The following is a 214,330-nucleotide window of genomic DNA, read 5'->3' on the forward strand; positions in this document are numbered from 1 at the left end:
CACCTGCGTGACCGTGTCCCACACAGAATGGGAGTAATGGCTCAAGAGACATGCAGTGTTCACCAACCGCAGACCTAAGCTGGAGGACGAAATCATTTTCTTCCCAAGTTGGTCCAGCTTCTTGAATTCCCCATCATGTAGTGCGGTAGGGAATGCACCTTTGGGAGTCGAGGCTTGGACCACCAAGCTCTCAGGGGTGGGGTGTTGGGAGAGGAAAATTGGGTCGCCCGGGGCCGGGCGGTGGCATCTGGTAATCATCCTATCCACAGGAGCCCCTGTGTTGGGCTTGGACCTAGTGCCCAAAAGGATGTCCGTGAGGGCCTCATTGAACGGTAGCAGGGGCTCTGAAGAGGCCGCTGCTTGTTGAAGCACCTCGGTGAGGAGGTTAGTCCTGACCGCCACCGTAAGAAGATCAAGGTTGAAGGCCTCAGCCGCCCTACGTAACACCACTGTGTATGATGCACCCTCCTCCGTAGCCACAGTAGGGGGGGGGAGATAGCATGCCATGGTCTGGGGAGGTGTCCAGACCACTAGCCTCACAAAACTCCTCTCTCCAGTCCGGTTCCTCTACACCAGGGGAGAACAGTGGTATCAAAGTACCAGTCGGAGCCGGTCCAGCTCCGTGTCCACATCGAGGGGGAGGCTGGATTCGACGTCGGCTTGGGACACAACCGGCGTCGGAGGGGGCGGAGGTGTTGCCATTGGATTTGGCGCCGGAGGAGTTGTCACAAGGTCGACCGGTGCCGATCTGGTCCCAGGCCTGAATCCCTGTGGACCCTGCGGTGCCGGAACTGAAGCTGCCGGCATCAGAGGCCTAGAGTTCCCAGCCGTGTCCGACGGGCTGGAAGGCACGCCATCGGAGTTGGGCTGCCGAACGATCGAGTGGAGGGCTTCGTAAAACCTATGAAGTTGGGCAGGGGTCGCCCCGGCTCCCAGAAAGGGAGGAAGGCTCGGGGTCGACCCAACAGGCTCCGCGGGCAGAGACGGATGACTACCTTCCGCAACCCGCGTTGCCGCGGCCAACATACAGGGAAAATGCGAACGACTATGCTTCTTCACCTTCTTTTTGTGCTTCGACTTACCCGAAGATGAAGACTTCGACGATGAGTGGTGGTGATGGCTCCGCGACCGGTCCTTCGACCTCCCTCTCAACCGGGACCTCGATCGGCGCGGAGTGGACTGCCGGGCCTCGAGAAGCTTTCAAGACGCTCCCGCAGAGACTTCGGGTTCATAGCCCGGCAGTCAGAGCACGACTTCGGGTCGTGGTGATGCTCCAAACACAAAAGCACACAAGGTGTGGATTTGTAACCGACATCAATTTGCGACAGGAGTGGCAAGCCTTGAAGCCGGTTAGAGGATGGGACGTCCCTACGTGCACCAGGAGTCGCAAGACTCAAAAAGATGTCGATAAAAAGTCACAAAAATGGAGTCAAAAAGTGACTTGAGGTACCGCTCTCTCTGGATCTTCGCTGGCTGGCGTGGAAAAAGAAAGAACCGACGTCAGCGTGCAGAGGCGGCGTCGAAGTAGATAGCGCAAAGTTATTCCGGCGACCACGACCCCAACGACGAACGCGGAGTCGACCAACACCACCTACCGACCTGCAGGGGTAATGCTTAAAAAACTTCTACGGATCCAGCCTAACGCCTGGGGGTAATTCTAAGGTGAGAAATTCTTCTTCCCAACAAGGTTCAGTCCTCCATTAGTTTGATTCGATTCAATCTAAACTACATCAACAAATTATATTTTGTCCTCCCCCCCCCTCCTCTGGTTTCTGCAGACCCCACGGGATTTAGAATGTAATGACCATAGCGTCTACAACTCAGTACCACTAGCCACATCTTTTCCTGTTATCCAGCTTTAAAGAGGCTGCCCATGGAAAGTCTAATTTCCTTCAAAGCACTGTGCACTGCACACAGAACAATCATGGCACTGGACATACCTTCTTACAACATAAATTGTGCACTCAAAGAAGCACCTCCAGATCCAGGCTGGCTGAACATTTGACCATCCCTATGTGAAAATATCTAAAATACAAGACTTACTATTGAGATTCATCATTCTCAGTGCAGATGTAAAAGCTCTAAATTCTACACCAGAAACAAAAGGAATTGCAGTACTTAGAGCTACAAACACCTAAGCCACAATTTTACACCAATTACCAATCTACCAGAGGAAAATGAGATATGGCATGCATCTGCAAGAACAGCCCAGTACACTGCCCACAATTATGCTACAAGTCTAGTAACAGCTACAAGTGTGAAGCTTGAGCGGAGTACCCCTCCAAATGTCATGCACAACAGCTACTGCGTCACACCATAACATTCATTCTTCCACCCTTATACAATAAGTGAAGGTAGCACCCTACTGGAAGCCTAAGATAGGGGATCATTGTCACACCAGGGGTATGAAGTGCAATTTAAGTGCCACAATTCAGTATCATACAATAGCACCCATTCCTAATCAGAATCTTAGTTCTATGCAATGTAATGTGGATCACAACTTTGAAACCCATTCCATATGCAAAAGATGACCATAGCACCTATTCCACATCTGTAGCACCACTGTTTTAAATAATTTAATACAAGTTGTAAACAATATGTGTATTGTAATTTATGTTTTTTAAATGTGTATAGCTCATTTGGATTTTATAACATTTGTCAACTTGTAGTCTGATTTATGGTATAACATAGGCCGTATGACTTATGGTTTTATATAGGGCCCATTCTATATCCTGCTCAGTATAATAATCTAGATCAGGATCACCATAGTATGGAACCCAATCCAGATCATCGTACATTTCCAAATTACAAAGCCGTGGAAACCCACATTATAAAACTCCCTCCAGATCACCATCATATGTAAGATGTATAGTTTGAATTATTAGTTTGGAATACATTCAGAATCCACGAAATGTGCGCAATTCCAGTTCATAATCACCCCCTTGAATCCATTCTGGATCCAGATCCCCCGTTTGTGGAATCCATTGGGTCCCATCCTCACTGAATAAAATGTAACCTGAATCATTGCAATACAACCCATCGTGTAACAACCACCACCATTCTGGATTACTGTTATGGGTCAGAGTCACCACTACGGAAAACATTATAATCCAGATCCTAAATCTGGACCACGACTACAGACTCCATTTCTGATATGGATCACCATTCTAAGGAACCAACTTTAGACCAGGACTATCACTCTACGGAACTCATTTCACATGAACTCCCAGTGGAATCCATTGGGTTTCGGACTACCACCCCATGTAACAAACTTATAGATAATTATGAAAACATCCCTGACTTGGTACATATCAGAAGGAAATGCAAAATTCTTCTGCTCAAAAAATATTTTATTAGATTTGTGTTGCCTGTGTCCCAAAATTGACTTTGAACCCTGCCAGTATTTGACGGCTTCATGGTTTTGGGTCTTTTCAGAGCCATTAACATTCTAGGAGCAATATGTAGAACAGAACTAGAATACAGCATCATTAAATGTGTCATTTTAATAAACTGTAAACAGGTTTGAGCAATGACAAAATGTTATCATGGTACATTGCATGTCATTTTATTTGAAAATAACGAAGTCCCTTCCAATGTCCCCTGCCGCTTCTAGAACAACTGCTATACATCCATGTTATATTTCTATACAAAGAAGGTGTCGCTTGGACAACAAACATATTTCATAAATAAGACTGCAAGGGAAAGAGTGATGTAAAGGGAAAATACTCAAGGAAACAATCAGCATAAAAAGTATACACAATTTTTTAAAAAATATTTAGAATTTAGGGTGTACACTGCTGATGAGCAAATTGCATATTCTTTATCTAAGAAAAGATTGCTGTGCGTCTGCTTGACAATGTTTCAAGTCTACTCAAAGATTTACCTAACCTGGAGCAAAAAAACACAAAAATACTGTATTGTGATAATGTCAACAGTCTCAAGACTGGCTATCATGAGCATGAAGGTCAAGACTAAATAGCTCTTACCTGAAATTCTTTGTGCCAAGGCTCCAAGCTTAAGCACCCTTTAAATGACAAACTAGGAGAGAATATGAGGATAGCCCCAGACAGGGTGTTCTACAGAGACCTGAAACAGCAGAGTACAGCCAAGAGCCAGGTAACGTACAGCCGAACAGGTTCCTCTCTGCCATTGCCCCCTTTGCTGCCAAACTACAGCGCACAAGAGACTGAGCTAGTATTTAGAAGGGAGTGGGTTTGCAACTGAAGGCTTTAGCTCTATGAAACTCAAGTGACAAACTAGACCGCACAAGAGTCTTCTCTAGGCTACACAAGACTAAATTAACAGAATGTGTGAGCAGTTCGGTTGCCCAGGAACTGAGCTCTCCAGAGCACAGCTGGGTAGTGCTGACATTACAATTATTTCTGAACACAGATGGTTTATTCTAGGTGCAAGAATAGGGCTTAATGTCATCGCCATCCTGTACTGGAGCCCAAAATCAGATTCCTGCAACAGGAAACCCAGTACTGGTCCAGAAATCGACCTCAAGGTCTGCTGTTGGGTAATGGGAGACCGCATTCATTGTTGTTCTTTACTCAGCTCTGTGTAAACAGCACTACATAAATTGACAGCTGCACAAAGATGGGGGTAGTGAATTATATGGTCAGCACTGAAGCAGGAACAAAGTAATAGTCTGCCTTTCACAAGTGCGCGTCATCCAAAGGACATACTCAATGAATATGCATCTTCCTGCAGGTCTCGGGAGCAGCACATGGCACTCCAGAAGATGCTCCAGCACACAAGAAAATGCATTATCTTTAACGCACTGGAAACAACTTTCTTTGGCAGCATCGCGTCCTCTGTGCTCCATCTCTTTGAGTTTCCTTTCTTACTCTCATTAGCTGCAACTTGGTAGCCAATTGAGTCCCAGTGATCAGTCATTCTTCAGCCCCCCGAAGACTGCATCTGGCACGCTCTTCTGCTCCAAGTGGACTTCTGCAGGTGAAAAACAATGTATGTCAGTAAGCAATAACTGGAAACAGGGCAAACAGGATAACTGAAGCAGCTCAAAACCCAGAGGTATAACTGCTCCCTAAGACAGCATCTATCTATACCAAATGATAGATCCAGAGCGATAAACAGCAACAGAACAATTGAGTATCCAGTTATAATTCTGACAGAGAGAAGCAAAGAGCTTATTTTGGGACAGTTTCAAACATATCAGTTTCAAGTAATTCTAACACAGGTGATAAAGACGCCAAGTCTCAGAGACAAACGGCTCAGAATTATTCCCCCAATCCTTAGTTTGCATCTGCATGTGCAATCGCTAGCAAGCAAATGGTTATGAGGTTACAAATTTGTGACTTTGTGGAAAAAGTAAAGAAGTTGCTCAACACATAAGAATAGAGAAATTGTATGTCTTTTGACAGCTTTTCTGAGTACTATTGGTGATAGGCAAATAGAACTATGCCTGGATCATGAAATATTGCCTCGGTCTTAACGGCACCAATGTGGATTTTAGTACAATGTTGCACTGAGGAATAGCTTATCCAATTTCATTGTGTCCAATCCTGGAAATAGCCACAGTGGACTATCTGGACGTCATTGTCTGTCCTAATCTTCTTAACTCATTATTTACCAATAGAATAGGATTGAAATCCAAGTCCTCTACATCATATACATTCCTGAACAATGGTCCAGGGTTACTGCAGAAACTGCCCACCATGCTACACATAAGCTTGAAACCTCTATTTGGCCAACACACATGATCAGTCCTTTAAACATCTGCAGAACATGTATGTGGGCATCTTCCCATTTCCCCTTAATAATAGTCTCTACCAAGCAACCCCTGAGAAGGATAAGTTACTTACCTGTAATCCTAGTTCTCTTCCAGGGGTATACTCATCAAAGTCATAAGCACTGAATTATCTCCGCCCACGTGCGGGAACCCGGAGCATATACAAAAAAATACATATACATATATATATTCACAGAAAAAACCATAGGTTTCAGGCACGTTATAGTTAGGAATTAGCATTTAAAAATCCTCAGAAATTCACTGAAAAAACCATAGGTTTCAGGGGTGTTATAGTTAGCTGGACTTTTCACTTGTACAAAACCATTGAAATTCCCCCGTTATAGTTAGTTCAGCTAACTATAACTCGCGCGCCCGCAATGCACTGCTGATGACGTCACATATTACATCACTCATGACATGGTCAGTGACATCACTCATGACATCACTGATGACATCTCAAATGACATCACTGATGACATCACTGATGACATCATCCAGTGAATGTGTGTTTTTCTGAAAATTAAATATGTTTTATATATGTATATCTCAAGGTCGATGGAAGAATAAATGGGTATATAAGTGTCTAAATGGATGATTTGTTTTTGAAAAATTGATTGTGTAACTGACTGATTAAGTGTATCATAGTGAATACATGGCTTAGTGAGTAATGTTTAAATATGTAAATATCTGTATCAGTCTCTCACTTTGTGTATAAGTGGCTGCATGGGTTGGTGAGTAGCTACATGGGTGTCTATATAGGTTATTAGTTGGTTTTTTGAGTATCAGTCTGAGTGTCTGCATGGTTCGGTGGGGGGTATTACGTAGTGCATAGGTGCATGAATGAGTGACTCACTGTTTGTATGTGTTGAACACAGCATGTGTGCAGGACTGTATGGGTGGATGAGTGTGTGTATGGGTGTGTTAGTGAGTGAATGACTGTCTCAATAGTGTCTTTATGAGTAACTACATATGTTTTAAACTAGTATATGTGACTATTGGTGTATATATGTGAGAGTGAGAGATTGAAAGAGTTCCTGTATGAATAAGTATGTGTTTCTATAAGTGATTGTTTAAAAGACTAAGTATGTGTAAGTTTCCGTAGAAGTAAGTATGGTGGTGTGTGTATAACTGTATATGCAAGTAAATGTATGTTTGATTCTTTATTAGCATGAGTGACTATGTGTGTGAGTAACTCTATGGATGAGTGGCATTGTGTAACAGGATGTATAGGTGTATGAGTACATATGATGAGTGAGTACATGTATGAGTGACTGTATAGGACTGTTGGTGAATGAGTGTATGTGGATCTTAGAATTACTGAAGAGGTTGTTGTAACTGGTATTGGTATGTCCATTGTTTTGAAAATTTTAGTCTCTATTTTTGAATGTGTGTATCAAAGGTTATATTAGGGTGAGAGGAGGTCTGCCACTCTATCACAAGGATGATGTCATCAGTGATGTCATCAGTGATGTCATTTGAGATGTCATCAGTGATGTCATGAGTGATGTCACTGACCATGTCATGAGTGATGTAATATGTGACGTCATCAGCAGTGCATTGCGGGCGCGCGAGTTATAGTTAGCTGAACTAACTATAACGGGGGAATTTCAATGGTTTTGTACAAGTGAAAAGTCCAGCTAACTATAACACCCCTGAAACCTATGGTTTTTTCAGTGAATTTCTGAGGTTTTTTAAATGCTAATTCCTAACTATAACGTGCCTGAAACCTATGGTTTTTTCTGTGAATTTCAAAGGTTTTTTAAATGCTAATTTCTAACTATGCCTACAGAGATAGGACATGTGAAGAAAGAAGAAAAAATGCACAGAAAGAAACAAAAGAAGTGCAGAAAGAAGCAACAGAAGTCCTCAAATACGAAGATAAGTGCAGGAAGAAGGATAACGTGCAGAAAGAACAAAAAGAAGAGCAAAAAGAAGCCTTGTTGCAAAATCATCCTGTACCCTCAACTTTTTCAGACGGATACTGGTGGTAACTGAGTCTGACTAACCAGTCCTAGAGCCAGTGCTATGTTAAAAGACACTTAGAATACAGTGAAAACACCTACATACACTAGGGAACATTATGCGTTGGGGTCCCCCTGTGATTAGCATGACCTCCTCTGTAAGCCCCTAGTGTATAATAGGGCATGGGGATTAAAACTACCTCTTAAAACAGGCCACAGGGCGTTTTTGCACACGTTAACTCAGGCCCCGTCCCCTCCCTTCACCACTGTGTAAACACGCCCTGTGTCCATTTTTAGTTGGGAGATTAAGTTCATTTGAATCCTGAGGGTCCCTAGGGTCCAACTAGCCCACTAGGTACCTCCAGTAAGTGCCACAGAGCTGCGTTGCAGAGAGGTGTAAAAAGTGGCACGGCCTGGACCACCTCTCTGCAATGCAGCTCAGTGGCGCTTACTGGAAGCACTTGGTGGGCTAGTTAGCCCCCAGGGGCCCTCAGTATTGAAGGGAAATTATATCCCCAATTTAAAACGTGCCATAGTGCGTGTTTGCACACGTCACCTCAGGCCCCGTCCCCTCCCTTCACCACTGTGTAAACGCGCCCTGTGGCTGTTCTAAGTTGAGAGATTAAGTCCCCCTGAATCCTAAGGGTCCCTAGGGTCAAACTAGACCACTAGGTACCTCCAGTAAGCGCCACAGAGCTGCGTTGCAGAGAGGTGTAAAAAGGGGCTCGGCCTCAGAACACCTGGCTGCAGCGCAGCTCCCTGGCGCATACTGGAGATGCCTGTTGGGGGCGCGTTTGCAGAGTGCTGCACGGAGGGGGCATGGCCTCCGGCACGATGCCAGTCTTTTATTTATTTTAGTTTTTTAAGAAGGGGGGCTGTTTGGTTCCCCTTCTTATTCTAATTTATTGGCCCTGATGACCCCATCCCCCAGGGCCAGTCTCCTAATTATATTTTTTTGACCCCAATCCCCAGGGCCGGCCACTGTTTTTTATTATTTTTAAAAAATATATATTTATAGACACACCTAGGACATGCTGGACAAACCGTACGTACCTATCACCATGACGATTTGCGTGATATTCATTAAAAGGCGACTATGCATGCAATGAATCCACGTGGAATGTATTTACACCACTAGTGAAGCTCTGACATGTCTGATGCCCTACCGTGCCTAATCCTGGTAGACACCCTTGTCGTTTATTTATACAAACATGGGTAGCTATTGACGGGCACATTTAATACACATGCACACCAAGCCATTCAAAGGGGATTCGACAAAAATTCGACCAAAACTATGCAAGAAACCCCCCTCACGGTTAATAAAACACACATCCACTGCCGGATGTGTAATACTTTTTATTTTACTCTCTGGAAAGGGGACGAACATCACTTGAGAGTCACAGCGTGCTCCTGACAGAGCCCAATGCTGTGTTACACCCACCATTGCCTGCCGAGTGCCACACACCTCTGTGTTGTATTCCACTAGCTAGTGCATATGCTATGACACTCTCTAGCCCATGTGCACTGTAACACCACCCCGTGAATATGTCATGCCACACTTGTCTTCGCACGGGTTATATTGCCCCATCTAACGTGCCTTTCTCGATGCCTATGTTATAACGCACAGTGCTATGCCATACATATTACAATCTGGGATCCATATCTTTGTCACAGTGCATATGCAACGTTACACTCCCCAGCACATATTTTATATTACAACTTTAGAGACTAGTTAGGTTACACAACACTGCCCTGTGCATATTACACTCCAAGGCGCATATCGCATAGCACGCGCTAGTGCCTGTGCTATCTCGCGCTCTCCCATGAATCTGTCATTGCGCACAATGTATTGCATATTATATTTCACGCCCGGTTCATCTTATATCACACTTTTTGGTGCATAGTTTATACCATACACTATATCTAGTTTTCATTTTCAATCGTGCTCTCAGGACTATGTTCTATATAACACTGTGTTCACCTACCCTTTTCACGGGCATTACATTTTGCGATAGGGGGTGGAGGGTCAGGGGGTGTTTCTGCCAAGTGAGCCCGGAGTCACAGTCACAAACGTCCTCTTCTTCCTGAATAAAAGTGAGATTATGCTGCATACATGTTCATATTTTAAGTAGTTCGCACAGACACAATGTTTTAAAAACAATAAAGTTCCTAATACCCGCCTTCTCTGAACAGTTAGCTTGCTGCCCCATCCCCTTCCTCCCTATCCTCTGTTGTGTGAATCCATGGACTAGCCTCCTCCCTCCTGCCATGCATGGTCTGATGTGCTGCCACTGCCCTCAATTTAGTATGATGTACCAGTCCACTCCTCCTGCCCTCCATTGCCCAATTCTATGCCCCATCATTGACCTCCTGCTTAAACTCTGTGCTTAGCTTGCTGCCCCTATTCTCCTTCCCCCTGCCCTCCGATGTCTTTGTGCATGCCCCTGCTCCATCCTTTTTGCCCACCATGTCCCATGGACCTGCCACTCCTATCTACTCTGAGTGTTCTGTTGAGCTGCCACTCCCCTCCCACCTGCCTAGCATTGTCAGATGACTGTAACCTGTCCCTGCCACCTCCACCCTGCCTGTCCACATGCCATGCCCCTATCCTCTTCCTCCTGTCCTACATGGTCCATTGTACTGCCACACCCTTCTGCCCTCCCTGGTCTGTTGTGCTGCAACTGCTCCTCCTGCCTGCCCCGTGTGGTCTGTTGTGAGGTCCCTTCCCCTGAACTTTCTTGTCTGTGCACAGGTCCTGACCCTTCCTTCTATCCTCCATCGTCCTTTGTGCATGCCCCTCCACCCTCCTTCTTGCCCATCATAGCCATTGTGCTGCCACTAACCCTCCCACTTGCCATGCATGGTCTTCTGTGCTGCCATGGCCCCTCCCACCTTCCCTGTGTGGTCAGTTAGCTGCCCCTGACCCCCTCCCACCTTCCCTCCATGGTCTGTGTGTATGCCATCACAGTCTCACTGTTGCTCTTCATGGTGTGTCTTGCTTCTAGTGCCCATCCTGCCTGACCTCCATGGCTATCTTGCTGCTCCTGCCCTGCCCCCTTGCCCCCAGCCCTACTCCCTCCCTCCTGGCTTGTCTGTTCCATTGTAATGCCCCTGATCTGTCCCTCCTGCCCTTTATGGTCTGTTATATTGCAGCTTTCTCTCCTGTCTGTCCATTATGGTCAGCTAGCTACCATTGCCTCTTGCCCCTCTGTTCTCTGTTGTCCATGTGCATGGTCCTGTCCCCTCCCTCTTGCTTTCTATGGATTGTTGTGCTGCACTCCCGTCCTGCATGCCCTGTGTGGTGTATTGTGCTGCTGCAAACCCTGATGCCTGCCCTGCTTGTCAGTTTGGTGCACCTCTCCATGTCCCTCCTGTCCTCTGTTATCCAAGTCCATGTCCCTATCCCATTTCCTTCCATGATCCAATGTACCATACTTGCGAACATTTTGAACTTGGTAAGAGGGAGATTTTGAAAAAAAACTGGGGTATTGATTTTCCCCTTTGAGTTACATTGAAAAAGAGGATATTGTAGACAGGAGACAGATCAAATAAAGCCCATTTGAGCTTAAAAACATTGGACGTTTCCTGGCTGAATCGGGTCTGTTGGCATGTATGGTTGTACTACCATTGCCTCTTCCTTCTGCCCACAATGGTCTATTACATTGCCACAGCCTTGAAGGAGGGTAGATTTTGTATCACAGGGGGCCCCTGGCCCGTTCTGTCCACACCTGAAGTATGAGACCCTTGTCCTTGCCCTGCCAGCTGCATTTGTAGGCCGTATTAAATTGACCAGCGGGTCCTGTGTTGCTATATAATTATCCTGAGACATCCTTACCACTCAGCCAGCATAAAACCCCTGTGTAGGCCCTTCTGTTCAATATGTAGGCCTCTTTGTTAAATTGACCATAGCTCTGCAATTTTAGTGTATAGCAGTCTGAAGGCAGGTCTGCGAGGCCTTCTGATCCAAACTAGTAGCCCCCCACCCTACCCGAGTGCTCCGTGCTCGGTATCAAAGTTCAACATCCCCCTGAAGCTGTCGACATACAGTAGGCTGCATCCTGGACTGGTACTTGCTTCCTGGGCAGGTTTCCCGCTTTTAAGGAAGTGGCAACCGCAGAGCGTCAAGTTAGGAGAACTGAGGAGATTTTATACATGAATATATTGAATTCCCGTACAATACCCATTATTTTCTGCTTGCTCTATGGAACTTACGATAAGCGATTGGCCTGAGAGACTGACCTTTTCACCCAGTCCATTGTCAGCATTAAGTGGGTAAATGACGAAATGTCTGGTAAAATCTGCAGACGAAGCTTTTGGGTAGCATACGTAGGTAGATGTAGCGTGCAAAGGAGCCCACAAAATGATATAAAAAGGGAGCACCCACAGATATCGACGGACTACCTCGCCGTCTGTATGTAGGTTAACAGGCAGTGCAGGTTTTCCCCAAGAGCTGGGAGCTCTTGTCTTCCTTTGCTTAAAATGTCTTGCTCTGCTTTGCTTGAAGTATCTTATTCTATTTTACCTATATGAAATGTCATGTTATGTTTAACCATTGTTCTCTTTACTTTTGCATTTAAAAGATTTTGTATTGTAATTGCAGGAATGCTTGCTCTAAGAGTAAACGTGAGTGTTCCTAGGTAACATTTTCCTTGGTGTAACTTGTTTCTCATGATGCATTTATAGATGTGTTTTCTCTCTCTCTCTGTCAGTACATTAATTGAGATACAGAGAATATTATGACAGCTGTATGATTATCTGGATTCTGTATTTTGTACTTTATGTCTCTATTCTGCGGTTTCTTTGAAGTTGCATCTTCTCATTAAACTGCCATTGTATTCTGCCTCCAATTCCATGTCTCATATGTCTGTTTTCTTCATTTTTGGAGCAAGCGTTCCTAGGCACCCCGGCTCAAATTAAGGTGCCCCTTTTGTCCCTGACTCACTCTCCTGCTCAGTTCTGTGGTGGCTCCCGGGGATCTGGGGACCACCCCTAGCTTCCTTGACCCGTAATAGATCTTCCCTCCAACAGCCTCTCTTGCAAGTCCTGTATTGTTGGTTTGTTGCCCCTGCCCCCCTTTCCACTGCCCTCCATAGTCTGTTGTGCTTCCACGGCCCTTCCTGCCTGCTCAGTGTGGTTAAATTGTTGCCTTTGCACCCTCCTACCTGCCTTCAATTTTCAGAGTCCGTGCCCCTGGCCTCTGCCTCTCAACAGTATCCTAATGAACAACTAGATTGCTAACATTCTATATTTATTACAAAAGTGTGGAACGCCTGACATCATCTTGATGTAATCAAAACTGTAATACCTAGAGCATTTCCTTTAGAAATTACATATATGAGAGGGTCTTATTGGCATCAAAATTATGGTTAGTGCTCTAAAAGACTAAAATAAGGACATATTTTCTGAGTTTTCAAATAGCGACAAAGCACTTTTAAATTATTTGTTATCTTTATGTTTTTTTATCCAGTTGACCACTTGATTAAATGTTGCACTTAGGGGAGAGGATGTGGTGTTACTTCCAGAACTGCAGACTTTGCAACTGGGGAACCAGGTTGAAGTTTCTGCTTCAGCTCGACATTCTGTGATTCTGGTCAAATCACTTAGTCTCCCCATGTCTACAACCAAAATGAATTTGTTCTTGTGTGATGTAACCAATGCTCATGTAAAGCACTCCAATACCTGACAAGTCTGCACTATATAACACTGCAAAAACACAAAATAATAAGTGTTTTGCACACTTCTGTCATTGGGCTATATTTGGGCTACATCTGGGTGATTTTGGGCTACATTTGGGCTCTTTTGTCTCCGGTGGCCATCTTGGGAGATTTATTTGTTATGAAGTTTCCTAATTTCCTCATGTACTGCAGTCTCCTCAGTAGGAAATGCTTTCAGTTTTTTACTTTGATTCCATCATGAAGGTATTCAGATATGTCACACATTTGCCATAAATTCTGAATGTTAGCACTCTAGTTGCTCATTAGATCACTGTAGTAAAACTACTGCACCATGGAAGTCTGCTCCTGGTATTAAAAGTGCATGTTTCAGTCTGCATGTCAGAATTTTTTAATGAAATAGAAGAGGATTTGAGAAGTCACTCAAAATGTGCCCTCATTTTCTTTCTTCAGCATTAATCATAATTTCTATGGCAAAATGAACCTCCTCATTGTGTTCCTTTTTAAATTAAATGTTTTAAGTGTTACCAGTTTATTCCAATCAAGATGGCTTCAGGTGTGCCTTACTTTTGTCATAATGAAGACAGTAAGCGCTCTAGTTGTTTTTAAGAACATTCTGGGACATTCTGTCATTGGGCTATACTTGGGCTACATCTGGGTGATATTTGGGCTACATTTGGGCTCTTTTGTCTCTGGTGGCCATCTTGGGAGACTTATTTGTTATGAAGTTTCCTAATTTCCTCATTTACTGCAGTCTCCTCAGTAGGAAATACTTTCAGTTTTTTACTTTGATTCCATCAAGAAGGCATTCAGATGTGTCACACGGTTTCCATAAATTCAGAATGTTAGCACTCTTTTTGCTCATTAGATCACTGTAGTAAAGCTACTGCTCACCAGGGAAAACTGCTGCTGGTATTGAAAGTGCATGTTTCAGTCTGCATGTCAGAATTTTTTAATGAAATAGAAGAGGATTTGAGAAGTCACTCAAAATGTGCCCTAATTTTTCTTTCTGCAGCACTAATCCTACTTTTTATGGAAAAATGAACCCCCTCATTTTGTTCCTTTTTAAATTAAATGTTTTAAGAGTTACCACTTTAATCCAAGCAAGATGGCTTCAGGTGTGCCATACGTTTATCATAAGTAGGACTGTTAGCGCTCTAATAGTTCTTTGGAACACTCTGGGAAGCTGCAGTAGAACACAAAGGAATCAACTGACAGTCTCTGCCCTTGTTGGATGTACATGTTTTACTGAGAATGTCAGACTTCATTCTCACATGACTGAGAAAGATAATGTGAATTTACAGAAAATAAGCTCTCAGTTTAGCCTATAGATCACCTTCCAAACCTCTGTGGTAAAAGCATGAGAAAATATTTTTCTCTCAATCATGATATCCCAGCAGAAGGCTTTTTCACATGGTGAAATCACCTTAGAACATACCACAATTCCTAAAATGAGTATGGTACCATCAACAAATGATTTATAATGTAACTAAAGTCTTAAAACCTTCTATTAACTGCAATGCTTTTTAATGAGGTGCTATCATGTATATTGGTCCCAAGATGGCTGCCAACACTTCTTGGATGAAGTGCTGACAGCCAATCAGATCTCAGGATGAGATGTGTGGTTAGGCTCCGCCCACATATATATATGCTTTTAAATGCTATTTTCTCAGGAAATACTGAACAGATTTACACCAGACCTGCAAAAGGCACTTCCTTGACCTTATGGCTACCTCTCTGCCAAATTTCAAGTAATTCTGTTCAGCCGTTCGGGCTGTAGCTGTGTCTAAAGGTCCTATGGAAAAATGCATGGGGAAAACGCGTTTTGGGACCCCCCTTTTTTCTCGGCCCCTGCTTGACGAATCCCCCCGAGACTTTCAGGGTAGGAGCGGAGCGTAGCGCCCCACCTATTTTGAAAATTTCGCGAGGATTCGTCGACCGGCGCCAAAGTTATTCCAAATAGAATGTTGCGGATTTCCTATGGAAACAGGGTCCTAACTATATCTACCTACTGGCGACCGCCAGTAGGTAATATATATATATATATATATATATATATATATATATATATATATATATATATATATATATATTCACCAAAGTTTCCCAAGATTTGGGGTCGCGCTCCATGGCAGACAAGTTTCCACTTTATTTCATCAAAAGGCATGCAGCTTCCCATTTCTGCATGTCGTCCCTGGCCTTACGCGTTTCGAATCTTTGTAATTCTCATCAGAGGCCCGTGCAGCGAGCCTTTTGCATACAACTACATTGCCCCACTTGAGTTTTTGTAATGTTTGTTTGGCCTCAGGTGTGCCCAATAAAGAGTCATTTGTTGAGAACTCTGGGAAATGTAGTCCGTTCCATTTACATTTTTCAACCCTTCACTGGGTGTCGATTCTGCACGTCAATATGGGACCAATTCATCGCCCTCCATTGGGCATTAGAATGAGACTCTGCATGTCTGTAATGTTGCATCTGCAATGCCCGTTCAAAAAAAAAAAACAAAGGGTTTGTTGTCGCGGGTCCGGCGTTTGTTTCCGGCGGTGCGTTATCCCACGCGGCCTGGAACTGCCGCTTTTATATTCACCATATATATATGTGTATGTTTCAAAAAAGGAGTACATAGTACTAAATAAACACACACATATACATGTATAACATAAAAATATGCAGCCCCATACATATCCAATAGGCTAAGAAGCCAAAGTTACATGTATTTCTCTAGTATGAAAATAACACGTATACATATAACGTGAGAGAAGGACATGCACAGTAATAGCATTCCGCAATAACCTTTTATTTTCATAATGGAAAACAGGTAATAGCAGGCAATTAGCCTAAAAAGGGCTGCATAAATAGGGCTTGCCTTTAAGGCCTCCAGGAGCCCTCTGCTCCCATCATGCACCACATGTGACAGTTAGGTCAGTTCTTTTGTACGGTATAAGAAACCTGTAGGAACCTGCATCTAAGTTGCAACAATACCGTATAAACTGTTAATGCATGTCCGGGGAGGCGGGAGGGTTGCTTATGACTTTGATGAGTTTACCCCTAGAAGAGAACTAGGATTACAGGTAAGTAACTTATCCTTCTCTTCCAGGGGATACTCATCAATAGTCATAAGCACTGAATAGAGTAGCAAGCCTATACCCACTTCCTTGCGGACGAGCAAAAAACAGCAAACAAAATTGACATACACATGTTAAACGGTATTAGCAAACAAGTTTCTCAGCGAGGCCTGTCCAACCTGAGCATCTGCTTGCGTGTCAGCATCTAAACAGTAGTGGTGGGTAAACATATGAACTGATCGCCATGTAGCTGCTTTAGAAATCTCTGCCATGGGGACATTCCTCAGGAGAACTGTGGTAGAAGCTTTCCCTCTAGTGGAATGAGCCTTAGGGTTCCCCGGAAGAGATTTGTTGGCCAATTGGTATGAAAGTATAATACAAGAAACTATCTCGAGATGGATGTTTTGGAGGCTGCAGAACCTGTGTTAACAGGACCATAGTTAATAAACAAACGTTCTGATTTCCTCAGTGTCTTTGTTTTGTCCAAGTAAAACTTCAGAACCCTCTTGAGATCTAGGGAGTGTAGAGATCTTTCCGGAGGATTCGAAGGATTCAGAAAAAAGGTAGGTGAAGTGATAGTCTGGTTAATATGAAAGTCTGAGACTACTTTAGGCAAAAAACTAGGATGTGTTCTGAGAACTACTCTGTTGGCGTGAAACACAGTGTAAGGTTCTTTACAACAGAGAGCCTGGATCTCGCTCACCCTGCAAGCAGATGTAATAGCCACCAGGAAAGCGGCTTTCCATGTTAAATGCTGCAAAAAAGCTTTATGGATAGGCTCGAAAGGGGCCCACATCAACTTAGTTAACACAATGTTAAGCTCCCATGGAGGAGAGAGAGACCTGACTGGTGTGTAAACCTTTCTCAAGTCCTCAAGAAAATCCTTTACCACAGGAATCCTAAACAGAGACGTCTGGGTGGGGGACTTCCTATAGGTTGTGATAGCTGCAAGGTGGACTTTGATAGCAGCGAACTGAAGACCAGATCTAGCCAAATGCAGCAAGTAGGATAAAATCACCTGTTCCTGACCCCGGATGGGATCATGTCCATTGTCCACACACCATAGGAAGAAACACTTCCACTTGAAGGCATACGATCTCCTCGTGGAAGTTCTTTTCGCTTCTTTGAGAATAGCCATACAGTCTGGATTCAATTGTAGGTGTCCATATTGTATGACTTCAGGAGCCATGCTGTCAACAGGAGGGAGGACAGATTGGGGTGGAATACTCTCCTTGCCTGTTTGGATAGGAGATCCGGGCGGCATGGCAACCTCCTGTGTGGCACTTCTGATAGTTGAAGGAGGTCTGGAAACCAGCACTGGCGAGGCCACTCCGGGGCTATTAGGATCATCCTGGCATTGGTCCTGTACAGCTTGTTGATTACAATTGGGATCAACGGAATCAGTGGAAAAGCGTACAGTAAGCTCTGAGACCATTCGATCAAAAGGGCATTCCCTTGAGATCCTTGTTGGGGAAACCTGGATGCGAAGATGGGGCATTTTGCGTTTGCCGCATCTGTAAACAGGTCGATGTCTGGCATTCCCCATTCTCGAAAGATGCTGTGAGCGACCTCGTTGTTGAGAACCCAATCGTGGGCTTCGACTAAGTCTCTGCTGAGGAAGTCTGCCTGGGAGTTGAGAGAGCCCGGTAGATGAATGGCTACTATTGATAGGTTTCTCGCTAGAAGCCAGTTCCATATTGTTTGAGACTCTATGGAGAGTATTCTCTATCGGGTACCGCCCTGTTTGTTCAAATAATACATTGTCGTTGTATTGTCCGTTTGGATTAGAATGGACCGAGACTTGAACGACGGAAACAGGGACTTGAGAGCTAGATGTACAGCTCTCAGCTCTAGCAGGTTGATGTGGTAACTCTTTTCTGAGTCGGACCATAGACCTTGTACTTGCAGAGGACCCATATGAGCACCCCAACCCTGGAGAGAGAAGTCCGTGACTATAGTCTGGGTTGGAGGGTCCTGGTGGAAATGAACTCCCTTCATCAGGTGTGATCGCTTCATCCACCACTGGATGGAGTCTTTGGTTGATAGGTGGAGAATTACCTGATCCTCCCAGCGCCCCGATACTTGCATCCACTTGTCTTCCAAGCATTGTTGTAATGGACGCATGTGCAATCGTGCGTTTGGTACTATAAAGATGCATGATGCCATCGAGCCCAGTAGTGATGACACCTGTCGAAATGTCGGGAGATGCGTGTGAAGAAGGTTCAGGCATTTCTCTCGGATTGATGACAACCTCTCCTCCGAAGGACACACGCTTGATTTTTCGGTGTCCAGAAAGGAGCCTAGGTAATGGATCTTTTGTGTTGGATTTAGTATGGATTTCTTGAAATTGACATGAAGGCCCAAGTTGTTGAGAAGCTGAAGGCAGCACGAGAGATGATCCTGCAGCAGAGTTGGAGATGAGGTCTTCAGGAGCCAGTCGTCCAGGTAAGGATATATGAATATTTTCTGCTTGCGGAGAAAAGCGGCCACCACAGCCATACATTTGGAGAATGTCCGGGGGGCTGATTTGAGCCCGAACGGGAGAACTGAGTACTGGTAATGTTGAAATAACATTTGAAACCGTAGGAATTTGCAATGTTTCTTTGAGATTGTACATGGAAGTATGCATCCTGTACGTCGATGGAGCACATCCAATCCCCTTGATGAAGCTGAGGGAAAATTTGATGGAGTGCTAACATTCGAAATTTCTCTCAGCGGATTTATTTGTTCAACAGTTTCAAGTCTAGTCTATAGGTCTGTAGTCTGTGGTGGAACTACTTTTTTTTTTCTTCAAGATAGTAGTGTAAGAAAGTTGCTCTGTATATACTGTTCCCAAATAGGTACAGTGTGTACAGAGTCCACAGTCCCCAGAGGTTTGGCGGAGGCTAAAGTTAGATATAACCTTACTCTCTAAAGTGGTAGCTTGGTCGAGCAGTAAGGCAGTATCAGGGGACAGTGTAAAGCATTTTGTTGTACACACTCAGTCAGCAAATGGTTTCACACACTCAATAACTTAACTCTAGGCCAATGGTTTATATATAAAAAAATATATGCTTGTTTTATTTTAGAACCAACAATAGGTATTAAAATATACTTTCTCAGAATGAGATGCTTTAGGTAAATGCTTTTGCAATATGCAATTGGCTTTTGTAGATGTTTAAAAGTTGTTGCAATAGGCAACACAGTTTAAACACAATAATGCATAGAGTTCAATGGAAGTTTCAGGTTATTTGCAATAGATTACTCTCAGGATTACTTTTGTAATTCCAGGAATGGATCCTAGATTCAGTCCTGGGACAGTTCTTAGAAACAAGTGATAAAAGTCGATTTAGTTACTACTAGGATTTTTAAGTAATATTTTGCTATTTTAAAAGTTGACAGAAGAAATTTCATAGAAAACAGTCAATGATTCCCTATGGAAGAAAATTCAAGTTGCAGGTATAGTATGTTCTCGTTACTTTTGTGATCCAGTACTGGGTGCCTAGACTCATTACTGGGACCTTTATCCAAAACAGGCAAGTAATTACGTTTTCACAATTTGTACGATTTTTAAAGAATATTTGAAGTTTGCAAAAATCGACAGAAGAAATTTCACAGAAAAACAGTTAATGATTTCCTATGGAAGAAAATTGGGTTACTGGTAAGTACGGTTGTGAATATTTTTCAGGGTCAGTGCTGGGCACCAAGATCCAGCACTGGGAGCTCACCCAATAGCAGGTGAGTATTATAGTTTTCGTTACTCGGCTGATTTTTGGTGAATATTGTAAGTTTTGAAAACTTCACACTTAGAAGAAATTTTAGAAGAAACCAGTCAATGTTACCCTATGGAGAAAATTGAGTTATCAGCTTTAAGGGAAGTACTCGACTGGCAAAGTTAAGGTTCTGGGCACAGACTCGGGGGTCTCTCAGGGTCAGGTAGGTACAGTTGTTACACCCTCAGTGGCACAGGGGCAGCCGGGTGCAGAGTGAGTTAGGCCCAATGTTATCCTATGGGAGGCAGGGGGCTTTGGTTGGTGGCTGCTGACTAGCAGGCCACGCGGCTGTGGGAGCTGGGCTCCTGGTCACTTGCTCAGGGCAAATGGGGAAGTAGATAGGTGTAGAGGTTACACCCCAGGGCCACTCGGGCGGCTGGGTGCAGGGTGCTTTTGAGCCTTCGGGCGCTCAATTGATTTCAAAGGGGAAAGCTCCGGTTTGGAAAAAGGCTGCAAGCTTGGGGACGAATATTCTTCAGGTGCCACCACCACTTCGAGAGTTAAGTTGGGTAGTTGAAGGATAGGTAGGTACCCAGGAGTTGGGCACAGGGGGCCGCAGGGCACCGGGTGCAGGGGTGCCTTTTGGTGTCGGGAAATCTTACCCTCTGTTGATCACGGTTGGGGGGGTACCTGGTTCTGAGGTTGCAGGCGTCGTCAGGAGCGTCGATGGAAGTCCTTGGGTGCCAGACTCAGGGACACAGTCGCTGGGGGGTCGTCCTCGTGGTCTTTGTTCACTCCGGCACAGGCCAGGGTTGGCGGGTGCAGAGTGTGCAGGATTCGCGGTTCCAGGCTGATGCCAGGGATTAGAAGCAGATTTTGAGTAGAGCCTCTACTCATGGGAGGCCCAGCTGCTTAGAGTCAAAAGGGTAGCCGGGTCCTCCGGGGTTTGTGAGGTTGCTGGCCACAAGAGATGCCGGGTTGTAGCAGGAGCAGGTTCGAGGGTCGACAGGCCGGTAGGGCTGGGGCCAAAGCAGTTGGTGTCTTCCTCTTCTTAGCAGCTGCAGGGCAGGTCTTCTTTCTTCTTGCTCTTCTTTGTATTTTGGAATCTGGGGAAGGAAAGTTCAGGGTGCCCCTAAATACTAGATTTAGGGGCGTTATAGGTAGGTGAAGGGCAGGGACCAATGGGTCCCTGTCCTGGGGTGGGTACACCCCCTATCCTGCCTCTCTCCTGTTGGAGAGGGGCAGTAGCCCAGTCCTGATTGGGTAGGGCCTCCCATCTTCAAGATGGCGAGTGCCCGGAGATGTGCTTCACCTCGCCTCCCCCACCTGAGGGGTGGGGTTGGCAGGCTGGCACATCCCATGTCCTTTTTTGGGGTTTCCGGCTTCCTGCCAGAGTGGGGGCTGCCAGTGGCCTGGGGAAGCTCACAGAGGCGGCATGCCTTTGAAGCTTCCCCCTGCCCATCCTGGGGGAGGAGATCTAGCACCTCGCCCAGGATGTGCATTGTTGCAGGCCCAGGAGAGCAGGGGCTCTCCTACCCAGGGGTCCAGCAACATGTCTGCTCTGTGGCAGTCTAGGCAGCCTCCCAGACCAGACGTGGATTGTAGGTTAGGTTTCAGGGGGCATCTTTAAGATGCCCTCTGGGGTGCTTGGTACATTAAATCCCACACTGGCATCAGTGCGGGTTTAATGTGCTGAGAAGTTTGATACCAAACTTCTCAGTCTTCAGTGTTGCCAATATGGTGCTGTGGAGTTCGTGTTTGACTAGCTCTCAGCACCATGTACTCTTAAATGGCAGCACTGCACTTACAGTGCCCAGGAATGGGCCTGGGTACTGTAGGGCAGAGGGCTCATGCTCCTGTGCCCACACCACTGGCATAGGGCACCAAGCTAGAGGGGTGGCTGATGTATGCCAGGACAGTGTAGGTGTTGGGCATGGCACACAGGGATGGGTGCCATGTCGACTCTCTGTTTTGTCTTGTACCCTGACACTCAGCCTGCAAGGGCAGTGTGTGTGTGTTAGGGTACAGGGTGGCACAACAAGTGCTGCAGCCCTTAGAGGCCTTTTCTTGTCACAAGGCCCTGGGTATCTAGTGTACCATTTACCAGGGGCAGACATTTGGCCAGGGTGTGCCAATTTGGGTTTTAGGTCTGTAGGGAAGAAACATAGGCCCTGGGCACCTGATTGGCAGGAGTCCAGGGCACACTCAGTCAAAGTACATTCAGCAATTCAGCAAAAAGTGGGGGCATACCATGCAAGAAAGATGGCACTTTCTCACACAGTAGCGCGAGTAGACTCCTTGATTTCTTTGAGGAGCAGGGACTTTTTCTATAGCTCCTTTCTTCAATAAGATGTTTTTTTTTTTGTCAAAATTGTTTTTATTAGTCACAAAAAGAGAGCATAACATACAGAACAGACCATGACATGTGCCTCATAGCTGAGTGGACCAGCGAGCGATAAAGCAGATAACAACGTACCAACTCGTAGCCGAACCCAACAGAGGCGAGCCTCCCCCATCGTAACATTCGCTATAGGAGGGGTACAGAATAGCTAAAATAAGAGGGGGACGCAGGCCTGGGAGTGATACCCCGGAAACCTCCAATAGGCGCCCATCGGGCACTTACAGTCCCGTGCCGGTCCGGCATTCAAAAAGTTGGGCCACAACACCCAGCTGGCTCTATGTCATGTGGCTGCAACTTCAATTGACGATCAACCCCAACTCCCCCCAGTCCCTCCCTACCCCCCTGCCCACCCCCGAACTATAAAAGAAAAAGGTGAGAAAGAGCAGGAAAAGTAGGAAAGAGAGAGACAGCGGAGAGACTCCGGCAGTGGGGCCCGAAGGCCCTGCACTATGACAAGGGAGGGAAGATGTCCGTCCAAGGCGGTGGCCAGACAAGGGCTCGTCCAACATCCCCGGGACCTCAACCCGTACAAGCAGGGGGTGCTACCCAAAGCCGCAGCGGCCGACTACAGTTGAAACAGCCGTAGGCCCCTAAGCTGGGGCGGACAAACCGCCGCCGGTAGACCTCTAGACAGGAAAGTCACCAACGGGCCCCACTTGAGCTCAAACGCGGCATAGTCATCCCTGAAGATATCCGTCATTCTCTCTAGGCTCAGAAGTCTCCAGAGGCGGGCATGCCACATCGAGGCCGTGGGCGCCGTCCGCTTCTTCCAGTGGGCCGCAATAGCCACCTTCGCCGCCCCCAAGCACAGCCACATCACTGCCTTATCCGCTCTGGTTTGGTAGCGCAGGGAGGGGTCTCGCAGGCCCAACAGTGCTGTCGCCATTGAGGTGGGGATCGGGTAACCCAACATGGATTTGATTTGCGCCAAGATCTCTTCCCAGAAGGGGCGGATCGTAGGACAGGTCCACCAAATATGCTCAAAGTCCCCCAGTAACCCGCAACCCCTCCAACAGCGATCAGAGGTGGCCGGAAAGATACGCCGCAGTTTATCTGGATATAAGTACCAATCCACCATTACCTTCATGTGCGCCTCTCGCAATTCTATTGAGTAGCTATGCTTGGAGATGTCCGACCACAACGCCTCCCACTCCCGCTCCTCAGTCGGTCGCAGCAGCACCTCCTCCCATTTAGCCTTAAATTGCGGGGACGGGGAGACTACAGTGGCCAAAAGGTGGCCATAAAGAAAGGAGATTTCCCCCCTCATAGATGTGGTAGTGCGCGCAAATTTTTCAAAGGGTGTTTGGGGCCTGCGTACCGCCGCCTGGATTTCCTGTGTCTGGAGCCAGTGCTTGAGCTGGAGGTAATGATAGTGTTCAGTGTGCGGTAGGCTAAAGTCAGTCCTGCATTTGGAAAAAGTCAGTAATCGTGTCCCCCTAAAAAGATGTCCGACCATTAAACAGCCCCCCTCCTCCCACGCCGCGAATGGCCCTCTAGTAAGCGCCGGCGGAAAAGCCGCCAGCCCATGAATCGGTGTGTGGGGAGAAGGGAAAGTGGCCCACCGCTCGTCCGACGCCAAAGTGTCCCAAACCCGCAGTGTTGTTCTAGTGGGCGTGCTGATGTAAGCGTTGTCCGGTCTATCGTGTTTCGGACGCCATGCCAAATCCCAAATTGTCCGACCCGCCACCGACCTGTCCATATGTAGCCAATGTTTGTCCGATTCTCTCTTCGACCATTCTATCAAAACTCGCAGTTGGGCCGCCTTGTAGTAAAGGTGGAAGTCGGGGAGGCCTGCCCCGCCCGCAGAGCACGGCCTCCGCAACATGGAAAATGACAACCGGGCTCTGCCCCCCTTCCAGATGTAACGAGAGCATAGGGAGCGTAGAGTCGAGAAAAAGGAGAGAGGGACTTCAATGGGGAGGGCCTGGAACAAATGGAGCAACTTCGGTAATATCGTCATTTTGAGCGAGTGAATACGCCCCCGCCAGGAGATAAACAAAGGCTGCCAGCGCGCCAAGTCAGTTTTAATATGCGCCAGAAGGGGGGGGGGGAAGTTTGCTTTGTATAGATCCTCTACGGACGGGGTGAGCTGAACTCCAAAGTATAGGAGCGATGCAGTCGCCCAACGAAAAGGTGTGCTCCTCTGGAGGTGCGCTAGCTCATCCCCCTGAAGCGTAAGATTCAGAATATATGACTTGTCCTGATTAATCTTGAATCCCGCCACACGTTCATAGCGCCGTAATTCTGCCTGGAGAGTCGGAAGCGACTCGGAGGGGCGCGCGAGGGATAGAAGCACATCATCAGCGAACAGGGAGATCTTATGGTCCTCTCCCGCGAATGGGATACCCGTGATCTGCGGGTTGCGTTGAATGGCCTGCGCCAGCGTCTCAATGCTCAGGGCAAACAGGAGGGGGGACAGCGGGCACCCCTGTCTAGTGCCCCTTGAGAGGGCGAACGGAGCCGAACAGGTCCCATTGACCTGGACCCGCGACAAAGGAATTCGATAGTTGGCCCGTACCATTGCTATAAAGGCCTCTGCAAAGCCCATCCGACGCATGGTGGAAAAGAGAAAGCCCCAATCCACCTGGTCGAACGCCTTCTCGGCATCCAGACCAACCAGGATGGCCGGTAAGCGTCGTCTAGAAGCCTTTTCTATGAGATGCACTATACGTCGTGTGTTATCGTGCGTTTGCCTCCCTGGAATGAAACCCGATTGGTCGGGATGGATCAGCGCTGCCATTAGAGGGCTGAGCCTAGCCGCCAGAATAGAGGAATACAGTTTAGCGTCGAGGTTTAACAACGCGATTGGCCGGTAAGAGGAACAGTGATCCTTAGGTTTCCCTGGTTTGGGGATGACGGTAATAACCGCCTCCGCCATGGATGGGGAGACCACCCCCTGGGTGACGATGGCGTTAAACAACGATTGCAGGCGTGGGGCCAGGTCTGGCGCGAAGGTCCGATAGAACAGGGCTGTGAGGCCGTCAGGCCCAGGAGCTTTATTCAATTTAAGCGCCATTATGGCCCTGGTGACCTCCTCCAACGAGATGGGGGCGCAGAGGTCTGCGTTGGCCGCGGCGGCAACCTGAGGGAGTTGTAACTCCTGTAGATAATCCTCCTGTTCTGGGCCCTCCAGCGAATCCGACGCGTAGAGCTTGCTATAAAAGGAGCGGAAGCAGTCCGCTTTGCCCGCGTCAGAGTGAGTAACCACGTCTGCAGCATCCCTCACCCCTTCAATATATTCCCTATCCCGTTTGACTCGGAGCTGTCTAGCCAGATGCCTCCCCACCTTGTTCCCCTGGATATACGAGGTGTGGCGTAGCCGCAAGAGGGTAAGTTCAGCCCTGTTGGCATAGATAGACTTGAGTTTGCCCCGTAGCGCCGTAAGGGGCCGTAAGGGGCCGCAAGGTGAGGCGAGAAGGCTTGGGCTTATGGGCCTGCTCTGCCGCCGCCAATTCCGCCTCCAGGCGTTCCCGTTCTGCCGCCCTCTGCTTATTAAGCGCGGAATTGAGCGCGATGCATTTACCCCGGAATACCGCCTTAAAGGCGTCCCATCGCGTCTGCTCCGAGGTCTCCCCAGCGCAATTGAGGGCAAAGTAGTCATCTATAGCCTCCCGCAGTGATGCGCGCAGCACAATATCTCTGGTGAGGGAAGCGGGGAAATACCATTTCCTCTGGCGATCCCGGGGGCCTGGCCAGTGAAGCGCGATCGTGACCATACTATGGTCAGAAACCGCGAGCGGAAAGATCTGCGCATCTCGCAATGACCCCGAAAGAAAGCGATTAATGAAAATCTAGTCCAGCCTGGAATACGACCGGTGTACATGTGAGAAATGGGTATAATCCTTCGTGGAAGGATGAAGGGTGCGCCAGGTGTCGCAAAGGCCCAAGTCAGAGAAGCGTTGTTTAGAAGCTGCTGAAAATGCACCTGACTCAGCCCTCTGCGAGTGCGAACTATCCAACTCCGCCCGCCACACTAGATTAAAGTCCCCCATCAAAACCACCGAGCCCTCCGCAAACTGCTCCAACCGCGCGCAAAAAGTGGACAGAAACCCCGCCTGACCAGTGTTGGGTGCGTAGAGGGAAATGAAGGTGCAGGTCTGCCCTCTCAGGACCCCTTTTACCATCACCCACCTCCCCGCCTTGTCCGAGCAGACCTCCATCGGCTGGAATCGTATTCCGCTATGAAACAACAACATCACCCCCCTATGCTTGGTGGTGGCTGACGAACTGTACATGAGTGGGTACGCCCTATGCCGCAGCCTATGGTCGTCCCCCCTACGCAGGTGCGTTTCTTGCAGCGCAACTATGTCTAGGTGCCTATCCGATATGTACTTCATCACCCTCTGACGCTTCTGGGGGGAGTTAAGCCCTTGTACATTCCAGGAGCCTAGGGATACTGCCATCGTGTATTGGGATGTATGCAACCCTCTGCAGCCACGCCCCGCGCCCAGCCTCCCGTCCCCGGTGTCAAGAAAAGGAAAGGAGAAAGAGAAGGAAAGGAGAGAAAAAAAAAGAAATAAAAATACCCCCAACACCCCATTGCAATACAGCATTCTAGTGGTAAGGACTCGGAGGGCATGGCAACCCGCCCCCCCCCCCACCCCGGCAGCAAATATAACTCTTATGCATAGAGAAGAAATGAGGAAAACATCCCCAACTGTAGTTCCCGGGCCCCCTGACAGGCCCATTCCGGTAGTCCCGCACTCAGCGATACTCCTTCTGCTGTGCCGGCCCACCGCCCCAACGGGGCAGCCAGCGAGCGTGGCCTCAGAAGCTCATGACCTGTGCCCAGGAGCTCCCTCCGCTGGATCAAGCCATCCTCCAACTGGCGTCGTCTGTGGGATCATCTGGGAGAGGCGCGACCGACCGTGGCCCAGTCTCCGGCCCCCGTCCCGGTGCCTCCAGCCGCCGTAGCCCCCCCCCTCGACCTGCTCCTCGTCTGGTGCGGACAGACACAGAATGGCCCTGCCCGCCGCCAAGTCCGTTACAGTTTGTTGCTTATTCTGGTACTCAAACGAGAGTCCAAAGGGGAAAGTCCAGCGGTACCTGATGTGCTCCGCTCTTAATTTGGCAGTCAGAGGCCGAAAGGACTGGCGCCTCGCCAACGTCGCTGGGGATAGATCCTGGTACAACGCACATGTAAACCCCTGGAACGACACCTCTGAGGACCTCCGCGCCGCCGCTAGGACAGCCTCCTTGGTTTTGTAGGAGTGAAATTTAGCCAGAATGTCTCTCGGCCTCCGTTTTCAATAAGATGTTTACCTCCGTTTGTAACAATTGGTGGTCGCGGTAAGAAATGCCTCTCGGAGGTATAGATGGAGGAGGAGTTCTGAACCTGAGAAGATAGCCATTTTGTACAATATTGATGACCCATTTGTCTTTTGTTATACGTTTCCACTCCTCCAGATGTAACAAAACACTTCCTCCCACCGGAGTGGACAACAGCTTTGGAGGAAGACACACCTCATTGCTTTTGTGGCTGCTTTGGTGCTGTTGACTGCTGTTTGTTTCCACCTCTGCCACGCCCCGGTCTACGTTGTTGGAACTGGGACCTTTGTGGCGTCTGACCTTGGGTCTGCGATGACCAGTTAGAGGTTTGACCCCGCTGCTGGAAAGGGCGTTTGTCATAAGAATGAAAGCGACAACGGAATTCTTTCTTCTTTTCGAGGCCCACAGCCTTGAGGGTATCCAACTCAGTTTTCATGTTTGTCATTTCGTCGTCCGCATGTGAACCGAACAACGATGAACCATTAAAGGGCAGATTGACTATCTTTCGTTGAGAATCGGGTTTGAGACCCGTGAGTCGGAGCCATGCTGCACTTCGAGAGCAAATACCATGTGCGTATCCATGGGCTGCCAAGTCTGCAGAATCGGCCGCTGTACTAATGATCTGGTTTGCTACCAGACCAACTTCCTGTACAATTTCTAGAAAATCCTGTTGACAGTCTTTGGGTAATTGTTCTGTAAATCTTGTTAAAGAGTCCCATAAAGACCAGTAATATCGTCCCAGTAGAGCGGCTGCGCTAGCCACTCTCATGACAGACCCAGAAGTACTGCACATTCTCCGTCCCAAAGAATCCATGTTTTTGCTGTCCTTCTCTGGAGGACCAGACGAAAGGAAAGCATTGGAATGAGCATTTCTGGCGGATGCAACTATAAGGGAATACGGTGGAGGGTCAGAACGCAGAAACAAAGGATCTTGGTCTGGGGCCTTGTACTCTTTCGAAATCCTTGCAGGACCCGAGCCCACTGTGGCAGGTGTCAAAAAGGTTTTCATTGCAGGCTCTAATAATCCTGGCACCAAAGGAAGAAGGGGCTTTACCGAAGCTCGATGGTGCAGGGTTTCAAATATGATGGAAGTGGTCACCTGCGGAACAGTCATGGTAATATTCAACTTGCTGGCACCTCTACAGAGCACCTCGTTGAATGTCCCAAGATCATCAACTGGGGAAACCCTGGATGGTGGCGTTGACGAGATAGTCGGTGAGTAATCTCTATACGAAGATCTTGTTGATATGGTCGTTGGAGTAGACCTCCGTCTTCTCCTTGGTGTATGCGATCGGCAGGACCTTGCGCACTCTGTTGAGCGTGTGCGCCGTCTTAAAGGAGATCTGGATCGCCTCAGGGACCAACCAGCGGGAGGCCATGAGCATTCCATGGCAGGAGGTTACACGGAAGGTCCGGGTTGGATCTTCCAGTGCCTGATGTCCTCCAACCATCTTGGTGACATGTTGATAGGAGGAGACTTGTTTCCACTAGTCGGAGAGCCCTCCAGTGTAACCTGTATAATAGTTATACCAGGCGAGGAAGAAGAATCCCTCGACATCGAGCGCCGTGATCTCTGTCGGTCTTTCTAAGTCTTCAGCAGGAACAAATTGCCTGTCTCTCGACGTCGTTCGCCTTGACGTCGAACCGGAGTGAGCCACCATCGACGACGACCGTGGGGGTGACTCTCTTGACGGTGGAGATCTATGAGAAGAATCCCTCGACGTCGGTCTCTTCAACGTCGACCGCTGGTGTTCATGCGGCATATTAAACGTCGACCGTGCCCTCGACGTAGACCGCTGATGGATCCGAGAGGGTGATCTGGAGTGTCTTGACGCCGACCTTATAGAAGGGGGTGGAGATCTCGACGTCGACCTCTGAATTGATGTCGACGGACGCTTCGACGTCGACTGAGGTCTATCATGCTTCGAGCCCGAAGCATGTCTCGACGTCGACTTACTTCTCGACGGAGATCTTGACTTTGACGTCTATCTCACTTGTGCAGTTGGTCTCGATGTCGACGACGCGCTGTGATGTTTTTTCTTACTTCTAGCTTCTGGTGATGTTGATCTTCGCTGTTTTCTCGGACAGGAGGGCCCTCTAGAGGTATGCTGACTCTCAGGGCCACTTTTATGATGTTTTCCTCTCTCCATCAAGCCTATAAGTCTGATCTTCTCTCTGTCTTTCAATGTTCTTCTTGAACGTTGAAGAAAATGGTAGCAGGTCTCTGTGTCATGAGAAGAAGGTAGGCACACGACGCAGACGGAATGAGGATCAAATTTGGCCATCTTCTTCCCACAGGAGGGACATTTATAAAATAAAGGTGGCATTTCTGACTAAAAAGAATGACCAATTTGTCAGAAAAAGACTAGAAAATACCACTAGTAACGAGAAATATCAACTAAAGTAGTTAGAATATCAATTCTGACTGAAAAAGATCAAAATCAGTTAAGCTCAAGCTCCAGGTTCCTCACAGAAGGAGCCGGAAAAAAGAACTGACCTAACTGTCACCTGTGGTGCATGATGGGAGCAGAGGGCTCCTGTAGGCCTTAAAGGCAAGGTGCTCAGGGTCTCTGAGGCCTTAAAGGCGAGGTGCCAGTTTCCTTTTCTGTACAAGGATGTTATTTATTTATGCAGCCCTTTTTAGGCTAATTGCCTGCTATTACCTGTTTTCCTTTATGAAAATAAAAGGTTATTGCGGAATGAGATTACTGTGCATGTCCTTCTCTTACATTATATGTATATGTGTTATTTTCATACTAGAGAGATACATGTAACTTTGGCTTCTTATCCTGTTGGATATGTATGGGGCTGCATGTTTTTATGTTATACATGTATATGTGTGTGTTTATCTAGTACTATGTACTCCTTTTCTAAAACATACACATATGTATTTTTTTTAATATGCTCCGGGTTCCCGCACGTGGGTGGAGAGAATTCAGTGCTTATGACTACTGATGAGTATCCCCTGGAAAAGAACAGACTATTTCTCCACCTGATCAAAAGACACCTACAAAACCACCTGTATAAAAAAAAAGCCTTTAATTATTAGCACTATGAGAAGCAACTGCAAAGAAATCCTGGAAAAGGCTTCCCCAACTCTGTAATTTTGTTCAAACTGTTAACAACCCATGGTGTAAAGTCTGTCTCTTTTTTTAGCTGACAAACATTCAAACCAATTTGGCACCTTTTCTGAAGAGCTAGACATATACTCCACCAGGACGTCTGTAAAAGACAAACATAATAAAGTGCTTCCCAATGTAAAATGCACTATGCTAAATAGCCAACACATCCTGATCCGAACCTAGTCTACTTCCCCTGCCTGGACTTACTAATGAATGATTCATGAGGATGGTACGAAGTGCTCCAAACTGAATGGTTTTACAAACAGTCCTACATAAATTGAAAACATACTCATTGGGTTCTTAATGCCCTTCTGGCATGCTCTTCGGAAGAAAACATGGATATAAAGCAAACAGGGAGTAGATGGAACTTTGCCAATTTACCACAAACCCCGTGTCTAAAATCAGAGGAGGCTGCCACAACAAAGAAGGCACACTAGAAAGAGTGTTAATTCCAAGACAGCGTCTTTGTACAAGTGTCCTAATGAACTCATTAAGTATGTTTCAGTGTATGAATTCCTCTCAAGCCACTATTATAAACATCTGTGGGGCACCTGTAATCTGCTTGCGGTGGAGTATACTTCATAAATTTCTGTAACGTACCGAACTGCTCCCAGGCGCAAGAAGCACCCCATATTAATGGCCCCAAATAGCAAAAAAAACCATCAAGGGTCTGATTACGACTGGCTCGCACACTTGAGATCCCAGTACAAACATTTGTTTGCACAGGGATCACTATACACCTGTTTGCTCAGGGATCACAATTGTAAGTGGTGCAATATTTATCACACCGGATACAATACCGTTTGCGCCTCCATTAAATTTCAGCAAGTCAAACCTGTCAATATTTAGCAAGGGAAAAGGTCCAGCACAACTTCCACCTGCATCAGCTAAAAAAAGAATTAAACGCCTGCCTCTCCTAAAATCATTTCAGAATGGAGTCTGATCATATTTCTCCAATACTGAAAGACTTCCACTGGCTCCCACTAGAAGCCGGAGACGAGTTCAAAATATGTTGTCTGACCTATAATCTGCTATACCATAGCACATCCAGCTACCTAGTGGACCCCCCGACCATCTCAGGTGGGTCAAGCTTATCAGTAAGAGTTCTCTCATCCTGGAAACACCATAATACAAATCCTCCCTTGAACTGAAACAATCCTTTTCGGGTTCTGCCACTAGCTCCTAATATTCTTTACCTCTTCGCCCGAGAACAGCATGGAACAACTTGACTTTCAGGAAAGGACTAAAGACTCACCTATTTAAAGTCTATCTTGAAGGTCCAAGCTCCCTAATTCCCCCAAATATCTCTAACATAGTGTACTCTAGGGCTTCTATTATACGAAATGTTCATAATCCTCAAATTGACCCAGGAATTTTTTTAAAGTGATGAATCTACAAATCCAGGGCTACAGAGAAGCTCCTCTTTTTACATTATTTAAAAGTATATTTGAACTTTCTTCGGTACCCTCTTCTTCCTGCCCCATCCTGAGTTCTCCTTTTCCTTTCCCACAACCGCAGTAGCATCAGTATGCTTTGTTTTTATCACTTGAAAGTGCTTGTTAAAGTAATATATGACCTGCTGCTCTATTACATTCATATATGTAACTCTCTGATCTCTGTAAAACGCCTTAAGCCAATCTGGTGGAAAAAGAGCTCTATGAAACTATTGAACAAATATATAAAAGCCCGGTATTTAACAGGACATGTGGGTTCTGCACCACAATCGCTTCCCCCAAAAAGTTGGAATAGGAGATTATTATTGCACCCGATTAATTCCACAAACCTCTGTCAGATGTTATAAGGGGCTATAATTATAACAATCCAACACAGGCCACTTCTATTGAGACCCACAGAGGTGGATAAGAATCACACAAAATGATTTCCCAAGTCCTATACGAGGCACACATCTTGCTGCCTGAATTTCCTGCCACATACCGTCCGGTTCATCATCTTCGCTGCCATCACTCTCGTCGTCATCATCAATGTCAATCTCGTCAGGGTTGGCCTGCTTACTGAGCTCTGCCAGCTCACTGCGTGAAGCATCGCTCCTACGAACAATAGAGAAACTCATCAGTTACCTTCATGGAGAGCCTTGTAATCTTAGACCCAGCTCGCTGTCACAAATGGTTGAGAATGCCTTCATCACCAAGCAGTGCTGGAAAACCCAGGACAAAATATTCGTTCATGAAAGCTGTAAAGGGTACCCATGAAGGATGAAAATGATTCAGTAATAGCACTCCCTAGTACAGTTACATTTGGCGCTCTTCGCCCAAAATACAAATAATTATTTGTATTTTGGGCGAAGAGCGCCAAATGTAACTGTACTAGGGAGTGCTATTACTGAATAACTTTCATTTGTATATGCAGGTTTCTTGACTTGTTATTAGCACAGTTGGGTAATCAGTGCCATCAGTTTATACAGCACCCTCATTTTTGAAAATTGTCAAAGCGCTAATAATCATTGTTAATACTGACTGATATCACCTACTTTAAGTGCGGCTCATCCCTGTTGAGGGATTGCTATTACCCTCCATATTTAAATTAATTACCCCTGAAGGATGTTAAGGATGTTTCTTGTAATCCTAGTATATTTTCATGGGTCTTGTCTTTACTGAGCGAATGAGCACTGAATAGTCCTGCCCAAGACAGGCATCCCAGAAGACGTCAGGTAAATATATGCATATACAGATCTTTTACTTCGAAATCCCATTAAAATGTAATAAAAATGTAGAACCCTATCTGTAGGCTAAACTGGCCAAATTATGTTTATGTTATTTTAAAAAGTAGAGAAAATCCTTTGAAAACCACTAACCAGACTTTGCCATCTTTGTTGCTCTTCCTCTGTTAACCTATCTCTTTCCACTTTTACAATGTAATAGCTTCAAGGGGGCGGGGGGGATGGGGGGGGGGGGGGGGGGAGTGGAACAAGGGTTTCACAAGTAGGGGTGGGCGGAATTTGCGTAATCGCGTTACGCAAATCTCCGCGAAACAGTAAAAAATCTCCGCGAACACGCAGAAATTCCGCGAACGCGCGGAATTGCTTGCTCGCGATGCTTTTTACCTGTTCACAGTTGCTGTTTGCGTGCTCGGGGAGAAATATCTTGCGAACACGCATTTTGAGAACGCGAACAAGAAAAAATTTCGCGAAGTTGCGGAAAGCAGAATTTTGGTCAATTTCGCGTTCTCCGCGGAACGCGAAATTACCGAAATTCCGCAAATTCCGCGAGCGGAACGGAATTTACCGCCCAGACCTATTCACAAGTAGGACTGAAAGAAGCCCTGCAAAGTCTCTGGCAGCAGTTTCCTAGGCAGTGTACATACATTTCAGTATTGACATGGGTATCACTTTTCATCTTTTCATTGATTGAGTCTGGCTTCTGGTTTACAGCAGCTTAAAGGTGTACTGCTTGTTTTGTGTAGCATTTCTCCCTAGCTACTGGCAAATCTTTCTGGTGTACCCATCAGAGAATAGGCACTACTTTCAATTGCATCTTTAGGAAAAGCAAACAAGGCCAAAATCATGTTATCTAGCAACAGATCCTCTCCTTGTCTCCCGCATTCCTTTGGCCATAAGATTTAGAAGTGTTGGTCCCTGGGATGGACTGCTGAACAATGGAGATTTTATTAGGGTGACCAGATTCTCAAAACAAAAAAACGGGACAGGTGTCAAAGACATAGAAGTAGGACTGAAAGAAGTACCCATGGCTTTAAGTGGGATCAAGAAACAGGGGGGGGGGGGGGGGGGGGGGGGGGTCTCTCAAGGGGCGTGGCCGATGTAATTAAGGATGTGGCTTAAAACACATAATCTATGGTTTGATCACAAAGTATAACACTGAACTGACATTTACTTTGTCTTACATTCAATCTACCTCCTTTTGCTATTCTTGAACTATACCACAACGCTAGTTGTTTTTTAAATTCTATTTTTAGAATATACCTACATTAAATTATATTGATACAAACCCTCAAACTAAAAATAACGTTTTTAATTAATTCAAATAGGTTACCCTGTTCTAACCTCAAATTAAAACTGCAATACTGCCAACAGTTTTTATTAAAATACATTTATTTTAATTCCAACCCTATTTTAATATTTTTTTTAAAAAACACAACCCTGTTCTTATTAGGATGCCAACCCTAGAATTCAATTTACATGTTTAGCATGGTCAACTTTTTTTTTTTTTTTTTACATAATTACCCAAACTCTAAATTCAATTCAATGCTATTAAAATAATTATAGGCCTTATTCTAACTCTTGCAAACCTGGTGTTATTAAATCAATTTAAAATTAATTTTAATCTGATTTTAATGCTAACCCATACTGTACAAATAAAATATATATATAAAACCAGTAAGAAGCAGTAGTTTAATGCTAATCCTAGCTATTAATGAACTTTAAACTATTGTTAAATGAATTGCATTAATACTAACCCTAATTTAAAGAGATGCATGTTAATACTAATATTTTACGAATAATTGTGTTTTTAATCCTAATGTTTCAGTATAGTCATCTTAAAAGTTATTTTTCTGATGCTTTGTGCAAAGCGAAGCTCTAACTCTGACATAGTAAATCAAACTCCTGGCAGGAAAGTAAATGTCAGGAGAAGTAAAGTGGGCGAAGTACAGGTCAGATTTTCATTAGAGAGGCTTCCCCATCCCGGGGTCTACTATTTTATATGCATGGATGCTATTCTAGAAAAAATAGGGTTACATAAACCCATTGGTGAAAGCCAACATTATCCGCTGATGTTACTACACCATGTCCAGCTGCTTCAGTGGTCAAAGAGCACTCATCTTGATTTTCCATGAAGTTATATATCACACTTTCAGACTTCGAGTACTGGATACATTAGTTGTAACTAGCAGTGCATGGAAAGGGCGCACGTTCTAGTTACCTTACGACACAAGTTATAGTTTTACAGAACTATAACTGCTGAATTCTTATGGTTTTGTGTGTAATATCTGAACCTAACTAGAACGTCCTGTAAACTTTTTTTGTTTTTGTGAATTTCAATTTAAAAAAAAAAAAATAATAATCTAGTTCCTAACTATAATGTCCCTGTAGCCTTTGTTTTTTACAGTGAATTTCTAGGGTTCTTTAATAGAATTTCCTTACTTTAACATCCTAGTAACCTTCGTTTTTTTAAACGTAAAGTGATATTTATTTACCATACATTATTCCAACCGCCACTGCGCACTGTGGGTAGTTAGCCCAAGGGCATGGCCGCTGTGGACAACCCCCTGCATGAAGCCAACCCCACGCTGTGCACAGCCTTCAACCGTGTGCAGAGGGGGTTGTAAACATGGTAAAGAAAAAAGAAAAAATATGTTCATGACATGTTTACGCTTGTGTTGCCTCTTATCTTTCTATGTCCCCACTCTTGCGTTGTCTGTGTTGTCGCTTCCCTCCCACCCCCACCCTCCGGTTGTTTGTGTTGCCGATTCCCACCCACACTCCCATTGTCTGTGTTGCCCCTACCTACCAAAAGAAAACAAACTGCTATAACAAAGCCAGCTGGTCGCGTCAGTGTTTTGTTTATTAGCTTTCCATTCCAGTTCCACTCAATATCTCTTATTTTTTTATAACTTTTAGCCATGCTGTACAGCAGTCACACTACTGTAAACCATGTATAAACGACACTAGCAAAGCTAATAGCTCTCACATAGGCAAGACCCATTGGCTTTGCTCGTTTAAATAATCAAATTAAGAGATAATGATAGTAAGTACCATCAGTTCATACAGACATGACTATTCCTCCTACATCTTTCTGCTTCAAACAAGGTTTCTGTGGAGCTTGGAAGTTGGTACAACATGACTGGAGTGCAACAACCTCAAACATGACACCACAATACCTTCCATACAGCCCAATCTGTAAAATACACTCTACCAACCATGCACATCAAGCTCAGTAGCAACTTTCTCAACCACTCAAAAACCCTGTCAAGGCCTATACATAATTGGAGATGTGTCAAAAGTCAGCAGACACCGAACATATACAATATATTATGGGACAGTTGTTAACAATGATTTTTTAAATGTAACTGAATAATATATGCAACCGCAAAATACCGAAGCAACACTAACACTGTAATCCTGGGATATTGTCATGCATAATGATGTCTGTAATCTTTTTCCTATCTAAGCTCGATTTGTAACTGAATGTATGAAAATGTGCACACTTTATACTGTCAAGGATTAGTGTTCAAACTTATCAAAATCAATAAACAGCATTTAAAAGAAGACCTATACATACAATATTAAGGTCTATGGATTATGATAATGACACACCTGACAAAGAGAATTTTATCTTTGATTTTGGGCTTGTCCTTCTCTGCCTCCACAGCCAGCTGCTCAGCCCTCTGTTCCAACAGTCTCATGTTATCCATTTCATTCTGTCCAGGACCAAAATCTGGAAACCAAAGGAAAAGCAATTTCAGCAGCTGCCATTCCTTGTAAATACAACAATCTTCAGTGCAAATCTCACAAACTACATTTTATCTTAAGGTCATGCTTCCAAGCCATGCAGTGTATTTCTTCTACTCAAAGAACCGTCTTCATAGAAGATTTATATGCCACACATTCATGTGCTAATCCCCTAAACTTTCTCACCTCCAAAGCAAGAGGTTCAGCATTGTGTTGCCAATCCTGTGACACTGTTTCAACAAGATGACCGTCTGTACAATAACTCTGCACAATATTTTAGTCAACTGGCCCCTTTTTATAAGGAAACTGGCCCCTTTTTATAAGGGACCCCTGTGCCAAAGCTCTAAATCATCCTTTTTAGGTCTCGCCTGACCCAGCACATGCGCTGGTCTGCCGAGACTTTTTGAGAGGGCTCCAAAAAGTGCTACCAGGCCAGCCTAGAGCTACAGTGCATGTGCGCGGGCGCGCGCGCCGCGTTGACCGCGATTACTTTCACTTTCGCTTTGATGTTTAATTGCAATCACTTTCTGTTTATTTTTGTGACATGCATGAGTTGCTTTAACCCACTACCTCACGCCCAGAGACACTGTTTTTAATTAACCCCCTTGCTGGTTTTAACCCACCACCTCCTCCTCACGCTCTCCCTCGTGCCCCCCACCCTTTTCCTTTGTGTCCTTTTTAACTTCATTCAGGTCTTTTAGCTGTTTTTGCAGTTGTATATAGTGAAAGCTCAACCCAAAGGTATTGGAGCGCTTTACATGAGCACCAATTACATTACACATGGCCACTTTCATTTGCGTTTTTTTTTTCAGGTACTGGAAAATGAAGAGGTTCTTTAAGAATCACAGGATGTTGAGCCAATGACAAGACTCGTACCCGGTTCACCAGTTCCAAGGTCAGCAGCTCTGACCGTGGTGCTATAACCTGTCACTTTTTTATTTCCATTTCCTTTTAAAGAGAAAGAAATTGTGGCGTTTGGAATTGAATTAACAATGATAATGTTATTTGTTTAATCACATAACAAATGAAACGCTAATAGGCTGTGTTGTATATTGTCAGATGGCTGATGTAATCCGATTGCAGCTCACATATGTTCAGTGCACTGTGGTGCCTGGGTGCATGATACGCAGAAGAAATGCGTACCTAAGATTTCACATTATTGGGCTATGTTTTCCTTTATTCTGGCCCAGCACTCTTCCCACCCAACACCCTCACCCCCATTTTAAGTGTGCACAAATTGGGGCGGCTCTTCTCCTCAATCCGGGACAGGGGGCTCATATGCAGCATTTTATGAGAGCTCAAAGTTCCGGCAGCAAGACAGTTTCTGAGAACCGTCCTCAGTCAGACGAGCTTCCCCACAGCTTGCTGCAGTGCACTCCTTAAAGTGGTTTTGACCGGCCGTCCAGCAAGAGCCGCTCCCTGACAGGCATCAACGTGAGACCCTGGGACACATGATTAGCAAATGCTCGTACTGTATTCCAAGTGCATTTAAGTAGAGCAGCATGGCTAAAAAGTAGAGTTGTGCCACAGCTATTGTTTTCTTGACTTAAGTCCATGCTGGACAGCAGCCCTCGCTGTTGGGCAACATGTCTAAGTAACAATGACAAAGCCAATAGATCTTGCATAGGCAAAACCTATTGGCTTTGCTAATGGTTGTTTTCCCTGATCTCAGCATAGCAATGCCATCAAGAGTCTCACCCCAGGCCGCTGCTCCACAAGGACAAGTCAAAAGCAGCAACCTCCATCAGGGCCTGGCATCCCTCACCCTTATGCAGGCCTGCAGCCCGCATCCAAACCACGACCCACCACAACTACCATACGCACCAATCTGCTTCCGGACACTCCTGAGGGGATCTCCCTGGCAGTCAAGTTGGGGACCATGGGCAATTGCCCACTTTGCCCATGCCTTAAAATGTCTATTGGCAGGATCTTTACAGGGTAGAACCCCAAAGTGGAGGCACGGAGATGTTTTAGCCGATGCCTCAGCTAAAGCAATGAATTTGTTCAAATCATTAATGAATCAAGTAACCCGATTACATTCCATCTGGTCATGGCTGTGAGCAATTCACACCCTTCCAAACTTTTATGAATACTCACAAAATGTCAACATTGCTCCTGTTGGAAGGAGTTTGAATGGCTGCCCTTTTCGCTAACATATATTCTACTTCAGAGGCTTATGTAGAAAGATGACCAAGTAGGTGTACTTACCCGCATGAGTAAATCATTATCCATTTGTGGAAATAGTCTAATTCTGATTCTGCGAAACAGGCTTTACGTTTTATAAACCCAATTGTACGTTTTTGTGCACATATGTAACACGTGTTCACACATTATAATTAAGTAAGGCTTCCAGTGTTACGTTTTTGTTGATTTTCTACACAGCATACAGATGAAAATAGTGTTTTTCCCTGCATGTTTTAGATTTATATTAAAAAAATACAGAAAGTACGTCTTGTTTTAAGGGACTATCTATGCTGTCTATCGTTACCGTATGGCCAATGTCTGAAGAGACTGACAGTATTGTGGATTTAAAAGGTAAAGGTTTCCTTGTATATGTTTAGATGTACACGTTTTTGCAGTACAGTCCTAATGCTGTATTAGATATGTCTCCCTAAAGATCTAAAACCGGTCGTTTAACAGTTAAATCCATGTAGAAATGTATTAGCTGAAACTTATTTTTCACATAACACAATATAAATATGTATGAGCACTAAGAGATCATTGTATTTCCAGAATGTGCGCAATAAAATAAATACGGATGAATGCAGATAGCAATGTAAAAAATACAAGTAGGACCCTGAATAGGACGCTGGGAGCTGTCTGCTGTAGTCCGGCAGCTGCTACTGAAGAGGCTGAGTGGGCGCCACGAGACGAAGAAGCTGTTAGACCTGACATCCTTGGAATGGTATTTCCCCAAACCTTTTGACTCCAAACCCTGATTTTTGCTGAATTCAATTTTGTTGCCATTCGGACTCTGTGCATCTCAACTCTACTAGCCAGGCTAAAATGCTTCTGCTCTCTCGCTTAAACGTGGTAAAATTGCACTACACCTAAGTAGCACATTTAAGGGCACATGCATCATTGGAAATTGAGGTCACAAAGGGGCAGATTCTTAGAATCTGCTCCTTTGCTGCCGTAATTTTTGCATTTGGGATGAATCATCCCAAATGCAACAAGCATTGGCATAGCCAATAGGTCTCGCTTTTGGGACCTTATAAGTTTTTAGCCATGCCACAGTTGATGTTATTGCACCAAGGATATTGTGCTGCATAACCAAATACTTATAAGGTCCCAAAAGCGAGACCTATTGGCTATGCCAATGCTTGTTTAAAGATGAAAAGGGTTTTAAATGAATTATCCTAATACCAATTGTATACAACCAAACAATAATTACATTAATAATGTTACCCATGGGAAAATAAGGGTCTATTTAGGCCTTCAAAGAAAACATTTAATTGATTAGCCATGTGAACTTATCACCGACAATTGTCTTTACATACTCTCACCTGTGCTTTGAAAAAGTCCCTTTTGTATTTGTCCTAATGGTTTGAATCTAAAGTTTCGCTGCCCAAAAATGTTGTTCAGTGCCAGCAAGTAGGATATTGGTTCATGTCTGCACAAAATTACATTTCCGTTCTCCATAATTTAACTAAAAACGTGGTCTATCTACTAGAAAAAGTTCTACGTTGACATTTTCTGACATGGCCCAGATGACTAGAACTGATGATTTTTAATCATCTATCTGAATCCTCTATAAGACCATGCAGATTTTTTAGATGCAGGGCTCCATCCTGTGCTGACGACAACCCACTTATTATTGAGTCAGGCAACCATGCTCACAGTTCTGTGCAGTACCTGAGAGGCTGTCTGGCAGCACTTCAGCAGTGGAAGATACTGCCAGAAACACTGAGCTGCTCCTTCCTGTGTAACAGCTTAATCACTGGGGTGATCTACTAGGACCCAATAATATATGAGCGCCCCTCTAGAACCCGGTCCAAAAGCCAAATCCTTGGGACTGATAAATGATCAAGACTACTACTGAAACTGTAGATTAATGCTGAGATCATCTCTTGCTTTTATCTAGTGCATAATATTAATCTATGCTTGTCTGCCTACACTATTGATATATAGCAACGTGTCCACAACTGCTCACAATGACAAAATCTGCAAACACAGCCAAGTCTTGGGGGCCCAGAGAGACTTGCACTGGTTCACTGTAGAGCAATATATGCACCTCTGTATAGTCCACAAGATTTAATATGTTTGCGAAAAAGCAGACTTCTCTGAAACAATGGAATCTTACATTCTAACTTGTTCTATGAAGTTGGAAAATTAGTTTATCTTATATGTGCCATAGTTAAGGAGGGTCCACACTGGTGGTTGCAAACTGTGGAACACCTTTCTCTTAGGACTCAGAAAATTGATACTCATCAGCCTTTCAAACGTGCTCTGAAAATTTCATTATTTTGCTAACTCTTTTTTGTAGGATTGTTTCATGGCTCACAAGGGCTCTATTTTTAGCACCATGTAGCCATTGGTGTCCTAGCACTGTAAAGATGAATAAAGTAAATATACAAAGATCTTTGCTTTTATATCGTTTGCCTTTCTGGACACTGCATGAGATTCACAGACCTATTAGATACTGATTTATATATGTTTATATGTATTTTGATCCAGATCTCATTTTCTCACAATGGCATAAACCAAAAAACCTCTTCTACTTCATGGTGATAAGCTTTCCTATTCTAAATATAAACTGCTAATCACTAGTAACTCAATAGGGTTTGGGGGTAATAAAAATGTTAACCTTTGACAAATTTACTGGTTCAAACTAACATAATGCAACTAGAAAAAGTTGTCAAAGACCCTTCCCTACTGATAAACTGTACTCAAGAGATTTGTTCAGCCTTACGCCTGGCACAGGGCACATGAAGGACTAGTTAATGCACAAGTTGTACTGAGTCTGTATTGTTCAAGAGACTGGAACATGTATAACACAGCCTTAAACAGCTTGGGGGATTTGGAACAGATGATACTGAGCACATATATCCGTCAATGGAACTTTGGCTTCTCTGATAAAACCTACAACTCATCATGGAGACTCACAATTCCCTGTGAAAAGCCACTCACCTGTCCCTGGAGTGGTACCGGAGATCTTCAGCATCTGAGAGGCCATGAAGTTGACCTGGGTGTTGTACGTAGCTTGCACACTGCGTTTGAGCCTCAGCATCTCACGTATAGTATCTTCGTTCCCGTGACGGATTTCAAAGTCCTTCCATGTCTGCCAGAAGGATGCAGTCAGCTGAAAGAAAGTATTTAAACAGTCAGATCATCCACCACCTCACAGTTGACTGCATGAGAGGAACAAAAGTTTTGTCTGAGTTCATAACACTTGGGTAACATTATCTTGACATATGAGGAAGAAGGTGAAAATTATCAGGGGGTCGATAAGCCACCCCTACAGCAGCAGTAATTTAACTGAGAGATCTGTATGCAAGTGCTAACAAATTGCATAATTTCTTACTCGTGGGTCGCATATCTGTGAGCAGTATGAGTAAATTGCTCTGGCCCGGTCGATCTCGCCTAGTTTACATTCCATGTCAGCAAAACGTAGACAAATCTCCCGGGAATGCTCATCCGAAAGAACCTGCAAAAAAAGGAAATTGTCAGAGAAAGAGCAACCTCTGGAACGAGCACAATTCAAGCACCACAGTTCGTACGACAAGTTACCTAATTATGATCTCAAAAAGAGGTTAGTCCTTACTCAGACTCAGGCAGGTAACAGAATACAGAATCTGCCCCATGCGCAGTCCTAGATTCATCAGTATTCAGTCATTGATTGAATGTCTTTACTTCAACCTCCTTTATGTAATTCTATCTTTGGTTTGTCTCCATAACACTGAAAAGGCATTTATTTCATCCCCTATCCCCACATTTTACCATAATGGTGTTTCCCTAATTTTAATTTACTTAATTCCATAAAAGGGAATTAACATTAACGACTACCCCACATCTAACTAAATAGAATGCTTTTAAAGTAATAAACACAAACCCCAACCCCCAAAATTCAACTATTTAATTATAATAAATCTTAACCCCAACTCATTTTTCATTATTTCAGATTTAATGAATATATAGAATTTATATAGTTAGTAAACTTATTCTATTCTCAATTTGTTAACCCTTACCAGATAATTGATTATACGCAATATATTTAAATTAACATAATTGTTGCTTTAATCTTGAAATTAAACAATTGTAGAATTGATTATACCTCTTTTTTTATTTTATTTTTTTTTTTTTAATATTTTGCACAGGGAAATCCAGAGAAACATTATTACACTGAGAAGAAAATTAATCATAAAAAACACAGGAAAGGAACCAAATAATCACTGCAAATTACAAAAACAGCATTAAATCCCAAAATACGAAATGTAAAACACAAAGTTATAACTTCATCATTACATCTCATCAGTTTCCCAGATCGGGCCCCATACCCGAAGACCTCTTCTTTTGGCCCTTTTCCCTTTACATTTATAAAGTGCCTTCTCTAAATTAAAAACATGATGAAGTCTTGCATACCATTCATGAAATGTGGGTGAATCTGCATCCTTCCAATGAGTCGCAATAATTATACGAAAAATGGCAGAAACCATAAAGCAAAAATAGACTTGGGAAGGATCCAAACATAGGCTAGCGTCAATCCCTGTCAAAATCAGAGTAGGAGTTAATCGTGCTAAACCACCAGTGATTTGATTAAGAAATTCCTCTATCTTTAATTTCAAATTATCCAGTTGATTACACCCGCTGAACATATGAATCATATCTGCCGGACCTTCCTTACATCGAGGACACCAATCGGTTTCCCTTTTCCCCCAACTAAAAAGTTTGGCAGGAGTATAATAAAGCCTAAACAAAGTTTTAAAGTGTTGAGCTTTAAGATTAGCTGCTAGAAATATTTTCTTTGACAAATACAAGGACCGACAGATATCGACTTCAGGATCCCCAAGCAAGCCTGCCCAAACAGATTCGGAGCTAGCAATATCATCCTTATTGGCATTCAACAAAATTAGGTATAAGTCCTTTACCCGTGGCTGCCTATGTCCAAGCCAATCAAGTATCGGAATATTATCGAGTCCAGTTATTTGAGCCATTGCAATTTTGATAATCTCCCTAAATTGTAAATATTTAAAGAATGTCTTGGTATCCAGCCCAAATTGAGTTTGAAGCTCTTCAAAGGATTTTAGTTCAGACTGCACAAATAGATCACCAATTACATTAATGCCAGCCTGTTCCCAAGTTTTCCCAAGATTATCATAGAATAAAGATGGGAACATAGACGATCCCCAAATAGCATGATATCTATGCAGCTTGGGAATCCTCAGCAATTTACTAATTTTATTCCAGACATTCCAGGCGGTTCTAACAATTTTGAATCGTGTTCTTTTGTAATAACTACCATCTAATTGCCTTAATAAAACACCCGGTGCATGATCCCCTAAAGCCAACTCATAAATAGAAGGAGGGGAATCACTGCTATCGATCGTCAATGAAATTCCTACACGTTTTTTTGGACGGAACAAAACAATCATTTGCTGCAGCATCACAGCCCAAAAATAATATAACATATGTGGGATAGCTAGCCCGCCGCGATTTTGGGGCAGAGTCATGAATTTTATTGATCTCCTGATCTTTTTATAACCCCATATAAACTGGGAGAATATCCCATCAATTTTTGTAAAAAAACTTTTTAGGGGGTTCAATTGGGATGCATCTGAAAAGACAAAAAATTTTGGGAAACATCGTCATTTTAATAGTGTTGGCCCGTCCAATGATAAAGATATTTAATTTATCTATACGCTTTAAATCTGTGCTGATCTTAGTTAGTAGCTGTGTCAGATTGATATCCCAGATTGTTGCAACCTCTGCGCTTATATTTATCCCTAGATAAATAGTCTCCAGAGACCTCCGAGCATCCTTAAACAAGGTATTGCTAGAACAGACGATCTTAGTTTTAGCTGTATTCAGCCTGTAGCCAGACTGGCGACCAAATTCTAATGCCTGAGCTTCTATACGGACCAATGCAGCCTGAGGGTCAGAGGTAACTATGGCGATGTCATCCGCATAGGCTAAAACTTTAGTACTAAATCCCCTAACCACTATAGGTTGGATAGCCTGATCATTAAGCAAAGCTCTAATCAACGGATCTATATATAAAGCGAACAGAATCGGGGAGCAAGGGCAGCCCTGTCTAGTGCCCCGTGAGATCTTGATCCTCCCGGATTCCATCCCCATCATTTGTATTTTGGCATATGGTTGCATATACATGGCCTTTATAGCCGTCAGAATAGAAGGGCCAAAACCATTACTACTTAAGGTCTGCCATAAAAAAGCCCACTCCACCTGATCAAAGGCTTTCTGAGCATCTAACAATATCAGAGACATTTGACCCCCGATCTGTTCAGTGATATCAAATAGAGAGATCACCCGACGCACATGATCAGTTGTCCCCCGAGCAGGAATAAATCCATGCTGCCATGGGCTAACTAGGGAAGCTATTATTTTTGACAATCTGTTGGCTATGATTTTAGAATATATTTTCTCGTCAGTATTTATCAAGGAGATTGGTCTGTACGAGGCCGGATCCCAAGGCGGTTTCCCTTTTTTCAAAAAGACAATTAGATTAGTATCCTTCCAAGAATGAGGTGTGGTGCCATGATATTGTACTGCTAAAAACAAGTCCAGTAACAAATGTGCTACTTCCGGCTGTAAAGCTTTATAAATTTCTACCGGGATTGCATCAGGACCTGCAGCCTTGCCCGATGCCATGGACTGTAATGCCTCGTTGACTTCAGCCTGTGTAAATTCTTTTTCTAATTCCTGTATAACTATAGGGAGGGGGGTAATTGAGCGCTGCCCTATTGCTATTTGCTAAAAATAGGGTTAGGAATAGCATTAGAGGTAGAATTGATTATACCTCTAATGCTATTCCTAACCCTATTTTTAATTATGTATATTTATTTGTACTTCAATCAATTATATTAATACAGATCATAAACCAAACTGTTACTGACAAAATGAAATTACAATTAGGGTAAATAATATTATTGGATCACTATTATCGTTAGTTAATTTAAATATATTTTCAGTTCATTATAATCCCACAAACCTTTGCCCTAAGTTTAAAATAAATAAAATTGTATTGTTTTAATTATTTAAAAATACTGATATTTTTATAGCCAAAATGTTACATGAACAGTTGTTTGTTGATGCATTGGACATAGTGATGGTATAACTCAGTAGCAATAGACAAAATAAAGGTGCAGATGAAGGGAAGTAATTGTTAAATAGCCGTCCATCAGTGCGGTTGTGTGGCCAACAGTTAAAGGCATTCACACACCATTTGTAACCCAAGATCCACCAAACTCCAACACAACATATTGCCTGAAAACAAAACAAAAACTACCAGTGTCTGCAATATGTGATAGCCACTAAACTTAAGAAGCTTCAAGGCCTTGATCTCTGTAAAAGATACATAGATCTAGTTCTATGCCTCTACATTGCCGACTTGCACCAATTCCAAGCACATCTCTAGCTACCATAAATCTGGCATGCCCATCAGAAGGTACTGTATTCTAGACAATTAACCAACAACATTACTGTACCTCAGCTATGATTCCAAGAATTGACCTTGCAGCATCAAATGCACCAATCTTTAAAAGAGAGACCACAAAACATGCTACAGGCACCCTTTTTGTAAGACCCATTGATAAACATGAAAAACAACCATGCACAGCACCATAAGATCCCTAGAGAGGTCCTAGTACCTCACAAGTAGCCCTAGCACAACCCAAAAAATACAATACCCTAAAACCTGTCACATAAATTCACTTTACTTTCCCATGCCTATCAGAATAAATAATTATGTGCAATGCATGCATTTCATAAAATACACTTAACACAATAAAATCTTTATCCCAAGGATGCAGGTTTCACCATAACCCTGACCCATTTGGCTTAGATCCTACTTGTTCATCATTCCTCAGTTCCTATTGCTTATAACATTCATGAGATAGACATCAAAAATGTACCTTTTCATATAACTGAGGACCCTCTTTCAGCAAGAAATCTTTCTTCTTATCTCTAGGGTTTATACCAATCCCCACAAACGTGCCTTGAAGATGGAAGGTCTAGTACTTTCTTTCCCTGACACCACACCATGCTCACCTCAATGGCTTTCTCGTAGATTCCACGTGTGTGGGTAACACCATAGATCTCTGCAGCCCGCTTGATGTATATGTTGTACATCTCATACTGCTCCTGTGGCAGCACAGCACGAGTGGCCCGGTCATACACAGCCATGGCATGCCGCGCCAGCCCGTACTCCTCTTCAAGCTTGGCATACAGTAGGTAGATTGCTAGAGGGGGCGACAGCAGTAAAGGGTTAGACTGAGAATCCATTTCAGTTCTATAATCAGCAGCCACTCAGAAAAGGTGGGACGCAACACTAAGTTGCTGCCATCAAATTATGTATTCGAGATCTGTCCCAAAAAGGGGATACATGCACATCAGCACTATCATTCTACTGGACAAACAGGTGGCTTAAGATGATAACAAGGAAGATATTCTATTCAGGGAGTACAGGATGCAATCTGCTTTAATAGAAGAGGTCATGGCCATCTTTATATTCGTAGGCAATACTGGCAGATGGGCAAAGATGCTCTCAGATTGTTGGTGACTGCAGAAGCGTTCAGAGGATAGAAAGCCCTTTGGAAACTGGCTCCCATCTTGGATTTTTGAGCTTAAGATTAAACTAGTAGCCTTTTAGACAGATTTTACAGCTTGATGTTGATTATAGATGTAAAGATTGTGCCTAATCTGCCATCTACTGGTTGGCCCTCGCAACCACACAATGTCCATAAAAAAGCACCAATTTTAGACTATTTGTTGCATACTAGCAACTCAACCATCACACGCTTTCCCTTACCATTAGGAGGAATAGTGAGGTACATAAATATCCAAGAGGACACCAAGATTCAAAACATGTCTTATCTGTAAATAACATTTTCATTTACAACACATACGTGCTGTAGCGTAATAAGTTGTGTGCAGTGTAAGCAGTCGTACCATTAGCTAAACAGGACAAGTTAGAGGTGGACACAGTTCAAAATACATTTTGTAATGCCAAGTGCCCCTCCATTGGAACCAAAAGTGCACAGCAGTGACATGCATTGCTACCATGTTGAGTTCAGTTCACCAGTGTTAAAGACCAATAAAACCTGGATAGGAATGAGAGGCAGCCATCAGAACTACGTTATTACTCTGAAAGTTGGATGGCTCTTCTACTGCTAAAAGTGTGTAGTTTGTGGACTGGAAAAAGGGGAAAGCTGCAGTTAAGGGACATTTCACCAAGAATGTTTTTTTAATTGTAACTATGGATACTTTTCCCAGGCGGATGGGGTGGGGGGTAGGGGTGGGGGTTAAATCCAAACAGTATCACATATAGCTACAGACAGAAGATGGAAGTGGTGGGAGTTTTACGGCAATCCTCCTACTGATGTAGGATATGTTGCTGGCATTCTACAGGCTGTAAAGGTGACCAAATGCAGTCCGATCCCTCGCTTGTTCAAATTGCATTCCTATAATATTTACTGCAACTAATGCTTATAAACATGGTCTGTTTTTCACTTATGCTTGAAGGATTGTAACAAGATTCATTAAATGGAAGGGAGAGGAGTTTTACTTCCAATCTCTTACCAGTTCCCCTGCTGAATATAAGCTTCCACCTACTAAGGTCAACTACCAAATGATTCAGCAATGTAGCTTAATTTATTGCTCAAATGTAGAGACTACCTTAGTGTGGTAAGCTTTCTATTTCTAAAAAGCAATTTTGTTTAAGGGCAACATATACTTATATATTACTATCTAAAAATCACTACCAACATTTAATGTATGTCAACACTTAACTGCTACAAAATATTTTATTATATTAAAACCATTTTCATTTCATCACAATTTTAAACATCTATACAAAAGATCCATAAAGAGCAATTAGTAAAACATAATCCATGGTTATCCAATTTAGCAGAGCATGGCCAATTGATATACTTTGTTTCAACTCCTTCCACAAGAAGGCACAACCAGGCCACTTTTAACAGTGTTTTGTTTTTTCAATCTCATTTCCTCACAACAGGAAGGGAGTACAATCCACAGTCTATTAGATTTTTCATGGAGAGAAAGGCTAAAGCCTAAATAGAGGAAAACGTTGCCAAAAACACTGTGAATAAAAGAAATAGCCAACATGTGTTTTTCACAGTGTAGATTTGTGTCTGATCTTCAAGGGCTCAAAATACAATGTCAAAAAATCTCATACTATATCTGGTTGAATGCTGAGGTACATATTCTAGTTGAGTGTTTATTCACTAGTGCAGACATCAAGCAGAATATTAGAGGTAAGACTGACTGAAGCAGCTGCCCATTTGCTTGGTAAAATTAAATCAAATAAAGTATTACTCTCTGATCTTTCTCTCCAAGTCTTATAATTTTCATTTTGAACTATACAATTTTCTCATTTGCCTCTCTCTATTCCTCTACCCACCTCTTATATGAGCCTGCATTTCTCTTCTCCCCCTAATGTCGACATATTTGAATATCGTTGGCTCACAATAGCAAGGTTGGCAAGATGACATTCTGTCGAAGACAAGGATCATTCAAAATAGATGAGGCCTCAAGAGGCCAACAGCTACCGAGAGGTCTCTATAAGCCACACCAGGACCATAGAAACCAGTTATTGTTATCAGGATGCAGAAAGAGAGGCCATTACTGACAATGTCCATTTTGATATGGTAGGTCAGCTATGCCATGTGAGAGAAGAAATAATAAAGGTTATTTAAACATAAAATGCAGGGCCAGTTGAATGTGAATCATTTGGAGCTTTGTCCCCCAAACTGCATACTAGTCATCCATTGTACCTGGGCAGCAGCTACACTTCAACCACAAGACAGATTTCAGTGCTCCAGGACATATTACCGCAGCAGGACATATTGAATGCGGCAGTGGGGATATTGAAGTATAACATAGACTAGCACGAGTGGTCCCAGACTTAGAAGGTCTAAAGGCAGAAGGGCACATGCACTTGTGACATGGTCGTCTACATGGGATGTACGGAGAGAAAGAACAGAATGATACGAATAATTACTGCTGCGCTACTGTACATGCAGAGCTCCTAATATATCAATTAATTACTCTTATGCCCCTATAACTAAGACTTGCAGCCTGGACATAATCGAGGCACAATCCATACACTATGGACACAAGTTTGTATTACAGATATTTATGTCTGCACTTCCCCTTGAAGTCTACATTTATGGACTGACAGATCATTTAAAAATACATCCAAGATGTCTTCTCAAAGTATATCAGGTCCTTGGTATTTGAGCTTTAAAGACCAAAATCTCCACACCTTTAGAAAACTACAAATGTCTCCTTGATGGCTCCAGACTGAGCAGTCATTGGGTAGGGAGGGGTATGAAATAGGTAAATACCAAAAAACGAAAGTGGAAGTTGTTGACTACACATCACATAGAGAAGGAAGCTGATGATCAAAAAGGAATATGCTACTTACCAGTATGCATCTGTTCTTGGCATGTAGAGCTGCAGATCTACACACTTATGCATAGATCGCCATCTGGTGTTGGGCCCGGATGTTTGTAGTTTGTTTTTCCTCTTGGAAAGCCTTTGGAAGTCACGAGTTCGGTGGACCGTATTGCGCATGGGCTTCGGCTCCATCCTCAGATTGTTTTTCGCCAGCAGGGAAAGATGGAGCGTAGTAATAACAGTAAGGATGCCCATGTGTGTGTTATCTAAATAAGATAGGCTGAAACAGATACAGGGAGGCGGGTGGGCGTGTGTAGATCTGCAGCTCTACATGCCAAGAACAGATGCATACTGGTAAGTAGCATATTCCGTTCGAGGCATATGAGCTGCAGATTACACACTTGTGCATAGATTATATAGCAGTACCCACCGTTACCGGCGACCACCCGTATCTGTTGCAGTGGTTTGAAATAATGTTTTGAGTACAGCCTGTCCCACACTAGCTTGTTGCTTAGTTTGCACATCTACACAATAGTGTTTGGTGAAAGTGTGCGGTGTTGACCATGTAGCTGCTTTGCAGATATCATCTAATGGGATGTTCCCTAGAAAAGCCATTGAAGCCCCTATTTTACGTGTAGAATGGGCTTTAGGGGGAACGGATAGCGTTTGTTTTGCTTTATGGTAGCAAATTTGAATACATTTGACAATCCACCTAGCTATCCCCGACTTGGAGATGGGGTTGCCCTTGTGTGGTGGAGAGAAAGAGACAAACAGTTGTTTGGTCTTGCGGAAAGGTTGTGTTCTCTCGATGTAGTAGAGCAAGGCTCGTTTGACATCTAGTGTGTGAAGAGCTCTTTCTGCAACAGTTTGTGGTAGCGAGAAGAATACTGGTAGTTCTACAGATTGGTTTAGCTGAAAAGGAGAAATGACTTTGGGTTGGTACGGAGAACCACCTTATTATGGTGCATTTGTAGAAAAGGTTCTTGAATAGTAAATGCTTGTATCTCACTGACCCTTCTGAGGGAAGTGATGGCTACAAGAAAAGCGGTTTTCCATGTTAAGAATTGAAGTTCACATTTGTGTAGGGGTTCAAAAGGAGGTCCCATTAGTCTGGTGAGAACAATATTTAGGTTCCACACAGGTGAGAGTGGCACTCTGGGGGGAATTATTCTTTTAAGACCTTCCATGAAGGCTTTAATGGCAGGTACTCTAAAGAGTGAGAGATGTTGCCTGTTTTGTAGGTAAGCTGCTATGGCTGCGAGGTGTAGTCGAATGGACGTATAGGCTAGATTGCACCTTTGTAGGTGCAGTAAGTAGCCTATGATGTGTTGAATGGACACATCTAGGGGATTGATGGTGTTGTTATGACAATAGATAACAAAACGTTTCCACTTGGCGGCGTAGCACGCTCTAGTGGTAGGGCGCCTAGCTTCTTTGATGACGTTCATACTGTCAGGGGGAAGATTTAGGTACCCAAATTCTAGGATTTCAGGAGCCAGATCGCAAGGTTGAGCTGAGCTGGGTCCGGGTGTCTGATCTCTCCATGGTTCTGGGTTAAGAGGTGTGGAGAGAGGTGTAATTTTTGATGCGGTACTACCGATAGTTCCAGCAGTGTGGTGTACCACGGTTGTCTGGCCCAAGTTGGCGCTACTAATATTAATATGAGGGAGTGCTGTTGTAGTTTGCGCACTACTAGTGGAATGAGTGGGAGAGGCGGAAAAGCATACGCAAATCTGCCTGACCAGTTCATCCATATCGCATTGCCTTTGGACAATGTGTGTGGGTATCTGGCGGCGAAGCTTGGGCATTTTTTGTTTTCGTGGGTGGCGAAGAGGTCTATCTGTAGATGCCCCCACATTTGAAAGTATGGGTGAAGAACTTGCGGGTGAAGTTCCCACTCGTGGAGTTGTTGTGTTTGTCTGCTGAGTAGATCTGCTATAGTGTTTTGTACTCCTGGGACATGTTGGGCTAGGAGAAAGATTTTCCGGGGTATGGCCCATCTCCATATGCTCTGTGCTAATTGAGAGAGCTGTGGAAAATGTGTGCCGCCTTGTTTTTGAATATAATACATGGCTGTCATGTTGTCTGTGCGGATTAGGACTGCTTTGCTCAAAATTTGTGTCTGAAAGGATATTAGGGCTAGGCAGATCGCTAGTAACTCCTGATGGTTGATATGGAGTAGCTTCTGTTGAGGTGTCCATTTGCCTTGCATGGTGAGATGTAATAGATGAGCTCCCCAGCCGGAGAGTGATGCGTCTGTTGTTAGTACTATCTGGGGAACTGGGTCCAGGAACGGTCGACCTTTGGAAAGGTTTGTGGTGGTCCACCACTGCAGAGAGCGATGGGTACGACCGTCTACCAACACCAGATCTGTTAATTGACCCTGGGCCTGGTTCCATTGGTGCGCTAAGCACTCTTGGAGAGGACGCAGCTGGAGACTTGCGTGAGGTACTATGAAGATGCAAGAGGCCAACATCCCTATTAGTTGCATGAACACCCGAGCTGGAAGGGAGTGTTGTGCTATGAATTTTGCGCATAGAGCCTGAATGCTTGCAATCCTGGCAGGATTGGGGTAGGCGAGCACTTTTGAGGTGTCTATAGTGGCACCTAGATATTGTTTTATGTGGGATGGTTGAAGATGGGACTTTCCGTGGTTTACCGTGAAGCCCAGCTGATGAAGTAGCTGGATGGTGGTGTGTGTGTTTTGTACACACGGATTGTATGAACTGGCTTTTATCAACCAGTCGTCCAGGTATAGGAAGACATGAATGTGTTGTCTTCGCAGATGTGCTGCCACCACTGCTAGGCACTTGGTGAATACTCGTGGTGCGGTTGTGACTCCGAACGGGAGCACTTTGAATTGGTAGTGTTGGCCGTCCATTACAAATCTGAGGTACTTCCTGTGAGCCTTGTGCACTGGAATGTGGAAGTAAGCGTCTTTTAGGTCCAAAGTGGTGAGGAAGTCGTTTTGGGAACGTAGCGGAAGTACCTGCTGAGGCGTCACCATATGAAAGTGGTCTGAATGTATGTATGTGTTTAAGGGCCGAAGGTCTAGGATGGGCCGTAGAGTCTCGTTCCTTTTTGGTATGAGAAAATACAGGGAGTAGACCCCTATATTTTGTTGGTTGGTCGGAACGTGTTCTATTGCCTCTTTGTCTAGGAGTGAGATTACCTCCTGCTTGAGTAGCTGCAGATGTTCTGGTGACCTCGGGCGTTGTCTGGGTGGAATGTTTGGGGGGGTAGATGTTAGTTCTAGGCAGTAGCCTGACCAAATTATTTGTGCTACCCATTTGTCTGAGGTGATGGTAGTCCAGACCGGAAGGAAATGTTGGAGTCTGCCCCCGACCGGAGTGTGATGGTCTGGGGGAAGTGGAGGGAGGTCATTGGGTAGGCGCGGTGGCAGAGCAGGCGGTGTTTGTTTTGCATCTGCCTTTGTTATTGTTGCCCCTGTAGCCGCCTCTTTGGTAACCCCTTGTAAAGGTGGACTGAGTAGGGGATTTGAATGAAGTGGAAGCGGTGTCTGAGGAGTAGCCTCTGGATGTGCTCCGAAAGGAAGAGCGGTGAAAGGAGCGTCTGGGAGGGTGAGATTGTAAGGCTCCCATGGATTTTGCCGTGTCAGTGTCCTTTTTCATTTTCTCTAGGGCGTCATCCACTTTGGGGCCAAACAGATGTTCCTGGTCAAAGGGATGGTTGAGGATGGAGGCTTGTACCTCCGGTTTAAAACCGGATATCCTTAGCCAGGCATGGCGACGGAGGAGGACACTAGTATTGATAGCCCTAGAGGCTGTGTCTGCTGCATCTAAGGCACAACATATGGAGGTATTGGTAATTGTTTTGCCCTCCTGAATTAGCTCATTGGCCCTAGCTTTGTATTTATCAGGGAGATGGTGCATTATGGCTTCTAGCTCGTCATAATGGGCCCTGTCGTACCTCGCTAGTAGTGATTGTGTATTGGCGATACGCCATATATTGGCCGCTTGAGATGCAGTACGCTTGCCTGATGCGTCCAAGAGTTTTGACTCTTTCAGGTGGTGGTGCGTCACCTGATGCCTGGGAGTTGGCCCTTTTCCGTGCTGTGGATACCACCAAGGAATCTAGTGGAGCTGGCCCTCTGATGTAGGAGGGGTCTGTTGGCGGCTTTATATTTTTTCTCAATGCGCGGGTTAATGACCCTGGCCCTGACTGGGTCCTTAAAGACCTCCGGCGCATGTTTTATAACACCTTTTAGCATAGGCAATATGGAGGTGGTCCTATGTGTGGTGTCAAATGTATCTAGAAGGAAAACCTCCTCCACTGGGTCGGTATGTAAATCTACCCCATGGTAGTGTGCCGCCCTTTGCAATAAATGATTGAACCCCAAGGAGTCTTCTGGTGGAGAAGGTCTGGAAGGGTAAAGATCGTCTTGTGGGACGTTAGGGACATCAGGGATATTATAATCGTCCCATGGGTCTGGGGATCCTGTGGGAGTGGGGTCCCCTGAAGGTATATCTTGGGGTACATCCCCTATGTCGTCGTATGGATCCCCTTGATCATCATCATCCGGGAATGGGGTGGGGGAATGATGAGGTGGGGAATGTGGAGGAGGTGGTGGAGGTGGGGAAGGTAGTCTGAAAGGGGAGGTAGCAGAGTCCTTGCTTTTTGGAGGTGGAGGCGGAGCAGGTTTGTCTAACTGTCTCTTTTTGATAGAGAGCATTAAATGTCCAGTTTTGGGATCCTTAGTTAATGTTTTTTGTAAGGGATCCGGTGTAGATAATTCTGGAGAGGTTGGTTGGTCCGTCGGCGCCGAAGGCGTCGGGCCGTTGATTTTTTAGGCTCGTCGGTGCTGGTTCGTTATTTGGAACCATGCTTGGGAAGCTCCGGTTGTTTAGTAGGCGCCGAGATGGATTTCGTCTTCGAAATGTCGGTGCCGGTGGTCTTGTGGGCTTTTGTCGGTACCGAAGATGGGGTCGGTGCTGAGGAGCTGGGTCTCGACCCAGAGTGTTTCGGTGTGGGGCTCGGTGTCGAGATGGAGGCCGGTTTCTTTTTCGGTGCCGAAGGGTGTTTATCGGCTCCGACGGTGGGCAGGATCGAGCCTGAGCCGCCTGAAGGCTTAATTGGCTTCTTTACCGGCCCCGAAGGTGCGGTGTGGGAAGCAATGTCTTTGGTCTTGCTTAGGCCCGAAGGCGTGACCGAAGCCTTTTTCGGTTCCGGCGAGGGTGTGGGGGGGGGGGGGGGGGGGGGGCTGGGGGTTTAAAAGTAGTACTCACAACCCTCTGTGCCAGAGTGATGTCCTCCACATCTGAATCGCCGGCTTCGGAGGCGCTGACGAGTCCCTCGTCAATGTGGTGCTCTTCTGGAGCGTCAACGCCTTCCCCGAAGACGTCGTCCGGGATCGCCGTCGAAGAGTGTGCCATGGTTCTTCTGGCTCTTCGGTCCCGAATCGTTTTCTTGGACCGGAAGGATTTACACGCCGGACAGTCTCGAGCCTCGTGTTCAGGCGAGAGGCAGAGGTTGCACACCTCGGGGAGATCGGTGTGGGGGAATTTTGACCCACATCGAGGACACTTTTTAAATGGAGTCCTTTCCATTAGCCAGGACCGGAGCTTGGGATTGGGTAGGCCCGAAGGCCGCCATCGACGACTGGAACCGAAGGTCTTGCCGATGAGAGGCGCGTCGAGTGGGGAGATCGCGGTCGAAAACAATACCGCGAATTGGGGTGAGGATTGCGCGTTGATCGTCGAACTGGAAGCTGTTCGGAACCGGAGCACGAAGATTATATCCGAGCCCAATGGCGGAAAAAAACAATCTGAGGATGGAGCCGAAGCCCATGCGCAATACGATCCAAGGGAGGAGTCACCGAACTCGTGACTTCCAAAGGCTTTCCAAGAGGAAAAACAAACTGCAAACATCCGGGCCCAACACCAGATGGCGATCTATGCACAAGTGTGTAATCTGCAGCTCATATGCCTCGAACAATAACGTTTTGGAGCTCTGAATCCCGATTAGCATCTACTGTTAAATCGGACATAGCTCTAAAAAGTGACCTGGAACCTAAGCCCGCTGTAACTGATGAGGTGCGATCTTACAGTCATTAGGTGAGGTTTAGATAACTCTGATCACCACCGTTGTGACAGCCTATTCATCACTGATGTTGTTTTTAACTGAGAGTCACGGGTGTGCTATAATTCCCACATTTATAGCACTGCATATCTATAATTTTCATGAGTGATAACTTCTGGTATCACCATGTATTGATTGGGGCACCTTTTGATCACCATACAGATCTAGAATTATGGATCAAACTTGTGTGATCACAAATGCATAACTAATGTATTATGTTTTCAAATATAACTGTTTCTTTCACAGGTTGGTCTCTATACCTGCGGGTACCGTTCCCATAGGTACACTATGTGGTAGGTCGTTTTTCACCTCACCATTAGGTGTAGATAGTTTTTCTTTTCATTTGGTCATGAGGAATCGCCACAGATCATTTTTGACTACTAGGCGAGAAACATGTCGACCATTTAGGAGTAGAGCGCTTTTTTGACACATAACAGCCAGATAATCGCCTCTCCTTATTATTTTAACCAGGCTGGGATTCTTACAGAATAAAACTTATTTAGAGGATTCCCTCCCCTGTTTTATTTTGCACATCCACCATTACATCTACACGTACTAGGCCCTTTACACCCACGGCACCTAAACGGCAAGGAACTAAAGATCTCCAGTAAAGAGCCCCTTTATGGGTGCCCGTCGTGTATTGCAGTGCCGACCCGACGAGGAGCAGGCCCATATGATGAAGCATGACACCTAGCTTGCTGGGTGTGTGAGGGCCCTAGTTCCGAAAGGAGGATTTCCCCCTCCTCCAAGGAGGACAACCTATCCACGTGACATCACATAAACTTTCTTACTGTGTTCTTTGACCCACTGAGGAACTTCGTACTCACTTCTTGTAGTAAACCTGGAACCTAAGCACATTTTTCGGCCTGAGAGATGACCGCTAACTTTCACACTCTAACTGTAGTGTTTCTGGACAACATAAGGAATATGCTACTTACCAGTATGCATCTGTTCTTGGCATGTAGAGCTGCAGAGTTGTACACTTAGCATAGATCGTCATCTGGTGTTGGGCCCGGATGTTTGCAGTTTGTTTTTGTTCTTTGGACAGTCTTTGGAAGTCACAAGTTCGGTGACTCCTCCTTCGGTCCGTACTGCGCATGGGCTTCGGCTCCATCCTCAGATTGTTTTTCGCCAACAGGGAAATGATGGAGCGTAGTAATAACAGTGAGAAACCCATGTGTGTTGTATCTAAATAAGATGGACTGGAACGGATACAGGTAGCCGGGGAGGCGGGTGGGCGTGTACAACTCTGCAGCTCTACATGCCAAGAACAGATGCATACTGGTAAGTAGCATATTCCGTTCGAGGCATATGAGCTGCAGATTGTACACTTAGCATAGATTATATAGCAGTACCCAACCTTAGCGGCGACCACCGGTATCCGTTGCAGTGGTTTGAAAAAGTGTCTTTAGTACAGCCTGGCCCACACTAGCTTGTTGCTTGGAATGCACGTCTACACAGTAATGTTTTGTGAAGGTGTGCGGTGTTGACCATGTGGCTGCTTTGCAGATGTCATCTAAGGGTATGTTCCCTAGAAAAGCCATAGAAGCCCCTAATTTTCTAGTAGAGTGGGCTTTAGGTGGAACAGATAATGTTCTTTTTGCCTTTTGATAGCAAATTTGTATGCACTTTACAATCCACCTCGCTATCCCTGATTTAGAGATGGGGTTGCCTTTATGTGGTGGAGAGAAGGAAACAAACAATTGTTTAGTTTTCCTGAAAGGTTGTGTTCTCTGTATCTAGTACAGTAAGGCCCTCTTAACATCAAGTGTGTGTAGAGCCCTTTCCGCAACAGATTGAGGTTGCGAGAAAAAGACAGGTAATTCCACCGATTGATTGAGATGGAAGGGGGAAATGACCTTGGGCAGAAACTTTGGATTTGTACGAAGTATCACTTTGCTGTGATGTATTTGTAAGAAGGGTTCCTGTATAGTGAACGCTTGTATTTCACCAACCCTTCTAAGGGAAGTGATAGCTACGAGGAAAGCTGTTTTCCAGGTGAGGAACTGTAGCTCACATTTATGCATTGGTTCGAAAGGCGGACCCATTAGCCTTGTAAGAACTACATTTAGATTCCATACAGGGGAAGGTGGTGCCCTGGGAGGAATTACTCGTTTAAGGCTTTCCATAAAGGCTTTAATAGCGGGCACTCTGAACAGTGATAAAAGCTGTCTGTTTTGTAGATAAGCAGCAATTACTGCTAGGTGTAGGCGTATGGATGAATATGCCAGGTTACACCTGTGAAGATGGAGCAAATAGCATATGATGTGCGGTATGGATGCATCTAAAGGGTTGATTGTATTGTTACGGCAGTAAACCACAAATCTCTTCCACTTTGCGGCATAGCATGCTCGAGTGGTAGGACATCTGGCTTCCTTGATAATGTTCATGCAATCAGGGGGAAGGTTAAGGTACCCAAATTCTAAGATTTCAGGAGCCAGATCGCAAGGTTGAGCTGAGCTGGGTCCGGGTGCCTGATTTCTCCATGGTTCTGAGTTAGGAGGCATGGGGACAGGTGCAGTTTTTGATGTGGTACCACCGAGAGCTGTAGTAGTGTGGTGTACCACGGCTGCCTGGCCCATGTGGGAGCTACCAGAATGAGTGTGAGGGAGTGCTGTTGTAGCTTCCTTAACACTAATGGAATTAGCGGGAGAGGTGGAAAGGCGTATGCAAATTTGCCTGACCAGTTCATCCATATCGCATTGCCTTTGGACAATGGGTGTGGGTATCTGGCGGCGAAGCTTGGGCTTTTTTGTTTTCGTGGGTGGCGAAGAGGTCTATCTGAGGATGCCCCCACTTGTGGAAGAATGGGCGAAGAACTTGTGGATGCAGTTCCCATTCGTGTAGTTGTTGCGTTTGTCTGCTGAGCAGATCTGCCATGGTGTTTTGTACGCCTGGAACGTGCTGTGCCAGGAGAAAGATGTTTTGAGGAATTGCCCATCTCCATATGCTCTGGGCTAAGCGGGAGAGCTGGGGAGAGTGTCCCCCCCTGTTTTTGGATATAATACATTGCAGTCATATTGTCTGTGCGAAAGAGGACTGCTTTGGCCGAAATCTGTTTTTGAAAAGATTTTAGGGCTAGAAAGATCGCCAAGAGCTCCAGATGGTTGATGTGGAGCGACTTTTGCTGTGGCGTCCATAGACCTTGCATTGTGAGGTGTAAGAGGTGCGCTCCCCAGCCGGAGAGCGATGCGTCCGCTGTTAGAATCACCTGAGGAACCGGGTCCAGGAACGGCCGCCCTTTGGAAAGGTTTGTGGTGTTCCACCACTGCAGAGAGTGATGGGTGCGGCCGTCCACCAACACCAGATCCGTCAGCTGTCCCTGGGCCTGGTTCCATTGTCGTGCTAGGCACTCTTGGAGTGGACGCATGTGGAGTCTTGCATGGGGCACTATGAAAATGCAAGATGCCATCATCCCTATGAGCTTCATAAACACTCTTGCTGGAAGAGAGTGTTGAGGAAGGAACGTTTGGCGCAAGGCTTGTATGCTTGCGATTCTGGCTGAGTTTGGATAGGCAATACCTTTGGAGGTGTCTATAGTGGCCCCGAGATATTGCTTTGTGTGAGATGGTAGGAGGTGGGACTTTTGGTAGTTCACCGTGAAGCCTAGCTGGTGGAGCAGTTGAATGGTGCTGTTGGTATGTTGCACACATTGGTTGTAGGACGCGGCTTTTATGAGCCAGTCGTCTAAGTAAGGGAAGACGTGAATATGTTGACGTCTGAGGTGTGCTGCTACAACTGCTAGGCATTTGGTAAACACCCGTGGTGCGGTGGTGACCCCGAAGGGGAGAACTGTGAACTGGTAATGTTGACCGTCCACCACAAACCTGAGGTACTTCCTGTGAGAAGGGTGTATTGGAATGTGAAAGTATGCGTCTTTCAGATCCAAGGTAGTGAGAAAGTCTCCCTGACAGAGGAGCGGGAGGACTTGTTGTAGGGTGACCATGTGGAAATGGTCTGAATGTATGTATGCATTTAGAGGCCGGAGGTCCAGAATGGGCCTCAGGGTCCCGTCTTTCTTTGGTATTAGGAAATACAGAGAGTAGACCCCTAGATTTTGCTGATTGACGGGGACCTGCTCTATAGCGTGTTTTTGGAGGAGGGAGAGCACCTCCTGTTTGAGCAGTGTGGAATGTTTTTGAGACATTGGACGGTGCCTTGGTGGGATATTGGGTGGGGTAGATGTTAGCTCGAGACAGTACCCTGACCGAATAATTTGGGTCACCCATTTGTCCGATGTTATGGATTCCCATGCGTGGATAAAGTTTTGTAGTCTGCCCCCGACCGGAGTGGGATGGTCTGGGGGGAGCGGAGGGAAGTCATTGTGCGGGCGGGGTGGCAGAACGGGTGGTGTTAGTTTTGCCCCTGCCCTTATTGTTGTTGCCTCTGTAACCACCCCTTTGGTAGCCCTTCGAAAAGGTATTTTGAGGAGGGGATTTGTAGGAGGTAGAGGCGCTATCAGTGGAGTAGCCTCTGCCTGTGCTACGAAAGGATGAGCGTCGAAAGGAGCGTTTAGGGGTCTGTGATTGTAATGCCCCCATAGACTTTGCTGTGTCTGTGTCCTTTTTCATTTTTTCCAATGCTTCGTCTACCTTTGGCCCGAAGAGATTTTGTTGGTCAAAGGGGTGATTTAGTATGGATGCCTGGACTTCAGGCTTGAACCCTGAGATCCTGAGCCAGGCATGACGACGAAGCAGGACACTAGTATTTATGGCTCTAGAAGCAGTGTCGGCTGCATCGAGGGCACATTTAATGGAGGTGTTAGTAATTAGCTTACCCTCCTGTATCAGGTCATGAGCTTTGCGTTTGTGTTTTTCTGGGAGGTGCTGTATAAGAGCCTCAAGCTCATCGTAGTGTGCTCTGTCATAGCGCACAAGCAGCGCTTGTGTATTCGCAATGCGCCAGATGTTTGCGGCTTGCGAGGCGGTGCGTTTGCCAGACGCGTCTAGAAGTTTGGATTCCTTATCTGGCGGTGGGGCCTCTCCTGAGGACTGGGAGTTAGCTCGCTTTCTAGCTGTGGACAAAACTAGGGAATCTAAGGGAGCAGGGCCCTTAATGTATGTAGGGTCTGTGGGTGCCGCCTTATACTTTTTTTCTATTCTAGGGTTCAATACCCTGGCCCTGACAGGGTCTTTGAACACCTCTGCAGCATGCTTGGTGACACCTTTAAGCATGGGCAAGATAGCTGTGGACTTATCCTGAATGTCAAATGTATCCAGTAAGAAGTCGTCTTCCACTGGTTCACTATGCATTTCCACCCCATGGTAGTGTGCTGCTCTCTGCACTAAGTGGTGAAACCCTAAGGAGTCCTCTGGGGGAGACGGCCTGGATGGGTATAGGTCGTCCTGAGGCACATCCGGTATGTCAGGGTTTTGGTAGTCTTCCCATGGGTCTGGGGTCCCCGGTGGAGTGGGGTCCATTGGGGCGTCCGCCGGGTCATAATCTGGATCCCCGTAATCCGGATCTGGGGACGGGGTCGGGGAATGATGAGGCAAGGGTGGCGGGGACCTGGGAGGGGGAGGTGGTGGAGGAGGTGGAGGAGGGGGAGGAGGAGGTAGTGGGGAGGGCACTCTGAGAGGAGAAGTAGCAGAGTCCTTCCGCTTGGGCGGTGGAGGAGGAGCCGGTGTGTCAAGACGTCTTTTCTTGACAACTAAAGTCAATAGCCCAGTCTTTGGATCCTTAAATAAGGTCTCTTGCAAAGGATCTGGTGTAAAGAGGTCCAGTGGCACCGAATCGTCCGCTGGCGCCGATGTTTTCGGAGCAGAGGATTTTGATGGTTTCTCTGCGCCATACCTTTTGGGAACCTCCGGTTTTTTCGGCGTCAAAGTAGTTTTCGGCGCCGGAGCGTCGGTGCCGAGGGATTTGTGTTTTGTCGGCACAGAGAGTCCAGGCCTCGGCACCGGTGGCTTCGGAGTCGAGCTGGGCGTCACTTTCTTCGGTGCCGGACGGTGTTTATCGGCACCAGGCGTCGGCTGGCTCGAGCCCGAGCTGCCGTGAGACTTCTGAGGCTTCGACACCGGGCCCGAAGGTGGGGTGATAGAAGCTGTGTGCTTGGTTTTACCCAGGCCTGCAGGCGAGGGTGTAACCGGAGTCTCTTTGGTTTTGGGCGCGGGGTGGGAGGGGGTACAGTACTCACGACCCGCTGCGCCGGTGTGATGTCCTCCACGTCGGAGTCGTCGGCCTCGGAAGCGCTGACGACGTCTTCCTCCTGCTCGGTGTGTTGTTGTCCCGAAGCTCCGGTGTCATCTCCGAAGATGTCCGGTGGAGCTGCGGTCGATGAGTGCGCCATGGTGCGTCGAGCTCTTCGATCCCGGATGGTCTTTTTTGATCGAGGCAAAGGTTACACACCTGATGGAGGTCGGTGTGGGGAAATTTAGACCCACATTTTGGGCACTTTTTGAACGGAGTCCTTTCCATCGGCCGGGACCGGAGTCGAGGAGGGCCCGAAGGCCGGTGCCGATGAGCGGAACGGAGAAAAGTGCCGCTTCGAGAGATGAAGATAGATGAAGAAACTCGAAGAACGAGGATTTTCCGTCGAGGCTGGAACCGTAGAAGTTCGAAGCCGGAGCACGAAGTATCACATCCGAGCCCGATGGCGGAAAAAAACAATCTGAGGATGGAGCCGAAGCCCATGCGCAGTACGGACCGAAGGAGGAGTCACCGAACTCGTGACTTCCAAAGACTGTCCAAAGAACAAAAACAAACTGCAAACATCCGGGCCCAACACCAGATGGCGATCTATGCTAAGTGTACAATCTGCAGCTCATATGCCTCGAACAGGACTTTTATGCAAAACTTCCAGTTTGCCTGAGTGGAAACCTACGCGTGTGCAGAAAACAGCTAATCAGGTCACTAAAATACAATCTCTCAAAATGTACAACGTTTAGGAATGTTGAGGATTCCCAAGTGCAATTTCTTGTGAGTGGAAAGATCTTATAATAGGAGTACTGCATTGTTTTATATACCTGATTCAGATCCCCTTTCCACAATAGAGAATACGTTTATTTTCAACAGTGTCAATGGTGACTGGAAGAATGCAGTCAGTAAAGGGAAACATTTAATATTTTGTTCATTTGCCCTGTGTTGCTGGTAGTAGAGTCACTGCTGCTGTATGCAAAGGTGACAAGACTTTAGTTACTGCAGAGAGCGGCCATTTCTCCCATCCACAATGTGCATCCTCCGTCACCTTGCATTGTCCTAAAGCTGGCTCAAATACTTGATAAAACTCTGCATGAGAACGGTTTGTGGTATAGGTTGGTCTGTCTGCAAAGTCTTTTCTTTTCCCATCAAGACCTAAGCACTAGTTCCTGTGCTGGTTTTTAAGAACTCAGGGTTTAGAGCGCTGGCTCCTAATCCTACATACAGCAAACAACATCTTCAAAAGATACATATGACTAGTAATGAAGTTGCTTTTGCTTCAATAAAAATCTGTTAAACATTACGAACATTTCTGCACTAAAACGAAAACATTGCACTTGACAGAACTGTATTTTCATATGTTTGCCTAAACTAGGCTGAATTAGGTTGAAATTTCATATTGGTTTCTAACATAGGCATAATGTGTGTTTTCGTCAATGGCGGCTGCTCCCGGGAACCAGGTGTGGGGCGGGAGAGGTGAAGAGGGGGGCGAGAGAAGCCCCCACCACGACCCCCCATCATCAGAAACCAGTGATGGGCATTCAGGGGCCGCCTTCCTCCACTACTCCAGGACACACGACCTCTGGTCCTCGTCATCACAGGGGCGCCAGTCTCATGGCTAAAGCGCCCAGACGTCCTTGGTTGTGAAGAGCATGCCAAGCCCTGGAAGCTTGGAGCGAGCAGGCAAGCTGGGTTGTGGTCACTGACAACCACACACGTGAGCAGTGGTTAGTGTGCGCTGCTGCTGTGTGCTCACCAGGACCGTGAATTCATTGCACAAACAGCACAGCAGCACGACGGGTGAACGCGAGATCTGTAGCACTGTAGGTAAAGTAAGGCGGACTCCGCTGAATGCTTGAAGGGAGGAGTGCACCTTGTTTGCAGGTGGGGAATATTTTTTTTTTCTTTAAACGTACCTTACCGCCGGGTACGGCGCCGCCTCCGCTCCTGGCAGGTGTAATGGCGCTTCTCGCACTGCGAGAAAGCAGTGGGGCGATGCCCCCACACCCCTATGGAGTAGCCGCCACTGGTTTTTCGTTACTTATTCTGACCCTGCTCGTAACTATAATGTGCACTGATGCTATGTTTTGCCATGCTCTTCTTGAAGAACTACGGAGGGAGCATTTCGCTACATTCAATAATTTTCCCGCCTGTCCCATTGTTTGTGTAACCAGATTTGTACTGCCACCTCTGACAACATTAGGTTAGCATAGGGCACATTAATATTCAGCTAGGGGCTAGTGATACAATGGTAGAATTTAGTGACATTGTACAATTCTGTATTGTGATTTATCAGTTTATTAGTACATTTACTCACCCTATGCTGACTGTATGATTTCCATTGACTTCCATTGTAGATTTGCCAACATAAATATTGCATTTTGGAGGTGAGACAGTCATCTCTCTCCCCGACTTTGGACACTGAACCCTTGTTGGATTATCTCATACTTTGGACTTAAAATGATATAAGGCAAAGCAAAAATATTCTATTGCTGCATTTGATTAAGCCGTATGCTAATTCCCAATGCAATATTAGTGACAATTCTTTTTGCCTTCTGTAATGCTCTTGAATTATTCCTAATAAACTTTAATGGTTTACATTTTTATTCTTGACTCCAGAGAGTTTATTTTTTAGAATGCAATTTGATTCATTTATATCAGGTGCCATTTAAGGACAGATTGTCTCATTTAGTCTTGAGGTTCAACACCCTCCCCAATCTTGCGTAGGTGCTTTATCACTATTTTATCAGATTATCTGAGATGGCATCAACACTAGTTTCCCTGTTGGACACAGTCCCAATTGTTAGAATGTGTTTTTTAATTGTTTGAGGACTATCTTCAAATGGTATAATGTATTGCAATATCTCTGGATGGACAGAGCTATTGCAATACATAAACCATTTGAAGATATGTGCCATTTGACAGTAAGAGTTCAGCGAGCATAGAAAAACGTTCTTATAGAATACATTCAGCAAAATTACATTTCCAGTTATAGATAAGTAACTACTGCACAATGATTCGAATTTCTGCCTACTTTTAGCAAATTTCTGAGGGCAACCATCCAGGGCTTGCTCAAACAGGTCACGGGCGCGCTCCAGCTTCTTCCCACCATAGCGATCGATGAACTTGGTCAAATAGGTGTTCCAGATGTCATACACATTGGGCCACCTGAACAGGGAGATCCCACGCTCATATGCCTTTGGGAGTGAATCGAAAGCTTGTTATAGTTAGTCAGAAAAAAGTCACACATCACTTCCACCTAAAAAAGGGAGTATAACCATTCGCATGCTCCTCCACTCCCTCAGTTCAGGTGACCCTAAACTTACAATCATGACTCCACCATAAATTCTACGTCAATACTTCAAACTTCACCCAGAGGACATAACAGCACTGGCTTTCCCTAAACACCTCACATGCCTGTTACACATTTGTCAATCAGCCATTGTACTTAGTAGCAGTATTCAAACTTGAACCTGAGATTTAATCCTTTTTTTTCAAGAATGTATGTTAAATCTTTTCCGTCAGTAATTTCAAACAAATGCATGATCTGATTTTTCCTTTAAGTCTGTTTTGCATTTTAGCACTATTTAACACATTTTTATATATCAGCTCTTGGTACCACAAGGCAAACCGATTCACAGTCTGTGCCCTGTAGAAAAACAAAACAAATAAAGTCCTGAAATGCGGCTTAGACATTAAGACCAACCATTGGATTTGCTAGTGTCTTGGGATACTCCTTGCTCTAAACAGCTCCTTTTACTGCAGCACATTTCATGGGCTCCATTTTTGGCAAAAGTGGCTTCTTACAATGCCTGTACTCTCATGTCGCTACTTTCTCCCCTTCCACGAGTCCTTCAACATTTTCTCTAGAACATGTTTATCTGGAATAGGTGAGATTCACTTATTCTTTGCTGCCTTAATGTTCCGGTGTTGCTCAGTGCATTTCAAAGGCGTGATACAACAACCCCTATTTTTGAGACAAGGTCACTCTTTGTAAATGTCTAGGATGAAGCAGTCATCAGATGAAGTATGCAGCTTGTCTGTTAGTAGCCCACTATCCCCCTACGGCAGCAGAGGTTGGAGAAGAGAGGGGGGGGGGAGAAGAGTGTAAGAAGTTCTGTAGTGGCACCATCAACAGCAGCCTATGACCTGTGCTGTGAGATTTAAACATATGGGGTCAGAGTGTAAAAGGCACCAGGAAAGAGCACAGCAGCTCTATAATTGGAAGGGCAGGTAATCATTCACCAGCTTGGGCCAGGCACCAAAACTCTCTACTCAACCATACAGTAATAAGGTACACAAAACAAAAACTCACAAAAGAAAAATCAACATCTTAACGTGCACCTGTAACTGCAGAATTTTGGTAACGTTGATGCCAGTATAATGCCAAAATGGTAAAACTTCAACTTGCCATTTATTTCATGCAGGCAACAAACCGGTGGACGACAAACAAACATCATCACCCAAGCTTCCTAATGGTGCTGGAAAAAGAGGCCCGGAGGTGAAACAGTGTATGTACCAGTGCCACCTAGTGCAGCAAGCCACCAAAACATCACATTCCTTTCCAAGAAAAATTTGCACTTGCACTGCACATTGTAGAGAAAGCGAAGTCCATTCCTACCTTGAAGCTCTCCTCAAAGTAATTGTGCTCCTCCAAGAACAGGGCATAGTTGATGATGATCTGGGGGGTGGCAATGCGCAGGTCTATTATCCGGTCGTACACCGCCTTGGTGGACTGGTGGAAAGAAATGAGATGTCCGATATCAGTAGGTGGTTCTGGTATAGGTGCATTTGTAATCCTAAGAGGTTTTCATCACACACAGCAGGAACAGGGCAGCCTGCTGGAAAACATCTCTCTTCCCTGTCCCCTTCTCATTTGCCTCTCTCCTCTCCCTCATGTACAAAATGTCAGCCACAGAGAAAGCATTCCTTACAGAGCAAGTCAAGCACAGCAAGCCGTAGATATTTTAACAGTAGCCCTAGGAACTGGGTGGCTAGTAGTGGTATCTCGCATAAATGCCCTTTTTGAAAGGACTAGAAAGAATCATTGAGCATTTTCTAAAAGCGAAGCATGGTTGAAGCCTATTCTTCAGAAAGTGAATGTAGTTTAATGGGTAGTGCTCTGGGAGTGTGCAAAATGAGAAATTCTGAGAGACTGGGAAAAAGTTACTGATCTGTAACTAAGTTTCTCTGGTGTTGGTATCCTTCAGAATCACACGCTTGAATCATTCCTTGTCGTCAAGCTAGGAGTCTCACAGCAACTTACATTTATCAGTTAGGTCACATTTCCATAGCAATATATAGAAAAACAGTTGCTTTAGGACCCCATTAACATCATTAGAAAATACCCAAAGTCTACCATTGAAGGAAAACACAACACCACTTCCCCAGAGGACACAATACCACAGATTTTCTATAGCACATGTGCGAAAGGAGGAAAACAAAGTCTCTGATTGGGGAGGAGGCAGACCCACATATGACTATGACTGATACCAACTCTTGAGAAATGTATTTACAGGGTAACTTACTTCTTCTCAAACATGAGAGGTATCCTATATTCATATGCTTGAATCAGAGTAACCAGCTGTATGAAGCTCATAAAATATTACATCAGATTCAAACCATATGCAACAATGTAAGATTGAAGGCTGATTTAAAACTGAAGTAAAACATCACAGCACAGAAGTAGGAAGGAGGCTACCTTGGCAAAACACATTTTGAGGAACTGTCTACCCTATAGCTGAATCCCTAAATGCTTCCATATCCAGGCAGTGCCGCTTCTCATGTGACAGCTGCATACTGGGACATTGTTGCCAAAGTCCTACTTGTGGAATAACCCAACAGATAGTTTCAGTGGATGTCCTGCTTTCCAATGGCAAATATGGTTCTTTCTTGATCTTCCATGAAGGGGAGTGGTGGAAAGGCATATGCACAGATCTTTGAATGAGAATGAAAGTGCCTCTTCCCACAACCCTGGGTGCCATGATCTGCTTGTATAGAATTGCCATTTCTTGTTGTAAGGTGCCACACATAAATCTAGCACAGGGTGATCCCACTGATGAAAGATCTTTTCAACCTGATCATAGTTTAACTCCCAGTCATCTCTGATATCTGCCGTCCAGCTGAGTACACTTGCCCATGTTCTGTCCACTACAGGCAGGTGCTCCACTATTAGCAAAATGCTATGACTGATGGCTTAGCTCTGAAGATGTTGAGAATCTTCAGAGAGCCTGGGAATTGGTGCTGCCTTGATTGTTTATGTAGAAAACTGTAACTATGCTGTCTATCCTCACAAGAACGAAATAATTGCTTACCCTTGGGGATAAAAGATTGCAAGCCTCGCTGGATGGTTTTTTAGTTCCAGGACGTTTAGGTGAAGTTGTCTTTCTTTCTCACACCAAAAGCCTATAGTTTTCAGTTCTTGCAGTTTAACAACCTACCAGACTACGAAAGGGTCCGTTGTCATAACAAAGTGAGCAGGTTCTGGCTGGAAAGTTAAGCCTATTGTCATGTTTAAAGGCAGTGTCCACCATTCAATTCCAGTTCTCATCCTAGATGTGATTTGGATTCAATCCTTGATTCATATAAACATCTGAAACCATTTGCCATGTATTTCCTCTTGTGAAGGTGGCATTTTGAGTCTGTAGGGCAATATCAAAAGAATTAATGCAAGAGAAAAATATTTCTAGGACTGATTTGCCATTTTTTACTTTAACTTTTTTTAATCATTGAATTTGTGACGACAACTTCTGGATTCTTTTGTAGACAGAAAGGGATTTTCTGACAGTTGTGCTCAGGGTCGCTCCCTGGAACTAAATACATCTGGAATGTTTCACTTGATATTTGTGAATTTTGGGTAAGATGCCAAGGCAATGAGAGAGATCTAGTCACGTTTCCATTGAAATATTGGCTACCTGCCACAATCTGCTGTATACAAGCCAATCTTCCGAGTCAAAAAAGATAGAGGTTTAGGTTCCAGTATCCTCTGGACAATCGTGGAAATAATCTCCTATTGCAGCACCCAAAGCTATTAACAGGTTGTCTTCTAGGGAGGGTCGGGTGGTGGTCCTTGAATACATTTCTGTGTATTTCCACAACAGTGCAGATTAGTAGCCACTTGTCTGTGGTAATCCGGGCCCATTAGTAATAACAAGTGGATATATCCCCCCTACAGGAGTAGGAAAAAAGTGGAAGCAGTCTGTGTCTGCACCAACTCAATCGCTGCGAATGATTTTGCTGTTTAGGTCGAACTCTGCAGAACTTGCAGGAGGTTGTTTTCCATAGGATGAGGAAGATGCAGAACACTGCTGTGACAGATAGTATGGCTGTGGAAAATAAGGGGATTAGTGCGGATAAATCCTCTGAAGCGGATATGCTCCCCTGTAAGATTGGCTCCCAGTCAAACAGAGAACTGAGTTCAAGGCACTCTGCCTGGTTCACAAAGACCTATATGGGGGTGGGCCTAATGAATACCACAATCTATTCCAATGGCATGCCCCCCGTCGGATATTAAGATCGACCAGCAAAGCCCTGGCCCACGTTCCTACAATTATTAAGTCCAGATGGGGAGGCAGATGTATCTCATTCATGGCATCTAAGCTCTGGAACGAACTTCCCCTCAACATTAGGCTAATTACATCCAGGTCTCAGTTAAGGAGACAGGTCAAAACATGGCTTTTTTCTCCCTCATAACTATCAAGTGTTTACTGACTCTCAACCTCTGCTCTTTCTTGCTTCCTCTAGCGCCAAGACGCCTCAGCATTTGTGCGCTTTAAAAGCCCTTTACTTACTTACTAAGATGGCCTTCCCCTTGCTGTTTGCTAGGGAATTTGCCCCAACAAATATTGTAGTATAGGGTGGTATCAGTGCCACATTTCATTGACTGTAGAGAACAATGGACATGGCATCCAAAGAGATGCTGTCCTTCAAAGTGCAAGTCTAAAACACAATGCTAGACTTCAGGACAAAAAGATGTTGAACAAAGCCAAAACTGTAGCGTTGAAATTGATACTTCTGAACTCTAGAGGAACCCAAGGGAAGCCAAATCCAGTCCCCCTAATTATTGCTGCTGACTTCCTGAAAAACCACTTGTGGCATGCATCTGCCTATTCTTTTTTGTCCTCAAGTAGAACATCACTATATGAAGCCGTGTCTGCTGACATCTGTCTGATGTAGCGCCCTATTATCACTAAATTGGTTTAATCACAAGGGCAGAGGCTCTTTTTTCCAAAGCCATTCATTTTTCAGCCTTTTTTTTTTATCAGAAAGGGCAGTGTGTGGTGAAATGGGACCGTGGGATCTGCGCTGCCCGGCCTGCTTCACCACAGAATCTGCAAACAGAAATCCAATTAAGTAGGTTGGTGTACTACCAGAGTCTCTTTATTTTTGTCCAAATGAGACACCATAGCAAAGGCGAAGAGGAGAAATTACATTTCCTTAATGCTTCCTGACACATGTAATGCACTAGCTTTGAAGAGATTCCAGCTGCCTAGCAGAGTAAAAGAAACCAGTTGTTTCCATATATTACATTAAATTGGTCCCCAGGGATCAAGGCAATTTCAGTTAGCTAAAGAATGATGATTGATTCAACCGAGATCTGTGACTGGGAGTGAGTGTCTGAAAAGTTTCAGCGCTCCTTCCATCATCTCCTTATGTTTGCTTTGTTCGCCCTAAGTTGGCAGGGTATGCTTAGACAAAGGTCCCTTCTCACTTTGCCACTGGATTCAAGCTAGCCTGGCTAATGAGGAGTGTTACCCCAAAACCGGGCCCTTGATGCTTGTTCGTGGTCCAGGGAAGACCCGCCTTGGAAGTTCGGGCTGGACTATTCCCATGAGGAATAGGGTCGAGACTGATTTGCATATGGCTGGGTCTGAACTGGTGTGGTGAAGAGTGCTAAAGACCGATGATGGATTCAACCCAGGTCTTTGACTGGGTGAGAGTGTCTGAAAAGTTTCAGCGCTCCGTACATCATCGCCTCGCGTTTACTACATCCTAGCTGGGCAGCTTTAAAATTGCCAACTTGACATGGCAAAATAAACCCTTTTACCCTGTCAAATCCTTCCTTTCTAATATTAATAGACCACCACTAGGGAAGGCCTTGGTGAACCACCAGTCAGAGTGCTTGATATTAAAAAGAAAGAAAGGCACGTTCCTTTTGTGTTTAACATGTCCTAACAGTGAAAACACAAAATTACAATTTTCACTGTAGCAAGGTCGGTGGTCCCATTTGCTAAAATGGAGTTTCACTAGCTACTGTACTTACTTCCATTAGGGAACAAAGATATTATTCCAAGGGATCAAATTAATCATTACATTGAACCCGACTCATTGCTGCGATCAGACTTAAAGTAACTTTTAACAGAAAGGGGACTTAAGCAAGTCCCCACTTTGCTGCCCAAATCTCTGGCAGCCTTTCCTGTCTAAGGTAGTTGTCACGTAAGACAGCATTCTGCGCCCCTGCTAGGAAGTTTGAAGCACTCACTGGAACAGGAAACAAAGAAAAGCTGAAGGTGGTGTATGACCTCCACCAGCAGGATGACTACTGGGCAGTGGTCACAAATGTCCCAGCTTCAAAGAGGCTACCGCCCCAACAAAGCACATGGATTTCACACCTTTGAGTGCCCGCTCCTTTGTTTAGGAAGACAGGCTGGCATCTCCTCCAGATTGGGAAAACCTGTTGCAGAACCGGTTTTACAGCAGGAGTGGCTTATTACGCTGGGTACACCCAGGGGTGTGCACAGGGCTCCTCACAGGGAAAGAAAGCTTGCACCATCTTGGATTTGGGTAGAGAAAAGTATCCTGGGATTGTTTTGGTAGTGAGGTAAAGAGAGAAGAATTGTCTTGTGGGAATACAAACGCGAAGATGGCATAAAAGTGGCATACCAGACCCACAGTTGTCAGCAACTACTGGGCTGGAAAGAAGGCAGAAAATGGACTGCCCTGCTGATAGCTGGGCCCAGCAAAGAGAGCTGAACGTAAGACTAGTCTGCACCTGCTGCACCCAAGAGACCTGCAGAGAGGATGGGCCTGATGTGCCCACTTGTGGAAAAGAGCTCCCGTTGTGCCTGGAAAAAAGAAGTGACTATATAAGCTAGCCTCCTGTTAGGCTTCAGGGTCACCAAAAGCTAAGGAACTCTGTACCACACAAGTGCCCAGCTGCCAAGGAACACCTACCTACCAAAGTGCCTACTTCGAGATCGAGTTTTGACCTTCCAGAGGTGTCCCCAAGCCTGTGGGACACATAACCAAAGTCGAAGTGGATCCTGGTACCCAGAAAGAAAGGAATTGCTTACTGTGAGCAACCAATGGGCCTTCTGTAAGCAGGAGACCAGTTGACCACTGGAGACTGGACTTGCTTGGACTCCTCAAATGCATACGGGGAGGTCAAGTTCTGAGGCCAGAGACGACCCCCAACATTCACAGAACCCAGGGTGGCCCCAGGAAAACTCATCACATCTCTTCTGTATCGTCAGCATCCTCCATACTCTGCATCAGGACCACTTCTTCGTTGCACCAAACTAAAGGAGGAAAGAGCTGTGAGCACTCCAAGACTGCTGGACTCAACTGTTTCACTGAACCCAAGGGGTCTCTATGGCTCTTGACTTATTCTAGCCCATCCAAGTTAAGAGAAGTTGTGGCACTAGCCAGTTGGCTAAGAACTGCTTTACGATTTAATGCACTGTTACAAAAATAATTTACTTACCTTTGAAAAATCATATCGACGATGTTTCTTAGTAGATTTTTGTTGTTTTCGTGTCTATTTTAAGGTGAAAATACAACATTTTCATACATTGGTCTTGGATTTTTATTGCCTTATGTTTCTTACTTATCAACTATTTTGGTATTTCTAAATGGTTTACCATTGTTCCTTTGATTAAGCAGGACTGCTCTGTCCCACTTCTACACAGGACAGAGCTAAGGGTTTTATTAAAGGAACCTAACTGGACCTGATAAAGATTGTGACCTTATTACATGGTAAGGCCTTGAAACACACCAGATAATAATTCACTTTCCTACACAATACCTTTGTTCACGCATCATGGAACATTATTGTCTATACTTTCAAAATAACCTCCACGTGAGTTTTTTTGCAATGTGACAGTCATCCTAGAAGTATGACGATAACTTTTCAGGACATGGACTCCTATTGAGTGATCTTAAATGGAAAACAAAAAGCCAACAAAAAAATTGTTCTGATGTCAAAAGTAGAAGGAAAAAGCGGAGTAAAAACTAAATGCTCCAGGGGCAGGATAAACAAGAGCAGGGAATTGAAATAAATAAGAAAGCCATCCAGACATATGTAAGGGGGAGAACCCTATCCCTCATTGTTGGGTTACATTGCTGTCTGGATCAGACAGCTAAAGAGGTCTGTAGTGCGACCAGAAAAAAAAGACCTGTGTCCTGTTCAACCACGGTGCGATCAATGCCAAACAGTACGTTTAAAGAGGGTGCTTTGATCCCAAGGGGTTTAACATTAGAAAGCAAATGTCCTACATCAAATGAAAGTCTGACACACACACTCTCTTGTAGAAAAGTGAAATGTGACTTAACCCGATCTTGTCTCAAAAGAAAAGCATACACATCTCTTCACCTGAATTAGTCTCCTCAGTTCTGTTGGTCAATTTAAATACCATGAGGAAGGCAGTGTTCATGTAAAACAAAGACCAAAAGAGGCCACAAACAGTTCCTTAGCCAATGCATTCAACTCAACGATTAAACCTCAACCTGATATGGTTTTCTTGGCAAACAAATAGAATACTCGAAGAGTAAAGCTACTATAAAACCTTATATGTGGATGAAAGAGACACTGTTGGTGCATTCATTTGGTTCAAACAGCAAATATGAAATACTTTTACAAGACCCAACTTTGAAAACATGTTGTGGATTTATACAGAAGTGCAAAACATTAGACGAAGCCCTGGATTCCACTGATCTGAGCATTATCCAGCAGCAGAAGGGTTGTTACTAGCAAATTAGATTGGTGAACTTTCAGAATACGAGAAAGTGGAAAATTCAAGTTATTTTGTACCATGAAATGATGTATTATGTGATATTGTTCACATACCAACAAGAAGAGTGTGCAAGAGAAACTCTGTATGAATAGACAGAACCTAAACCAACACAGAGGAATGAGGTTGGTAAGAAGGGAACATCAACGAAGTCAGAAAACAGAATGATGGGGACATATGTTTCAGACACCTGGTTGCTGTGCAAGAAACCAACTGGCCTGCTAAAGACTGGAGACAAACCATACCACATCAGGTAACTAAGAAAGAGCAGCTAGACAGACACACAGACAGTTCTTTACTACAATGTAAAACATTACCTTAGTATAGTGAAAGAGCTATGCCAGTCTCAGACACTATAAACACGTCAAATCTATAGAAGATGATGGTGTGTAAGCCAAAGCAGGGTGGAGAGATTAAGAACGCAGTCAAATCATATTGGAATGGGATGCAAATACCTACATTCTCTGTTCAAATGTGTAGTCACAAACAGTAAAATCTGGGTATCTTTGGTTTGACCATGAACATCAAAACCTTCAGCACTACATTGCTACCCAGTTAGGTTTGTGTAATACAAGTACGCCCACATACTTACCTTAAAGGTACCCAAACTTTCCTCCAAGTCAGCTAACATAGACCAGACCTTGAGCGACTTGTACACCCGGCTCTGTACTGGCTCTGAGACATCAAAGTATTCTGCCTTCTTAGCAGGGATGGCTGTTGCTTTCTGTATGGGATTGAAGAGGCATAAAAGAGTTAACAATAAAAATGGAGATCACATCTAGTGGCGGAAGAGGAAAAGAATAAATATAATGGGGAGATGTGGGGCCTGAAAGAGGGAAGTTGCAAACACCCAGCCACAGATAAGAAATGAAACCTTTTGCCTCTTTTGGATAACTTTAAGTCGTTGGACTGGGGCAGAGTTACAGGATTCAGAATCTGTGAAATAATCATGCAGACCTGATCCTGAATTATACCGTTTGCTTAGATTATCTAGGACTATACCATTATTTATTCTGTACAATTCAAACATAGCAAAAACAACCACTCACCAAGGAAATGCCAAATAAAGACTCTGATACAGGTCCAATCTGGACAGTCTGGACTTACCGGTTTACCATAAACAAACAACCAATTTGGGTACAAAGAGAATTTTCTTTCTTTCTTTTGGCACCCAGACTAATTTTACCAGACGTTCACAAAAATGCCTACAGGTCTGTCTATCTGTTTTTAATATATGTTTTCTCCCAATTTCTACCTGCTTGAAAAGGGCATTCCTTTCTCTGGTGCCTCACATATATACACTCAGACACAGAATGGCAAAGTCACAGCGAGGTGCTGAGCCTTTTCATTTTCCGAGGTTCTCAACATCCAATAGATAGCATTTCACTTCTGTGTTTGAAGAAGCATTGACTAAGGTCACAAACACAAACAGTGAAAGTTCAATTTCTCTACAAAGCTTCTCTGGAACAGCAAAAATGTGACTTCGAATAATTTGAGAGGCTAAGCTTACATCTGTGAATATGCAGAATGTCTGATTTTGGCAAGTCAGTGCCGACCTTTTGCCAGCTTTCAAAATAACAGATAGTACCTGAAGTAGCCTCAGCTTCAAGAATTCGGAATCCAGTGTCAGTTGCACAATCCTTTATTAAATCAAAATGCAGGCATGTCACATCATAACCAGGAGAAGAGCTTTGTACTAAAACAAAATGATCCACAACAAGCTATACAGATAATATAAATACAAAATGTAAATACAACTAATCAACTTAGTGTAGTTGTCAGTTGAATTAAGCGTTTCTTTTAATACATAAATACTGATACTATTTTATAACAAATATTTTTTTGAAATCAGTGTTCTGTGCTCCTCATATCTTGAACAAGACTATAAATTTCAAGCAAATCCTATTTTTTTCCACTGTCAAATACCTTTTTCCCCCTTCTTAGCTCGAGAGATCATAGGCGGAGTGTTTGTTATCAGGTACCTCTGAAAGGTCTAGCCCTTTTTGTCCTGCAATACATTCAAATTAGGCCCCTACTGAGAGGAATCAATGTTGCAACTAAAGTATCTGGAGATTCAAGAGGGCCTAGAACCATGATACCTGATGGTGGATATTTTAAAGACACAAAATGTTGCAATCAGGTCAGTTTATTGATCAAAACAGTTTCTGCCAGGGACACATGTGTCCACAAGAAGACAAGTTTCTAAACTTTGTCAAAGGTTTACAGGAATTTTTTCTATCCCCTTACACACTCCCTTTTCTGTCATTCTCCTCCTAGGTCACCACTGACACAACCCTGCCAATCACGAAACAAACTGAGTAATTTTTGATTCCTGGGAGAGGCAAGAAGGTTCGCTAGTAGAATTCGCCACTTCCGGGTGAGGTGGTGGAATATGCAAGGTTAGGATTAAGATGAAACAACCAGAGGAGTACGTAGAAAATTGTGAAGTCAGAAAGGAGGGGAGTTCACCAAGAGAATGTGCAAGTACCAAGGGGGGGGGGGGGTTCACCAGGAGGATGTGCAAAACCTGGGCTGAGTGGCAGCACAGAGTGTAGTAACAAGAAAGTAGGATCACCTACAGAATGTGAAAGGCCTGGACTGAGTGACAGTATTGACCTGGAATTGAGGGATTACATGACTCACCCGGAGGATGTGCAAGGCCTGGTCGTAGTTCTCGTGCCTCAGCTCCATTTCTCCGTACTCACACCAGACACTTGACAGGTCGTCCACATGCTTGAAGTTCACCTTGGTGGCTTTCTCAAAAATAGTGCGGGCCTGGAAGTAAGAGAAGAGGGTCAGAGAACTACTCGGAGACAGAAAACATACTTGAAGCATCTGATTTCTAGCCTAAGCTCCTGGGGCCCTAGTACACATCCCACTCACCGAAGACAGGACATTATAGGAAACATAAGCAGAGCTTGATGAGGAAACATATATCTCTTATCTGGTTAACCAAATTTTACTTTGTGAGCAGGCAGTAGGACCCAGTCCCTGTACCAGAGAATGTGTCTCATTTGTAGCAGGTAAAAAATCTAGGACCATTATAGAGAGGATTTGGAGGTTTCCCCGGAATGGGCAAACACTACTATGCAAAAGAAAGCTGTACTAAATCCGGCAAATGTTATTTAACTCTCCTAAAACTACTCTCCTTTCCTGTGTTTCTAACCCTTCAAGACATTTTACACAAACTCATGGGAGGACCAACTTAATTTATTGACAAGACCGAAGCCCATGATACAGAATTAAAAAACGGGGCTGATGTGCTTGTGCTTTTCCACTCACACACCAGTCTCCACACCACATGTAAATTAGTCTCTACTCAAGTTTGGGTACCATTCCACTTGAAAAACAGGAACACCTATTACTCACACCCTTTCGGTATGGCAAAAACTGGAGTATAAAGATATGAAAAAACAAGTATGTTTTAGACCATGCAGACAATCTATGTGTGGTATTGGAGTTACATGTCTAGCTGTTGTAGTCGTGTACTTAAAGAATTGTTAAACTGTTCAGGTGTGAGAAAGGTTGCATATAGAACCTTGATAATATTTCTGGGATTAGAAATTAATTTGGCTTTTGTCGCACCAAAATCTGTGTGTTTTCAACTGTTGTGTTTCACTTCTTTCCACATCCTCTCTCCCTTCTATTTCTCCTCATGTCTTGGTTCATTTAGGAGAGGATGGGTGGTATTGGGGTTATTGGTCTAGTTGTTGTAGCCTTTAGGGTCTGCAATTGTAGGCTGGAATGAACAGGCTCAAGTGATGTAAAGATTATGAAGCTATTTGGGTCCTGCCCAGCTGATGGAGGTTGAAGCCTCTTTGAAACATGAATAAAACTAACCATTTGGGAATCTATTAGAAAGTGGTGTCTTCTCCTTAGACAGCATGCTTGGAGAATTGGTAAAGGCGAGTTGATCACACGAAGGAAAAGGGAAATGCTAGGTTACTAGTGTTACTTCAGTGAGCAAGCCTTACCTCTATTTTCTGCAGCATCAATTGTGCATGCTATACTAATATACTAACATTTGGATGTATCCTTTAAAACATCACCCATGATTTCCTGTTCCTCAAACTCCGCCTCTAAATCATTTTACTGGCCTTCTAATAACATCAACCCCTCAAGAGAAAATTTGACTCTAAAAGTGTAACCCCTACAGTCTCAATGAGTGGGTGACTTGGGCTTTCCCTTTGGCTGTAATGCCAACATCCAAGAAATCCTACTTTGAGTTGTGCTCTCAATACAGAGGGAATGGTGAGGTGTCAGACAGGAGTCTTTGGCAGACAATGAAATCATATGTTTTTGAGCTTCCCCACCATCCACCCATTTCCCCGGCATCAAAGCTGCATCTTGACTAACTCAGCTCACCACCCACTCTGCCTCGTCTGTGTCAAGTCAGTCTCTCCATCGCCCACCTCGTTGCGCCTCCATCCAAAGTGTCTGACGTTTACTCATCTTGCCTCCAGTGTCAATGTTACCCCTCTACCACCCATCCCATCCCATCTTTCTGCCATTTGCTCTTACTCCCAGATTGAAACATTCCCCTCCGTTGTCTACTCAACTTAATCACTGCCTACCATAACCTTTCATCACAAATTCAACATTTGCAACATGGGTCCACATCACAATAACCACCTAGCTGCCTAAAATCTCACCAACTTCCTCTACAACGGCCACCATGCCTCATGAAGCCCTAGCATTCATAGCAGCCACCCTGCAGCATCATGAGTGGCCTAGTGGCCACCCTGAAGCATGAAATAACTTGGATAGACCTAAAGTTTGTCAGGTATATCAAGAGGGTCAAAGGGAGAAATATTTATTGACCACTAGGTTTCTCATCCCCTTATTCTCAATGTCAAACAACAAAATACGAAAAATACAGCAGACTAAACAAGTGGATATAGGGACTACGAGACCGTGGATCCTACAAAAATATACAAATTGCAATTCAGAAAGGGTCATCTATCTGACTACATGTCCTTGCCATCTTCAGTATGTAGGAATGACCACGCGTAAAATAAAACTTCGGATCAATGAGCATAAAAGTACCATTCGTTGTAAGAAACAATCCACAAGATTAACTGATCATTTCCTTGTTTACAAACACAAAGTCGAAGACCTGAAATGGCTAGTGCTTGAACAACCATACATCCCTTCTCACATAAGTGATATCACTCGCTTTCTCTTTCAGAGAGAACAAAAATGGATTTACAAACTTAAGAGTGACACACAGGGATTGAACGATGAAATACCGCGGGTTGCACTCTAGATCTGTACAAACTCCACAATGACTTGCAGGTTACAAGCTAGAACCAGTTGCTTTTTTCATAGGTGTCTGAGAATGATATGTTGCCTTGTTTCATTTTAACACCTACTCTAGTGATACTAATGTATCCGTGGATCAGAGATCAAACCAATTCTTTATGAGTAACAAGATAGACATGCACGGACTCCAATAGAGTAAGGCGCTAGGTCCAGACTGTAGGAAGGTGAAATCTGACTAATGGTTGCCCCAACTTTTTTCCTGGTATTTGAGTGGTTTTTGACTAGTCTGGCTGGGATCCTGCTACCCAGGACCCCAGCCTATCTGCTTTCTCCCTAAAACTAATGCGAAGTACCCTAGGTACAAACCAATTGGATGCTGAGGAAGCCCTGACAGTCCCTTGTAGATGGTACCCTAGGTACCCAGGGCATGGGTCCCTCAGTCGGCCTACCAGGGCTGCAGCACTTATCGTGCCACCCTGGGACAGCCATACAAACTGACACCACCAGACCACTACTGTAGTCTGGGTATGGTGGTGCTAGCACCCCTTACAGGGATATAGGTACCCTATATCCCACCCCATTACAACACATGTACTCTCATACGTCACCCCTATAGCAGGCCCTGCTAATCCTACAGGGCAGGGTGCTGAGATATGTGTGAGGGGGGACCCTTACCTGAGTAGGGCCTCTCTGCAACCCTCGTAAAATCATTGCTGGGTTGTTTGTAGTGTAGCCATACCATATACTCTTAACCGCATTATAAGTCTATCGCGATAGCGTGATAACTTGAGAATGGCTACACAGAACCATATCGTGTTTGGTGTCAAACATGTAGGAATTGTACCCCCAGTCCAGCCATGGGCATGAGAGCACGATCCCCCCCTGCTAGAGGGGCGATATGGGAAAAGCGGCAGAATTCGGACACCAATTTAAAAGTGCACAAGTAGTACAACATGGCTACTACCCGCCACCCACACGACTCTGGCTGGCTGTTGCTGGGGAAAACCCCAGCCTCGCCAGCTGGACAATAGGGCTCCTGTGGCAGGGAGGTGCTAGCATCTCCCCAGACAGGATATGTGGATTGGAACAGGGTGGGTGCACCAAATGTTCTTTCAGAGTTGCACGTAGGCAGCTGCAGTGCCTTCATTCTGCATACACCGCTTGGAACCGGTTCAGGGGCATCCTGCCCCTCACCCAGGCGGGAAACACACAAAGGGGAGAGGGTGTAGCCACCCTTTCCCGCCTCACCACTCATTGGTGGACACTACTCTGGACACTCCCCTAATCTTGGGGATAAAGGTGAATAACGTGGCCCCAGAGCCTCAGATTAATCTTGAACTTTACAGTCTTGACCTTCGACTTGCTGCTGCCCAGCTGACGGAAGAAATCTCCCTTGGGATAAAGGAGTTATCCCCCTGCTTGGCAGGCACCTGAAACACTGCAAGTGACCCGGTTGGAACTTCGCTGCTCTCACGAACTTCGTCGACTTCCAGCACCCTTGAGGTGGGTTTCCTAAGCATCCCAGAGGCCAGTGAGTGTGCACATCAAACCTGTGTACCATGGACCGCATGGGTGCCGAGATTCCCAATACCCCAGGACACCGGCCACCTCTTGCGTAGCACACGACCCTGACCAGTGGGGAAGTTGTGCTTTGGCACATTATTGAGCCAACCACCAAGCAGCATCCGTGCCAAAGATCAGCGCCCCAGCCCCTTCCTGTGGCCCCTGGGCTCCCTTTTACGCACTCCATTTTGCTGCCTTCCGCGGTCCCTTGACTCTCGACTTGTGGGCCAGAGCGGAGGACAATCTCAAAAACTAAGAGTTCCCCTTGTTGCACCAGGCCTGCTCTACAGTCTCTCCAAAGGAGACCTCTCACAGACCTCGTGGGTCTGCACCAGTAGCTGATTTGTTCATCTTGCGTGGGTTGCGGTTGCCAAGGCTTTGTGGATCCAATCCGGACACTAACACCGCAGCGACCCTGATCCGACGTGGGACAGTCACCCTCTCGAAGCCGGCCTTCCTTGAAGCCTCCCGGAGCCCGTGGCTGCAGATCCAAGCTACACCTCTTTCCACTGGAAGCACCCGACATTGAAGGGCTCTTTGCTTTGAGCTCCCTGGTCACTGTGCCGTGACCCAGACTCTGTCCCCTCTGCTTTCAGGTTCTTCTCTTCAACTTCTACAACTTCAATCTTCACGGCATCATCGACGCTTTTGGCTAGCAGCACTTTTGAACATTTTCCCATTGAAAATCAGCACGAGACCCGACATCGAAAACAACCTATGCACCCGGCTTCCCTGGGGCAGGTAACAGTGGTACCTCGGTACTCTCGTGGTAGTGGGCTCCTCAAAAGCTTAAGTCTAAAGTTTTAACTTTGTACTCCTGCTAGAAGTGACTTTAATCTGTGTAAATCAAACCGCGACATTCTCCATAGGCTTTAATAGAGATCCCGATAGCAGCTATTTCCTCTGCACGCGCCTCCCGTGGGTCCCCTTCCTCATACCCTGGGGTGGATTCTTAAGGGGCCAGCCCTAGGCATTGTCTGTAGAATTGTCGTGGTTCTTATACCACTTTTTTGATATATGGTTTGGTCCCCCCCCGGGGCCCTGTGAATCCTGTGCTATTTATTGTGTTTATAAATGCTTGTTTGAATTGTAACTTTGCCACTAGCCTCATAAAGAGACTGTGGGATTCTGTCTAGAATAAATACATATATTGTATATATATATACCTGTGTGGGCTACTCTTTCATTTGGTTATTCAAGAGGTTATTATGGTAAAACAATAAGCTTAACACTCCTTCAAGACTTAGCCTGAAGGCTGCTCTCCACAGCTACCACTAGGATAGCTTTCTTTAAAGGTTGTCTTAAACCTATCATCAATAAGAGTCGAATTGGACTGGTGCAAGGTGCCCCTATAACTAGGAGACAGCATATGCCAGGCCAACTTCTCACACAGACTATATGAAAAGTTGTATTGAATAAAGAAACTAGTTATGGTACCATATACTAATTAGTAAGTCTACTACAAATGACCAATAAAAGGTGCTAAATATCCTAAGTCTACCTTAAAATATATTTGGCATAAGGCTCTCAACCTTTACTATGACAATGTGTTTTTGTTTTCAATCAACGTATGACTTAAGGTGTAGGAGTGGGAATGCTACTATGTGAGTACTGGTAGATTTCCTTTCTATGCCTGAATAATCACTACTTCGAAAATATCTGGGTATATTACCGTGACGTGTGCGTGATTTTATAGGATGAAACGAGTCCCCCCCCCTTTTTTTTGAACATTGTGATATCCGTATTTATGTGTCACATGCTAGTTCCGGTATATCTAGTTACTACTATCTCCATGGTGACCCGGCTCAGAATAACAAAATAAGACGATTCCAGGGTCGCAATTAAATTGCCATTTCCGAAATATTTCTAAACGCATTTCTGATAACACCTGACATACCTATGGGGTGCTCTGCGGTATCTCATCGCTATTTGATGCATACTGGAGTAATTCATGCATTTGGAGTTTTAAGAACTACAACTCCCAGGATGCTTTAGTGTGTGTGTTCTTGACGCGCGTTTTTTTGACGCGCGTTTCCCTCGCTCGAGTTAGCTAGTGTATTTAAACCGGTGTCTTACGCAGGTCGGTGCCTTCCCTTCCTGCTCTGTAAAAAAATCGAGGTACCGACGGACAGGTCAGTTCCCTCAGATTATTCGGGGGTATTTGAAACATTTCCTTATGTCTATGTGAACTCGTGAATGTGCGGACACTGGGGGACTTGTTGTAAAACGTTTTCTATCTAAATGCTGAACGAAGGAATCTACAATTAATAAGTATAGTTGCAGGATGTCACGAGGAGCGGTGTTATACCCTCGACACAAGCTGCTCGATCACGGTAGTTTATAACTAGAACGGCTCGTGTAGCAATTAGTATCCATATTTTGTATGAGTATTGAACTTTCATTGTTTGTCTCTTCAACGTTATAGGCCCGAGGAGTGACTAAATGGGACAATTTTGAATTCATTAAAACTCACGAGTAGTTTTCCTTAGAAGTATCAATTAAGCTGAGCGCTAGACTTGGAAACTCACTTAGATAGATGGTTTTTAGATTGCCTGGCTACTTTTAAATGAAAGAGACACAGATGTTGGGCTTTTTGTCACAATCTTCTGATATTTTCTCTTTCTTTTTCCCTACCAATTGGTATGAAAAATGTGCGTTTGTTTTGTTTGTTGGTTATTGTTAATACACTGGTTGGCTTTCCCAACATGTGACACACCCGTTTATTTTCATATAGAGCGGGCCTCATTTCTCTGAGCGGATGCCAGGTGAGGTGAGGAGATTTCCCATACATGAACGGGTAAGCGTTTTTTTCGTGTTCTTTATCTACACAGGCAACACTGTTAGAACACTTGATTGTACTTGGAGTCTTGAAATGATTGAGCATACTAGTCATTATTGATAAAGCATGAGTGTTGGACTACGATTGGCATTTAATGTTTCTTTTTACTTTTAGGAAATGGATCAACACTCTTGAAGAATTTATATAGAGTGTTTTGGGAAGAAATTCGCAACCAAAGTAGGTTGTATTATTTCCATATCTATTGTGTTTTCACTATGGGGATTGCACAGTAATAAAGAGCAGTAGCGAAGTTCATAGGTCCTGACGAAAGCCTGATCACCGCCTGATCGATAGGCTGAAACATGTAGACCCTTTTTTCCAACTGGACTTGAGCAGTTATTCTTTCAAAACAGCTCCCGCACTGTTTTTATTTTATTTCGTCACTTGAACAGAACAAATAAAGCACCATATCTGTTCCAGTAGATGATTTTAATGATTTTCACTTTTTCATTGCACTGCTTTTTTTCACCACCATTACTAACTAAATCACATCATTGAGAACTTTGGTTGATACTATATCCTATACTGATGTTGTCCATTGGTGCTATTGCCCCGATTTCTATGGGGTTTACAGCAAGGGACACCAGATCCCAAATGATGATGGTTACTATCTAGGTGGCTGATGGGATTCATATTCATATTTATTTTTATTTGCTGAAGTAGTCACTAGCTTTGTCACGAGCTCCTAGTTCTCACCCTGAAGCATGCCCAGCAGCCACCCTGCCACATCCTCAGTGGTATTCCCCAGGGGCACCCAGCTGCCACGACAGCTGCCACCTAACTGCCTCATTAGCTTTCACCCTGCTGGTGGCCAAGAGGTAATCCATTGGCCTCCCCAAAACCTACCAAGGTGTCTCTCTGGGTGACACTCAGCCTCTGCACTGTCACTGGGTTCATAAATTTAAAATTCTCAAAATGCTACTAGATACATTATACTAATTGAGACAGTTTAGGAAGCCCAGGCGCTCCGCCTCAATTTCCTCAATGACAGGTGGAGGGAGTGTGTCCATACTCACATCTTCTATCTGGCCATTGTCTTCGTAAAACTTGGCAAAGGCAACCCAGAGGCCATGAGGTTTTCCAGTGGCTTTTACAGGGTCTACCGTCTGAACCGCTTCCGTGTAGGTGTTAATGATCTATAACAAAACAATACAACTCAGATTAGACAGTGAATGCCACAATAGTAGAATGATTATAAATGAGACAACAGAAATTCAACAGAAAAAGTGCACACAACATCAATAAAGATGGAACAGAGCTAGAAGGTAAAGTGAAGCTCTTTAAAGAGGACACTAAGATCTTTAACTGAGTTCATATGCAGGAAAGGAGGGAAACATTAAAGATATAAGCACATTCGAGGATTGGTTGAATAGACTGCAAGAAGATACAGCCATTGCAAAGTCATCAATGGGCAGAGGTATAACATGTTGAGGCCCATCAAACGGATGTTATGGTGGAGCTATCATATAAATGCATATACCGTGATGAAAGAAAATGCAATAGGGCACTATTTACCACCCTACAGCTGCATCAAAGAAGTCTGTTCTATCCACATCTAACACTATTCCGTGCGCCCAGTTGTTTGATGTAGTGCAGAGAGTGCTTGTGCTGTAGTGCAGACAGTGGTTTAATAGCAGACACCAAGAAGCCCCATGTCCATGACACAAATAAAACTATTAAAAAATACATAACATACCAGCAAAAAGATAATTCATATAGACACAGGTGAACAAGACCAATAGTGTATGATTGCAAGCCGAAGGTATATTCTGCACAACAGAAAAGGGATTTTTTTGCATGATAGAAGTCTTTAGTGCATCAGTGATAGAGGAGAAGAGGGCATTAACATTTTATCCTGCTTGTGGAGCAAAGGTCATGATTAGGCATCAGGCAGAATCCTATGTTAAGAAACACACTATAATACTTTGGAATTTCCAGAGTATTTGGCATGCACAGTGGCCTTCATGTGACTGAAATGTGTATTTTTGGCAAGGCACCAATCAACTCTCACTAATTTAGTGAAATATATTACATCTATTGGTGTTTGGGATTGAGGTCTTATGGGCCCGTGGGGAAACAAGACTTTATAGCATTTGTTCACATGTGTAGGGTAGGATGTGTGACAGTATGTCACAGTGATGACTCTCGGGGAAAAGAGACAGCAGCAGATTATAATTTTGAGAAAGCAAGACAATGTCAGTTTTTGGAAAACCACAGTCCTATCACAATCCTCTATGATTTACAAAAAAATGCAAAGAAAAAACTAAACACAAGTCAAAAAGAACAGTATAGATGAGTATGGAAATAAGGCAAAGGGCACATTGTAAAAGAAAAATGGACAATTGTTTTCACAAAAGAAAGCAAAATGGACAATTGTTTTCACAAAAGAAAGCAAAATCAGTGCAGGGACCTCCTTAAGCCTCGAGTTATGCGCCAGAGTTGGTGAAAGATTTGGCAGGGCAAGATGTAGACAGGAAGCAGCACACAAGAGTTACTCTATTTGTTGAACACACGCAAAGCTTAGTCCACTCTGCTACAGATATCAGTCATACCCCTTGTTCTCCAGTAGCCTGTGCACATTGTGCAGTTGTAGCTCAGAAACAAATAGGAGTTAGTCTATTTGTTTTAACACATGTTTATTCTATTAGTTACGGAAGAAAAGAAAGCAAGTGAAAGTCCATTTGTTGCACTCAAAAAAGCCCTCGAAAAATCCTTCTCAAATCCTATTATATGCTTCTCACCTCCCGTGGCTTTCCCTCATAAAGCTTCACTCTCTTGTGCCACTCGTGCACATTGTGTGGGTTCTGACGCAGAAGTACACTGTTTAGAAGCAGAGGCCGTCGATTGATCAGCTGCTCAAATCGAGCAAGTCGCAATTCCAAGTCCACATCATCTGAAGGACAACAATATCCACAATCAAGATTTCAATAAAAATAGTAGAAGCATGCATGCATACACACACACACAACTCACACTCATACATACAAGAGTTCATATATACACCCACCATTCATCAGCAGTGACCTTGGGACCTGCTCCTCCTCTCACTGGATGACCTTTTGATGGGTCTGTTAATGAGAGGAGGCAGCAGTTCTTTTATTTGTCAGAGAGTGGAATGGGGTCAGTGAGACTGCTGATCCCACCACACATTGTGACGATCATCATTAATAGTCGGCCCTGGGCACTTCGGGGCTTAAAACTGAAGTGCTCAGGGCTAATTCTAACTGTGAAGTGTCCCCTCGCCCTGAGGGCCAGGACCTCTAAGCACTTTGCCAGACTGATGAGGTCATGTCCACAGGACAGTAAAATCTTCAGACAAACAATGTTCAGCTCTGCCTGCCAGTTGTTTGCACATGCATAGTGCCAGGCTGCCTTACCTGAACATGAGGAGTGTATGTCCAGCTGAACCTTTGCTCAACCTGACACTCTTCATGAATCCAAAAAGGTGGGGGCCCTCTCCCCTAAAGAAAGAGCCGCTACTGGTGCTTGAGGGGTGGAAAAGCCCCGAAGCAGCTCCACTGGCACTTTAAGAAACTAAGGTGCCTCTTCTTTGACAAGGTTAGGCCTACAGCCAAGCCCCTCCCCACATACCCTATGAAATGAAAGGTTGATCGACAAGTGATTTTCCAGCGACAAGAATGGCCAGATTCAATGTATCGATAGGAGGTCAAATACAAACAAATGATTACAGGAGGTGTACCGAAACATACACAACCTCGGTTACAAGGCTAAGAACGGGTTGTGTAATTGAGGAAGAGATCTTGCTACCTCACAACAGGTAGCACAAAGACATAGGTTTGACAAGAGCAAAAAAAATAAAGAACAGGTGGCATTTTAAAGCCATGCAATCACATATTTAGATGACTTAAAGCTTTGTAGATACGGTATTAGTTTATTTGTCATTGCAAAATACACAGGGGTAGGCTGGTCCACCCTTTATGCCTACTTTCAAGCTTATCTAGTTTTACACTTCGTAGGAGTTGCAGCTAAGTAAGATTTTTTTTTTCCATGTCAAATTTGTAAATAAAAATTTGACTCAAACATGTTACAATTTACTCATTTAATAGGATTTGGTCATAAACAACAGCATTTCCTTTTTGATTCTCCTATTAATTTGTTCCTAAAGTTTTTATTTTTTAAACTACTGATCCTATTAGTTATTATAATTCAGATTTTATTTACATCTATATTTAATGAATACCTGCAATAAACATTTGAAAGAGACAACGGTGGCCCAGCCAGTCTTCTGAGAGTGTGGAGCAAACTTACGTATGGCCGCAAAGACTGTTCAAAACTCACCATCTTCCTCCTTGCCCAGATCAGTGTTGGTCTCCATCTTTGCAGCAATCATGCTCTCTTCAAACTGGGCAAAAGAGTCAAACACCTGTGTGAAATCACGCACTGTCATAACTGTTTGTACTGCCTCCTCGTACACATCTCGGGCCTTAAAAAAAAGACATGAGAATTTAAGTGTTGTTGTCTCTGCCTATCAGGTGTATAATGTCAAAGCTTGAAATAGCTAAAATATGAAACGTATTACGCAAACTTCTAGCAAGCACAAAGCTTTATATCCTTAGAGTTTTAATTTCCTCAGCGCTTCAGAAGACATGCACCATTCTTTCCAATGCAACCACAATAAGTAATAGTAAGCAAGTGTGAAACGCTGCACCAGCATAAAAACCTGCTGTTCTCAATCACAGCAAAATTAGCACTTCTTCCTCAGGGCAGATACAAACCCCTCACCAACCCAGGACATGCAAATCTAGACCACGTTCCCATGTCATGCCAACTCATTTAAAGCTGCTATTGAGAGCTGGAGCGCTGACAAATTTAAAGTTCTGCCTTTTCCCTTTCTTGCCTATGGATGGAAACAAGAACAGTGTATACTCACCGCAAATAAAACTGGGCTATGCTGTTTTCTACAGAGAGGCCAGATCCTCTTTATGGTTATTGTTCTTCACCCAGACAATGCATGTTTGTGACGATACAACTGCTTATAAAATGTGTGATATACAGTGATGTGAAAACAAGAATGCCACCTCTTAAGACTTTGTATGGTTTTACAATGAACTCTGATCTTCATTAATTCTCACAAGGTCCCAGTAGTAGATAAACCTGAACTTATTTACCAAACACACACAGATTTCACTGGCATTTTTTTTTTGTACACAATTTTTGAGAAAATAATAGAAAAAGTACAAGGCATTGATAGAACAATCTTTGGGTCCACAATAAAGATTTACCAAATGCGGCACATAGAGTGCACCGTGCGCACGGCCCACCTCCCCACATCCACACAGAAATACAAGGAAAGTCATAATCATGAAGCGTCGTATATATAGGCATAATACTGTACAGAGTATAAGTCCACCCCACCCGGCTTCGTGCAAGAGAACAGGCATGTCTGTCCATTTAGGGCGGGAGTGTGTCATCAAATTCAGAGAAATTCAATATTTGGGTTCTATCACGGGGTAATTCAAATGGTAGGGGGATACACAGATGTCACCTCTATATCTGTCCCACCCCCCCCCCACTTATGGTCCCATTTCTTGGGGCAGCCTCTGTGCTTAAACACATCTTTCTCAGCAACCATTGCCCTGTCCATGTCAACCGCCCAGTCCCTCAAACATGAGGCCACCGCCACTCCCCACCTCTGCGCTATATTCCGTTTTGCAACGGACCACCCCATGGAGGCCCATGTCTGTTCAGCCTTTGTGAGGTCCATGGCTTCCCACATGTTGAGGAGACACAACTGGGGAGAGGCCTTTAGACATTTACTACATGCTCTCTCCATCTGCTTCGTGATCTTTTCCCAGTACTGTTGCACTTTGGGGCACTCCCACAATACATGAAAGAAGGTGCCCGGTAGGTTACAATGCCGAAGGCACAAAGGGTCATGTCTTCAACCAATTTTAAACAAGGTTCGCGAGTCGAAGTAGACGCGGTGTAGGATTTTCAGTTGGACCAGGCGCAGTCTCAGTGGGGTGGTCACCTCTCTAGGAGAAGCCAGCATATCGTGACAGTCCTCATCTTCTATGTCCCCAAGGTCCCCCTCACAACTCTGCCGCAAACGGATCATGGGGTCAGGACGGTTGTTTAGTAATTTCTTATAGGTGAGGGAGATGGCCTTTGTGGGCATAGGGTCGAGTACCAGCCTATCCTTCAACAGGGTGGATGCAGGCAAAGAACAGCCCTTAGGTAAAGCAGTGTTAATTGCATGGCTGATCTTTAGATATCTAAAAGCCTCGGACTGCGCTGGTTGATACTTAGCCTGCATTTCGGCAAATGTTGCCAGTTTACCCCTCACCCACAGGTCTCCTACTGTCGAAATCCCTATCATGTCCCACCTGTCAAAACCAGGGCATTTACTAAGCTGACCCAACAAGTCAGGCTCTCAAAGTGGCGTGGCCTTGTTAAGTGTGTTATTCCAACCCCATTTTTTGTTGACTCCATGCCAAATCTCCACTGTGCGTGCCGTAGGACCCGTGAGGTGAAGTCTGCGGGGATTTGTGTAGAGTGCCCTGTTGTATCCACCCCGTCCCAAGAGGCAACGGTCCGTGCGAAAATTCGGGTCGTCATGCTCCCCATGCGCCCATTGTTTAATTGCGATCAATTGAGACAGTTGATAATCTGGCTTTATATCTGGCAATGCAATGCCTCCATCGTACCACCCCATCGTTAATTTTTTTATTGCTATGTGTTGGGCTCGTCCCTCCCATAGTAGCTCTCGCACTGTGGCCTCCACACCAGCGAAATAGGTATCAGGGATAACGTAGGGGGAGTTCTGCAGCACATACAGGAAACGTGGAAGCGCCAGCATTTTAAAAAGAGTGGCCCGTGCCAGGAAAGTAAGGGGGAGAGATTGCCAATGCTTGACGTCAGACCGAAGACAGGTCAAGGGCATGAGCAAGTTGGACTTGTGGCATAAGACCGGGTCCAGGGTGATGAAAATACCGAGATATTTGAAGCCCCGTGAAGCCATTGGTATACTATATCCCTTAGGGCTACGCGGTGGGTCACCCCATAGGGCATAAAGCTGGGACTTGGCCCAGTTGATAGTATAGCCCAAGTGGGTACAAAATATACAGAAAATATGGAGGACTTGATTGAGGGACCGCGTAGGCGAGGATGCAGATAAAGGAGGATATCATCCGCATATAAAGAGACGGTCTTCATGGTCCTCTGTCCATTTCAGGCCTCTAATCACCAGATCCCCCTGATCCAAACTGCCAAGGGCTCTAACACAAGCGCAAAAAGAAGGGGTGACAGGGGGCACCCCTGTCTAGTGCCCCGCCGCAGTGGAAATTATCCCGATACATGATTATTGACGATCGCCTGCGCCACGGGCTGTGAATAGAGTAGTCGTATCCACTTAACCTACTTGGGACCGAACCCCATCCTAGCCAAGACCGCAAAAAGTAAGTCCCACTCAATAGTCTCAAATGCCATAGATGCGTCGAGAGACAACAGGATCGCCTCCTCCCTAATGGTGTCTATTCTACCCAGGACCCCATTCAAACGGCATAGGGTCAAGGCTGTGTTCCTTCCAGGCATGAACCCGGATTGATCCGGATGCACTAGCTCAGTAAGGTAGGGGATAAGCCTATTGGCCAATAGTTTTGCCAGAATTTTTGCCTCAACCGTGAGGAGAGAAATAGGACGATATGACTTACAGTCCTCAGGTGGTTTGCCAGGTTTATGTATAACCACAATTGATGCCATCCTGACTTCAGGTGGTAGAACCCCCGCATCAAAACTTTCGGTATACATGTGTAATAAATGCGGAGAGAGCTTAGATGCCATTGGTTTGAAAAGTTCGATTGGGAGCCCGTTGGGTCCCATGGCTTTAGAGGAACGTACATCTTGAATGGCTTTCTGGATTTCGGTTTCCGTGATGTCGCCTTCTAGGGAGTCCCTGTCTTGTTTGGACAAGCAGGCGACTTTAATAGTCGACAGATGTTCCGTCACCATGGCGGCCTGGGACGGCTCGGCAGGTGTGTACACCAACAAGAAATTAGAGGCAAAAGCGTCAGTAATCGTTTAGGGCTCAGTGAGCAATTCCCCGTCAGCCCCGCGGATCGAGTGCACCCACCTAGATGCTTTTTCCTTTCTCTCCAACCAGGCCAGAAGCCTGCCCGTATGTTCGCCATGCTCGTATATTTTGTATCGGGTGGCAGTGTATCTAGCCTTAGCCGCTTCAGTCAGAAGCTGGTGATAATCTAGGCGCACCATGTCTAGCAAGTTTTGCGCCTCCAAGTCAGGGGCAGTCGCCAGGGCTTTTTCTTTAGCGAGGATTTCCTCCGCTAGCTCGACCACATGTTTTGTGAGTTCTCTCCTATACCCCACCATAAGTGACAGAGCTCTGCCCTTCATAACGGCACCGAACGCCCCCAACAGCACAGATGCTGAAGTGACCGACCCAACATTTTCAGTGAAATAGTAATCGGCGTCTTTGAGCAGTGCTTCCCTAATGTGGGGTACCTGAAGTGCCCAAGGGTGTATGGTGAGTGTAGAGCGGCGCTTAGGTTGCCCTAGGGTTAGCGTCGTAAGAATCGGGGAATGATCAGAGATTCCACGAGCAAGGCATCTGGAAGCAGAGAAGAACTGAATATCTTGCGCAAGTGTAAACATGTGGTCAATACGTGACTGACTATTGTGGGCCCCAGAATAAAAAGTAAATTGTGAAGTGGTAGGGTTAAGCCAGCGTCATATATCCACTAGGCCATGAGCAGATGAAAACCCAGACAGCGGGGATCCCCCTGAGGGTCACTCCGAGGAGGAAGGCGATCTCTGGAGCCGTCCATTGTCAGGTTAAAGTCACCCCCCAACACCAATAATCCCACTGGAAGGTCAAGTAGGAAAGCTCCGATATCTCGCAAAACTGGAGGCTGTAGACCGGGGGGGGGGGGACGTAAACAGACACAATGTTGATTACCTGTCCCTCCCAAGTGCCAGAGAGCGCAAGATATCTACCCTGGACATCCGGCCAAGTCTTGTTCACAATATACAGACACCCCCTACGTATGAGCACACCCACTTCACGTGAGCCCGAGATTAACCCTGAATGACCAATCAGACGATAACACCATCTATTCAATGCCCCACATGAATTGCCAAATAGGTGTGTCTCCTGAATCAGGACTATGTCCGGCGCCTGGCGCTTCAGGTACTGCAGAACTACCCCCGTTTGATCTTGTTGCCCAGGCCGTTAACATTCCAGGTAAGAAGTTTTAGCTCTAAGTATGATCCCATAAGTGCAATGAAACGCAGGGCACAACCACAGGCCCACACACCACGCCACAGCCGTGACCTCGATTTACGTGTGCGCCTGGGAAGGAAAGGGGGCACACAGGGCCGCAGTAGCCTTCGCCACGGACCGGAGGGCTTCTTCTTGCCTAGGCACCTCCGATTGAGGCCAAACTTAACCCAGACGAGGGGCGAGATGTCGGAAGCAGCCAGGTTCCACTGCAAGCGATAATGGCCGGGGCACTATGAGTATAGATGGATTAATCGGGAGTGGCGCGACGGAGCTCGACTACCGTGCGGCCATTTCCCTCGGCAGCTGGCCACGCCCCCCTCACTGGCATTTTTTACTAAAACATAAATCAGGCAACAGGCAGCCTTGTAGGAAAAAATAAAGCGCACCTATATTTTCAGTAACATGTAGAAACTTCTTAAGGAGCAACCAAGTGCAGAGAAAATTCCCTGCATATATTTACAGTCCTCCTTAAAAAACTGTTTAAGTTTAGTGATATTAAGAGCATTAGTTTATGCACAATTCTCTTTATGTCTCACATCATGTAAATGAGGTTGAGATATGAACTTTTAACTTTGCCATTCAAAAATCCTCATTCTTTTCTTTTTCATCCGTTCTGCTATAGATTTACTGATATGTTTTGCCTCATTGTGCTGTTGCCAGATCCACTTTCGGCTAAACTTTAGCTGATGGACAGGCGGTCTCACATTTTCTGACAGACTGCATCAGTATAGAAAGGTACACTCAATGATTAAGAGGTGTCCATATCCCACAGATGCAAGGCAGGTCCCAACTCATCATCTCTCCATCACTATGATTGACCGCTGTTATGTGCTTCTTCTTGTGATATGCAGAGTCTGGTTTTAGAGAAACATGACGTTGGGCATTCCAGCCAAACAACTCTACTTTGGTATCATCTCGCCAGAGGACCTTGTTCCAGAGTTATTTAAGTTCATCCAGGTGCTGTTTTGCAAATCTAAGGCATGCAGAAATCTTTTTGGAGAGAAGAGGTTTCTCTTGGCTTTGGTTTAATGAAAGGTTTACTTGTTTTTTCTTTTTCTCAAGGCAGGATTGTGGACTCTAATGTTTACATTATCAGCCTGTGGATCCCTGGAGGTAGCTTTGGGCTTCATTGCTATCTCTGGCAGTGTTACAGAATCCGATTCTTGGTGAATTTGTTAAATATCCACTCTTAAGCAGATTGGCGAACAACCTTCACTATCTCCGTTTGTAAATTATCTTTCTCATTGCACTGTGTAATTAAGAACTTCACATTATGTGGAACCAGCTTTATAACCCTTCCCAAACTGATGTGGAGCAATGATTCTTACTCTGAGACTGTCACAGATATATTCTGAGCAAAGCTGATGTTACCGCAAACCTGAATACTCCAGACCACACTGGCAAAAGTTTCTGACTTTATATACAGGTGGCACAGTTTTTGATGATCAAGTAAACATGTGCATTTGTTTAGCAGCACCTGACTTTAACTGTAAGCAGTATGGGTGAACTTCCTTTTTTAAACAAGGCTTCTGAGTGTTAGCTGTTTTGTTTATTACAACGTTAAATTTGTGAGTGTGAAATACTGATTAGAGCCCAAAAACTTGGTCCAACAATACAACAGCTAAATCAGTGAGGTTAGCGATTGTACATGTTTCGCAGAACAATCCTAGAGCAAGGTAAGGCCTTCTATTCAATGGAAGGACAGTAGCACAAAAGTGTCAGACTGCCAGGCACCAAAAGTAATAGTGATAATCACAAATATTCTGATCATAAATAAAAATCAAACATTTTTGATGTTGTAACACATTTATCGTTCTTGGTCAAATGTTAATGAGGGTTGTGTACAGATCCTATTTCCAGGTTCATAAAGTGTGATTTTCTTTACCTTTAGAAGCAACCAATACATTTATAATCTAGTACAGCTCAAAGGACTAGGTGTTTTTCGAAGCAGTGTAGATCAATCTTGTTCTATCGAGAGGGAATATGTAGTGGCTGCAGGATTCTCAGTGAAGTAAAGTAACGCATGTGTGGCTGGTTGGAAAAAAGTAAGGTTTCATGCAGTCGCAGGCAAGGAGGATGGCACTGCAGTCTGCATTGGAATAATTTGCATGCCTGTCTGTAAAATGTGTATGTTATCAGTAAGATCAAGTTATATTTGTGACAGCTGTATATTACTATGCAAAAGCAGAGAATCGTAAAAAGGTGCACTTTCCTTTTAACATCACTGTATGTCACTTCTGTACAACAACTAACAGAAAGAGAAAATACAATCATTTCGCATAAGCATTTCCAATTTGTATTCACATAATATACCCCAGGGACTCCTTTGTTTTGATCTACATTCGTTCTAAAGAGGACACAACCCTACCGAAGACCCTTCCCAGCCAATGTCAAGGCTGATGAGCCTGGCCTTGGGGTGCCACGTTTTAGACCTCCAGCACAGGGAAGTAACGTTCTATCAAAGTCTAATGTAAGCCAATTTCAACATGAACGGGTTGCACCTTAAAACATCCATCCGGGCCAAATTTCATGCAGACTATGCTCATCTCTTAGCCCTTTGACTGCTCCATTGATGTACATATACATGTCATGAAAGGGTGTCTCCAGGTTGGCCTTATGACGTATAGCTACAAACATCAATATTTGAAAGGACCCCTACCTAGCATCCGCACCCAACAGATTTTTTAATTTTTTTAAAATGTTGCCCCTCCAGTGGAAAACAATCTGCTGCTCGTGGTGTGGGGGCCGAAAGGGAGTTTGCTGGTGCCTGATCCCTTCCTGGTACTGGTAATCTCTAGAATGAGGTAACCTGTGCTACCTTCGAAGCCACCTCATTAATAAAGCGTGTAACATGATCAGTGATGTCACGTACATCAAATGGTTCAAGAGAGACACAACCAGCCCCTCCCAGGTCCATACAAGGATCAAGCCAGTGGGTGGGGCCATTTAAGGGGCTAAGGACAGCGATTACCTCCAGCTCTTTCCCAGCCATCCCCAACGTCCCAATCCACTTTCTTCTGACGGAAAGGAGTGAGGTGGGACAAACAGCATGAGAAGCAATCCAGTAACTTTTATAGCAAGGGTTGTGAAGGCCTGCAAACATCAAAAGTACTGCTTTGGCTATATTAATGGGAGAGAAACATGTTTGCCTGTTGAAGCAGTCAAATCTCTTATCAAAAGGGCAGTGATGTGGAACTAGTGCCAGCACAAAGTAAATAACAAACAGAAATGTTGACAACCAGGTAAATGACAGCAGTGCAAGCAGAACCGATAACACCATATTTACTGTACCTTCTCAAAATGGCCACTTCGAATGTAGTAATCAGCCAAAGAACACCAGAGCTTGCCCAGCTGGTCGGTAAAGCGGGTCAAGCCCCCACGGATGATGGCACCCACATTCAAGGATTTCACTTTGTCAGGATTCTGAGAAATCAAATTGCACAGATCGTGCCATAGCTGGTGACACAAAAAGAGTATATGTTACATGGGGCCACGACAAGAGAGGCCCTAACTCTTATAGCACATGACATTACTGGAATGCTTGTGTCGCAGCAATGAGATAGTGATACAAAAGAAGCGTGAAGACAAATCAACGTACTTAATTCAAGACATTTAGGAGTGCATGTGCTCAAGTGGCAACTATCAAAAATAATTTTGACAAATATTCTCTTATGCAATCACAGCATGGACACACACATCTTTTACTAGATTTTTACTGCACTACTGACAACCAATTAATGAACCATATGTTCAAAATGTCCTCTATTTATGCCACTCCCACTTCTGAAGTGCACAATGTTTTTCAGCTTGAAATACCAAAAATGAGAGCATCATTGAGTTAGCACTTCGGATAGGGAGGAAGTCATAAAAGTCCTTACCCGGCAAGTGGGCAGTCAACTATTTCAGAAGTTTAAATCGTTTCATGCACAACTTTGGTGACTAAATGACAAAACAAATGGAGGTCTGTGAGAAGGTGAAGCGACAGGCAAACTCCTGAATATATTTTTCAATACTCGGAGCAAAGCAGAAGGATGTGATAATTTACTGTCAGCCGCCCAGTAAGAGCGTCTTCATAGGCCTAGGATGATCGAATGCTGGACCATACTGCATGTAGCGCTAACTGGGCAGTGACTTTCTTTCTGGCTCATTTCACAGCACCTTTGTACTGTCATGCCATAAAACAGGAACCTATTTCTACTTTTGAATGTGAATACTGGAAAACCCAGATTGATTCATTAATGCCATATGACTACAAAGATAATTAACACATACTGGCTTACAAATTATTACTGGAACGTGACCGATCTTATTGATGCCTTTGTTACATAATTACGAAAAACTACATAAAAGCTTAAGCCTTAAAATGGTCAACACAATTTTGGACGCTGAAAGCTTAGGCAACCTGAAAACTAAAATGGGCTGTAATAAAGCACATCTTCATTTGAGGATGAAATCCAGCACAGGAGTTCATCTTCATTAAATAACGCATACCGCGTTCATGTAAAAATGGTAATTCCACTTTCCACAAAGCATGTCCTTTTCTAATTTCCCCAGAAGGCTTCACATGAATGAATAGCAAAAGCAGAACATATTCTGGTAAAGCCAAAAGGCCTGGACTTCGCAAGCTAATATGAGGGTTATTTTTGTACAGCAAGCATCGGCCACAAAAATAAAACAGGAAAAAAACATTCTGCAACCTAAATGTAGCTGACATATGCTTGCAATAACAAATATTTCTGAAAAATAAATAAATACCATTTGAATACAATATTAAGGATGTTTCCTAGTAGGCAGGGATAATTATATCTGATATCGAAACATTTTAGTTTTATTGCACATCAATAGAAAACGTTATTCTTCTTGGCACAAAGAAAAAGTACTGTTGGCTTTGAAGTACTCTAACCCGAAGACATAATTTAAACATACAAGTATGAAGAAAAAAAGACAAAAACATGGGAAGAAAAAGGTGTACTGGCCCACCAGCCCTGGCAAACAAGGCCACTTATTTTTAGGTGGATGTGCATTTGATATCAGGCAAAGTATCATCACTCACAGTGCAAAACAGACAATGGCTTCAAAGAGCTGATCCACTCTCCCATGCTGTATGCTGAAGTGAGTGGAGGTAAAATATGAATGAAAGCCGAAGAGACCAATGGATGAGAAGGGCTGACCCAAAACCCCTCTATGTATGTATGTTATGATTTCTTTTGCTTATAAGAGTGTGTTACAACAGCTAAAGTGGTCTTGAAAACAGACCCAAAAATGGAGTGGGAGATTATATAGCTCAAAATGAATGCACCTTAATACAGACTTGAAGTAATTCCTCTACATTAGACAGAGTACTGTTAATGTGCTTTGTCCATAATTTACGGCATCCCACACTACTGCAGTTTGTGAATTCCTTCTATCCCTCAATGGTTCAATCTGGTTCACTCTAGGCACAATCTTACCTGGTAATTTGATTTCCCTTCCTTGGAAACAAAGTGCTCATCATTGACGATAATCGCAAGTCGAACAGCAGCTTCATCCAGGCGGTCAATGGAACGGAGATACTCTATGTACTCTTCAGCGTTCTCTGGGCTCAGCTGCAGAGAAAGAGTTAAATTCTCAACATGCCTGTAGGTACATAAAGGACCCTAAATTCTGCTTCCTAGAAGAAGAGGAGTTGAGGATGATACGAATACGAAGAAGCAATCTATTACAGATAAAGATGTAATGTTAAAAGAAAAAATGCGTTATGATTTATGGCCTTTCAGCATACAGGTTTACCTTTGTTATAAATTCTCACCTTGGAGTATGAATCCAATTCATACTAAAGCTCACCAGTCCACATCCGATGGCATTGCCATCTTCTGGCAACAGATAAGAAACAATCACAACTTAACCAAATCCCAGTTCAGGCAAGGAATCCTTTGGGAGATTCTCAGTTCACAGCTGGAACTTGTTACAATGAATAACTTCTAACCCGTTGTTACCAATAGATGATGACATACAGTAGACTCTGGCATGCACTATCTGTGGAGAGGTGTGGTGCAGCGGCCAGGCCAGCTGACTTCGGAGCACAGGGTTCACGGTCGATCCCCGTCTCCGGCGGCAGCTCAGCACCATGCGACTCTGGGCAATAGTTCACTTAATTTTCACGACGGACCCCAGCGCCTTGAGACCCGTAAGGGCGAGTAGTTCTTGCTTTACAAATACGGATTTAGTTAGTTTAGTATTATCCGCCCATTACAACCTCTGCTACAGATTTTCGACCCAAATCAGCAGAGGATTTTGCAATCCACTCACAATCTACTGCAAATTTTCTGTCCCCCTCAGAATGAGAAACATTATGCTGTTGCTCCGAAAAATGTGGTGCAGATTTTACCGCACACAACCAATCTGCTACAAATTGCACCATTACATGAAAACTCTGAGTTCTGCCTTAAGGAAGCTTAGAAGGAATCTCGTTGAGATATCAGACTCTCCCTTATAAGAAGGAATCTGTCACAAATTTTCAATTTCTCTGGAGAGAGAACTGCTCGCTTACAGAATACCAATTGCTGCCAAGGGAAAGTACAAGACTGAAATCAGACTTAGCAGATGAACTAAATACCGGTTGCAATTTTTCTTTTTTTGCACCCACATAAGGGAAAGATGCCTTGATCTCATGCTGCTCTTAATCCAAATCAGGCTGTTTTACTGCCTCATAAATTCTCTTCAACTAGAAAAACAGGCAGATGGTTGCCCCAATATAGGTCCAATCTCCTTCCACGTTATGTCAGCTGGAGAAGGGGTACACCTGCAGCCTTTGCAATTTATTTAACAATTACACGTGAAGTCAGACACTAAACTTCCCTTTTAAGTTTAAAAAGTTAATAATGATTATTGTATATCAATAGTGGAGATTAATTTAACATGTAGTTACAGTCTATATCCTCTGATTGAAAATAAAGGAACATTTTACACACTATTTCTCATTCAGATCTGCACTTAAAGCTTGAGAGGTACATTTCAATTTTTTTTTTTTTTAGGAGTACCACTGCCACAGCACCCCCAACAAACCACACTCACAGCTCTATTGCCTGGTTCCTTACCTTCAAATACCTACGATAGACCCGGACAGCTGTCTCTGGCAGAGGGTACCGGCGGACAAACTTCAGGTACAGAGGCCAAATACGGTGGTGCTGTGTGATCGGTAATGCTCTCAAAGCACGGTCAAAAGTGCGCCGAGAGCGAGTGATCTTGTACTGATCCATGAGAAAGTGACAGTAATCCAGCCAAATTCGGGGCATCTGTAACGGCAGACAAAAACAACGGTAGGATATAGGAGTTGGTAATGGTTGAGGTAAAAAATTACAGCAAAGAACCACTGTCATCTGTAAAAGTACTGTTTCTCCGTCCTGCATGCCTATCTATCACACAGCTCAATCTCTTCCAGATATTGTCCTGTACTAGAGCCAGATCACCCAACTGAGAAAGGCCAATTTCACAATAGTAGCCAACATATGGCAAACATGAAAATATGCAAATAGCAGACACTCTATTGGGGCAGAAACCACATGCATGCCTGTTCTACATCCATAAAATCTTCACTCACTCTCTGAAGTAATGACATTTTAACAACAGCTTTACAACCCTCTCCATCAGTATTCCATTTGGACATTCTCAGCTCCGGGCTTGTATGTTATTTGTAGGTAAAAAAAAGTTGACTTGGATGAACTGACCCACATCTGTTGGAACCCTGGAGATATATAAAAGACATGTAAAAAGAAATGCACTCTTGCACAGGACATGAAAAGTCAAAACCCTAATCAGACTTACTGCAGTCTGTCTGGGTGCCTCCCTTTCCACCCAATTGATACGGGAGGTCTAGGAGAGCGGAGTGATCTAAAAGCTTGCTCTTGGTAGAGGCAGGAAGCAGATTAGGATCATACCGGTTTCTGTGCAAAAACTTCTAACACAGAAGGCCTTCACCCAGCACTAGCTATGCACCTCATTCCTACAAATACAATAAGCACTTCTACCAATGCACCTTACGTATGATCTGGAGCCCCATCCGTTAAAGGTATGCTGCACATGGAGTAAAAATAACATGGCCGCTCCATGACTTGGTAAAGAACATTTTAACAAACAGTCTATCCAAATGTATTATAAAGATTCAAACGTGGCCAGATTCGGAGAACAAGGCTATGGGGTGGAAACTGGAGAACTAAGAATAAAGCCTAGAGTAGCAGAGTGACAAAATGCAGTCAGAGTGTGAGATGACATTCAGCGAAGCCTATAAAATAAATGTTGACTGTGGATTGGAAGGTGAGAGCATTCTGAAATTCATGCACGAGACTAGGTGAAAGACTGAAAATAACACCAAGTGGTGCTCAGCGTAATCAATTAAAAACATCGTCGGGTGTACTAAATGCTAAATAAATGCATTTACAATGCAAAAATGCAGAGATGGAAGATAAATTCAATGATGCCATAGACACGAGTCTGTGAAAATAAAGAACTTTCCCTTGATCTATCAGTGCTCGTGCTCCTGCTTGGGTCTGGAAGGGTGAAAAACACAAAGTATGGCGGCTCCCCAGCTAAGGCGGAGCCGCGTCACTCCACTGCTTTCAGCAGTGAAAATAAATTTAAAATAAAATGATAATAACTAGTTATCATTTTATTTGTTCCTGCTGCAGCGTCTTTGTGGGCGAGGCTGCTCTGTACTCAGAGCAAGGGGGAGGAGTGTTGGGCACTCTGTAAGTGCGCAATGACTGTTTGGCCAGCCCTCTTGGGCCGGCAAATCAGTCATGCGCTCTTTCCATGTTTTCCACCCACGCTCCATTACAGCTTGGGTGGAGAACATGCCCAAGCTCCTATTTCCTGGACGAGGACCCAACGCACAGACTAATCACAACGCTGCATTGCAGTGTTGTGATTGGTCAGGGAGGCCTGGGTGTTTCCTGTTCCGGCCGAGCAGAAGGAGGGCACAGAGAGACAACAGAGGAGAGACCAGATGTGGTGAGGAGGTAAGTTTTCTTTTCCGGAGGTGCTCCGATTACCACCGTCCTATTTCACAAATGCATCAGCCTGTTTCACATTGGCTTCCTTTTGCAACTGCTAAACACGAACATGGAGAGATTATTTGGTCAACAGACAAAACGGCTGACCTCTGCATCCAAGACCCCTGTTCTAATCTCTGCCTCGAACCCAGACAAATAACTGTCTAATGCTGGGCAAAACACTTATGTCGCTTGTAGTGGGACCCTGGTCCCAATTGTTTTTTCAATCCGACAGTCGGTCTTATATCGGACTATCTGCCCAAAGCATACATCCAGTCAAGGGCAAGTAAGACAAGTGACTGACTCTTGCCCAGCCCTATAGGCCTTTCTGGACCACCCACCATAAAACGTGGCTGCCTGCCAAAGCCCTTACATGCAATTGACTAGGATACTGCCGTGCTCACCTGCAGATATACCACTGGCTGTACCCTGGTCATTCAGGACTTTTAGGAGCAAGCCAACCCATGTGACTGACATTGCCCCAGCGGCTTTCAGACCAGACCCTAATATTTGACCACTTGGTACAGCCCTACATGACATTCATAGAAAGCTTGACTATTACTCTACTACTATCCTTCTGGCCTGCAGGCATGCACTTGGCATGCCACTCACTCTGCCCCAGCCCTGCAGGCCTTTCATAGCCTGCTACGCGACAGACACAGTCGCAGCCTATACGCCAGACAATGAAAACTCTGCAGTATCACTGATTATGCCCCAGGCCTCTTTCAACGTATCCAGCCAGTCGACCTCTAGCTAGTAATATAAAAATCCCTATTCACATAAACCACGCTGCCCTATAGCAACATCGACCTGAGACAGCAGCTCGGCAGGTGTCACGAATTTCAAATTCCCAACAAGCAACCAAGGAAACTGGTGTAAAAAGATGCAGGAACTGCTCGTGAGTTACTTGAAGAAAATGTTTATGCAGCCACAAACACTGTGCAAAAGAAATAATTGATGGACGGAATGCTGAACAATGCAAACATTCACCTCCAGTCACAAGGATCTGGGTTAAATCCATCATTCTATTGCTCACTACACCATCAGTTTGGACCCAGCCATATGCAAATCAGTCTTGACCCTGTTCCTTGTGGGAATAGTCCAGCACAAACTGCCAAGCCAGGTCTTCCCTGGACCGGAAACAAGCATCCTGGGACCGGTTTCAGGGCATCACCCTTCATCAGCCAGGCTAGCTTGAATCCAGTGATGTAGTGAGCACGGGACCCACGTCTGGGCATACCCTTCCCACTTAGAGCGACATATGCAAAAAACACTGTGACACCCTCCGGCCAGACACCACCTTATAACTGTCACAGGTTCTAACATAAACCAGATCAGAACAGTCTGATCACATTACCTATTACATAGAAAACATTCCACAACAACTACACAGTACTTAAGTGAACATTACTACACACCACTATGATTTCCACCACCAAATCCACCATCTTCACGCCCTCCCTCTACATTTCTACCTACACCACCACAACTCTCAAACTCACCATCCCTCATCATCACAATTAGATTGTTAATATCTCTCCGGAACAAAACGACTCTCCTCCAATTCCATGTTTGACCATAGCCCAACACCACCAGGTTTCAACTTCACCCAATCCCCCCCAACATTGATGTAGCTCTTTACTGTAGTACTCATCCTTTTCCATCTTTCATGATACGACTTCAATTCGAGAATGCACAAAGGAACCAATTTTGTTCCCGGTTTCCAACCCTCATCTCAAAAGGTGACTTCCCCGTTTAGTCATTTGTGGAGGTTCGATAAGTCCACAACATCTCCTGCATAGCATCTTGGAAAACCAACCCAGCATTGCATATTAACTCCTGTTATCAACCTGTTAACCCTCTCCACCTGACCGTTGCCCTGGAGGTTGTAATGACAAGTGCACACATGTTTAACTCCAATGGCAGTCCATAATTGATTAATATCAGAAGATGTCAATTGAACCCTATTATCGGTCACTAAGACACAAGCCATCCCTTCACATCTAAACACTTCCTCTAAAACCGGTATGGTGGATCTGGTGGACCTGGTGGTAAGCAGTTTCATTAACACTACTTTAACCCATCTGGACTTGGCGTCCACCATAACTGCATCGAACTTCTCATGTTTAGGCAAAAATGCAAAAGGCCCTATAAAATCCAAAGAGACCTTCTCCCAAACAAAATCAGCCTGGCATATGTTGATCATCTTTGATGGCTGCCAAACCCACCTTCAAAAGTTTTTGGAATTTTTACAAACCTTACACTCTTCCCCCAAAGTTTTACCTGACTTTCCAACGCTGCCCACCAAAACTTCTCTTTCAACCTCTTCAGTTGAAAACACTGATCCAAAAGCCTTTCATGCACCAAAAGAATCAATTTGGATCCTATACCATCCAATGATACAAACCTCTCGCCCCTCATCACCACCTTATCCCCACACAAAGACAACTCATCAACGACTTTAAAAAAAGGTCTCACACTGACTGGAAGCATGTTTTTCATGCCTCGCTCCCCCTTTGATTAAAGTAACAACAGCCTTCATCGTAAGGTCTTCATTCATCACTCGGACCCATTTCTCCCTAGAAATACTGCCTTCAAATCCCTCCTTAACATCCAAAACACAAGCTACCACTCCATCAGTTTCAAAATCCCCTTCATCTACTGCTCTGTCTGGTAATTGTGACCAGCATCCTGCTACTTTATTTTTCCACCCGGGAACATATTCAATCATGCAATCATACTCCAGACACCTCACAGCCAAACGCCCAGAACAATGTTTCATCCCAGAAGGCCTAAGAACCTTAAGTAAAGGTGTATGATGTGTACGCAAAACCACCTCACTTTCCCAAATGAATGTACTTAAGTAATGTGTGGCTCAAGCTGCTACTAATGCCTCTAGGTCAATGCGTAAAAAATTTCTGTCCACCTCAGTCAATAATCGAGACACAAACGCAGCCGTTTTATTCTTGAACCTCCATAATTCTGGGGCAAAACATCTCCCACTCCTATAGGACTGGCATCCATTGTTAGAAGCGTTTTTAGGCAGGAAAAGCAGTCTGTTGAGCTTTCTCCCAAACAAGCTTGCTCCTCTTTCTCAACAAAATCCTCAAAGCGTCTGATTTGCTAGGAAATCTTTCATAAACTTCAAAAAGTATTCCACAAGACCCATGAACGATCTTAATTTGTCTCTATTATCAGGTGTTTCCACACTGTCAATGGCACTCACCAAGTTCAATTTTGGGTTTGCTTCCTCCGCAGATAGGAGACACCCCGAGTACTCAACTTCCTGTACTAAAAACTTGCACTTTTCCTTAAGTAAAGTCAAACCAGATTCAGCAATGCAAAGTAAGAACTTGTGTAATGTTTCATTGTGAGCAGAAATGCGTCCTCCAAAGATTGATATGTCGTCCTGAAAAATAGCAAGTTTTTAACACAACTGATAATACCTCTGGAAAACACTTGGCGCTGATAACAGGCCAAACGGCACCTATTGAAATGGAACACCCCATCACTGGTAATGAAAGTCTGTCAAATCCCTTAAATCTGGATGTCACATAACCTGATGGTAGGCACTTTTCAAATCTAGTTTTGAAAAATACCTACCGCCACAACAACAACAAAATTAACTCATTGATATTCGGGAGAGGATAAAAGTCCATGACCATATTCCATCCGCTATCATCCGACCCTCTAATTAATTTGACCGTCATCATCCCAATTTGACAATTAGTTGCTAACTCACGTAAGCAAGCTATAAAGTCATGAACTGTTTCTCTGTTTTTTTGGTTGAGTATAAAACTTGTGGCAATTCATTACAACATTCACAGTTTTTGTGAACCGAGTTTGTAAGCGTAACGTCGCCTCTTTGTAGACATCCGTTATCTAATTTCCCTGGATATCATGCACATTAGCTAAATATTTGAATACATACTGGCTGGCAGTCATTGTCTTTTTTTTTTTTTATAATTGTAAAAAAGAGGCATGTTGACAATCAGTTCACCAACATTGTACAGATGTTCCAAAGGCAGTACATTAGCAAAAAATCCCCAAAGGCTCTCTACATGGTACAACAGAAAAGAGTCATCAGGAAATACATATTATTCAATATCAGCAGCATTATCATCCGAGCACCTAGGCGGTTCACATATATTCCCCCGGAATGAGTTCCAGGCCCCCCATGTGTGACCATTTCTTCAGGCACCCCCTAGAGACATATATAGGAACCTCAGTTACCATGCACCAGTCCACATCCTTAGCCCATTCTGTAACGCTGGGAGGGGGGAGGTGGGCTGGGGGAGGGGCCCTCCACACACGGGCAATATTTCGCTTGGCCACCATGTAGCCCAATGTAACCCAGGTTCACTCTTTTGCGGTGAGATTCGTGGGGTCCCATACATGCAATAGGATCAATTTGATATTCGTGTGAATATACTGCCCCAGCACCTCCTCCATCTAAAGTGTCACCCCCTCCCAATATTTCTGTATGGCTGCACATTCCCAAAGGAAATGGATAAAGGTGCCCTCCTGCCCACATCCACGTACACAATCACTATCTTGGGTGTAGCCCATATGGACAAGTGAGGGTCCAGACAAATATGTCCTGTGAAGGACTTTTAGCTGGATTAGCCGGAATCTAGAGGAGATGGCCACCTCACATGGAGACGCCACCGCTGCCCGCCATTCCTCGTCATCCAACCCAGCCATGTTGTGGTCCCATTTACTTCTTAGATGAATCAGGGGATCTGGCGTGTTGTTCAGGAGCTTTTTGTATATGAGAGATATGGCCTTCTCCGGCAAGTCGCCGTCAAGGATCCTGTCCTCTAAAGTGGGGGATTCAGGGAGATCCACACCCCTTGGGAGAACTGCCAGCAGAGCGTGTCTAATTTGGAGATAGCGAAAAAGCTCAGTCGGCCATCTCATACTCTTTCTGTAATCGGGAAAATGGTATGACCTCACCAAACTTCCAAAGGTCCCCAATACTGGAGATTCCAATGGCATCCCACTTGTCATAACCCCGGGAACGCGACAGCCGACCCAGCTGATCACAGTGCCAGAGCAGCGTAGCTCAAGTGAGCCTGCCCTCCCACCCCAGGCTCCTATTGGCGTCTTTACATGCCTGCACCGCATGGTGAGTCGGGCCGGAGAGGACGGGCGATACAGATTTTGTATACAGCGCCCCCTCAAATCCACCTCCCGGGAGGAGCCAACGATCTATCCGAAAGGCCGGGTCGTCATGCCGACGATACCTGCATTGGTTGATAGCCACGAGCTGCGAGGCCCAATAATATTTTTTCATGTCAGGGAGTCCGATGCCACCGTCGAACCATCTCAGAGTGAGTTTCTGTGTGGCAATGCGGGGGGGCTTGCCCTCCCACAACAGGTCTCGCACCTTAGACTCAAGTTCTTTAAAGTACGACGCCGCGACCGGGAGGGGCGTATTCTGCAGCGCATACAGCAGCCGGAAAAGGGACATCATCTTAAATAATGTTGCTCTCCCCAGAAGAGTTAAGGGGAGCGACCTAAAGTGCTGAGCATCAGATTTCAGACGCTCCAGTGGAGGCCGAAGATTAGAATCATAGAAGCGAGAGAGGTCCTTGGAAACTCAGATGCCCAAATACTTAAACCCTACCCTGGTCTCCATCAGTAGGCAAGCCCGGGGAATTCGAGGCCGCTGCCCACTGAATACGTAAAGCACCGACTTGGACTAATTGATCCTGTAACCCGCGAACTCGCCAAATACGTGGAATATGTCCATGACAACGTTGAGTGACTTTGCCGGGGAAGCAGGATAAAGCAGGATATTATCAGCATACAATGATATACGGTCTTCCCAGCCATCCGTCCATCTCAGACCCCTGATAGCTGGGTCTTGACGGATCCACGCCGCCAGGGGTTCCAGAGCCAAGGCGAAAAGGAGTGGTGACAGGGGACAGCCCTGCCTAATACCCTTACTCAGTGAGAAAACAGGCGACCTCCGATTATTGACTACGACCTGGGCCAATGGCTGACAATACAGGAGGCGTACCCATTGGATAAATTCCGGGCCAAAACCGAACTTCTGGAGCACGGCAAACATGTAGGACCATTCAATAATGTCAAAGGCTGATGCGGCATCCGGAGACACCACCACCGCATCCTCTCTGACCGTACCCGCCCTGAAGAGCACTCCATGTAGGTAGCGGAAATTAAACTATGTACTCCGCGCCGGCATAAACCCGGACTGATCCGGGTGGATCAGGGTAGGAAGAACCTGGCAGGCGAGTGGCAAGGACCTTCGCAAGGATCTTAGCCTCGCAGTTAAGCAATGAAATAGGCCTATACGAAGAACACGAATCTGCGGATTTGCCCGTTTAATGAATAACAATAATAGTAGCTAATCTATGGTCCTCAGGGAGAATTCCAGTTTGCTTACTCTCCCGGTACATGTCAGTAAGAAACGGAGCGGTCCCGGCCGCCGTCAACTTATATAATTCAATGGGGAGTCCATTGGGGCCCGATGCCTTCACCCCACGTAAATCGTGGATTGCCTTTTCTACTTTCCCTTACCGTTAGGTCGGCTCTAGGTCAGAACTCTCCTCAGCAGTGAGGGCCGGTAATTGGATATCACATAGGAGTGATGAAGCCTCCTCCTCTGAGTAGGCCGTGAGAGAAGTGTAGAAAGAGTGGAAGTGTCTTCCAAACACATCCGCGATATCTTGCGGAGCAGTGATACGCGAGTGCTGGTCTATGGCGAATTCTACTACTACACGCCGATCCCCCTCTCTGCGGTCAAGCCATGCCAACAGTTTGCCCGCCTTATCACCCACGTCATAGACCCTACTAAGTGTAGCCCTATAGTGAGCCTCAACCGCGTCAGTGGCCAGGTCAGAGAATTCTTTTGTCTAAATACGGAGCTGTTGGCGCACGTCCTCCGAGTCCTGTAGGCAGACCGCGCGTTCCAATTCCAGGAGTTCACTTTCTAGGCGCACTAGAGCCGCAGACGTCGCCTTATGGTGCCCAGCAATTTGCCCCAACACGTGCCCCAGGATGACCGCTTTATAAGCCTCCCAAAGGGAGCAAGATGAAGTGACCGAACCCAGGCTTTCTTGAAAATAAAGATCTGACTCTTTCAACACCTTCTCCCTGACAGGGGGAATATTGAGATACCACGGGTTAATCGGTGCGACACGGCCAGCCGCGAGCTCCCCCACCTCCACCCTGCACATTTCCGGCGAGTGATCAGAAATCCCCCTAGCCAAGTGTGGCTGGCCGTCATTGTCAAGTGGGCCAAAAGGGGGGGCTGTTTTGTTAATAGGTGGAAAATCCATGCAATCTAATGCTTGCAAATAGCTGTCAAATATTTCGATCTAATACTCCCATTCTATTGGAGGATTACGAGGTATCATCAAAAAGCTGGGCGGAGTGAAGATACATTGGTTGAAATTAATATGCTGCACAAACAAAGTTAATATATGTTAAATTCTGCAGTGCGTATTAATCCTATAAACCACTAGGTGGCAGCAGAGGCTAACATTTCTTGACTTGTCGACCTCTATGATTTCGCAAGCCAAATGGAATATCTGTGGGCAGGAAAGTGAGACAAGAAGAAAACTGAAGCAAAGACAAGTATTTCTTTTTTCCTAGAAGGTAGACTCTACTATTCATATAGCGTTGTGCCCTTCTTGCCACAGGTCACGTTGAAGCCACGAGGGAAAAGCGCACATCACAACAGCATGTGCATCAAAGCGGCAACAGCAGGGGAGTCTGAGAAGTACCTACAAGGCACTATCGCCCCAGTCACCATCCCCTTCCAAACCCACTCCTCCAAGGAAAACAAAACAAGCATTTTCAATGCAATAGGTCTCGCATTTGCGAACGTTTAAGCTATTGGCATTGAAAATTACAATGCCTTTTATTTATGTGTTCTTAAAAGGAACACAAAGATAAAAGGCATTGTTGTTTTTAATGCCAAGAGCTCAAACTCTCGCAAATGCGAGACCACTATAATGGTGGCCACGCCCCTTTTTTTAGACGCTGCTCACTTGTTCAGGTTACCGTGAGCAGCGTCTAAACAAAGGGGCGTGGCCACCATTATAGTGAAAGCACGTATGGTGCTTTCACCTAAAGTTTATATTTAAAAAATGTATATTGAAAAACTTTGTAGCACGGCTGCTTAAGTGAAAGCGGCCGGCGCTGGAAATTAAATAATTAAATAGGCGTGGTCGCTAAAGTGAATGCAGACCTCGCCGTATATTAAATAATTAAATAAGTGTGGCAGCTATAAAGCAGACCTCGCTGTAATTTGTATAAAATTGATTAAAATTGAAAACAAAGCGGGCGGGTGCCTCGATGCAATGGGTGGAATGGGGAAGAGCTTTAAAGAAAATAGTGCACACCAACTTAAAAAGTGTACCGTGTAACAACTAATGTAAAAGGTCCAGTCCTCATAGGAGTTTGCAAGTGAAGACAAGGTGGTACTTAGGAGGGACTAACAAGCCTATGTACGAATCAGAAGCCAGACTTTAGGAAGGGCAATGACATAAGCCAATGACAAATATGGGCGGAGAGTGGGCGGGACTTCAATTCCATACTCCAGTACAGCATGCCTCGCAGAGCGAGCAGCGCATGCGTGCTGCCCTTAGGTTCGTCCTAAAAAAACCTTGCCGAGGCTGATGCCGATGTCCTGTGGTGTGGTGTTTTCACGCCCAACAGAGGAGGTCGGCGGTTCAAAGCCTAAGAAAGCAGGCTAAAAATGTACTGTGTATGGTGGTTTTCAGCTCGTTTTCCCTGTCACCGTGTGATATCAGCTTCTAAACGGTTGACTGTGTGAAGGGAGCCGATATCGCAAGTCACACTGTGGAACTGTGTGAGTTTACAGGTCTGCCTCACTGGAGGTCAAAATATATGTAAGAGGTAGCAGGAATTAATGAATTCAGCAAATATGGGAAGCCATAAATCCTGTACTCTGCGGACAACAAATGTACAAAAAAGCGCTAGAGAGAGAGCAAGGGAGGGGAGAGGAGAGGAGAAGTAGTACCTGGATCACGTCAGGAGCAGCAAACGGGCACTGTTTTAACTTGAATCAATCTGTGCTTGGTCCTTGCACCACAGAAAGGATTGATGTGGCACTAGCCAATTAAATATGCAGCCAAGGAGAAGGGCACTGCGACCAACAAATGGTAAGCAATAGCCAGGCTCCAAACGATTTTTGTAAACAGCAGTGTCTCGCAAGCAAGAGTGCATGTACTGGCGCATGCTCTTGCCGTCTCGATCCTAAAAAGCAGTGTAATTTCAAGCTACGGTTCGAGGTCGCTGGATGATATGATCTGCATGCCGAATTTAGGTGGGAGAGTCACTTGCTGCTTGATGTGGTGTGGGGCAAATATGGAAGGGCTGCTGCTCAAACATGAAAAGGGTGCTGCAGCTCACAAATGCTCCAAATGCTCCTCAATGTTCGAGAGGTATGTTGCACACATGTGCCAGGGCTTCTGTTCAAGCACGCCCAGAGTACTGCTGATCAACTATCCCATAGATGTTACCAAGGTGACAGTATCGAAATGTGCCCCAGGTGCCGTCTAATTATGCCAAGACGGCTACTAAAATACGATAGTTCTGCTGCTCACGTATGAAAGGGATTTTTAATGAGCCAGAGGTGTTGCTCAAATATGCGATGGCTTCCCCAAGTAACAAACATAAGGTTCTTAAAAATCATTGTCAGACAGGTTATCCTCAAGCTTAGCTTTACTAAGCAGTGGTCAGGACCTCCTGCTGCAACCTATGAGACCTGTCGGTATATACGCGCTATACAAGATTGAATTAACAAAACAATAACAATAACCTCCACATACACCAGAGCCAGTGCACCTACCAATGCAGGAGACTCCTTTCATCCCCCATAAATATAATATTTTGACAATTTAAATAAAAAGCAGTTCAACTTTAATGCTACTTTGGTGATCCCTTATTGGTTATTTTTACCACACTTCTGGAACTCATACTCTCGCCATAAGGCAGCTGAAAGCAGGCTTACCCTACTGGAATTTGAAACTATTACCTGCAAACACATGGAACAATTTAAACCATTTTGCCAACTTCGTCTGATTCCATATTTCCAATATACTATCCCCATAATATGGGATCGCTAATAAACTGGGGTACCACAGCCACAAATGTCAATATGTGTTTTCCCTTTTCAGCACCTGCTAAGGATCCCCAATTGAACACGCCATTCCTGAAGTCATGCCCAATCCCCTCCACCCTCCAACACAGAAACCTTCAGGCCCTGATGTACCTCATCCTGGAGCTTTCCATAAAGTACAGACCTCTGCACTGCCGCGCCCCCCCCCGCCCCCCCACAATACCAATGTACTCTACTGGATCCTCTCAAACAAGTGTTTGTCCTAATGAAGCTCACCAGCCACCGCTCCATCCTCCTGCCCCCTCTCTCTCCACCCTTTTTGCAGACTCCCGAATACATCTGCACCATTTAATCAGGGTCCCACTAAACCATTTCTTCCCCTCATCCACACACAAACCTCTCTCCGTCTTACTCACCCACTTCTATCCGATCTCAGTTTTCCATAAGCTTGTTCTAGCAATATCCCTCACACCTCCATCCACCATAGCCTCACAAATACCATCTTCCCCTCTCGTAGCCCCCCTCCAATTGGCATGCAACTATCTCTGAAGTCCTCCTTACTAACACACCACCATTTCAACCTCCCGTCCATAACACCTCTCCCAGCACCAGCTTACCATCTCGCAGCCTTCCACTTACATCGCCTCTTTACCATCTAACAACCTCCCACACACCTTTTTACTCTTCAACAGCATCCTAAGCTTCTCTTTTCCTCCTTAACAGGCTCACACATAACTCTCTAGTTTCCCCCAGCAACCCCAAACCACTTTCCACCTTTCTGTATCCTCCTAAAACACCGCCAGCCCACACACCACCATTCTCCACCATGCACCCATATTTTTCCACACAATGCTTCACATTACTAGAACCTACCAGATGTGTTGACACCCTTTTCTCTTCAGCGCCTCAATGCATCTACCCAATCCTCCAATACCACTGTTATGCCATTATCAAACCTCTCATTCCACTTCTCCATGTTTATGTAGGCTTACTTAACACAGCCAGCCGCTCACAACCACCACACTCCTTTCACCTAGCCTCATCCTTTCACAATTCGTCTTCACCTTCCTGCAGCATGACACACTGCAGGTTCCCACATACCTCAACACAGTATGGCAATCTAACATACAGGTCTACTTCTGAAGGCATGAGGTGCACACCTCTGCACCTTTCTGCAGGCTCCCACATCACCAGTTCATCTCCTCTGCAAGCCTTCATTACCCTCATCACTCCTGCCAGCTCTCACACTGTTACACTATCCCAGTTTCCCAAACACCTCTCTGCCTTTCTGCTCAATCACACATCACGTTAATTTCTTCAGCCTCCCACATGACCTTTCTATCCTCAAAAATCCCATCACCGCCCCCATTTGACCATGTTCCTGCAGGGTCCGAAGCCGCCTCGGAGTCTGTCTGCAAGTCCGACGTTGCCTCTGAGTCGGTCTGCAAGCTCATATATCTTCATAAGCCAAACTGTCTTGCCCCCACCACAGAATCTGCATATGTGTTTATCCTTACCATAGCAGTAAACATCTCTTTACCATCCCACAACTATGCTAAGTCCCCTCCATCTTCTTAGAGCTTCTCATACCAGTGCCTCACATGCCTGCAACTTCCCACATTAATTTACCCCTGTAGGCTCCAGCAGGATACACAACTCTTTCAGCATCCTCCCACACAATCTTCATATGCTCCGCCAGCCTCCCCAGACCCTATGACTCCCGCAATAGTATCTAGCACAACTGCCCACTTTGGCATAGCATAGCACATGTCTCCACCCTTGTAGATCCACCCACACATCGGTCACCTTCCTTCAGACTTGACACAAGTTTTTCATGTCTTGTCCAGTTTGCCAAACAACAACTAGACCATCACATAAGATGCCAAACACCTCTCCTCCCAATCACCAGCTCCCAAACATATTTTAATCCTCCTACAGCTTATCACACTACCTCTCAACATGCTTGCTATGTCACTCACACCTTATCACTCTTCCTCAAGCTCACACACTCTTCTCCATCCCCTCCAGGGGCCTAAACATATTGTTCCATCCTCCTGAATTGTCCCTCATACCTTCAGTTTTTGAAAGCTCCCACAACCCTTTTGTTGTCCCACAGTCCCTTCTTTCTCCCACAGTCCCTTCTTTCTCCCACAGTCCCTTCTTTCTCCCACAGTCCCTTCTTTCTCCCACAGTCCCTTCTTTCTCCCACAGCCCCTTCTTTCTCCCCCTTCTTTCTCCCACAGCCCCTTCTTTCTCCCACAGCCCCTTCTTTCTCCCACAGCCCCTTCTTTCTCCCACAGCCCCTTCTTTCTCCCACAGCCCCTTCTTTCTCCCACAGCCCCTTCTTTCTCCCACAGCCCCTTCTTTCTCCCACAGCCCCTTCATTCTCCCACAGTCCCTTCATTCTCCCACAGTTACCTTGTGCATAAAGACCAATGCCCTCTCATGGCAGTTGTTCACCTCTTCAAACCCAGGGTCAATCACACACCGTGCCTTCACCTGTTTCCGGCGCTGTTTCAGGTAGTTGTACCATAACTTGTAGCTAGAAATGAAAAAAGAAAGTCAGTGAGAAGTTGCCTCTCCGGAAAGCCCTATTCCTTGGAGAACATGTTTGTATAATGCTGTGCTTCAAGAGAATGCCCAATGTTCTTTGCCCACCTCTCTTTTTCTGGACCAGATGCCTCTTTTGTCCACAGCCACTGAAGCATCTATGCCAGATTATCAATATCAGTTGCTATACTGGTTCCTTTTCTGCAAAACACATTACATTTCTATACTTCCTTTCATTTTCTCTCCTTAAAGATCTTTGGTGATTACAATATAGAACAATATAAATTTCCCTGAGGAGTATTTACACTGCTGTGCATTTTAACTCCTGGCAATTGATCTGTTGGAATATAAAGTGAAAGGGCAGTGGTGCACTTGCTCATTTGACAAAGTGCACCCAGGGACTTTTTCCTCTGTCAATTTGTATCAGCAGCAGTCTCAGGACAGCAAAGACATAGAGAAAATAAGAAGCCGATCAGCAGGCAAACATTATTTCAGGAATTCAGTAGAAAAACATATTTCAGGAAAAAGACAAGCATAACAGCTGGATGCAAAGCACTGTGAAAGTGAATAGATCAGCTACAGAAAATGGCCATCTTCTTTCTTCCACCTACTTTAGACGCAAGCCTCCATAGCTGTAAAGCCAAGAAAGTAATTTTTCATAATGAGAAAATGTTTTACTATGTTATCCGCATTAGTATAGCAGGTGCCATTTCTGGATGTCTGTGAGATTTCTCATTGATGAGATCATGAGGTTAAGATGGCATGATTTTACTAGAGGTGAACATCGAACTGTTTGGTGTATTATGTAACAATGGTAAGGCAGAATGGCTGTGCCATTAAATTAGTGCAGCAAGGTTAAAAGGTTGTCCTCTGCCCAGTATGAATGTTAGTGTTGCTAATGGCAAGCTGCCAGATATAAAGATGAAGATATACAGGACACATGTGTGCGGTAAGCTTAAGCTCACATCTAACGATTGTGCGAGATAAAATTATGTGACCAGCATGGGGTAGCAAATTCTGGCCTGCTATTATGCTTTGGTGCATGTAGGACACTGGGTTTTTGTTGCAGTAGCCCCTCCCCACACTTTTAGCCTGGTATTTGATGCAACTTTGAATGGAGTGCACTGGGTTCCTGCTAACCTGGTCCACAGTGCCAGTGTTCCGTCACCAAAACAAGTTAACTGGTCAACTGATCCCCTATTGGCCCGGCCATTAACACCTCTGTAAGTCCCTAGTAAGTGGTACCCCTGATACCAAGGGCATAGGCACTAAAGAGGGTCCCTATGAGCTGCAGCATATCTTGTGCCACTCGAAGGGACCCAGCACCAAGCTCGGGCAGACTGCCACTGCAGGCTGCGTGACAGTGTGCTTTAAAAAGTGAAAACACAACATGGCACACCTTGTGTGCCATGTCCCCTAACAATGCATGGAATATTTGCAAGTCGCCCCTACAGCAGGCCTTACAGCCCTAAAGCAGCGTGCATTACATTACATGTGAGGACATATCTGCATGAGCATATACGCCCTTGTGCTGGCCAGTTCCATTACTGATAGTGCAAGTGACAGGGAAGCCATCTTAAGGTATGTACTGGGCGCTGGTCAAAACAAGTTTCCCAGCTATATAATTGCTTCACTGAAACCCATGGTGTTTGGTATCAAACACCTCGTATTAATAAACCCACACTGATTCCAGTGATGGATTTATTAATACATGCTCCCTGAGCGTACCTTAGAGGTAATCCTAGAAAACCTACCAAACTCCTATATATTGGCTGACTTCTTTTTTCCGGCCTGCCACCACAGATGTATTTCTTCCCCCCCTGAGGTGAGAGCCACGCGCTCGGAGCTCGGAAACAATGCCTGCTCTGGCAGGAGGTGTTATCACTTCCTCCAAGCAGGATAGCTAGTAAATAATCATATCAAGGCAGGAGGTTTCAAAGACCTCCACCACCTTTGATATGCCACCCTGGCTTCCCCCAGACAGGGAAATGCCACCCCATGTCCAGGGCCCATTTGGCACCAGGTCAGATGGGAGAATACGCTGGTAAGGTGGTGTCTTCACCCTCAGGCTAGTACCACCCAAAAGGTGGGCTACCTAAAGTGAACACGACTTGGAAAATTTCACCATCTTGGTTTTTGATGGAATTAGGTCTTCTGGGTAAGGGTTGTGCTCACAGGACGTGGTCATATAGAGGGTGTAGTCGCCCTATAGGTAGGTATGCCATTGGCTACTAACGACAACAAAGGAATGGACAGAGAAGATTGCTAACCCCAGAACAGAGAAGCACAACTGTGTAGGCGCCAACCCTGACAGCCAACCTGCTGCACCCGACTCTCATGGAGAAACCTCCTGCCGCTGTGCAGACTCCAAGAAACCCAGAGGGCAAATCGTCAGAGAACTACCTTGGAGTAGAGGAGCTACTCCCCTGCAGCCGCAGGCACCATAGAAACAAGATACAGTTCACTGGGATTGCTGAGTTACCACAGGACAGATCCGTCCTTCATCCAAGTGTGGGGATGACAGGACTGACTGGAGCAGCACAGTACCAATACCCGGTGTACCAGACCCTTTGAACCAACCACGCAACACAGCAGGAGTCCAAGGGAGGTGATACTGCCAAAGGGGTCCTGAGAACCTCAAAGGCGGAGCCCACCCTTGGGCTGGCTTAGACTTGACTCCCAGTCGCCACCAGCAGCCTCTTTGTGCAGGCCCCCTCAATTACAAGTGTCTCCTGCAGCACGGACCCGACACCAAAAGACACCTCTGCACCAGAGCCCAAAGAGCAGTGGATCAATGGTGTCCCTACGTGCCCGAGCATCTCAAGCACTGAGCCCCCTTGTGGGTTCATCCGGATTGGACCCCCAGTCCGAGCTTGCAGCCTCTTTTCCCCATGAAAGTTAACAGGGCATCCGGTGCTGAAATACACCTCTGCACCCAGCCGCCCCAGGTGATCTGTTGGTGTTGCTTTGGACCATGCCCCATACTCACCTTAAGTCTAGAAGAAAGGGTCCTGTAAGTCGCTGATAAGTACCCAAATTCAAACATGTTCTCCCCCATACAGTAACATTACCACTTCAGAAATTGCAGTCAACTTTTAAAACTAATACAAATTCATATCTTGAAAAGTACTTACCCAATTCCGATGATATTAGTATCTAAATTCATATAAAAATAAGTGTTATTTTTGTAAGTTGGTGTCGGATTTCTTTATTGAGTGAATGTCTCACTTACTTCTGTTGTGTGTGCAATAAATGCTTAGCACTACCCTCTAAGAATGACTGCTCGTCCACAATACCACAAAAGAGAGCATTTGGGTTACCATTTGTACCAGTTGGGGTTTGCCGGGACTCTTTACACAGTGTACCTCATTTCGTTTCACTACATAAGGAGCCAGCTTCCTACAGTGTTGAGCTGCTGAACTGGAGATTCTGTTATGAGCTGACAAAAGTTATTTTGCGCTGGCAATGCCATGCCAAATATTTGGATCTGGTGTTCCACTATGCACCTGAGGTTAGCTAGAGGACTGTGTAATATTTTCTGATGGATATTGTGCACTGTGGAAATATGGTCTACGAAGGAAAAATGATAAATGGTCGCAGGAGGAACGGGGTGTTCTATTGCAGAGTCAATTGCCTTTTTAAATATGAATCTTTATTATATTTTATGTAGAAATTACAAATATTGGCAATTGAAATAAAAATTACATAACACATTAAGTTTGAACTAATATTGAAATGTAAAATTAACCTATATCACCACTCAGTAAGTCTGTTTGAAAATATTTTCAATCTGTATGAGAACAATACTTTCTGCTAAAATGAAAGTAAAGTAGGGAAGAGGATTTTTGTAATATGTATTGTTCAATTTACTCTATATTTCAATTAGCTTTAGGCATTAAAATCCAGATACTTGGTGACGTAGCCTGAGCGGAGATGTCAAGGGCATGTATTCTTTAAGCTCTGCTCCAGCAACACAGAGTGCAGGTGCCAACGACCTGCCCTGGCAGTAATCTGATGCTGATGTGGAATGGTGGCCGGTGACACAGCTGTGGAACACAAAGCCTGAAAAGACAGCTTGTGCCCGCGGCACCAATGAGGCCAGAGTGCTTGAAGGAGTCCCAGGCAACAAGTTGGCAGTCAGCTGAAGAGAGCTTGGTGGACTCACCAAAGGAGGGACAGGTCACGAGCCCTCATCCTGATGAGAAGACGTCAGCAGCCGTGGGTGTTCCACATGGCATATCGGCCTCAAGTTAGACAGGACCAGCCTGGAGGAGGCCTATGGTTGGCGTGAGGTGCGAAATATGAGCAACAAGAGAGGCCCAGAGCACTCGGGCCAAGTGAGGCCAAAGACCGATGGACAGGAGCGCAAGGTACAGCAAGATGAGAGTGCTGACCCACTGCCTAAGGAGCATGACAAGAATGGTGGGGCAAGGGCAATTTTCAATGCAATATAGTAAGGAGGGAGGGTGAGTCTCTTGGCCGGGGAAACCACAGGAAATGAGCAGGAACATAACCAAGGAGAGAAGTGGGTCACAGGCCCTCCCTACCTACCTTATCACTGCTGAACTGAATGACTAAGTGCAACAAACAGTATGGGCGAAGACCACCAGAGGACATAATCTGGTCTGCAGGAACTTGTGCTGCCCTAAGTGCAACACTGCACCCAGAATATTGCGACAGCTGGAGGCCAGCCTACTGACGGACACATGGTATCCCGTTAGTAGGTGGGCCTGCTGCAAGCGCATTATTATTTCATGCATCCCAGGCAAGGGTGGTAAATTATGGAGGTGTTAAAGGCACACCCCCACACGAAGGTTACGTTTGCAGATGTAGATTTAGTCTAGATAACATCCAGTACCACCAACAGCTCCTTGCCAGGCTCCCCCTCCAGTTTTAACTGCCATCAGGAGCGGCTCCACCATTAGAGCAGAGGAGCGTCACCCCACTAAACCCCCCCCCCCCCAAGAAAAGCTCCAGATATGAAAAATAAAATGGAAATAAAGTTAATTTATTACCATTTTATTTTTCACTAACCTGTCCCAGACCTAGTGTCAGGACAGGACGGGCCATTGCTGCTGAGTGGCAGCAGCAGGAAGGAGTGGTGGGCTGTGCACTTAAGTTTAAAGTGCACATGTCCTTTTGGCAGGCTGTCTTGCGACGGCCAGCTAAACACGCGCACTTTAAACCTCTCTAACCCAGCTGTCTTACACAGCTGGGTTAAGAGCAAGCACATGCCTCCAGTGCCCTTGAGAGCGTTGAGGGAGACTGATCCATCCAATCCTGACAATTCACTCATGCTGTTTAACAGCATAAGAGTAGTGCCAGGATTGGTTAGGGGAGTTGGCTGCTGCCTGTGCGGTAGCCTGGAGGAGAAAAGAATACCACCAGACCGGAGCAAGGAAGACATGTTGTTGTGCAGCAAGCAAGGTAATTGACTACTTACTTTATTTGTTGAAACCTTTGGTGAAAACGGGTCCTTGGGAAGTGATTATTCTTTGAATAATCATATCCTTGCTCGAGTCCTGAATCTGAACCACTTTCACCCAATTCGGTAACTTCCGAATACAGAAATGAGATGTAGAGGGAGTGTGTGGGTGATGTTTGGAGTCGGTATTTACCACCAACTAATAGTTGGTGGTAAATAAAGTATGGATGGTGAAATGCATTTCATAGCGCCTACAAGTGTGCAATGTGGCAGACATACCCAATTACTTTGGCCCATTTTAGCAAACCTGCAGCACAGCCTTACAGGTGTTTGCCTTGTTTGTCGGCCACCAGTGAAATGTTAGGTTAAGTCAAGAGCCACAACTGCTTGTAAAAGGACCTTTTGTAAACGTGAATTTCATGTGCGGAAATCTGTCATCTACATAGGGCATTCCTGATAAAATTAATGACTCCTATCGCTGGTTGACGTAGCATGAAATATCTCCCAGATAACTTACTAGTAAAGCTTTGATTCGATTAACAACACAAAGGCAAAGGCTATCTGACTTGTTGCATCATTTTATCCGAATTACAATTATGCATTTCATTGGTTTATGTTCTTGTGATTGTATCTGCACACACACCCATCACCCATTTGCCCGCCACACCACTCTCCGTAGTTGTCAGCCGCCACTGATTGCCATCGCATGGAACTCTCAAGAACTGACATTCCCTGTTACTTACATAGATTTCTGGTGTGCTGATAACATAGACTTAGTATGACATCTTCCCTAGACCAATGGTTCTTAACATTTTGACTTCTATGAACCCCCACTTAATTAATCCTGGAATCCGGGGATCCACACTAAATCATTATTGGAATCTGGAGACCCCTGCGGAACCCGGCTTAAGCTATTTCGAAGATTTGAACCGCAAAATAAAGCACAAAAAAACAGAAACAAGCATTCATCAAAGACACAGATATACAAATGATTACGGGCCATATGTAGGTAGGGACACATTTACCACTTCATAAATACCGAATTTTACCGATTCGGTATTTATGAAGTGGTAAATGATATGTAGGTAATTGGTCGGTAAATATTACCGATTCGGAATAATTCGGTAATTACCGAATCGGTATTTACCGATTCGGTAATGAGGCATACCTTCCCATTGATGGGAAGGTATGCCTCATTACCGAATCGGTAAATACTGATTCGGTAATGGGGGGGGAACACATGCAAGGGTGGCAGGGTGTCACATTGACACCCTGTTGCACCCCTGAAACGGCCATGTGTGCACATGTGGCACACATACATGCCCGAAGGGCATGTATGTCTGCCACATTGCACACTTGTAGGCGCTATGAAATGCATTTCACCATCCATACTTTATTTACCACCAACTATTAGTTGGTGGTAAATACCGACTCCAAACATCACCCACACACTCCCTCTACATCTCATTTCTGTATTCGGAAGTTACCGAATCGGTAAAATTACCGAATCGGTAATTTTACAGATTCGGTAAATTCCGAATACAGAAATTGTCCCCCTACATACCAAAAGCCAAAATACCGGTCGGTAACGGTATAATTACCGAAAATCGGCCGTTACCGACCGGTATTTGGCTTCCTACATGAGGCCCTACATGTTTTATTTAATTCACAAACAAATATTTTTTTTAAAAATGTCATTTTAATACGAACATTGGGGCTTTGTAAATTCAACTGAGGCCACAGATCTTCCATACAATATTCTGCTTGATGCATTTGCACTGCTTCCTTGAAGCAATCTGAGGAAACCAACTTAATGTTTAGCTTCCAATTTCAATTTCCGTCTCATTTAAGGAACCTTTCAGAATTTTCAATTGTACATTTTGCTTCATTATTTATATACACTTTATAAACCTGTTGATATTATTTAATTTTCTATGCAGTTGCGGACCCCCTGAGGAGCTACGGACTGGCTAAACAACCCTGTTAAGAGAGAAGTGACCTTGCACGAGCTATGGCAGGAAAGCACAGACGTCACTTCCCTGTATTTACTGAAAGAGGATTAGAGGCGGCGTAGGTTATCCAACCTCTGGGCGAAAATGACTGGCGGCGTAGGCATTCTAATGTCTAAGCAATTCCCATACACAGAGTAAAACTGCTCCAGGGAACAATCTGGTGGGTGTAAGGATTATTACATGGATCTAATTATCCTTGGTCTCAGTCTACGTTCCAAAGAGATCTTTGTACATGGACATGGGTGCGCTTTCAACTGAAAAGGGATTTAAATATGGCCATGGATGTAGAAATGGCAGTAATAATGAGACGCAAGGGATGGCATGCATCATCATAGCAAGGGTCACGGAGGATGTTCGAAGGCCTGGGTTTAGTGGATACCCAGAAACTCAGACATATCCTGATGCAAGGCCTTTCCCATTACTCACCTGCACATACAATATATGCCCTCGTTTATGAATGTTTGCTTGCTGAGGACCATAGGAAAGGCAGAACAAGCGTCAATAACACTGTCCAACCATGAGACATTGTCCAATACCTTCCACGGGTAAAGCCATAAAAGAAAAGACCATGGAAAGCAAACAATCACCTGCTGCTTAAAGGTCAGTCAGTGGTGCAAAGGATCAGGGAGAATATAGGGGAAAATCTAAATCATAATAAGAGAGAGGAAAGGTGGGAGTGGCACATAGATGGGATGCCATCAAAGCACCTGACTCGCACTGCAAAGTTAAAGGAGTCTGTGAAGTGAACTGTATGACAAATGTGAAAGAAATGTTTAAAAAAAAAAAATGCACGAGATTTTAATAGCTTGGAAATTTACAGTTCAACTATTTTGAAATATATCACAATTAGGGAAGCACATATTTTTTGTAATTCAGAAGTGTCATGCAAACAAAGATTTCAATGGGATCAAAACAAATCAGATCACTTCACTATGTGATGGCCACATGAAATATTTGCACAAAACGGATTTCCAAACATTATCGTTTGCACTCTTTTTAGTTTTAGCAGTAAAACTGCACGTCAGAGTGAAGTTTTGAGGGAATTTCAAGGGAAAATGTGTTCCGTGTAAATGACAGTGTGCTACCACTTCATGGCTTGTAATTTATTGATTAAAAAGTGAGAACTTTTAAACATTCCTGTCCTCGCCCCGATGACAATGCTGTTAGTGAACTAAGGGGCAAGTCATGGGTCATGTGTTCGGTATATGGGGGCTAGATTCATGTTACACAAGGAGCAAACGTTTAGTCTACTCATTCAAACAAAAGAGTATTTTTGTACAGCAGACATGCTGAACTCACATATTTGAAGGTGCTCTCATATATGATAAAGAAAAGAAAGGCAACTCTGGGAAATAAACCTTTTAACCAGGATCACACAATTTGAGACTAGTTTATGGGTCAAGAGCATTACAGTTGGGTTGAGTAGATTGTTTATGTCACTAGACCTGCAGGTCTGGTAAACATTTATGATTTTACGAGTCCTGTTAAATATTATGTGGCAAACTCTGAGGTCTTTATAACGTCAATAGATTAAATAAAACATTGATGCATATGACATGCATCAAGCCATTTATGTGGTTTGCCTCACACACCATATTTGGGCACTGATGTAGCGGCAGCTATGGCAGACTCTGCAGAGAAACTATATTGTTCCATGTTCCTCAGAATGTGCACTCCATATTTTGTTGCAGGGATGCCAGGAACCGGAATCACCAAATTCAGCTGGTATACCTACACCAAGATACAACAAACCATTTTACTGAGAATGGGGAATATCCTGTCCAATTCTGTGCGATTTTCCCCAATTACTAGGAAAGTACCAAGCCCAATTCTTTTTTTTTTTTTTAATTTTTTTATTAGTATTTATCATTTAATGCAAGCAAGGTACTGCAATGTATAAAGAGAAAAAAAAAACCAGGAATACAGTACACATGATACACTTAATGGTAAAAAAAAAAAGAATAATAAATAAATACATTTGGGACAAAAAAAAACAGATAAATTACTTAGATCATAGTATCGTTAATCCAATTCTCTAAAGGACTCCAAAGTTCTTCACCCAGCCTTCTCCTTTTCCTACCTTTAACACTATATATGGCCTTTTCCAAATTATACTTAGCAAGTAAACATGCTCTCCAGGTAGGGAAGGAGGGAGGGTCTGGACTCAGCCAGACTTGAGTGATGCATGCCCTCCAAGTGGACATACAAATGAAAAGAAAATTTGTCTGACCCACGGATAAATCAAATGATGGCACACCTATTAATACTAATTCTCCTGACAAAGTAATTGTCTGACCCGTCAGTATTGTTAAAAAAGTTTGGATTTCAGACAATACAGAAGACAAGCGAGGGCATACAAAAAACATGTGAAGAGCATCTGCTGCATAGAGTCCGCATCGGCTACACAATATACCTACGGTAGTTGACCATTTGCTAATTTTAGCGGGTGAATAGTATAAATCGAATAAAGCCATATAGTGCTGTGTGCGTGATCTCCCGGTTATTAGTATTGTGTTGGCCAAACCTATTGATTCTTGAATTTTAGTGTTAGTTATCCCCAATTTTTCATTCCATTTTTTTTGACATAGCAAAATATCGTCAGGAAATGAAGCCAAAAGTAAATTATAATATGTGCCGATCTTTTTTTTGGTGAAAAGACTGTCTATAAGAGGAATCCTAGTCAGCCGTGATCGAACTTGCGGGCGAAGAGTATTGAGAAAGCTATGTATCTGCACATATTTAAAATAATCATTACGGGTTAAGTTGTATTTGCTCTCTAACAATGAGAAGGGGGTTAACTGACCGTCCTCCCAAAGATCGCCTATACAATTAATACCTAAGTTACGCCATCGTGTCATTACTGTATCCTGAAAAGTTGCTGGAAAGATATTAGATGATTTGAAAGGTGTATACACCAAGATTTTGTCGATACCCATTTGCTTTTTAATTAGCCGCCAAGTACCGAAAGCAGCACTCAAAACCTTAAACTTTGTTTTTTTAAAATAACTAGGTTCTATAATTCTCAAAAAACTTCCATGACAATCTGTACCCATTGCAAATTCATAGATAGATGGTGTGTGGCTGGCTAGAATACGTAATCTAGGCCCAATTATCAAAGGTGAAATAAACTGTAACACTGCAGCCAGATAATAAAAAAGAAAATGTGGGATTCCCCAGCCTCCTCTTGATTTGGGAAGAATCATTTTTTTGTATGACCTACGGTGACCTCTATACCCCCAAAGAAATCTTGCCGACATCCTTTCCAGCTGTTGAAAAAACGTCAAGGGGAACGCTAATGGGATTGTTCTGAACATATATAAGAATTTGGGTAAAATCATCATTTTTAGAACGTTACATCTGCCAAATAAAGATAAATGGAAATGATCAATACGTTCTAAAGATGACTGCACTTTTTTAAGCATGGGTGTAAAATTAAGTTCTGGAATAGCGGCAACTGGGGATGTAATTTTTATACCCAAATAGGTAGCTGCTGAGACTATATTTAGCTGTTCTGGGGGATTCGAACCTACAAATAAAATTTGTGTTTTTTGTACATTTAATCTATAGCCGGAGAAATTACCAAATTGCGATGCAAGGTCTTGTATTATTGGTATTGCCCCCTTAATATCTGTTGTCAATACAACTATGTCATCTGCATAGGCGAGAGCTCTATATATTGTAGCAGACACTTGAACTGGTTTTATGTCCTCTGTATTATTAAGTCTGTTTAAAAAAATATCAATATATAGGGCGAAGAGAAGAGGTGAAACGGGGCAACCCTGCCGAGTCCCGCGATTTATACTAAAGGGCAGAGATTTCTTCCCACTAATACTAATACAAGAGAAAGGGGCAACATAGAGTGCTTTTAAGGCTGTAACCATTTTAAGGCCAAAGCCTTTTCGAATGAGAAGATCCCAGAGATATGGCCACGCCACCCTGTTGAATGCCTTTTCGGCATCCAACAGGGTGATACCCAAATCTATGCTTGAGGCGTGGGCCCAGTCCATCAAAGCAATCACTCGTCTGACATGATCAGTGGTATCTCTGTTAGGAATAAACCCATGCTGGAAGTGCGAGACTATTGTAGAGATAACCCCCGAAAGACGTGTTGCTAATATTTTAGAATAAATTTTGCTATCGGCATTTAAAAGAGATATAGGTCTATAAGAAGATGGTTGTAGGGGTGGTTTCTCCTTTTTAAGGAAAGCCATGATGATTGATTCACTCCAAGAGGGGGGTGTAAACCCTTTCTGTGCTTCCGAACATGTTAAGATTAATGCCTGCTTTAACACATGTCTAAAAATTTTATAGAATTCGAGAGGAATTCTGTCTGGTCCCATGGCCTTACCTGCAGGTAGAGAAAGAATGGCTGCTTCTATCTCCTCCCAGGTTATATCTTTGTCTAATAAAGCTTTCTGCATTGGCGACAACCTGGAAAAATCATTATTGACAAGAAAATTTGAAAGTGAATCCAGTAAATACGCGATCACCTCCTCCGTATACAAATTTTTATAAAACAGACGAAACACCTCCAATATTTTGTCCGGCTGCTCGTGCACCTGGCCAGATTCATCCTGTATTTTATTTATAGTGTTTAAACTTGCTTTTTGCCGAATTTTCTTTGCCAAAATATGTCCAGACCGCTCGCCCAGCTCATATACCTGTGTATTGAAAACAGCAAGTTGTTCTGCGAGTTTTGAAGCAAAATTTTCATATAACCGAGACTTAGATATAGCTAAAGTGGCATTAATCTTCTCGATATCTAGGGAATTCTTAATGGCATCAACTAGTGCTACCTCACAGTCCTGTATTGCATTATAATAAGTGGTTAACTTACGCTGATATTTTCTTTGCTTGTTAATTGAATAAGATAGAGTTTCCCCTCTCACCCCTGTTTAAAGGCATCCCATGCCATCTGAACAGTCGTTGAGCCCATATTAAGTTCAAAAAAATCCTTAATCCATTTTTCCATATGTGCGATGTAAGATGAATCTACTAAAAGCCTCCGTTCAAATGACCATGTTGTTGCTTTGCCAGATAATATAGAATCTATTTTAAACTCTGTTACTATGGGATTATGAACAGATATTATTTTTGGAAATATCTCATACTTACAGTTGATTCACTCCAAGAGGGGGGTGTAAACCCTTTCTGTGCTTCCGAACATGTTAAGATTAATGCCTGCTTTAACACATGTCTAAAAATTTTATAGAATTCGAGAGGAATTCTGTCTGGTCCCATGGCCTTACCTGCAGGTAGAGAAAGAATGGCTGCTTCTATCTCCTCCCAGGTTATATCTTTGTCTAATAAAGCTTTCTGCATTGGCGACAACCTGGAAAAATCATTATTGACAAGAAAATTTGAAAGTGAATCCAGTAAATACGCGATCACCTCCTCCGTATACAAATTTTTATAAAACAGACGAAACACCTCCAATATTTTGTCCGGCTGCTCGTGCACCTGGCCAGATTCATCCTGTATTTTATTTATAGTGTTTAAACTTGCTTTTTGCCGAATTTTCTTTGCCAAAATATGTCCAGACCGCTCGCCCAGCTCATATACCTGTGTATTGAAAACAGCAAGTTGTTCTGCGAGTTTTGAAGCAAAATTTTCATATAACCGAGACTTAGATATAGCTAAAGTGGCATTAATCTTCTCGATATCTAGGGAATTCTTAATGGCATCAACTAGTGCTACCTCACAGTCCTGTATTGCATTATAATAAGTGGTTAACTTACGCTGATATTTTCTTTGCTTGTTAATTGAATAAGATAGAGTTTCCCCTCTCACCCCTGTTTAAAGGCATCCCATGCCATCTGAACAGTCGTTGAGCCCATATTAAGTTCAAAAAAATCCTTAATCCATTTTTCCATATGTGCGATGTAAGATGAATCTACTAAAAGCCTCCGTTCAAATGACCATGTTGTTGCTTTGCCAGATAATATAGAATCTATTTTAAACTCTGTTACTATGGGATTATGAACAGATATTATTTTTGGAAATATCTCATACTTACAGTTGAATATTAAAATAGACGATATGAAAAAATAATCCAAACGGACACATTTTTTGTGGGGTGCTGAGAAGAAAGTATATCCGGGAAAAGTATTTCTTTTAACAAAGCCTACATCCCGAAGACTAAATTCAGAAACCAAACCGTGTAATGCTTTAAAGATCTGCCTTTTTGAGCCTGTATAAACTGAATCATGGATAATATCAAAATCAGGTTCCAAATGAATATTTAGATCCCCACAAAAAAGAAGAGTGGAAGGCCAGTCAGCAAGTTCTACACTTAGAAAGTTAAGCAGATCAGGATCATCTGTATTTGGGCCATACATGGGGCAAAGAGTCCACGAAGTACACTCTATTAAAATTTCAGCTATTATCCAACGACCATATTGGTCGGTCTTGATTCGTTTCAGGACAGCCTGATTTCTTCTACTAAGGATAGCTACCCCCTTGGTAGTAGTGCCTTGATTAGTGCAGCCGAGTACATGCATGCCCAAGTCAGCCAACCAAGCTCTATTATCCCATTTAAGGTGAGTTTCCTGTATACAGAGAAAATCTAGTCTCATACTCTGAATTATTTGTGCGCATATACCCCTTTTCTTTTTATTATTAAGGCCGCAGACATTCCAAGAACATACCCTGATACTAGTCATCACGGCAAATTAATATCTCTAAACAATAGATTGCCATTTAACATATGGTATAGATTTAGTACTGAAAATATTGAACCATCAAAAAATAGAAATAGATACAGGCATAGACCAGAAAGTCCTACAAAATCATGATCGCAATAATTCTTAAAATAACTAGAGCTGTCCTTGCTTGCCCCCCCACCTAACACCCCAGTCACCCACCACCCTCTGGAACCCCACCCCCCACCCTTCCCAACACCCACCCACACGGGGCATAGGGACTGACAAGTCCCTATAATAATGATGTAAAGAAAAGCTAGATGTAGCTCACCGTATGCTTCCATCTGCCTTGGGTATCTCAAAGAAAAAACAACAAAAAACAAAAAGGGGAAAAATGATGATAATCTATATATAACCTGAGATAGGATCCTCCTCTCTACAAGGGTAAGAGAGAAAAAAGAGAAAAGAAAAAAAAAAAAAGGGGGGAAGACTTGCTTCCCTATCAATCTCCTTACGTCTACCACCCTTCTAGTTCTACTTAACCCTTGTATCCTTTCAAATATCTACCCTTTTCATCTCAAAAATAAAGCATAAAATACATGATACCCATAATAGTCATAATACCATAATGCTCCTAATAAGCCAGATAATTGACTGTTGTAATGAAGACTTTACAATAACATCAGAGTGAATGTAGGCAGTCTTTAGCAGTTTTCTCGGTAGTCAAAAAATATATTTTCTCCTTATTGACCACTTTAAGCTTTGAAGGGTTAAGTAAAAAGGCCTGGGCACCCTTGGCTTGAAAAAGGGGAATTAGTTGGCGTAACTGCCAACGTAGTTGAACTGTGGCATGGCAGTAATCAGGTCGAACAAAAAAATCTAAATTTTTCCCCTTACGTTTTCGATCTGGACGAGCCAGATTATATAAAGCCTCACGTGCCAGAAAATTGTTAAGAGTTATTAGAATGGCTCTAGGCATCACTTTTGAGGCATCTCTAGCCTTCCTCTGCGAAAAAGGGAACCTATGTGCTCTTTGTATCTCAACTTCCCACTGCCACTGAGAAAGTTCAGGAAATGCTTCTACAAAGAGGTCGACTACAAACTGACGCACATTTGCCCCTTCACTAGATTCAGGAATTCCGAGAATTCGCAAATTGTTGCGCCGAGACCTATTTTCCAAATCGGTCAATTTCCAGATAATGTCATCCTTCAATGTGTCGAAAGAAGAAAGTTGAGATTTCTGTTCTACTATGACGTCCTCAATTGCCGAAATTCTTCCTTCCGCTTCCAGGACTCTTGCAGATGTTTCGTTGCAAGTTTTCACCACTCTCCTGAAGTTATTCTGAAGACGTCGGACTGCGCCTTGTATCCGCAAATTCTCGGTCTTCGACTCCTCTCGATGTTGAAGCATGAGCTGGTATAGCATATTAAGTGTGACCTCTGGTGGGTTAGTTTGATCAACCATGGTTCCTGCTGAAGATATTGCCAGGTCTTGAGGAGCAGGGGAGGGGAGCTTTGATGTTGAAGTTACTGGAGCCCTGCGTACTGTGTTCTCTCGCTCATCCCACTCCCTTCTATCTGACAAGGGGGTTTCGTTGCGATCCTCCTCTTCCATGAATGAATCCTGATCCTCATCTTGGAGTGAGAGATTCACGCTAGTATCGTCTCCCCAATCCTGCACCTCTGTATCAATGCTCCCTAACTCCAGTGCGTTGGAGAGGTCGGACATTGAGTAAAAATTGCCGGCTGAGTCAACAGATTCGATATCTTGATTAGCTTCTGTAATTGGAACATCATCTGAGACAGCGGATACGGGGTCCAGCAGCACGGCAGGAGGTACTGAAGAGGTGACAGGCGGGACCTCACCTAGGTCCAGACGTTCGCTCCTCAAACTATCCCCCGACAGGGCCTCCAGTGAAGAAACCGACAGAGTCTCTCCTTTCTGTTGAGGGGCTTCGTTGATAATGTTACTGTTATCGCTAGCATTATTCATCAACTTGACAGGTGGGTCAGATCTATTAAGTACAGTGGTCAGAGAGGCAGTCTTAACAAGAGAGGGGCGCAGGGACTGCACCAAGGTCACATCTTTTACTATTTTGAACATACCTGGGATTTTCGGGGAAGCGCCAGAACTACTAGACCCAGAATGCACCACTGCAGCACTTTGCTTTGGAGTATCCCGCCGATGTGATACGAGCAGAGATCGTCGCCCGTTGTGATGGACATCAGGTGAGCCTTCATCCGGATTTTCTCCACACAAGTAAGGCGCTGGAGACTCTAAGGGAGTGGCGGGGGATGCCGTTCGTTCCCCAGCAGCGGTAGGAGCATCCGACTTGGCCACAAGGATATCTTTCTCAGAGGCTGTTTTCTCAACTACAGCAGGAGTAGTGCGCGTCTTCAGTTTTGGTTTTGCCTTCTTCGTGGCAGTAGAGCATTTCGGCGGCATTGTGTGAAGAAACGCCGTCTCGTAGTTGTGTAGCAGAGTAGCGTCCGGAGTGACTGAAACACCGGATGCGATCCGCGCTGGACGAAGAGAGGTGAGAGACGTCCTTCGGCAATCCGATGGGTCCTAACCACAGAGTAGGTTAGCTAAACGACAATCAGATAACAGCATGTAACGCCTGGAATGTTAAATTGCCGATATCTGGTATATCTGGAGCGTATTCGTACTAATAGCAACATATGAAAGCCATAAACGATGAGCACATCACAGCTGCTCTAACGGACAGAGAGCACGTCCGCCATCTTGCCTCCTCTTCCCACCTTAACCCCGGAAAGTACCAAGCCCAATTCAGCAACTACTTACAGCCTGCGCTGGAGCAAAAGGTAAATGGATGTGGGGTTTTGTTAGGCCCGTGTAGCAAGTGGCAAGAGTAGGGCAGAGGAGAGGGAAGTGTTGAGGGGATCATTTGCAGCTCCCCCACTGTGCAGGAGCAGAGCAAGTGGTGACTGGGTGCAGCAGATACCTGTTGTCCTTTCCTCACCACACACAGGTTGGAGTACATTGGCTACAGGCATGGATTACCGGGTCTTATATTTCCAGAGCCAGCAATGTAAAGCACGCACAACTGCAGGCTAGTCCGACCAGCAAGGAGCCTGCTCCCAATCCCCTTTCGATCCAGTTATATGCTGGTTTCATAGACTACAGTGCATTTGACGGAATCAACCAAAGAAAATTATAGGCCAAACTCACCGCTTGGGGAATTCCAAAACAACTATTGGGGGCAATTATAGTCACCTACACAGACACTTGGGGATAAGTCAAGCTAACCTATATTCATGCCACCCCAAAGATACACACAAATAAGGGATTGTTTCGGGGAGGCAGGCCCTTAGAGTTTTTTGCACACCAGGCCCCTGACATTGCCAATCTGTGAATTTAGAGCGCACTGGAAAACACGCTCTCTGGAACTGCAGCAGTACAGACTGTGCGCCCATGTCCTGGAAACAGCGATACATTTACTATGTGGCTGGCCAGCATTGTTACCCCACAGACGTCTCTTCTTAAGGCCAATATTTCTGCAGTATGGCCTTCGAAGCTGTAAGGAGACTGTGTATTACATCTACGCGTGTTTCGTCCTTATGGAATTGACAAGAATCTCCAGGTTCTATTCAACAACAAGAGAGCTACTGTAATTTCTTACCATGGGAAAGCTGACTACACATTATTTGAGATACAAGCAGTTTCCTTGGATGCCGGGGCTAATGTCTTGCACATTGCACTTTACACAAACCTGTATTGTATTCCTAAGTGAAATTACAGATAAATGTTTGTTATAATGACTGGCTCATCTCCCATCTGCTTGATTTTAAAGTATTAACTCCCACATGACACTTGTAATGCTTGTAACAAGCTGGGAGGCGCCTCTGATGGGCTTAAGAGTATTGACCTTAAAATATCTTCACGGGGCCTAGGTACTGCACATTGCCTTTTCATTCTACATGAAATTGAACCGCTCCCTCAATGAAATTGCACTTGATTCCTTTGTACCACAGCTGGCACTCTTCTATTTGTTTTAATTAGGTGTATTACAGTTGGCTCTTTTTATATTTGTTTTAACAAAATGTACCGGAAATACTTTTTATGCTTTGTATTTTTTATGTACAGTAACAATATTGTGAAGAATGTAATTAATCTTACAACAAACGTCATGAAACAAAGTTGCAAGAGTAGGGCAGAGTGCAAAGTTGGGGGGAGCATTTGAGCTCCCAAACTGTGCAGGAGCAGAGCAAGTGGGGGGTAGGAGCAGCAGATACCTGTAGTCTTTTCCTCACCGCTCACGGGTCGGAGTATAGTGGCTACAGGCATGGCTTTCCAGGTCTGAAATTTACAGACCCAGCAATGTAAAGAATGGAAACTGCAGGCTAGTCCGACCAGCAAAGAGCCTGCTCCCAATCCACACTTTATGAGAGCCTCTTACGACAGTCAAAATGGCTTATCAGAAATGGTGTACTCCAGTACAGCCACTGGTGCGGCGGATCCTTGAGTAAGATGTTAGTGTTGGTGAGAATGATATATGTATTTTAGATCTTAGTAATATGGATCAACAAAAAAGAGGGGTACATAAGGGCTGGGGTGAGACCAAGAACACCGGGGAGGCAGTGAACATCACAGGGACTAGGGATTGGGGCTCTGAACATTAGCTATTACTACCTTGGTCTCAACTAGACCAAATCTTCAGTGGGGAGGAGGGGGCTAACACCTCAAACAGTGGGAGGGAGCCATCTTCCAACCTGGGTCAAAACAACTTGAGGGCGCTCCTTTCACTGTTGTTATACACTGCATACTATAGTGAGCCATTCTCTGGACAATATGTGCCTTGTGATGCATTTTAAAGCACACTGGGCTAGTAACATTCATCTCAAATTAATATGCTTTATTTACTGTTAAGGGTTAGTCCTTAAGAAGCTTCAACAGAGTGAATGGCAAATGCCACAACTGAATAGACCTATTAGGATATCAAATTTCAAGTTCTGATTTTGGTGAAAATCCATGACAAGTAGTACATTCCAAAACACAATGAGAGAGTTGCATTGGAGTCAGCTTATCAGGACTTCAAAAATAACCTTTTCCAGATATTAGGGCATTCATCCCCAAATAAGTTTTGGAAATTTGGTAGCAAATGGTGCTATTGGTTAGCTGATAATCGCTACATTTACTAGCACATAGTATGTTTATGTTATTTGCAGGCAGGAGATTATTACAGGAAACAACTGCTTTTTGTCAGGTGAAAGGATGCTTCATGCCCTGACATTATAACACATGGGATCTTCAAGCTGCATCCAGTGGTACTATATGTTAACCCAGAGTTCCACCTCATGTTATATGTTCCTGGTATTAATACGGTCGGACAGTTTCTCAGCTTGAAATGTAATTAACAATTGGAATGGATTTCGCACTAATATTTCATGAAGCATTGAAAATGGGCACAAAATGTGATTATTCAAGGTATCCCCACAGCAAATGTGGAACAAAAACAGAGCTAAGCAGGAGTATCGGTTGCTACAGCTGCCTTGCTATACTCCTGGCACTGCCAGTGGTACGATCAGAAATTAAGTAAACCTAGTTCTAAAAGTTCTTTAATTGACACTAGACGAAACAGTATGCCTGAAACTTGACCAGCTTATCAACTTGAATCCAGTCTAGTTTTGATTTTTGCATGGAGATTAAGTAATGTTTTTGAAGGCCAAAAATAAGTTATCCAATACATTTTGAATAATCTATAAAGATGAAATTTGGGGAACTCTAAAAACAGAACAATTCCATAGTCAAGGTGGGAGTCACGGTTATGTAGTGCACTTGTGGATGAAGTGAGGAATCTTACCAAGATACACATTTTACGCCCAGTCCCGGGATAGCACCCGCCTGTTGAAAATGGATGAAGCAGTAAGATTTACGAAAAAATATATAGGAGTCCACGCGCTTAGGAATAACATCATGATTCTTTTAAGACGGAATTTAAACGAGGAAGAAATGAACTTTATAATGAACTGGAAATATTCATGAACACCACATTTTTGTACAACGATCTGCATTTGACTTTCCAGCTCTAACGAATTGAATGATGGGAAATGGAGTTTTTCTTTAAATGCAAAGGCATCTGGTGAAAATAACTGACGATAGGATGGCGGTAAAATTAAATCTCAGTGGGCCAATCGGGTGGTTTAGAAGGAAGCGTTAAAAGGGAGAAGGAGAGAGGGTGGCAGAATGTTTTGGTGGAAGATACATTGAGAATGGATGACTTCTAACGGTTAATGGCAGGTATGTGTTTTGCCGGCAGACTGTTGCTGAGGGGTGTACAGGATGGGTTAAAATCGCAGTAGTGGACAAGTGTGAATGCACTTAGTAACGGGGGATACATGAACTAGGAAAATAAACGATGCCTATAGGAAATGTAAACGAAGGTCACACACAGATTGTTACTCGAAGAGAAAGGGGTTGGAAATAGAGGGAATGAGAATAGTTTATAATGTAACGGCATTTCACGGATATTGACAACAAGAGGGGAGATGAGGATTGTATTAGTACAGGAGAATATTTCAGTTGAGATATTGGCACGCTATGTTTGTAGAAGGAAACCAGTTATTTTCCTGTAAAAGAAGAGTTTATCGTGGGAAGATTTTTGAGATATAATGCAATGCAGTATCTTCTTAAAATTGTACAGAAAGTAGAGATGTCATACAACAGTTAAAATAACTATTGGTAACTGTATTTTTTATGATTATTTGTAGTGACCCCTGAAGAAGGGCTCTTATGCCCGAAATGCATTGGGTATTTTACCGAATAAACGCTGCCTTAAATGAATTTGCACTAGTTGTGTTCTTTCAAGAGGACACAGTCGGAACATTAGAAACCTGGGAAATTGCATTTACACTTCGCATGTGGATTTAAACAACGGTTGAAGAAATGCTAAGGATAAGAGTAATGAGTAGAAATTAATACTAAAAAATTGAGGAAAAATTTTGAAATACAAGGAGGACTTTGATATAAATACCGCCATGTTGGCGTAATCAGCAGTGCGATTGGTTGGGGCGAAAATGATGCCCCATTTCTGAATCTGAAGTGCCATAGGTAGCAAGAAACAGATAGAAAGACCCATCCTCTCTTCATGTTATATCACACTGCCTTCTCTCCTAAAACCTCCACCACATCGCTATGCCTGGCAACCTACAAAACAAGTCATGGGAAAGGGGATCTCTCAGGTGAGTTGCTAGTGCTTTTTGTATTCAGCTTAGGTCCCACCAAGTCATAAATTATGCCAACCTAGCTGGTGATAATATGGGGAGGGTCAGATGGCTAAATGGTGACCATGTAGTTAGCTCAGAATTACATGGCTATACAACCTGGAGGGAGAGGGGAAATCGGGGTCTATGGTGTCTGCATGTCAGTAAACTACCCACCTCTATGGCAAGGCTGTTTAAAAAGCTTATAATTTAGAATGGGTTAAAATTGGGCATGGACACACATTCAGTGGTCTTCAAACTTTCTATGCTGAGCTCCCTTAGGAATAACAACTGTTTGGGTGGGCCCCCCATGTTAAATAACCTGCTAAAATGTTTAACAGTAGCATTGAATACCACTGGAATGGTGCATGAGAGGCTGAGGGATACTTGTCTGGACCAAAATCAAAGACAGCGCAACAGACTCAAAACCTGGGTTCTCCAAACATGACATGATAGTTCAGCATTTCCTAAACTGTGGTTTGCAACCCACTGGAGGGTCACAAGCCAAATTTTAGTGGATAGGGAAAGTCTGAGCAATAAATAAAGATTGCTTTAAAATACTGTGTTTATCTTGTCACATTTGTCGGTGCTTCAAAGACAGAGGTCAAATATCAGGCTATACCTTCCGACAAATTGCTGCTTAGTCTTTTAACATGGGATTGGTGTTCACTTTTCTTTCTCTGGCTGCAAAGTCAGAGGAGTTTTTAAAGTAAATTATGTGGCAATCTTACTGGGACAGTACAGGGTATGTGAAAGGAAAGGCTGTAGGATGTTGTTTTTTGCACCACACAACAATAGGTTAGCATCTGTAAATAAACTGTATGCATTCAGCAGTAAGGAAAGCAAAATGAAGCACGTTTTTGGTAATTCTGAAGTGTGCTGGAAAGAGATTTTAATAGGATCATCACAAATCAAGACACTACTTGGTGATGGACAAATTATAAATATTCACAGAAACCCAATTTCCACACATTATCATTTGTATGCTATATGTGCTATATAGTTTTATCAGTAAAACTGAATGTCTGTGCAAATTAAGTGGCCATTTAAATAGAAAATGCACTGTCTGTAAATAAAAAAGCGCTACCACATGATGCTTTAGTTACATTAAAAAATCGCCTGTCATCATGAATATTAAAGGTAGATGTGGTCGTGAATGTTTGTTGTTCTAAAAAGTGAATTGTGGTTCTTAAAAGTTTGGGAACCACTGTGTAAGATGAGAGGCAGCAACAACAGCACAGAAGCATTTCCTTCACACAATAAAGAGGAACAGCACAGGCAGTATCAATACAAGCTCTTCTTACAAATAGGTACATCCTTCGCAACAGTAAAACCTGCTTACCTCAAAAATAATGCAGGTATATGAGGGGAGCAAAAAGCCAAGCCCTGAGGCCTCCTGATCCCAGCAGTGTATGAAGGCCGGTGTAAGAAGCTGGAGTCTGATACGAGTTAATGAGTTGCTTTAAAGTGTGCATCTGGAGATGGAGTAAGTACAAGAGATTTTTTTGGGGAGGTCCTTCTACCCGAACAGTGTAAGCTGGAGAGAGGGTAGAGTTGGGGCCCTGCTCAGTGGGATGCCCATGGACCTCTTGCTGGCATCTCTGTCCTCTCCAGAACTTCCAGGTCATCCCTCAGTGCTTTGATATTTTTTTCTTCTGGCCCCCAGAAAACCCCTCAGAAGCGGGCCATCAATCCATCATCACTGATCAATTGCTGGCTCTCACAGGCCTTCAGTGGCACATGCATGGTCACTCAACCATGATTTCGTTCTCAAGCACCCACAGGAAATGTCTGCTGGACCTGAAACATACTCGTTGAGCCCTTTGACAATCCTCCTAGACCAAACAATCGGCCATCCAAAAACTTCAGCTGTCACTCAATTTTCACTGGTCCTAAGTCACCCTCACTTGACTTCAAACCCAATATGCCAAAGCTCAATCTATCATACCCTCTCTACTGGGACTGCGCTTTTTCATCAACCCGCTGCCAGCCCACCATTTGTCACCCTCTGCTGACGCTCAAGGGACCCAAAAGACCCATATTAGAGAGATTCTTATCTAACCTTTCTCGCCTTTCGTTAGATTTTTATTTTGTGTTCACCTCGTTTGTTTCTCATGCTCTCCTTTAATTTCCTTTCCATTGTCACCACTCTCATCTTTCTCCTTTTCTATTTTTCTTATACGCACACATGTATTTATTTGTTATTTTTGAGCACTTAATTTAGCACTTTTCCACAAAGATCCTTGCAAGCACAAGTTTTTCATTTCATAAGAGGAATGGAACTAAGCTGCTTATACACGTAAAAGGCTGAAAAGTCACTGCATTCCCCAATGCCCCATGCAACCCTCAGAACAAACTCCAGAAAAATCAATGGAACCAGCAGCATGCAAGACTCAGCAATATCCAATTTGAACAAATAAATAATTTTGGCTGCTATGTAGCGCTTGCTACAGCAGATTTTGCACCACAGTAAGAGAAAAATGTTCATGTAGAGTTGAGACAACTCTGCTGGAATTCAAAACCACAGCAGGTAACATGTACATTTCTGCAGAAGGCACAATGCTGGCCCATATATGCACCAATCCCCAGCTGTATATTATATGACTTAAGCAGAGTATCCGATAAAACATTCAGGCCTAGATTTAGTAAAGGTTTGCACAGGCATTTGTGTGTCCAAATGCTACATTTCACAGTGTATATGCCAACATCTATCAACTGCCTTGTGCTAAAAAATTGTAGCGCAGAATGTTAAACCCCAGCATAACATCAAAATTGGCTTGCACCTTGAAGTACAAACCTCCCATTCATTTATGCAAAAGGAGCATGTTCGATATGGTTTGGTGCAAACACCTTTGAATTTGATGTAAAGCTAGATCAACTAAACAGGCTGCCCATTTTTGTCACCAGTCTTTACTCCTAGCGTACCTAGATACAAATAAGGGGATAGGCAGTATATATATTGTGTGACATGTTGCATGTTTCACGCACCGGCAACATGTGTGAATGATGTGTTACATTGATTAATATGTGGCACATGCGTAGAGTTTGTACCGGAAAGTACACAAATCTCATGCTAGCAACAGCATGCTCATCTATGCACCAAAGGGCAAGGCTGAGCACATATAAAGCATGCCTGTTTTTGCATGTGCTCTGTCGATGTTGTAATCGCATGACTCTTACTAAACATGATGCTGAACAGATTTTTATCCTTCTTGCAACGCAGCTCAGCAATTTTTCACACAGCACTCTGTTGCATGAAGGATAGTAAATTTAGGCCTCCTTTACCCAAATCAGAATGCCAGAAATGTTGTTTTTAGTTTGCATTTTAGTAAGGCTGCACATTATGAATAGCTTCATAACGCTGCGAGAATAAAACAAATCATAATAAAGAGGTATATTCTAATGTAATACACCAGTCTAATTTTGCAGTCTTTTTTTCAAAGACAAAATTCTTCCGCCAGTGCACTCTGTCTTTCCACTGCCTCTTTATAGATGCGTAGTCTCTCTTTTGATTGAGTGGACGTATTGCAGAAGCACATCAGTTTGGCCACCAAAGACACGAACCTCAAATGAACATCTTAAGAAAATTAAAACCCTTACCCCTCCCCCCCATGTCTTCAAGTCTGTAATGCAAGCCCTAGTGATTCCCTGTTTGAACTATGCAAGTGCAACACTCTGCAGCCTGCCCAGATTCAAAACTGCCCTGCTAAGGGCCTCTCGTAACTCAGCTGCAAGGCTCATCACAGGGTCAAAAAGAAACAACCACACCACTCCCGATTTGAAACCCCTCAGCTAGCTCCCTTATGAAGCAAGAATTCAGCAAACAACTGCCTGCATGACCCAGAAAGCCCTACACTTCAATACCCCGAAATACCTCACTCAGAAGCTTGAACTTTCTGGCGGACACTGGCATGGCAGGTGTGACGTCAGATGCATTCCTCAGGTAATCTGAAACCTATGTGAAAGCTTGTTATAAAATTGTCCTGAGCCCATTTCACCTTAAGGATGTTAAACGATCTATACAACTAGATATGATTCATTGTCCCTTGTGACGTAAAGCGCTCTGACACCCTACACTTGTATAATTAATGCTATAAAACAAATAAAATAGATTTACTAATATTAATGTGGTAATACTGATTACACTTAATATTGACTTGATGCCTATTCTCAGCTACGCGCCTCACATGGATGTCGATATTTGTTCTGTAACTTTTACTTTTGATATTTGTTATGTAACTTCTACTATACCCTTTTGTCTTCAAATGCCAGGGCAGAGAGGGGATTTCTGCGAGGGAGTAAGAATTATGGGAAAGGGGAGGGTGAAGAATGCCAACTGTGTTTTTTAGAGGTTATTTAGAACTCACCAGGCGCAGTAGCCCACTCCCCCATGGTTTGATGAAAAGGCAGATGATTGATGCTAACCTTCTTAAAACACACTGGAACTGTGGATAATATTAGTAACAAGAACAAATGAAATAGTATAACATATTTTCATAGCGGCCAAAACAAACTGAAAAACCCCATGGCACTTTTATAGCAGCTAGGATTACACAATTTAAGGAATAACAAATTACTGTCGAACTTCGAGAGTGCTTAGAACAGCAGAAACTCCGGCTAAAAAATACCTGTGCTTGCCTCCCACAGGGCCTTGAAGACTGCATACAAGCTGAGACTGCCTGGAGGAGGGGCGGAGTGGCGGTGAGCCGTGGCTTTCCTGTGGCCTGCCGGGCGTACGGCCAGCAATTTGCTCAAATTCAGCGGCTGAGTGCGGCAGCGTCTGCAGTGGGGATGAATATGTAAGAGGCCGTAGAACCAGCACGTCGCAGAGCACACAACGGAGGGCTCCTCTGCAGACCGGTCCCCGGCTGTTCTGGAAGTTAATAGGAGTGGGAGTTGCAATGAACTCGAACGTGCAAAAAGGCGGAAGAGACTCCATGCACGTGGAAAAGAGACGCCGTGCGCGATCGGAATATCCGTGCACATCTCCTCTCCGTACGTGTGCACATCTCCTGTACCCCTTCGCAAGCAAAATCGACAACAATAGAACTCGCAAGCGAGCAACGCATGCGCTGCGTCGCTAGGCGAGACCTAAAAAGGGCCTAAGAAGGAATCTCACACAGCAAACCTTCTACAGCCATGGTTTCTCACACAGGGTAACCAACGCCAACCCCATTGTCTACTACAGTAATTTGTGAGATGCCATGTAACAAAATACCTATCTGTAGGCTTAAAAAAATGTGGACCATACCAATCTTGTACTTGGGCTCAAGTCACCTGCTGGATACACTGAACCCCTCTCCCAGTAGTACTCTCTAAGCTCTTTTCTTTTGATCACCAGTCATATGACAGCAACACTGTCCAGCCAGGCCTAAAATGTAATCTACATTAGTGTAGCCCTGTGTATCCCACACTGCCCTCAAACACAAAACTACAACCTGAAGTCTAACTTTAATGATGGAAGGACAGGGTGTTAAGAGTGCAGTACATTTCTCAAGAATGCACTTCTCCCATCTGTGAATCTGGCAGAGAAATAAATACTGTAAATTATTGAGGTATCGAAGACACTTTAAAAGCATTACAATGCCATTTTTGTGTCACCAAGAGGTCAAGCTACAGCAGGATACCGGTGTATGCTCAGGCAGCTGGTTAAACAAACAAAATATTGACATCCGCCTGGACGGAAAACACTTTTTTTGCGTGAAAGCACACAACTTCTGCCCAATTCAAGCCTGTACTTCTGGCTACCATCATGTGGACGGTGCAAAAGCCCATCTCTGTAGGACTTCTGAAAGCTATACTTTAGGTTAATTGAATTACGCCCCTCCCTGAAGCATAACAGTGGCAGCTCCAAAAAATCGAAAAGCCAGTAAGTAGTTCAATGTCTTCCAGTACAACTCGTAATACCCCATTGTGCTTTGCCGTATAACCGCTTCATGAACATAGCATAAGGACGCCTGGGCACTTTCACTGTATTGTAGTTGAATTTATACAGCGCTTACTACCCCTGACGAGGCGTTGAAGCGCTTTTTCGGGGAGTAGCACACTACTTCAGAACCCAGAAAGGATTAGTGGTGAATTAGTATAGTGAAAGTAATTTGACTGATGGATATGTTAGTCAGTTATTTGGATTGAGAAAGATAGTGGAGGGATAGACGCGGGAAAAAGGTTTGCATTTATATAGCGATTGCTACCGTTGATGGGTGTTGAAGCGCTTTTTTGGAGAGTGCACACTACTTCGGAACCCAAAAAGGATTAGTGGTGAATTCGTATGGTGAAAATTTGAAAGTAATTTGAGTGGGGAAATGTTAGTCAGATTATTTGGATTGAGAAGAATAGTAGAGGGATAGAGAAGGGAAAAAAGGTTTGCATTTATATAGTGCTTGCTACCCCTGTGGGGGGTAACAATCTCATTGACAGGAAAAGGTTTGAGGCCTGTCATTTCTGTATAAGAGTCAGACACTGCGCATGTCAATGGAGCTCTCATCAATAGATCACACACGCCGAACAGAAGCACAAATATGGTCTAGCGACAGCTTTAAGTGTCCCACCAGCTTCATGTAATCCAGCACATACATTCATACCTAAATAAATAAATATATTCATATAGAAAGGTTGTGGGTCAGTCCTTATCATCCATGTTCGAGTGACATTCACCTTTTGCTCTCGCTGACCACAGCCTACAGTACCTGGCGACGGATCAGACCCCTTCAGCCACTCACTCCTGTGAGCCATGACATTTTTCCTGATCACGTGCACATTCGCCTTAATAAGAGGTGCACTTCAGTGTCAGGGCTGGTGTGCTAATATTATATTTTGCCAGTGCTTTTTACTATCGATTGTTTATCCTTTTTTTGTCATCTTTGCGTGTCTAAACTTCGTCTTCAGGTTACAGGGATTCAAGCCCAAAAGTATATTTTCTTTGTGGCACGTGAATCATATGTTCCTGTGATATGAATAGAAACTGTTTCTATATCTGTTCCGAGTAAACCTGTCTGCACACGTACTGTTATATTAAAATGGCACGCACCAGTTATGTTTTTATATTAAAATTATGAATTACATTCTTAGATGGCGGTCTTTTTGTGTCATGCTTAAAGCATCCTTGACAAGTGTAGATGTACTGGCTTTTTCTAATGCTTGCTATTAAACGGTGCTATTTCAACGAACACCATCTGAGAAACATCCTTGGTTAAGAATGCTGGAGCGTGTGTGTGCGCGGGGGGGGTGAGGGGAGTGGTGGAAATATACCAACGTCACCTCTGCAATTTGGGGGTTAAAATGTATTTGCGATGTCTGACAGAAGGAAAGAGCAACTCAAAGTCATTAAACGAGAGATCAGTGGGTCATGAGCCAGGCGCTTAAGTATAGAAACGAAATATATAGCTGTGGCAGAGCTAAACTATGCTTCGGGCACTGCAGCAAGTCTATACACTCGACCGGAGAGAGAGAGAAACAAGTGTGCATATTCGTACATGAAGTAACATGGGCACCACGCAGGCAGCCAATAGGCGTAGAAAACATTTGCCATGCCTCACACTACGCCTACCAGTTCCAACTGGCATAGGATCCACTCTAGCACACCTCAGGACTGATACATCACCTGCAAATCCGGGCGGAGGGAGGTGGGCAAGGGTATAACTGTATGTGACTGATGTCCTCTTACTGCACACGGCTAACACAAACCCAGACGGAAATATTAACAAGTAGAGGACCCGGTGTAGTGCGTGAGGGGTGAAAACCATAATGGGACACGGGCTGGGCGCCTCCTTCAGTGGGCAGCACGTGTAAGCTGAAATGCCGCGAGCCGTCGCGAGCCGTACATGTGCACCTCGCCTGTCGGAGCACGTGCACATCTCCTTTCCCCCTTCGGACGCAAAACCCACAACAATAGATCTCGCCAAGGCAAGCAGCGCATGCGCTGCGTCGCTAGGCGAGACCTAAAAAGGGAGGCTGGTCAAGGCTCCCCTTTTGGGAGTGGTCTCACTATCAGTAGACCCGAACCTTTAGAATCAAGACGGCTGCGAAGCAAGACGCAGCAAGTCTAAATAAGGCGCGTGTATGTTGGGGGTGCCCTAATACTGCTATATACATACATGCGGGCATTAAGAGACTGCCAAATGCCTTAACTGCTTCAGATGGGTTACGCTATCAGGAGTGTTTCCAAGAATTGAATGACGCTAATGGTTATGGTAAATGGGTTAGTGAAACACCCCTTGGGATTAGCCTCACAATCAGTAGTTTCGAACAATTAGATTCGGAACCGCTGCAAATATCGGTGTCGTGGAAATATTTTAAACGTTAATATTTAAGAACACTCGAAACACTATGCATATGATAAAAAACAGTGGGTCCAGAGTATGGGTGATGCAGCACAAAAATACGCGGCTCCAAAAACTTCACGGAAGCACATGAAAATTCGAGTGTGTAACTATTGGCTCACTAACTATTGCAAACCTCCACTGTCTTATATTTCCAGTGTGTGACTACAAGACGGCACCTAAATTCACATGACCCGCATGGTGCAATTCAGCACCATCCAGTAGGTGAGATTGGTCTATGGATAAACACAGTTCTTACATCTAGTAGATGCAAGGTTGGAGAGGTTATCAGGTTCACATATGTGGCACCTATTAAATATTCCTCAGTTTTTGTTTTACCCACCTGTTTTGCACTTGAGCACGGGGTATATAGAAACTACACTACCATTACCCCACGGACGAGTTAGATATATTAGTTGAGAGTTTTAAGGAGTGACCGGGCAAGTTTTGAAATTGCTTATGGGATTGGATACACTCAAGTTAGAGGTGTGAATTATGACACAAAAAAATGCAATATAACAAACGATATTGCACGTATCACGGGTGGAGTGATATAGCCACTTAGATGATTAATATAGTAGTCACCACGGGTGTTAGTCCAGAATAGAGTGCTAACATGTTGCTGACACTATTTTCTTCTTCCAGAAATACTACTGGATTTCATTTCGTAGGTGAGTGCAATAGGCCTCATTTTTATTTGGGTTTGCATGTAGTACATGATCAAACTTAAGCCAGGGAAACCAATACACAAAACCATACAGCCCTGAAGAAGGCCCCAGACCCTTGTGGGCTCTGTGCGCGGGCCGAAACATGTTGGCAGAATAAGTGGGTATATTTGAAACAAACATTTTCAAAATAACCCCATCACGGCATAAAGCCTTTTATTCAGTACCCCAGGTACCCCAGGAATAAAGGTTTGAACGAGGGGACACCTTGAGGTATTTTTAGAATTTATCACTGAACTGGTTCCCTGCATAACCAGAGAAAATTTATATAAGAACTCCCACCACATCTTTTGGTTGAGTCTGCCCAGGTAGTATCATCTTACCTGGGTGTGGAAAGACGCCAATGATGAAGCATGTCACTATTAGTGAGTGAGGCGTCTTCTCCAATATCTTTGGATATCCCTACTCCTCCCATGGTTATGCGTAATGACAACATCTGATATACGGGTCAATTTATAGATTCTATATTTGACTCCTAACATCTATTTGAACCTACTTCGGGGATATAGGAACTAGCAGTTGCTTCTGTGTTTATTGTATCTTTGGGAGATTGCAACTGCTTTGCTTTTTTCTCTCACTCTCCTTAGTGTTATAACAAGGCTGCAAATTGTCATCCGATTCTGAGCAGAATCCTTTTATGTTGCGGATGGTCAGGCCATCAGACCCAGCCCAGCCAACCCATGGAACCTGACGGGGAGGCTGAAATCATGTTAGCCCAAGGGTCATTGTATGCCCGACTACTACCAAGCAACAAAATTTAGATTTCTAGTAGAATGGATGAGGGAACAGACCGAAAAGGGGTAGTGCATGAAGGATCACATCCTGGCACACAGACCCTCGTAGAAAGGTCCTGGATACCGAAGGCCCAACAAAGAGGTAATCTCTACAAATCACCAGCCCTTAACACAACCATTATTAACACAATCAGGAAAAAGCATGGCGTTTACCACACATCCCACACGCTTTACACCACTATGGGGAAATTCACATTTTACTACCGGGGTGAAGATGAAATCTTTCAAGGCATGGAAGGAGGCAAGATGCTTCAGATTACGGACCTTTTGCAAAGGACAGATGAAGGAGCTTGAGAATCTTAAACAAGAGTATAAGTTGTCAGAGTATGAATGTTTTAGATACATGCAGGCAGGCACTTGTTGCGCGATGTGAGACACAACTTGGTGTAACCATAAACATCACAGCAATAGAAGCATGTATTTGTGGCCAATGTGAAACTACCATTGTTACCTCCAGAATTTACAAGGTTTTAGTAGCAAGAGAAACTGAACAAAGGCCAAGTATCAAGTAGCTTGTGAAAAAGAGCTCGGAATCTAGCAAAACGGGCCCCAATGGCAAGAGATTTTTTTTTAAAACGCCATGTCTGCCGTGCCCAAGGCATAGAAATGGTATAAAAAAATGTTTATAAAGGTGGCACTTGATGGCTGCACGATTGGATATGATGGGTCCTAAAATGTCAGAAGCTTGGTGGAGAAGGTGTGGGAACAAGGCCACCAAAATGCACATATATACTTTGGTCTTGTCCCAAGATGAATTCTGGGATTTGGTATACTGAACATCATAGGGAGTGAGATAACGTGCTGCCCGGAGGTGGTCTTACCGGGGTGCCCCTCAGAGAGGGCCTATGCACTACCCAACAAAAAGGGTAATCTTAATACACACATGCTTCTAGCAGCAAAGAAGAAAACTGATGCACAATGAAGAAAGGCAGCAACCCCCCAACACAGAAAAGGCTACTACAAATGTGGCTCCTAGTCAGGGCGGAGATGCTAGCATACAGCATACAGTGTAGGGCTAAACCATTTTAAAATGTTTGGGTTCCACTGGTGAGGTATCTAGCCAAGGATTCGCAACTATTGCATTGTTCAAATTGATTGGATGTCCTAGGTATCATGAAGGGGCCTCTTTATGAATGAACCAGCTCAGCCTGTGACTGACAGAGGGAATTGGGAGAATTCAAATGTATATGGACGAATGTACAGCAGGCGAGAAGGACCACAATAGAACAGGAGGTGGGTATCAGCAAAGAGGTTGGGTTAGTTTGTAAATCAGTTACTCAAGGGAGTTGTGCAATTTGTTTTAGTTACCTTTGTCTCCCTGCGTCATCGTATGTTGGTGTAATGTGAAACACTGATGCATACTGTCAAAACACTATGATCTTTTAAAACACAATACAATCAAGTGAAACTAAATTACAGATATGCTGCCCATATGCAATCAAAAACATTAATTTTATCTTTCCATAAGCAAGTCACTCCTTCTAGAGTGACTAGTTTCAGGATTTCCGAGACCCAGCTAATGATGTCCACAAAGTTTGTTTTTTCCCAATTTTTATGATTCATTTTTAAGTACCAATATTACTGTGGATCTATAGTCTAGTGTGTGCACCAATGCCACTTGTCCCAGAAAGGTCACTAAAATTACTAATTTGTCTTATTGCACTGCTATGCAGTTAGATATTTGACTTATTCATTGTAAGAACAGTCCCCAAGAACCATCTGGGAGCATTCCATAAGCAAATGTTAGTAGTTTCCAATGCTAGAACTGTATTTCCAATCAGAATCAATCAATCATACAATTTTCAATTTTTACATAGTCCTGTGTAACATGAAACATAATATATGTCGCGAAAGTCTTCCAGACAGGTCTGTCATCATGGTTGGGGTATTGGTTATTTTTTAAACCAATTCCAGTTGGGAACTTCTGATCCCAGTTCTTACGATGGAACAGATTAGCATTTTATAAAAATGTAAACCTTTGTGTGACCCGTTTCCCTAGACATGATAAAGGGACCCTAATCCTACTATGCCAGTTGTCAGGGGAGTCCTGTGCATGGTATTCAGGTCCTGATTTAGCCATGCTACACTTTTAAGATACACACTGCGTAAATTACTTCCATTTTGATTAATTGCATGTTTATTTTCATGTAAATATCCTGAAAAGATAGCATGGTTCAGAGCTTCCTGGGCTCAAGTTTTACAGGTATATTTTATATGCTGTTGCTATACATTGAAACTTAAAGTGCCCCACAAACAAGCTAAATCTTTTATAGATGTATAAATAGCAAAAGGAAACTAACTTTCACCTGTAGAATCACTGTTGTAAGCAGAGTAAACACTGAACCAGAGAAAGTAGTCTATTGCCTATACATTCTGTTCATTGCGCCACTCCATTCGAATACAAAGCCGATGAATATGACTTGCACAACACTTATATCAGAATTCCATGCTCATCAAAAGAGGTGTCAAGAAAAACAACACTGAATTTGTAAATAAAGTGGAATGTGTGCCCAAATCTCTGCATCATCAAGTTTACACTTTACATTGATTATGAAAGGAGTCTAGGAAAAGATACTTACCTTCCAGGAAGCTCTTTGAGGGCACGTTCGTAGATCAGGTTAAGCACATTTTGTGGGGCATTCTGCTTGAATTCGATGTAGCGAATCCAGCATTTGACAGAGAAAGGATTACGCAGGATTTCCTCCTCATACTGTAAATCTTCTTCTTCCTGTAGAAGAGACAGTTATTTAGTCCCAGAGGAGGTTGAAACAGAATAAAGCTTTTAGGCCGGCCAAAGAAAGGCACCATTTGACAGAGCTTCACCTACCTTTGCTAAGAAACCTCAAGCGATGTGTAAACATATCTTAGAATGTTTAGTACAGAGTAGTAAAGACAGGCCAAAGTTATCAGACATCAGAAATAGCTTTTTTTTCAAGAGACATTATACTTTAACCTCAACAATAACCACCTATTCCCGCAGCTCCCTACCTCTCCCTGATATCTCCCCGACCACTCCCCGCCGCCCCCTTGCAACCGCTACTGCTCTGCCCTTCCAGCCTTTCCTGCCCTCCCAGCCTGGCCCTGGGAGGTGGAGAACAGCTGACGGTGACCTCCCTATGGCGGGGGCCACAGATCTTACCGAGGCTGCAGTGCAGGAGACAACAGTTAACGCGGAGGTCGCGGGGTGGGAGCGGGTGGGCTGCTCACCACTGCCCACGGAGCACTGAACCCCGCACGGTCCCCCAACCTCCAGCTTTCGGCTCCTACCTCTACCTCTACCACCATTGTTGTTGGCCGCAACACCTCCACCCAACACAGCTCGGCCTTGCCCCCTGAAAAGAGGATGTCCAGGAGGGGAAATTCACTGACATCCAAGCCGCAGTGCTGGAGGGTGCAGCTCAGGAGGGAGCCGCAACCTACGAGACCTAGACCTAAAAGACCCTACAACTCCAACGGTGCACCTCTAACTCAGCCGAAAGCATCCAGGGGGGGGGGTCAACACCTGCAGGCTGGATTCCACCTTCCCAAAAAGGAATGTTAAGTAGAAGATTGGTACAAACTCAAGCGCGCTCTCATACTGTGTGTCGCAAGCTTGATTGCCCGATCATCTGACTGCCTTTTTGGCCCAAACAACTGGAGCAGCCTTAAACCAAGTGCTAGCTACTTGGAAAATATACAATTAAGGGCATATACAAGGGCATAAATAAAGGGTACGATCCCTAACTGCAGTTATAACAAAATATAGAAAACAGGAAAACAAATCAAACGCAATCCAAGCACAAACCCGGAGAAAAGAGATACCAAATAATTATGTGCTCATCCCTCGCTCAATCCTCGCAGCCACAAGACCGACAGGATTGTCAGATCTAAGAAGGCTAGGCCGGGGCAAGTGTCAGGTGTGCTACGGTAACTGAAGTAATTTCACGAAACACAAAGGATAAGAAAAAGATGAGATCAGGCAGAGTCAGGCGGACTCCAAATCAGCCCCAGAAGCCTAGCAACACGAAGCAAGGTGCAAAAAGACAAAATACAAAACAACCTGCAAAAGCTGCAGACCAGGCCACAACTCAAAAGAGTCCTTTCATTTCGCTGATTATAACACTGTTTAACAATTCAGAAAATAGTGTGACTAAGAAAACAAGCTCCAGCTTCTCCTTCCTCAAAGACCCCGGGGCCAAAATATACTCGATGCCTAGAGAGGTACCAGGCCTTTTGACGCCACTAGCCCCTCAGAGGTTGGTCTACAATGCTACCACAAAAGATAAGCAAAACATTCTCACAAACAACGTAAAGGACCCAAATAGCCCAAACAGCCAAGCACTTGGTCAAAACTTGGGCCTGGTAGACACGGACCTGGGAACCCCAGAGGAAGAAACAAGGAAGATGTGTAAGGCCAACAGGACACCACCCACACATAAGGAACTTTACATAGAGGAAATAATAGAGGGCCCAACAAACAACACTGACGTCACATGCGACAACGAGGTCGCAGGTGAGCACCTATTTCAGCTCGGAAAAGAAGGGAGCAACAGAGGAGAAAATATAAATGCAAAAGCTCAGTCAACAAACCTACACACAGGCCAAACATTTCCGCTCTACTCCACCCCCAAGCCTATAACACAACACAAAATAATACAAGGGCATACAACTGTAGCCCAGGTTCATCAGACAAACCTAGATGAAGTAGAAGGCTCTGAAAACTCAGGGCTGAGAACAATAAGCCTCACATCTAATAAGGAGACATTACAAGACACAGATTTAAAAGTGGCAATCAGCGGGGATGCCTACATCTTCCCAACACAAAGTAATAGGGAAACAAGAGGCCCAAACAGTAAGCAAAATACAATCAAAGTTACTCTCTCACCACAGAATACTAGCCAACTATACACCCGAAATCAGCCAACAAACCTGCAACCAAAACCCAAGCCAACCCAAGATGAAACACCTAGGGACACAAGTAGCTACTTGGCGCTCTTTGGAACACTATTACATACACTCCAATGGCACTCAATGTGCAATCTGATAAACTGGACACTCAACTTGAATTAATGAACATCACAGCACTACACATGGCAGGGATAAACACGAAATTGGACAACCTTAATAATTTAATAACAAGAGCACAATCCAAATATTCACAACAGCAAAGACCCTATGCCTGTTGCCCGATAATCGACAAATTGAGCCTTCTACCAACTCTATTAGAACAAATATTAGCTCTCAAAAACCTAAATACAACTCCTATCAAGCACACTGTCGCTGAAAATGAAATACAAATAGCAATTCCTTCACAGGCCGCACCGAGAGAAGACCACACAGCAACAAAAACGTCAACTGAGCCACAAAGACCTCTGGGAACGAAGGTAGCACCTGCAGAGACTAGGCAAGGTGACTCAGCAACAGTAAAATCGAAGAACACAACCCAACTAAGCAAACAAGAAGACAAAAAAAGCGCGAAAGGAAAGCAAGACACAAAATAACACCCAGAGTTAACGAGCAAGCAACCAAAATATACCTAATATTTAGCTCAACCAAGGAGACCAAAGCAAAAATAGGCCTTTCCAGGACACACATGGGCACGGCCGACACCTCGAGTGGAAACCGAAAGGACTGGGACACCGATATGGATACCCTGAAAGGAGCGGGCCAATACAAATCAAGGGGTACTAAGATCTACAGTGCCGCAGGTGCCGATCTTTGTGAAAAAACAACCGCGCATACTTTGGGAGGCTTCAAACTCTGAACAAGAAAAGGAACAACAAAAAGGACCCAAGGCAGCGAACAAACCAAAGACACAACGAAAAAAGGAAAAAAGCAACTAGACAGAAACACCTTACAATCAGCAAACTTAATAACCCAAGACACCACGACCTGTGGAACAAACCTGAAACGCGCAGATCTGCTAGGAGGAACACCACACAAGAAACTAGTCCCTAACTTCCTATCTGCCAAAGATTCAATGAACAAGGACTCCACACAGCAAGGAAGGCCAAAAAAAGCCCAAGGCAAGACAGAAACGAACGAGCCAGGAATCAGAGCTCACACTGAAACATGCACCCAAGATAAGAACCAAATGAGGGTACCATCTTCTGCATTTAAGACCACACCTCCCAAAGTCAGCACAAGGGGTGTTCTGCAAAAAGAAAACCTTCGATTCAACATAAAAAACCACGACAACACAAGCTCAACAGAATGCAAACAAATGAATTGGCCATGGGTAAACCGCCGAGAAACCGAGCCTGGAACTCTAGAACAGGATAAAACAATAAAATATAAAGAGACCACTCAGAGTAATTTGCCTCTACCAGAAACCTCAATATACAACATAAATAAGGGCAGTATGCACCAACAGGGAAACTTCAGACTGCAAAAGCCTACCGCAGTGGAAGAAGAACAAGAAGAGGCACCCAGTGTAAAAACCCGGCAGTACGGACTATCAATGCAGCAAATAGTTTTAACGCCAGAATATGAGTTGCAGGGGCGGCACGACATGCTAAATAGAGGCAACATACTAATACTGCTAACCAACATCCCTGCATTAAAACACCTAAAGTCAACCCATCTCCTGGCAGTGGAATTTTGCCAGAAGGGAAAAGAAAATAACAACGAACAAACGCTCACTACATGGCAATCAGTGGAAGTCACCCAGCTCATTATGAGCTGCAACCAACAATTTGAATCCTCGGGTATAAAACTATCCAAGCCCGCTATACCACGTTACCCCTGTCCACTTATTGAAAACCCCATCCACAACGCAAACTTTGAACCAGGACAAATGAAAGGAAAATCAAACGTGTACTCAATCCTGCAGAAAGTGAAAGGAAGAAGTCCATCAACCGCACAGCGGAACGGGGCACTTAAAGACAAAAAGGCAGAAAGAGAATCTGATAATGACCAATGGCGCTGGCTTATGGGAATTTTGAATAAAGCGAAGGGTAACTGACCATCGGACAGACAGACTGCCAAACACAACAACGAAAACTTACACCTCCTCTTGTGGAACATCACCGGCGTGAAAAAATGGCTGGAAGAAGGCAGCCCCCCCTCAAGCCTGGGCAACATGCGACATAATTGCCCTCCAGGAGACATGGGCAGTGGAAGACTTGCCACTTGCAGGATTCACACATTTCGACACACCAGCAGAGAAATACAGGAAACACGGCCAGCCAAAAGGCGGCCTGGCAGTCTACGTGTCAGCCTCTTCCAGACCAAATGTGCAATTAATTAAACTCACATTAGAAGCTATTGAGAAACCAAGAACAGTACTATTGATTAACACTTATGCACAGTTAAAGGCCCAAAATAAAAAAGCTCATAACGCCCTGTTAATAGCCACAAACTCTGACATAAGACGCACCAACCCCTCCTGGGACATAGTGTTAACAGGAAACCTCAACTCCAACTTCATCTACACCCCGGATGAAGACGAGAAATAGCAGCTGATAACAAATGGTGGAATGTACAACCTCAATACCAACTTAAGACTGCATTTCATTTCCTGACCACACAGGGCAACACTTGGTGAAATCACTAGAATACCTGGGCTTGAGAGTTATAAATGGCAGGACAACGGAAGACACTCCACCCAAACATACCTTTTTCGGAGGGACGTCGTGATCCAGACTCGACCACACAGTAATCTCATTACCATTGATGCCTCTTCTCCTCCAGTTCGCAACTGAATTCACCACCAGGAGTGGCCACTCCTATCAACACACTTATTTTAACTTAAACCTAACCAAACACCAGATTAATCAGGAAACAGAAGGAAGCATCGATTCAATTGACCTAAAAATGCTCAAATGGGCAAACGAAACCATCGAGGAGCTCTAAAACAAATTACAAGGGCTCATAACAGCAAGTGAAAACGAGGGCCCAACTAAGACACAAGCCTGGGTAAACTTCACAGTGAAACTAACAACACTAATGACTGGGAAACTAAAACAGTTACCCAGACATAACATGCACTGGCATAGCCAATAGGTCTCGCCTTTGGAACCTTATGGGTGTTTAGCCAGAGCTATTGGCTTTGCCAATGTATTTAATCTATGCTGTAAAGCAGCATGTGTGTTTGTGTTTTTGTTTAGTCTGTGATATGTGACTGTAAGTGTGTTTGAGGTCTTGTGTTTAACAACCGATCTCCATACCTAGTCTGTTTGAGTTGTGGCGAGTTGCTGTAATTTTGCCTTCTCCTGCCACATAATTTACTTAGTTGTGCCGTATGATTCCAGTGGCCCTGGTCTTAGCTTTTGTACGTTATTGTGTGAATATTGATGTATACTTCAATGTGTCTATTGTAGTGTCTATCTATCTATTCTGGGAAATTCACTTAATCTCTCCTTGCCTACCAAAAAAAAATGTGCACTTGTGCAATGTAACTGGTGCTCACCTTTAGGTCAGAGTTTGTGCTATATAAAAATGTGAAACAAGAGAGGCAATTTGCAAGCCCAAAACCATTTTCTGCCAATTTTGAAAGCGTTTTGCAATTGTGAACAGACCTATTTACGCTTGCGAGTTTCACTTATACATACATGCAAGGAGATTTAACAATGAACCACCCCCCCCACCCCCACGGGAGTACCATGGAAGACTAAAAATACGTTTTTCCACCATATGGGGAAGGTTACTGGTCTTACTAATGTCTAAAACGTGACACTGGAAGTTACAAACAGGTAAAGAGAAGTACTTGTAATATTAGACAAAATAATACTTTTAATTCCAATTCTTCTCAATAAGCATTGCAGGAACAAGAAAAGTGGAAGACATTTTTTAAGTTAATTCTTTTTTTAATAGGGTCGTGCAGTTCTATATAATGTCTTATTGGTTGCATATTAGGTAACAAAAATACTTATAACACTTTTTTCATGATAACTTTTCAACATGCTGCACAGCAGCCATGCTGCTTTACAGCATAGCTTAAACACATTGGCAAAGCCAATAGCTTTGGCTAAACACATAAGGTTCCAAAGGTGAGACCTATTGGCTATGCCAGTGCTTGTTTAGGATTTGAGCCCTGACAGAGAGGAAGGGTCTTTTGATTTTCCTAAGTGTACTTCACCAGAAACCCCATGTTCCAGTTCTGGCCTTCACTGTGACAAACGATTGAACTCTGGGAAATGTATTCATGCTTTAGTTCACCTAAACCCATTGCAGCAACACACCTGAAAACAATGACTTGTAAAAGGAAAGTCCAAGACAGAAATATGGTGTCCCTGATGACATGGGTGTCATCTGGTAACCACAGGGGAGTGATAGCCAGTAGGAGAGGAGGGCAGAGGAGACAACAATGGGTCACCCCTCCTTGATGGAGCTGTGCTGAACACGAGGCCTCCGCTTGCACACTTCCTGCCCTAACGTCGTGTCTGTGGCCCACGGTGGCTGTTTACATGTGGGCCACATGTTTTCCAAATTAATCTGATAGGTGTAATCCATCAATGCCCTGGTGGGAAATCCCTTCAGACTCCGTTCTCTCCCACCATGACTTCACCATGGCACTCTCCACTCTCCCCCCTGGGCACCTAGGGGACGAGGCTTCGTTTCTGGGCTGTAGGGAAGCAGCGTGACGGAGGCCGCGTTTTCTCTGGGCACCAAATGAGATTTTTCCCTCTGCCTGCCTTCGGACAAAGCGGGCCTGGCGTTTGTAATCATGGCGGGTAGAGCGGGAAATGGCCACGCCGCTGCCTGGCAGGGGAAGGAGATAGCTCTTAGCTGGGCCTCCTCCGAAGCTTTTAAGGCTGGGGTAATTCCACTCAGAGCTTCCAGGGAGAAGCAGGAAGGAGGGAGCAGGGCAACGAGGCAAGGAGAGAGAGGGAGAGATAAGAAGGAGCGACAGAGAGGAAAACAGAAGGAAGAAAGTGGGAGCGAGAGAGCGTGAGGGGAGAAAGAAGGTGATAGAAAGGTGAGACAAATGCAGAGGGAGAGAGAGGGGGAATGAAAAGAGGGAGCAAATAAGAGTGTGAAGAAGCAAGAGAAAGGAGAATAAGAGAAAAAAAGGACACGGGAAGAGGAGAGAGGTAAGAGGGAGAGAGAGAGAGAAAAGGAAGGAGAGAAAGCGGAGAGAGAGAGTAGTGTAGTGATGATCGTTATCTACCTATGTACAATGCTAAGTTAGCATAACCGCGTTAACTGTTAGAAAGCCATCTTGCCGCTTTTGCTGCTTTTGCACACGACACCGTAGTCACATGTTATTAGAATTGAGAAATGCTTACTCGACTTTGCTTCACATGAGAACTGTCTGTTGTTAACATCTTGAACAGTGAATAGCGACCTTGGTCTGTACACAGTGTAACAGAAACAGTCTGGATCGCTAGACGGTGCATGTTGTTGAGTTCAGGTTGATCGGCCCACTAGTTTAGCCATAACACGCACACAGCTGCAAATGCCTGAAAGTCGAATGCTTTTGATATTGCAGTGTTACATGTTTTCAACACATTCGGAAGAAGAGCGTTCCTAGGAGCAGAGCATAGCTGATCCTGTGATGTGAACTCTCTGAGCTGATCTATACGGTATGGGGTTCCCCATTCAAGCCTAGAGACCTTTTATTAGTCTAATAATACTATTAGTGTGTTAGAGAAAGGAAGGTGGCCTAGAGCCACTGTCATTTTAGTATGATTGCTCCTTTCATTTTCTATGGTATTGTAACTATGCTGGTGGTTTTGATTTTAATTGTTTGTCTGCTAATGTTAGCCAAACTGCTGCAAACGTTTCCCGTGTCTCTGTTTATTCTGTTGTGGACTGGTACGAGAATAATTACGAAAAGGTGTTTCTGATTCCCACCATTCCTGAGAAATATACTAAGTCGCTTGTTCTGGGTTGTCAATACATTGGGGCCGCCGAGCTAAACCTCGGATAACGAATGGGACACTGATGCTGGCCGGATAGGGGGTTCTGGGTTCTGAGGTGAGTTTTTGGAACACCGCAATTCACTGAGGGCGTGGGTTCCTGCGCATAGTTCTGCGCATAAGCAGAATCCCTGCAACAGTAGGAGATGAGAAAACGGCATGAGGCAGATGGGGCTGACAAGAGGAAGATCAAAGGCAAGGGAGAGAGGTGGCTAGTAAAACAAGCGCTGGTCACACGCCGCTCCCGGCACCCCGAGCACGGCCGCGCGGCGAACGCGCTAATTAACAATCGCGCGCAGGTTGCCATCTGTAATGAATTAGCGTGGTGAAAGCGACCATGCTAATTCAAGCTTTTCAAGCACTCATGCTTGTACTCCACCTTGTGGGAGTGAGCAGCAGTGCGCGGGCCATCTGTTTTCAATTAGCGCGCGCGCCGCTGCCTGCTCCAGCAAAGTGGATGCCGGCACAAGTGCCTGAAAAGAGCTGACCAATTTCTAAAGGTCATCTCCTAGAGCAACGCATGCGCGCTGCCTAGGCGAGACCTAAAAACAACATGGCACCAACAAGTGAGGTCTTCACACGGAAACGTGAACTAAAAAAGCCATCAGGAAACTTAAAGGAATGGACCAGGACCACACAGGATGGGACATTGTACGTTACCTGAGGAAACTGTACAAAAAGAAGTTATGGGAGTATAAAAGAATAAGTGACAATACATTTTGGACAAAAGTATTATATAATGCTCAAAAAAACGAACTCAAGCACATTTTGAGAAACAATTAACAATTTGAATAGGCCCGTTAACTTTCTAACCTCAAATGTACAATAACATGAGTGGGCAACGTTTCTTATAAAAAGATTCACAGAAACTACAATTCCTGGAAACCCTACTGGTAAGCAGCGAGAACACGTAAATCACCAAGACCTAGATGTGCTAAAAGAAAATGTTGACAACTCCATACAAGAAAAAGACAGCACTTGCCATCGAAATATAACTTCTGTGTTACCAGAGGAAGAAATGACAAGGAATTACGACACAGACGGCACTCGCTTGCCAAATGCAAAATCAGATAAGTTCGCCTACGTAGCTGAAGATGTAATAAGAATAATACGTAAAGGCAGAGGAGACGGGGCGCCAGGACCCAATGGCATACCTCAAGCAATCTTCAAAAATGACCCATCCTTTTGGAGTAACAGTCTAGCGAGTTTATTTAAAGAAACCAAGCAACTAAATCAAATCCCATCTAGCTGGCAAGGCTCAATAATCACACCGATATACACAGGAGGAGACAGAACATGTCCAGCAAATTACAGGTTAATCCATTACTGGATGTAGAAGCAAAGTACTACGCCTCTCTGATCCTGGAAGATCTAACAGATTGGTCAAACAAGTTCAACTTGATTCCAATCAACCAGACAGGTTTCAGAAAAAGGATCGGGACGATTACAAATATCCTAACTCTTTCACTTACAGCCGACAGAGACAAGCGGAGAAAACAACTGCACCTCTGCTTTATAGATCTAAAGGCTGCATTTGACAGTGTGGACTGTCACCTCCTATGGGAATAGCTGAAAGCTTGGAATATTCCCAAGAGAATATTAAGAGGAATACTGATTCTTTACTCCCATACATGGATGATGGCAAAGCTGGGAGACTGCTCAAGACTATCTAGAAAAGGGACTACAAAAAAAGGTTTAAAACAAGGATGCCTGCTGGCTTCGCATCTTTTTAATTTGTTTATGTCGGACTTGGCCCATCGGCTTGACAAGATCAACTCTCACCCACCGCAACTGGAAACGTTATTACTATTGCATCTCTGATAAGCAGACGACGTAGTGCTAATGAGCCTAACTAAGACCAGCCTCCGCAGGTCACTCACAGGCATGACGGAATACATAACAACCAATAAACTAGAAATCAATACATGAAAAAGCAAAACAATGCTTATCAGTAATTACCCAACTGCCAAACAGAACATATGGCTCGAGGGCAATTTGTTAGAGGAAGTAACTTATTAAAAAATACTTGGGGTTTTATATGGACAACAGACTAAACCGCCGAGAGCAGAAAAGGTATATGTTACAGAGAACTAGTGCATTAACGTTTGCCTTCAGGACCCTGGCAAAAAAAACTGAATGGGTCATCATACAAACCGTTGCTTGCAGTGATATCGGCCAAAATGCTTCCAACAATAACATACGCCAGTATTGCGCCACATGGCAAAGACTCCGAACTTCTGAACAAACTACTGGTCTCAACATACAAAAAGGTTTTCCAGATACATCAGTCCACCTCCCCAGCACGGGTGAAACTTGAATTTGGTTTAATAAACAAAATAATAGGGAGGATGTATACAACTATTAAGCTTTGATACTGACTGAAACAGAATGTAGCTAACTCTACACTGAACAAAGCTCTCTGGGCGGAACTAGACAACGACAAAAAATAACCATTCAATCAATACCTCCAAAAAGCACTAACAACAATTTGCACGGACGAGCTTTGGAACAATAACCTGTATTATTCAACCTTCAAGCAAGTCATAAACAAACCTGCAAAGTTTCACTCCTTGCTAATTTATAAAAACATCTTCAGTGAGAGAACGCACGCATGGATGGTGATCAAAAATTATAAGATCCTTGCACCGGCACTTTATCTAAGTATCACATTCTCGATCTACTGGAAAAGACAACTCATGGCTCTTCCCTTCGGAAAACTACAATCGATTGCAGACCTGCCAACCTGGGTCCACAAAGGGCCAACACTATGCCGACTCTGCGGCAGTAACAAAGAGGACTTTATTCATCTAATTTGCACATGCCCCAAACTTTCACTGCACGAGTCACTTCATAAAGAAAAGCATTAAACACCAGAAGAATAAGGACATGCAGAGCAGCCATAATAGTAGGGTTGGACCCGTCTGATCCTCAAATGAACAGTGAGCTGATAAAATTTCTTAACCGTCATGATCCTACACTGAAAACAGAAACTCTAGCCACAAAGCAGACACAGAAATCTACGATATTTTCAGAAACGTTCTTATTTCATGATATCCAAGAGGAGAATATTTGCACATTACAACTAGGCCAGAAAAGCAACTCCTAACTGAGTTGCGGAACGCAGATGCTTTATGTACTACGTTACATACCCCATTATAATAACAACTGAGAATGTAAGCTTTTAAAATGAAGAAATGTTATTGCTGACTTTTATTCATGTGAAAAATTGTTAAGGTTTTAACTAACTAAATAATAAACATGTATTATTATTATCAATAACAATGTGTAAACATATATGCATATATAGAGCTCTGCTTATATCTACTTGCACATACTAAAAATAGATAAATAGTTGGCACATGTATTATCTTAAACTATCATTAAGTGGTTCAGTGGACATTATAATTAAGGCTCCCCGTTTTCCATTTTTACAGATAAATGCAGACAGAAAACATTTTCTAGTCTGTATTTATTTTTAATAGTGGATAAAAACGAAAATTGGGTTGCTTTTTGAGTAATTCTAAATAATGTCTGCCATGACTGCCAGGCCAATAGCCATGTGGCTTGATAGGTAAGGGGGCTAAAAAAAGAAAGGAGTTTTAGTAAAGAGGCTTTAACAGCAGTAGATATACACAAGGTTGATACTGAAATATGCTTATTTTCTTATAAGCACATTGATTTATCTGTGGGTGTTTACAGCATTGAAAACTGGCAGGCATTCAAGCATGAATGCATATTTACTGGTTAAATGAATAAGGAAATATACACATTTCAGCTTCATTTTTCCATAAAACACAAAATAAATATGGATAACTACAGACGGGAAAAGTCAAAAAATAAATACCATAAAACCGAGAGCCTTAATTATAATACAACACAAGTAAGGAGAGTGAATGGTTTGTAAATGCCCTCATTTCTCCAAAAGCACATTATTTTTAAAACAGGTTCCCAGTCACATAATTTTATTGCTTAAGTTCCAAGCTTGCCATTTGTTGGAATCCCGAATTTGAGTGAATAATTAAAGTAGTTTCTCTGTAACTAAAAGGTTTGTAAACTGCAAGCGTTTCTTTCAATACTAATATTTCAACATGTGCGGTATAGAGTAATATTTCAAATCATCGTCATTCCTCTTTGGCTCTGCTAAGAACACTGTAACAAGTGTTCTGGCTTTGCAGATACTGAAAAGTTATCTAATCCCTGAGGCCATTCTGGTATGGGCAGTCTTCCCATTACTCCTAAGCATCCTAGCACTTACAGTACTGCCTTAAAGGGTTTCAAGTTCAAATTCAAATTATATTTCAATTAATTAAAATCATACAATTCAAGTAACACAATTATGATGGGAAAACTATGCCTTTTAACCAAACCTAAAAAGGTGTTAGTAACAGCATATAATTTGACTTTAACAATTTAAAACAGAAAAAGTTTAAAATACACGGTTTAACAATTCATAAGGATTGGTTAAAAACCAAATTGGTCCACATACTTAATACATTTACTATATGGTTGTAGGCAACTCTCATTTAGACATGCTGAAATTGAGCCACAACAGAAATGAATTCAAAATTGAATAAATAATGTCATAAACAACAGTTTTATTCACTAATCATGATCGAACAGCAACATAGGATATCCACCAACAACTTGGCTATACAAATACAGAACATACAGCATTAGGCCCCTCCCCCTTGCTCCGCCCTGTGCTGAATTCTCTGATCCGGACAAGGTAGAACCAAAGCTGAATCGCCTTAACTTTAGTACCCTTGAGCGTTGGGTGTTCACCATAACTTTGAGGATGAACAAATGGGTAAAGGGTGTGGTGATCCACCGAACATTATGTTTACTATAGAACTATGCAGTCACCATTGAAAGATATCAACTTAATACATACAATACCTATCTTCGTAAAATCTGAAAAGTGGATAAAATTGTTCTAATCTTCATAAACCACCAGTGAAGTAACTTCTCTGTTGAGTAAAGTGGCCTAAAAATGTTTCCTGGTCTATCTTAAATTTGCCTGAAATTAAGCTCCTTAATTTACAAATTGTGGCGCAATCAATTGAAACGCTGGACACTATTCACAAACAAAAATGCAAAAGTAGAGACAGAGATCTAGATCTCTGCCTAAACATATGTTTTTTTTGAGGGGGAGGAGGAGGGAATTCACAAACATTCCCAGAAGAGCACTTGTGTGACACACTGTTTTACAGGTGTACTACTGGGAAAGGTAGGTGAATTTTCCCAAAGGCTCAAAGCTCCTATGCAGAGTTCTTTTTCTCCCAAGCAGAGAACTTCAGACATTTGGAAATTAAACTTCTCGTGCAAATATGCATTTTTTTCTACGTGGGGAAAGCATTTTCTTATATTTAGAAATCAGTTTCCCTACACCCCAGCACATCTGGTGGTGATTATGTTTTCCTTCCCATCCTGGATGGGGAGTTACTTCCGCTCTTGGCTCAAGTAAGTCTCACATTTCCAGGGTGAAAAGAGGGGTCGGTAAGAATGATGATGAATGCCCACTAATGCACAAGTCTGTAGCTGATCCCAAAGCTTCAGTGCAAACTGCACCTTGGAACATCCACTTCCCAACCCTGGAGTGTGATTTACTATTATGGAATTTCTTACACTCACTGTTGAGAAATTGACAGTAGTAAATTCTTTTACTCTGGACAAAATCTATTTCATGCTTCCTGGCAGGTGAAACAAGCATTGGAGAAGGCATAGGTCTCACATTTGAGACCTATTGGCTTTGCCAATGTCTTCTGATGTTAAATGTACAGCTTCAGCAAAAAAGCTGATGCTGTACCGATGCTCTGCAGCACGGTAAAAAGCAAAAAAATATACGATTATGTGCTCGCATCATTTTGCACGCACGTGCATGCATCAAGAAGAACATGAGCACATGCATCATGTCTCTGGCCACTCTGGGACTGGGATTACCACCTGTTGCCCGTGGGTTTTCTACTTTCAGTATATCATAGTACCTCACTGCATGCTTGGACTGGCAGTTCTCACTGATAAAATGGCACTATGTGTAAGCAGTCTATCCTGTTGTCTTCAGGCTCAGGGTTTTCTGAGATTTCTAGTAGCGCCTGAAGCCCTCGACATTTTAGAACTGCCGGGACTACCTTTAGCCTCAGGGGGGTACTAAACCTAGAAGCTTAAACTGCAGGGTAATCCAAAACTGGCAGTTCTGACATCTTTCATTGAGATTTCTACTACTGTCAGAACTACCTTCTTTATCAGTGTATTCTGGAACTGGCTAGGTTACCAGCTCATTCAAAAACATTCTTGGGCTGGTAGCAGTAGCTGCTAAACCGTATTACTCGCGGAATAGCATCGTTATCACGCGGTGCATCTGAGGCCGTCCACACTAGGTGCTGCCTTTAAAAGTAAAGCCTGTGGGCTGTACCCCATCACATGGAGTACTACTCCGTTCATTACGTGGCCTACATGCCACTACTCAGCTCCAGGAGCTACCTGTTGGTCCGACACATGAGAGTACTGCAAGTACTGCCTAACCAGAGCGTCCTCAGGGTTGTAGCCGTGTTGTCCTTAACAACCGAAAGGCTGCACTCTGTAGCTTGTGGAAAAGCCTCTGAGTGGGACATTATGGGACGATTGGCAGTCTAGTCTATTTTTTTAACTGTTGCCCAAGTGCGTGCTGGAACATGCAGTTTTGGATAGTGATGCCCCTCCACCCTTCAGCCGCCCACCTTTGCTTTCGGAACTTACAAAGCTTAGCTCTGGCTTCGCCGGCATCCTCCAACAGTCCAGATGGGAGTCCCTAATGGGACTCGCGCGACTGTAGTAAACTCCTTCCCGGCGAAGGCTGATGATGTACCAAAGGAAAGCAGGACGAATAGGCAGCTAGACTATGACGTTCTATTTACGGCATTGTGAGAGGTTGCCATCTTTGTGCAGGCTATTCTGTATAGTCAGTACGCCGGCGGCCATTTTGAAACGGGTTCTGTGCGACGGCTATGTCTGCGCTCATGTGCCATTTAACCAGAGATTCTGACAGCCTGAGAGCAACTCCGTTTTACGTATAAATAGGTTCTGTGTAGAACGACACCATAGCAGGTAAACAACATAAACTAGACTACAGGACAGAGCGATTGCCAAGGGCAGGCACTTTAGCAATAATTCCACTTTCACCTTTTGTTTTTCAAACCGCACAGGATAGCCACAAAAAAGAATGGTCCCCAACCATGATAATCAGTAACGGGAGTCCGGTGTTATCAAAGCCTCTTCAACCCATCAATCAACCTAGGGGAATCCGAGATGGAGTCGTGTCTGATGCTATTTTATGTGGGCGCAAGAGAAACCAGCATTTGCAATGCAATTGGTCTTGCATATGTGAGAGATAGTGCTATTGTTTAAATAACAATGTTTTTTTACCCATGTGTTTTGTTTTGTTTGGAGTGGATGTGTGTGGAGTGGAATTATGTGGATTGCCGAGCCGCAACTAGAGCCAAATTGGGTGGGTGCTAAGAACTTTTTTGGGTGGGGGCTAATTCTTCCAGCAGGGTCTGTAAGAAGGGGTTAAAAACAAAAAAGCCTCATTAACCCCTTCGCTGCGGCAGGAATTCCGCCGCGGCGCTGGGGGGGGGTTTGGGGGCAGCACGGTGGCGCTGTGCTCGTGACGGAACCGCTCCGTCACGAGCCACGGTTGAGCTGTGCTCAAGACGGAGTGGTTCCGTCACGTCTCCGCGCACTGCGCTAATCGCCCGCACAGATGGGGAATTAGCACCGCGTGGGCGGAGCGGCGGCCAATGGCCGCAGCATGACGGAACCACTCCGTCATGAGCACAGCGCAACCGTGGCTCATGACGGAGTGGTTCCGTCATGAGCGGGGAAGGGGTTAACAAGCACATGGTCGGGTGCGGCTTTGTGTGTGTGCCCGGGAAGCTGTCTCATCCCGGGCAGCCATACACAACGTGGAGTGGGGATGCGTCTGCAGCTCTTTGAGCCCAAAGGGCGTTGCACGCCTGGAGTGTTGCATTGTAATTGTTAGTTGTGATGTGGAGTTGATTTGTGAAGGAAAATTATGTGGTATGGTGTCTAGTGGAATTATGTGGATAGTAGTTATGTGGTATTGAGTATATTAGAATTATGTGGAGTGGGATTGTGTGTTATAGACCTTAATTATGTGGAATTGTATTTTGTGCTGTGGAATGGTTTGTATTGGAGTTTATGCAGTGTACTGTTGTATTTTGTGGCATGATATGGAATTTTGTGGTGAGGATTGGATGTATGTGGCGTGTTGCGTGATTGTTATGTTGAGTTGAATTATGTGGTTTGGTATTTAATTATGTGGTGTGGATTGAAAATGTGTAGAGTTGAATTGTGTGGTGTGGAACTGTGTGGGTAGTTTTGCCTGTGCAGCGCTCTCTTGCAGTACATGTGAGAGACACTCGACTGGAAACATGCTGAATCTATATGAAAATTAATTTCTTTGAATGCTTTACTTCCTGCGAAGAGAGTCTTATAATTAAAAGGTTTTGCAGTATATGTAATCTGCATTTCTTTGAAGCTATCCCGCCTCCTGCATTTTGTTCTCTCCAGTGTAGATAAATAAAGCACGCTTTACTTTCTTTATGGTAAATATACCAAAAAAACATGAAGTGGCCAAGCAGATAGGGCGAAAGACTTCACTACTAGAAAGGTGATTTGAAGCATTATGAGTGAAGTACAGAACCTTTATTGAAGCTTGCTTGGTGAACTATAGTCTTTGTAGCGCCCAGAGAGTTTACGAACAAGAAGAAGAACAGAAGCAGGATGTTCTGCCTGCAGCACAGGAGGAGAGGAATATGGGACAGAGGAGGTGAGGGGAGGAGACTGAGGGGTGAATGGAGGCAAAAGGGGTGTTAAAGGAGGTAGGAGAGCTGGGATGAAGGCGGACCTAGCACTGCAGCTGACTTTGGTTATATGCTGGCGCTGTGAAGGTTCTGCTCTCACAGCGTGGGGAATGAACCCCCTCACCCCGCAGAGCACCCAGTGTCCAGGACGCAGTTTCACAGAACATGCAGCAAGATGCCGACTTGAGCATTTTATCCAGACTGCTTGTTGCACCCAACAAAAATGGCTGACCTATCCCTCCCTATACATAAAACACACACAATTGCGCTGGTGGGCATTTCATCCTCTAGGCACAGCGGCCATGTTAAGGTTCATCCAGTTCAGTGCTCCCTGTAATCGGAATTGCAGTTTTTGTCCGTTTCTCCCACACAAATCAACACTGGAGCTAACTCCGACTTGGCCACAGCACCAGGGTACTATCCTCTTACACAGGCGCAGTTGTAGGTGGCTGGGGGCCAGAGGTCTCCAACATGGGGCCCAGAGTGCTTTTGATTTGTGGTCTGCCAGTCACTGCCGTAATAGTTGAGTTTGTGTCTGCACTTACCGTGCTGGCCCAGCGAGGCATGGTGTAGCTCCAATGACAACCACATTTTGTTGTCAAGGCAACAGTCGAAGCTCCACCGTAACTGAACATGTTGTGTGTGTCCAAACTCAAAAGCTCCTCTTGAGAAGCACCAAGCCACTAGCCCTCCACTCCTGCGGTGCATAAATAAAGAAAGGGGCGTGGCCTCCTGAAGCACCCCATGCTGAAAGGTGAAGTGCTGCGTCTGTGCCGCTGACCGCGGCCCCCACAGGGGGCCACTAGGCGGTCGGCGCCCTAGTGTCGCCTGGGCACCGGTCACCCTCCCCGCCCCCCCCCCCCCTTCCTGGGGGGCAGGGACTCCGGCTGGTGTCCCCCTCCTCTTTCCTGCCCTGAAGTGACGCGAGGGGCGTCACTTCCGGGGCTCCTTTGTGCGAAGGGGGAGGCTATATAGCCATCCCCCACCTTGCTGGCGACCTCTTGTTCGCCTCACACACCGCATGAATTGAAGTCGCTGTTCTTGACGCCATTTGTCTGTGTCCTTTGGCCTGGTCCGGGAGCTGAGAAGATAGCGCGGTGAGTATGCCCCTCCCCCTGGGCAGGACACCAGGTTGACCTCGCCCGGCGGGGGCAGCTTACCCGGACCAGTGGTCGGCCTGCTATATCCCATATCCCCTGCGGCATTGTGCTTTTAATTGGTGGTACAAGGCCCGGGAGGGCCACATGAGAGCGTGGGCCACCCGCCACGGTGCAGAGACTTCTCCCGCACTTGCGGGCGGGCATGTGGGGGTGGCAATGGGGGCGGCCCACCAGATATCACTGGCCCGACCAGCCTCGGAACAAAGCCGCTTCCGCCACAGTGATTAGATGGGGGACCCCACGAATAATACAGGGACAGGTTGTCACTCTTCGGCCTTGCATTAACTCCGGAACCCTCCCTACTGGGCACTACCAATGGGCGAATATTGCCTTGGGGACAGGCACAGTTTGTATGCTACTGCGCCCCCTGCATCAGGTACAACAGAGTCTCCGATATAGGGTGCTCCCGGCCGTGGGTCGCATTTCCACTGTGTGGCTGCACCTGGTTCCAGGTCTAGAGGCTGTTCTGGCCACGGGTCGATTAGGAGTCAGGACGGCCCGGCGCTTTTACCAACTAGTGTAGATGCTCCCCCTATGACCCATGCCGCCTCCAGCCCAGGCCTCAGCCAAGCACAGCCTCCAGTCTGACCGGGTCACACGTGCTGGGGCAGACGGTGTGTCGGGGCAGACGGTGTGTCGGAGGCGAGCGGGGGGGGGGCTCGACTAGACGTCTTTGGTGAAGAGGATATAGCCTAGCGGCTAGGGCGCTTGACCTCAGACCTGGTGACCTCGGCATCAACCATCAAAGTCCTGTGGTCCTGGACAAATGCTGGTTGGCCTGGTTATCGTCGTGGGGCCGATTGTCTGGCGGGCTGAGATGAGTGCTAAATCAGAGTTGCTGCCTGGCCGGTTGCTTCAAGCCCGCTTCACTCTCTATCGTAGCGGGTGCCACCATCGAGCCTCCGGTTCTGGTTGGGCCTGGTTGACGTGGGGGCTGAGTTGAGTTGTGACAGAGGTTGGCTGGGGCCGGTGCGCCTTCCCACCCGCGCCCCGTTGATACACCAAGATTTACTTGCGCCACTGCAGTTCAGTCTTTTCGCCGTGAGTATGAGGTGCACAGCGGATTTAATTCCCACAGGGTGCCGGGCGGATCCGTGACTGTTCTGCGGCGCTACTCCTAGTCGCACGATGCACGTTATTTGGGGGGAAGACAGAGTCGAGTTCCTGCTAGCCTGGTGCTAGGATAGCACGGTGAGTTCGGGCCAGTTGGGGCAGTCCTCCTGTAACGGTATTTAAGGGAAGATATGTCCCCCGTCCCCGTCCCCCCAGTCCTAATTGTATGGTCATGTGCGAGTTGCTGGGGTGTGTGATAGAGCTCACCAGTGGAACATCTGCAGGCCTGGGGGGTGCTTGGTCCGTTCCAGGGCCCGCCTTATGTGCAGAAGAGCATGTCCGGTGGCTGTGTATCGCCGCCCAGACCGTCGCTAAGTGGGTGCTGCATCTGGACACGCTGTCAGGGGTGCTGGTCTGGTGTCTGCAGAGAGGGGGTCGCACCCAGGTGCACTCTCTGTCGTGTAGGTTGCTCGGTGACCAGCCTCTTCGGTTCAGCGGTGAGTTTGGACCCCCCCCCATCCGCGTGGTGGGGGACAGCCCCATGGGGGCGAAGGTGTCGCTTCATGCGGTGAGGGGGAGGGTCTCACGGTCACTGCTGCCTGCAGATTCCTGTTGCATCGTGTCGGTTGCAGAAGCAGCGTTTCGGTGGTTTTAGGGGAGTTTGGGGGCCATGGCTCTTGCCCCCTGGGTGGCGCCTTTCCGGTCTGTTGGTCCATCTCCCGGGCGGAGCGGGGGCAACTGTTGCGGTACCAGCACCCAATGCGGGGAGAGGGAGAACAATTTTGAGCAGCGGGGTTGTTGAGGCCAGCGCAGTTCCGGGTATGGCCAGGATTGGTAAATGTATGCTGATTCAGGGAGCCGAGCCCCAATGCAATGGACCGATGAATGCCTGTCAGTAGGGCCTGTGTGCAGCATGCCCTACTCTCGGCAGTGAGATGAGAAGAGATATTGTTGGTGCCCAGGATCGCGTTTCTAGACACCCGCCCTCACACTGTAGTTGGGGGTTGCGGTGAGGTCAACCTTTCTTAAAGTTTGTATTCTTGAAGTGCGGGTTTGTGGCCCGCGAATGCAATTCCTGTCACAAGACCGAAGGTAGCTCTCACCTCGCGGTGATGCCCGTGCGGTACTTACTCTGCCCCTGCTGCGTACCCTGCGATCCGGCCCCGCAGGATGTCCGCTGGCTCGGTGCTAGTCTGTGCAGCTGTGTTTGTGGCCCGGAGCGGGGGCAGAGTTGAGAGGAATTTCAGCCGGCCCCTCCCCGATCAGGTGATCCCAACTCCAGCGTGCGGTGAACGGGCTGGCTGTGCTTCGCATCCCCAAGCAAAGAGGTTCACTTAAGGCGCATAGTACCGAATCGAGGTGTCCTCCCTTGATCTGGTTCGGCTAGAGGTGTCGGTACGCACATGTGCGGCCTGCGGGTCACGGGTTCGAGCCCCGATGGGCCAAGGTATAATTTCTCCCCACCAGCCACAATCGCACCGGGCGCGCGCTCACAGATGTGGCCCCGGCGTGCTGGGGGGGGGGGGCAGCGAGCGGGCAATGCCGAGGACTCCGTCCAGCGAGCCAGCATTTGCGGGGAGAGTGCCAGGAGAGCCCTTGGGCCCTCCCCGGCCCCACAGACAAGCTGCTTTTGCCCCAGCTTCAGCATGCTGGGGCGGCTTCGGAAGTGCGGGGTGCCCGGTTCAGGGAACCGCAGCAACCTTGGTTGATTAGTCACGGTATTGCGGGTGGCAAGGTCGAGGCATCTGAGTGATAATAATCACCATTGAGCCTATGCCATGAGTGGATCCCAACAGGGCCCATTCAGACCCGCATCTTGAGGAAGGCTGTAGGGAGGGACTATGTTGGGTAACCGTTACGTACCGGAATTAGACCCTGTGGATATATGTTGCGGCAAGCCCGGCTGTGCTCTGATGTGCCGGGAATTAGGCTTGCCGGAGAACTTTATTACTGGGACGCACGAGTTAGGCAGCCCCGACACCCCAGGTAGAGTTCTCCCCCGACAAACACAGCGCTAGGCCTGCACACCCTGCCAGCTCCTTATCCGTAGCAAATGGCGATGCGAGTTCGGCAATCAGCAATGGGGGTTCAGAGCATTGAGATCTTGGGGCGCACATGGCTGCTCGCAATCACCGGAGGCACAGACCGCCTGTTACGATGGCGCGAAGGTGCGGGGTCACGGCACAGGGAGGCCCACACCAGCCGCTCCAATGTTGATCGGCAATTGTGACATAACACAGCAGGAAGCATTTTACAGTCACAAATTTGAGAAATTTAGTTCTTATGTGCGAAAATTCTTGGGGCAAAAATCTAGCACACAATTTGTAGTCACTGCAACAAAGCCCAACAGCCTGGAATCCTGGGCAAATCACTTAACCTCCCCGTGCCTTACAATATGTAAGGTCCTCAGGTTACGGAACTGGTGCTCATGTAAAGTGCTGCTCGGTGACCCGACGTCTCGGGTCGCAGTTCGCGCCATATAAAAACTCTATAAAGAATTTAAGTAAACAAATAGTCGTAGTCCAGCCCTGTGGGCATACTAAGAATTCCAGTGACTCAGCTGCCCACAGGAAAGGCAGAGCTAGCACACAGTGGATACATGCTACCGATAAAATGCAGGGGTTTTTATGGATCCAATCAGGGACATTAATGTATGCTGCAATTTTGCACTGGCCATTCGCCAAAGCGCAAAGTGAGACTAAAGGCAGCTACTTTGGCTCGGGTGCGTTTAACATGGCATTTTAAGGTTTGAGGCAGGAATGCCTACTTGCGTACTACAGCACATGCTGTAGTATTAGCAGCTGCCCTTGGTAAACACTTAATTGAGGGCCCCTGTTTGGGAGGAGCGTTGGTTTTGATAAAGTCCAGCACCCCTTTTATGCCCACTTAAGGGAAGGTACTAACAGTACACAGGCACACCCTTCCAATTTCTAAAATGAGTTTGCATACAATATTCAGGGTGGTGGCGCGTTTTCAACATGGTTACACAGCAGCAGATCACTATTAGTACAGAAATAATAGGTGACCCTCCCACTTAGCATATAGGAGGTTCTGTTTTTACCAGTGAAACCTGCTAGGGATGGTAAGTGTGGAACACATGGCCTAAGCAGCGTAGGGGAAAGCTGTACAGGTAGGCATACGGGGTCGTTAAGTGAAGCGCTGTGGGTCGGTATTGAGACCATTGACATTAGTTTTGCTCACACAGGTGAGAGGATCGAACAGAAACCAGTTCTTGGTTGGCACCAACGTGATAAAGGACTGCGTCCTTTGCAAGCACAAGGAGTGGCTAACCAGTGGGTGGCTACATACAATTAAGGGGGGGGGCATCCACGATGGGGGTAATTCAAAGGGTGGTCTAAGCAGACTCATGCATCATAGGTTTAAAGCATTCAAAAAGGATATTAAGGGACCAATTTGAACATGCCCTGATACCCTAAAGGCGTCGATTGTTCTCAGGACTTCAGCTTTGCGAGTCCGAACTCCTGGAGCTGCCCCGGTCCACTGGTCTTCGGTTAATAAGCTTTCATGGCTGCAGCTCCAGGGTTTTCAATTTCTGTTAGGTTCAGGGATAGCTCTCCACCAGCCAAGTCACATGACCACAGATTATGCGAAGGCAGGTAATGAAAGCACCTTATGTTAGTCAGCGCCAGATACAACCGGGCGAAGGTATTCAATTAGTCAGAAGTGGAAATGTAAACATTTTTTGTTCCCACCAGCACAGGAGCTTTATGAATGGGTGCTGTCATTCACCAGGCTGGGAAGATGTGGTTAGAGCACAACTGCCCACAGCTACCTGTACTGTTGGCTTCTCTATTTCAGAAGGGGCAAGTGTTGAGTATGTTACTCTCTGTCCTCTTATCCAAGTACATTGGCTAACTTCTTGGCATGTTGGGATACTGTAGCAAAAGTGTTATGGGACACATAGGCTGGGTGAGGGACGTTCTCGAAATCTGTCTTATGCCCAGGGTCTGCCTGCCTTGCCACTGGTTAACAGCCCTTCTGTGGGAAGTATAATTGCACTCTCACTCTGGTAGTTACAACCCAAAGAGAGGCGCTGCAAAACGCTGAGTGGCATTCGGCACGAGGGCCTTATTCAAACATCGGCTGGCACCAAATAGACGAATACCATGTACTTGGGTGGGCATCCCTCTGCAACCATGGGTAGGTTTTGGGTCGCCCCAGTAAGACATATTTACCCGCGCTTTAGCCAGGACAGCAGGCGGGTGGTGGTCGTGCCATCTAACAGGGGTGCTGCGGTGTGTAAAAGTTAGTAAACACTGCGTTAGAGCCTATTGGCAACAGGGTATTAATGACCTGGCATTACCGTTATTCCGGAAAAGGGCAAGTAGTTGCACAGAAGGTTCCCTGTCTGTCTCCCACAGACTTGCCTGCCCCCTGGGTTCTCCTGCTATGGGCTGAAGATTGGAAGGGCACCTGCTGTGACCGGTAACACGGGGATAGTCAACGCCGGGGTAGATATACCATGAAGGGCATGATTACTACTTTGGTTTTCCCTAAGTTTTGGGGGTCAAACTAGGTTGGAGCTTTTAATCCACAGTCCTTAGGAAGCACCTCGCATTCCTCCAATCCAAGCAAGGGCAGTTGGCGATAGATAAGTAACAGCAAGGCGGGTAACAGACACCGGCTGGTCAGTGACAGCGGGCCCCGGGGGCTTGCGCGCTTCACAAAACCACAGAGCGGCAACCAGTCGGGTACCAGGGGGCAAAAAAACAGGTAGATAGGTGGAATATATATGGCTCTCGGGCCTTGCAACTGGGTGGAGGCGGTCCCATCGCAGGGTACGCACAGGTGAAAACGGTGTGCTTCTCAAGGTTCTCATGACCAACACGGTTTGTGGTAGCACACCAAGCTGATTGATTAAGGTCATCCTGGGCCGCATTTACACAGCCCAGTAGGAGCACTTCAGCTGGGGGGAGCCAGGCCCAGTCAGAGGCACGCCGGGGGGGAATGTGGGGCTCCCTAAGTTTCCCATGACCTAGGCGGTGCGTGGCATCGCCTGCATCAAATGTCAGGCACCATAGTACAGACGGTGCGCCCTGTATTGAATCAGACAGACTCTCCATGCGGATATGCCTAGGGGGCTCCCCAGAGGGAGCTGAGCGGGCGAAATTCCCTGCAGGGATAAGGGTTGCAGGACAAGTGCAGGGGGCAGCTTGGCTCATTGTCACAGTACGCTTAGTCATGGACATTCCTGTGCGCCTTCATTTGGCAAGCACAGCGACTGTTCAAAGGAAGTCATTCCTCCTTGCCAGAATAGCCTTAGTAGGCAGGCGGGCTGGGGAGTAGTCACCTAGCAAGTAGTAGTCACCTAGCAAGTGGGCTGCTGTCCCATAGATGGGCACGCTGGTGTTCAGACACACTCGGCGCTAGTAGGACGGCAGCTAGGTGAGATCAGCAAATAGATGGGGCTTTGTGAGCCTGGGTGCTGGCATCGCCCCCGCCCAGACTTGGCTCGGGGCCGAGGCAACTGAAGCAGTGGAACTTTCCCTCATGGGGTGAATAGTTCTCGGCACAACTAACCAGGCCTAACGGGTCTTTTGGTTCATCAGACACTACCTGACCCAGGCTAGCGTCATGGGGCCATCTATAACCAGAGGGATGCTTCCCTTTCAGCTAGATTGCAGGAAGCTCTAGACAGGAGAGGTTGCAGGTAAGACTATAGCGGTTTTGGTGGTGGGCTCTGGCGGCGACGGTGGCAGCCTCCAGAGCTGTGGCGGAGTTACAGGGCGATCTGGAAGCAGGCCGGTACCAAGGGTACCTCTGCACGGCACCATAGGGGGTGCCAGAGCCAAATCCGAGGAGCCTCATGGGAGGGTCCTGGAAGCCATGTCGGCGCCCCGCTAGTCCTTCGGGCGGTTGTGGCCCTGAACAACCGGGGGTTTGCTATGCGACGCTCCGCCCCGGGAAGGGGCGTGAGTAGAAGTTACCAACGGTCACGTGATCCTGTAAGAGAATCACTTGGACGGTAGCAAAGGCGGGGTTCGCCCCAGTGCTGCCCGGCTCATCAGGCGGGCAGGCGGCCCAGTTGGTTGCCTGCCCTTGGATCCCCCGTAAGATAACCCACCTATTACATAACGGTGTATGTAATAAACCTGCAGCATTTTGTACCCAATCAAACAGTTTGTGTGTGTTTTATTATTGGGTAATATATTTTGTCGGAGGGGGGACTGTGGGGTGCCAATGGCGATACTATGAAGCGGGCGCAGTTCTGTGAAAAAGAAATACACAAACATTTGTGTGAAGAGCCACAAGGTCAGATTGTAAAACAGTTTACTTAACTACATTGTATAGTCTGGTGGTCGTGAAGCGGGTGTCATGCTAATAAAAGGCGTGCAGCCATACACGCATCAGCAGACCTGCCCGTTGTAAACATGCAGGCTGGCAAAAAAGAGTGCACAAACATAAAGAGAAAAAGCCTACATAGGAAGGATACCTGTAATAAGTCAGTACTTCAGAGGGGGAGCCAGCCCGAGAATGTAAGACATAGAAGGCAAAAACACAATTGAGAAGCAAGCTTTTGCGAGTGACACTCTATTAAACCAATCAGCAGCGAGGGGTGGATTGAAAGCCCACATACTGACTACAGCATGTTGATTGAATTGATCAATTGATTGAATTGTTTATTTTTTTAAGTTAATAAAAACCATCACAATATTACCATTCAAATAAACATATAAAATTGGGTTAGTGAGTTGTTAGTGTTCCTGAAAATTTCCATTTTCACAATTTTTCATAAAATAGCTATTAATATTCAACACTGCTACCGACCCGGCAATCTAAATGCATAAAATACAAAAAATAAATACTTATTTCTTGCTTTGGTTAGTGTAAAATACTTGACATTAAGAAACTTGGCTCTAACCGCTGAAGAATTGAAAGTGCTATATATACATAAATTACAATTTCACCAGTTTTCATAAAATACCTATTAATCTTCAACACTGCAACCGACCCAGGCAATCTAAAAGCATGAAATATAAAAAATAAGTACCTATTCCTTGTTTCAGTTAGTGTAAAGTGCTTGACATTCTAAAAGACTTGGCTCTAGCCACTGAAGAATTTAAAGTGCTGTAGATATATAAATACATAGTTTGGTTCAGAAACCAGGTTATAACAATTATCTGGGTTCTTGGTCGACAAGGTGCCACAGTGCTGTTAAAACATCCATGTTTTATGCTGTTCCCTGAGAGACGCAGCATTATTTAAGTAGTTTGCCATACAATGCCAGAAATGTAAGCAATTTACAATTGATCTGGAAGTCCGAAGGATCAAGGCTCTTTATTATGGCCATACGACAGGTTCAAATCCCCTGGTCATTGACAGTGGATTTCAGAAGTGAAATTCGCAATTTCTTTAGTGCTGGGCACATGAAAACCAAATGTATTATGTCTTCCTTCTGAGCACTACATCGTCTGCAGGCGTTAGTGCCTTTGTGTTTTCCATGCTGTTTGGTCAGCCAGAGATGGCAAAACCCCAAACTTAATGGCCAACAGCTTTCTCTTTAAGTAGGCTGTATATGTTGTGCTGAGATATGCTGCTGACTTTAAAAAGCCATAGGATTGCAATACCATCCAAGTGTGTGACCGAACCGTTAGTTTATGCTTGTCATTGATAAAAGAATGTAGTTTAGCGACCTTGTTAATAGCACATCTGAAGGCAGGATGCAGTAGATTTAAGTGCCATCGATCGCTTGTGTTCGTTGTTAGCAATGTAGACCGCAAGTATTTACTGTAGATAGAATATGGGTCGCTTTCCAAAGACTGCCATAAGGCACTTACCAGCGGTCAGCTGTGATTTGATCGTATTTTATGCCATGTTTTAATGGTGAGATATCTTCTCCCGATGATTTGCTGCATGAACCCAAATTTCAAGCGAACTTGTGCGGGAGAGGCACACAGCGGAAGCCCAAAAACTCGCTTGTCAATATTTTGGGGTTTCTCCAGAGTTGAGGCATAATTTCTATGAATAGCATAGTCACTGTTGAAAGAAATTTTGCAGCAATAACGGTCAGTATGGCTTGAAAGAAGGGCCGTCCAACTTCTTAGCAAGAAAGCAAATGGCATAAGTCAGGGCCTTACTTTTCTTCACCATATTCTGTTTATGCGCCTGGAAGTTCAATTTGTTATCGATGCAGAGACCCAAGCATTTGTAATTGCTAATCTCTTCTAATCATTCATCTCCTAGCATGATCTTAAGGGGAGGGCCAGGTTCTTTCCAGAAATACACTGTTTTTGTCTTGGTTGAATTTATTTTCAATTTGTTGGCCACAGCGTATTCTGGTAGTTCTGCAATTGATCTTTGCAATTCCACCCGTTAGGCTTAATAGGACGATATCTTCCGCTTATGAGAGGTGGATCAAAATTAGTGGTCCTAGTCTTGGAGGGTGCAAATTTACCTGGTCAAACCTTGGGGATCGGTTAGCCATAAAGATGTTAAACCGGTGTGGGGCAAGAACACACCCTTGTTTAATTAAGGCACATGGCTGTTGGTATTCTCCTGGATAGCCTTGTCCCATCACTAGTTTGATTTGAATCCAGGTATGTGTATAAAGTTGCTCAATGGCACACAGGATTTTGTCATGAAGGCTGCACCGCCGTAGCTTTCCCCACTGGAAAGCTCTGTCCACTCGATCAAATGCGGCTTTAAAATCTATGAAGCACAGGTACAGTTTTTTCTTTAAGCGCTTGCATTTATCCACAATTGGTGTTACCTCTAATGCATTGATGGTGGATCTGTTGACTTTCCGAAACCCTGTCTGGTTAAATGGGAACAGATTGTTGGATTTGGACCACTCAACTAGGTCTTCCAGAATTAGTGAGGTGTAGTATTTGGCTTCAGAGTTGATGAGCACAATTAACCAGTAGTTCGCTGGGTTGGATCGGTATCTTCCCTTAAAGATCAGATTTATTGACAATCCTCTCCAGCTACTAGTAATATGACCAATTGACTCCACCTCAATATATAATGCGGTTGGGGGTTTGGCCAGCGGCTGCTGGCATGGTTCGCTGATGGGGGTGTGCGCGGGGGGGGGGGGGGGCAGGGAATAGAACCAAAAAAAAGCGTAGCCGTAGGCCGGGTTTCGCTTCTCTGCTCCTGCTCTCCTGTCTCCGACTCCAGGAACAGGAAGCAGGCAACCAGCCTCCCTCCCCTAAGCCAATCACAATGCTGCAATGCAACGTTGTGAGTGGTGTGAGCTCCGTGACACGGCGATGAGCCAGGGGCTGGAGGGGTGGGCATGTTTTCCATGCAGGGGTGGGGATGTTCTCCATGCAGGCTGTAATGCAGCCTGCATGGAGAAGTGGAAAGTGTGCATGACTGGTTTGGGCGGCCCAAGAGGGCATACCATACAGTCACTGCGCACTTAGGAGTGGGCAAACCACTCCTCCCCTGCCCTGCTCCGAGAGCAGAGCAGCCAAGCCCGCCCGCAAAGCAGTAGGACAGAAGCATAAAATGATAATAACTTAAAGTTATTAAACAGTCACTGCACACTTAGGAGTGAGCTAACCACTCCTCCCCTGCCCTGCTCTGAGAGCAGAGCAGCCACCCCACTCGCAAAGCAGCAGGACAGAAGCATAAAATGATAATAACTTTAAGTTATTATCATCTTATGTTTATTTTCACACTGCTTAAAAGCAGTGGGGCGACGCTCCTCTGCCATAGCGGAGGAGCCACCACTGGGTTTGGACCAATATTCAGGGTTTAGCTTGAAGATGGTCTGCGGGATTCCATTTGGGCCTGGCACCCCATCACTTCATCCTGCCTTGATCACTTTTGCCACTGCTGCCGTTGTACGGTATTGGCTCTTTGGTGAGGATGTTGTTAGTATGGCCAGGTCCTTTGCTCTTGGTATAGAAACATTTTTGTTTTGTAAAGGTCTTCGTCAGATGGACTACCCAGACTGTTTCGGTGACACTAGAGCTATTTCTTAATCTTGCTTTCCTACTAATTTACATTCAATGACTATGAGTGGTCCTTTCTTGCGAGCAAAAAAAAGCAATGCATAGCTTCCAAGTTTTCTGATTCCTTAAGTGTGAGTGGAATCAAGCAGCTTTGTTTATTTAATGAGTGATTGTCCCTAGCACCACCCTGTGCACACACTGAACATAAGTGCCTGCTCAGCTAATTTGTGTTGATATGTTTTTGATGGGCCAAAATGAATTGACTGTAATGTGGGATATACCAGCTCCTGCACATGAATGCAATTCACAAGGCTGTTTTAAAACATGTTCATATTCATTGACACTAAAAAGGTATGTGATCTCATGAAGGGAGGACGTTCTAAACCAGCATTTTTTGTAGCCAACTCACACAGTTAATATGTAATCAATCAGACTGAAAAGTCAGAACGTGCAGAAAGTGTAAATCACATAAGAAAAGGCCACTTGGCAACCACTGCCTTGCCAGCAAAACAGTAACCCTGCAAAAATATAGTGTTTCTCATTCAAGTGCATTTCCTACCTTCAGGTAGAGGAATTTCAGATATGTAATTTGTTTTCATTTACTTTAATTGGACCTGAAAATATTAATGTTTTGGATTTATTTTGCCACGCACACACTACGGTCAGCAAGTGTTAAGCAGACCCATCAACTTGGCCCAGTACTCTTACCAGCAGCTGCAACATTGTTCTGGAACACTCTCAGACCTGGTCGGGTAGGAAGAACTTTAAGCTTGCCCATATGTCAGCAGAGCTCTTACAGCTGTTTTGGCCAATAAAGCTGGCTACCACTAGGTGTCACTATCTGATAGCTAATTTAAAACAGTAGAGCCATCCACAACAAGGCAGGGAATTAGAGTATCCCACTTAGCTGTCTCTTCATCTTGTTTCTGTGACAAATTGCCACTCCTACAGTAATGCGGGAACTTACCTGTTAGAAAAACCCCACTCCCACACCGGAAGGGTGGTAATGGGGTCTTCCCGGACATACACTGTGGTAGCTTGGCTCGAGTGGTCAGGGGTCAGGCACCGTGTTAAGCATACGACATACCCACACAATAACCATGCGTGCATCCGTTCCAAAAACGACACTACACCTTAAAAATTATACTGAAAATATATCTCTTTATCTTCTTTTCTCTTAGTTGCTGATTAAATAAATAATAATACAATCACAGTACACAAGGCTTTTTCTTACAAAGTGCAGGTCAAATAAATAATAACACTTTACAGGTGCAATAAATAGGATCAGGTCAAATAAATACTGTGAGGCAATAAATACTGTGCAGGAATAAGTTAGCTCAGGACAATAAATACATCACCGGAATAACTTAGATAAATACAATAAATACAGTACCCTCAATAAATAATATCAGCCAACAATGACATTTGTAAAATCAGATCACATTTAAAATACTATGGGCTGATTTGGCCCAGTCACAGCTTGTGGTTAGGTGGATGGCCTGAGGGGTATACTCCCTGGCTTGGACAAGGCTGAGGCCTAAACTGAGGTAGGTCAAGGGGGGATCTAGAGATCTGGCTCTCCCACACTACACAACCCCTCTGTATTAGTCTCAGCTCACCCCTGGCACAATCAAGCTGGTTCCAGCACCTCTCTAGCCCCTAGGATAGTCTCTCAGGGCTCCACAGGGCCTTAGGCGCCCTCTATTCCACTTACTGCCCTTTTTATGAAGCTCCGACGCCGCTGGAGTCGTGTCGACGCCGTGAGGCGGTTCCGGTTCGATGTCGGCGGCCTCGGCGCTATGTCAGTTCTTGACGACGTCGATAGGCGGTTCCGGTTCGATGTCGGCGGCCTCGGCTCGATGTCGACCTCCGGTTTGATGACGTCGGGCAGTCTTGGCTCGATGTCGACTTCCGCCGGCTCCGGTTCGATGTCGGCGGCCTCGGCTTGATGTCGACCTCCGGTTCGATGACGTCGGGCAGTCTTGGCTCGATGTCGACTTCCGACGGCTCCGGAGTGCGATCTCCACTCCCGACCTCCGGTGCTCCTTTCCTCAGGTTCCGGCGACTCCGGAGTGCGACCTCCACTCCCGACCTCCGGCACGATTCTCTTCAGGTTCCGGCGACTCCGGAGTGCGATCTCCACTCCCGACCTCCGGCACGCTTCACCTCGGTCTCCGGCGACTCCGGAGGGCGGACTTCACTCCCCCGTCGACGCCGCTCACTCGACCTCGGGTGACTTCCTCCTCGACCTCTGGTACTCTCCACGACCTCCGTCGGCGCCCTCTCTCGACCTCTGGCGGCTCCGGGTACGACGTCTGCTTCCCAGTCAGGGCCGCTTCTCCACCTCGGGCTCCAGGTCTCTAGGCTTCTCGACGTCGGACTTCAGGTAGTTACCAGTAACCAGGTCAGGTATTTGCTGTTCTTTACTTTTAAGGCCTGTTCCTGCTGTCCAGGTCCTTAAGATGGTTTTTCTTGCTTTCTCCCACACAGGGCTCCAGGCTGGGCTCAGTCAGTAGGGACTAGTATCAAGGGTGGGTTTATGGACCCCACTCCAGGCACAAGTTTCCACCCCTGCTGCCTCACTCCTTCTTCCTTCAGGTTTCTGCTGCTCTCCCTTCACCAGTCAGGTGGCAACTGCCCACTCCAACTGTCAACTCTGGCTTAGCTTCCCAACATTCCAAACCGCCTCCAACTGTCACAGGGTTCCAGAATGTTGCAGAAGGTTCTAGTAGGTTCCAGTGATGTCACAGGTGACAATGGGTGGCCACCATTTTGTGCTCCAGGCCCTCAGACAGAAGTTCCAGGGGTAGATAAAATGGCTCCGTGAATCTGCATCAATACTAAAAAGTCTGGTGGTTCCCAAAAAGGAAAAAAATACTAACAGGGTTTGAGGCAAAAGTGGGACAAAATAAATAATGATGAGGAGGGACCACCCAAAGGGCTGACAGGTCTAACATTACCCTAATGCAACATGCGTGGCACTTAGCAGGGCTGTAGTCGTCCTTGATCCAGTAATTAAACAATGAGGATTATCACCAATCACAGGGCTAGAAACAAAACAGGAAGGCTTTCACTAACCTCACCGACCCTCAGCTGGGTAATGTACTGGAATAGTATGCGCCCAGCACTTCATGTTTAATCCAAAGCTCTGTAAAAGGCATGGCCATTATATTTAATTACATTTAACCCCAATGATTCAAAAGAGTGGGGCTGGAGAGCTCTAAAGCAAGGGAGATTCCTAGGCAGAACTGAAGAATGAGATATTGGTTGAGAAATGGCAAAACTCCTAAATATTCTCCTCAGTTAAAGTTCTGCCTACTTCATAACATCATTGGCCTCATGAAAGGTTTTTTTATTGCATACAATTGTACTTTGAGAGTAAAGATAGACAAATGTTTATTAATCTCATCCACAAGAAATTGAAAAATAGATGAAACAGAATAGGGCACTGAAGAAAGGTTGTGAGAAGAACACCAAGATTCAAAAGTGCCACGATATGTACAGTAGGATTTGAGAGTAGATGATCTTCTGGATCCCTGTGCCATATTAATAAAATGTAGAGGCAAACCCTACTTCTTAAGATTCAGCCATTCACCCTCTTAACCGATAGGGTGAGATAATAGTTAGGACAGAACTGAATGTCTTGATAGGAGACGGAAAGTGAGATAGACCCCAATGAGTTTGAAGTGCTATCTTTGTAAGCAACTAGGTTCTCCTGGGGCAAAAGGGGTAAACCACCCCTATATGAGCCTCTCCTGCCAAATCGTCCACAACTACCTCTGAATTAAAAGTAAATGAGGAAAGTCAAACATCAGCTTCTTCAGCCATTTTTGAGATAGACCATTCACTACCCAGGCTTCCTGTTCTGGAAACCTAGAACAAAACCTAGGGAGAAGAACATTCTTCCTGATGCAAAAAGATCCATGTAGTGTTACCCAAACCTCCCACTGATCTCTTGAAACATTGTCCTAGACAGAGGTAGAACATCACATGAATGTTTGAGAGGAACTCTACCTGCTTCCCCATATGCTTTAAGAGATTGGAAAACAAAAGACCCTTTTGCAATTTAATGAAGTCAGTAACAAGATACTGAGCAGTATATGCCCCATAAACGTCAGTACAAAGAGCAAACTGAGGTCCGGAGTAAACCATGTTTAGAGCAGTGATCACTTTCTTCTCTGCAGGCTCTCTCATGCATGAGGTTTTCCTCCTCATCGAAGGTATACCAACCAGGCTAGCAACAACAAAATCAACATGCATAGTTTTTGGTAGTCTTTCCTCTATGCTCTTTACAGGATGTAGTTTTGCCATAAACCTGGCCAAATTGAACTTTTCAGGGTCTCTCTAATCACTGAGGGCAACATCCATAACAAGCTGATGAATTGCTATCCCAACACTTGCAGGCTTCTTAAACTGTCTTAGAATAAGTTATTTGGATGACTCAACCATATCTTTATCTTTAAACCCCATATTGTCTTTAATATGATTCAATTGTTCTGGCAAAATATCCTTAGAAATAAACTTCCCCTTCTATTCAGGAAGGAGGTGTGGGGAACTACCCAACATTTTGATCCCGAAGGTCCGAATAAATGCTTTCTTCCCTAGCCCTTTCAGAGGTATCTCCTGTCTTTGTCTTTTTTAGGGAGACCAATGTCTCCAAGATCAGCTTCCTGAATATGTCCTCATCTGAGTAACCTCTAGTCATCTTCGTGGGAGGAGAAGGTGATAGGGATCTACTCACCGAAGAAGTGGAAGACGAGCAATCCCTTCCCTAATGCAAATGCTTTCCCATATAAGCTGCAGTCAGAACACCAGTAATCACAAAAAAATCACCAAAGCAACACAACTCGGCTAAAACTAGCATCCTACCTGTATAAGTATTGGCAGCAACTAACATGTTTCTGTCCAAAGCCGGTAACCCAGTAGTGCAATCAAAAAAACGTCTAGCGCACATGCACAAACCCGGGACACTGCAGACAGCCCTCATGAATGCGCAACCCCGACTTCCGCACTGGTACTCTAAAATTATCCAAGTCAGTGGTCACATCTTCAAAGTGATACCACAACAGTTAATCCCTTGAGAGAGATATAGATAAGCAGGCATAAAACACATTTTGCAGGAGTTATAAAACTTGTGATTGTCAGACAGGATTGTCTACAATAAATGTAATTGGCTTACTCATGCAGTGAATAGGGATCATGTCCAATACTCTCTAGAGCATGGCACTCCTATGCTGGTAAAAGAGTTCTCCCCTAACCCAGCAGGGATAGATATTCTGGTACATGTTGCAGGCCGAAACGCGGAAACCACCTCAGCACTCTTGGTCCTTGTCCCACCATTCAGGACACCAAACAGGAAGGTAGTGCTGAGGGAATGCTATTTTATTATGGCACCCAGCTGAGGGTGGGTGGGTTTGTTTCCTATCCTTTGGTTGGTGACAATCCTCATTGTTTAATGACTGGGTCGAGAACACAGAGGGACACAGAGGTAATGATAGCTACAAAGTTGGTGAAGTAGAAGGGTAAACCTTTTTTTGCGGTCCCAGACTAGCAGCCAGCTGCCAGCCTGCGAAGAACTCTGGTTAGAATTGCACTTCAGCTGTCAGTTCCCATGAATCTAAACACTAAATTAGACCCACAAGGTAAAGTTGACAAGACCTAAGTAGATTGTCATGAGCTACAACCATTCCATTACATAGGTAGTTTTTACAAGTTATACATTACTATGCTCCATCACCTATAGAAAAATAAATAAATACAACGTACCAAGAACATAGAGAAGAGAGGTGGAAGACGGAACACCTGTGGGGGAAAATGGAGAAAAATTGTTCATGCAAGTTACTGCCCATTGTCTAGTGAGTTATCCCTTCCCACAAAAAAAAGACCATGGCGAAAAAATGGCTCCCCAAACCCACAGTCTTCAGACCACTGCTGGATTAGCAAGAAGACAGAAAAAGGAATGCCTTGCTGCTCTGTGGACCCAGCAAAGAGAGGCTGCACCAAGGACGGACTGCACCTGCTGAACTCAAGGGACTGGCAAAGAAGACTGTGCCTGCTGTACCCACTCATGAAAGTAAAGCTCCACTTATGCCCAGAAGTGACTACCCTGCGGATCACGGGGCCCAGCTAGAGAGGCTGCACCAAAGACTGGACTGCTCGTGCTGAACCCAAGGGATTTGCATAGAGGACTGTCCATGCAGCGCCACTTGTGCAACAAGCATTGGTTTCGCCTATGTGATTAATATTAAGCAGTTTTTTGTTGTAAGTTGTAGCTTGGTGAGCAGATGGGCAAAATAAGTTACTGAAACTCCGTGAAAGTGTTATGACTTGTTTATTGAGAAAGGCAATATATTGTGCTGTTACTGGTGGCACTATAAACCCAAGTAGATTCGGTACAGGGCGGAGGACGAAGAAAAAGTAAACATTCCCCCAGACAAGTAAGCTTGAAATGAATGGGTGCAGTTATGGGGAGATTAGGTAAAGGGCGGAGGAAAAACCAAACAAGCACAGCGCAAGAGCTGTGCAGGCAAAACTAAAAAATGCATGCTGACACAAGGACATTAAATAAGAGACATCGGATGACCCAAAAACGTGCAGCCAGCAAAAGTATTCAGTTTTAAACACATTAATCCCTATGGTGGTTTCTCATGGACTACAAATCTACATGGGTCAGGCAAGCCAGTCCCTTGGATGTGCGCACTTTTTCTTGACACCAAACGTTTCTTAACTCAGTTCCATGTGTTTAAAAAACCATACTCCAAAAATTATTGTTCCGTGAATTTATTCATTCATTTTTGTTCAATAAGTATTTCATTCATTCATGATTCCATCTTGATTTCATCAAAACGCAGACTGGCTTGCCCGACTCATGTAGATTTGTATGCTATTTTGGCACTGCTAGACACAGTGTAACAGATGCAGTAGCACACAACGAACCTAGTTAAGTTTGGATTAGTAGTGAAAATAGAGTGCACAGAAAAAAACGAAACTGTCATACGGTTTCTCATGGAAGCCAGAAACTACCATCAACCAATTGAAATCCAGTGCACATTTTGTTATGTCTAAACAAGGTGCAGCAATGCACTTCGGTAATCACTATATTTAAGAATGCATGACATAGGCGACAAATAAAATGTCATGGTGTGTGTCCACTGACCCATGTGGCTGAATGAAAACATGCATTAACGGAAAAATGTTACACTGGCAGTATAAGGATTCCAACCGGTGAAGTGCTGCACTATTAACAAAAGTACTCACTCCTGCGTCATCTCTTCTCAAATGAGCAAATTTTGGGTGTAGCTAAGTATAACCACAAACATGAACTCAGAATTTACAACCAAATAAAGACTAAACGAGCGACAGTTCTAAAATATCAATCTACAAAATAAAAACCTATTTTTAAAAGAAAAGCAGCATGTATTACCTATTTTTATATTCAAAGAGACATGCGTTGAACGGACAGGTGGGAGTGCAGGAGGGAGTGTGTAGACAACCTTACATTATGTGGATAGATGGTGAGGACTACAGAACAGAATCCCCTCGTCTAAGATAATGGTTGCATCCTGACATTGACAGGGTGGGAATCTAAAATAAGGGGATTTCCCCCAGAATCCAATGGTGTTTGCCAAATGAGGTGTTCTTGATCTCACTGCTGCACCAGGAGTGGCAGTCCTCCTTCTCTGGAAGGCACTCCACTCCTGCGGGTTAGCCAGCACTCCAACCTTTATTTGGAGAGTCTCTGCATTCTGTGGTCCTGAAGTTGGAATCATTCAGGCATCCTAGCCACGTAGAAAGCCTCAGAGGAATAAATGCAGTGGTCAAGGCAGCCATGGTTTCTGTACCTAGTGTTTTTGGGCATGGCCCTGCATGGGGAAATAGAATCTGGGTGCTCAGCTTTTTCCTGGGCCCTGCGGCAGACATGAGTGCCACACGCGAGGTGCATGCAATGGGAACAGGGTTGGCTTCATGATAAAGCAGCTAATGAGACATGCCTGGAGATTAGACCACCTGCTGTTCACCTTTTACTTACTAACTGTGTATATTCCTAACACCCACTCCTTTTGTTCTTCCAAAGTTATTAATTGAATGATATCAGCATGCAAATTAGTGATGTTGCAAATCTGGGCATCTCATGAAGGTTGGCTAGTGATCAGGGGCGGCTCCGTCATGTGGACGGAGGAGCGTCGCCCCACCGCTTTTTCGCAGTGCGAGAAGCAGAAACATAAAATGGTATTTCTGCTTTTCGCACTGTGAGAAGGCAGAAAGGGTTTGATTTAGAGCGGGCGGGTGGGCGGGCCTGCTCGAGGGCAGGGGAGGAGTGGCTAGCCCAATGCTGTGGGCCCTGACTGTTTGGTCGGCCCTCAGGGGCCGACCACACCAGTCATGCGCACTCTACATTTTCTCGATGTAGGCTGCATGCAGCCTACATGGAGAAAATGGCCTCCCCATAGACGCCTGTGCGGGCGTCTTAGCCAATCTCAACGCTGCCATTGCAGCATTTTTCTTGGTTTAGGGGAGGGGAGGGAAGCTGTCTGCTTCCTGTTGCAGAGTAAAACGCGGGAGCAACCACTCAGTACCGGGACAGCAAAGGTAAGTTTTTTATTCTAAATTAACCCTCCCCGGGGCGCCCCCCACCCCACCCGCGTGTCATGCCGGCCTTGACTGCTAGGGATGGTATAAATGTGAACAATGCACTAACGAGTACTGAGTGAAAAGGTAAATCTAACCACATATCAGAATTACTGAATCTTGGTGTAAATCTAACCATGTGCTCATGACAAAAAGAGCAATAGTGCAAGTGTCACTATGCAGCTAAAACTTGTAAGAGGTGGTGGAACTCAGACCCAGCACTTGCAACATCTGAGTGCAAATCTAAACATGTATTCACAATTAATGAGTCCCGACGCAAATCTGACCCTGCATAATGGTGATAAATCTCTCTTCATCTATCGATACACTCACTCATTCATGCACTCACCTATTGAACCATTCATTCATGCATTCACGCACCCATTATTGCCGCAGTCAGGCACCCTGCCAACTATTTACTCTTCGTCACATTTACTCACACAGCCATCCACAAGCAACACACACAAAACTTACTTGTCAATCAGTGAAGAATTACTTTCAATTATATATAACAAGCACTGGCAAAATTAATAGGTCTCACCTTTGGGACCTATTGGCTTCACCTATGTTTTTTAGAGATGTTTTACATCATCCTTGATGTGCTGCATGGGTAAAGAAGAAGAATAACAAGCATTGCCATTGCCAATAGGTCTCGCTTTTGGGACCTTATAAGTTTTTAGCCATGCAACAGTTGATGTTATTGCACCAAGGATATTGTGCTGCATAACTAAATACTTATAAGGTACCAAAAGCGAGACCTATTGGCTATGCCAATGCTTGTTAATAAATACTTTACATTGATTTTAATAGATAATGGCTATAATCTCTTTCTTCTCATCATGCCCAATCTAAGGTATCTCATGTACATACCAATTCATCAGGCACTCTAATAATGCATTTTGTGATCTCTTAGGTTGGAGACACTGGGCACAGAAGCATGAGCTCCCCTTCAAGGTTCAGTTTCCCAAAAACTACCAACTCCCTCAGTGGCCTACACTAGGGGCAAAATTGTTCATGCAAGGCATTCACATGCCAAACTGAGAGATAAAGTTGCCCAAAAGCATGAAAAATACTAACTGGAGAAATAATAACCTCATCCACTCTGACGACTAAAAAGGAAATTGCCACCATAATTTAACACACAACCTGTTAAGCACAGAATTAACAAATTCATTGCGAACACCGCACCCCAACAGACACATTTAAAGGTAAGAGTTGGTGGCGATCATGTGGCATCCGAGGGCGAGTTAAAGAGTGAACTACGAAGACCCCGGAGGGCTTGATAGCCCCCATCTCCCCCCTTTGGGCAGCCCCAGGATCACGATAGACGCACCCATATCAACGCACTTTCGGGTTGACTAGAAGTGCGTTCTCATGGGTGGGTCAGTCTTGATCATGCGCTCCGATGCATAAAGGTGACACCCCACACAGCAAGAAATCCGAGAGAGCCGGAGGCTTCAAACCAGGCACCCACCAGGTTGCAGTATCGAGGACATCGAACCCCTTCTGCCTGCCCAGCCTAGTTGAGCCCCTCCACCCCCATGTTTCTCGGATTTGTGGGGTGAGAACAGCTCTGCCATTGATTGCAGTGATTTATAATGGTATGACTCATTTGCCACAGATGCACAGCAGTATGTATTGTTCGTGGCCTGCTCAGGATTTCTGTGATTATGCTGTGTTGATGTAAACACAGAAAGCAGTTTGCTACTTCTCTTGCTAAATTTGCACTCAGTAGATGCCTATGGGCCAGCAAGAAACCCAAACGGTAACGAATGCTATGGTGGGTGGCAATATACAGAAACTTACGACCGAATGCATTAGCTAAACCAGCTTGCGTACACCCAAAATTGCACAGATGTGCCATATAGTTGGCTACCATTACTACGCTCACACCAACAGTACTTTCTAGCAAGATGTCACTGTTGACGTCTAACAGAACATGTTGGACAGATCTCCCAGCATACATCAAACATGGCCACGATGGCTCTCATAGATAGCTATTGTGGTAAGCATGAGAACATGCCATCAAAATACACCACTCATATAAACAAACGTTATTAGCCAAAACACATACATCTCCATCCATCACAAACATACACACATAGATCTCCATCTTCCCCTTAGACACGCTCACCCATATATATGTGAATGTGTGTGTGTATATATATATATATATAATCTCTGTAACCAATTGACAGCACTCTCTGACATTAACTCTTAAAGAATAAAATCAATCATACCCCTTGAGCTCAATGTGTGAGTGCCGGTGAGAATTAAACTCATCTATTCTTGAAAACAAAATACAATTTTGTATTCTGTGTCCTGAAATGGTCATGGAAGGCTTAAACAGGCTGGTTATATTTTGACCTTTTCTGAGTGATGCTGAGTGGTGCTCACTTGGGAACCCCAGATCACATTATTATGGGGTATCAGTGGTATGGTGGATAAAGGCCTGTGTGTGTGTGTGATATTGTGAAGTCTGATGGCTTGAATGTTCATAATTTTTTTTAATCTGGTAAAGTTTGCAAGATGAAAAGTTTAAGAAGTCTATATCAAAATAAAATATCCGGCTACTTTTGCACCCTTTGTTGAAATGGAAAATACGTCCTGCTTCCATGAAGGGCTACCGCCGCTCAGTGGCAGTCCTCAGTCCCTGGAAAGGTATCAAGGGGAATACCTATTTGCTACTGGTAAGTGCTGATACTTTCCCAGTAAAAGTACTGCATACTGCTGATAAATCCTGGTTGTCTCCATTTCAAATTCAGTGAGTGTAGGTACTCCGTGGCTGAAAGTGCCTGCCCATGTATAGCTGGGTGTGTGTTGATTGGCACTGGGGTGTTTGCTGGGCACCTGGCTGTGCGAGAAGGGAGGCTGTGGGATGTCAGGAGGCCCTGCTGAAGGTGGAGGGGGCAGGAAAGGGCGATGGCAGATTATTAAAAGTGCGCCTCAAGGTATCGCTATGTCAGGAATGTCCTTATCGCTTCCGCTGAACTATGGGGTCCTGCAGGGGAGGGGGGATGAGGCGGCCTCTGAGGGCATGAAACGAGGGGGCGAGGCCTGGCTGCAGGAGCCATGCTGCATGATGAATAAATTGTATATAAAGAAGCCAATTGTGATTACCCTCGATATAAATAAACTGTGATTCATGACCCCTGTGTTTCTTAACAAAACTTACCACACAGCCCCTCCTGCTCAGAGGTGCAATAGAAACAAAAATACATGCAACAGGATAAAGACATGCAGTGCGCAATTGCCAGCAGATTACCACCTTAGAAAAGCATTGCAAAAACGAGAACCATGCAATCTCACTGTAATGTAAATCTCGTGGAATTCTGCAGGCACTGTGTTGTATTCAAGTGTGGGAACTCTTGGTGGTGTGACACAGAGGAAACCAGATCGAGCTCTCAAGAATGGTCAAATATTAGATATTGACACCCAAAAAATCACAGACAGACAATACAACAAAATGTAATATCCTTAGATACCAGCACACGCTCAGAGGCAAATGAGTACAGTGTTTGGGGTGTAGGATAAAACTAGAACATTGAACAACTAAAAGAAAAGAAACTTTGAGCCTTAGATAAAACAAGCATTGGCCGCGCGACGCGGGAAGCTTGTAGTAATGTTTAAAAAAAAAAAAAAACACGCTGGTGATGCGCGCGCAGCAGCACATGAAAGTGATTACGCTGGAAGAGAGGTAGATGGCGGCTGCGCGCGTGAAGGCAAGCCCTAGGCCACCAAAAGCCTGTGGCAGCACTTTGGAAACCCGTACACTAAATGTCTCGCAGAGCAGCGCATGCTCTGGCTCAGCTAGACCTAAAAAGCCTATGGATTGGCTGCCCACATTATTTTCTACAAAGGGACCAAGGTGCCATTGTAATTATTGATCCGCGTTTGCTCTTTAAATAAAAAGGTGGACGGGAAACAACGCGGAATTTGCGGATGAGGCAAAGAAAAGCAAAAAGTGAGAGAGAAAGCAACGTGGAGCAATTCGGGGAGAAAAGCAGGCCGGAGAGAGCGAGCAATGTGGAGCTGGGGGTGAAACACGCAGACGAGAAAGCAGTGCAGGGGAGAAGCCCACCCGGGCATCACAAAGGTGGACGGGGAGAAGAACATGAGTCAGAGATAGCAACACGGAGCAGAAGCGTACTAGGGAGGCAGCTGGGCAATAGACACACTCTTGTAGAGTGCTTAAGACTTAAGAAGTAGTTGTATGAATGTAAGCAGTTGAAGGTAACATGTACACTGACAATGCTCCAGGGAAGCAACAGACACAAGATGGAGGAGGCAAGCCAACCAATAAGAAGCAGGAAAATAAGAGTGACATTAAAGCCAGCCAATTGTGAGCAATGGGCGGGCTGCAATCCCCTCTATGTTCTTGGTAAGCCCACAACATGTATTTTTCAACCAGACAGCTGTGGTGTGTGGTAGGCTCTACCTAACAAGCCAGACCGTTTAGCTTTGCCAATGCATCTTTTACAGGTTACTATAGTGTAAAAAGGCGCTATTCTGAGAAAATATACCTTTCGTTCTCTACAGGAAACTTCCCGTGGTATCAGAGATATAAAGCATCCCACCCACTGAAGGACAAAGTACAGGTGGGTATGAATGATAGTTGTGGGAGCAGTGAGAGGTACTGTGTCAGTGGTTGTCTGGCAATGCCAGGCCTGGAGAGATGGGCGAGTATGCCAGGACTGGACGTGGACTCTTAGGTCAGGAGTTCATGGGGACTTAAGTCTGATATGGTAAAGTTAGGATCGAAGGACACTGGTAATGCTGTGCTATGATGGAGCAAGGCAGAGTCCGAGAGGACTGTCCATGTCACTGTGTTTCAGCGGTGATAGGCATTAATGACGTTACATGAAGCGGGGCTAGTGTTGATAGAAGACAGCCCTGCTCTCTGAATGCGGCTAAGGAATGGCTTAGAACATTATCCGGTAACATCTAAGGAGATGGTTTCTTCCTCGCATATGTTTGCTTGTTAAAGTCCTTGACAGCGGTCAGTGAGCGTCACAGCAGCATGTGAACTTAAAACATGTGTTGTGCACACGTGGTTCCAGAGGGCAGTGCCCATCACGCATTCCCCCAGCTATTCTGTGTTGACAGCCTGCATCCACGGCTGACAAAACAATACAACACCCTGGAGCTTACGGTTTTACACACCATTGTTTGCCATGTGACCCTCTCGCCAGTAGGGTAGGTTTTAATTGATGTCTCTACTGTGCCCGATCACAGACTGCGGGAGTAATTGAGGCTGGCTGGAGTCTGCCAGCTGGTCCGCCATCCTCATTTTGAGGAGCCTCCAAAGTAGGTACAGATACCGTAATTGAACACTTTTATATGGTTTTCAAGCCTCACAACTGTAAAATGTGAACCTGATCCCATCCAAGCACGGTGTTAACGAGAGGCACAAAGGCAGCTCATGGATGACTTGGGCTGTGGAAGAGCCCTCTTTACGAGGAGCATCGCAGTGGGCAGGCCTGCATCAGCTAAGCGTGAGCGATGAGTCCTCTAACTACAGACCAGTTCCAAACATCTTATTAGTCAAGTCCAGGCCAATAGGTCTGGACTTGACAAAACTGCATTTGTTTTCTTTTTTTTTTAAATCATATGGAATGATAATTTAAAGTGAAAATGCCAGCCTCTATAGATTGCCTGCATATGATTGCAAAAAAACCTAACAAAAAGCGTCCTATTACAAAAATACATTAAAAAAAAGTAGCAGAGGTTGGTGTATCAGCCTTGGAATTGAAGTGGTCTAATTTAAAGAAGATGTGCAAGTTAGTAATACTGTAATTTACGGTGAAGACAGCTGGTGGCAGAAGTTGATTGACCCATTGTCAGAGTAAACGAGTACTGAAGAGGATGCGTGTTTGTGTACCGGGAGATGGTGGAGTGCACGCAATGGCGAACACACTCAAGTGGGTGACGGCTTGTGGCCTGGGGTCGCTGAGTAGTGCATGCTTTGTCCAGAGCACAGGGAAGGAATAAAAGGCAAGTCGGAGGATCTCCAGGGAGATAATAACAGCATGCTGAGCCCACAGCACTTTAAAGCAAGGGTGTAGCTCCTGTTTTTATTTTGTTTTCTAGATCGTTGCTTGAGACACTTAAAAAAAGTTCCACCAAATCGGATGAACCCAGTACTTTGTCGATGGGTAACTGATAAACACACACGAAAGAACAGGAAATAGAACACCTAAAACCAATATAAACAAGGAAAAGTAAAGTGATAAGCACAAGGAAAATAAGAAGCGAAGGCGGGATGATATATTAAATACAATAGATTTCACAAGCACAGCTCAAGCACTGTTTAGGCGAAACCTAATAAGGACCCATTTGTGGCAGGACAGGAAAAGTGTTTTGCACAAAACCGTTGTTCACTTGGGGAACATGGGCCATATGTGATTTCCAAATAGCGAATCCTTAGAAATCAATATTAGGGAATCACAAAACAGTATCTATGTGAACGCTGATTCCACAAATAGCAATTAGTACAGATTCACATTTGCAAATAGGAAATCACAAAATTGCTATTTCCTAATAGGAAATCACAAATTTGAAAACTGAACTCTTTGGATGCAGAATTATGATGCCAGACCAGGAAGTTTACAAATATAGGGAGTGGCCACAACCCAGAGACATAGGAAGGTGCTGGAAGGAAGGAGTGCTCCTACATTACCAATGCCAGTGCATCACACCATTCCCGGATAACACCATGGCTACGGAGGATGGGAACAAGGACTCTGGGACCAGGAAGAGGATGATCATTTTCTCTAAAAAGTAGCTGGAGCTACTTATGGAAGAATGTGCCCCCCTTATGGACCTACTGTTTGGGAAGGCCTCCTTCACGGTCTTATAGAGCCAAAAAACAAGGATCAAGACCAGCATCCTGGAGAAGGTTAACTCCCTAGGAGTCACCCAGAGAACCATTTCAGAGATCCGCAAAAGGTGGTATGACATGAGGTCTCGTACGAAGGAGATGGTAGCCAGCAGAATGGCTAAGTGACGTGGAAGAGGTGAAGGACCCTCAAAACGTACCCATCCGAACAACTATTTACTTGCATTTTCACAGGTCACAGCCCAGACGTGTCAGAGAACCATAGCAGCCGAAGGGGCTACTAACACTGATGTGGTATGGTGTGAATATCCAGGGGCGTAAGGCATATGCTCTGCTTCCTTAAGAGCATGACAAGGAACACAATTAGGACACATTACACACAACATCCCGGCCACTGTATTAATTGAGTCTGCAATTCTCTTACCTAGTAGAAAACAATTGCCAAATGCACCCTGTGACAGTCGATTTTGTATTCCGCTGTTGTGGGTGCATCTTGACAATCTGGCCACGAGGTCTGTTATGATACAGGAGGCATCACACACTACCTGCACATTGAGTGAGTGTGAGCTTTTCATGTTCCTGTATACATATTCAGTTGCTGAGGGGGACAGATGACAATATGTGTGCCATCAACACATCCAATGACATTAGGGAACTGTGCTACCCTGTATAACACCAAATTGGTGTGTTGCAATAATTGGGAGGTATTGGGGAATAATATATATTGGTTAACTTTGCTCACCATGATGTCCAGAAACCTGTGGAAGAACGTGAAAAGGCACTTTGTGACAGCCCCCACCACTGCTATGACCCCCTTAGTAGCTGCCAGAAGCTAAGAGGTGTAGACAACAAAATATTTGCACATGTGGTGTGATACCGTTGCTTCTGAGTGTTGGGGTCTGTAGGTGAGGTTGTAACCCAGCAATTAAATCAAGTATTACATGACTACTCAATCTGTATCCATCAATAATCTCCTCCTCAGTCTGTTCAAACAGGGTGACCCTCACCTTGTATCTTCTCCTGTCTCCTCATCTGCCCACCAGCCAAAATCCTCATCTTCCTGGCCAGAACAAGGAAAGCCACCATTGCGAAAGAGCCTGATGCATTTTGGGTGCCTATTGATTGTTTGCACCTGGTTTCCACCTGATCCGATTCAATGGTAATAGTATTTCCTAAATGGCCATTTTGTGACTAGTTGCAATTTAGAAATCTGTTGTACATGCAGTTAGCAGATCACAATTTGGAAATCGCAATTTGCGATTTCCTATTTTGCAATTTCCAAAATATGATTTCTACTAGGTAGGAATCACATTTTGCAATTCTGTAAATACCTTTCATACATTCCGAAATGGCATTTTGCATTTCCTAGCAGCCCAAAATGGTTGATCGCACCATTAGGAAATGCAAAATGCATTTGTGGATATGGCCCTTAGTCACATATGAGAGAGAAAACGTAGTCTTAGCTATTTATATGACCAGACAGTTATCAATCCACCAGGACTGAAAAAATACAGACAAATAAACGTTGCTGCATTGCAATTAGTATATTCTAATTGCAAGCCTTTCTTTTGATAGTGTAGTTAAGATCCAGTTCTCACAATTGGGCCCTGAAGTTCGTGGACCCTGGAGTGGCACCAAGATTACTCTCTGCCTCTCTTCTACAGCTCCAGCATCTTCAACATCCTCAGCATTTCCCAGCATCATCAGCATCCTGCATCCCCAGCATCAGGACCACTTCTTTGTTAAAACTGTAATGCAGGTGAAGGAGCCTGAGGCTTCTGGACCCAACAGGTAAAGGTCTCCCTGGACCTAAGTGGTCCCTGTGACTGCCTCACGACCTGTTGTGGCCATACCACAAGAGGATTAGCAGTCATACTAAACTGATTGCTCAGGACCACGATTTCATTTACAAAGATTTACTTGAAATTAAAAGAATTTACTTACCTTTTAAAAATTATATCTCTGGTTCCCCATGATAGATTCTTGTCATTTTAGTGTTTAATTTAAGATAAAATTCACTGTATTTTCATGAAGTGGTGCTGTATTTTTTATTGTGTTTTGTTTCTTACTTACGTTGTTTTGATACTTCTAAATGCTATACACTTGTTTCTTTAACTACGCTTGGCTGCTCTGTGTCACATCTACCTAGGTTTGAGCTAAGGGTTTTTGCTAAAGAACCTAACTGGGCCTGATAGAGATTGTGACATTATTACTAGGTGATGTCCACACCCACACCACAGAATAATTCACTTTCCTACAGTGATAATAAGGAGTTAAAGGTGGTGCTTTTAACATTAGTTGCTTAAAGTTTTCAAAGACCCTCTGATGTTCCCCAGCCCATTGAAGTTTCTCCGATTTTTTGAGAAGCTGTTATGTTATGTTATAGCATATTTATAAAGCTCGCATACTCCAAAAAGGTTTCATGGAGCTAGAAGCGGAGCAGCGAGAGGGACCTCTGATCCTAACCATACGCTTGTCTGAAATGCCAGGTTTTCAACGGAGGCCTACAGCTAGCAGAGGAAGTTGATGCTCTGAAGTTAGGGGGCAAGGAATTCCAAAAGCCAGGGGTAGGCTTGGATAACCTGGATCCCCCCAGTCTTTTCCTGCTGAATGTAGGGACCTCCAATATATTTTGGAGCTCAGATTGTGCTTGGGGGCATAATCCCGGATTCTGGAAGTTACAAAAATGGGTTTAAAGGCATTGCAATTAGTGCAAACGAGTCCATAAACCTAGATCAAAACTTGCATAAGCCTAAAAAATTTAATTGATCTTTCTTGTAAGGCGGTTCCTTCTTTTTACTAGATTGTAACAGATTCTGCTTTAGATGAATGCCATCCTGTCTGACTGTGTGTCCAAACTACTCCACTTCACTGGCTTAAAATGTATATTTCTTCATTTGAAAAGTCAGTTCCATGTCTTATGCAATTTGTAGTACTTCAGTTCACCTTTGATTATGTACATCTACATTTTCTGCAAAAATCAAAGTGTCGTCTTGAAAAGCAATGACTTCTTCCAAGTTGCCAACAAGAATGAACATTCTTTTCTGAACCACAGACCCTGCGAATGGTAAACAAAACAGCATTCTGGTGTAGCAAAATGCCAAATTAAGTGTAATAAAAGTAGTCAAATGCCTGCATCTTTCATATAGCCAGATTTAATAACAGATTGATTTAAGATCTAATGACGTGAAAAATGTATTCTTTCAAGATATGCCTAAAGCTCTTGAATTTTAGGGGTCTTTAATGGAGCGATACCTACTGGCTTCCCTTGTTAAAACGGCCTGCTTAGTCCCCCTGAACTGGGTCCTACACTCTATCTATTTACTTCTTGTATTGAGAGTGTCTGTCTACTCTGCATGAATGAATTAGTGTGATCGTGGAGTGTGTGTGTTGTGCTTTACTGTTTGGGGACAAGAATCCATCTTGAAATTCTTGAATGGGTGGCTGACAAAATGGAGACTGTGTTATGAGCCTGCCAGGTTCATTGTTGGGTGAGGGAATGCCATGGAACATTCCACAGCCTTCCCTTTAGGTTTAAATGTTTTTATTGGGCAAAAAACAATTAGCAAACAACCTTACACAGGTAGAACCACCGAGCAATATATTGCCCGTTAATAACCATTTGTCATGTATTCCATACTGCATTACTAGGGTGATCAACTGTCCGTAAATTTCACGGACCGTCCGTAATTTGGACCTCACGTCCGTTGTCCGTGAGGATCCCTTTTACGGACGCCTTTTGTCCGTAATTCTGGGCCCTGCAGGGAGCAGAGCTGTTCCCTGCGAGGGGCCTCAACTCCCTGATGGGGCGCTTCGCACTCCTCCCCTGAGCACAAGAGAAGCCCCCTCCCGCCCATTGTCATTCTGTCTGTGGCTGATTGTCACACACAGAATGACAATGGCCAGTTTGAGCTGCTAAACCATACTTCCCACCCTGGAACCTCTAAAGCGCCTTAGCTTAAAATCACCGAGGAACCGAGCCGAAGGTACAGTTCAAAGTGGAAGCTTAAATATGAGACACATGGTAGGAGAAGCAGAAGAGCACTGCGGGGTTAAAAGCAGTCTCCTCTTGCAGTTGGGGGACACCGGACACAGTGAAGGCAGTGGGAGTACCCTGGGGGGTTTCGGTCCTGGAAAAAATGCAAGTAGGGGATCCGTAAAGTTGAAAGCATAATCTCGCCCTTTTTAGGTCTTGGCTAGCGAAGTCTGCGCTTGCGCAGTCTCGCTCGCGAGATTTAATGACTTGGAGAAGAGGGGCTTGAACCCGCCCCTCTTCTCCCCTGTTCTCCATTGGCTGGCCTCTTGAATGCTGGCCAGCCATTGGAGAAGAGGTCAGTCATTCCGATCAGGCCCCATCCTTTTCGGATCGGGGGCGTGTTTTTTGCAAGAAGTCTCATTCTCTCCTCCAGCCAATGGCTGGAGGAGAGAAAAGACAAACACGCCCCCGAATCCGAAAATGCCGCTGCCTTTCTCCGAGGCATTTCTGCTCTGCCTCGGAGAAAGGCGGTGGTGTGCTTTTTGCTCTGCCTTGTTAGAATAATGCTCCTAGCATGTATTGCATGTTTTTTGTTTACATCGAGTCCGATTTGTATTGAAATCACCGATAGTGTTTGTTTATTGAGTTTTATATAGCGCTGGCTGACCCGGAGGTATCAGAGCGCTTTACATAAGTGGGTTTCTTCGATTAATACGTCGCACAACAGAGAAAATACATGGCAGACCATGGGGTTAACTTAGATACTTTCTATATCTGAACACCGTGTGACAGTTTTCATAATTCTAGTTCAAGTATGTTCCCATCACGTTAAGTCCAACGGTGAGTGAGGGCCAATTGAAAAGAGAGCGGGTGATGCAAGGAAGCTCGCCTTACATCAAAGGCTCCTGGGTCTCTGGTCTTGGTATACCCATCACTGGCTTGCCGTCGGTCCCGCACCGAGACCTGGCGGCAGGGTGCGACACTGTCACTAAGAGGGCGGCCTGGCTGAAGGCAGACACTTGGAAGTGTTTAATACATGGATATCTTCCTTTGAAGCTGCGGAAACCGGCCCCTCCGGCGCCCCTCCACCGCTCCCCAAAAGAGATGAGAACTATTTATTAAAGTGTAGTGACGGGATTGCTTCCCACCCTCCCAATGAACACTCCCACGGCGCACGAACCTTTCATTACATACCCCCTGCAAGCAGGCGGCCCCTTATCAGAAGCTGCACAGATAGTTGCCAACGGCAACAAGCCATGCACATGGCAAACGGGGCGGAGGGGGGCACGAGACTGCACCCAATTGTAACACACTTGCGCAGCACAAGAGACGGTGGCGCGCAGTGAGACAGTGCCTTATTCCACAGCACCAGGCCTTGCAAGGGGCTTCAGCCCCCAGCGCCCACTCGGTCTCCACCTCCAGCCCCGCAGGCAAACATCCTTCACACAGAGTCAACACCGGCCTGCCTTTGCATCGACCGCTGACAAATCAGCGCCATAAAAAGGACGGAATGTCAAAATAACACAAATGCTTTCTCCAAGCTTAGCACAGTGTCTGCCCCTCTTTAACTGAGCGGGGATAATACAGTTTCAGAGAAGCAGCCACGGGTGCGTGGTCTGTACCATTTACTATGCATTTTTATGGACGACTTTAGAACACAACGCAAAAGCACGCTCAAGTCGCATCTAGGAACGCCCACTTCACAAAACGTTATGACTTTCCGGTCCAAATAAAATTTAAAAAAAACACTTCTGGCGGCAAGAAGCAGCTGCTAGCCTGGAGAATGCGTTCTTCGGCCCTTTGAGCAACCCAGACCTCGACAGTTCAGAATGCAGGCCACTGAGGGCGCATTAACCAATACCGTTCGTCTATGTAAAGGTCCTTCAGCGTGTGCCTGCGTGGGCGCTCCCGCCATACAGGACAATCCAACCTGCGGAGCGTTGTGTGTGCTAAGTACAGACTAGTGAGGACGCTAGACTAGTGGGAAGATGGAGGGATGGGTATTTATCCCTTCACCATGTCGGACTGCAGCCAAGATTCACAGGGTGGCCGAGCGAGAAACACGCGCTGCTGATACCGACTTCATCTGCAGTGCACACGTCTAATTCTCGGCAGGGCTGACAACCTTCCTTCTTTCAGAGCTGGATACACTCTGTAGCATAACGTTTGGTAATAGTGACATGTTCTGTACAGTGCTTAGAAATCGCTGAAAAATTGGCATTGCTCATGACATTATTTTTGTTTATGTTTTTGTTTTTAAAACATTTAACCCCTTCAGTGCCCATGACGAGGAAGTCTCGTCATGGAGCGCGGTTGCGCTGTGCCCATGACGAGACTATCTCGTCATGAACCCCGCCCGCTAATGCAACGGCCGGCACAGGGCGGGGAAAGGGCGGGGCACTGAAGAGGTTAAAGAAATGGCATTGTTATTTACAATGTCAATAGCTTAATCACTCTCAAATGCGAGACCTATTGCATTTGCACCCACACACAGAGCCACCTACACACACACTGATTAAGCTATTGACATTGTAAACAACAATGCCGTTTCTCTACATGTTTTAAAAACAAAAACATACACAAAAATAATGTCATGAGCAATGCCAATAGCTCTAACTTTACCAATGCCGAGACCATTGCATTGTAAATGCTTGTTTGATAAGAAGACGCGTATCTTCTAACAAATGTACCTGCTTGTGTTCGATTAATTGTGAGGTCTTGTTACTCTCCGGTGCCATTTCATTTTGTAGTGTGAAAGGAACAGACAACGCTTTATCTCACCATGAAACTGTTAATAAATGTAAATCAATCTGTTGTTTTAATTGTCTGTAATGAAAGAGAGGGATAGAGAAATGTCTGTCTATATACAAGAATGAACACAAACAGCTCCAATAAAAATACAAGGGACATTTAGAAATATACCAGACTGACTGCAGGCAGCAGTAGAAAAGATTTGATCGTGCCAGTAAAGGTGAGCAGTAGGGGATGTGAAAGAACAGTAGTGTGTGCATGTGTGCGCTGTCCTGGGGGTTCCCACCCTTCACACCACCAATTATGAAAGATAGATCAGTAAAAGGATGGATTGATGAGTGAAGGGGTGGATGATGGGCGGGTGGATGGATGAGAGAAATGATGGATGGATTGATGAATTAATAAGTGAAAGGGTGAATGAATGGATGGATGGATGACTGAATGGATGGATGGGTGGAAGAGTGGATGGATGAGTGAAAGGGTGGCTTGGGTGAAAAGGTAAATGGTTGGATGGATGAGTGAATGGATAGATGAGTGGATGAGTGGGTGGATGAGTGACTGGATGGATTGGGTGAAAGGGTGGATGGATGATGGATGAATGAAAGGAATGGATTGGGTGAACGGGTGAATGGTTGATGGATGGATAAGTGAAAGCGTGACTGGATGGGTGAAAGGGTAAGTGGTTGGATTGAGGAGTGAAGGGATGGATGGGTGGAAGAGTGGATGGATGAGTGAAAGGATGGCTTGGGTGAAAGGGTAAATGGTTGGATGGATGAGTGAATGGATAGATGGGTGTAAGAGTGGATGGATGAGTGAAAGGATGGATTGGGTGGAAGGGTGGATGGATGATGGATGGATTGGGTGAAAGGGTGGATGGAGGGATGGATGGGTGAAAGGGTGGATGGAAGAATAGACGATGGATAGGTTTGCAAATGGTTGAAAAGGTTTGGATATGGATGGGAACACAGATGGAAGGACAGAATGAATGGTGAAAGACTGAATGGTGGATGAAAGATTTAATAAATAACAGAAAGTACATTTGAAATGGTGGAGGTCAGGGGTTTGATGGAAGGATGAATGGCTAGATCCTTGGACAAGAGAGCTCTTCTGGGGAGGGTTGTGATGACTTACTTTGCTTTCTTGGTGCCATAAGAGCTTTAGTTCAAAGTGGGAGGTATTTACATTGTCTGGCTACTCCCTTGCCTATGTATTACTATTCTGTATTTTCTGTGTGCTTATGTGTGGGATCTATACATCATGCATATGACATTTTGAGTGACACCTAACTGCTACTTGAATGTTTTCACTAGTAATTGTAAATGTTTGCATGCTTTGTTTTAGGTGTAAGGTTTTAGGGAGAGCCTCATAGTGCCATGAGCTGTGCTTAAGATGTATATTGTGTTTGTTACAATAGGCAGGGTGTCAAAAATAAACTATGTAATAGTTTATTGACAGTGCCTTCTTTAAGAAAGCTGCAGGGAAAATCCCCTTTGTGACTTCCATCAGCTAGTGCAACTCTCTGCAAAACCCCGATAAGCAAAGTCAGATTCCATATTTTAAGTTCCACTTGCTGGAACACCCATAATGTGCTCCCTATATTGGGTTCATCACAGCAATCCTCCCTTTAGTTCACCTATGCTTGCCGCGTTACATCTCACAATGGCACTCAGATATGAGATGCTAGTAACAAAGTCTAACCGAGCAGATCTTCCTGAGCACTTCTCTCACCATACATGTCTGCTCACGACCATGAGTTGTAAACAAAATATCAGACTGGACAACCCAGTGCAGTAACCATATAAATAGATTATTATCATATGAAAGACCTCAAAAAGACCTGCACAGTTACTCAAAGCTGTGCGCATACCGACAAACTGTGAAGTGCACGATTGTCTCAACCTAATATAAACTTATTTTGACTTGTACTTAAGTGGTTGTCTATTTACTTACTTTTATACTATTGCGCAACTTCCTCTGATGTGTCTGTAAAATGTCCCATTTGTTCCGAAGATTTGTCCTGAATTTTAACCTTCTGTCCTGAATTTTGACTCTTTGTCCTGAATTTTTACACTTACTGTCCTGAATTTGCAACCAAGCCAGTTGGTCACCCTATGCATTACTGCTGTCCGTTTAAGAAAGGGGACTGAAAGATAAGTCAAGGTGGAGAAGGGAGGAAGAAGAAAATACTAATAACAATTTATTCTTAACTCTAAACGATATTCAATCAATGAAATTCCACTACTCTGGGGAGTCAGGTCGTTCATCGATCCAGTAGACCTTCAGATTTTAAGTCTTTTCTGGCCATTCCTCTATTTTTTGTTTCACTGTGCCTTTTTTCGATCAATTAGAACCTGCACCTCCAGTTTAGCAGGGTACCACAGTGAAGCCTCATTTTCAGCTGCCAGTAGTGTTTTTTTAGATCGAAGCCCACCAGATAACATAGCTGTCTGGTTGCAAAGACATATTGGAGACATTCTGAAAGATGACTTAGGAATGCATTCCACCCATTGCTTACCATTGGCTTTACCTTTTATCACTCACATTAGTTTTCTTTTTATTTGCTGGCTTTGGCTGATTTTGCCCGTCCAATTTGTGTTTGTCTCTCCCGAGGAGCATCGTATTTTTACAGCCTCTCTAATTGGGTCATTGTATTCTTCCACTAGTGCTTGCTTGCAAATAACTATTTTTTTCTTACCTGTGAAGCACTCCACGAGAGAGCCTGTGCTTTATCTCTTTCCCTTGTACGCTTCTCTCACATCCAAGTCAGTCTCTTGCACCTTGAGGTTCTGTGTACCTCATGTGCTCCAAGTTGCTGTGTGCCTTTGTAAAACCCCTAGTGGCACCCGTGTTCTCTTTCACCCCTGTGGTTTTCTGCCCCGTCCCACTGATCTCTGTATCACTCCTTTCCTTCGTCCACGGGTTTTCCCCCACCCTCCTTTTGTTTCAACCCATACTCGAACCATTTTTCACAGAAGATTTTGTTTAAAAAAGAATTTAAAAAAAAATGTTTGTGCTACTTTTATTAGGCCGAGCCTATGCGCTCTCACTTCCAAGACATTTGTGTTTAATAATGGGATTGGAACCTGCCCATTGTGTACCATTCATTGTTGCCACTGTTCTTTGCTGCCTTCTAATTGGGCAGCACTTAGCATGCGTCACTTCCTTTCATTCTGTAGTGCATGGCCCAAGCACAGATTAATTTAGTTTGATTAGTGTCCCTCTGGTCTCCATCTACTGCTCACACTGAATCAGGTACTATTTTGCCTCCTCATGTTAATTCCTCACTCCCGCCCTCCCTCGTGTTGCCTTGCTCCCGCCAGCAATAGCAAAGCAAGCATTGGCAAAGCCAATAGGTCTCACTTATTCAAGAGCTATTGGCTTAGCCTATGTTTTAGCAATGTTCCAAACCAGAGTGGCTCCTGTTCAGCATGGTTAAAAGTTAGTAGGTTAAAGGAGAGTGGCGTGGAGTGGAGTGTCAAAAAGTGGAGAAGAGTGGAGTGTTACGAAGTGGCTCAGAATGGCGTACAGTAGAGGTGAGTACCGTGGAGAGGGGTGAAGTGGAGTGCAGTGTCATGGAGTAGCGTACAGTGTTGTGGAGTGTCGTATCGGGAGTAGAGTGTCGTAGAGTTGAAGGGCATAGAAATGAGTGGCGCAGAGTGGAGAATAGTGTCATCGTTGAGTACAGTGTCATAGATTGGTGTGGCATAGAGTGATGTAGAGCAGCGTGTAGTGGCTTAGAGGGTGTTGCGTAGAGTAGAGTGTTGTAGAGGAGAGTGGCGTATAACAGAGTAGATTGTCATAGAGTGCAGTAGTGTGTAATTGAGTGGAGTAAAATGGCTTGGAGTGACATAGAGGGTAGTTCTTCAGAGCATCGTAGAGACGAGTAGTGTCATAGAATGGCATAAGGTGGAGTAGAGTGCTGTAGAGTGGAATGGCATAGAGTGTCAGTGGAGCAGAGTTTAATGGAGTAGAGCATCATAGAGTGGAGTATTGTGGAGTGGAGTGTCATAGATTGGAGTGTAGTAGAGTGGCCTAAAGTGAATTGGCGTAAAGTACAGTGGTGCATAGTAGATAGGCATAGAGTGCCATGGAGTAGAGTGCGTTGGTTTTGAATAAAGTGGTGCACAGTGCATTGCCGTAGAGTGCAGTGAAGTAGAATAGCGTGGAGTGCAGTGGCATAGGGTAAAGCAGTGCAGAGTAGATTGCAGTGGCGTGGAGTACAGTGGTGTATAGTAGAGTGGTGCAGAGTGCAGTGGCATAGAGTGCAATGGTGTAGAGTTCAGTGGCTTAGAGTGTAGTGACATAGAGTGTAGTAGTGTAGAGTGCAGTGGAGTGGTGTAGAGTTCAGTGGCACAGAGTAGAATGCAGTGGTGTAGAGTGAATTGGTTTTGAGTAAAGTGGTGTAGAGTGCATTGGCGTAGTGTGCAGTGACGTGGAGTAGTATGGAGTGCAGTGGCATAGAGTAGAATGGTGCAGAGTAAATTGCAGCGGCGTAGGGTACAATGGTGTAGAGTGCAGTGGCATAGAATGCTGTCAGGCAGAGTAGAGTGTCAGAGTACTGGGTTGTAGGGTGCAGGCTCGTAGAGTGTTGCAGAGTAGAGTGGTGTTTAGAGCAGTGACATAGAGTACAGTGGTGCAGAGTGAAATAGAGTGGAGAAGAATGCAGTGATGTAGAGTGCAGTGGTGTAGAGTGACGTAGCGTGCAGTGGCATAGAGTAGAATGTTGTAGAGTAAAGTGGTATACAGTGCAGTGGTGCAAAGTAGTTGGCTTAGGTGCAGTGGCGTAGTGTGCATTGGTTTTGAGTACAGTAGCATAGCTTAGACTGCAGTGGCATAGAGTGAAGTAGAGTGGCGTAGAGTGCAGCAGTGGCATAGAGTAGATTGTTTGAGAGTAGAGTGGAGTGGTGCAGGGTAGAGTATAGTGGCACATAGTAGAGAGTAGTGGCATAGAGTACAGTGGTGTAGAGTAGAGTGTGTGTGTGTGTGTGTGTCTACTAGCAGTCCCTTGACTGTATCTACAATTTATAGTGATCAGATGTATGTAAAATTCACACTCTCACGTATATTATGAAAAACAGTTGTAATTTATTGTATATAAAGCTTACTATACATCACCGTTAAAAACACAATCTATTCTAGTCCCTACTTAACATAAATTTCAATAGAGAATTTGATCAAAAAACATATTAACTTTAAAAACATACAAATGCGACAAAGTTAAAATTTCATTTCATAAGACAAAAAGCCAATGATCAAAATACACAGAAAAAATTATTGTTCAAATTGAGACCACCTCGTTAGAGTAGAGTGTCACAGCATTGATTGCAGTGGCATAGAGTGGAGTGGTGTAGAGTGCAGTGACATAGAGAGCAGTGGTGTAGAGTAGATTGTTTCAGAGTAGAGTGAAGTGGTGTAGGATGGAGTGGCGCAGGGTAGAATGAAGTGGTGCTGGGTAGAATGGAGTGGTATAGAGTGGAGTGGCCTAGACTGGTGTGGTGTTGAGTGCAGTATCACAGGGTGCTGTGGTACACAGTAGATTAGATTGGCATGGAGTGCATTGGCATAGAGTGCAGTAGAATGGTGCAGTGTAGAGTGCAGTGAAGTGGAGTAGAGTTTAGTGGTGTACAGTGCAGTGGTGCAGAGTAGATTGGTATAGAGTGCCTTGTCAGACTGTGTTGGTTTTGAGTAAATTGGTTAAGAGAGAATTGATGTAGAGTGCAGTGGGGGCATAGAATGCAGTAATGTGGAGTGGTGTAGACCGCAATGTCACAGAGTGCACTAGAGAGGCGTAGACCGCAGTGGCAGAGTAGATTCTTTTAGAGTACAGTGAAGTGGTGTAGAGTGCAGTAGTATAGAGTGCCATACAGCACAGTGGTTCAGAGTAGATTAGAGTGGCTTAGAGTTGATTGGTGTAGAGTGCAGTGGCGTAGAGTTCAGTGGCATAGCGATCAGTTGCATAGAGTTCAGTGGCATAGAGTTCAGTGGCTTAGAGTGGCATAAAGTAGAGTGGTAGAGAGTGCAGTGTTGCAGAGTATACTGTTGTAGAGTGGAGTGATGTTTAGTAGAGTGGAATGGAGGGCATTGACCTGGAGTGTTGTGGTGCTTAGTGCAGTGACGTAAAGTGCAGTGGCACAGAGTACAGTGGCGTAGAGAGCAGTGGCATGGAATACAGTGGTGCATAGTAGAATAGAGTGGTGTAGAGTGCAATGACGCAGAGTAGACTAGAGTGGCGTACAGTGCAGTGGCACAGAGTATAGTGGTGTAGAGTGATTTGGTGCAGAGTAGATTGGTGTAGGGTGCATTGGTCCTGAGTAAAATGGTGTCGAGTGCAGTGTTGCAGAGTAGCTTGATATAGAGTGGAGTGGCGCAGCGTGGTGTAGAGTGCAGTGGCTAAGTTTGTAGTGATGCATAGTAGTGTGGGGTACAGTGCAGTGGCGTAGAGTAGAGTGGTGTAGAGTAGAGAGACGTAGAGAGGAGTGGTGCAGAAAACAGTGCAGTGACACAGTGTGGAGTGGAGTGGCATAGTGTGGAGTGGTGCAGAGTAGAGTGGGGTAAAGTGAAGAAGTATGCATGGTGTGGTAGCGTACTGCCATTACAGACAACACATCTTCTATTGAAATACACTAGCACACAGTTTTACTGATAAAAGAGTACAGCGCAAAAATAATAACGTGTGCAAATGTATTCACCCAATGTATTGATTCGATCATCAGCACAGACATTTACAGACATTTATATTTTGTGTGCTAGAAAAAAAGTACATCTGTACAGCCTTCCTCAAACAGGCCCCAACTAGCCAGCATGATTGTCACATAGATCCTCTCACTTTGAAGTCAGAGAAGGGAAAAATAAACACCAAGCTCCCTGGAACACACAGCCTGACATTCGAACTCTGTCTGTGAATGCACAACAAATGTGACAAGATAAAAACAAGATTTAAAGCATGTTTACAGAAAGTGAGTGGATGGAAGAATACAGTTGTCGGGGCCGACCTCCCCGGGCAGCGTAAATAAGGATGCGAGACTAGGGAGTATCGTGACTTAGTTTTAATTTCAGGTCTTGACAACCACTTCAGGGTTTTTACTGTCCCACAAGAGAGAAACAACAGGCTTCTGGCTTTCGGGCTTTTTCCCAGGGGTCGTCTGTCTTCTAGGGTCCCCCAGCGTCTCCTGGTTACTTCACCGGCAGGGACGTAGGCTCCGTACATAAAATAAACTGTTGTAGCCAGGAACCTCTGGGTCCCTGGCAGGGCGCTGCGTGGTTCCTGCCTCCTGGCTCCTTCGCCGGCTCTTCGCCGCCTTCCGTGGTCCGCCGTCTCTCGGTCTCCTTGGTCCGCTCGCCTTCATCTTGGTCCGTCGCCTCTCCTCGCGTCTCCGGCGTCTCCCTTGCTTCCGTGTCTGCGCATTTTCCCCTGTAGCTCAGCCAATCCCGAGCGTCGTCGTCACAGGGGGCGTGTCCGTCGTCTCCCGTGGAAGCCCATTCCTGAAAGGGCCAGTGCTTCACTATTTCTTCCGATGGAACCAGCGACAACCCTGTTCTGGCCTCCGGGGACTGTGGGGCACAAGAGGGAGGTGACAGTGGTGAGTCCGGGGTCGGACGCCGAGGGACAGGTAGCACCTCCCGACACCCCCCCTCCCCCACGTATAGTCCCGTTTGGGGACAGAAGGCACTCAGGAGAGGAAGTCAGCATTTGCATTGTCAGAGCCTTTCCGATGGTATATGTCAAACACAAACGGTTGCAGGGACAGGAACCATCGCATAATGCGAGGATTGTTGGATTTGTTGCGACACATCCATATGAGAGGGGCGTGGTCTGTGTACAGCTTAAACCGTCGGCCCTCTAAGTAATAACGTAATTTCTCCACAGCCCACTTAACCGCCAGGCATTCTTTTTCAATTATGGGGTAATGCCGTTCTCGGGGAAACAGCTTTCGACTGATAAACAAAATGGGCCGTTCGACATTCCCCTCAGTCAGTTGTGAAAGAACGGCACCTAGGCCGGCGTCAGAGGCATCCGTCTGTAGAATGAAGGGTCGACCAAAGTCCGGAGAGACCAGCACTGGGTGGCTAGTAATCGCCTGTTTTAGCCGGGAAACCGCCTCTAGGACTTGGGGTTTCGGATGTCGTAGGCTCTTGTCAGATGTTGACTTCTTTAACAGTTCGGTCAGAGGAGCTGCGATCTCAGAGTATTGGGGTATGAAGCGTCTGTAGTATCCCAATAGGCCTAAAAAAGCCCGGACTTCTTTTTTTGTGGTGGGGACGGGGGTCTCCGTGATGGCCCTAACTTTTTCTCTTTGTGGTTCAATGCAGCCCTTTCCGAGCAGATAACCCAGATAACGCACCTGGTGAAAAGCCGCAAAGGACTTACCAGCGTTAATGTGGAGTCCTGCTGTTTGTAATTCCTGTAGTACTCGACAGCAATGATCTAGATGAGAAGCCCATGAAGAACTGAAGATTACAATATCATCTAGATATGCCGAGGAGTAGGCAGTATGAGAGCGAAGAACGATATTCATTAATCGCTGAAAAGTTGCGGGGGCGCCGTGCAAGCCAAAGGGTAATACTGTGAATTCAAAAAGGCCATCAGGAGTGGAGAAGAGTGTTTTTTTCTGATCACTATCCCTGAGGGGTACCTGCCAATACCCTTTTGTCAAGTCTAGGGTGGTGATGTATTTAGCTTTTCCCAACCTTTCTATCAACTCATCCACACGAGGTAAGGGATAGGCCTCTAGGGAGGAGATGGCGTTGATTTTCCTAAAGTCAATACAAAACCTGATGGACCCATCTGGTTTAGGTACTAAGACTATAGGGGACGACCAGTCGCTTTGGGAGGGTCGGATCACCCCCATTTGTAGCATCTTTTAGATTTCTGCTGACACGGCAGGTCGTCTGGCCGCCGGGATTCGGTATGGTTTTTGTTTTATGGGTTCTCCGGGGCGGGTGTCTATGCGATGTTCCACAAGGGTCGTTTTACCTGGAGTGTCGGAGAAAAGATCCTGAAAGGAAGAGAGGAGGTCCAGAAACTCCTGAGTTTCATGAACAGACAACTCAGGATTTACCGTTAGCTCCTCTAGGGTGCACGGGGAGCTTGGTTCTGTTTGTGATAAGGGTATACTTTTTGGAGGGGGACCTAACCACTTCTTGAGCAGATTAATATGATAGGTCTGAGTTGTGCGATCGCTCATTTGTAGTCTATAGGTGGTGTTCCCTATGGTCTCTATAAGCCTATAAGGGCCTTTCCAACCTCTTTTCCCCTTGCTCATGCTTGGAGGAAGCGAAACCAAAACCCAGTCATCCACCCGGAGGGTACGTAGTTTGGTACCCTTGTCGTATTGTTTCTTTTGTTGTTTCTGGGCTTTCTCAAGATTTCGGTGGGCCAATTCCCTAAGCTTACCCAAGGTGGACCGCAAATGTAGGGCGTACTCCAGGAGAGTCTGGGTGTTATCCTCTTCTGCTTCCCAGGTTTCCTTTGTCATTTCTAGCAGGGTACGAGGTTGCCTGCCGTATAGGAGTTTGAATGAGGAACACCCTAGGCTGCTGTGTACCTGCCCTCTAATGACAAAGTGGGCCAGAGGCAGTAGACGATCCCAGGACTTCCCTTCGCTCTCCAGCATTTTTTTTAAGGTCAAGTTCAGATTGCCATTGTACCTTTCAACCAACCCATCTGTTTGGGGTGGTAGACTGATGTTTTCAAATGTTCTATGTTCATAAGTTTACAAACTTGGGACATGAGTTTTGTTCCCTGATCGGTGAGAATCTGTAAAGGGAACCCCACCCGGGAAAAATTCTCCATTAGTCTGTCTGCTATGGAGGCAGTGGTAATGTTCCGGAGGGGAAAGGCCTCGGGGAATCGGGTGCAATAGTCGACTAAGACTAATACATGCTGATAGCCCTGGTACGAGCGGGGTAAAGGCCCTATGATATCCATACCCACCCGTTCAAAGGGCTGACCCACGATTGGTAAGGGCTGGAGTGGTGCTCGTGGGGGTTGATAGGGATTCTTGAGCTGACAGACCGGGCATGTCCGGCAATAGGACTTAATTTGAGCGTAGATACCGGGCCAATAGAAGTGACGTACTATGTTAGCGGTGGTTTTGTGGGCTCCCAGGTGGCCAGCCAAAAGATGACTATGTGCAAAAAACAGGACTCGTTCCCTAAAGGCTTTGGGGACTAGTAGCTGTGAGGGCCCGTGGGCATGAGGAATGCGATACAATAGTCCCTTTTGGATTGAAAAGGTGGGGTACGCTCCCTTCCCCGCAGTAGGGTGCTTTTTAGCCTCTTGCCAGGCGTGAAGGAGCGTAGCATCGTTGACCTGGGCCAAATGAAAGTTTTTGTCGATTGTCCATGGTTCCTGGGCCAAAAGACCTGGAACCGGTTCTACAGGGGTTTTTGTGGTGTTCCAAAAAAGAGACAAAAACTCCGGATTGTGCGTACCCAGGATTAAATCCTCAGGAAGAGTGTCTAACAATCCTACGGTGACATAGGTAGAACCCGTTTTCCCGGGACAAGAAAGGGGAACTCTGGCTGTTGGATAGAGGCGTTCGTCCCCATGGATACACCTAATGGCTACCTGTCCACCCGGAACCCTTTGTTTTGGTGATACAAAGCAACTTTTTATCATGGATTGTCTACATCCAGAGTCTAATAACGCGGCCACGGTGACTGTGTTTACCCGGAGACTTACATAATAGGCGGCGCCCATCTCTGTGGAATATAGCATGTTACGGGGTCCGTAACTGACGTCCATTGGCTCTTCTGTTTCTCTTCGTGGGCAAACCCGGGCAATATGACCCCACTCGCCACACTCAAAGCACTGAGGCTGTCGAGGGACAAGTGGTTCTGGCCGAACAGCTCTGACTTTTTCTGGCTCCTTGATGGGACGGAGTGGTCTACGGGGTAAAGTGGAGGTACATAGTCCTTTCTCGGTCTCCCACGTTAGAGGCCGAGGCTGCGCTCTGGCATATGAGGTGGCCATTTCCACTGCCCTGTCGATGGTTAATCCGGCATGTTGTCGTAGCCAGCGCTGTGTGGCAAAGGGCAAGGCTTCCAGGAACTGCTCCAGTATGACTGCGTTCATGATGTCGGTTTTCGTGAGGTCGTTGGGACGTAGCCATTTTTCTGCGGCCATTTTCAGTTTGAGGTATAGGGTTTTAGGGGTATCACCGGTAACGCCCTTTTCTCTACGGAAACGTAGTCTATAGGATCCGGCATCCATACCTAAATGCTCCAGTATTACCCCCTTGATGTCATCATACGGAACACCGCCCCCCTCATTGGCCAACTGATAGGCTGCTTGCGCTTCCCCCGACAACAGTGGGGCTAAGAAAAAGGGCCACTTCTCGATGGGCCACCCCGCAGCTCTCGCTGATCGCTCGAAATTGACCAGGAAAGCGTCGGGATCCTCGCCTGGGACATACTTTTGTAGAGAGACAGTAGGGAAAGCACTTGAGGAATGTATAGGCGCATGACCTACAGGACCAGAGGGCATCTCATCGACAACACGGGTCAGGGCATCAAGTTGGGCCTTCATTTGGTCTTTGAACGTGTCCCTGTCGGCCTGGGCACTTGTAAGCTGTCTCTCTACTGCCCATTCCAATTTACGCTGCCCTTCTACCAAGTGCTGAATAAGCGCTTCCATCAGGAGTCCAAGTCCTGCGCTTTTATGCTCGCATTCTCCACCAAATTGTCGGGGCCGACCTCCCCGGGCAGCGTAAATAAGGATGCGAGATTAGGGAGTATCGTGACTTAGTTTTAAATTCAGGTCTTGACAACCACTTCAGGGTTTTTACTGTCCCACAAGAGAGAAACGACAGGCTTCTGGCTTTCGGGCTTTTTCCCAGGGGTCGTCTGTCTTCTAGGGTCCCCCAGCGTCTCCTGGTTACTTCACCGGCAGGGACGTAGGCTCCGTACATGAAATAAACTGTTGTAGCCAGGAACCTCCGGGTCCCTGGCAGGGCGCTGCGTGGTTCCCGCCTCCTGGCTCCTTCGCCGGCTCTTCGCCGCCTTCCGTGGTCCGCCGTCTCTCGGTCTCCTTGGTCCGCTCGCCTTCCTCTTGGTACGTCGCCTTTCCTCGCGTCTCCGGCGTCTCCCTTGCTTCCGCGTCTGCGCATTTTCCCCTGTAGCTCAGCCAATCCAGAGCGTCGTCGTCACAGGGGGCGTGTCCGTCGTCTCCCGTGGAAGCCCATTCCTGGAAGGGCCAGTGCTTCACTATTTCTTCCGATGGAACCACCAACGACCCTGTTCTGGCCTCCGGTGACTGTGGGGCACAAGAGGGAGGTGACAGTGGTGAGTCCGGGGTCGGACGCCGAGGGACAGGTAGCACCTCCCGACAACAGTAAACAAGGTTTGGGCAACTAGAGGAACAAACTCGAGCTGAACAGTCAAAAAAAAAATAAAGCCAGCAAATAGAAAGGATCTTCTTATGTCAAGGCAAGCAAAGGATAGCTGAAGTATATTAAAATAGTGGGTATGTGCTCAGCCTATATACGTGCGAATATACATGAAAAGTATAAAGTGTATATTTGTAATTTAATGATCAAAAAAAATTCTATGTATACTAACTCTTTGTTCATTTAAAAATAAAAAATGACAGTTGAGTTCCAAAACCAGTGACACAGCACCTTGAATAGGAGTGTGAAACTGTCAGCCAACATCCTTTTACTGATGTATTATTTGCTTTGTGTCAGTCCTGATAGGCAGAGCCACTTGCGATAAAACTGCAGTGCACTCCAAGAGTAGTAATGCCACACAAAAAATTAATAAGCGTTATGTCCCTTGAAAACAAGCCCAAGGCAAACTCATGTTACCAAAAGAAGCCCAAAAAAACCCAACACCACATAAAGCAAACAATTTGTTAAAAAATATACATTGAACGACTGAAAGAGATCAAAACTAGTAGAATGCAACAGGGGCCGACACAAATGCGCATATTTATCAGCTTTAACATACAATTTAAAAACAATCAAGTGCCGTGCAGAAAAAAAAGAAAGGCGTGTGGTCTCCGGAAGTGGCCGCCATGCTGAAAGATGAAGTGTGGCGCCCATGAAGTGGGGGTACCGCGCTAATCAAGGGAAACAAAACACGAACGATTGTGTGAAGTGCTCTTTCAAAATAAAAAAGAAGTTCCTAACCCAGTAACTAAAATGGGGGGAAACATCGTTTACAACGCGGGGATTACATCGCGATGCCATTACATAAGTCGTTACAACGACTTGCGCTTGATGGCGCTCTAGGACAAGGAATAGTATAATTTACTATCCAACACCTTCCCTACTGAACGTAGACTGGAGTTGGAATAGTAAATTATACTACTCCTAAGTCCTATTCCTTGTCCTAGAGCGCCA

At 44.9% G+C, this 214,330-nt stretch overlaps 1 protein-coding gene across 1 annotated transcript; it reads right to left on the bottom strand.

The window, feature by feature from the left end:
* Positions 1–3,488: 3,488 nt before the first annotated feature.
* XAB2 (XPA binding protein 2) lies at positions 3,489–164,632 on the bottom strand. The gene is made up of 19 exons (XM_085654391.1): positions 164,536–164,632; positions 149,539–149,687; positions 115,686–115,809; positions 101,201–101,398; positions 99,575–99,709; positions 97,416–97,580; positions 89,165–89,309; positions 87,607–87,758; positions 85,882–86,001; positions 77,845–77,976; positions 75,794–75,925; positions 67,815–67,928; positions 66,228–66,390; positions 47,588–47,778; positions 42,885–43,007; positions 42,491–42,662; positions 37,226–37,346; positions 32,872–32,984; positions 3,489–4,953 (listed from the first exon to the last, which is right to left on the bottom strand). The coding sequence occupies exons 1-19, from the start codon at positions 164,560–164,562 to the stop codon at positions 4,892–4,894; spliced, it is 2,538 nt and encodes an 845-aa protein (XP_085510517.1). The 5' UTR covers positions 164,563–164,632; the 3' UTR covers positions 3,489–4,891.
* Between the last annotated feature and the right edge of the window lie 49,698 nt (positions 164,633–214,330).

The sequence above is a fragment of the Triturus cristatus genome, chromosome 4_1, assembly GCF_964204655.1.
Source record: "Triturus cristatus chromosome 4_1, aTriCri1.1, whole genome shotgun sequence".
NCBI lineage: Eukaryota > Metazoa > Chordata > Amphibia > Caudata > Salamandridae > Triturus > Triturus cristatus.

Coding starts and splice junctions, on each gene's coding strand:
- XAB2 (XM_085654391.1), bottom strand. CDS start 164,562: ATGCCGGCGAAGCCAGAGCTAAGCTTT. Junction 87,759..89,164: donor TCTGGGCAAGGAGGAAGATG/GTGAGTTTTGAA, acceptor GTTGTCCTTCAG/ATGATGTGGACTTGGAATTG. Junction 4,954..32,871: donor CGAAGATGATGAACCGGACG/GTATGTGGCAGG, acceptor TTTCACCTGCAG/AAGTCCACTTGGAGCAGAAG.